The sequence below is a fragment of the Rhinoderma darwinii genome, chromosome 5, assembly GCF_050947455.1.
Source record: "Rhinoderma darwinii isolate aRhiDar2 chromosome 5, aRhiDar2.hap1, whole genome shotgun sequence".
Lineage (NCBI taxonomy): Eukaryota > Metazoa > Chordata > Amphibia > Anura > Rhinodermatidae > Rhinoderma > Rhinoderma darwinii.
The window spans coordinates 63616070-63904427 of NC_134691.1; the positions used below are offsets into that span (position 1 = coordinate 63616070).

Consider the following 288358-nt stretch of genomic DNA (forward strand, 5'->3'; position numbering starts at 1 on the left):
TTTACTGATGGACATCATTGATAAATGTGGCCCTTTATGTCCTTATACAGCCAGGCTAAGGTCCACTATATGACAGCAGAAGTGTAATTGAAGCCTTATTGCTATACATGTCATGTTACTGTGGTCAAATTACTAGAAATCAGAAGGCTCCGTGGTGGAGTTTTTGCTCAATGAGTTATTGTAGTCTCCTGTTTCAAGTAGTATATACAGTGGATCATTTCTTCTAGGTCCCAGCTTATCCAGGACTAATGGTTTAATTTCTTATTAACACAAAAACACTTTAATACATAACACGTTTTGATGGTAGTGCAAGGAGGCTCTTCTTACTGCACGACCATGCCATAGTAATGTGATTTAGTATCTCATTAATCTACAATATCTACTGCTCACCTGTAATGTAAGGGCCATATTAAGTTTTGAAAGCTGTATTTCATATGGTTATACAAGGTCGCCATCATGTGGCCAAATGTGGTACTACCACTGCACATTTATAATAATACACAATAATTTATCTTTTTATTTTGTAAACCTAAAAGAAATTATATTTATGGGCATGGCAGCATTGTACAAAATTTTCTTTATAAATAAACTTAAAATAAAAATAATAGTTACCTATGTATTACAGTATTTTAGGTTGGTAGTAATACAAAATTTCTGATCCATTGACAATTTTCTCTTTGCCAGTTTGCTTAAAGGGGTAGCAAACTAATTATCATTGAGTAACATATCCATTGTTAATGAATCACTATACTGGCATAGAAATTATTTTGGTAGCACATACCTCCTATAAAATAAGTATAAAACGTCCTCCTTATTGCCCTACATGTACAAGACTTCAATTAATCAAAATGACATAACAATTTCATCCAAAGGGACAATCTTGTAAGATTTGTCTTCTACGCTACTTCCTTTCAATGCTTTTCATAGACCTTGATCATTATTGACTTTGCTAATTAAAGTATTATATTCATGGCTCCGTCATTTATGACTCCGTGTACAAATCTTTATTAAATGTCCTTCCTCTCATCTAAAGGGAATAATATAACATCTGCCATTAATTTAACACATTTTACTTTTACAAAATGTAAAGGACTACTACACCTAGTGTACAATGCTGTGCACACATGTATGGAAATGTTTCTGGAGGTTCTCAGAACTGAAGATGGGGCAGCCGTTTTCAGCCACTTATCCTATTGAAGAACACGAGATTCAGCTTCTCACCAGCCTGAACGACTGCTTACAGGGAACAATAAATTGCATTCAACTGCACAACTAATGTAGTTTATGTATGTTTATCACTTATCCACAGGAGAGGTGACAAATATCTGATTTGTGGGGGAATGACCACTGGGACCCCCACCAATCATGAGAATGGGCTTACCGTGCCAATCCTGTGAGCCCATATTCTATGGGGCTTCCGAAGATAGCGCTCGGCAGCCCTATAAAAATGAATAGAGTGGTGGCTGAGCATGCGCAGTACCGCTCCATTTATATGGCGCTCACAGGAATGGCAAGGTAAGCCTGCTCTCGTGATTGGTTGAGGTCCCAATGGTCAGACCCCCACCGATCAGATATTTATCACCTCTGCTGTGGGTAGGTGATAAATTAGGCTGGGTTCACACGAGCACATTAACGTCCGTAATGGACGGACGTATTTCGGCCGGAAGTCCCGGACCGAACTCAGTGAAGGAGCCGGGCTCCTAGCATCATAGTTATGTATGACGCTAGGAGTCCCTGCCTCTCCGTGGAACTACTGTCCCGTACTGAAAACATGATTACAGTACAGGACAGTTGTCCTGCAGAGAGGCAGGGACTCCTAGCGTCGTACATAACTATGATGCTAGGAGCCCGGCTCCCTGCACTGAGTTCGGTCCGGGACTTCTGGCCGAAATACGTCCGTCCATTACGGACGTTAATGTGCTCGTGTGAACCCAGCCTCATGGTTATGGGAAAACCCGTTTAAGGAGTTTCAGTATAGGGTCACTTTATAAATCTCATTTTCTTCCCAGTTCCTCTCTTTGTAGTCCACGCACTGCTTCATGTTGGGCTTTTATACATCTGCTCCTCTCTCAGCTTCTGATTTTCTTCCATTCTATGTAGCTTTTCACAGCTTCCTACTATGATGCCCTCTTCACCCATACCACTCTGATACCACTTGCCATTCAGCCTGTTGTTGATTCCAATCTGTAACACATCTATTAAATGGAGTCATATGAAGATGACCTCAACCCATGTTTTTTCTAGAAGCACAGACTATATTCTTATCATCTCCAACAATGAATACAGAGGCTGACCGCTTTAGGGTATGTTCACACGCCAGCTGGCTTTTACGGCTGAAATGACAGCCTGTTTTCAGAAGAAAACAGCTGCGTCGTTTCAGCCGTAAATGCTCCTCCTCGTAATATACGAGGCGTCTGTGACGCTCGTATATCTTGAGCTGCTCTTCATTGAGTTCAATGAAGAACGGCTCAAATTACGTGGCAAAGAAGTGCCCTGCACTTCTTTGCCGAGGCAGTAAATTTACGCGTCGTCGTTTGACAGCTGTCAAACGACGACGCGTAAATTACAGGTCGTCTGCACAGTACGTCGGCAAACCCATTCAAATGAATGGGCAGATGTTTGCCGACGTATTGTAGCCCTATTTTCAGGCGTAAAACGAGGCATAATACGCCTCGTTTACGTCTGAAAATAGGTCGTGTGAACCCAGCCTTATAGGAAGATTAGCAAAACTGTTAATATGGCCGTGGTCACGTGATATACCAGCATGACGGCCTCCATGACTGTCCCTGCCTGCGCCTGCTTCTGCACAGGCAAGTCTGCTGTGTCTGTGCATGTGCCAGACCATTAAAGGGAATGTGTCGCCAGAAATTTTTTTTTTTTTTTTAGTTAAACAGTTAGTATATACATGATTAGACATTGTTCTCATTTTTTTAATTTTTTCACAAGTCAGGAAATATTATAAATTAGATTCTAATTTATAACATTTCCATGTGCTGGTCACTAGAGGGAGCAATTCCCAAAATTGCAGCATTGGCATGTGGTAAAGCAACCTCATTGCTTTATGCTGCAAAATTGGAGAAGACACACTCGCTCTAGTGTGCTCAAACAATCCCCCCTCCTTTATCCTGGCTAGTGCCAGGACAAAGGAGGGGGTTGAATGTTCAAACCTCCTACACTGTGTGCTGCCATTTTTTGAGCGAATGCACAGTGTAGTAGGCTTACATACAGTGGTAATCACACAGTAAAACACGAACATACACAATCATAGCTTACCGCTGCTGCCGCCGCTCCTGCCGCTCCCTCCGCTCTGTCAGCTCCCTCCGCTCCTAGTCCTTGCTTCTGAACACATGTCCGGAAGCCGCGACCGGAAGTAGTTATCTTACTGTCCGGCCGTGGCTTCCGGTCCACAAGAAAATGGCGCCGGATGTCGCTCTGCTGAAGACCTTCCCTTTGGACTGTGTGGGAGCGGCGCATGCGCCGTTCCCCCACAGACGGCGTTCACCATAGTGAATGGAACGGCTCCCGTTCGCATTCACTATGGGGATGTATGTGCCGTATTCCATCTCTGTATGTGTCGTTAATCGACACATACAGAGATGAAAAAAAAAATGGCAGCCCCCATAGTGAAGTAAAAGTTAGAAAAAAGAAAAAAGTAAAACAAACACACAAATAAATAAAATTTCTTTTAATAACACTAAAAGCAAATTGTTATAAAAAAAATTTTTTCGCGACACTCGATCTTTAAGCTAAAGTCCAGTGCTTGCGCAGAAGTAAGCGTACTTGGAACGCAGACAAAGTGGTCACATGGGTATATCGCATGACCACCACCATATTTCATCCTATACACGAGGAGATAATCTTAACAAGATTTTACTGAACAACTGTTCCACTATCTCATAATATCCCTCATTAACTATTTGACTGCCACACTTGTCCGCATCTCTCGTCATGCCACATCTGCTTCCCGTCTATACGGTTATGTGCACACACACTAATTACGTCCGTGATTGACGGACGTATTTCGGCCGCAAGTCCCGGACCGAACACAGTGCAAGGAGCCGGGCTCCTAGCATCATACTTATGTACGACGCTAGGAGTCCCTGCCTCGCTGCAGGACAACTGTCCCGTACTGTAAACATGATTATACTACGGGACAGTTGTCCTGCAGCAAGGCAGGGACTCCTAGCGTCGTACATAAGTATGATGCTAGGAGCCCGGCTCCTTGCACTGTGTTCGGTCCGGGACTTGCGGCCGAAATACGTCCGTCAATCACGGACGTAATTAGTGTGTGTGCACATACCCTACCAGTGCCAGCACCGGCTTCCTGTACTTTCCCAAGTGAATGTCAAACTCCTGTAACTTACAAAGCCATGAATCACTCCTCTCCTTCTCAGTTCATTGTTATAATCTCTTAATAAACTCCTACATGATCGCTGTGCTTCAACAATGACCTATTGCTCCCATTCTTCCGTATAACCTTCTCTGCAATGCCCTCCAGCTTTTTCCCACATCTCACTCCTTTCATGGAATGCTTTACCCCGCCCCATCTGACTCTCTCACAAGTTTCCTTACTTGAAAAGCTACTACAAAAACCATGTGACCAAGTAAAGGAAATAAGGGTTTGATAGAAGGTTATGCTCATGTGGAATATTATGCCATGAATTTATAACTTCTAATTCATTTATTCAAAGAGAAGAGCGGGCACGTGAGAAATATCATCATCCACCACCATCACCACCATCACCACCATCACCACCACCACGGCTGATCCTGGTTACAATGTTACCTGCAACTTAGTGAAGTGCCCGGAGCAAAAATGTGATAGGGAATTCTTTATGAAGTACAATGTATGCAACACGTGTGAAATCCTTGTTTCCAGGAACAGCACAAGGTTGCTGGGGCCCTTCTCCAGTAACAGTGCTATGATAATAATAATCTTTATATAGCGCCAACATATGGCGCAGCACTTTACAACTCAGAGGGAACATGTACAGACAATATCAGACATTACATAAATACAAACCTAATTTACAATTCAAGCAAGAGGAGTGAGGACCGTGCTCGCAAGAGCTTACAATCTATGAGGAAAAAGGGGTGAACCAAAATGTAACAAGTGCTTGTTTAGTATATGGGTCCAGCCAGTGGCGTAACTACCACAGTAGCAGCCGTAGCGGACAGTCAGGACGGCCGGAGTACTATCTCATAGGATGGGCGGAGGACAGTCACAGGATGGACGGAGGACGTGCAGAGGACAGGTAGATTAAGTTAAAGAGGTTCCGTCACCAGATTTTCAAACCCCTATCTCGTATTGCAGCAGCTCGGCGCTGCAATGTAGATTACAGTAACGTTTTTTTTTTCAAAAACAAGCATTTTTGGCCAAGTTATGAGCATTTTTAAATTTATGCAAATGAGCCTTTCTTAAGTACAACTGGGCATGTTTAAAGTTATGTACAACTGGGCGTGTATTATGTGCGTACATCGGGGCGTGTATTGTGTATGTACATCTGGGCGTTTTTACTTGTTTTACTAGCTGGGCGTTGTGAATGGAAGTGTATGATGCTGACGAATCAGCATCAGCCACTTCTCTTCGTTACCATCCAGCTTCTGGCAGTGCACAGACACACAGCGTGTTCTCGAGAGGTCACGCTGTGACGTCACTTCCTGCCCCAGGTCCTGCATCGTGTCGGACGAGCGAGGACACATCGGCACCAGGCGACAGAGGCTACAGTTGATTCTGCAGCAGCATCGGTGTTTGCAGGTAAGTCGATGTAGCCTCTGTCGCCTGGTGCCGATACACTTACATTCACAACGCCCAGCTAGTAAAACAAGTAAAAACGCCCAGATGTACACACACAATACATGCCCACTTGGACTTAACTTTAACCCCTTCCCGACATCCGCCGTATATATACGGCGCTGCCGGGAAGGTGTTCCCGCAAAGCGCCGTATAGGTACTGCGCAGTGATGGTGCGGGCTCAGAAGCAGAGCCGGCACCATCACCGCGGGTTGACAGCTGTATTATACAGCTGGCACCTTCCTGTAACTGCCAGGACCGGAGCTATTCTCCGATCCGGCAGATTAACCCCTCAGATGCTGCGCTCAATAGAGCGCAGCATCTGATAGGTTTTCACCCGACCGGCAACCCAGTGACGCAATCGCTGGGTTGCTGTGGCAATCGGATGCCAGAAAATGGCGTCCGAGTCTGCCTTGTACGGCCTGCGGCGTGTCCTCATAGGCTTGCTGTCAGTGAATAACTGACTGCGCTAATACACTGCACTACGTATGTAGTGCAGTGTATTAGAGTAGCGATCGGGGCATCAGGCCCTCATGTCCCCTAGTGGGACAAGTCAAAAAAGTTAAAAAAAAGTTAATAAAAATGTGGTAAAACAATAAAAACACACACATTTCAAATAAAAATAAAGCTAAGCTGACTTTTTTCCCATAGTAAGTCTTTTATTATGGGAAAAACCGTAAAAATTAAAAAAAACTATACATAATTGGTATCGCCGCGTCTGTAACGACCCAAACTACAAAATTATTATGTCAATTATCCCGCACGGTGAACGCCGTAAAAAAAAACATGAAAAACAACGCCAGAATCTTTGTTTTTAGGTCACATCTCCTTCCAAAAAATGCTATAAAAAGTGATCAAAAAGTCACATTTACTCCAAAATAGTACTAATAAAAACGACAATCCGTCCGGCAAAAAATAATCCCCGACACCGTTTTGTGCACGCAAAAATAAAAAAGTTATGGGTCTTAGAATATGTCGACACAGAAAACCAATGATTTTATAAAAAAAGGTATTTTATTGTGCAAAAGCTGCAATACATAAAAAAAACTATAAAGATTTGGTATCGCCGTAATCGTATCGACCCGCAGAATAAAGCTAACATGTCATTTAGGGCGCACTGTGGATGCCGAAAAAAAAACCAATAAAAAACTATTCCAGAATTGCTTGTCTTTGGTAACTTCCTTTACCAAAAAATGAAATAAAAAGTGATCAAAAAGTCGTATGTGTTCTAAAATGGTATCAATAAAATCTACAGCCCGTCTCGCAAAAAACAAGCCCGCACACCGCTCCATCAACTTAAAAATAAAAAAGTTACGGCACTAGTAATGCGGTGATGAAAAAAACATCTCAATGCGCAGGCCGGAGGGGAACATTCCTTCAGTTTCAGGGCCCTAGTATTTAGGAACTAGGAAAGAGAATGGACATCGCACATCCGCTGGAAGCGAGGGCGCCCGTATTATACCAGAGCAAAACTTTCCCAGCAAAATTTCCCAAACTACGAAGGAGAAAAAGTCCACAAAAGGTGCAGAGCGTTACAAAAGAGGGATAAGAAAGAAAACTGCTCATCAGTGTGACACCGGCCTGTGTATAACGGATCGCTTCACATTGTAACACACATCTATGGATAATTGTATTATTTACCCCATTATTATACCCTCTTATTATGCCCTGATGTACTCAGCACAGATTACATATACCCTGATATACTCCGCACAGATTACATATACCCTGATATACTCCGCACAGATTACATACGCCCCCCACATCAGAAACTGAAATACCAGCAATACCCCAAACAGAACTATTACCAAGCAAAATCCATGCTCAAAATGGCAGTCTTTCCCTTCTTAGCCCTACAGTGTGCCCAAACAGCAATTTATGGCCACAAGTAAGGCATTACCATACCCGGGAGAACCCGCTTAACAATTTATGGGGTAAGATTCTCTAGGGGCACAACATATTGTGCGGTGAATAGGCAGATCAGTGGAGAAATTGCAATTTTCACTTTGCACCATCCACTGCGTATTAATTTCTGCAAAACACCTGTGGAGTCTAAATTCTCACTACACCCCTTGATAAATGCCTTTAGGGGTGTAGTTTCTAAAACGGGGTCACTTTTGTTTGGTACATCAGGGGTTTTGCAAATGCAACATGGCGTCCTCAAACCATTCCAGCAAAATCTATGCTCCAAAAGATAAATACCGCTCCTTTTCTTCTGAATGCTCCCATATACGTAAACAGCTGATTATAACCACATATGGGGTGTTACCGTACTCGGGAGAAATTACTTTACAAATGTTGGGGTGCTTTTTCGTCTCTATTCCTTGTAAAAATGAAAAATGTTGATCTAAAACGACATATTGTTGGAAAAAATAATTTATTTTTAATTTTCATGGCTTAATTCTAATTAATTCAGCAAAAAACCTTTGGGATCAAAATTTTCACTATACCCCTAGATGATTCCTCAGGGGGTGCAGTTTCCCAAATGGAGTCACTTTTGGGGTGTTTCCACTGTATTAGTACTACAGGGGCTCAGCAAATGTGACATGGCGCCCAGAAACCATTCCAAAATCCAAATGGTGCTAGTTCCATTCTGAGCCCTACCGTGTGTCCAAACAGCCGTTTATCACCACATGTGGGGTATTGTTTTACTTGGGAGAAATTGCTCTACAAATTTTATGGTGCTTTTTCTCCTTCAGTCCTTGTGGAAATGAAAAAAAAATACCTAAACCTACATTTTCTTTGAAAAAATGTACATTTTCATTTTTACGGCCTACTTCCAATAAGTTCTGTAAAACACCTGTGGCGTCAAAATGCTCACTACACCCCTAGATAATTTCCACATGTGGGGTATTGTTTTACTCGGGAGAAATTTCTTTACAAATTTTATGGTGCTTTTCTCCTTTAGTCCTTGTGGAAATGAAAAAAAATTAGCTAAACCTACATTTTATTTGAAAAAATGTAGATTTTCATTTTCACAGCCTACTTCCAAAAATTTCTGCAAAAAACCTGTGGGGTCAAAATACTCACTATACCCATAGATAATTTCCTCAAGGGGTATAGTTTCCAAAATGGGGTCACTTGTTGAGGGTTTCCACTGTTTTGTCACCTCAGGGGCTTTGCAAATGTGACATGGCCTCCGCAAACCATTCCTGCTAAATTTGAGCTCCAAGAGCCAAATGGCGCTCTTTCCCTTCTAAGCCCTGCCGTGTGTCCAAACAACCGTTTATTACCACATGTGGGATATTGTTTTACTCGGGAGAAATTGCTCTACAAATTTTGTGGTGCTTTTTCTACTTTAGTTCTTTTGGAAATGAAAAAAAAATTAGCTAAACCTACATGTAATTTGAAAAAATTTAGATTTTCATTTTCATGGCCTAGTTCCAAAAATTTTTGCAAAAAAACTGGCCGGTCAAAATTCTTGCTACACCCCTAAATAAATTCCTCGAGGGGTGTAGTTTCCCAAATGGGGTCACTTTTGGGGGGTTTCCACTGTTTTAGTTCCACAAGACCTCTTCAAATCTGACATGGTACCTAAAATATATTCTAATAAAAAGGAGGCCCAAAATCCACAAGGTGCTCTTTTGCTTCTGAGGCCGGTGCTTCAGTCCAGTAGCACGCTAGGGCCACATGTGGGATATTTCCTAAAACTGCAGAACCTGGGCAATAAATATTGAGTTGCATTTCTCTGGTAAAACCTTCTGTGGTACAAAAAAAAAGGATTCAAAATGAATTTCTGGAAAAAAATAATGAACTTTGTAAATTTCACCTCTACTTTGCCTTAATTCCTGCGCAATGTCTAAAGGGTTAAGAAACTTTCTAAATGCTGTTTTGAATACTTTGAGGGGTGCAGTTTTTAAAATGGGGTGACTTATTGGGGGTTTCCAATATCTAAGGACCTCAAAGCCACTTCACAACTGAACTGGCCCCTGTAAAAATAGCATTTTGAAATTTTCTTGAAAATGTGAGAAATTGCTGCTAAAGTTCTAAGCCTTGTAACGTCCTAGAAAAATAAAATGATGTTCAAAAAACGATGCCAATCTAAAGTAGACATATGGGGGATGTTAGTTAGCAACATTTTTGTGTGGTATAACTGCCTGTCTTACAAGCAGATACATTTAAATTGAGAAAAATGCAAATTTTTGCAATTTTTCGCAAAATTTTCGTGTTTTTCACAATTAAATACTGAATGTATCGGGCAAATTTTGCCAGTAACATAAAGTCCAATGTGTCACGAGAAAACAATCTCAGAATCGCTTGGATAGGTAAAAGCATTCCGGAGTTATTACCACATAAAGTGAAACATGTCAGATTTGAAAAATGAGGCTCTGTCAGGAAGGTCAAAAGTGGCCAAAGAGGGAAGGGGTTAAACACGCCCAGTTGTACTTAAGAAAGGCTCATTTGCATAAATATAAAAATGCTCATAACTTGGCCAAAAATGCTTGTTTTAAAAAAAAGAAAAAACGTTATTGTAATCTACATTGCAGCGCCGATTTGCTGCAATAGGAGATAGGGGTTTGAAAATCTGGTGACAGAGCCTCTTTAAAAAGTTAATGGGAGAAGGGAGAAGTTTTTAGGTAGAAAAATCTGCCTCAAAATTCCTTCAGGAATTTTGTGGCAGATTTTGACCTAACAGCAGAACACTTCCCGCGTTTTTCGTGGCTTTTTTCGGCCATTGGGCCGTGGGCAGAAAAACGCAGCAAAAAATGCATTTTCTGCCTGATATTGATGTCAATGGGAAGTCAGAGACAGAAACGCCCGAAGAAAGGGCATTACGCTTTTTCCTGCAAGTTTTTTTTACTTCTCGCAAGAAAAAAAAAGGGCGAAAGCGTCTCCCATTGATTTCAATGGGAGGCACTTTCGGCCATTTTTTTGCCACGGTTTCTGACATGGTTTCCGCGTCAAAAAACGTGCCAAAAAACTCAGTGTGAACGCCCCCTAACACCTATACTGAAGCCTTAAGGCCCTGTACACACAGAGTTTTTTGCAGGCAGAAAAATCTGCCTCAAAATTCCGTCTGGAATTTTGAGGCAGATTTTCACATGCCTGCACGCCGTTTGCCGTGTGAAGATAGGGGAAAGTCGGCAAACATCTGCCCATTCACTTGAATGGGTCTTACAATGTTCTGTGCCGACGGTCTTTTTTTTTACGCGCCGCTGTCAAAAGGCGGCGCGTAAAAAAGACGCCCGCGTCAAAGAAGTGCCTGTCACTTCTTCAGACGTAAATGGAGCCGTTTTCCATGGACTCCATGGAAAAACAGCTCAAATTACGTCTGTAATGGACGCAGCGAAAAGCGCCTGCACATGCCATTACGTCTGAAATTACAGTGCTGTTTTCTCCTGAAAACAGCACTGTAATTTCAGCCGTAACGGACGCTGTCGTGTGAACATACCCTAAAACAAAAAATGAAGTCATTTAAATTTATATTTTTAGTTGTACATCAGACAAAAATTTTGGAAAATGTAAATGCAGTTTCAAAAGTTTTGCAAACAAAAAACACTGATTTGTCCAAGGCGTCAAGTTTAACCCCTTCCCGACATTTGTCATAAGTATACGTCGTGGAAAGCCAGTGCTTCCCGCAAAATGTCGTATACTTACGACAAATGCATGGCAGCGGCTCAGAAGCTGAGTCGGTGCCATCATCCCCGGATGTCAGCTGTATCTTACAGCTGACATCCTGCTGTAATGGCGGCGACCAAAGTTATCTTAGATCCCCGCCATTAACCCCTTAAATGCAGCCGTCAAAAGCGATCGCTGCATTTAAAGTGTTTGCAGCCGATCGACACCCCAGCAATGAAATCGCCGGGGTGTCGGTGGCTGCAATGGCAACCGGAGGCCTAAAACTGGCCTCCCGGTGTGTCTAGCATGGAAAACTTCCAGCGCCCGCTCGGAGGCGGGGCCTGAAAGGCTTCCGTAGCCGCCGGCAAGATGGTGCCGGCTCAGGAGATGAGCCGGCGTCATCAGCGGTGGATATCAGCTGTATGTTACAGCTGACATCCACCTGTAATGACAGGAACTGGAACTAGCTCCATTCCCTGCCATTAACCCCTCAGATGCAGCGATCGGATGCGATCGCTGCATCTTTGTGGTTGCTAGCAGATCGCCAGCTGTGCCCTGCAATCGAACGACTGCCGACTGCTATTATTACACCAGGAGACCTAACAATGGCCTCCTATTTGCCATTACGGAATCCGATTAGGCCCCGCCCGGAGGTGAAGCCTATTCGGCTTGCTATCAGTGAATGACTGACAGATCTAATACATTGCACTACGTAATGACAATCTGACAGTTGGACCTTCAAGTCCCCTAGTGGGACTAAAGTAAAGTGTAAAAAAAAGTGAAAAAAAAAAAAAGTTGTAAAAAATATTATAAAAGTTTTAAGTAATAAAATAAAACACAATCACCCTTTTTCCATGATCAAGTCCTTCATTATTGAAAAAAATAAATAATACATATTATTTGGTATTACCACAACTGTAACGGCCTAAACTATAAAAATATTATGTTATTTATTCCACGCGGTGAACGGCGTAAAAAAAAAAAACTTAAAAAATAATTCCAGAATTTCTGTTTTTTGGTAACTTTGCCCTACAAAAATGTAAATAAAAAGTGATCAAAAAGTCGCATGTACCCAAAAATGGTGCCTATAAAAATTATAGCTCGTCTCGCAAAAAAACAAGCCCTCATACACCTCCGTCGACGAAAAAATTAAAAAGTTATGGTTCTCATAACTTGGCGACAGAAAAAATACATTCTTTTTACAAAAGTAATTTTATTGTGCAAAAAAGTTGTAAAACATAAAAAAGTGCTATAAATTAGGTATCGCCGGAATCGTACTGACCCGCAGAATAAAGTTGACATGTAATTTATAACGCATGGTGAACGCTGTATAAAAAAAACCCTAAAAAAACTATGCCAGAATTGCTGTTTTTTGGTCACCTTGCCTCTCAAAAAATAGGAAAAAAAGTGATCAAAAAGTCGCATGTACCCCAAAATGGTACCAATAATAACTATAGCTCGTCCCGCAAAAAAACAGCCCTCATACCACTATATCTATGAAAAATAAAATTAGTTAAGGCTACAATAAGTCAGGAAATAAAAAATATGCGGTTGTGCAGATCAGAGGGGAACATTTCGTCTGTTTCAAGAGACGATTTATCGGGGCCCTAAAATTAGGGAACCAGGAAGGGGAGGCCCCAAACATATCTGCTAGAAGCGAGGGCGCCCGTATTATACCAGGACAACAATTCCTAGCAAAATTCCCCAAACAGCAAAGGTGTGAAGTGTGGACCAAAAGTAAAGACACCATTTATCAGTGCGACACCGGCCTGTGCAGAAAGGATTGCTTCACAGCGTAACACACATCTATGGATTATTTTATTGTTTACCCCATTATTATACCACCTGACTATGCCCCTGATATACTCTGCCCAGCTTACATGTACCCCCACATTATAAACACAAACACCAGCAATACTCAAACAAAACTACTACCAAGCAAAATTTACGCTTCAAAAGCCAAATGGTGCTCCCACCGATCTGAGCCCTACAGTGTGCTCAAACAGCAGTTTACTTCCACATATATGGCACCACCATACCCAGGAGAACCCTTTTAACAATTTTTGCAGTGTGTGTCTACAGTGGCATAAGCTGGGCATGACATACTTGCCACTGAATTGGCATTTCTGGGGATTTTTTTTTACTTTGCACCATAGCGCATTCTTTTATGGAAAAGACCTGTGGGTGAAAATGCTCACTACACCCCTTAATAAATGCCTTGAGGGGTGTAGTTTAAAAAATGGGGTCACTTCTGGGGTGTTTCTTTTATTATTAACCATCTGAGCCTCTGCTATTGTGAACCAATTCTGTGTAAATCGCCAAATTAGGCCTCAATTTCGCATGGTACTCTCTCACTCCTGAGCCCTGTGAAATGTCCAGGCAAAAGATTAAGGCCCCATGTAGGGTGATTCTAAAGCCGGGAAACACAGCATAATAATTAGGGAGCTGTCTTGTTATGGTGGCACAAGTTGGGCACCACATATTGGCATATCTATTGAAAAATTCCATTTTCACTCATTGCAATATTGGTTCCACACTAATTTATGGAAAATACCTGCGGCGTTACCATGCTCACTACACCCCTAGGTGAATACCTTGAGGGGTGTAGTTTAAAAAATAGGGGTCACTTTTGGGGGGGTTTCCACTGTTTTGGTCCCACAGGGGTTTTTGCAAATGCTATACATAGTGACCAGAAACCAATCAAGCAAAATCTGTACTCCAAAAGCCAAATGTCTCTCTTTCCCTTCTGAGCCCTGCCGTGTGGCCAAAAATGAGTTTATAACCACATATGGGGTATTGCCATACTCGGGAGAAATTGCTTAACAAATGTTGGGGTTCTTTTTCGGCTTTATTTTTTATTTTGCGCTAAAGCTACGTCTTATTGGAAAAAAAAATTTATTGTTATTTTCACTGCCCAATTCAAATAAAATCTATGAAACACCTGTGGGGTTAAAATGCTCACTACACCACTAGATTAATTCCTCAAGGGGTGTAGTATCACAAATCGAGTCTCTTTTGGGTAGTTTCCACTGTACTGGTACCTTAGGGGCTTTGCAAAAGCGACATGAAGTCAAGCAACCAATCCAGCAAAATCTGTGCTCCAAAAGCCAAATGCGGCTCCTTCTCTTCTGATCAGGGGCGTAACTAGGAAAGACTGGGCCCCATAGCAAACTTTTGACTGGGGCCCCCCTCCCCTGGGTGTCACACAACCCCCCCCCTTGTAGATAGTGCCTTTTTTACAAACCCCCCTTTTGATAACGCCATACAGCCCCCCTGTAGATAACGCCATGCAGCCCCCTTTGTAGATATCTACAGAGGGGGCTGTATGGCTCTATCTACAGAGGGGGCTGTATGGCGCTATCTACAGAGGGGGCTGTATGGCGTTATCTACGGGGGGCTGTATGGCGTTATCTACGGGGGGGCTGTATGGTGTTATCTACGGGGGGGCTGTATGGCGTTATCTACGGGAGGACTGTATAGCATTCCCTACAGGGGGGGTATATGGCGTTCCCTACAGGGGGGGACTGTATGGCGTTCCCTACAGGGGGGGACTGTATGGCGTTCCCTACAGGGGGGGACTGTATGGCGTTCCCTACAGGGGGGGGGTATATGGCTTTCCCTACAGGGGGGGACTGTATGGAGTTCCCTACAGGGGGGGGGGACTGTATGGCGTTCCCTACAGGGGGGGGCTGTATGGCACTATCTACAGGGGGGGCTGTATGGCGCTAACTACAGGGGGGGGCTGTATGGCGCTATCTACAGGTGGGCTGTATGGCGCTATCTACAGGGGGGCTGTATCGCGCTATCTACAGGGGGGCTGTATGGCGCTATCTACAGAGGGAGCTGTATGGCGCTATCTACAGGGGGAACTGTATGGCGCTATCTACAGGGGGGCTGTATGGCGCTATCTAGAGGGGAGACTGTATGGCGTTATCTAGAGGGGGGGGGCTGTATGGCGTTCCCTACAGAGGGGGCTGTCTGGCGTTATCGACAGGGGGGACTGTATGGCGTTACCTACAGGGAGTCTGTATGGCGTTCCCTACAGGGGGGGTCTGTAGGGAACGCCATACAGCCCCCCTGTAGGGAACGCCATACAGCCCCCCCCTGTAGGGAACGCCATACAGCGTCCCCCCCTGTAGGGAACGCCATACAGCGTCCCACCCCTGTAGGGAATGCCATACAGCGTCCCCCCCTGTAGGGAACGCCATACAGCGTCGTCCCCCCTGTAGGGAACGCCATACAGCGTCCCCCCGTAGGGAACGCCATACAGCGTGTGTCCCCCTGTAGGAAACGCCATACAGCTTCCCCCCCCTGTAGGGAACGCCATACAGCGTCGTCCCCCTGTAGGGAACGCCATGCAGCCCCCCCCTGTAGGTAACGCCATACAGCGTCCCCCCTCCCAAAAAAATGCGACCTACACTGTGCTAATAAAAGACATGTATCCCCTATCCACAGGACAGGGGATACATGTGTGATCGCTGGCAGCGATAGGGAGAACGGGGGACTAAAAGTCCCCTGAAGTTCTCCATGACTAACCTCTGACTTCCGGCGTCTGCGCAGCTCTGTAGAAATGAATGGAGCGCTGGTCACGCATGCGCACAAGCGGGACCGGCGCTCCATTCATTTCTACGGAGCTGCCGACACAGACCCCGGAAGTCCGAGGTTTGTGATGGAGAACTTCAGGGGAATTTCAGTCCCCCGTTCTCCCTATCGCTGCCAGAGATCACACATGTATCCCCTATCCTGTGGATAGGGGATACATGTCTTTTGCTTAATGGCAGAGCGGGAAGATACCTCCCTGCTCTGCCGTAGTGTTCAATGGCGTCGCGCTGTAGCAACCATAGCGGCTGCTACTGGAGCCTCCGGCCATGGTGGGGGCCCGTGCCGGCGGGCGACACGGGCCCCCTCATGCCGCTACTGCTGCTACGGCGGTAGTTACGCCACTGCTTCTGATCCTTGCCATGTGCCCAAACAGCAGTATGTGACCACATATGGGGTATTGCTGTACTCCAGAGAAGTTGCTTTACAAATGTTGGGGTTCTTTTTTTACTTTATTTGTTGAGAAAATGAAAAATTTTGAGCTAAAACTATGTCTTATTGAAGAAAAAAGATTGTTTTTATTTCCACTGCCCAATTCTAATAATTTCTTTGAAACACCTGTGGGGTCAAAATGCTCACTACACCCATAGATGAATTCCTCAAGGCATGTAGTTTCCTAAATGGAGTCACTTTTTGGGCGTTTTCACTGTTTTGGTCCCTCAGGTGCTTTGCAAATACGACATGGCCGCTGCAAAACATTCCTGCTAAATTTGAGCTCCAAAAGCCAAATGCGCTCTTTCACTTCTAAGCCCATCCGTGTGTCCAAACAGCCGTTTATTACCACATGTGGGGTACTGTTTTACTCGGGAGAAATTGCTTTACAAATTTAGCTTTTTCTCCTTTAGCCCTTGTGGAAATGAGAAAAAAATGAGCTAAACCTATATATTCTTTGAAAGAATGTAGATTTTTATTTTCACGGCCTAATTCCAACAATTTCTGCAAAAAACCTGCGACGTCAAAATGCTAACTGTACCCCTAGATAATTTCCTCAAGGGGTGTAGTTTCCAAAATGGGGTCACTTGTGGGGGGTTTCCACTGTTTTGGTTCCTCAGGAGCTTTGCAAATGCGACTTGGCCTGCGAAAACCATTCCTGCTAAATTTGAGCTCCAAAAGCCAAATGCGCTCTTTCCCTTCTAAGCCCTGCCATGTGTCCAAACAACCATTTGTTATCACATATGGGGTATTGATTTACTTGGGAGAAATTGCTTTGCAAAATTTGCGGTGCTTTGTCTCCTTTAGTCTTTGTGGAAATGAGAAAAAAATTAGCTAAACCTACATTTTCTTTGAAAGAATGTAGATTTCCATTTTCATGGCCTACTTCCAATAATTTCTGCAATAAACCTATAGGGTCAAAATGCTCACTATACCCCTAGATAATTTCCTTAAGGGGTGTAGTTTCCCAAATGGGGTCAGTTTTGTGGGATTTCCACTGTTTTGGCAACGCAAGAGCCCTTCAAACCTGACATGGTGCCTAAAATATATTATAATAAAAAGAAGGCCCAAAATCCACTAGGTGCTCCTTTGCTTCTGAGGCCGGTGCTTCAGTCCATTAGCACACTAGAGCCACATGTGGGATAGTTCCTGAAACTGCAGAATCTGGGCAATAAATATTGAGTTGCGTTTCTCTGGTAAAACGTTGTGTTACAAAAAAAATGGATTAAAAATGAATTTCTGCAACAACAATAAATTTAATTTGTAAATTTCACCTCTACTTTGGTTTAATTCCTGTGAAATGTCTAAAGGGTTAAGAAACTTTCTAAATGCTGTTTTGAATACGTTGAGAGGTGAAGTTTTTAAAATGGGGTGACTTTTTGGAGGTTTCTAATATATAAGCCCTAAAAGCCACTTCACAACTGAACTGGCCCCTGTAAAAATCGCCTTTTGAAATATTCTTGAAAATGTGAGAAATTGCTGCTAAAGTTCTAAGCCTTGTAACGTCCTAGAAAAATAAAAGGATGTTCAAACAGCTATGTCAATCTAATGTAGACATGTGGGGGATGTTAATTAGCGACTATTTTGTGTGGTATAACTGCCTGTCTTACAAGCAGATACATTTAAATTTAGAAAATGTTTTCGCTAAATCTTGGTGTTTTTCACATTTAAATACTGAATGTATCGGGCAAATTTTGCCAACAACATAAAGTCCAATGTGTCACGAGAAAACAATCTTAGAAGCGCTTGTAACTGTTAAAGCATTCCAAAGTTATTTCCACATAAAGTGAAACATGTCAGATTTGAAAAATGAGGCTCTGTCAGGAAGGTCAAAAGTGGCCAAAGAGGGAAGGGGTTAATTAAGAATGTTGCAGAGAGTCTTGGTCAATACAGGAATCAGTTTGAGGAAGCAAAACAAACTGCAGCATCACTTGCACAACGGTGGGGCATATCTCCGCAATTTGAAAAGAAACGGATCCCCAAAGTCAAGCTCCATTTTGTTGATGAGAGATTTAATGATGCTGAAAAACATTTTAAAGTTACAGGTTTTTTCCCATGTTTAGATATTATAACATCTCAGCTTCTAAACAGATTTAAGGGACTTTATCAGGTTCTTGGTCGAGTTAACATAATTCAGCCTGCAATGCTTTCATCTGCATCTGATGATGATGTATACAAATCTGAATCAAATCTGCAAGAAGTCTATCAGGAAGATTTATCACCTACTTTTCCTGGGCAACTGCTTAGTTTTCGGTCTGCATTAGGTGAAGAGATTCACAATTCATCCTCCGTTAGTGACCTTGCTCACCTCCTATTGGTAGACAACAGTGCCCTTTCATCTACACTGCCTGATGTGTGCGTAGCCTTGCTACTATTCGTAACATTACCTGTGACAGTAGCTAGTGCCGAAAGATCCTTTTCCAAGCTAAAATTAATAAAAAAACTACTTGAGGAGTACTATGTCAGAACAAAGGTTTTCTGGGCTTGCAGTACTGAGCATTGAAAATGAGAGAGCTAGGAGACTAGACATAGACAGCATTGTGAACACCTTTGCCGAAGTCAAGGCACGCAGGTGTTTCTTGTAAGAAACTGTCTTCTGCGTAAGTGTAAAGTTCTTTGGGAGTTGGGGAGGTTTTGACTTTCAACAGTTGAACGGTTTCCTGTTGAACTAACAAACAGTTTTACAAAGGGCCTGTTCACATCAGCGTTGGCTTTCCATTACCGGGTTCCGTTGGAGGTTTGTGAACAGCTAATGTAAACAGGCCCTAACACAGTTTCATGCATGTTTGATTTTAAGTATCACTCCTGAAAGAGTGTCACTTTATGCACAATGCCAAGGTTGAAGAGATACAGTGAAACCTTTTGGAGACGACACTTAAAATAGTATTGAAAAGTAGTCTTCTAGGGGGTGGACTTTTTAAGGAAGATGGCCAGTATACCTAGTAAACGATGGAATTGAAAATCTGGCAGAAGAGATCTGGTCTAGATAAGGAGGTGGTCTACTCAAAAAAAGGTGGTCTTCCGAAAGAGGTGGTCTTTTGGATAGGTTCCACTGTATATTCAGCCCTTAGCACTGGTACAGTAGTAGCAGCCTTAAAATACCAAACTTAGAATCGCAAACCTCAAATAAATGTGTTTTTTTTTCTTCTAGGATGATCTATCCTGTTACGATTCATTTCAAGTTCTGGTTTTGTTCATGTAAGTTTACAAATTGTTAATGCATTGTTATAACTAATACTGCAATCATTTTTGAAAAAAACAAAAAAAAAAACAGAATAGCACATGCATACAGATTATTAACATTTCCCCTTTTTTTTTTTTTTTTTTTTTAGACTTTAGTTGCTTTGTTTTTGCCCTCGTGCATTTTAAAAGTTGGAAACAATTACACGTCTTTCTCAAGAGGTGAAAACAAGTTTTCTCTGCTCCTTACAGTTCCAGGTAAGTTTTGTTGAATGACATTTAAATGAATGTTAGGGTATGCAGTGGCGTAACTACCGCCGTAGCGGCTGCTACGGGGCCCGCGGCATGAGGGGGCCCGTGTCGCCTGCCGGCACGGGCCCCCACCATGGCCGGAGGCTCCGCTAGCAGCCGCTATGGCTGCTACAGCGGGACGCCACTGAACACGACTACGGCAGAGCAGGGAGGTATCTCCCCGCTCTGCCATTAAACAAAAGACATGTATCCCCTATCCACAGGACAGGGGATACATGTGTGATCGCTGGCAGCGATAGGGAGAACGGGGGACCGAAAGTCCCCTGAAGTTCTCCATCACAAACCTCGGGCTTCCGGGGTCTGTGTCGGCAGCTCCATAGAAATGAATGGAGCGCCGGTCGCGCTTGTGCGCATGCGTGACCAGCGCTCCTTTCATTTTTATTGAGCTGCGCAGACGCCGGAAGTCAGAGGTTAGTCATGGAGAACGTCAGGGGACTTTCAGTCCCCCGTTCTCCTTATCGCTGCCAGCGATCACACATGTATCCCCTATCCTGTGGAGAGGGGATACATGTATTTTGCAGGACACACTGTAGGTCGCATTTTTTTGGGAGGGGGGACGCTGTATGGCGTTCCCTACAGGGGGGGCTGTATGGCGTTCCCTACAGGGGGGGGCTGTATGGCGTTCCCTACAGGGGGGGGGCGTATGGCATTCCCTACAGGGGGGGCTGTATGGCGTTCCCTACAGGAGGGGGGCTGTATGGCGTTCCCTATAGGGGGGGCTGTATGGCGTTCCCTACAGGGGGGGCTGAATGGCGTTCCCTACAGGGGAGGCTGTATGGCGTTCCCTACAGGGGGGGCTGTATGGCGTTCTCTACAGGGGGGCTGTATGGCGTTCTCTACAGGGGGGCTGTATGGTGTTCTCTACAGGGGGGGCTGTATGGCATTCTCTGCAGGGGGGCTGTATGGCGTTCTCTGCAGGTGGACTGTATGGCGTTCCCTACAGAGGGGGTGTATGGCGTTCCCTACAGGGGGGGCTGTATGGCGTTCCCTACAGGGGGGACTGTATGGCGTTCCCTACAGGGGGGTCTGTATGGCGTTCCCTACAAGGGGGGCTGTATGGCATTCTCTACGGGGGGGGGCTGTATGGCGTTCCCTACAGGGGGGGCTGTATGGCGTTCCCTACAGGGGGGGCTGTATGGCGTTCCCTACAGGGGGGGGTGCTGTATGGCGTTCCCTACAGGGGGGGGCTGTATGGCGTTCCCTACAGGGGGGGGGGGGCTGTATGGCGTTCCCTACAGGGGGGGCTGTATGGCGTTCTCTACAGGGGGGCGGGATGGCGTTCTCTACAGGGGGGGCTGTATGGTGTTCTCTACAGGGGGGGCTGTATGGCGTTCTCTGCAGGGGGGACTGTATGGTGTTTCCTACAGGGGGGGGCTGTATGGCGTTCCCTACAGGGGGGGCTGTATGGCGTTCTCTACAGGGGGGGGGCTGTATGGCGTTCTCTACAGAGGGGGCTGTATGGCGTTCTCTACAGGGGGTCTGTATGGCGTTCTCTACAGGGGGGCTGTATGGAGTTATCTACAGGGGGGCTGTATGGAGTTATCTACAGGGGGGCTGTATGCCGTTATCTACAGGGGGGCTGTATGCCGTTATCTACAGGGGGGCTGTATGGCGTTCTGTACAGGGGGGGGCTGTATGGCGTTCTCTACAGGGGGGGCTGTATGGCGTTCTCTACAGGGGGGGCTGTATGGAGTTATCTACAGGGGGGCTGTATGCCGTTATCTACAGGGGGGCTGTATGCTGTTATCTACAGGGGGCTGTATGCCGTTATTTACAGGGGGGCTGTATGGCGTTTTCTACAGGGGGGGCTGTATGGCGTTCTCTACAGGGAGGGCTGTATGGCGTTAGCGCCATACAGCCCCCTTTGTAGAGAACGCCATACAGCCCCCTGTAGAGAACGCCATACAGCCCCCCTGCAGAGAACGCCATACAGCCCCCCTGTAGATAACGCCATACAGAGTCCCCCCTGTAGATAACACCATACAGAGTCCCCCCTGTAGATAACGCCATACAGAGTCCCCCCTGTAGATAGCGCCATACAGAGTCCCCCCTGTAGATAACACCATACAGAGTCCCCCCTGTAGATAACGCCATACAGAGTCCCCCCTGTAGATAACGCCATACAGCCCCCCTGTAGATAACGCCATACAGAGTCCCGCCTGTAGATAACGCCATACAGAGTCCCCCCTGTAGATAACGCCATACAGAGTCCCCCCTGTAGATAACGCCATACAGTCCCCCTGTAGATAACGCCATACAGCCCCCCCTGTAGATAACGCCATACAGCCCCCTTTGTAGATAACGCCATTGTAAAGGATCTGCCAGGCACAACTTCTGTGTATACGCCCATGGGTAATCAATCTGCACCTGGTTCTATGTCTCTGAGACTCCATCTTCCACCACTCAGGATGGCAGGCTTAGGAGTGGGAGAGCCTATCGCAGCCTGGCCAGACGGAGCTAGCTCCCGCCCTCTGTCTTTTTATACCTGCCTTTCCTGTTCCTCCTTTGCTTGTGATTCTTCTCGTGTGGTTTCCTGGCCTTGCTGCAGCTCCTAGCTATTTGACCTTGCTTTATACTGACCCCGGCTTACTGACTACTCTCCTGCTCTGCGTTTGGTACCTCGTACATTCCTGGTTTGACTCGGCTCGTTCACCTCTCTTGTTGCTCACGGTGTTGCCGTGGGCAACTGCCCCATTTCCCTTTGCTTGTGTCCCCTTGTCTGTTTTCTGTTGTGCACCTACTGAGCGTAGGGACCGTCGCCCAGTTGTACCCCGTCGCCTAGGGCGGGTCGTTGCAAGTAGGCAGGGACTGAGTGGTGGGTAGATTAGGGCTCACTGTCTGTTTCCCTACCCCCCTGTCATTACAACCATACAGCCCCCTCTGTAGATATCTACAAAGGGGGCTGTATGGCGTTATCTACAGGGGGGACTCTGTATGGCGTTATCTACAGGGGGGACTCTGTATGGCGTTATCTACAGAGGGGGCTGTATGGCGTTCTCTACAGGGGGGGCTGTATGGCGTTCTCTACAGGGGGATGTATGGCGCTATCTACAGAGGGGGCTGTATGGCGTTATCTACAGGGGGGCTGTAAAAAAGGCACTATCTACAAGGGGGGGTTGTGTGACACCCAGGGGAGGGGGGGCCCCAGTCAAAAGTTTGCTATGGGGCACAGTCTTTCCTAGTTACGCCCCTGAGTGTATGTGCACACGAGAACTGTCTTTTACGTCTGAAAAGACACACTGTTTTCAGGAGAAAACAGCTGCGTCGTTTCAGATGTAAAAGCTCCTCCTCGTATTATGCGAGGCGTCTTTGACGCCCGTAATCTTGAGCTGCTCTTCATTTACTTCAATGAAGAACGGCTCAAATTACGTTGCAAAGAAGTGCCCTGCACTTCTTTGCTGAGGCAGTCAATTTACGCGTCGTCGTTTGACAGCTGTCAAACGACGACGCGTAAATTACAGGTCGTCGGCACAGTACGTCGACAAACCCATTCAGATGAATGGGCAGATGTTTGCCGACGTATTGTAGCCCTATTTTCAGGTGTAAATCGAGGCATAATACGCCTCGTTTACGTCTGAAAATAGGTCGTGTGAACCCAGCCTTATTAAAATAAATTCTCACAGCTTATCGTTTTTGGCCTTTAGGTTGTACTTTTACACTTTAAAAGTTAGCAAGAACAGATGGAAACAAGTCCTTTATGTCCCAGTGCTTTGAGTTTCAGGTCAGTTTTTTTAAATTAACTATGAAATAACATAATTAGGTGCTAAAAATTGTTTTATAATATCAGTGCTTAACTGTTTGTTACATTATTTGTAACCCTGTAACTAAAAGGTCAATAAGACTACACTTGGCACACAGAACTGATAAATGTTCATTGTCAGGTAGGCGGGGGTTGTGGCGCCGTTGGTTACCGTTTGCTATGGGGCCCAGTCTTTCCTAGTTACGCCCCTGGGTCCAGCCATGTTTTATACATAAGGGGTAGTACACATAAAGCTGCATGAGCCGGTCACCAGCCAGTATCTGTGTATGACAGATATGAAGTACATTAGGATGCAAGGAGTGTGGGGGATACTGCTGAATGTATAGGCCTAAGGTGCCATTAGCAACGGGGCCACATGAGTTGACAATGCCTTTTATTATTATTTTATGCTGATGGTTTCTCCCTCCCCTCCAGGTTTTTTTTTGGTACTTACCGGTTTATTTTGAGGTATGCTTTTGCTATGGGCAGACGCTGGATCCTTCTGGAAGCAGCTCGAGGACAGCTGTGATTAAACTGTGATTGGCCAACAGCGTTTCGGCGGGAAGATCTTCTTTATAACCTGGACTCTGCAGATTCGCTGTCTTGTTCACCTGGAGCATAACAGAAGCAGCACCTCGCCCTCTCAGTAAAGATGAAATATGTTTTTTGTAGTCCCGGTATTTATGGTGGGGTTGTCGCCCATTTAAATATGGTTGGACTATGGTTATCCTGCTATTTTAATGGACTTATTTGGCTTGAGTTCATTTGGGACTAAGCCTTATCTTTTTTGGCGAATTTTAATTTGATTTATGGTTATTTATAAAAATTTAAAGGTAACGCAGAATAAATACTGCGGCCTTATTTCATCTATATTTAGGGTCAGTTCACACTGAGTTATTTGACAAATTTTTCGACGTGGAAACCGCGTTGCAAAAGACGCCAAAAAATGGCCGAAAATGCCTCCCATTGATTTCAATGGGAGACGGAGGTGTTTTTTCAATGGGAGACGGGCGAAAAACGCGGCAAACGGCATGCAGGCAGATCAAAATCCCGTTTGGAATTTTGAGGCAGAAGTTTCTGTCTGCAAAAAACTCAGTGTGAACATACCCTTCAGTCTCTTGTGTCTTATTTATTATTATGTTTATGTTTGTTTGTTTGTTTGTTTGTTTGTTTTATGGCATCTGTGAACCCATGAGGGGGTCAGGTTCTGATGACTAATGTAATAGGGGGCAAAGGAAAGGAGTCCGATTAGGGAATGTGATAGACCTGTCTAAAAAGATGTGTTTTCAGGGCACGTTTAACCCCTTCCTGACATTTGACGTATCCATACGCCAAAGTCGGGTAGGTGAAGTATGGAGCGGGCTCACGGAGTGAACCCGCTTCATACGATGCCGGTGTAACAAACAGCCGACACCTCAGAGTAACTAGCGGCATCAGGCTTGAGCGCGATCCCGCTAGTTTAACTAGTTAAATGCCGCAGTCAACAGAGACCGCAGCATTTAAATCGTTAGAAAGAGGGGGGCGACCCCCTCTAACAGCTCATCGCGCCCCCCGCAACGCAATCGTGGGGGGGCAATGCTTGCTATGGCTGCCTGGGGGCCTAATGAATTCCCCCAGGTCCGCCATCTTTGTACACCTATTAAGCCTTGCCTCCGGCAGGGCTTAATAGTTGCCTGTCAGAATCACGATATACTGCAATACATTAGTGTTGCAGTATATCGTGCAAGCGATCTAACGATCGCTGGTTGAAGTCCCCTAAGGGGACTAATAGAAAAAGTAAAAATGAGTTAAATAAAGTGTTTTTTTTGTGTAAAAGTTTTTTTTTTAATATTAAAAGTTTAAAAAACCCCCCTTTTCCCATTTTCCCCCTAGAGCATAGTAAAAAAAATAAAAAATAAACATAATTGGTATCGCGCATCCGTAAAAGTCTGAACTATTACAATATATCATTATTTAACCCGCACGGTGAACGCCGTAAAAAAAAAAATAAAAAAATTGTAAACGCCAGAATCTCTATTTTTTGGTCACCTCATCTCCCACAAAAAATTAAATAAAAAGTGATCAAACTGTTGCATTTACACCAAAATGATTTTATTAAAAACTTCAGCTTATCCTGCAAAAAACAAGCCCTCATACCACTTAATGGACGGAAAAATAAAAAAGTTGTGGCGCTCGGAATTTGGCGACACAAAATAAATTTTCTTTTTTACACTTAGATTTTTACTTGTAAAAGTAGTAAAATATAGAAAAAACTATATATATTTGGTATAGCTGTAATCGTATTGACCCAAAGAATAAAGTTAACATGTTGTTTTAATTGCACTGTGAATTCCGTAAAAACGGCGCGCAAAAAACCATGGAGGAATCGCTGTATTCTTCATTTTATACCCCACAAATAATTTTTTTCCCGTTTCCTAGTACATTATATGGCAAAATAAATGGTGCTACGAAAAACTACATCTCAACCCGCAAAAATCAAGCCCTCATAGGACTATATAGACTGAAAAATAAAAAAGTTATGGCTTTTGGAAGGTGGGGAGGAAAAAACGAAAATGAAAATCTGAAAAAGGGCTGCGGCGAAAGGGGTTAAAACTGTGAATGTTGGGTTCACAGAACGTAGAGCACAGGTAGGGTTGTAGATATAGATGAGGGAGGAGATGTAAGGAGGTGCAGCACTGTGGAGAGCTTTGTGCGGGAGAGTAATAAGCTTAAATTTTATTCTGAAGTGGATGGGCAACCAGTGCAGTGACTGGCACAGGGTAGAGGCATTGGTGTAGCGGTTTGTCAGAAATATGAGCCTGGCTGCTGCATTAAGGATAGATTGGAGAGGGCAGAGTTTAGTGAGGGGAAGAGCGATTAGTAATGACTTACAGTAGTCAAGACGAGAGTGAATCAGAGTGACAATGACAGTTTCGGCTGTTTCCACAGTAAGAAAAGGACGGATTCTGGAGATGTTTTTCGGGTGAAGGTGGCATGTGATTGAATATAAGGAGTAAAGGAAAGATCTGAGTCAAAAATAACCCCAAGACAGCGGGCGTGCTGCCTATGCATCATGGTAGTACCACACACTGAGATGGAGACATCAGGTTTAGGCTATGTTCACACGGGGTATTTCGCCGAGTTTTTTGACGCGGAAACCGCGTCGCAAAACTCGGCAAAAACGGCCCGAGAACGCCTCCCATTGATTTCAATGGGAGGCGTCGGCGTCTTTTTCCCGCGAGCAGTAAAACTGCCTCGCGGGAAAAAGAAGCGACATGCCCTATCTTCGGGCGCTTCCGCCTCTGACCTCCCATTGACTTCAATGGGAGGCAGGAGAAAGCGTATTTCTCGCTGTTTTATGCCCGCGGCGCTCAATGGCCGCGGGCGAAAAACGGCGCGATAATCGCCGCGAAAATCGGCGTGCAGGGAGAGGAATATCTGCCTCAAAGTTCCAAACGGAATTTTGAGGCAGATATTCCTCCTCCAAAATACTCCGTGTGGACATAGCCTTAGGTAGTTTAGTAGATGGTGGAAATATGAGGAGCTCAGTTTTTGAAAGATTCAGTTTCGGATAGAGAGAGGACATGATGTTAGAGACAGTGTACGGACAATCAGTTGTGTTCTGTATAAGGGTATGTGCACACGGTAGCAGGCATTACGTCTGAAATGACAGACTGTTTTCAGGAGAAAACAGCTGCCTCGTTTCAGTCGTAAATGCTCCTCCTCGCATTTTTACGAAGCTTCTCTGACAGCCGTAAATCTTGAGCTGTGCTTCATTGAGTTCAATGAAGAACGGCTCAAATTACGTCTGAAAGAAGTGTCCTGCACTTCTTTTGACCAGGCTGTATTTTTACGCGTCGTCGTTTGACAGCTGTCAAACGACGACGCGTAAATGACAGGTTGTCTGCACAGTACGTCGGCAAACCCATTCAAATGAATGGGCAGATGTTTGCCGACGTATTGTAGCCCTATTTTCAGACGTAAAACGAGGCATAATACGCCTCGATTACGTCTGAAAATAGGTCGTGTGAACCCAGCCTTAGAGCTGGGGTCATATCACAGGGTGTTATACAATGTGTGACTGCCCTAAATGGATTTTACATGAAAAATAAATACAATATACGACCTAACCGTATATTGTCTTCTCCCCCACAACTCCCGTTTATAGAAGTACATGAAGATTTGTCTGGCAAGCACTAGAAAGAACTAGAATGTAGAAGCCCATAAGTGGCCCGTTTTGCCCTGCATATAACCCGGCCGTGCTTGTTACATAATACAGAAAATATTAAACATTTGAATAAGGTGCTAAATTCTAATTAACAATGCATGCTTCTGATTGGTTAACATTATCAGACCGCTGTATATTCATAGCCAAGATAGGGTTGAGATATGACTAATACTACATCAAGAATCATAAGTTCTTGTCCTTCAAGTTCCTGCTCTTCTCTTTACACTATTATCATATCCAAGAACTCCGGGCTACAAGAAAGAATCTGTAGCGCAGCACACCTCTATAATAGCATTACATAAACATGGAAATATCTCGTTTCTGACATAGATTCCTTCTTGGCTTTCTGTTCCTCCGCTGTATACAGCTTTGGCACCATATAATTGAATGCGGACGTCAATCGTCTTGAAATATTAGGCCTCACAAAGAGAATTTCCGTTACTTTGTATGAAGAAATGCATTCTGAGGCAATTTATAGGACATCCTTTTTCAGGCACAAGGTGTATATTGTAATACAATATTCATCTTTTCAGACTCACATAAAAGACACATTCTTCACTGTGACCTATTGGTTACATTTTATAGAAGCCAAGCAGGATTATATTTAGACTGAATTTCTTGAAAGTTAATGATACCGTTTAACTCCTTTACATGAACGAGGACCTTTGTTAATTTTCCCAACTCATGTGCTATAATGTGCCAGAAGTTTAGACTTGTGATTTTTGTAAAGGGGTTTAAATATAAAGAGTGTTTTCCAGGAGAAAAAAAAACCCCAAAACGTTTATTTTTGCCCAAGATGCTAAAAGAATAAACTTCTTAATATATTTACCTTTAGAATTCGTAACGATTTCTTCGCTGCCGATGTTTGGGTCCGCTGCTGCATCTCTGTCTGAAAGTGTGGGTCCGATATGTCGTCTTGTCCGGTATGTAAAATAAGGGGACCAGCCAGCCATGGATCACTATTGTGACGTCACTATATGTTTGACATATCACTTCTGTGGCCTGTTGTTGGCTGGCCTGCTCAAATGAAAGAAAAATTCCTTTATATTGATTGTGGCAAATCTGTTGCATTGTGCTTATGCTGCAGTGGTAACAAAGCCTAGCAAACCTGTCCATAGTTATACTACTTACATGTACTACCGAGCTCTGTAAAATGAAGGAAAACACGTGGCTCAGTTATGAGCTCACAAGACTCTTGTCTATAAGGTCTATTTACACATTACAATTTTATAACACCACCAATTATCTAGAACCAACTCCTGACATGGTTTATGGTTTGTATTTATTAAGAGTTGAACGCCCCTTACTAAATGTGTGGCATCTTTCGGCTGGCTATGTGCCACAATTGTGGTGTAACTATCGCAGTCGCACTGCCCAGCACCATCCTCTTCACCCCCGTGATCTCTTCGCTCCGAGGTGAGTAATCATTTTTTCGCTATAAATGATGACAGTTTTTGGTGTAAACTAGTGGCCCCGTCCCTTTAACTAAGGCCCACCTACTTTTTAGAAAAGTGGCGAGAGCGGGCATAATGGCCCAAATGTCAACATTTTTCCTGCAAATTGCAATTTTTGAGTTATTTGCGACTTTTCTGGCGTAGAAAGTTGTTAAAACCCCCTCCACCATTGTGTTTATTTCATACGAAGCGATATAACACATCACTGCTATCCTCCTTCACTTCTTTTCTACAGCAGTGTGTCTTCTGCTTTGTCGATGATTGACCGTACCAAAGAAAGGACTGGTACCGGATACAGGGACTGTTTCCCTGAGACTGTCTTGCATGGACTATTCGTTCATCGTTTTTACATAAAGCAATGCTTCAGCTCTAGTATATGAATCTTTCTCAAGCAAATAGGACTTGCACTTGTTAATTGCTTTAAAAAGGCCCATGCACTAGAGCTGAAACGGCACTTTATACAAGAATGGTGAATGAATGAACTGGATTTTGTTAACTGGGGTTCAGTTTTGGAATAGATGAAAAGTCAGGATCACTTTTCAGTTTGTTATCCCCCTTTTTCATTATACACAATTCTATAGGGTACAGCTTCTGTATTTTGATATAGTGTATAGCATAAACATAGCCTAGTCTCTCACCTGACCTGGGTTATAATAATATATTTGAATCAGTCTAGATGCTTGTCAATGATAAGGTTTCTGCTTTACTTAGCAGCTCATTCATCTTTCTGGCTTAAAGGGGTTTCCCCTTAATTAACATTTATCACCTATCTACAGTATACCCACTTACCACTACTGGGACCCCCACGATCACTGGAACTGGGGTCGCGGTCACTCATTTGCGCTGCTGCTCTATTCAATGTCTATGGAGCCAGCAGAAACAGTGGAGCACTGTACTCGGCTGTCTCGGTGGGCTCCACAGACATTGAATGAAGTGGCAGCTCATATGCGCGACCGCTGCTCCATTCAAAATCCTCCCTGCGTTCATGCATTGAGAAGGAGCGGGGGTCCCAGTGGTAGGGCCCCAGTGATCATACATTGATCACCTATCCTATGGATAGGCGATAAATGTTAATTGTGGAAAAACCCATTTAAATAATAAAAGTAAAAAGTATGTGAACGCCTGTAATGCAATATAAATGAAGAAGACAGACTCTTATTCTCCTGCCCCCTTTTTTTTGCCCTCTCTGCATAGATTAGAGTGCTTGGGCAATTCTTCTATATTTTATTTGGGAATACAGAACAATGGACGGCTACATTATAGTCAAGAATCAACACTAGACAAGTAAATTTGGGTGATATGGTCGTCTTCTTCTGTCAAGTTGTTAATAAGTCTTTTTATTGGTTGTAGTTGTTTCTGTGACAGCTAGGTTAACAATGTTGTCATCATCACACAGCGGTAGTTACAAACTACAGAATAAAATTTCATATTTATGTGGCGATATAGGAATCGGGAAAATAATTTCATAGCTAGGAATAGTGGCCATTTAGGAGTCTGGGGAACCCCTCTGGAAGCAGTAATGTCGGAAATATTGGTTGTCACCCAACTTTCTGAGAACCAACTATAACTAAAGCTGGTCATATATATTGTATGCAAAGACATTTGGCCCAACTCACTGATTGGTCGAGGATTTATTGTGTATAGGGGCATGCTGACTATTCCCCAGTGACAGATGTCGGAGCAAAGAGTGATCGGGCATGTTGGATTTTAACTTGTCTGATCCTGTGTTCCCTTGGGAGATAGTGTTCTGCTAGACAACTCTGTTAGCAGGTTATTCCCATCTTACCACTGAAATAAACATGCATGTATGGCCATGCTGAGCATGCATGTTTATAGACAGCTGTCACCCGAACGAATGTTTGGCCGGCAGCTACCTCAAGTGTATGGTCGACTTAAGAAATGGTTGATTAGAATTGTCAACATGTGAAAGTCAAAGACTTGTATTTACTGCAGATTGTTATTTTTATTGAATTTTAGATGCCCTATAATGAGTCATTTCTATTTCGGATGCATGGAAGTACGTATGTAGCTATGAATACTTTTTTCCTATATTGTATAATTTACGTGAACTTTTCGACTTATTATAATGACTTAATGACATGCACAAGGAAACATTAAGTGCTCAGAACAATATTCCTTATACACAGTTGATGACTACCTGTCTCTTTGAATAATCCTATGTGCTCTATGTTCGTCTGTACAGAGGAAATTATCAGCAAGTAGAGGATATCCTGTACTAGTATTGAATGGCTTTTAGCTTAAAGGTACTTCCCTTCTTGTGGGAATTTTATGTAATCAGGATCAAACTACACAACGTAAGAATGATTTCATAGAGTTAGACTTTGAGACTTTATAAACATGTCTGCTCCATTGTACACAAGTGAAAGACCATTGTTACCATAGAAAACACTTCCTTTTTCAGTTTAGAAATAGGAGGGAAATGTTACACTTCTTAAAAAAATTCTACTTTGTTCAAAATTGTGTTGCTGTGTTTTTATGGGGCTGTGCACAATAAAGATGCTTGAGATTACTGCTTCATGACCTGCCTAAGTAGAGTCTTGTGTTAACGAACCTTCCTTTAACCCATCCTATCCCCCCACCCCCACCTTTAGGAAAGACACGTGACACCGAGGTTGGATGCGAAATGGCCACAGCAGCCGTTTATTAATTTTACAGTTTTATAAAAACAATTTAAATCCGAAACCTTCGGATAACTAGTTAGGAATCCACCCGAGAATTCCTCCTAATAATTCACATGACCCAACATGGGTCAGAAACGTAAATAACAATTTAACGTTAACATTAACCCGAGCAGAGGAAGTCCTTGAAGCCCTTTCAGATATTCCTTTTTTTAAGAACACACCGAGTTAGCCATCTGCAAACCACTAATTACCTCCAGCCGTAAACCAGCTCGGAAGCACCGTTCACCTCTGCAGATGGCTCCAACCACTAGAAGTCCACTTCAAGGGGATAACACCCGATGAAGCCCTCAAGTGATATACCGACCACTAGAAGTCCACTTCAAAGGGATAACACCCGATGAAGCCTTCAAGTGATATACCTTCTACCAGAAGACCACTTCAAAGGGATAACACCCGATGAAGTCTTCAACCATGTACCTTTTTTGGGGGACGCATACCCCCGATGCGACCCCCCCACCATTTTGTACTGACTGGCCTCAAGGACTCCCCCCGCCAGCTGCCATGACACCAGAACCTACTCAGGAAAAAAGGAAAAACATGTTAGATAAGCACACAAATAAAAAACAACACTCCTATATGGACGTACGCAAAGACCCACCACGTAACAAACCAAGGGCGGGAGGGTGGGAGCTTGTCCTTACTGTGTTACTCCCTCCGCTGCTTCCGGCTCAATGCCAAAAACAGCGGGAAGAGCAGCAACGGCCCCCTGACTCCTCCCTGACCCCCTCCAACTCCCTCCAACTCTCCCTCACAAGTTAACCCTTTCCCTACCAGGGAGGTCATGGAGGCTTCCCTTCAGCCCTGCAGGCTCCGTCCAGCCCCTTCTTGACCTGCCTAAGTAGAGTCGTGTGTTAACGAACCTTCCTTTAACCCATCCTATCCCCCCACCCCCACCTTTAGGAAAGACACGTGACACCGAGGTTGGATGTGAAATGGCCACAGCAGCCGTTTATTAATTTTACAGTTTTATAAAAACAATTTAAATCCGAAACCTTCGGATAACTAGTTAGGAATTCACCCGAGAATTCCTCCTAATAATTCACATGACCCAACATGGGTCAGAAACGTAAATAACAATTTAACGTTAACATTAACCCGAGCAGAGGAAGTCCTTGAAGCCCTTTCAGATATTCCTTTTTTTAAGAACACACCGAGTTAGCCATCTGCAAACCACTAATTACCTCCAGCCGTAAACCAGCTCGGAAGCACCGTTCACCTCTGCAGATGGCTCCAACCACTAGAAGTCCACTTCAAGGGGATAACACCCGATGAAGCCCTCAAGTGATATACCGACCACTAGAAGTCCACTTCAAAGGGATAACACCCGATGAAGCCTTCAAGTGATATACCTTCTACCAGAAGACCACTTCAAAGGGATAACACCCGATGAAGTCTTCAACCATGTACCTTTTTTGGGGGACGCATACCCCCGATGCGACCCCCCCACCATTTTGTACTGACTGGCCTCAAGGACTCCCCCCGCCACAGCGAAACAGGCCTTGACCACCTTAAGCCTGTGAGTTCCTCCACACCACCACCGCCCTTTCTATGCCTTCTGCTATCGCCAAGCTCCAAAGATCAATGCCAACCTCGGTCAGATGAACCCCGTCACTCCTCCAGAAATTCCCCACTCCTGACTCCAAATCCCTATGCCTCACGCAAATGCCCCCTTTTTTTGCCACAAAACGGGACACCGCCCGATTAACTTTAATGCGAGCCTTATTGACTCTCTCCACAGATCTAGCTAACCGCCAGTGCTTTCTTGGGACTATGTCCGACCACACTATCACCAACTTGGGATAAGATACCCACAAACACAACATATCATGTTTGATATCCCGCACCAACTCACGAAAGGGGCGGACTCCTAAGTCATTCCCACCCACGTGCAACACTAAGACCTCCGGAACCCTATCAAGCCGAGCATATGTCTGGAATTCCGCCAACACCCTGCTCCATGACATACCTCTAAAACCCAGCCAATGCACAACCGCATCCTGTCGCGGAATGCGCAATTGGCGACCATCCGGGCGGACGTCCGCCCTCAAAGCCCCCCAGTGCACGTAAGAATGACCCATCAACCACACCAAACACGGAGGCGAATCTGAAACGGAAAAAACAATTAGGCACCACCATATAACATTTTTAAAGCGTTAACAACAAAATTCATAACATATGGGGGCGGACATAGGACTTAAACCTGTTGGACCCCCAACGACCAATACGCCTCACCCCCTCATCATCCAACCCCCAGCGCCCCGCTTCTGTTGCTGCGCCAATCCTGAAGGAATGAGATGAATATGAGCCTGCCGCGACACCAACCGCCGTCAAACATTTTTTAAATACAGCTCCAAACTGAAACCTGGACAAAAACGACCCGTCCACATGACGTAACAAAGGCAAATCTGGAGACCCCCTGTTTGGCGTAAAACCCCGCATGCACTCTACTGGGCACATAACCGACCCCGGGAGGGCGAACAAAACTATCAGTTTTCCCTTCCCTACTTGGTCAGTTTTTGACCGACGCAACCATACCTCCAGCCGATCTGCGAATAGGCTCACCTCCCCAGATCTCAGCCCCCCTGCCTGTTTGGTACTTGGCGACACCAACTCACCTATTCTAAATGCCCCAAAGAACGCTAACGAAAAAGCCAACCGAAACAAATCCATTTCGTCTGAAGAACGACAGACCGATGCTAATGAACCGCCCAACGAGCTAAGCAAAGCAAACGACACAGGCCTTCTACTATCCGCCTCCACCCTACCTCGGCGCAACCCCTTCAAAGCCTGCGATACCAGAAATTCCTTCGATACATCCTGAAAGCCCCGCAACTTAAACCCAAACGCCACCGCAGATATGAACCGGTTCACCTTCGCCACTGAAAACCCCGCCTCCCAGGCGTCCCCTAACCAGTACAAAAGTGCCACCAACCTGTCTCTATCCGTATTGACGTCACCCAACTCTCTTACCCACTCCTCCCACTGCCTCCAACAAGCAGCATAAGCACTCCACGTCGTGCGCGCCAAAGACCTTTGTAACAGTTGTTCTACGGGACCGATACCAGATCCCAAAGATGCTCCGGACAAGCCAAACCAAGACGTTCCGCTCCCGGTGCCAATTGCCGAAACCGGTCCCACTGCGAGCGAGAAAGAGCATCAGCGATACAATTCCGTACACCCGGGACATGCACCGCCACCACCCACGCGTTCAACGACAAACACACCAACACTAAATGTCGCAACAATTGAACTACCGGAGGAGAGGACGCCGTGATGTTATTAATGGCAAGCACCACCCCCATGTTGTCGCAGTAAAAACGGACCTTCTTATCCCTGAGCCTGTCCCCCCAAATGGTAGCCGCCACCACGATGGGAAACAGCTCGAGCAGGGCCAGATTCCGCGTGAGTCCACTGGACACCCAGCTAGCCGGCCATTGACCTGCGCACCACGGACCTCCCCCGTAAGCTCCAAAACCGCCCGCCCCAGCCGCATCCGTAAAAATATTCAAATCACTCGTATCCTGCGCTGGGGCCATCCATAGCGAGCGACCATTGTACTGGCCCAAGAAGTCATCCCAAACCTGAAGATCAGCTCGGTGCTCCTCCTTGAGCCGCACAAAATGATGCGGCGCACGCACTCCCGCCGTTGCCGCCGCCAACCTCCTACCAAACACCCTCCCCATCGGCATAATCCGGCAGGCGAAATTCAACTTCCCCAGCAGCGACTGAAGCTCCCGCAGCGTCATTTTCTTCATTCTACAAGCCCGCCGAACCTCCAGCCTCAAAGCACCCAACTTATCCGCAGGGAGACGACACTCCATTGCCACCGAGTCTATTTCGATTCCCAAAAAAAAAATCGTCGCTACTGGGCCCTCCGTTTTTTCTGGCGCCAAAGGAATCCCAAAATCCCTCGCCACCTTCTGCAGTGCATGAAGCAAATTACCGCAAACCGGCGAACCGCCCGGGCCAACGCACAAAAAATCATCTAAGTAATGGATCAACGAGTCGACCCCGGATACTCCCCTCGTTACCCACTCCACGAAGCTACTAAACGCCTCGAAGTATGCACAAGAAAGGGAACACCCCATCGGAAGGCACCGATCCACGTAAAAAGCCCCATTCCAAAAACAACCCAACAGCCGTTGGCTTTCTGGATGAACCGGCAACAACCTGAACGCCGCCTCGATGTCGGTTTTTGCTAGCAGCGCACCTGGACCCGCAGCCCGCACTAACCCCACCGCCTTATCGAATGAGGTATAAACTACGGAGCACAACTCGTGATCAATCCCGTCATTTACCGACGAACCCTTGGGATACGATAAATGTTGAATCAAACGAAATTTTCCGGGCTCGCGTTTAGGGACAATACCCAACGGGGACACAACTAAATCTTTTACCGGCGACTCAACAAACGGCCCCGACATGCGGCCCAACGAAACTTCTTTTAACAACTTTTCCGACACGACTTTTGCATGCAAGTAAGCCGATTTTAAATTCCTCCGCGTAACCGGAACCTCATAAGGAGGCGGAGGAATAACAAAACCAACCCGAAACCCTTCGTAAAGCAACTTAGCCGCCGCCCTATCCGGATACTCATTTAGATAAGGGGCCATCTTTTCCACCCTCACCGGCGACACCCCCTTGACCAGCCGCGGAGGGCTGGTTTCCTGACCTCTTTTTCCGCATACATTTTGCCGCCCCGTGTGAAGCCCCATTACACTCGGAACACACGTGCTTGAACTTGCACGTGGCCCCGAACTTACACTGGCCTTCATTAAATTGCCAGCAAAAACCCGCCTTTCCCCCGCCGCTTTGTCCAACCTGACTAGACTGGCCTCCCTGGCCGGCGCTCCCGGGAAAGGACTGCCTAACCGGAGCCGTAACCTGTAACCAGAGAGCAATATCCTTCTGGTCCCACCGAATCGCCGGCCGAACCGCTTTTCGCTGACGGAATTGCTCATCGTACCGCAGCCACGCCTGACCCCCATACGCCCTATGAGCCTCCCCAATGGCATCAAAATAACAAAACAACGCCGAACAATTTTCCGGCGCCTTTTCCCCTATCACACTAGCCAATATGGCGAACGCCTGCGACCAATTAACGAACGTTTGCGGGATAAGCCTATACCGCCGCCGTTCTTCCTCGTCCTTTTTACTCTCGTCCCGCTTGCTCTTATCCAAATTAAATTTAGCGAGCGGCAAGAGAGAAAAAATCTCCACATATTCGTCCTTCCAGATCCGCTCGCGCACCTCCTGCTTTAAATGCGCCCCCAACGGACCCTCGAAACAAACGTACACCTCCCCCCGAGCACGGTCATCAATATGCACCCGATCGCCATCCTTTTGTGCCTCGGTCTGTACCGACACCGCGACCGCCTCCCTAACCGCCAGCACGGGCCGCGCCTGTACCAATCCCACGTCCCTGGGGCCCTCCCACACTACCGCCGGGGACACTTCCGAAACTACCGGCGCCGCCGCCCTATCCAGGCGCCCGACCAGCTCCCTCAAGCAACCCACTAAATCTGCCAGACCCGCGCCATCGCGCCCACCCGCGCCACTACCGGCCACCGATGCGACGCTAGCAGCCCCCCCGCTGACACCCGACATAAAAATCTCTGGATACGACAATGATGGAGTTACACACTCACCGGGCCGCACAGGCGCTGTGTTCCCGTCAGCCGGACCATCCTGACCTCGACGATACACGTCCAGTTCACCTTCCTCCAGCTCCTCTCTCGCAGACGACTGGCCATCCCACCGACATCTTCGGATCGGAGATGATGAAGCGCTGACTGATGGGCCGGCAACCTGCCGCCCGACCGATGGAACCCAGACTTCCGACTGGACCTGTTGCCTCAACGTCGCTGCAGATCTAGGCGTCCGTCTCGCTGATCCTGAAGAGGCCTGCCCCCTGGCCGGAACATCACCAGGCGGGGCGGCCGTACCTCGTCTTCCAGATCTTCCATCCGATGGTGGAGGGGTGACAGGGAGCCCGGCCTGCGACTCCCTGCTCACCGCCGGACCCCGTCGCGGCTTGGGATTCCTGCCAGGACGCAGGGCCTGGGAAGGGGCGGTCCCCCCAGCTGCCTGGCCTGCAGCGTCCGAGATCGGGCTCCCTCTGCGACGCCGTGTCCGCGGGACTGTCTCAGGACTAAGGCGCTCTGGAGGTCGAGACCGCCGGGAGGGACGGGTCGACCCGGCCTGCGTCGCCGTCACCCCCGGCAACGCTCTCTGCCTGCTCCGGACAGGAGCAGTTGTTGCCGACTCCCCCCCCGCCGCCATGCTAGGAAGGGGGCCGGGGGAGGGGAGCCTGTCCCCTGCAACAGACCCCGAACGCCGGGCCTGACATGGCAACACGGCGTCCGGGATCCTCGCTAATGCAGCCACGGTCTCCTCCAGCCATCCGGGACCGTGGTGCACAGCAGCAGCTCGCAGCTGCTCTAACAAAAATGCCTCTGACATGCTGTACGAGCGCGGGCAACAGGGAGCTTGTCCTTACTGTGTTACTCCCTCCGCTGCTTCCGGCTCAATGCCAAAAACAGCGGGAAGAGCAGCAACGGCCCCCTGACTCCTCCCTGACCCCCTCCAACTCCCTCCAACTCTCCCTCACAAGTTAACCCTTTCCCTACCAGGGAGGTCATGGAGGCTTCCCTTCAGCCCTGCAGGCTCCGTCCAGCCCCTTCTGGATCTCTGCTGTTCTTTATACAACAGTTATACTTCAATATATGTCGTAAGAAGGTGATTGTATATTATAGTGTATGCAGACGGGTAATATTAAATTCTTGGACTCCAGTGCAGACCTCGGGTGCGACTGCTACCTCTGCACCCACTATAGCCAGGGCCGATCCTAGCTTTTCTGCTGTCTGAGGCAAAACTTGAAATTGCACCCCCCGGATCTTGATTGAGCCCTCTACATCACTAGCAGCCTCACAAAAAAGAAAGTAACTACAATACCGATTAGATGCAGAATAAACATTTACATTAAATGACTCACAGGTGACGTCTCCATTCGATTCAGACATCTATGATGACTTTTTCCGGCCATGGCCCAATCCTGCAGTTTTTTGCTCAGATGTCTTCAGCTTCTCACTTTTCAAACATTTCTGCACCTATAAACGAAGATAAAATTTCCATGGTGACACACACTACACCCCTAAATATAATAGCGCCATACACTGCACCTCTAATTCTAATAGCACCATACACTGTGTCCCTGATTATAATATCACCATACACTGTGTCCCCCCCCCCCCCCACACACACACACACAGTGCCCCCTGTAGATAGTGCCCCCTTTGGCCACCCTTGTAGATAGTGCTTCACATATAGCCCCCCATAGATAATGCTCCACGTACAGCCCCCACATACAGCCCCCCTGTCGATAATTCTTCACATACAGCCCCCTGTAGATAATGCTCCACATACAGCCCCCCTCCTGTAGGTAGTGCTCCACATATAGCCCCTGACACATTTAAGAGAAAAAAAATTCTGCTGGGGCTGAACGATGCAAGCGTCGCAATGATGTAATCGCGCCGCTTGCGTCGTTAAAAGGCGCTGAGTGGCAGGGCAAGTCATTCTGCCCAGGCAATCAGCGCCTTTAAACGTTGCATCACTGAAAGGTGTTAATTGGCAGGCTGCCTTTCCCTGTCAACCAGCGACGCAAGCGGCACGATGATGACATCACGCCGCTTACGTCATTGAAAGGCGCTGAATAGTGGGGCACGGAACGCCATTCAGCGCTTATGCATGTAATTGTATCTGCGTCCTATACGCAGGTACAATTTTAGTGCAGGAGGGGGTGGCGTTGGCTGGTTTCAGTGACGCGGCCGCCCCCTCAGAGAGGCAGCAGGCCGCCGCCTGACTATAGTTATGCAACTAAGTTGATGTATTTATAATGAATAGCTATATATTGAAAATTATGAATGTGAACATTGTGCAAAAAAATTCCACAATAAAAACGAAAACGTAATTTTTTTTTTAGGTTTATTAACCCCTTCCCGCACCTTGACGCAACTGTACGTCAATGTGTGCAGTAAGTTTGCGCACCTTGACGTGCAGTTCCATCTGTGCTTTGACAGTTAACCGCCGCACAGCGCTACACCGCAGCGGCAGTTAACTGTGCAGGGCGTCTGCCCTGCATTCCCCGTTGCCGATCAGCGGCCTATCGCCGCTGATTTCGGCAGTTAACCCCTTAATTGCGGCGTTCGATTTGAACGCCACAATTAAGGTGTTTAGCGCCGATTGGCAGCCCCCATGTGAAATCACGGGGGCTGGCGATCGTACCCATGGCAACCGGACGCCAGACAATGGCTTCCTGGTTGCCATGTACAGAAGCCTATGAGGACCACCCGGAGGGTGGTCGTTGTAGGCTTCCTGTCAGTGTGACTGTCACGTCACAATGACAGTTGGAATGCATTACACTACGTGTGTAGTGTAATGTATTCCAGCAGCGATCAAAGCTGCAAGTCTTATAAGTGTCCCCTAGTGGGACAAGTGAAAAAAGTAAAAAAAAAGAATAAAAATGTTTTAAAAAAAGTGTAAAAATAAAAGTTAGAAGTGACATAAACATGAACTGCTTTTTTTCCTATAATAAGTCTTTTATTATAGGAAAAAAAATGAACACGTAAAAAAAAAGTACACATATTTGGTATCACCGGATCCATAACGACCCCAACTATAAAACTATAATATTATTTTTCCTGCACAGTGAACACCGCAAAAAAAATAAATGAAAAACAAAGCGAGAATCACTATTTTTTGGTCACCACCCCTCACAAAATATACAATAAAAAGTGATCAAAAAGTCGCATGTACGCCAAAATTGTACCGATACAAACTACAACCCGTCCCGCAAAAAACAAGCCCTTACACAGCTTTTTTGACTGAAAAAACTGTGTAAGGGCTTGTTTTTTGCGGGACGGGTTGTAGTTTGTATCGGTACAATTTTGGCGTACATGCGACTTTTATGGCTCTCAGAATATGGTGACACAGAAAATAAATTATTTTCTAAATAAGTGATTTTATTGTGCAAACGCTGCAAAACATAAAAAAACCCTATATACATGTGGTATCGCCATAATCGAACCGACCCGCAAAATAAAATATAACGGTCATTTATAGCCCAGGGTGAACGCTGTAAAAAATAAATAAAAATCATTGTCAGAATTGCTGGTATTTGGTCACCTGGCTTGCCGAAAAATGGAATAAAAAGTGATCAACAAAATCGCATGTACCCCAAAATGGTACCAATGAAAATTACAGATTGTCCCGCAACAAATAAGCCCTTACACGGCTCCGGTGGTGAAAAAATAAAAAAAGTTCCAGCTCCCAGAATATGGCGATGCAAAATGTGCAGAGCGTTCCAAAAGCGGATAAGATCGGGCACCATTTATAATATAAGTGCAACACTGGCCACATATCTGCGGATTATTATTTATTTACCCCATTATTATACCCTCTTATTATGCCCCTGATGTACTTTGCCCAACCTACATTTGCCCCCACATTATAAACTGAAATACCAGCAAAACGCCAGAGCTTCTACCAAGAAAAATCTGCGCTCCAAAAGCCAAATGGCGTCCCTCCCTTCTGAGCCCTACAGCGTGCCCAAACAGCCGTTTACGTCCACCGATATGGCATCGCCATACCCGGGAGAACCCTGTTAATATTTTATTTTGTGTATTACAGCTGATACCCGGGACTAACGGACAGAAACAGCGATCGCGCTGTTACAGGAGCCTGTAAAAATGACAATATACTGCAATACATTAGTATTGCAGTGTATTCTACCAGTGATCTAATGATCGCTGGTTCAAGTCTACCAGGGGGACTAATAAAATATGTAAAAGCAAAAGTAAATAGTTATTATTAGTGGAAAAAATTAAATAAATATTTAAAGTCCAAAAATAAACCCTTTTCATATTTTTCTCTAAAGTAATGTAAAAAAATAAATAAAATACACAAAATTGGTATCGCTGCATCTGTAAAAGTCCAAGCTATTACAATATACCATTATTGAACTCGCACGGTGAACGCCGTGAAAATTAAAGAATTTTAAATGGCAAAATCGCAGTTTTTTGGTCACCTTCGCTCTACCAAAAAATTTAATATAAAGTGCTGAAAAAGTCTTATGTACCAAAAAATGGTACCAATAAAACTACAGCTCGTCCCGCAAAAAATAAGCCCCCACACCGCTCTATTGACGGAAAAATAAAGGTGTTGTGGCTCTCGGAAAGCGGGGAGGAAAAACTAAAAAGAAAAAGCAAAACATGGATCAGTCCGGAAAGGTTTAATTTATTTTCTAATGAAAAAACATTTATGAGCACATGTGGGGTATTGCCATACTCGGGAGAAATTGCTTTACAAATGTTGGGGTGCATTTTCTCCTTTATCCTTTGTGAAATTGAAAAAATTCAACATTTTAGTGGAAATAATGTTGATATTAATTTTCACGGCCTAATTCTAACAAATTCTGCAAAAGACGTGTGGGGCCTAAATGCTCACTATACCCCTAGATAGATTCCTTAAGTGGTGTAGTTTCCCAAATGGGGTTACTTTTGGGAGGTTTCCACTGTTTTAGTACTTCAGGGGCTTTGCAAATTCGACATGACACCCAAAAACTATTCCAGCTAAATTTGAGCTCCAAAAGCCAAATGGTGCCCCTTCCCTTCTAAGCGGTGTGGGTCCAAACAGCAGTTTATTACCACATATGGGGTATTTACGTAATCAGGAGAAATTGTTTTACAAATGTTGGGGTGATTTTTCTCCTTTATTCCTTGTAAAAATTAAACATTCTAATTTCGATTTTTACCTTTACAGACTAATTCCAATGACTTCAGCAAAACAACTGTGGGGTAAAAATGCTAACTTTACCCCTAGAAAAATTCCTTGAGGGGTGTAGTTTCCAAAATGGGGTCACTATTAGGGGCTTTCCACAGTTTTCATCCCTCCAGTGCATTGCAAACGTGACACGGCAGTGAAAACTATTCCAGCAAAATCAGAAATCCAAAATCCAAATGGTGCTCCTTCCCTTCTGAGGCCTGCTGTGGGTCCAAACAGCAGTTTATTACCACATATGGGGTATTGCTATAATCGTAAGAAATTGCTTTACATATGTTGGGGTGTTTTTTTCTACTTTATTCCTTGTAAATATTTAAAATGTTTATGTTTATGTTTTTCCACAAAAAAAGTAGATTTTCATCTTCACATACTAATTCAAATAAATGTAGCAAAAAAACTGTGGGTTCAAAATGTTAACTATACCCATAGATAAATTCCTTGAGGGGTATAGTTTCCAAAATGGGGTCACTTTTGTGGGGTCTTTACTGTTTTGGTACCACAAGACCTATTCAAACCTGACATGGTACCTAAAATAGATTCTAAAAAAAGGAGGCCCCAAAATCCACTAGTTGCTCCTTTGCTTCTGAGGCCGGTGTTTCAGTCCATTACCGCACTAGGACCACATGTGGGATATTTCTAAAAACTGCAGAATCTGGGCAATAAATATTGAGTTGCGTTTCTCTGGTAAAACCTTCTGTGGTACAGAAAAAATTTATTACAATTTAATTTTCGAAAAAAAAAATGAAATTTGTAAATTTCACCTCTACTTTGCGGCACTTTCTGAATGCTGTTTTGAATACTTTGAGGGTGCAGTTTTAAAAATGGGGTGATTTATGGGGACTTTCTAATATATAAGGCCCTCAAAGCCACTTCAGAACTGAACTGATCCCTGAAAAAAATAGGCTTTTGAAATTTTCTTGAAAATATGAGAAATTGCTACTAAAGTTCTAAGCCCTGTAACGTCCTAGAAAAATAAAAGAATGTTCAAAAAACGATGCAAACATAAAGTAGACATATGGGAAATATAAAATAGTAAGTATTTTGTGTGGTATTACTATCTGTTTTACAAGTAGATGCATTTAAATTTAGAAAAATGCTAATTTTTGCTAATTTTCTCTAAATCTTGGTGTTTTTTACAAATAAATATTGAATTTATCGAACAAATTTTTCCCTAACATAAAGTACAATATGTCACGAGAAAACAATCTCAAAATCACTTGGATAGGCAAAAGCATTCCGGAGTTATTACCACATAAAGTGACACATGTCCGATTTGAAAAATCGGCTTCGTCCTGAAGGCCAAAACAGGCTCAGTCCTGAAGGGGTTAACCAGCTTGAAGTGGGACTACTGAATACAAATCATGGTGTCTATCCTGTCTATATGATTATATTCCCTATAGGGTACTACTTCGGTATGTAATACTGAAGCTCGTATTATCTACTTACGTCATTCAAACTATTATCTTACAATGTTTCACGTATTAGACGGTGTAGCTGAAATCCACACCATCAGTAATTTCACTCTTACAACAGAAATAGGCTTCTGTAACATTAAAATCATATCTCATAGCCCCCCATTGACATGTTTCGCTGTGATACAGCGTCCCAGGTGATTTAGGGGCAACGGCATTGGTACTGTTAATCTATGGTTCTAATAAAACCTACCAGTCGTCAGAAGAGGGATTACCTAGAGATCGCTCAATTGTGTCTCTCGCTTCCTCTTATCACGAGAGTGACATTAAAGAGAACAGATAGAGGCTGAGTTTGCCTTCCAATAAAATGGTGTGGTAAGTACTACTCACCGGTATGCATCTATTATATGTCACGATATTCAGCGTCTTTTGACCCTATTGCGCATGTCTCAAGATTTAGTAAATTTGTTTTACTTTGAAGTATAGTGTGCATGGTTTCATACTTAGGCTTTAGGTGTCAACCGACTGTTATTGCATATGCCTAAAGACATTGGTGACAGATTTATTAAGACTGGCGTTTCACACGCCAGTCTTAATAACCAATTCACTGGAGTAAGATGCAACACATTTCTTTTAAGAGGTGAATGCCTCTTAATAAATGTGCTGCATCCCTCTGATGGCCATGCGCCACAATTGCCACTGGTCGTGTGCCACAATTATGGTGAAACAACCGCACCCCTTCCACTCCCATCACATAAAAAAATACTCACCTCACCGCTCCTCTTCTTGCCACAGGGTTCCCGCCGGCTCCCTCCTCATGCTGCGGCACATTCAGCACTCATCGTCATCAGTGCTGTATGTGACACAGCACTGATGATGTTGAGTGCTGCATCGCATAGAACCTTGAATGAGCTGTGGCATGAAGAGGGAGCTGGAGGGGACCTGGTGGGAAGAAGAGTAGCAGAGAGGTGAGGTAAGTATAAATATGTTTTTTTTAATGTATACAATAGGGAAGGGGAAGGGGGAGAGGATTAGTCACATCATGCGGGGGGCAAGGTATGAGGCCCAGCATGGGCCACTACCTTGCTACGCCCCACAGACTGAAATCTATTTCTACTATAATTTATGCCAGTTTTCTGTATAATAATTTTGTTAGGCCACAGTGGCCCTGTCCCATTATGTGAAGCCATGTCCCTTTCCGCAAAAGTGGCGATGGTGGCATAAAAAAGCCAAAAGTCACAATATGCATCACAATTTGCGACTTTTTAAAAACTGCACCCCCCTATTCAAAACACTTTTTAGAAAGTTTTGTAAACCTTTAGGTGTTTCACAGGAATTACAGCAAAGTGGAGGGGAAATTTACAAATTTCTTTTTTTTTTTTTTAGAAAATTATTTGTAATCCATTTTTCTGTAACACGGAAGGTTTTACCAGAGAAACGCAACTCAATATTTATTGCACAGGTTCTGCAGTTTTTAGAAATATCCCACATGTGGCCCTAGTGTGCTACATGACTGAAATACCGACCTCAGAATTAAAGGAGCACCTAGAGGATTTTGGGACTTCCTTTTTATTAGAATATATTTTAGGCACCATTTCAGGTTTGAAGAGGTCTTGTGGGGCCAAAACAGTGGAAACACCCCCAAAAAGAGACCATTTTGAAAACTATACCTGTAAGGAATTTATCTAGGGGTATAGTGAGAAATTTTACCCCACGGGTTTTTTTACTAACTATATTGAAATTAGGCCGTGAAAATCAAAATTTAAATTTTTTCTCATAAAATGTCGTTTTTGCTCAGATTTTTTCATTTCAATAAGGAGTAAACGAGAAAAAGCACTCCAACATTTGTAAAGAAATTTCTCCCGATTATGGCAATACCCCATATGTTCTCATTAACTGCTCGTTGGACACACGGCAGGGCACATAAAGGAAGGAGCACCATTTGGCTTTTGGAGCTCAGATTTTGGTGTAATGGTTTTTGGGTGCCATGTCGCATTTGCAAAGCCCCTGAGGGACCAAAACAGTGGAAACACTCGAAAAGTAACTCCATTTGGAAAACGACACCACTTAAGGAATTTATCTATGGGTATTGTGAGCATTTTCACCCCACAGGTGTTTTGCTGAATTCATTTAAATTAGGCAGTGAAAATGAAAAAATAAATGTTTTTTCCAATAAAATGTAGAATTTTTTTTAATTCCACAAGGAAAAATGTAAAGCCATTTCTCCAGAGTATTGCAATACCCCATATGTGGTCATAAACAGCTGTTTGGGCACATGGCAGGACGCAGAAAGGAAGGAGCACCATTTGGCATTTGGAGCTCAGATTGTACTGCATTGTAGTTTGAACGCCATGCCATATTTACAAAGCCCCTGAGTTACCAGAGTACAGTGGAAACCCCCGAGGAGTGACTTCATTTTGAAAACTGCACCCCTTAAGGCATGTATAATTTCCCTTGACATATGACAGGGCTCAAAAGTGAAAGAGCACCATGCGCATTTGAGTCCTATTTTGGTGATTTTCACAGCATTGGCCCACAATTGCAGGGCTCCGAGGTCAAATAGTGAAACAAACCCCCGAGAAGTGATGCTATTTTGAAAACTACATCCCTCAAGGCATTTTTTAAAGGGGTGTAGTGAGCATTTTGACATCACAGGTGACCTGCAGATTTTTTTTACTGTTTGTAAATGGGATTTGTTAAACTTAAATTATACTTTATTGCAAAATTTAGGTGCAGATTCCGTGTGTCTCCGGTCTAAAGGGGGCGGTGCATGACACAGGGATTTCCTCTTTTTTTGTTCTTTAAAAGGGTTTTCCTATTTTGGACATTTATGGCATATCCACAAGGTAGAACAGGGTTTAGGGGGCCCCATTCTAGAGACAGGAGTGGGTCCCAGAGCTAGGACCCGCATCTATCGGACATTTATGGTATATCCTGTGGATATGCCATAAATGTCCAAGATGGGAAAACCCTTAAGTCATGCACCGCACCCACAGGTCCTGCAATATGTATAACACAGTTATGTCTGTAGTTTTCCTTTAACAATTATCACTACCTGTATGTAATCATCTTTCTGACTAAACGCTACACCAATGCCTTTATCCTGTGCCAGCAACTGCTCTCTATTGATTCTTCTGGATCTCTCTGTAGACTTTTTTGCTAAATTTATTTGAATTAGTAAAACTTAGAAATTTTTAATTTTTACAAGGAATAAAGTAGAAAAAACACCCCAACATATGTAAAGCAATTTCTTCTGATTATAGCAATACCCCATATGTGGTAATAAACTGCTGTTTGGACCCACAGCAAAGCTCAGAAGAGAAGGAGCACCATTTGGATTTTGGATTTCTGATTTTGCTGGAATAGTTTTCAGTGCCGTGTCGCGTTTGCAATGCACTGGAGGGATAAAAACAGTGGAAACCCCCCAAAAGTGACACCATTTTAGAAACTACACCCTCAAGGTATTTTTCATGGGGTAAAGTTAGCATTTTGATCCACAGTTGTTTTGCTGAATTCATTGAAATTAGTCTGTAAATGTAAAACTCTACTTTTTTTTCTGTAAAAACGTAGACATTTTTAAATTTTACAAGGAATAAAGGAGAAAAAGCACCCTAACATTTGTAAAACAATTTCTCATGATTACGTAAATACGCCATATGTGGTAATAAAGTGTAGCACTTTTTATTAAATTTTTTGGTGGAGCCAAGGTGACCAAGAAACAGCGATTTTGCAGTTTAAAATTCTTTAATTTTCACGGCGTTCACCGTGCGAGTTCAATAATGGTATATTGTAATGGCTTGGACTTTTACAGATGCAGCGATACCAATTTTGTGTATTTTATTTATTTTTTTACATTACTTTAGAGAAAAAATATGAAAAGGGTTTATTTTTGGACTTTAAATATTTATTTAATTTTTTCCACTAATAATAACTATTTACTTTTGCTTTTACATATTTTATTAGTCCCCCTGGTAGACTTGAACCAGCGATCATTAGATCACTGGTAGAATACACTGCAATACTAATGTATTGCAGTATATTGTCATTTTTACAGGCTCCTGTAACAGCGCGATCGCTGTTTCTGTCCGTTAGTCCGGGTATCAGCTGTAATACAAAGCTGACACCCGCAGTGTACGATGCGGGCTCAGCGTGTGAGACGCTCCATATATCACCCCCCACACCACGACATGCTATTAAGTCATGGTGCTCGAAGGGTTTAATGCGCAGCGGATGGTGCAGAGTGAAAATTAAAATTTTCCATGGATGTGCCATTTTAGTGCACTATATGTTGTGCCCAGTTTGTGCCAATGAAGACAAATACCTCATAAAATATGAACCGGGTTCTCCCGGGTATGTTGATGCCAGATCTGTGGACGTAAACTGTTGTTTGGGCACGCTGTAGGGCTCAGAAGGGTGGGAGCGGCATTTGGCTTTACGGAGTGCAGTATTTCAGTTTATAATGTGAGGGCATATGTAGCTGGGCAGGGTACATCAGGGGCATAATAAGAGGGTATAATACTGGGGTAAATAAATAATAATCCGCAGATGTGTGGCCAGTGTCGCACTTATAAATGGCGCCCGATCTTATCCGCTTTTGGAACACTGCACATTTTGCATCGCCATATTCTGGGAGCCGGAACTTTTTTATTTTTTCATCACCGGAGCCGTGTGAGGGTTTATTCTTTGCGGGACAATTTGTAGTTTTCATTGGTACCATTTTGGGGTACATACAATTTTTTTGATCACTTTTTATTCCATTTTTCGGCAAGCAAGGTGACCAAAAACCATCAATTCTGACAATGATTTTTATTTATTTATTACAGCGTTCACCCTGGGCTATAAATGACCATTATATTTTATTCTGTGGGTCGATACGATTACCACGATACCATATGTATATCGTTATTTTTACATTTTGTAGTGTTTGCGCAATAAAATAACTTATTTATAAAATAAATAATTTTTTGTGTCACCATATTCTGAGAGCCATAACTTTTTATTTTTCAGTCAAAAAAGCTGTGTAAGGGCTTATTTTTTGCGGGACCGGTTGTAGTTTGTATTGGTACTATTTTGGTGTACATGCGACTTTTTGATCACTTTTTATTGTATATTTTGGGAGGGGTGGTGACCAAAAAATAGTGATTCTGGCATTGTTTTTAGTTTATTTTATTTGCGGTGTTCACCTTGCGGGAAAAATAATATTATAGTATTATAGTTTGGGTCGTTATGAACGCGGTGATACAAATATGTGTACTTTTTTTTAGCGTGTTAATTTTTTCCTATAATAAAACTTATTATAGGAAAAAAAGCAGTTCTTGTTTATGACACTTATAACTTTTATTTTTACACTTCTTTTTAAAGCATTTTTATTCTTTTTTTTAAACTTTTTTTACTTGTCCCACTAGGGGACACTTAGACTTGCAGCTCTGATCGCTGCTGGAACACATTACGCTACCCACGTAGTATAATGCATTCCATCTGTCATTGTGACGTGACAGTGAACGCTGCGTTTTTTGCGTGCGCAAAACGCACACGCTCGTGTAAATCCGCCCTAACTCATTACTAATCGGTCTTCCCCTCACTAAATCCTCCCCTCTCCAATTTATCGCCGCAGCCAAGCTCATCTTTTTGACCAACCGCTACACCAATGCCTCTATCCTGTGCCAGTCACTTTACTGGTTGCCCATTCACTTTAGAACTCAATGTAAACATTACTCTCACCCGCAAAGTTCTTCACAGTGGTGCACCTTCTTACATCCCCTCCCTTATCTCTCGCTACCACCCTACCACTGGCGTAGCTATAGGGGTCGCAGCGGTCGCAATTGCGACCGGGCCCCGAAGCCAGGGGGGCCCACGGCCCCCCGCACCACATCAATAAAAAGTTACTATAGTAACTCGGGCCGCGGGCCCCTGTTACTATAGTAACATACTTTACTTACCTTCCTGGTTCCGGATCGCAGCGGAGGTCCTGACGTCAAGCGCTGTGCGCAGCGCATGACGTCACAGCGCTATGCCGCCGCGCACAGCATCGAGACTACAGAACTCCTGCCGCGGCCGAAGAGGAAGGTAAGGTTAGCCCTGACTGGCGGGGTCCGACTCCCGGGACCCGCCAATCAGCTGTTTTGAAGGGGCCGCAGCACTCGTACGAGAGCTGCTCCCCTTCATTCCTGTCACTTCATTCAGGTCACACTGTGAATCGGTGTCGGCGATTCACAGTGTGGGCGAGTAGTGAAATGAAGGGGAAGCAGCTCTCGTACGAGTGCTGCGGCCCCTTCAAAACAGCTGATTTGCGGGTCCCGGGAGACACATCAGCTATTGATGGCCTATCCTGTGGATAGGCCATCAATGTTTAGGGACTGCACAACCCCTAAGCCTACGATGTAGCAGGCTTAGGGGGCCCATGAGACAGGATCACAGATTGTGTGATCCTGTCTGCTGGGCCCTGTATCTAAGCCAATCACATGGTAGGCTTAGATACATGGCCCATGCGTGATCCTGTCTGCTGGTCCCTGTATCTAAGCCTACCACACTGTAGGTTTAGATACAGGGTCCCAGCACACAGTAATCTTATACTGTATAAGATTACTGTCTGCTGGACCCTGTATCTAAGCCTACGTTGTGGTAGGCTTAGATACAGGGTCCCACAGACAGTATCACACATGGGCCCTGTATCTAAGCCTTAGGGTATGTGCACAGACACTAATTACGTCCGTAATTGACGGACGTATTTCGGCCGCAAGTACCGGACCGAACACAGTGCAGGGAGCCGGGCTCCTAGCATTATAGTTATGTACGATGCTAGGAGTCCCTGCCTCGCTGCCGGACAACTGTCCCGTAGTGTAATCATGTTTTCATAAGTACGACGCTAGGAGCCCGGCTCCCTGCACTGTGTTCGGTCCGGTACTTGCGGCCGAAATACGTCCGTCAATTACGGACGTAATTAGTGTGTGTGCACATACCCTAACACACGTGTTACTAATCATTTTTTGTGTGTTTTCTTACAGGTTCGGTCGTTGGACTACGGCAGATTCCAGGACTACTTCGATGACAGTTTTTTTTTTATTAATAAAATGGTTAATGAGGGTTGTGTGTTTTTTTTTTTATTTCAATAAAATATTTTTTCTATGTCTTTGTGTTTTTTTTTAAACTATATTACTACCGCCTTAGTAATGGCCGCCGGCTGATTGACAGCATCCATTGCTAAGGCGGAGCTTAGTGTTAGCGGATGCAGAGGCTAACACTAACCCCCTTTATTACCCCGGTACCCACCGCCACCAGGGGTGCTGGGAAGAGCCGGGTACGATCCAGTACCTGACCATCTGTAGTGATGGTCGGCCACTGGGGTGGCCGCAGGCTGGTATTATCAGGAGGGGAAAGGCCAAAAACAGTGGCCCTTCCCATCCTGGTAATGCTGCCTGCTGCTGCTTTATTGTATCTGGCTGGTTATGAAAATGGGGGGGACCCCATGTCATTTAAAAAAAAAAAAAAAAAAAAAAATAATTGGAAAGAACGATGTCGGGTCCCCCCCATTTTTCATAACCAGCCAGATACAACACAGCAGCAGCAGGCAGCATTACAAGGGTGGGTAGGGCCACTATTTTTGGCCTTCCCCAGCCTAATACTACCAGCCTGCGGCCACCCCGGTGCCTGCCCGTCACTACAGATGGTCGGGTACTGGTTCGTACCCGGCTCTTCCCAGTACCCCTGGTGGCGGTGGGTACCGGGGTAATAATGGGGGTTAGTGTAGCCTCTGCACCGGCTAACATTAAGCCTCGCCTTAGTAATGGAGATTGTCAATCAGCCAGCGGCCATTACTAAGGCGGTGATAATAAAGTTTAAAAAGATACAAGCACATAGAAAAAATATTTTATTGAAATAAAAAAACACAACCCTCATTAACCATTTTACTGAGAATAAAAAAAACGCCGTCATTGAAGTCCAACAACCGAACCTGTAAAAAAAACACAAACACACAAAAATAATTAGTAACACATAAAGAAGCAAAATTATTATTCTTACCTATCCTGGGTCCAGCGCTGGAGCCGCAATGTCAGCGAGCTGGGCCCTGTATCTAATCCTATCATGTGTGATACAGTCTGCTGAGCTGTGTATCTAATCCAATCATGTATGATACTGTCTGCTGGGCCCTATATCTAATCCGATCATGTGTGATACTGTCTGCTGAGCCACTGTATCTAATCCTATCATGTGTGATACTGTCTGCTGAGCCACTGTATCTAATCCTATCATGTGTGGTACTGTCTGCTGAGCCACTGTATCTAATCCTATCATGTGTGATACTGTCTGCTGAGCCACTGTATCTAATCCTATCATGTGTGGTACTGTCTGCTGAGCCACTGTATCTAATCCTATCATGTGTGGTACTGTCTGCTGAGCCACTGTATCTAATCCTATCATGTGTGATACTGTCTGCTGGGCCACTGTATCTAATCCTATCATGTGTGATACTGTCTGCTGAGCTGTTTATCTAATCCTATCATGTGTGATACTGCCTTCTGAGCCACTGTATCTAATCCTATCATGTGTGATACTGTCTGCTCAGCCACTGTATCTAATCCTATCCATAGTTTATAGGGTCGTAGTGCTATAGATATGCTATGCTGTCTCATATACACACTTTTTTTGGGGGCGGACACACATGTATTGGGGCTATTTCCCTGTCATTTTAAGCCCTGAGGGTATGTTCACACGGCAGTGTCCGTTACGGCTGAAATTACTGTGCTGTTTTCAGGAGAAAACAGCACCGTAATTTCAGCCGTAATGGCATGTGCAGGCGTCTTTTGCTGCGTCCATTACGGAAGTAATTGAAGCTGGTTTTCCATGGAGTCCATGGAAAACGGCTCCATTTACGTCTGAAGAAGTGACAGGCACTTTTTTACGCGCCGCCTTTTGACAGCGGCGCGTAAAAAAAAATGACCGTCGGCACAGAACATCGTAAGACCCATTCAAATGAATGGGCAGATGTTTGCCGACGCTTTTGAGCCGCATTTTCGGACGTAATTCAATGCTAAAACGCCCGAATTACGTCCGTAAATAGTGTGTGTGAACCCAGCCTTAGTGACGCCCCGGCTGCTAGTGCTGCATTGTTGGATCACTTAGGAGACCCAGCGATGCAGCTGAAAGCGGACCGTCGGCCATGAGAAGTTTGCGGGGGGCCCAGTAAGAATTTTTGCATCGGGGCCCATGAGCCTCTAGCTACGCCCCTGCACCCTACCAGTGCTCTACGTTCTGCCAAAGAGCTAAGATTGATATCCTCTATAATCTGAACCTCCCATTCCCATCTCCTAGATTTTTGTCACGCTGCACCAGTTCTCTGGAATGCGCTTCCCCGAACAATCAGATTAATTCCCAACATTTAGCCCGGATTCCCACGTAACATAAACTGTGCAGAATTTCCGTAACGGAATTCTGTGCGGAAAAAAATGCAGCGTAAACGTTAATAAATTGACCTGCGGTGCGGAATTTAATTCAGCTGAATGTCAATTTATGCTGCATTTTTGTTGATTTTCCATTGCGGGTTTTCCCCATTGAATTCAATGGGGATGCAAAACCCGAAACAAAAAGGCCAGTGTTGCGACTTTTGTGGCATATTTGCAGCGATTAAGCCACAAAAATTGCAACTACAGAAAAAAAATCATACTTACCCAGAATGCTCTCCTCCTTCCTGCAGTCCAGCTTCCTGGGATGACGTTGCACCCTATGTGACTTCTGCAGCTAATAACAGGCTGCAGCGTCACATGGCGTGCAACGTCATCCAGGGAGGCCTGAGCGGACATCAGAAGAGGGAGTGGGTAAATATGAACGGCTTTCTTCCACAGTGGAAATTCCGTCTGAAAAACCGCACCACAGGCGCATTCAGACGGAATATACTGCGAGTTCCAGGTTGGATACACTGCGTGGTTTATTATGCAACGTATCCGTCCCGTGGGAACCCGGCCTTACCGTTTTAAGCATGCCCTGAAAACACATCTTTTTAGAAAGTCCCTAATCTGACTCCTTTCCTTTATACCTCCCCCCACTATATTATTCTTCAGAACCTGACCCCCTCATTCAGCAGTATCCCCCCTCCCCACACTCCCTGCACCCTAATGCACTTCATGTCATACACAGATATGGCTGGATACTGATTCATGCAGCTTTATATATACAACCCTATTATATAAATGAAGGCTGGGCCATTGTACTTGTAATGGTCGTGGACCGCCGCCTCCCCTTACCTGCTGATTGCTGCGAACGCAAACCTCTCTCCTCCTGCTGACGTCTCCCTCCCCGGAGAATCCATCACATGCATACGCTCTGCTCCGCAGTGACCACTAGGGTGCGCGCGCTCGTTCCCATCCTTAAAGGGCCAGCACGTGCACATATAAATAATTAATCACCCTGGACTATAAAAGGGTCCTGCCTGTTCACTCCTTGCCTGACCGTTGTTGTGGATTCCCATGTTAGGCTTAGCAAATGGTCCCTTAGTCGTATCCTGTTCCTAGTGTTCCCGTGCCCTGCTACCGGTATCCTGTATCTCGTGCACTATTTGTTCCTAAGCCTTATCTAGTGTTGGAGTCATATTGTGCCATTTGTCATAACTGCTGTCATCCGCCACGTGTGGTGTCATCTACCTTCAAGTTCCATCTGTGCCTAAGCCTCTGCTACTGTCTGGACTATTACAGGTATTCTTGTGCTAGGACTTTGCATAGACTTTATAGACTGTTGTTCGGCCATCTGCTACTCCGCTAGTGGGTCCACATACCCACGGAACGTGACAGTACTGAACAAACACTTTGTACCTCTTTTGTGACCCCTTTTTCCTCGTAGATTATAATCTCTTGCGAGCAGGGTCCTCACTCCTCTTGTTTGGATTGTTCATTAGTTTTGTCATTATGTAATATCTGATTTTATCAGTACATGTTCCAACTGAATTGTAAAGTGTTGGCTCTATATAAATAAAGATTATTATTATGGGAACCTAACAGAAAGTCATGATCCTAAACAAGGAAACAATGAGACGATTAAAGGGGTTGTCTCATGTGCCCTATTAGGGCATGTGGACATTAAAGAGGGGGGTCTACCTCTCAGGACCCTATCTATGAACCAGAATGGAGAGCTTCTCTAAACGAGCAGCTCCCGTTCTGGATGACTCAATCCCCCTTGTATTCCAAGGACGGCCATTCATCTAAATGGCCACCATGTAATACTATATTCAGTGGCGTAGCTATAGGGGTCACAACTGCGACTGAGCCCCCGTTGCTGCACAGCGCTGACCGCGCTGGTCTTGCTACCAACTGAATCCGCTTCTGCAGGATGTAGTGACATCATCGCGACTGTCTGTACCAAGGCACTCACAGCACAGTGCAGAGGAGGAGAAGGATTTCCTCCACCCGTCGTGGGTACGGGGATAGGTAAGTAATTATGTTATTATTTTTCTATTAGGTACACACGTATGAGAGCATTATACTGGCTATGGGGGAGCGGGGCTCAAATGGTAGCTACTGAGGGGGCATTATACTGTATGGGGGGCATTATACGGGGTATGGGACAGCTAAGGGGGGCATTATACTGTATGGGACAGCTGTTGGGGGCATTATATTGTATGGGGCAGCTATGGGGGCATTATACTGCGTGGGGCATTATACTGTATGTGGCAGCTATGGAGGGCATTATACTGTATGAGGGGCATTATACTGTATGGGGCAGCTATGGGGGGCATTATACTGTAAGTGGCAGATTTGGGGGGGCATTATACTGTATGGGGGCATTATACTGTATACGACAGCTGCGGGGGGCATTATAATCTATAGGGGCATTATAATGTATGGGGCAGCTATGGTGGCATTATACTGTATGGCGGGCATTATACTGTATGGGGCAGCTATGGGGGACATTATACTGTATGGGGGGCATTATACTGCATGGGGCAGCTAAGGGTGCATTATACTGTATGGCGGGTATTATACTGTATGGGGCAGCTATGGGGGCATTATACTGTATGAGGCATTATAGTGTATGGGGCAGCTATGGGGGGCATTATACTGTGTGGGGCATTATACTGTATGTGGCAGCTATGGGTGGCAATATACTGTGGGGGCAGCTATAGGGGCATTGTACTGTGGGGCAGCTATAGGGGGCATTAGACTGTGGGGGGGGGGGTGAAAGCTATGTGTTCATTATACTGTGATGGTCAGCCGTGGGGGGCATTATACTGTGTGGGGGGCAGCTATGGGGAGCATTATACTGTGGTGGCATTATACTGTGGGGGCAGCTATAGGGGGCTTTATACTATGGGGCATTCATGGGGTCTACTGGGCAAGGCAGCTGGGCATAGGGGGTCTGGTGGTATTGGGGAGGGGTAGGGGGACCCAAGCTGAATTTTTGCACCAGGGCCCATGAGCCTTTAGCTACGCCCCTGACTATATTTCCCCTGCAGCGGCCACTGCAAGGGACATTTCTGACTGGCTTCGGCTTCTCCAGACTAAATCAACTGTTTGCCATTAGTGCTGGGAGCAGGCTCGGGCAATTCTGATGAGACAACTCCTTTTTCTGTGAACTTTCACAGCATCAGAATCATTAAATCTACGTCGAGTGACGTGATAAACACTACTAAAAAGGTCATGTACTGTACATATCTGGATACAGAAAAATAATTTTATCTTTTCTACATTGAAACAAGACCAGCTGCTGAATTGTAAGTAGTACAGGGGGAGGAGTGGGCTAGTGAGAAGATACAATGATATGGGTTGCAGCCAAGGGTGTGACTATCCAGAACAATTACTCATGGGGACAAAGGCACCTTCCGTTCCCATATTGCTCATAATATATTAACCTCTTCATTTCTAGTGGAGCTTCCTCCTGGACCACACTGTCCTTTCTGTCACTCACACAAACTTTTATTATTAATCAAACTATTTATAGAAGCTGAAATACAATTAGAGCATAATGACTGACAAGACGTTTGGCATGAGTGTCCGTAAGAATGAGAAGAACAAGAACTACGGTACTTCACTGGAGTTAAGTTTAATTACGGTCACTAATATGTTTGTAAGATGTGGGAATTGTATTCTATTGAAAATGGGGCCAGTATATTGGTCTATTGTATTAATTGTGTACGGTGCCTTTAAATGGTATCAAGTGGATGTATTGCATATTTGAGATGTAGCTGTGCTATAGTTTCCACCCACTACAGCATAGTTGCTGAATTTACAGAGACAATCCGGACAAATTACTGTTGCGGACGTGTCCCAGCAACTGGCGACTGCCATATTCAATTGTATCTGTGTCGTCAGGTCGCAGATACAATTGAATACTAATATCAGTAGTGTAGAACTAGACATGGACCGCACAACCACCTGTTATACTTTGATATATAGCAGCTAAGCAAAAATGTATAAACATGAACATGAGGTTCTTTGTTTACATTTTGATCAAATTGTATAAGCTCACTTGCCACTTCACGGCGACCTCTATAAAAGAGAGTCCCTATTCTATTAGTTGCAGCACCGCATGGTGGTCACTGTCACTTCAACACCACTCCTGCAGAGGGAGCAACCCAGAGGCCCAAAAGCACCCATGCTGCCAGGCCATGCCATGCCTCCTTGGCTCTGAGCCACGTCCCCCCACAAGTGCAGCACCACAGCAACAGACACCACCACACAATCTGCGTACTGTGAACAGATTGAATGAGCTCACCTTTCCATGCGCCCCTAGTGGCCAACTGAGAGCACACAAGCAAGAGCAGAAACACTTATTAGGTCATTCCCTAATTAAAGAGGCTCTGTCACCATATTTTGCAACCCCTATCTCCTATTGCAGCAGATAGGCGCTGCAATGGAGATAAGAGTAACGTTTTCTTTTTTTTAAAAACGAGCATTTTTGGCCAAGTTATGACCGTTTTTATATTTATGTAAATGAGGCTTTCTAAAGTACAACTGGGCGTGTTTAAAGCAAAAGTACAACTGGGCGTGTATTATGTGCGTACATCGGGCGTTTTTACTTCTTTTACTAGCTGGGCGTTGTGTATAGAAGTATCATCCACTTCTCTTCACAACGCCCAGCTTCTGGCAGTGCAGACACAGCGTGTTCTCGAGAGATCACGCTGTGACGTCACTCACTTCCTGCCCCAGGTCCTGCATCGTGTCGGACCAGCGAGGACACATCGGCACCAGAGGCTACATTTGATTCTGCAGCAGCATCGGCGTTTGCAGGTAAGTAGCTACATCGACTTACCTGCAAACGCTGATGCTGCTGCAGAATCAACTGTAGCCTCTGGTGCCGATGTGTCCTCGCTCGTCCGACATGATGCAGGACCTGGGGCAGGAAGTGAGTGACGTCACAGCGTGATCTCTCGAGAACACGCTGTGTCTTTGCACTGCCAGAAGCTGGACGTTGTGAAGAGAAGTGGATGATACTTCTATACACAACGCCCAGCTAGTAAAAGAAGTAAAAACGCCCCGATGTAACGAACACAATACACGCCCAGTTGTACTTTTACTTTAAACACGCCCAGTTGTACTTTAGAAAGCCTCATTTACATAAATATAAAAATAGTCATAACTTGGCCAAAAATGCTCGTTTTAAAAAAAAACAAAAACGTTACTCTTATCTCCATTGCAGTGCCGATCTGCTGCAATAGGAGATAGGGGTTGCAAAATCTGGTGACAGAGCCTCTTTAAAATCAGCTGGGCCAAATATGTCGAGTGCTGGTACCAAGTAAAACTAAATATTTTTAGAATAATATTAATACAATTGAATACTATGGCGGAGCAGGAAACTTTCTGCTTCCTGCTCTGCCATTCAAAAGGCTACAAGCCACATTAGGCCTGCACCCTAGAAGATGCTGGGACAGGATCCCTGTGCATGCCGTCGCGATCACGTCACTGGATCGAGCTGGTCTACTCAAGGATCCCGTCTCGGCGCCCAGTAGGCTGCAGGACTGAGGAGGCTGTGGAGCTCCAGGCACTATCTACAAAGAGAGAAGTGTGGCACTATCTACAAAGGTAGAAGTGCAACACTCTTTACAAAGGGAGAAGTGTGGCACCATCTACAAATGAGCGAGTGTGGCACTATCTATAAAGGGGAGAGTGTGTGGCACTATCTACATGGGGGGAGTGTGGCACTATCTACAAGTGGGGATGTGTGGCACTATCTACAAGGTGGGTGTGTGGCAATATATCCAGGGGGATGTAAGGCACTTTCTACAAGGGAGATGTGGCACTATCTACAGGGGTCTGTGTGGCACTGTCTACAGGGGGACTTTGTGGCATTATCTACAAGGGGGCTGTGTGGCACTATCTACAGGGGGGTATGTGGCACTAGCTACAGAGGGCACTGTGGCACTCGCTACAGAGGGCACTATGGCATTATCTACAGACGGCACTATGGCACTATCTAAAAAGTGTGTGCGTGTGTCTCTATCTACAGAGGGAACTGTGGCACTATCTACAGGTGGCTGTGTCGCTCTAGCTACAGGGGCCGTGTGAAATTATCTACAGGGGGCCATGTGAAACTATCTACATGGGCACTGTGGCATTATCTACAGGAAGCAGTGTGTGGCCAAGTCTAGAGGGTGCAGTGTGGGACACCATCTACAAGAGGCACTGATTATGGCACTATCTACACTGGTTTTTACGCTACCATTAGTGGTCAGCACATATCGCCTAGCCCTAGTGATAAAGTGAGACATCACCTGCCTGTACAGAATCGGATAACCAGAGAAAGATACTGGCCACCATAGTAGTTGTCAGCCAAACTAGTGCATACATTTTTGTTTGTTTATTTCTGTGCAGAAATTATGGGAAGAAAGCCATGCCCCATTAGCCACACCCACCTGATAAACCATGCCCCCATAAGACACACCTATTAGATAAGCCACACCATAAGTGTCCCTGGAAAAAAAATACAAATGTTGGCTACTATGCTACAGGTGGCACTGGCATGTTGGATTTGCCAACCAGGATTTGAAAGTATGGAAAGAACAAGTTATGTGTGTATATCTGACAATGAAGACGCTAGGCACAACAATTGTTGTGACACAACCCGGACACCATCTTGGCTGCGATTGCTAAAGTCCTGTAATAGGTTATAGCGCCCTTTGTGCAGAAAAGGTTGGCGATATGCCTAATAGTGTCCAGTGTTGGAAGAGAGCTAGGAGTGACCTGAACTGCGTACTCTAAAGTGAAGAGAAGAGAGTGTGGTAGCTTTTGAGGGAGTGAATTTTCGTTACTGCGTTGGACTGGACTAGAAGAGTTCTAACAAAGAAATAGAAAGATTTCTCCAGCTCACCAGTCTTGGCATTTGATCCTCGGTTGTGCACGGATCCTCGAGGTGGCACAGGATTGAATCACTATAGAACGGAAAAACTGTTTCGAGCGCCGGGTTTAATAGGAAATATTTTCCACTTTATTTAAAATAGGTCTAAAATTGTAGCGAGCACAGAGGGGTGGATGCATAGGGCCACCACTATGCATCCACCCCTCTGTGCTCGCTACAATTTTAGACTTATTTTCAATAAAGTGGAAAATATTTCCTTTTAAACCCAGTGCTGGATCGAAACAGTTTTTCTGTTTTATAGAGGAGCGCTAAGTCTGAAAAAGAGGGAGTTGGAACTAAGGCGACATACAAAGACTGGTGGGAACTGGTCTAGGCTGTATCTGTGATAGGGCCTGAAGCTGGAGCAGGGTTCCGAAAAGCAAGCAGTGGTTGGGGAGGTAGCCCACACTGTATAGAGAGCTAGCTAGGCGGCTAGAGGAGGAATATAAATGAGACAATCATTAGAGCAAAGTGAAGAGTACCCCCACACAGTATAATGCACCCCATAGCTGCCCCCACGGTATAATGCACCCTCATAGCTGTCCCCACTGTATAATGCACACCTATAGCTGACCCTATAGTATAATGCACCCCCATAGCTGTCACCATATAAGACAGCCCCCCTCCCATACCCAATATTATGCCCCATATGTGCCGAATAGAACAATACATACATATCCCTGTTCCCCCGACGTGTGGAGGAGATCTTTCTTCTACGGTCTGTGCTGTGAGTGGCTCGGTGCAGGCTAGTGCGATGACGTCACTACATCGCGCCTGCCTACGCTGAGCCGCTCATGGCTCACGACACAGCGAATGATGGAGCAAGGAGCCGTCAGCTCCTTGCTCCAGCCCTGAATTCAACTGTATCTGAATCCTGACGAAACAGATACAGTTGGAACAGAAACCTCAGTGGCTGGCTCGCGACCCCCCCGGAGGTCTTCACACGACCCCCCCAGGGAGTTGCGATCCACAGTTTGTAATGTATTGTGCTTTCCTCTCTCCACTCAATACAATGCATCACATCACATCACGGGCCCCCTCTGCAGCTTACCAGGTCTTGTTTCCTGAGGAGTCAGATGATCGGCTCCAACTTCCAGGGCATCCAGGCTCCCTCCCTCACCGTCCGCACTTTGTTGCGTTCTCTTCATGAATGGCCGGAACTAACCTCACGTGATGTCACATGGTACACTGAGTGTACCATGTGATCGTGACGTTACGTGAGGGGCCCTCAGCCCAGCCAGTAAAGCATTAAAAAGTCGATTGTACAGTTAGTGGCGTGTGGCAACGGGGGGACCCCTGCGACCCCTATAGCTACGCCACTGATACTGTGTGTGGACAGCTATACGGGCATTATACTGTGTGGGACAGCTATAAGGGCATTATATTGTGTGGGGGCCACTAAGTGGTCATTATACTATGTAGGGACAGCTATAGGACCATTATACTGTGTGGGGGGCCCACTGGGTTGGGCCCTACTCAGATGTGTTTCACATGTGTTTCCGACAAGTGGACATTTTTTCGGCTGTATAAAAGATGGTATCAGCCGACGAATGATTATGTAAAATGGCCTTAGGGTGTATTCACATGGTCCGGTTTTGCCACAGTTTTTTGCGAACAGGTGAACGAAAAAAAGACATGCGTTTTTTCATTGCGACGTTTGGCCACATGGCCAAAAATGCACCAACACAGCACAGTGTGAATACACCCTTAAAAAAATGTTATGAGTATGTTATTGCAGTTCAACCCTAGTTCAGCTGAGATGCAATACCAGATAAAACCCATTGACAAGAGTGGCACTGTTTCTGGAAAGAAAAACAGAAAAAAACTCATGTTGAAAATGCCGTTTTATCTGCGGGCAGTATGTTTTGGTGCAGGAGGAGCTGAGCAGATTGATATTTAGTTTTGTTGAAAAGATTCAGTAGAACTTAGAATTTATTGATCTCTGACTGAGGGGCACAGGGCCCTAGAACCCAAGGAGGCCTAGAAGCTCCCTCTGCCTCATATGACAGGATTAATACTATAAATGACACATGATTGTGAGGGGGGGGGGCTTGTAAGGGGGTGCAGCACTTGACATTGATCCGCACCCCTTACACAGTTGTGCACTTGAACTGTTCTCCTGTTGTTCTGCACGTGTGCTGTTGAGGTCTCAGTAAAGTTAACTGGACTGTCATGTTGTGTTGTGCCATGTTCTAAGATGTTTTCGTGTATTGCATCTTTAAGATATGTTTTAACGTTTACTCTGTTTACAAGTGGGTATAGTGGGCTGGCGAGGTCTTTGGTCATGTGTATGAACGCAGTAGCGTGGCGATGCACAGGCTTCGTGTTACGTTTGTGCCAGACTATAAAGGAGGTGTTTTGGCGCGCTTCGTGGTCATAATGCCAAGTGTAATTGGAGAGTGTACAGAGAGAGCCCGTCAGATGTGAGTGAAGTAACGCATGGGACTGACAGAAAGCTGATGGAAGTCTGTGAGAATTGGTTTGTGCCAACGTTTGTTTCTGAAAAGGCAAACCCTTTGTATCTTCCTGAGTGTTTTCGGACTGTTTCCAGCATCATGACGCCAATCAGACTGCTGTATGACTTGTGTCTGCCATGGAGCATACTCAGTGACTTTATGAGGCCCTGTGTGTGTATCCTGCAAGTGGTTTTGGACCACTTCCACCATAATCCTATGCCAAGGAGGGTGAGGGCATTGTCACAACTGCCTGCAAGTGCGACCAAAGACCATAGACTGTGACTGCCAAGTTGCGTCCTTCAGAGAATGTAACCAACCACCAAGCCAAGTGCCTTACAGAGACTATAACCTCCAAGCTGTGTGCAAATTGTGTAACTGCTACGCTAAGTACCATTGTGGAAATTATTACGCATTATGCCATAGCCATAGTAAAAGTCTTGTTTCATTGAACTGTACAGTGTCTGTCTCCATTAATGCGCCACCCTCTGGTGGAGTCCCATATTAGCGTAAAGAACCACACTGAATAAAAACTGACCATCGTACCCAAAGAATGGAATCGTGCAAATTGACAGCACTGGTGAGGAGGTGTTCGTGCATCAGCAGTCAATTAAAGGGGACTTCCCATTTTAAACATTTATTGTATAACCACAGGATATGCCATAAACCTTTGAGGACATTACAATTATTTATATATATATTATTTACACTATATTTTTCCACTTTAACTGGAGCCTCAGGTCCAGTAGCTGCCATAGGAGCCTCAGTTATAGAAGGGATCAGCCTTGTTACAGTAACATTTCTCGCTGTCAGCACCGGCACTGCCACAGCATCTAATCTCCACACACCGCTCATTGAGCACTGTATAAATAATGTTGTAGAAGACAGAAGATGTAATAAGCCATTCATGTTTTCTCTCCTGGGTCACTGGCTGCGGAGAAGGAGTAGAGTTGGGTTTGTAGTTGGGTAATTTGGGTGGGGTCAAGGTGAACACTGGGCATACATATCACGTTAAAGAGTAACTGCACTTTCATCAAACATTTGATATGTCATAGAGACATATCAAAAGTTTTGATTGGTGGGGTCCGGGTGCTGAGACCCCCACTGTTGAAGAAACGAAGGTGCAGAAGCGCTCAGCTCAGCGCTATGCACCTTCGGCTGTGATCAGTGCTCCGTGTCAGGCTGAAGACGGGTCTCATAGAACGTCTACGTGAGCCGTCTTCAGCCTGACAGGGAGCGCTGATCACAGCCGAAGGTGCAAAGCTCTCAGCTGAGCGCTTCTGCACCTTCGTTTCAGCAACGGAGGGGTCTCAGCACCCAGACACCCACCGATCTAAAAATTTGACAAGTCTCTATAACATTTTAAAAGTTTGATGAAAGTGCAGTTACTCTTTAAATCATTATGTGCCTATTAATATCACTAATTCACTATTATAACATCCTTGTTCAACTATCTTAGAGAAATCGGGACCGATGGGCAGCATTAATAAATATCATCCAGCATTGAAGTACTGAAAAGATTTGTGTCAGATGATGTATATTAATGCCATTCAGTGGTCCCGCAATTTCTACAAGATAGTTGAACAAGCATGTTATAATATTATTTAATTTCCATCTGTTCACTTTTTTTGTGGTGTTGTGTGGTGGTCTTTGTTGCTGTAGTGCTGTATGTGTGGGGGAACGTGGCCCAGAGCCAAGGTGGCTTAGATTGGCATCATGGGTTCTGTTAGTCTCCTGGGTTGCTCCCTCTGCAGGTGCTGTGTTGTAGCGGCACTGGTTGTTGGAGGAGACTGGTAGTGATGTAAAATAGTCAGGGGGATGTCAATCAAACATGGAAAGTTGGGGTTGGAGGCAGGACTATGTGATTCTTCAGGATTCGGCACCGCCCCATGACCCTTTAATGAGTAATTAGCATATAGAATGTGTCATTTTAAAAGTTGATTTTGTAGATTTTGCTGCATCTGAAAAAAACATACAGGGGAATGTTTGGAAATATTGTCAGGTTATGTATTACCGCATGGTGGCGGTTGAAGGGGTTAAAACGACCTGACAGGTTTCCATTAGATATACAATGAATTGAAAAAATTCTATCTACCCTGCAATTTTGTTATTATAAATATATTCTATATAATTACAGCTCCAGAACCAAGCGAAGTACATATATACAGTACCAGCACCAAGCTCATACATATATACAGCAACAGAATAAAGCTCAGTACATATATATATAGCACCAGAACCAAGCTCTGTACATATATACTGCACCAGAACCAAGCTCAGTACATATATACAACAAGATAACCAAGCTCAGTACATATATACAACACCAGAACTAAACTCAGTACATATATATATATATATATATATATATATATATACAGGCCCAGAACCAACCTCAGTACATATATACAGCACCAGAACAAAGCTCAATACATAAATACAGCACCCGAACCAAGTTCTTTACATAGATACAACTCCAGAACCAAGCTCAGTACATAAACACAACACCAGAACAAGCTCAGTAGATATAGGCAGTACCAGAACAAAGTTCAGTATATAAATACAATGCCAGAACCAAGCTCAGTACATAAATACAACACCAGAACCAAGCTCAATATATATACAGCACCAGAATAAAGCTCAGTACATAAATACAGCCCAAGAACCAAGCTCAGTACATATAGACAGTACCAGAACCAAGCTCGGTACATTTATACAGCACCAGAACAAAGCTCAGTAACTAAATACAACACCAGAACAGAGCTCAGTACATAAATACAACACCAGAACCAAGCTCATTACATATATACAACACCTGAACCAAGCTCAGTACATATATACAGCATTAGAACAAAGCTGAGTACATAAATACAACACCAACACATATACAGCTCTATTTAGTGCAACCCCTGCCATATAGGTTTGTATGGCGTAAAACTAGAACTCCCAGCATGGTCCGAACAATGGTAAGGATATGCTGGGAGTTGCTGTTTCACAAGAAAAAAAAATCATACCAACTACTATCTCGCTGCAGATCATACAGTGACTACATTACTGATTAGAGGCAGAATAAACATTTACATTAAGTGACTCACCGGTGACGATCTCAGATTCTAGTTGTTCTTTTTCTCTTTTCTTCTCCATCCGGTACAGACCTCTATGACGACTTCTCCCGGCCACGGCCCTTTCTGCAGTTTTCCGCTCAGATGTCTTCAGCTTCTCACTTTTCAAACATTTCTGCACCTATAAACGAAGATAAAATTCTCATGGTGCCAGACACTGTGCCCCTAAATATAAATATAATAGTGCCATACACTACACATACAATTATAACAGCACCATACACTGTGTCCCACACACACAGTGATTCCTGTAGATAGTGCCCCCATAGAGCCCCCTGTAGATAGTGCCCAGCATAGATTCCCCTGTAGACAGTGCCCCCATAGATAGTGCCCTACATAGATTCGCCTGTATATAGTGCCCTATATAGATCCCCCACTAGATAGTGCCTCACATATCGCCCCCTGTATATAGTGCCTTACATATAGCCCCCTGTATATAATGCACCACATATAGCCCCCTGTATATGGTGCCTCACAAAGACCCCCTGTATATAGTTCCCTACATATAGAACCCACTGTATATAGTTCCCTACATATAGCCCCCTCTATAGATTGTGGCCAACATATAGCCCTTGCCTCCCCTCCTGTAGATATTGTGACGCACGCTTTTTAAAGAAAAAAATAACTTTACATACTCACCTTGATCTCGTTCCCGCGCCATCCTGTGTCAATGCAGGCCTGCTCTCTTCTGCGCAGGTCTGCTGGGGTTGAACCATGCAAGCGACACGATGACGTCATCACGCCGCTTGCATCGTTGAAAGGCGCTGATTGGCATGGCAGAATGACTTGCCCCGCCAATCAGCGCCTTCCAATAACTGTAGCGGTGCGATAACATCATCGTGCCGCTAGAGTCGTTGAAAGGCACTGATTGGCAGGGCAGAATGACTTGCCCCACCAATCAGCGTCTTTCAACAATGGAAGAGGCGCGTGTCGTCGAAAGGCGCTAATTGGCGGGGCATTCTGCCCTGCCAATCAACATCATTGTAAGGCGCTGAAGGGTCGCGCATGTCACGTGCCCGGTTATTCAGCGCTTATGCATGTAATTGTACCTGCCTTCTATAGACGCAGGTACAATTAGTGCAGGAGGTGGAAGCGGAGGCTGGTTTCAGTGGCGCCGCTGCCCCCTCAGAGAGGCAGCAGGCTGCCGCCTGAGGCAAAATGCTCATCTCGCCTGAAGGACAGTGTGGCCCTGGTCATGCTATACTCTACTTAATAGAGTAGGGGCCCACTTTAAAGAGGTCTCGTGAAGTGGCAAGTAGGCTTATACAGTTTGATCAAAATGTAAACTAAGAACCTCATGTTCATATATTTTTACATTTTGCTGAGCCGCAATACATCAAGTATAGCAAGTGGAAGTGCGGTCCAGGTTTTCTTCTCTCCTCTTGTGTTATAATAGTAATGTTAATAAAGTATTATACTGTAGAGGTTTTCCCATAAGCAACATTTATCACCTATCCACATATGCCCTGTTAGGAAGTATCGACTCCATGAAGGAGTCTCAGCAGTCACGTGTCGTACTCCTAGCATGAGCCCTTAGCGATGGGCGCCATGATGCCGGTAATACGGCAGGTGACCGCTGAGGCCTCTGATTGGCTGCAGCAGTCACATGCTGGCTGCATGTGAACAAACACCGGGAGGACTTCTGGAGTGTAAGACTGGAACGGCAGGGAAAATAAAAGGTGGGAACTGGTTCTTTTAGTTCTTTTAGGACATTCAAATTTTAATAATTCGGATAACCTCTTTAAGGCAGTCAGGAATTACCTACTGACTCAGGGAGAGGTTAAACATTTTAGTAACAACTGGTGCCAGATCGTGAGCACACAAAGAAAGAAATTTTGGTGGATTATTATCCACAAGTGCCAGTGGTGCACACTGACATTGCCTGCAAGCCCAGGGTATAGCTATAGGTAGGGGGGGGGGGGGGGGGGTGCAGAAATAGCAGTTACAAAAGCCCCTCACATAAGACAACACTGGTATCATTAATAGGACATGGTAGGTAGGATTCCCAGTTACAGATTTTTCATTGGGGTCCAGGAACCTTAAGTTACACCTCTGGTGCCAGCACTTCCTCCCTGGAGCCATTATGGGAGCAAGAATGATGCCCACTTAACATGTCACTTGTGGAGAATCTGGCAGGAGACTTACTGTTTTCCTGCCAGAGTTCCAATTTAGAACTAGCAATATTAAACTCAACCCCTAGCATTAAAATAAAAAAATAAAAAAAATGTAAACATTTAAAAATAATAATTATATATATATATATATATATATATATATATATATATATATATATATATATGATTGTGTGCATGTCTGTGAATTTCAGCAGCCATATATAAAATTTTGATCATGTCATTCCAAATACAGGGTCACGAAAGCCAAACACTATTTTAACTATTCCTTATTTTCTTTTTTAGATCTCAGAATCAAAGATGTTTTGATGAGGATGAAACGAGGGAGAGGTGGCACAAGATATTCTTGGCTTAGATCACAAACAGCATTTGCCCGCTGAGCATGATTGCAGAAAAGTGATGGATGGTTATCCCTGAGGGAAGATTTAATCATGGGCCGTCACTGATGGCACAATATGGCTGTGATTTATTGTAAAAGCTCTACCAATCCAGAGTGAAGTCGTTTTAAGTTGGCTATTTACAATAATGAGAAAAGTTGCGAAAGATGTAAACAAAGAAGAGGCCATGGCAGGATATGGTGGGCGCCAGGTGCTGCCTGCAATAGTGTTACTTAGAGGACACAAGAATACAGTGCAGGACATACAGGTCAGATAACAATGTCGGGGTCATTCCAACTCATACAGTACAAGCTGTCAACTGATTGTTTCGCCAACAAAGATCATTCTAATAAAGGAAATGTAAACCTCTCAGCGGGCAGTTACAATTATAGTCATGTTTAATGAAACCCCAGAGTAGTGCCAGTGCTTCCGAAGAAGAATATTTACATTATTGTGAGTCATGGTATTATGTGCTAGAAGTGTTTCCCTTTTAAAAAGGTCATAGTAAATATAAGTCCTTGAGTTGTCCCACTCCCAACCGTCCCGAATTCAGCGAGACAGTCCCGGATTTTGGGCAGTGTCCCACTGTCCCGGGCGGCATGTCGTATGTCCCGGTTTCAACTGTATCTGTGTCTTGAGGACGCAGATATAGTTGAATCCAATGGTGAAGCAGGGAAATCCCTATTTCAACATTCACTATGTAACGCTGGCCGTGAGCAGCTCGGCGCAGACAGGCGCGATGCAGTGACATAATCGCGCCTGTCTGCACGGAGCCACTCATAGCACAGATCGGAGGAGCAGAGGGATCTCCTCCACTTGTGGTGGGAACAGGGCTAGGTGAGAATTTATTTTTTATTAGGCACTATTGGGGCATTATACTGTATGGGGGAAGCTATGGGGGCATTATACTGTGTGGGGCAGCTGTGGGGCAATATACTGTATGGGGGCATTGTACTGTATGGGGGCATCTATGGGGCATTATACTGTATGGGGTCACCTGTGTGGACATTATACTGTATGAGAGCATCTAAAGGGGCCTTATACTGTATGGGGGCAGCTATGGGGGCATTATACTGTGTGGGGCAGCTGTGGGGCGATATACTGTATGGGGGCATTATACTGTATGGGGGCATCTATGGGGCATTATACTGTATGGGGGCACCTGTGTGGACATTATACTGTATAGGAGCATCTAAAGGCGCCTTATACTGGGTGGGGGCAGCTATGGGGGCATTATACTTTGTGAGGCAGCTGTGGGGCAATATACTGTATGGGGCATTATACAGTATGGGGGCATCTATGAGGCATTATACTGTATGGGGCAGCTACGGGTGCATTATACTGTGTGGGGGGAGATATTTATCATTATACAGTGTGGAGGTCACTATGGCGGTATTAGACTATGTGGGGGGCACTGTGGGGCATTATACTGTGTGGGGGGCACCTATGGGGTCATTATACTGTGTGGGTGTAATATGGAGGCATCATACGGTGGAGAGGCACTATTGGAGCATGATACTGTGTGGGCTGAACTGGGTGTGTATGAACGAGGATTAGATGGGGTTAGAGGCATGGTTTAGAAGGTAAAAAAATTGGTTTAAGGACGTAGATACAGTTGAATCCAATGGTGAAGCAGGGAGCATTCACTATGTAATGCCGGGCGTGAGCGGCTTGGCACAGACAGGCGCGATGCAGTGACGTAATCGTGCCTGCCTTAGCCTTTCTACACCGAGCTACTCATAGCATAAAGCGGAGCAGCAGGGGGATTTCATCCACTTGCTGTAGGAAGGGGCTAGGAGAGTATTTTTTTTTATTTTTTTATGTAGGTACTATTTGGGCATTATACTGTATGGTGGCAGCTAAGGGGACATTATATTGTATGGTGGCAGCTAAGGGGGAATTATACTGTATGAGGCAGCTGTGGAGGCATTGTACTGTATTGGGGCAGCTATGGGTGCATTATAGTCTATGGGGGCTTCTATGGGTATTGGGTGGGGGAATAATTTGCAGCCGCGCACCACGCGCATCGTATCTGTTGTCCCTCTTTTCAATACTTGAAAGTAGGGAGGTATGCAATTGACTATGGACCTTTTTCAGAAACAAATCCAAATCATATTTGGTATTCTGAATAACTGCGAGCCCGTATAACTATATTTATTATTCTTACAATGCTGCTTTAGAACAAACTGACAATAGGGACTACATCCAAGGACTTGAATCAAGTCAGCGAGTATCCAAGCAAGCTGTAAATTTGTCTCCTTGTTACGGTGATGATTGATTGAAAGGAGGCTGGTATGTGGCACCCGTGAGGGTGATTGATTGAAATTATACAGGTTTGTGGCACCCAAGAGAGGTAGGCACTGGCATCACACATTAGGTACAACCGTACAAGAGACTTGTTTGGAACCCAGACAAAAGATGTTTTCAGGTTCATTGTAATTTTTGTCTTTTCAGACTGAATTGATGTATTGGATGAAATCTTCAACTCAGCAGCAAAAGGATTAAGGCTACGTTCACACATGCGTCGGTGTGATTGGTTGCTCTGCTCCATCAAAGGAGCAGTACAAGGGAATAACGGAGCCAAAGGCGGCCAACAGAACTCATTGACTTTGACTGGGTGTCCATGATTTTACCGGAAACAATACTGCGCTATTTTTTCCGGTAATCCCTGCTGGATCTGCGATGGAGAACCCTAACGGAGCCCCCAACGCAGATGTGAACAGGGCCTAACATGGATTACTATGTCATTAAAGGGTAACTATACGTTCGACAAACTTCTGACATGTCATAGTGACATGTCAGAAGGTTTGATTGGTGGAGGTCCGAGCACTGAGACCCCCACCAATCGCTAAAATGAAGCGGCAAAAGAGCGTGTGTTCGCGCTCAGCCACTTCATTTCTGTTCGGCTTTTTTCCGGAAAGCCGATGTATCGGAGTACGGGCTCATAGACTTTCTATTGAGCCTGTACTCTGATACATCGATTTCCGGAAAAAGTCGAAAAGAAACTAAGCGGCTGAGTGCTTCTGCCACTTAGTTTTAGCGATTGGTGAGGGTGTTAGTGTTCGGACCCCACCAATCAAAATGTCTGACATGTCACTATGACATGTCAGAAGTTTATCGAACGTTTAGTTTCACTTTAAGTGCTTGTTTGTCTTCATGAAAACCTAATAACACTAAATTGTAGATTAATATGGATAGGGGAAATATTCAGTATTAGGCACATTTTTCTCACAACAAATTTGAAAAACATCTCCGGTAGTAATATGAGATATACCATTGTGACTTTATTGTTCATTTAAAAAAAAATAATATTTACCTTTAAAAGATTTCCAGCTCAGGTATTTAGATAAGAGAATTTCCATCCAAAATGTAACATTGAATATCTATTAATAATTCAAAATCAAAGGCTCATATACACGGGAATATTATGGCTCCATACAAGCTCCAAGTTGTATAGAGCCATAATGCTGCACCCATAGCAGTCTTTGGGGCCCTATTGTTCTCCATTAGATGGCGTATTAAATAGATATTCCCACCTAGAAGCAATATGGTGCCTACATCTTTAAAGGTGTCATTGATACCACTTAATAAGCTACTACACAGTGTCCCTTCATTACTATCAAAGTTACTGATTTGACCAATAGCCTTCTCATGCTAACTACTGACAGTCCGTGCCTCTCACTAGATACATCGGCACAACCAGTCTGGACAATAGAATCCGAGTTAGTACTGTGTGATTCTTACACTACTATCCCCTATCAAGCACAGGCCGGGTTAGGGTAAATTTTTTTAGGGCAGATTTTTTTCTACCGAAAATCTGTTCCACTCATCTGAATAAGGTTGTTTTTGCAGCATGTGCATGGATTTCTGAAACCCAATTCAGATAAATAGGACAGCCACAGAAATCTCTGCAACAAATCTGCCAATATACTTCTAGAGAGAGAATCTCTGTCATAAGACTGTATTGCTTAACGTATGGAAAGACTATACAAGACTCTGGGCAGAGGCACAAGGCAGGGCCGGACTGGCCATCTGGCAGTTCTGGCAAATGCCAGATGGGCTGGTGCAACAGTGGACTGGTTGGCTGCCACCCACACAGTTTCTTTTTAATTATAGCCGCGGACTGATGCCTATTCACTTCGGGTGTCTGACCAATCTTATCTGTAAGCGGCCACTGATCAGACACTCAGAGAGATAATATATAGTATAATGCCCTATATAGTGCCCCCACACAGTATAATGCCCCTTTAGTGCCCCCCATACAGTAAAATAATACTTAATATAATATATTATATCCCCTTCAAGGACACAGTATTTTGTCCTCTAATCGTGCCCACACAGTATAATGTCCGCTTAGTGGCCTCCACACAGTATTATGCCCCCCAACTCCCCCTTGTAGACCGTGCCATACAGCCCCTCACCTTCCCCCAGATGCCCCTGTAGATAGTGCTTCCATTTCTTGTAGGTAGTGCCACACAGCCCCCTTGTAGGTTGTGCCACACAGCCCCCTTATAGGTAGTGCCACACAGCCCCCTTGTAGGTAGCGCCACACAGCCCCCTTGTAGGTAGTGCCACACTGCCCACTTGTAGGTAGTGCAACTGTAGCTCTCTGAAGGAGTGGAATCCCCCTGTGGCCAAGGATTACGCTCCTGGACGGAGCGCTTGATGACATCAGGGGCGGAAGCGGAATCCCGGTCCATAGCGTTGCCGACATTGTGACCGGGGATTCCACTCCAGGAGAAGCCCCTGTCGTCTTTGTCCATTTATGGACAGGGACGTCAGGGGCTTCTCTTGGAGCCGAATCACCGGCTAACACGCCAGCAACGCTGTGGATGGGGATTTTGCTTCAGGAGTTGATCCTGATGTCACTGTCATAATATGGACAGAGACATCAAGCGCTCCGTCCAGGGAGCTACAGTTGTGCTATGTACAGGAAAGGGGGTGGGGGGTGCCATCTATGGAGGTGGGGAATGCTATCTACAAGAGGGCTGCAAAAAATCTCCTCCTCCTCACATGCACTTCACGCTCAGAGGAGGAGGAGGAGATAAAGCACGGCCGTGGTTCAGAGGAGTGTCGTGGCACCCCGGTTGGGAACCACTGGCCTAGTAGATTGCAGAGCAGGGGGATACCTTTCTGCTCTGCTATAGTACTACTATTGAATGTGGCGTCACGCTCATGCCCGGTGTCACCGCTAGTAGCCGCTATGGCTGCTACAGCAGTAGCGACGACACAGAGAAGAAGCGCCCAGGCAGAAAGGCAGCTGCTGAGTCGATTCTGAAACACAAGCAGGGGAAGGGAGCCAGCGCAGCGCCCCCTTTCACCTGCTGGAGTGATGCGCTCTGTGCAATGGTACAGGTCTCACACCCCTAAGGCCGGCCCTGTGTGTACACTATATATCACTGCATCAGTGTGTACAGTATAATGCGCCATTATAGAGAATACAATGAAATTGGGCAGTTAGGATCACTAAAATCTAAATTTAATCCACCTAATATTAAGGTAATATCTCACTTATTCTTACTACCTAAAATTATTTTATTAAATAAATTATAGAACCATGTTATATGTCCTGGTACTGTATGATGGATTTTATTTAGTGCACACATATATTTTCAAATATTTCGGCAATATTTTATTTTATTACTAGAAATTTTAATATTATTGAGAAAGTCAATTTCTAGCTGTTGTCACCATCCCCAGTAGGTCCCATTCCTGCCGTTTTCCTTCACTACTGCTCAAACATTTTATAACGGATAATCAGACACCGTTCCTGTATGTGATTTATGTCCGGGGTACACATTCAGACCATCACTTGCTGCTCCCGTTTAGCAGTTTTGTGGAATTTATTTATTTATTTATGAAGTTTCTTAATAGCACCAAAGCTGGAGTGTGGATCCGCAATCAGGCAAACATTTTGCATGGACAGATTGTGGGCCTCTGTGCTTTAAAATGCCAGGGCTGATTTTATTTTCCAGTCCGGCCCTGGCAACAGGTAAATGCATCAATTTAAAACAAAGAGGTCTGTAGTAGAAGGATAAGGGAAGCAAAATATGGTCGGTAAAAGGGTAGAGGGGCAATACCTATAAACAAGAATAGGAAATATAGCTGGGGAAGAGAATCTATTCCAGTTATAATACAAAAATGAGAATAACAGACGCAAGGCAAGTGTAATGTCGGGGTAGGGAGAAGACATGTGAGCCCTAATCTACCCGCCACTCAGTCCCTGCCTACTTGCACGGCCCGTCCTAGGCGACGGCGTACAACTGGGCGATGGTCCCTACGCTCAATAAGTGCACGACAGACAAACAGACATGGGTACACAGAAGCTAAGGCAAATGGGGTAGTTGCCCACGGCAACACCATGAGCAACAAGAGGAGTGAACGAGCCGAGTCAAACCAGGAGTGTACGAGGTACCAAACGCAGAGCAGGATCGTAGTCAGTAAAGCCAGGGTCAATTTGAAGCAGAGGCCAATAGTAGTAGCAGGAACAGCAGAGCCAGGAAACAAGACATAATCACAGGCAAAGGAAGAGCAGGAAATGAAGGTATAAATAGACCGAGGGCGGGAGCTAGAACCGTCTGGCCAGGCTGTGATAGGTTCTCCCACTCCTCAGCCTACCAGCCTGAGTGGTAGCAGATCGAGTCACTCTATCAGACCTAGGAGCAGATGCAGGCTGATTGTCCACGGGCGTCGACACAGAAGCTGTGTCTGGCAGATCCTTTACAGCAAGTATGGAAATCTCAGGATGCACAAATATTGGCAAACTTGTTTTTTTTTCGGGTAGGACTTGGCATTCCCGGTTTTGGGTCTAGGCAATAATAAAGTCACACAACAACACAGCATGCTACACTATCTAGATTTTCTACTCTATGTAAAATACAATATTGTGATATGAAGCTGTTTTCTTCGGCCACGTTCAGACGTGGCGGAATTGCTGTTGAATTCCGCTGCGGACAGTCCACAGTGGAATTCTGTAGCAGCCGTTTTGTACATTTGTTTCTATACATTTTTAGGAATCTTAGTTGCGGAAAACAACTGTGCGGAAATTAGGCTGCAGAATTTCCCCTCCACAGCATCGCACATTATGTTGCGGAGAAGCAGCAGAGTTTCACTGCGGATTTCAGCCTTTGCAATGCAAAAATTGAAATCTGTGGCAAGTCCGCTGTTATATCTGCAACGTCTGAATTACCTGTCAAATATGAAAATGTTGGTGCAGTTTCGTTGCGTAATTCCCCCGAATCTGCACCAACATGTGCAGCGGAAAAATTCTGCCACGTTTGAACATGGCCTTCTTGGTTTATGGGATGAATAATTCAGCAGGGCAGTTCTTGCCTCAGGCAGAAGGACACATAGGATAATCCCTGCTGGTAGATCATCTATCTATAGTCTATGTGCTGACAAAATCTTACTCTCCTGATGAAACTAATATGTTGGCGCCTAGATCCTTACATATAAGGAAAGCCCAAATCTGTCCATCATCCAAATGAATACTGAGGGCAGCATTTGGCAGCACAGTAAGGAGGAGAAAATCCACAGTGATCCCACAGAGGGTTCTGCTCAAAAGACAGACATTTCAAGACTGAACATACTGTGAAAAACAACAAAGAATATTTATTACCCAGCCATAGCGCTGTAGTAAATTATGCAGAAATGTAATATTTGCTACTATCGTTTTCCCTTGTTTTCCTCTCATTGAGAAATCCATATATTGTAGAATATGTATATTGTTATAGCAATATAAATATAATGTTGAGTATGAGAGAATTATCCGTATAGCTCATAAGGGATCAAGATACTCGTGTACTGAATATACCTTAAACACCTTTAAGAAATTCCATATTGATACATACTGTACAATGCATTTCTTAATTAAAGTGTGCCCCCTAGTGACGAACAAAATGTTAGCAGCACACCAACGGATCTTTACATCTTTAGGCCTTATTATAATTATAATCTTTATTTATATACCGCCAACATATTCCACAGCACTTTATGATTGGGGAAGTAACCAACAAGCAAAATGGCAAATAATTAAAACAAATGAACAAGCAATGAGACAAAGTGAGAGAGCCAATATGAGCTTACAGTCTAAATAATGCACACGTCTACATCTCGGCCAGTAAAGCAGCGAGCAATACAGAACCATATTGCAGGCCGTTAAATTTCATGTTAGGTTGCGCTCGATTGAGTTTTCTTCTATTGATACTGAAATAAGTGCTTCTATATATATATAGGCAGTTAATCCTGATCCAAGGATTATAGATAAGTGTAGAAGAAATCCCACAGCACTCAATAGGACCTATAGCAGGATGGAAACGTTGCAGTTTGTCTTGACTGAATAAACCACTTGCTTTTCTACTTTGGAGTGCTGTGGGATTTCTTCTACATCAATAAGGTGATGATGTACGTATGGGATTTGTCTAAGGATTTTTTTTTCATGAAATTTTTCTGAAATTGACAAAAAAAAAAGACCATTCAAGGCTGGGTTCACACAATGCGCTGTTCAAACTTCACACGTTTGAGGCTGGGTTCACACGACCTATTTTCAGGCGTAAACGAGGCGTATTATGCCTCGATTTACGCCTGAAAATACGGCTCCAATACGTCGGCAAACATCTGCCCATTCATTTGAATGGGTTTGCCGACGTACTGTGCCGACGACCAGTAATTTACGCGTCGTCGTTTGACAGCTGTCAAACGACGACGCGTAAAATCACTGCCTCGTCAAAAGAAGTGCAGGACACTTATATACATTATATGCAGGACACTTCTTTGAAACGTAATTTGAGCCGTTCTTCATTGAATTCAATATAGAACAGCTGAAATGTTTGGCCGTCAAAGACGCCTCGCAAAATGCGAGGAGGAGCTTTTACGTCTGAAACGACGCAGCTGTTTTCTCCTGAAAACAGTCTGTCTTTTCAGACGTAAAAGGCAGTTCTCGTGTGCACATACCCTTACAGTGAATTGCCACAGTTTTGCAATACAGTTATTAGCTGCATGGTTTTTAGGCCCTGTTCACACGGAGCATTTTGCAGGCGGAAAAAATCTGATTTTGACCTGCCTGCACTTTCTTGCTGCATTTTTCACAGCGTTTCTCGGCCGTTGCTATTGAGCGCCGCGGGCAAAATACGTAGCAAAACACCCTTTCTCTGCCTCCTATTGATTTCAATGGGAGGTCAGAACCGGAACCGCAGGAAGAAAGAACATGTCGCGAGCGGCTAAAAGCGCGAGCGGGAAAAAAACGCCTCCGTCTCCCATTGAGATCAATGAGAGGCAGTTTCGGGCATTTTTTGGCGCTGATTCCGACGTGGTTTCTGTGTCAAAATCAGCACCAAAAAACTCAGTGTGAACAGGGCCTTACAGATGAAACACGTTGAAAATGTGTTTCACTTTCTTTTGGCTTCAAAGGCACACTATAGCTACATGTGAACCCAGCCCTATAAAGATAAATGAATATGTTTTTTGGACAATTGTTTGAATACCTCTACAACATATACGTATTTATTTCATTATAAAAAATGGTATGCATTTCAAAAGCTGGTGAAGGGGCCGACTGTGTAATAGAATGTGATGGTGCTGTTTTAGATGCACAAGGGGTAAAAAAACACAGAAACAAGATGTTAGTTAAAAAATCTATAGTGAAATTTCAGAATGTCACAACATTATTTTATTGATGTTTTCGGAGTCAGTGGCGTTATTTTCAAAATGTTCCACGTATGCCATTTTTTTTCTAGCGTTTTTCTCCATAGGCTTCTCAATAAATCTTTAAGGGCTTGTTCACATTAGCGTTCGGGTTCCGTTCATTGGTTCCGTTTAACCTTTCCGTCAGAGGAACCGATGAACCAAAACCCGAACAGAAACTATCACTTCCGTTTGCATTACCATTAGTTGCAATGGTAATTCTTCCGTTTCAGTGTGTTTCCATTCTGTAAAGTTTCAGTTTTTTACACTGAAAAAATAGTGCAGTCGACAGTATTTTTGTTTCGTGAAAAAAATCGGAAACTTTACGGAATGGAAACAAATGGAAGCACACGGAAACGGATGCGATAGTTTCTGTCTGGTCTTTCTGACGGAAAGGTTGAACGGAACCGATGAACTGAACCTGAATGTTGATGTGAACTGGCCCGAAAAACGCATGTACAAAAATTGCTACAAAAAACGTGTGTAAAAAACACCATAAAAATTAATTTAACGCCTACTATTTTGTAGAAAAGCCCTATAAATACAGTACAAGATAAATAAGTAAAACAAAATATTTGCAACGTTTTCTGTAGATTTTAACTATTATGAATTAAATACAGAGTTTTCCTTTCGGGTTAAAAATCGGTAGAACAATAACATAGATTCTCAATAACCTGAATTACAGGAACCCTGATGATTCTAGAAAGGCTCAATGAGATGGAGAGTAGGGACTGAGGTCATCGGCTCAATATATATGATTATTAGATCACCATCTTCAGCATTATTGTATTTCACGCTGGTGCCTGACACAAGGAGTCAATACTGGTCCTCCTCCTGAAAGAGCTCAGGGCACTGGGGACCAGGGTGGTAACACACAATACTCTGATACCGCCTGCACTTAGCTGATGAATTGACAGATTGTTCAGTGATTCTTGTGCTGGAGTCTCTTAATTAAGAAGCCTGGGGATATAATGTACAGTTATTCCCGAGCTGTTAAATTAACTATATTTCCCCTCATAACTGAGATACAGCAGGATATTTCTAGTTTGGTGCCACTATATGGTAACGGTATGCGTGATTTGGATAGCAGAAGAAAACAGCATATTGTTCATGACTCAAATAAGTCGAGTCGCTTCTCCCCTTATGTAAATCTACCCTCCCAAAGCAGACACTGAAACAGAGTTGGATTTTAATGGCCACAGCAGCCGTTTATTATTTAAATAACAATAACTTTAAATACCATAATTTTTGAATCCCCAAAAAAGGGGATACATCATAACAACAAATAACCCACTGCGACCCTATCAGGGTCATAACATTATAAACCAACCAGAAGGGGCAAGTCCTTGAAGCCACCGATACTTAATTTTGGCCATCTGCCCACAAATACCTTACCCCCAGCCGTAACCCGGCCCAGGAGCACCAAATTACCTTTTTGCAGATGACCACCATATATATATATAAATATATATAACCCAGCTTTCAAAAGGGGTAACACCCTAAGAAGCCGACAAATTGGGGGTGCATCCCGTGATGCATTCCCCCCCACCACTTTTTACGACCTACTTCAAGGACTCCCCCCCGCCAAAGCGAAACAGGCCTTGACCACCTCACGCCTGCGAGCTCCTCCACACTCCCACCGCTCGCTCAATTCCATCGGTCAAAGCCAGACTCCACATATCCATCCCCACCTCATTGAGGTGCACACCGTCCTCTCTCCAGTAGCTGCCTGTCCCAGCCTCCAGATCCCAGTGGCGCACCGCAACCCCACCATTACGCGTCACGAAGCTCGATATGGCCCTATTAGCCTTAATGCGAGCCTTGTTAATTTTTCCCACAGAACGGGCCATCCGCCAGTTCTTCCTAGGGACCATCTCAGACCACACCGTCACCAATTTAGGATAAGTTGCCCATAAGCAGAGCAAATCATGCTTGACGTCCCGTACCAACTCCCGGAAAGGGCGTATACCCAAATCGTTGCCTCCCACATGCAACACCAGTACCTCCGGCGCCCTGTCAAGCAGTACAAAATTGTGAAACTCGGGCAATACCCTGTTCCATGTCATTCCCCGTATACCCATCCACCTCACAACCGCCGCGTCCCGCGGAATCCTGAGCTGTCGACCGTCCGGCCGTACATCCGCGCGAAGGGCACCCCAGTACACAAAAGAATGTCCCATAATCCACACCATGCATGAGTCACGGCCTGCAAAACAAATGAAGAACATACACGCACCACCTCTTGCTGCCGCGTACCATTAATACTCAGGCGGAAACGCACGCACCCGGAACATGCTATACATCAATATATCACAACATGTTCAAGCGCACATAAGAACGGAAACGCGCCGACTCCCAACGCCCTATCCGCTGCACGCCTGCATCATCTAAACCCCATCTCACCGCCTCCGTCGCTGCCCCTATACGGAAAGAATGAGACGAGTATTGCTCTGCCTGCACCCCGCTAGCCACCAGACACTTTCTGAAAACCGAAATAAACTGATACCGCGACAGAAACGAGCCATCCTCGTGCCGCAGCAACGGCCCGTCTGAGAGATCTAAACCCGCCAAGTACTCCTTGACACACAACACTGGACAAACCGGATTCTTTGGGACCGCCAGCAAAACCACTCGACGTCCTGCCCCTCCTTGGTCCGTTTTGGACCTTCGCAACACTATCTCCACCCTGTCTTCATACAAATCGACATTATCCTGCAACAAGCCCCCCGCTCTCACCGAACTGGGGGAAACCAATTCCCCTACCCGAAAAGCTCCAAAAAAGGCTAACGCAAAAGCCAACCGGAAAAGCTTGCTCTCATACTCTGAACGACACACCTGCCGCACCACCACCTCCAGGGAACACAACAATTGAAATGACACGGGACGCCTCTTATCCCTCACGACTACACCCCGTCTCAGCCCTTTCAATGCCTGGCCCACCAAAAACCGCTTCGTGATATCTGCCAACCCCCGTAACTTACAACCGAAAGCAATGGCCGCCACGAAGCGATTAACCTTAGCGACCGTGCAACCCCGGGCGAACGCATCCCCCAACCAAAACAGCAAGGCCACCATCCTATCATCATCCGAGCACACATCTCCCAAAGATCTCACCCACTCCTCTAATTGCCTCCATCCAGCCGCATACGACGACCACGTCGCACTGGCCAGTGAACGTTTAATCAATGCACCTGCCGCCTGGATACCAGCTCCCACAGATGACTGGGACAGTCCACCCCTGTTAACTCCGCGTCCGGGACCAGCTGCCGGAAACGATCCCACTGCGAGCGAGAAAGCGCATCAGCAATACAATTCTCTACCCCGGGAACATGCACCGCCACCACCCATGCATTTAAACTCAAACAGGAAAGCACCAACTGACGCAACAAGCGAACCACTGGAGGGGACGACGCCGAAGTATTATTTATAGCCATCACCACCCCCAAATTGTCGCAATGAAAACGCACTTTTTTGTCCCGGAACCTGTCTCCCCAAATGGTGACCGCCACCACGATGGGAAACAGTTCGAGTAGGGCCAAGTTACGCGTCAGTCCCGCCTCCACCCATGCAACCGGCCATTTTCCCGCGCACCATTGACCTTTAAAGAACGCCCCGAACCCCACCGCCCCAGACGCGTCAGTGAACAATTCCAAATCGAAGCTATCTAACGCCCGGGACATCCAAAGAGAGCGCCCATTATACTGTGCCAGAAAATGGAGCCAGACCTGTAAATCTTCCCTGTGCTCTGCAGCCAGACGAATGAAATGATGGGGTTCCCGAACCCCCGCCGTCGCCGCTGCCAACCGCCGACAAAAAACCCTGCCCATCGGCATGATGCGGCAGGCAAAATTCAACTTCCCCAATAAGGACTGCAATTCACGTAGCGTAATTTTCCTAATCCGACACGCTCGCTCCACTACCAACCGCAAATCCCCCAACTTATCCTCCGGCAATCTGCACTCCATTGCTACGGAGTCGATAGTAATTCCCAAAAAACAAATGGTCGTCACCGGACCCTCAGTTTTTTCCACAGCCAAGGGTACACCGAACTCCCTTGACACCCAATTGACCGTCTCCAACAAATTTGCGCAAACCCCCGAACACGACGGGCCAACGCACAAGAAATCGTCGAGATAGTGAATAACTGATTCCACCCCCGCGACCTCCCTGACTACCCATTCCAAAAAAGAACTAAACACCTCAAAGTACGCGCACGACAACGAACAACCCATGGGAAGGCATCGATCAATGTAATAATCCCCTTCCCAATAACATCCCAACAACCTCTGGCTGTCCGGATGAACCGGCAACAAACGAAACGCCGCTTGAATATCAGTTTTTGCCATCAGAGCCCCTCTTCCGTAACCACGTACCAACGCTACCGCCGCATCAAACGACGTGTAGACCACAGAACAGAGATCCTGGTCAATGCCATCGTTAACCGACGCCCCCTTCGGGAAGGACAAATGCTGAATAAGCCGGAATTTGTTACCTTCTCGTTTTGGAACCACCCCTAATGGTGACACCACCAAACCTGGAACTGGGATCGTGCTAAAGGGGCCCGCCATTCTGCCCAGATCAATCTCCTTCCGGATTTTTTCTGAGACTACCCCCGCATGCTGATATGCCGACTTAAGGTTGCGCTGCGTGAAAGGGACCTCATGCACAGGGGGCGGAATAACGAAACCGTAACCAAAACCTAAACTAATCAACCGCGCCCCCTCCTTATTGGGGTACCTACTTAGAAAGGGGGCCATCTTTATGAGTTTCACCGGAGTCTCCCCCATAACCAGACGCACCGCTGGCTCCCCCTTGTCGTTTACCCTTCTTAAAACATTTAGACGCTCCATGTGACTGCCCGCTGCAATGTGAACACGCATGCTTGAATTTACACGTCGCTCCAAATTTGCACTGCCCCTCATTGAACTGCCAACACGTCCCAAATTTTGAACCTGAGGCCTGACTACCCCCGCCGGAAGTTCCTGCTGCATTCCCGCTCCCGGGAAAGGACTGCCCCTGCTTATAAAGTGCCGTCACTTTCAACCATAAGGCTATGTCCTTATGGTCCCACCGTATATTCGGCCGCACCGCTTTCCTCTGCCGAAACTGCTCATCGTAACGAAGCCAGGCCTGGCCCCCATAAACCCGATGCGCCTCCCCCACCGCATCCAAATAACAAAACAAGCCGGAACAATTATCTGGCGCCTTTTCCCCAATAACGCTCGCCAAAATTGCAAAAGCCTGCATCCAATTGACGAACGTTTTTGGAATCAACCTGTACCGTCTCTTTTCTTCCTCATCCTTTTTTGTTTCATCCCGCTTCACCTTATCTAAATTAAACTTCTCCAGCGGAAGCAAGGAAAAAATCTCCACATACTCGTCCTTCCAAATCCTTTCCTTTACCTCCTGCTTTAAATGCGCCCCTAACGGGCCCTCATAACAAACATAAACCTCCCCGCGCGCACGATCATCAAGACGCACCCTATCAACCTCCTTTGGCGAGTCTGTTTGAACCGCCGCCGCCACTGCCACCGCTGCCCCGGCATTCAACCCCCCACCGTTTTGACGAACCGGAGCGCTTCCAACACTGCCCCCCCACACCGCGGCCGGCGCCACACCTGACGATTCTTGGGAAGGGGAACCACCTAGCCGCCCCACTAACACTTTTAAACATCCTACTAACTCCGCCAAACTATCCCCCGCACCCGCCTGTAGCGACGGGACCCCCGACTCCGCCGCGACGCCCACCGCCTCGACACCCTCTACACCGATACCCGACATCAATAAAGCTGGAAATGGTAACGTAGGTGTCAACTCACCAGGCTGCCCAGGGGCTGTGAACCCGTCAGCCGGACCCCCATGTCCACGTGGAGAGGCCCGCCGCTCACCGTCCTCCAATGCTCCGGACTCCCTCTGGCGCTGTCCGCATTGGCAATGTGTGCACGGGGAATTCCGATTTTTGTCTGAGTAAAGGGGGGGTGACATCGCATCATCCAATTGGCCGAGGTCCAGTTCATGCCTCATCCGTCCCGCTGAACCAGCTCCAAGCTGTTCCGTCCCTGGCACTCCAACCACCGACCTCATCCTGCGACCTCTGGTCGTTTCCACCTCGACGACACCATGAGCCGACCCTCTGGCTGGCACATCACCATGCAGGGTCGCCGTTGCCCTTCCGCCACGTGCTGAAGAAGGAGAGGATGTGACCGGAAGTGAAGGCCGCGTCCTCCTCGCCGCTGCCGCCGGGCGCTGCCGCGTTTTGGGATTCCTCCCAGGACCAGACGAAAGAGCAGCGGCCGGCCGCCCTGGTGTCTGGCCTGCAGGGTCCACTGATGGGCTCCTCTTGCGCCGCCGCGCCCGCGGGATGTCTTCAGGACTCAGCCTTGCGGGCGGGCGCGAGCGCCTCGTGCTGCGCGTCACGCCGGGAGTGCCAGCCCTGGCCTGAGTCATGGGGGAAACGGGCTCTCCTCTTCTCCTGCCCGACCCCCTGGTACGCCGGTCCTGTACCTCGGCCTGCTCCAGCAGCCCCGCGACCACCGGCATGACAGAGCGCTCCCCGCTTGCTCCAGCCGACTCTGCTCGCTCCTGGACCGGAGCGCCCGATTGTCCCTGCAGCAGCGTCGCTACTCGTGCTCCGAGCCATCCAGGACCCTGAGAGGCTGCCGCGGCCCGCAACAGCTCCATAGCCTCCTCATCAGACGCAGCAGGGGTAACAAACATGTTCCTGCTTCTGTGTCCTGGCGAAGAGAGGGAGAGCACAAACAGGAAACAGGTACATCCCCTTCAATCCCCACCCCTTCTCACTCAAGCCCTCCTGCTGTCCCCCCCCCCCTTTCCTCTCATAGGCCAGCCAACTCTGTGTCCCTCCCATCTATTTTAGTCATGGAGGCCTTCCCTTATTCCTTTTTTTTTTTCTTTCAGTACGGCCTCTTCTTGTTAGTGGGGATATTTTCCAGAGTTAAGTCCCTTGTCAAACGGCAGTATTTTGGTCAGTATTTTGCATTAGTATTTGTAAACCAAAACCATAAGGGTATGTGCACACACACTAATTACGTCCGTAATTGACGGACGTATTTCGGCCGCAAGTCCCGGACCGAACACAGTGCAGGGAGCCGGGCTCCTAGCATCATACTTATGTACGATGCTAGGAGTCCCTGCTACTCCGTGGAACTGCTGTCCCGTACTGTAATCATGTTTTCAGTACGGGACAGTTGTCCTGCAGCGAGGCAGGGACTCCTAGCATCGTACATAACTATGATGCTAGGAGCCCGGCTCCCTGCACTGTGTTCGGTCCGGGACTTGCGGCCGAAATACATCCGTCAATTACGAACGTAATTAGTGTGTGTGCACATACCCTAAGTGGGAAGAGGTACAAATCTTTGCAATATAGTTTTTCTCTTTGTAGGTTCCTCTCCTGGTTTTGGCTTCCAAATACTGAAGCAAAATACTGACCAAAATACTGCCGTGTGAACAGGTTGGATGGCGCCCTGTGGCAGACTCTCTATTGTTGCCCCCTACACAAACCAAAAATTAACCACATATATAGACACGCTGGAACATATATACTGTACATACATAAAGACAGACATTTATACATACAGGCAAATATACATACACACATCTGGATATATACATACAGGTAAATATATAGACGTACACACACACACACACACACACACACACACACACACACACACACACACACACACACACACACACACACACACACACACACACACATATAAATACACAGACTGGAACATATACAAATACATGAAAGGCACATATATCAAGCACAAAGACACATTCACAAACAGACCGATATATAACCAGACAGATAATGTCGTAGATTTCATGTGCAGTCCTATGTAACACCACTGATAACACAGTGATAACTCTGAGTACAGATAATGTAGTAGATGTTACCTGCAGTCCTCTGTAACACCACAGATAACACAGTGATAACTCTGAGTACAGATAATGTAGTAGTGTTACCTGCAGTCCTATGTAACACCACAGCTAACACACAGTGATAACTGATTACAGATAATGTAGTAGATGTTGCCTGCAGTCCTATGTAACACCACAGATAACACAGTGATAACTCTCTAAGTACAGATAATGTAGTACACGTTACCTGCAGTCCTATGTAACACCACAGATAACACAGTGATAATTCTAAGTACAGATAATGTCGTAGATGTTACCTGCAGTCCTATGTAACACTGCTGATACCACATTGATAACTCTCTGAGTACAGATAATGTTGTAGATGTTACCTGCAGTCCTATGTAACACCACATATAACACAGTGATAACTCTCTGAATACAGATAATGCAGTAAATGTTACCTGCAGTCCTATGTACCACCACAGATAACACAGTGATAACTCTGTGAGTACAGATAATGTAGTAGACGGTACCTGCAGTCCTATGTAACACCACAGATAACACAGTGATAACTCTGAGTACATATAATGTAGTAATGTTACCTGCAGTCCTGTGTAACACCGCTGATAACACAGTGATAGCCTTCTGAGTACAGATAATGTCGTAGATGTTAACTGCAGTCCTATGTAACACCGCTGATAACACAGTGATAACTCTCTGAGTACAGATAATGTAGTAGTGTTACCTGCAGTCCTATGTAACACCACAGCTAACACACAGTGATAACTGATTACAGATAATGTAGTAGATGTTGCCTGCAGTCCTATGTAACACCAAAGATAACAGTGATAACTCTCTGAGTACAGATAATGTAGTAGACGTTACCTGCAATCCTATGTAACACCACAGATAACACAGTGATAACTCTCTGAGTACAGATAATGTAGTAGACGGTACCTGCAGTCCTATGTGACACCACAGATAACACAGTGATAACTCTGAGTACATATAATGTAGTAGTGTTACCTGCAGTCCTATGTAACACCACATATAACACAGTGATAACGGTATATAGGAGGCAGCAATTTTTGTTTTATCTGTTCTACTTTAATATTGAACACACACTTTTACAAAGAGACATAAACACATGCAGACACACACACACACACACACACACACACACACGCACGCACGCACGCACGCACGCACGCACGTACACGCACACACACACACACGTGCACGCACGCAAGCACACACACACACACACACACACACACTGTAACATATACACATACAAACACAGAGACACATACTGTATACACACAGAGACATACACACAGAGACACACACACACACACACACACACACACACACCCACACACACACACACACACACTCACTGTAACATATACACATACAAAAACAGAGACACATACTGTATACACACAGAGACACATACTGCACACACACACACAGAAATACACAGAGACACTCACCATCTCTCCTTGCTGACAGGATCACAGGCTTCGTGCAGGATGGGCTGTGGACAGAGCTTCCTCCTCTGCTCCTCGTCTCTTATTTACTCCGTGTGTGTAACTAAGAACAGAGCGCAGAGTAGAGGCAGAGCCCAGTGGCGCCCCCTACATGCTTGGCCTGCTACCTCTCTGAGGGGGCAGCCGCGCCACTGAATCCAGCCACCGCCACCCTTTCTTGCACTATAATTGTACCTGCGTCTATAGGACTCAGATACAATTACATCCTTAAGCGCTGAATGGCGGGACATGTTTCGTGTCCCGCTATTCAGCGCCTTTCACTGACATAAATGGGCGGATTTCTTTATCGCGCCTTTTGCATCGTTGAATGACAGGGCAAGGCAGCCTGCCAATCATCACCTTTCAACGACGCAACATTAAAAGGCGTTGAATGGCCAGGCAGCATGACTTGCCCTGCCACTCAGCGCCACGTCATTCAGCCCGAGCAGACCTGCATTGCAAGAAGACTGCACGGGAATTAGGTGAGTATGTAAAGTTTTTTTAATGCTAAAAGTGTGAGGGGCTATATGTGCTTCACTATCTATAGGGGGGTAGGGCTATATGTGGGGGCTATATGTGCAGCACTATCTACAGGGGGTTAAGGCTGTATGAGGGGGGCTATATGTGCAGCACTATCTGCATGGGAGTGGTGCTGTATGTGGGGGGCTATATGTGCAGCGCTATCTACAGGGGGGTAGGGCTGTATGTGGAGGGCTATATGTGCAGCACTATCTGCAGGGGAGTAGGGCTGTATGTGGGGGGCTATATGTGCAGCACTATCTACAGGGGGTAGGGCTGTATTTGGAGGGCTATATGTGCAGCACTATCTACAGGGGGTAGGGCTGTATCTGGGGGCTATATGTGCAGCACTATCTACAGGGGGTGGGGTTGTATGTGGGGCTATATGTGCAGCACTATCTACAGGGGGATAGGGCTGTATGTGGGGGCTATATGAGGAGCACTATCTACAGGGGGGCTCGTGCCCGTGATACCTCCCTGCTATAGTGTACAATAGTATCCGTGTCCTAAGGAAGCAGATACTATTGAATGTGGCGTCGCTACCGCTGTAGCAGCCATGGCAGCTGCTAGCAGAGCCACCATCATGGGGAGGCTCGTGCAGGTGGGCGACATGGGCCCCCTCATGACACGGGCCTTCTGCCAGCTGCTATAGCTGCGACAGTGGTAGTTACGCCACTGAAAAGGACAGAAAATCAAATAGAGCTCGAGCGACAGTTCAAGAACCCTTTTACAGAGAATTTTTTCTCTTCAAAAGAGTCAAAGAATGTATTGGCGGGGTAGGGAGACAGACAGGTGAGCCCTAATCTACCCGCCACTCAGTCCCTGCCTACTTGCAACGGCCCGTCCTAGGTGACGTGTACAACTGGGCGACGGTCCCTACGCTCACTATGTGCACGACAGACAAACAGACAAGGGTACACAGAAGCTAAGGGAAATAGGGCAGTTGCCCACGGCAACCCCGTGGGCAACAAGAGTATTGAACGAGCCGAGTCAAACCAGGAGTGTACGAGGTACCAAACGCAGAGCAGGAGAATAGTGAACAAGCCGAGTCAAACCAGGAGTGTACGAGGTACCAAACGCAGAGCAGGAGAGTAGTCAGTGAAGCCAGGGTCGATATGAAGCAGAGGACAAAAAGTACAAGCAGCAGCAGCAGAGCCAGGAAGCAGAAAGAATCACAAGCAAAGGAGGAGCAGGAAATGAAGGTATAAATAGACAGAGGGCGGGAGCTAGCTCCGTCTGGCCAGGCTGTGATAGGCTCTCCCACTCCTCAGCCTCCCAGCCTGACTGGTCGAGGAAGGAGTCACTCTATCAGACTTAGGAGCAGGTGCAGACTGACTAACCATGGGCGTTAACAAAGAATATGTTAGATTTCTTTACATATTTACATTGAGAGCAAGTGCCACATTTGAACCTTCCTTTAACCCCTTCCCGCTCCTTGACGTACTATTACGTCATGGCAGCTGTATCGTTCGCGCTCCATGCCGTAATAGTACGTCTCGGGAGTAACGGCCGTTTCGGCCGTCCTCCCGACACATACAGGAGCTGTGACGCTGCTGTCTTGTTCAGCAGCTGTCACAGCTCCTACAGCGGGGACCGATCGCTGTGTCCCCGCTGATTAACCCCTTAAAAGCCGCGTTCTATAGAGATCGCGGCTTTTTAGGGGTTAAGCTGCCATCGCCGGCCTGCTACGCGATAGCGGCCGGCGATGGTGACTATGGCAACCGGACACCAAACAATGGCGTCCGGCTATGCCATAGACGGAAGCCTAGTGGGTCCTGACAACGTCAGGACCCACTATGCTTGCTGTCAGTGAGTAGCTGACAGTTCTAATACACTGCACTACGCATGTAGTGCAGTGTATTAGAATAGCGATCAGAGCCTCCTGCCCTCATGTCCCCTAGTGGGACAAAGTAATAAAGTTAAAAAAAAGTTAAAAAAAGATGTGTAAAAATTAGAAAATAAAAGATTTAAAAGTAATAAAAGTAAAAATCCCACCTTTTCCCTTATCAGTCCTTTATTATTAATAAAAATATATAAACAAACAAATAAACTATACATAATTGGTATCGCCGCGTCCGTAACGGCCTGAACTACAAAATTATTTCATTATTTATCCCGCACGGTGAACGCCGTAAAATAAAATAATAATAAACCGAACCACAATCACAATTCTTTGGTCACTTCACCTCCCAAAAAATGGAATAAAAAGAGATCAAAAAGTCGCATGTACCTAAAAATGGTACTGATCAAAACTACAGTTCGTTACGCAAAAAATAAGTCCTTGCACGGCTTTATTGATTGAAAAATAAAAAAGTTATGGCTCTTAGAATAAGGTAACACAAAAAGTGAATGATTGTTTACAAAACGTATTTTATTGTGCAAACGCCATAAGACATAAAAAAAAACTATAAACATCTGGTATCGCCGTAATCGTATCGCCCCGCAGAATAAAGTGAATATGTCATTTATAGCGCACGGTGAACGCTGTAAAAAAAAACGAAAAAAAAACAATAGTAGAATTGCTGTTTTTTAGTCACCACGCCACCTAAAAATAGAATAAAAACTGATCAAAAAGCCGCATGCACCCCAAGAAAACTACAATGGATTCCTCAAGGGGTCTAGTTTCCAAATTGGGGTCACTTTTGGGGGGTTCCCAATGTTTTGGCACCACAAGACCTCTTCAAACCGGACATGGTGCCTAATAAAAAAGAGGCCTCAAAATCCACTGGGTGCTCCTTTGCTTCGGAGGCCGGTGCTTCAGTCCATTACCGCCCAAGGGCCACATGTGGGATATTTCTCTAAACTGCAGAATCTGGGCAATACATATTAAGTTGCGTTTCTGTGATAAATCCTTTTGTGTTATAAAAAAAATGGTATAAAGAGGATTTTCTGACAAAAAAAAAATGTAAATTTCACCTCTACTTTGCTCTAAATTTTTGTGAAACACCTAAAGGGTTCATAAACTTTCTACATGCTGTTGTGAATACTTTGAGGGGTCTAGTTTCTAAAATGGGGTATTTGATAGGGGTTTCTAATATATGGGCCCCTCAAAGCAACTTCAGAACTGAACTGGAACCTAAAAAAATAAATAAATGAGGCAATACTTCGCTTCTTACATTATACTGATAATGAGCCGTGCCCACCCCGAGATTACCCCAGTTTTGACCGTTTGTCTAAACGGAGACCCCTATTAGACCGTTCCAGTGCCCGGTTTTCCCAAGCATACACCCCCGAGAAGTGTATTTCTATTGATGAGTCCCTGGTACATTTTAAAGGGAGGGTTCAATTCCGCGAGTACCTGCCGGGTAAGAGGGCAAGGTATGGCGTGAAGATGTATAAGCTGTGAGAGTGCATCAGGGTATACCTACAGGTTTAGGATATATGAAGGAAAGGCCACCCCCAAACCAGACTGCATCCTGGACTACAATAGGTACATGGGAGTGATGGACTTGTAAGATCAAGCCCTGAAGCCCTACAGCGCCATGCGATGTGGTATAAGAAGCTGGCCGGGAACATCATATAGATGGCTTTGTACAATGCGTACGTGCTACGTCGATGTGCAGGCCAGACGGGAACTTTCCTGGAATTTCAAGAGGTGATTATCAAGAACCTAATCTTTAGGGACCAAGAAGGGGGGGCACCCAGTACTTCTGGAAGCGAGCCCACACGCATCGTACCAGGGCAACACTTTCCAGGGGAAGTTCCCCAAACTGGCAAGAAGGGAAAAAGTCAAAAGAGGTGCAAAGTCTGCTATAAGAGGGGGATAAGGGAGGACACAATATATCAATGTGACACGTGTCCCGAATAACCAGAGCTCTGTATGAAAGTGTTTTAAAATTTATCATACATCCCTTGGTTTATAATTTACCCCAATTTTACTTACCCTGATGCACTCCGCACAGCTTATCCCCCCTCGTCTTTCCCCTCTGGGCCCTGCTGTGTGTCCAGGCAGCTGATAACAGCCACATGTAGGGTATTGCCATACCCGGGAGAACCCACATTACAGTTTATGGGGTGTAGGTCTCCGGTCAAAATGGTCACTACACCTCTAGATGAATGCCTTAAGGGTGTAGTTTTTAAAACGGGGTCACTTCTTGCGGGTTTCAACTGTACTGGTACCTCAGGGGCTTCTGCATACATGACTTCGCACTAGAAAATCCCGAGTAGGCCAAATGGTGGTCCTTTCCTTCTGAGCCCTCCCATGGGCCCAAACGGCAGTTTATCACAACAAATGGGGTATTGCGGAACTCAGAACAAATTGCGCAACAGAATGGGGTATTTTGTTTCTTGTGAAAATAAGAAATTTTCAGCCAAAACTACATATTATTTGACAAAAATAATTTTGTTTTCATTCCCAGCCCAATTCAAATAAGTTCTGTGAAGAAACTATGGGGTCTAAATGGTCACATTACCCATAAATGAATTCCTTGAGGGGTGTAGTTTCCAAAATGGGGTCACTTCTGGTGGGTTTCCATTGCTTTGATACCTCTGGGGCTCTGCAAATGCGACATGGCACACGAAAACCAAACCAGCAAAATCTGTACTCCAAAGAACACACAGCGCTCCTTCCCTTCTGAGGCCTCCCATGGGCCCAAACGGAAGTTTATTGCCACAAATGGGGTATTGATGCACTCAGGAGAAATTGGGCAACAAAATTGAGTATTTTGTTCCCTGTGAAAATAAGAAATTTTGGTAAAAAATTACATCTTATTGGAAAAAATGACATTTTTTTAATGTCACAGCCCAATTGAAATAGGTGCTGTGAAAAAACTGTGCGGTCAAATTGGTAACAACAACCCTAAATGAATTCCTTGAGGAGTGTAGTTTACAAAATGGGGTCACTATTGGGGGTTTCCTACTGTTTTGACACCTCAACACCTCTTCAAACCTGGCATGCTGCCTAAAATATATTCTAATAAAAAAGAGGACTCAAAATGCACTAGGTGCTTCTTTGCTTCTAGGGCTTGTCTTTTAGTCCACGAGCGCAGTAGGGCCACATGTGGGACATTTCTAAAAACTGCAGAATCTGGACAATACATATTTAGTAGTGTTTCTCTGGTAAAACCTTCTGTGTTACAGAAAAAAAAATGAATAAAATTGAAATTCAGCAAGAAAAATGAAATTTGCAAATTTCACCTCCACTTTGCTTTAATTCCTGTGAAATGCCTGAAGGGTTAAAAAACTTTATAACTGCTGTTTTGAATACTTTGAGGGGTCTAGTTTTTAAAATGGGGTGTTTTATCAGGGTTTCTAATACATAGGCCCCACAAAGCCACTTCAGAACTCAAGAGGTACCTTAAAAAAAAGGCTTTTTAAATTTTCTTAAAAATATGAGAAATTGCTGTTTATGTTCTAAGCCTTGTAACGTCCAAGAAAAATAAAAGAATGTTCAAAAAACGATGCCAATCTAAAGTAGACATATGGGAAATGTGAACTAGTAACTATTTTGGGTGGTATAACCGTCTGTTTTACAAGCAGATGCATTTAAATTCTGAAAAATGCAATTTTTTCAAAATTTTCTCTAAATTTTGCAATTTTTCACCAATAAACACTGAATATATCGACCAAATTTTACCACGAACATGAAGCCCAATGTGTCACGAGAAAACAATCTCAGAATCGCTTGGGTAGGTTTAAGCATTCCGACGTTATTACCACATAAATTGAAATATGTCAGATTTGAAAAATGGGCTCTGAGCCTTAAGGCCAAAACTAGGCTGCGTCCTTAAGGGGTTAAGTGAATGGGTAGGCCAAAGAGTGTTTTTTGATCTCCTAAATTCGGATCTGACTAACAGATCACCCAGATTTGGGGCACGTCTCATACTGCGAAAGTTCCCTATCATGTCATGTATTTCATTACACAAAGTTAAGTGAGGCAAGTTTTTACTAACATGGCCGAAATGAGAAATCAAATTTTGTTGTTTTTATTCAAAGAGATAGTGGGGTAATTCGATTTACAGCTTTTTTTCAATTGATTTTTTTGCCCAGCACGAAGTAGTAACTCATGATTAGAGATGAGCGAACCGGGACAACCGAACCCGGTTTCGGTCCGAACTTCAGGAAAAGTTCGGTTCGCAGCGAATCCGAACTTTACCGGGTTCGGCCGAACCCGTTTTGACCGAACCCGGCTACATTTTGGCGCCTGCCACATGTTACATCTAAAATGGAGGATTACAGAAGATCACCTGACATCAGGCTACCCCATAATGCCTTGCAAACGGCTCTCCCAGCCTATCGGGAGGCAGCATAGGGGCGGGCTCAAGCCTGCAATAAAAGTCTATGCACGGAGCTCAGCGGCCATTTTACAGACAGGAGCTGTAGGAATAGCATCTCTGTGCAGTAAGGGAAAGCTTTAGGAATCTAAAAGGCAGGAATTCAGAAATCGAAGGGGCTCATCCACTACTCACTACTCAGCCAGTGTGTGAATACGCTTTTATAAGGGGCTCATCCCCGTTGCATCCAACTTGCAATACAGGCAGCCTAGTAGTACTATAAGGCCCAGCATTCCCTGAGTGCACTGCAGCGAGGCTGATTGAAATTCTCATTCATTGCCATTTGCCAAGCCAGTGTCCGTGTGTGAATACGCTTTTAAAAGGGGCTCATCCCTGGAATAACAATCCAACTTGCCATACAGGCAGCCTAGAAGTACTACAACGCCCAGCATTCCCTGAGTGCACTGCAGCGAGGCTGATTGAAATTCTCATTCATTGCCATTTGCCAAGCCAGTGTCCGTGTGTGAATACGCTTTTAGAAGGGGCTCATCCCCATTGCATCCAACTTGCAATACAGGCAGCCTTTGTAGTAGTGGTAGTAGTAGTACTACAAGGCCCAGCATTCCCTGAGTGCACTGCAGCGAGGCTGATTGAAATTCTCATTCATTGCCATTTGCCAAGCCAGTGTCCGTGTGTGAATACGCTTTTAAAAGGGGCTCATCCCTGGCCGTTATTAACAGGATAACAATCCAACTTGCCATACAGGCAGCCTAGAAGTACTACAACGCCCAGCATTCCCTGAGTGCACTGCAGCGAGGCTGATTGAAATTCTCATTCATTGCCATTTGCCAAGCCAGTGTCCGTGTGTGAATACGCTTTTAAAAGGGGCTCATCCCTGGAATAACAATCCAACTTGCCATACAGGCAGCCTAGAAGTACTACAACGCCCAGCATTCCCTGAGTGCACTGCAGCGAGGCTGATTGAAATTCTCATTCATTGCCATTTGCCAAGCCAGTGTCCGTGTGTGAATACGCTTTTAAAAGGGGCTCATCCCTGGAATAACAATCCAACTTGCCATACAGGCAGCCTAGTAGTACTACAAGGCCCAGCATTCCCTGAGTGCACTGCAGCGAGGCTGATTGAAATTCTCATTCATTGCCATTTGCCAAGCCAGTGTCCGTGTGTGAATACGCTTTTAGAAGGGGCTCATCCCCATTGCATCCAACTTGCAATACAGGCAGCCTTTGTAGTAGTGGTAGTAGTAGTACTACAAGGCCCAGCATTCCCTGAGTGCACTGCAGCGAGGCTGATTGAAATTCTCATTCATTGCCATTTGCCAAGCCAGTGTCCGTGTGTGAATACGCTTTTAAAAGGGGCTCATCCCTGGCCGTTATTAACAGGATAACAATCCAACTTGCCATACAGGCAGCCTAGAAGTACTACAACGCCCAGCATTCCCTGAGTGCACTGCAGCGAGGCTGATTGAAATTCTCATTCATTGCCATTTGCCAAGCCAGTGTCCGTGTGTGAATACGCTTTTAAAAGGGGCTCATCCCTGGAATAACAATCCAACTTGCCATACAGGCAGCCTAGAAGTACTACAACGCCCAGCATTCCCTGAGTGCACTGCAGCGAGGCTGATTGAAATTCTCATTCATTGCCATTTGCCAAGCCAGTGTCCGTGTGTGAATACGCTTTTAAAAGGGGCTCATCCCTGGAATAACAATCCAACTTGCCATACAGGCAGCCTAGTAGTACTACAAGGCCCAGCATTCCCTGAGTGCACTGCAGCGAGGCTGATTGAAATTCTCATTCATTGCCATTTGCCAAGCCAGTGTCCGTGTGTGAATACGCTTTTAGAAGGGGCTCATCCCCATTGCATCCAACTTGCAATACAGGCAGCCTTTGTAGTAGTGGTAGTAGTAGTACTACAAGGCCCAGCATTCCCTGAGTGCACTGCAGCGAGGCTGATTGAAATTCTCATTCATTGCCATTTGCCAAGCCAGTGTCCGTGTGTGAATACGCTTTTAAAAGGGGCTCATCCCTGGCCGTTATTAACAGGATAACAATCCAACTTGCCATACAGGCAGCCTAGAAGTACTACAACGCCCAGCATTCCCTGAGTGCACTGCAGCGAGGCTGATTGAAATTCTCATTCATTGCCATTTGCCAAGCCAGTGTCCGTGTGTGAATACGCTTTTAGAAGGGGCTCATCCCCATTGCATCCAACTTGCAATACAGGCAGCCTTTGTAGTAGTGGTAGTAGTACTACAAGGCCCAGCATTCCCTGAGTGCACTGCAGCGAGGCTGATTGAAATTCTCATTCATTGCCATTTGCCAAGCCAGTGTCCGTGTGTGAATACGCTTTTAGAAGGGGCTCATCCCCATTGCATCCAACTTGCAATACAGGCAGCCTTTGTAGTAGTGGTAGTAGTAGTACTACAAGGCCCAGCATTCCCTGAGTGCACTGCAGCGAGGCTGATTGAAATTCTCATTCATTGCCATTTGCCAAGCCAGTGTCCGTGTGTGAATACGCTTTTAGAAGGGGCTCATCCCCATTGCATCCAACTTGCAATACAGGCAGCCTTTGTAGTAGTGGTAGTAGTAGTACTACAAGGCCCAGCATTCCCTGAGTGCACTGCAGCGAGGCTGATTGAAATTCTCATTCATTGCCATTTGCCAAGCCAGTGTCCGTGTGTGAATACGCTTTTAAAAGGGGCTCATCCCTGGCCGTTATTAACAGGATAACAATCCAACTTGCCATACAGGCAGCCTAGAAGTACTACAACGCCCAGCATTCCCTGAGTGCACTGCAGCGAGGCTGATTGAAATTCTCATTCATTGCCATTTGCCAAGCCAGTGTCCGTGTGTGAATACGCTTTTAAAAGGGGCTCATCCCTGGAATAACAATCCAACTTGCCATACAGGCAGCCTAGTAGTACTACAAGGCCCAGCATTCCCTGAGTGCACTGCAGCGAGGCTGATTGAAATTCTCATTCATTGCCATTTGCCAAGCCAGTGTCCGTGTGTGAATACGCTTTTAGAAGGGGCTCATCCCCATTGCATCCAACTTGCAATACAGGCAGCCTTTGTAGTAGTGGTAGTAGTAGTACTACAAGGCCCAGCATTCCCTGAGTGCACTGCAGCGAGGCTGATTGAAATTCTCATTCATTGCCATTTGCCAAGCCAGTGTCCGTGTGTGAATACGCTTTTAAAAGGGGCTCATCCCTGGAATAACAATCCAACTTGCCATACAGGCAGCCTAGTAGTACTACAAGGCCCAGCATTCCCTGAGTGCACTGCAGCGAGGCTGATTGAAATTCTCATTCATTGCCATTTGCCAAGCCAGTGTCCGTGTGTGAATACGCTTTTAAAAGGGGCTCATCCCTGGAATAACAATCCAACTTGCCATACAGGCAGCCTAGTAGTACTACAAGGCCCAGCATTCCCTGAGTGCACTGCAGCGAGGCTGATTGAAATTCTCATTCATTGCCATTTGCCAAGCCAGTGTCCGTGTGTGAATACGCTTTTAGAAGGGGCTCATCCCCATTGCATCCAACTTGCAATACAGGCAGCCTTTGTAGTAGTGGTAGTAGTACTACAAGGCCCAGCATTCCCTGAGTGCACTGCAGCGAGGCTGATTGAAATTCTCATTCATTGCCATTTGCCAAGCCAGTGTCCGTGTGTGAATACGCTTTTAGAAGGGGCTCATCCCCATTGCATCCAACTTGCAATACAGGCAGCCTTTGTAGTAGTGGTAGTAGTAGTACTACAAGGCCCAGCATTCCCTGAGTGCACTGCAGCGAGGCTGATTGAAATTCTCATTCATTGCCATTTGCCAAGCCAGTGTCCGTGTGTGAATACGCTTTTAAAAGGGGCTCATCCCTGGAATAACAATCCAACTTGCCATACAGGCAGCCTAGTAGTACTACAAGGCCCAGCATTCCCTGAGTGCACTGCAGCGAGGCTGATTGAAATTCTCATTCATTGCCATTTGCCAAGCCAGTGTCCGTGTGTGAATACGCTTTTAAAAGGGGCTCATCCCTGGAATAACAATCCAACTTGCCATACAGGCAGCCTAGTAGTACTACAAGGCCCAGCATTCCCTGAGTGCACTGCAGCGAGGCTGATTGAAATTCTCATTCATTGCCATTTGCCAAGCCAGTGTCCGTGTGTGAATACGCTTTTAGAAGGGGCTCATCCCCATTGCATCCAACTTGCAATACAGGCAGCCTTTGTAGTAGTGGTAGTAGTACTACAAGGCCCAGCATTCCCTGAGTGCACTGCAGCGAGGCTGATTGAAATTCTCATTCATTGCCATTTGCCAAGCCAGTGTCCGTGTGTGAATACGCTTTTAGAAGGGGCTCATCCCCATTGCATCCAACTTGCAATACAGGCAGCCTTTGTAGTAGTGGTAGTAGTAGTACTACAAGGCCCAGCATTCCCTGAGTGCACTGCAGCGAGGCTGATTGAAATTCTCATTCATTGCCATTTGCCAAGCCAGTGTCCGTGTGTGAATACGCTTTTAAAAGGGGCTCATCCCTGGCCGTTATTAACAGGATAACAATCCAACTTGCCATACAGGCAGCCTAGAAGTACTACAACGCCCAGCATTCCCTGAGTGCACTGCAGCGAGGCTGATTGAAATTCTCATTCATTGCCATTTGCCAAGCCAGTGTCCGTGTGTGAATACGCTTTTAAAAGGGGCTCATCCCTGGAATAACAATCCAACTTGCCATACAGGCAGCCTAGTAGTACTACAAGGCCCAGCATTCCCTGAGTGCACTGCAGCGAGGCTGATTGAAATTCTCATTCATTGCCATTTGCCAAGCCAGTGTCCGTGTGTGAATACGCTTTTAAAAGGGGCTCTGAAATGTCTGGGAAAAAAAAGGTTGTGAAAGGACGGGGTAGAGGAAGAAACACCCATGCCGTCTCCTCTTCCAGTCCAAATGTTGGATCTGTTGGTGCCAGACCCAGTAGCAGCATTTGTGGCACAAGACATGTGCCCAGTTCCACTAGTAGCAGCTGCCATGTGCCTGCTAGTAGTAGTATCAGCAAGCCAGACTTGTCCATCTCCTCCGGTGGGCGGGTTACTTTAGACAATACGGCCATTGTGGACTGGTTGGCTGGCTCGCGGTCATCTCAGCAGGAAGACTCTGACGATCTGGCTTCAAGCCAGGTTTCGTTGGATTCCAGATCCTCTACAGTTCCTTGGCACGGTGACAGTAGTAATATAGGTATTTCTAGCGTTTCCATTCCATCATCTATGTCTTCGCTCCCCCTTCCTAGCGGGAAGCCATCTTTCCTGAGAGTCCTAAGAGACATCTCCTCGGGTGCGAAGGAAGATACTGAACAACATAGTGATGATGATGATTTGTTTTCCGCGAGTCAGCCAACGGAGTGTGTTGCGGCGGTGGTGGAGGTGGAAGCGGTGACCGAGACGCATAGCTGCGGTAGTGGGGGTGTTGGTGGTGGTAGCCGTGGTGGCAGACGCAGTAATGAGGGGGGGCATGGAGCCCGCCATGATGTCACATCACATTCACAACACAGTGACAGAAGTGGCGGGGATGATGAGGAAGGCTATGATGATGATGTTGTTTTAGACAGGACGTGGGAACCAGGTGACGAGGTGATGACGGCGTCAGAGGAGGAGGGTAGTAGTGGCGGCACTGGATGTGATAAACAGCCAAGCCGAGGTAGGGGCAGAAGTCAATCTGCAAAACGTTGCAGCGGTAGGGTCAGCTCAGGAGCCGGTGACGGCGACACAGATGCTGGTGTAGGTTCCCGAAAAAAGCCTGCCAGACAAGGGGCAAGCTCGGGTGGTTGTGGTGGTGGTGGTGGTGGTGGACGTGGTACTACCTCTTTACGGTACTCTGCCGTGTGGCAATTTTTCTGTACCTTCCCAGAGGAGGAAAACATGGCACAGTGCCGTATCTGCAAGCAGAAAGTAAGGCGTGGGCAGGGCAGCAATGTAGGAACTACTGCTCTACGTAAACACATGGAACGGCATCACAAGGCCATGTGGGACAATCAACATGCCCCACCATCATGTACATCTAATGAAGACCCCTCTTCCGCTGCTGCTGCTGCTCCGAGTCCCTGTCATCTAAGTAGTAGCCAGGCCTTATCCACCATGTCGTTGTCATCATCATCATCACTGTCATCTAGTGCTCCTCCTATGTCCCGTCAGTTATCCATTACGGAATCGTTGTCCAATAAGCAACAATATATACCCAGTCATCCACTTGTCGTGCGGCTTAATTCACACCTGGCAAAGTTGTTGGTGGTGCAGTCGCTGCCATACCACCTGGTCGACTCCGCCGGCTTCAAGCAATTGATGGCGTGCGCTCAGCCTAGGTGGCGAATACCTAGCCGACATTACTTCTCCAAAACAGCTGTCCCTGCCTTGCACAAGCATGTGGAGGAAAAGGTGTCCAAGTCCTTGCAATTATCCGTGTGCAGCAGGGTACATGCCACCGTCGACACGTGGAGCAGCAACTATGGGCAGGGACAGTACATGTCTTTCACGGCCCACTGGGTCAATATTTTGCAGTCCGATGCACCACCGCAGCAATGCCAGGCATTACCACCTCCACGCTTGTATGTTTCTAGTTCAACTCCGGACACCAGGCGCCTACCATCCTTCTCCTCCTACTCCTCCTCCTCCTCCTTGCCTTCCTCCTTGGAGGTCTTCCCGTCCCCGACAGGACACAGCGTATCTTCCACTCCTCCTCCCTCCTCTTTTCATAGGTGCAAGGTGAAGCGCCACAACGCTGTCTTACACCTGCTGAGCCTGGGCGAGAAAAGCCACACAGGGCAGGAGCTGCTGCTGTGCATCAAGGAGGAAATCGCACGCTGGCTGTCTCCTCTGAAACTCACACTGGGCAATGTTGTCTCTGATAACGGCAAGAACGTTGTGGCTGCACTGCGTCTAGGTCACCTGACACACGCTCCTTGCATGGCACATGTGATCAATCTGGTCATAACACGCTTCTTAAAGTCATATGTTGGTTTGAAGGGTGTGCTGGCCATGTCCAGGAGGGTTTGCGTTCGCTTTAGACGTTCGTATGCATTTAAGCACGCCCTCCTGGACTTGCAGCGTCAAAACAATCTCCCAGAACACAGCCTGATTTGCGACGTTCCAACACGATGGAATTCCACCCTGCACATGTTGGACCGTCTGTACGAACAGCGGAAAGCCGTGAATGATTTCCTGATGCAGCAGACGGGCAGCGTTTGGAGCCAGTGTAATTTCGAGCTCAGGCACTGGCAGCTGGTTAGAGACGCATGTCGCGTTTTGAGGCCCTTTGAAGAGGCCACACGATTTGTGAGCCGTGACGCTAGCGGAATGAACGATGTTATGCCGCTGATATTCATTATGGAGCAAACGCTCACAGCGATGATTCAGCAAAGGATGGAGGAAGGATCACATCTGGCTATGGATGTTGAGGAGGAGGAGGAGGATGAGGAAACAGGACCTGAAGAGGAGCTGGATTTGGAGATGGAATCACAGGAAGGGATAGGGGACGAGGCAGCCGCACAACATGACAGTGATGGTGGTGATGACGAGTCTGACGACGACCTTGATGATGGACAACCATGGCAGTATGGGGCGGAGATGGAACCAACCGGGCCCTCTGAAACGCTGGCCAGGATGGCGAGCTGTATGCTTCGTTACTTGCGCGCTGACTGTCGTATTGTTAGCATGAAGCAAAGAGATGACTACTGGATAGCCACACTTTTAGACCCTCGGTATAAAGCCAGAATGGGGGAGTTTTTTGCGCCTTCCGAGAGGGAGGCAAAATTGGCTTATTATAGAGAGAAGCTATGCAGCCAGCTTGTCATGGCTTTCAAACGGCAGACACCCGCTGCAAGCATGTCTGACCGGGGGGCCACTCTCCGCTCCCCACTGTCTCATCGTTCCACCGCCTCTGGCAGAGCTACCTCTGCAATAGGCGGCAGCCGTGGCAGCAGCGGCAGCAGCAGCAGCAGCAGCAGCCAATTCAGTTTGGAAAATATGATGACAACATTTTTACATCCAATACCCCGACCTGACACACATCGTAGCACTAGTCACCAAAGGGATGTTCACCATCTCCAGGTGCAGCACCTAAACAACCAGGTTCACTCGTACTTGGACTGTGCCCTTTCTCCGTCAGAAATGCTGATCCCAGACCCCATGGACTTCTGGGTCAGCAGATTGGATCATTGGCAAGAACTGGCCCAGTTTGCCATGGGTGTACTGTCTTGTCCACCCTCCAGTGTAGCGTCAGAGAGGGTATTCAGCGCAGCAGGGGGCTTCGTCACCCCTAAGCGAACAAGATTGTCCGCCAACAGCTTGGAAAATCTCACGTTTCTGAAAATGAATCAAGCGTGGATCGGTGAGGATTTTAAAACCCCTGTGCCTGATGCCACTGATTAGATCTTACATTGCTGCTGCTGCTGCCGCCTGCTACTGCCGCCTGCTACTATGGGATTCTGTCCTGTCCACTCTTTTTTTAATGTGCCGCTGTTGGTGCTGCAGCTGCTACTACTTCTACCACCAATCCACCCCAGTGCCGTCTGCTACAAGCAGGCCTGCCCCACCAGAGGGCTTTGTCCTGTGACTCTCCAGTCTCTTTTTTTAATGTGCTGCTACTACTGCTACTACTGCTTGCACCCTTGCTGTCTGTGTTGGCTAGTACCTCTACTACCACCAATACACCTACACTGCCATCTGCTACAAGCAGGCCTGAGGCCTGCCCCACTACAGGGCTTTGTCCTCCTGTGACTGTCCAGTCTCTTTTTTTAATGTGCTGCTACTACTGCTACTACTGCTTGCACCCTTGCTGTCTGTGTTGGCTACCTCGACTACTACCACCAATACACCTCCACTGCCGCCCGTCTGCTACAAGCAGGCCTGAGGCCTGCCCCACCACAGGGCTTTGTCCTCCTGTGACTGTCCAGTCTCTCTTTTTTTTAATGTGCTGCTACTACTGCTACTACTGCTTGCACCCTTGCTGTCTGTGTTGGCTACCTCTAATACCACCAATACACCTACACTGCCGCCCGTCTGCTACAAGCAGGCCTACCCCACCACAGGGCTATGTCCTGTGACTGTCGTCCAGTCTCTTTTTTTAATGTGCTGCTGCTACTACCAGTCCTACCACCCTTGCTGTCTGTGTTGGCTAGTCTACCTCTACTACCACCAATACACCTCCACTGCCGTCTGCTACAAGCAGGCCTGAGGCCTGCCCCACCACAGGGCTTTGCCCTCCTCTGACTGTCCAGTCTCTTTTTTTAATGTGCTGCTACTACTGCTACTACTGCTTGCACCCTTGCTGTCTGTGTTGGCTACCTCGACTACTACCACCAATACACCTCCACTGCCGCCCGTCTGCTACAAGCAGGCCTGAGGCCTGCCCCACCACAGGGCTTTGCCCTCCTCTGACTGTCCAGTCTCTTTTTTTAATGTGCTGCTACTACTGCTACTACTGCTTGCACCCTTGCTGTCTGTGTTGGCTACCTCGGCTACTACCAGTCTACCACCAATACACCTCCACTGCCGCCCGTCTGCTACAAGCAGGCCTGAGGCCTGCCCCACCACAGGGCTTTGTCCTCCTGTGACTGTCCAGTCTCTCTTTTTTTTAATGTGCTGCTACTACTGCTACTACTGCTTGCACCCTTGCTGTCTGTGTTGGCTACCTCTAATACCACCAATACACCTACACTGCCGCCCGTCTGCTACAAGCAGGCCTACCCCACCACAGGGCTATGTCCTGTGACTGTCGTCCAGTCTCTTTTTTTAATGTGCTGCTGCTACTACCAGTCCTACCACCCTTGCTGTCTGTGTTGGCTAGTCTACCTCTACTACCACCAATACACCTCCACTGCCGTCTGCTACAAGCAGGCCTGAGGCCTGCCCCACCACAGGGCTTTGCCCTCCTCTGACTGTCCAGTCTCTTTTTTTAATGTGCTGCTACTACTGCTACTACTGCTTGCACCCTTGCTGTCTGTGTTGGCTACCTCGGCTACTACCAGTCTACCACCAATACACCTCCACTGCCGCCCGTCTGCTACAAGCAGGCCTGAGGCCTGCCCCACCACAGGGCTTTGTCCTCCTGTGACTGTCCAGTCTCTCTTTTTTTTAATGTGCTGCTACTACTGCTACTACTGCTTGCACCCTTGCTGTCTGTGTTGGCTACCTCTAATACCACCAATACACCTACACTGCCGCCCGTCTGCTACAAGCAGGCCTACCCCACCACAGGGCTATGTCCTGTGACTGTCGTCCAGTCTCTTTTTTTAATGTGCTGCTGCTACTACCAGTCCTACCACCCTTGCTGTCTGTGTTGGCTAGTCTACCTCTACTACCACCAATACACCTCCACTGCCGTCTGCTACAAGCAGGCCTGAGGCCTGCCCCACCACAGGGCTTTGCCCTCCTCTGACTGTCCAGTCTCTTTTTTTAATGTGCTGCTACTACTGCTACTACTGCTTGCACCCTTGCTGTCTGTGTTGGCTACCTCGGCTACTACCAGTCTACCACCAATACACCTCCACTGCCGCCCGTCTGCTACAAGCAGGCCTGAGGCCTGCCCCACCACAGGGCTTTGTCCTCCTGTGACTGTCCAGTCTCTCTTTTTTTTAATGTGCTGCTACTACTGCTACTACTGCTTGCACCCTTGCTGTCTGTGTTGGCTACCTCTAATACCACCAATACACCTACACTGCCGCCCGTCTGCTACAAGCAGGCCTACCCCACCACAGGGCTATGTCCTGTGACTGTCGTCCAGTCTCTTTTTTTAATGTGCTGCTGCTACTACCAGTCCTACCACCCTTGCTGTCTGTGTTGGCTAGTCTACCTCTACTACCACCAATACACCTCCACTGCCGTCTGCTACAAGCAGGCCTGAGGCCTGCCCCACCACAGGGCTTTGCCCTCCTCTGACTGTCCAGTCTCTTTTTTTAATGTGCTGCTACTACTGCTACTACTGCTTGCACCCTTGCTGTCTGTGTTGGCTACCTCGACTACTACCACCAATACACCTCCACTGCCGCCCGTCTGCTACAAGCAGGCCTGAGGCCTGCCCCACCACAGGGCTTTGTCCTCCTCTGACTGTCCAGTCTCTTTTTTTAATGTGCTGCTACTACTGCTACTACTGCTTGCACCCTTGCTGTCTGTGTTGGCTACCTCGACTACTACCACCAATACACCTCCACTGCCGCCCGTCTGCTACAAGCAGGCCTGAGGCCTGCCCCACCACAGGGCTTTGCCCTCCTCTGACTGTCCAGTCTCTTTTTTTAATGTGCTGCTACTACTGCTACTACTGCTTGCACCCTTGCTGTCTGTGTTGGCTACCTCGACTACTACCACCAATACACCTCCACTGCCGCCCGTCTGCTACAAGCAGGCCTGAGGCCTGCCCCACCACAGGGCTTTGCCCTCCTCTGACTGTCCAGTCTCTTTTTTTAATGTGCTGCTACTACTGCTACTACTGCTTGCACCCTTGCTGTCTGTGTTGGCTACCTCGACTACTACCACCAATACACCTCCACTGCCGCCCGTCTGCTACAAGCAGGCCTGAGGCCTGCCCCACCACAGGGCTTTGCCCTCCTCTGACTGTCCAGTCTCTTTTTTTAATGTGCTGCTACTACTGCTACTACTGCTTGCACCCTTGCTGTCTGTGTTGGCTACCTCGGCTACTACCAGTCTACCACCAATACACCTCCACTGCCGCCCGTCTGCTACAAGCAGGCCTGAGGCCTGCCCCACCACAGGGCTTTGTCCTCCTGTGACTGTCCAGTCTCTCTTTTTTTTAATGTGCTGCTACTACTGCTACTACTGCTTGCACCCTTGCTGTCTGTGTTGGCTACCTCTAATACCACCAATACACCTACACTGCCGCCCGTCTGCTACAAGCAGGCCTACCCCACCACAGGGCTATGTCCTGTGACTGTCGTCCAGTCTCTTTTTTTAATGTGCTGCTGCTACTACCAGTCCTACCACCCTTGCTGTCTGTGTTGGCTAGTCTACCTCTACTACCACCAATACACCTCCACTGCCGTCTGCTACAAGCAGGCCTGAGGCCTGCCCCACCACAGGGCTTTGCCCTCCTCTGACTGTCCAGTCTCTTTTTTTAATGTGCTGCTACTACTGCTACTACTGCTTGCACCCTTGCTGTCTGTGTTGGCTACCTCGACTACTACCACCAATACACCTCCACTGCCGCCCGTCTGCTACAAGCAGGCCTGAGGCCTGCCCCACCACAGGGCTTTGTCCTCCTCTGACTGTCCAGTCTCTTTTTTTAATGTGCTGCTACTACTGCTACTACTGCTTGCACCCTTGCTGTCTGTGTTGGCTACCTCGACTACTACCACCAATAAACCTCCACTGCCGCCCGTCTGCTACAAGCAGGCCTGCCCCACCACAGGGCTTTGTCCTGTGACTGTCGTCCAGTGTCTTTTAATGTGCTGCTACTACTCACCCTTGCCAATAAAAAGGGTCAATTTTTGGAGGGCTTGTGAAAAGCCATTGCTTGTTGCTTTTACATCCATGTATGGAAGAACCCCGGCAGGCATCTGCCAATAAAAAGGGTCAATTTTTGGAGGGCTTGTGAAAAGCCATTGCTTGTTGCTTTAATGCTTTTACATCCATGTATGGAAGAACCCCGGCAGGCATCTGCCAATAAAAAGGGTCAATTTTTGGAGGGCTTGTGAAAAGCCATTGCTTGTTGCTTTAATGCTTTTACATCAATGTATGGAAGAACCCCGGCAGGCATCTGCCAATAAAAAGGGTCAATTTTTGGAGGGCTTGTGAAAAGCCATTGCTTGTTGCTTTAATGCTTTTACATCCATGTATGGAAGAACCCCGGCAGGCATCTGCCAATAAAAAGGGTCAATTTTTGGAGGGCTTGTGAAAAGCCATTGCTTGTTGCTTTAATGCTTTTACATCCATGTATGGAAGAACCCCGGCAGGCATCTGCCAATAAAAAGGGTCAATTTTTGGAGGGCTTGTGAAAAGCCATTGCTTGTTGCTTTAATGCTATTACATCCATGTATGGAAGAACCCCGGCAGGCATCTGCCAATAAAAAGGGTCAATTTTTGGAGGGCTTGTGAAAAGCCATTGCTTGTTGCTTTAATGCTTTTACATCCATGTATGGAAGAACCCCGGCAGGCATCTGCCAATAAAAAGGGTCAATTTTTGGAGGGCTTGTCAAAAGCCATTGCTTGTTGCTTTTACATCAATGTATGGAAGAACCCCGGCAGGCATCTGCCAATAAAAAGGGTCAATTTTTGGAGGGCTTGTGAAAAGCCATTGCTTGTTGCTTTTACATCCATGTATGGAAGAACCTCGGCAGGCATCTGCCAATAAAAAGGGTCAATTTTTGGAGGGCTTGTGAAAAGCCATTGCTTGTTGCTTTTACATCCATGTATGGATGAACCCCGGCAGGCATCTGCCAATAAAAAGGGTCAATTTTTGGAGGGCTTGTCAAAAGCCATTGCTTCTTCTTTTACCACCTTATATGTATGAACCCTGGCAGGCATCAGCCGCCTAAAATGGTAAATTTTTGTACCTTTTTTAACAATGCATTAAGCATACAACATGCACAAGTGCAGTGGTTTCTGTTAGTTATCTCCGTGTCCCATCCGTTTTCCTAGAGCCATACATGTTGGCGTAACTTTGACACCAACTTTGCATTAAAGACAGCTCAAAAGTACTTGGATACACTCATGGGTGACCTAAGAGTGTTATACAGGGCTTCTAGGGCTTTAAAACAGTGTTATACACGATTTTTAGGGGCTTTCTTGTATTACAGGTTCGGTCAGAACTAGTTCGGTCCGAATCGAACTTTTGCACGAAATTCGGCGAACTTGCCGAACCGAACTTTTCATAAGTTCGCTCATCTCTACTCATGATCAACGTGTAATACCCTCTTTTTATTCTTTTTCAGAGTAACCACTTTGTTTAAAGTGGGCAGAGAGATCTCGAGCTTCCTTTTTAAAGTCAGACAGAGGAGCAGTTTATATGCGGCTTTTTCCGGAAAGCCGATGTATTGTAGTACGGGTTCATAGACTTTCTTTTGATTCCGTACACTGATACATTTATTTCCGGAAAAAGCCGAAAAGACACAAACCGGCTGAGCGCCCACACGAGTGCTTCAGCTGCTTCGTTCTAGCGATTGGTGGGGGTCTCAGTGCACCAAACTTCTGACATGTCACTATTACATGTCAGAAGTTTGTCAAACGTTTAGCTACACTTTAAGCTCAACAGCCACCTCTTTTTTGAGGTTAGAGTTTAATTTTTCGAACCCCGGATGAGATATAAAATCGAAATTCAGGACACTTTGTGTAATTTCTTGATCAAGTACTTTTAATTGGTCACGTTCCTCCTCAATAATCAGCACCATGAGACGCTTGATGTGGCTAAAGCTCTCATCGTCCCATTTTTTCATAAAATTATCATTGCGTAAGTGGTTAGCCGGGAGGGTATGTCAACGTAATCCCCTCGGGGCTAAATCTGAATTTAAATATGTATCCAGACTTTTGATATCCCATTTCCTACGTAGATGGCTAAATATTAACCTCTGATGGTTTTTAAAGAGTCCAAATAAGTCACGAGTAGATTCCTCATAAAATTGATTTAATTGACGATTTAACAAAGCTGAAATTTCAGCATCAACAGTAGTGTCTAGTACATATGTGTAACGACGGGGGTAGGGAAACGAACAAGTAAGCCCTAATCTACCCGCCACTCTGTCCCTGCCTACTTGCAACGACCCGCCCTAGGCTACGGTGTACAACTGGGTGGCAGTCCCTACGCTCAGTAAGTGCACGAGACAAACATACAAGGGAATACAAAGCAAAGGGAAAGGGGCAGTTGCCCACGGCAACACCGTGAGCAACCAGAGTGGTGAACGAGCCAAGTCAAACCAGGAGAGCACGAGGTACCAAACGCAGAGCAGGAGAGTAGTCAGTAAGCCAGGGTCAGTATGGAGCAGGATCAAATAGTTATGAGTTGTAGCCAGGAAACCACACGACAAGAATCACAAGCAAAGGAGGAACAGGAAAGGCAGGTATAAATAGACAGAGGGCGGGAGCTAGCTCCGTCTGGCCAGGCTGCGATAGGCTCTCCCACTCCTAAGCCTGCCATCCTGAGTGGTGGAAGATGGAGTCAGTCTCAGAGACGTAGATTCAGGTGCAGACTGATTACCTATGGGAGTTAACCCCGAAGCTGTGCCTGGCAGATCCTTTACAGTACCCCTCCTTTTATGAGGGGCCACCGGACCCTTTCTAAATGGACCTGTTTTACTGGGGAAACGAAGGTGGAACTTCCTGACCAATACCCCAGCGTGAACATCCCGGGCGGGTACCCAAGTCCTCTCCTCAGGCCCGTATCCTCTCCAATGGACCAGGTACTGGAGGGAGCCTTGGACCATCTTGCTGTCCACAATCTTGGCCACCTCGAATTCCACCCCCTCAGGGGTGAGAACGGGAACAGGAGGTTTCCTCAAGGGAGCCAAGGACGGGGAGCAGTGTTTAAGGAGGGAGGCATGAAACACGTCGTGTATACAAAAAGATGGGGGTAACTCCAGCCGGAAGGAGACAGGATTGAGGACTTCAATTACCTTATACGGCCCAATAAACCGGGGAGCAAACTTCTTGAACGGGACCTTAAGGCGCAAGTTCCTAGACGATAACCACACCAGATCCCCGACCATAAACAAGTGGTTAGCAGAACGTTTTCTATCAGCCTGAGTTTTTTGTACGCTCTGGGACGCCTCTAGGTTCTTCTGAACCTGGGCCAAATCTGTGCACAGTTCCCGATGAACGACCTCTACCTCGGGATTGTTGGAACTACTAGGTGAAACGGTGGAGAACCGTGGATTAAACCCAAAATTACAGAAAAAGGGGGAGACCCCTGACGAGTTACTGACCCGGTTATTAAGGGAAAATTTGGCGAGGGGAATGAATGAGACCCAATCATATTGACAGTCAGAGATAAAACACCTTAAATATTGTTCTAGAGATTGATTAGTCCTCTCAGTTTGGCCATTGGTTTCAGGATGGAAGGCAGAGGAGAAGGACAGATCAATCTCCAACTTTTTACAGAAGGCTCTCCAAAACAAAGAAACAAATTGTACCCCTCTGTCCGAAACAATATTGACAGGGACCCCATGGAGACGCAGGATGTGTTTGACAAACACGGTAGCTAACGTCTTGGCGTTGGGTAGTTTCTTGAGGGGCACAAAGTGGCACATCTTACTGAAGCGGTCTACTACCACCCACACCACGGACTTGCCTTGGGATGGAGGCAAATCGGTGATAAAATCCATGGAGATATGTGTCCAAGGTCTCTGGGGAATGGGCAACGAACGTAGTAAGCCCGCTGGTCGGGACCTGGGAGTCTTGGACCTAGCACAAACCTCACAAGCGGCGACGTAGGCCTTAACGTCTTTAGGCAACCCAGGCCACCTATAGTTTCTGGCAATGAGGTGTTTGGTACCCAGGATGCCTGGATGACCAGATAGTGCGGAGTCATGATTTTCCCTAAGTACCCTTAGCCGGTATTGCAGGGGAACAAACAGCTTGTCCTCAGGAAGGTTCCCGGGAGCTGAACCTTGATCAGCCGCAATTTCAGAGACTAAATCAGAATCAATAGAAGAAATGATTATACCGGGAGGCAAAATACAAGCAGGATCTTCCTCCGAAGGAGGGCTGGCCATGAAGCTACGCGACAGTGCATTGGCCTTAATATTTTTAGACCCAGCCCTATAGGTAACCAAAAAGTTGAATCTGGTAAAAAATAGCGCCCATCGAGCTTGTCTCGGATTTACCCTCGGGGCAGATTCTAGGAAAACCAGATTCTTGTGGTCGCTAAGGACCGTTACCTGGTGCCTAGCCCCCTCCAGGAAGTGGCGCCACTCTTCAAATGCCCATTTAATGGCTAAGAGTTCGCGGTTGCCAATATCATAGTTACTCTCAGTGGGCGAAAACTTCCTGGAGAAGTAGGCACAGGGGCGGAGATGGATGAGGGACCAGGTACCCTGGGACAAGACAGCCCCCACCCCCACCTCGGATGCGTCAACTTCCATGATAAATGGCTCCATTTGGTTGGGCTGAACCAGCACCGGGGCCGAGATAAAGCACTTCTTAAGGACCTCAAAAGCCTGGACAGCCTCAGGAGGCCAGTGGAGGAGATCAGCACCTTTGCGAGTGAGGTCCGTAAGAGGCTTAGCGATGACCGAGAACTTAGCAATAAATCTCCTGTAATAATTAGCGAACCCCAAAAAACACTGTAACGCCTTCAGGGAGGCAGGTTGGACCCATTCCGCCACAGCCTGAACCTTGGCGGGGTCCATGCGGAATTCATGAGGAGTGAGGATTTGACCCAAAAATGGTATCTCCTGTACCCCAAACACACATTTTTCGGTTTTTGCAAACAGTTTGTTTTCCCGAAGGACCTGGAGCACCTTCCTGACATGCTCAATGTGGGAGGACCAGTCCTTGGAAAACACCAGTATGTCATCAAGGTACACTACAAGAAATATCCCCAGGTAATCTCTCAAAATCTCATTTATGAAATTCTGGAAGACCGCCGGAGCATTACACAACCCAAAGGGCATGACGAGGTATTCGAAATGACCTTCGGGCGTGTTAAACGCAGTCTTCCACTCATCCCCCACTTTTATGCGGATAAGGTTATACGCCCCCCGTAGATCAAACTTAGAGAACCATTGGGCCCCCTGAACCTGATTAAAGAGATCAGGAATCAAAGGAAGGGGATAGTGGTTCCTTACAGTGACCTTATTCAGGTTACGGTAGTCAATGCATGGCCTAAGACCACCGTCCTTCTTCCCTACGAAGAAGAAGCCAGCACCTACCGGAGAAGTAGAGGGGCGAATGTAACGCTTGGCCAGGCATTCCTGGATATACTCTCTCATGGCTTCACGTTCGGGACAAGAAAGATTAAATATCCTACCCTTAGGTAGCTTAGCTCCTGGTACCAATTCGATAGCGCAATCGTATTCTCTATGAGGAGGTAACACTTCGGAGGCCTCCTTAGAGAAAACATCAGCGAAGTCCTGAACAAACTCAGGTAGCGTGTTCACCTCCTCAGGGGGAGAAATAGAATTAACAGAAAAACATGACGTCAAACATTCATTACCCCATTTGGTAAGCTCCCCAGTATTCCATTCAAACGTGGGATTATGCAACTGCAACCAGGGAAGGCCTAAAACCAAATCGGACGATAATCCCTGCATCAACAGTACAGAGCACTGCTCCAAATGCATGGAGCCAACAAGGAGGGGTATGCTGTGTAAAATAACCATTAGCAAGAGGAGTGGAGTCGATACCCACTACCGGGACAGGTTTAGGCAAATCAATCAAAGGCATAGCAAGAGACATAGCAAATTCCACAGACATGATATTAGCAGAGGACCCTGAATCCACGAAGGCACTGCTGGTAGCAGACCTACCACCAAAAGAGACCTGAAAGGGAAGCAAGATCTTATTACGTTTCATATTTACGGGAAATACCTGTGCGCCCAAGTGACCTCCCCGATGATCACTTAGGCGCGGAAGTTCTCCGGCTGCATTCTTACGCTTAGGACAGTTGTTCACTTGATGCTTGTCATCCCCACAGTAGAAGCAGAGACCATTCTTCCTGCGGAAATCTCTACGTTGTTGGGGGGACACGGAGGCCCCGAGTTGCATAGGTACCTCTGAGTCTTCCGGGGAGGAACGAAGCAACGGAACCTCAGGAGGCATCATGGGGGAGTCGGAGGAGAAAACACATAAACGTTCAAGTTGTCATTCCCTGAGACGTCGGTCAAGTCGTACCGCTAAAGCCATAACCTGGTCTAGGGAGTCAGAAGAGGGATAGCTAACTAGCAGGTCTTTCAGGGCATTCGACAGACCCAACCTAAACTGGCACCTTAAGGCAGGGTCATTCCACCGAGAAGCTACGCACCACTGCCTAAAGTCAGAACAATACTCCTCAACAGGTCTCTTACCCTGACGTAAGGTCACCAGCTGACTCTCGGCAAAGGCAGTCCTGTCAGTCTCGTCATAAATGAGTCCGAGAGCAGAAAAGAAACGATCAACGAAGGAAAGTTCAGGGGCGTCAGGAGCCAAGGAGAAGGCCCACTCTTGGGGCCCTTCCTGGAGCCGGGACATAATTATACCCACCCGCTGGTTCTCAGAACCTGAGGAATGAGGCTTTAAGCGAAAGTAAAGCCTACAACTCTCCCGAAAGGAGAGAAAAGCCCTCCGGTCCCCTCAGAACCGGTCGGGCAACTTGAGGTGGGGTTCAGGAGGTGAGGTGAGGGGAACTACCAAGGTAGCATCAGGCTGGTTGTCCCTCTGAGCCAGGGCCTGGACCTGTAGGGAGAGACCCTGCATTTGCTGAGCCAGGGTCTCAAGGGGGTCCATAGTGATGTCAGGGACCAGGGTAGACTAGGTATGGGCTTGTGACTATGTAACGACGGGGGTAGGGAAACGAACAAGTGAGCAATAATCTACCCGCCACTCTGTCCCTGCCTACTTGCAACGACCCGCCCTAGGCGACGGGGTACAACTGGGCGGCGGTCCCTACGCTCAGTAAGTGCACGAGACAAACATACAAGGGAATACAAAGCAAAGGGAAAGGGGCAGTTGCCCACGGCAACACCGTGAGCAACCAGAGTGGTGAACGAGCCAAGTCAAACCAGGAGAGCACAAGGTACCAAACGCAGAGCAGGAGAGTAGTCAGTAAGCCAGGGTCAGTATGGAGCAGGATCAAATAGTTAGGAGTTGTAGCTGGGCCAGGAAACCACACAAAAAGAATCACAAGCAAAGGAGGAACAGGAAAGGCAGGTATAAATAGACATGGGGCGGGAGCTAGCTCCGTCTGGCCAGGCTGCGATAGGCTCTCCCACTCCTAAGCCTGCCATCCTGAGTGGTGGAAGATGGAGTCAGTCTCAGAGCCGTAGATTCAGGTGCAGACTGATTACCTATGGGAGTTAACCCCGAAGCTGTGCCTGGCAGATCCTTTACAATATGCCATCATAAAAAAAAGAGATAAAAAAAAAGAGGAGGGAAGAAAAAAGGGGGAAGGGAAAACATGTGGAATAGAACACCCAATGGGAGTGAGAAAACGAATACAGGATTACCACGATGTCAAAATAATATCATCATCAAAAAAAGAGATCACAACAGATGGTACAAAAGCACCAAAATGTAATAATAGAAGAACAACCAAAGAAAACTAAAGGATCTCTAACAGTAAGGCTGAGTTCACACGTTGCGGATTTGTTGCAGATTTTATTGCGGTTTTGACGCAGATCCCACCCTTTTGCATTGCAAAGTGTAAAATCTGCGCTGAAAATCTGCGTCAAATCCGCGACGTGTGAACTCAGCCTAAGCCACAGTACAGTACAAATAATATGGTGCCACCAGGACAAATATATCCACAAAAAGAGAAAACCAAAAGAACAAACCTGGTAATTGAAGGGCACTCGACTCATGGAATATAAAAATAACAAAATTGTAATTAATATAAAAAATTTTTTTTAAAATAACCGCATCACAGGTAGTCCTATATAGCAGTAAGGCAAAAACACACCCAAGGATACATGTGACCTATGTCATAAAGATTACAAACACAGCCAGTAATAAAATCCAAAGTGTTACAATATAAAGATCAATAAACAATTGAAAATAATTAACAAGAATGTCCACGTTCACATCATTGTTCGGTTTCCGTTGATGGGTTCCGTCAAACCTTTCCGTGGGAGGAACCCATCAACAGAAAGGCAAACGGAAACCATAGCTTCCGTTTGCATTACCATTGATTTCAAATGGTAAAATGAATAAATTCTTAAAATAAAACATATAAGCAATTATCATCAATGAGCAATGCAGTATCCATGAGTGCAGTCTAAGGAGGACCCCTGGATTAGCTCTGTAGTTAACAACATTTACAAAATTTGGGATCTGATAAATAATAATTGCATTTATCCTTGTGCATGTTAGTTTAATGTATGAAATAAAAGAAATACATTGTATGACTGGTTATTTTGTGCTACTATGTATTGTAAAAGAGATCCCCATTGTGTGTCAGTGAGGGCTGGCACATAGTTTTCTTCTCTCCCAGGCAAAAGAGAAGCGGCCTCCTGATGGTCCAAATAATAACCAGCCAACTGTTATTTAATTGTCTGTGTGACACATAATAACAGAATTTACCGCCTGCTTTATAGCCGGACCATACCGCAGGTTCTTTATTATCTGAGGATCAAGCAGAAACTCTTCTCTGTGTGATGCCAGCTGTGCAAAACAAGGTAGAGAAAAAAAGAACCGTAAATATAGTCACCCTTCAGTACTTGTCATGCAAACCTAGTTATTACATGAAGCTCCTGCCAAGGGCCACGTAAAAAATATTGTACAAGGGAACTGTTTAATGAGCAATTTATTTTTAAAACTAATGCAGAATAGATAAAATCCAATGTTAAAAGGTATGTAAACCTTCGAAAGCGATTTTTTTTAAATAAAAAGGTTAGTCAGTGTATTTTGTGCAACTTTATAATTAGTTTTTGTTTCAATTTCTTTTTACTTTTTGAGATACAGCTGCTCTGTTTCCTGTATTCAGAGCAGCTGTATTGTGTGCCAAGACCTGAATCCATCAGGTTAGCGGGACTGCGTGTCTGAACTTAGACGTGATCGGTATCAGCTTGATCCTGCGTGTCAGAGACATGCAGAACCCGCTGAAACTGAACCCGTCAGTCCCGTGGACCTGATGGGTACAGGATTCCGCATAAGATACAGCTGCTCTGTATATAGGATACAAAGTATCTAAAAAAGCAAAATTTTTTTAATAAAAACTAATTAGAAAATTGCACAAAACAATCGCTTTCAAAGGTGTACCTAGCCTTTAAAGGGAGCATATCATCAATAAAAAAAACCCTATTCATATGTCCTATACGGGCATATCATTGTCATAGAGAGGAATCCCCTCAAGCCTGAAAGGAGAGATTCTAACAATGTGTGGCTCTCGCTCTTGTGAATTGAGGTTATTGCAATGAGATGATGGCATGGTGTCATGATATATGTATTCTGATCCAGGGGCGGACATATCTCCAACTTGTGTAGCTGCACTGGAGCCCTGTAGGCAAGGGGATGCACTTAAGGCCTGGTTCCCACGGGTCAGATACGCTGCGTAAAAACTGTGCAGCGTATCCGACCTGGAACCCGCAGCACATTCCGTCTGAAAAACCGCACCACATTATGGCGCGTTTATACTTACCCCTCCCTCTCTTCTGCACTTAGTCCGACCTCGTAAGATGATGTTGCAGGCCATGTCACGCTGCAGCCTGTGATTGGCTGCAGCGTCACTTGGCCCTCAATGTCATCCCAGGAGGCGGGTCTGCAGAAAGAAGAAGAGAGTTCTGGGTAAGTATGATTCTTTTTTTTTTTTTCTCGAGTTGCGATTTTTGCGGTGGAATTGCTGCGATTCCGCTGCAAAAGTCGAAACACTTGGTTTCTGTTGCAGATTTTGCATCCCCATTGAATTCATTGGGGAAAACCCGCAACAGAAAATCAACAAAAACGCAGCATAAATTGACATGCTGCGGATTTAAATTCCCCACTGCCGGTCAATTTATTAACGTTTCCGCTGCGTGGGCATGAGATTTTCTACATCTCATCCCCTTTGCTGCTACTGTAAATGCTGCGTTACTTCCGCACACAATTCCGTTGTGGAAATTCTGCAGCGTTTATGCTACGTGGGAACCCGGCCTAAGGTTGATTTCACAAACATCAATGCCTGCATTTAAAAAAATATATATAACAGTGTTTTTTATTAAGTTTTTTGTGGCGTTTTGGTGGCTTTTTCGTTTAGTGAAATTTTATACTTGTTTTTTTCTGGCGTTGAAATCCTACAGAGAAGTCTATTGGAGGAAAAATGCAACACCCAGACAAAAAGGCAGTGTATGTCGTGCTTTTCATATTTTACTATAGACTTTAATGGAACATCAGGCTGCACAAAAAAATGCCTCACAAAATCTCAAATAAAAACGGCGAAAAACTCAGCAAAACACTGTGTGAGAAAACCAGTCCAAAATACAAATAATAGCACTCCTTGCTGCCTATTATATTGTATGCAAGGTATTGTGCCTAGGATTCTATGGCTCACAATTACTAGTGAGCTACTGGTGAGAGATTTTCTGGAGAGTAAGGGTATGTGCACACAACCTATTTTCAGACGTAATGGAGGCGTTTTACGCCTCGAATTATGCCAGAAAAGACGGCTCCGATACGTCTGCAAACATCTGCCCATCTGCAATGGGTTTTACGATGTTCTGTTCAGACGAGGTGTAATTTTACGCTTTGCTGTCAAAAGACGGCACATAAAATTACGCCCGCGTCAAAGAAGTGCAGGACACTTCTTGGAACGTATTTGGAGCAGTTTTTCATTGACTCCAATGAAGAACAGTTCCAATTACGTCCGTAACAGACGGCGCAAAAAATGCGAGTACTTGCAAAAACATCTGAAATTCAGGAGCTGTTTTCTACTGAATACAGCTCCGTAATTTCAGATGTATTTTGCGTTGCCGTGTGAACATACCCTAAAGATGGTGGTGGTCTACGACTAGCACATTAGCAGTTAGAAAACAAAGTGCCCATATACTGTTCTTGCACAGGGGGCCTCTGGTGTCTTTGTTCTGATCATGTCTTCTGGTAAAGAATTAAATTGTTATGGGTTTATCATATGAATCATTCCAGTTTATAAAGTGATCAATTTCGATGATAACATTACACTCGTAATTTTTTTGCAGCCACGTTTTTTGCAGCGTTTTTTGTCTGTGGCCTTTGAGGACTCCTTTTCTGCCTCCCATTGATTTCAATAGGTGGTCAGAGGCGGAACCGTGGCAAGAAAGGACATGCCGCTTTTTTTTTCGCGCGAGCAGCTAAAAGCCACCCGGGAAAAAAAAGCCTCTGCCTCCCAACGTCAGTAGGCGCCGTGGAAAATGGGACAAATTAAAGTGAAGCTAAACGTTGACTATGACATGTCAGAAGTTTGGATTGGTGGGGGTCCGAGCACGGAGACCCCCACCAATCGCTAGAACGAAGCAGCTGAAGTGCTCGTGTGATCGTTCAGCCGCTTCGTGTCTGTTCGGCTTTTTCCGGAAATAAATGTATCGGTGTACGAACTCAATACAAATTGTATGAGCCCGTACACCGATACATCGACTTTCTGGAAAAAGCCGAACAGAAACTAAGCACTTCAGCTGCTTTGTTCTAGCGATTGATGGGGGTCTCAGTGCTCAGACCCCTACCAATCCAAACTTCTGACATGTCTCTCTGACATGTCAGAAGTTTGTCGAACGTTTAGCTACACTTTAACTAAATAAATACAATTATAAAAATTCTAGATTAGAGTTAGATTCAATTATCTAGACCAGTGGTTCTTAAACATTCTTTAGTGCAGTTTTTGGCTTCTAAATACAGAAGTGGACACAAAAAATAAGAGATGCATCTACTTTTCCTTAATTTTGGATCCACTATTCACTTGGGCTGAAAAAACTGCGTTGAAACTGCATCAACACTGCGTGTGTGATCCTGGCCTTAGGTTTACATATGAACCGCAGCCAGTCTTGCTGAGGAAGTAATAAAAAGCATTTCTGGAAGATGCTGGTATGAGACACGATATTCACACATGGCTTCTAAAATGTGTATGACAACATATTGGGTAGATGCCCAGGTGGAAAAGAAAGGACCCCTAGGAGAAGTATTATCTTAGTAGGCACACACTTCTGGTTGTAGGTGTTGGAGGGCAGTGGCGGATTAAGTAGACTATAGGCCCTGGGCTGTTATCCAAACTTGGTCCCCTCTTCTGCACCGCCGCCCTGCCGCGCCGTAACTATTTTTAACACTACCTTTTTGGGCAAGCATTAACAAATGGGTGTTACGATTCCCCTTGTCACAGGGCTGTGTCCCTACATACTGACAGTATCACACTGTGCAGGGACACATCCTCCTGACAAGGGGAATTGTCTATCAGTCCTGGACTGCAGAAAGACTTTTTGTGAAATGCAAGGATTTCCTATAATAAACATGTCAGGAGAGGTGACAGATTCTCTATAAATCTAGTGACTCACAGGTGACGACGTCTCAGATTCTAGTCGTTTTTTTCCTCTTTTCTTCTCTATCCAGTCCAGAGCTCATGACGACTTCTGCCGGCCATGACCCATTTCTGCAGAATGTTAGATGTCTTCGGCTCCTCACTTTTTCAACATTTCCACACTTATAAACGAAAATAAAATGATCATGGCGCCACATACTGTGCCCCTAAATATAACAGCACCAAACACTGCGCGCCTAAATGTAATAATACCATAAACTGTAAAACACCACATACACACAGCCCCCAGTACATAGTGCCACACACAGCCCCCTGTATATATCACACATCCCCCCTACAGCTAGCACCACACACATCCCCCCGTAGAGAGCGTTACACACAGCCCCCTATAGATAGCGCCACAGAGACCCCCCTGTAAAGAGCACAACACACACACTGCTGTGGATAGCGCCACACAGCCCCCCTTGTATGTAGTGCTACACAGCCCTCCCCCTTTGTACATAGTGTCACACAGCGCTCCCCCTTGTATATAGTGTCACACAGCGCTCGCCCTTTGTATATACAGGGACACACAGCGCTCCCCCCTTGCACATAGGGCCACTTAGCACTCCCCCTTGTATATAGGGCCACATAGCGCTCCCCCCTTGTATATGGTGCACACTGCTCCCCCTTTGTATATAGTGCCACACAGTGCTCCCCTCCCCCCTTATATATAGGGTCACACAGCACTTCCCCCCTTGTATATAGGGCTACACATCTGTATTTGTAGTCTTATTCTACAGTACTGTCATTTCTTGAAATAAATCATACATGTATATTTGGGATTGAAATGATCTGGATGGCCCTCCTGGTCTGCTCATCCTATTGTGTTTATTGTATGTATATGTGAATGTAATTTCTAAAAAGTCTTAGAGTTGAAAGATGTTTTCTTGAAGTAAATTATTTTCTACCATAAGCTATAGTAAACTGACGACATTGTTCAATGAATAAACTAAAATTCTGCATTCACTGTGATCACCTGTCAAAGAGATGCAGCAATCCTTATCTTGACTCTGATAACTTTATGCGGTGTGATAACTTCTCACTTAAAGAGGCTCTGTCACCAGTTTAATACTTCTCTATCTCCTACCTAATCTAAGGGTATGTTCACACGGGTTATTTTCAGCCGTAAACGTCCCGAAAAACGGCTGAAAAATCAGAAGCAGAACGCCTACAAACATCTGCCCATTGATTTCATAGGGAAATATGGCGTTCTGTTCTGATGGGGCGTTATTTTACGCCTCATTTTCAAATAACGGCGCATAGATAAAAACAAGTGCATGTCACTTCTTGAGCCGTTTTTGGAGCCATTTTTCATTGTTTCAATAGAAAAATAGCTGAAAAAACGGCCGTAAAAACCGCTAGTTGCTTAACCCCTTCAGGACCCAGCCTGTTCTGGCCTTCAGGACCCAGCCGATTTTTTCAAATCTGACATGTGTTACTTTATGTGGTAATAACGTTGAAATGCTTTTACCTATCCAAGCGATTCTGAGATTGTTTTCTCGTGACATGTTGTACTTTATGTTAGTGAAAAAATTTTGTTGATAATTTTGGTATTTATTTCTGAAAAACACCACAATTTAGAAAAAATTTGCAAAAATTTGCATTTTTCTAAATCTAAACGTATCTGCTTGTAAAACAGATAGTAAGACCACACAAAATAGTTACTAGTTAACATTTCCCCTATGTCTACTTTATGTTTGCATTGTTTTTTGAACGTCCTTTTAATTTTCTAGGACGTTACAAGGCTTAGAACTTTAGCAGCAATTTCTCATATTTTCAAGAAAATTTCAAAAGGCTATTTTTTCAGGGACCAGTTCAGTTCTGAGGTGGCTTTGAGGCTTATATATTAGAAAATCCCCAGAAGTCATCCCATTTTGAAAACTGCACCCCTCAAGGTATTCGAATCAGCATTCACAAAGTGTTTTAACCCTTTAGACGTTTCACAGGAATTAAAGCAAAGTAGAGTTGAAGTTTACAAATGTTATTTTTTTTGCCGAAATTCATTTCTAATACATTTTTTTTTTGTAACACAGAAGGTTTTACCAGAGAAATGCAACTCAATATTTATTGCCCAGATTCTGCAGTTTTTAGAAATATCCCACATGTGGCCCTAGTGTGATAATGTATAGACCTAAAAACGAACCAAAAATGGGACACAACCCTAAAGCAAGTAATGTACTCAAAAAATAAAAGTACAAAAAATCTTTATTAAATATAATAACAATGACAAATAATGGGAAAAGAGATCTGATACAATGAACACGGAGACATATACAACAGGGTCAGGTGAAAAAGACCAGAACCAACAGAATCAACCGTCCACTAGAGACCTAACACACGCTCAATTATAGGTAAGTAATTAGTAAACCCGGGGGTATGGGGAGGTAAGTCCCATACATAGTGCCATGTAATCAGCTAGATGAGCAGCGTGTAAAGTATGTCAGTATGCGTAGCCTGCACAATACGTGGTGCATGTAATAATACGTGCACAATCTATATAATATAATCAGTAGTACGTAAAAAGTTTAAACTAGAAAACATATGCAATCAGTATAAAGGCTCAAATAGCCAAGAAAACATATGCAATCAGTATAAAGGCTCAAATAGCCAAACATATGCAATCAGTATAAAGGCTCAAATAGTGTGATAATGGACTGAAGCACCGGCCTCAGAAGCAAAGGAGCACACAGTGGATTTTGGGCCTCCTTTTTTTTTAGAATATATTTTAGGCACCTTGTCAGGTTTGAAGAGGTCTTGTGGTGCCAAAACAGTGGAAACACCCCAAAAGTTACCACATTTTGGAAACTACACCTCTCAAGGAATTTATCTGGGTGTATAGTTAGCATTTTGACCCCACAGGTTTTTCGCTAAATTTATTTGAATTAGTCTGTAAAAATGAAAATCTACTTTTTTCTGAAAAAACATAGAAATTTTTAATATTTACGAGGAATAATAAAGAAAATGCACCCCAACATATGTAAAGCAATGTCTCCCGATTACGGCAATATCCCATATGTGGTAATAAACTGCTGATTGGACCCACAGCAGGGCTCAGAAGGGAATGAGTGCCATTTGGATTTTGGAGCACGGATTTTGCTGGATTGGTTTTCGGTGTCATGTCGCGTTTGCAACGCCCTGGAGAGACCAAAACAGGGGAAACCCCCCAAAAGTGACCCCATTTTGAAAACTACACCTCTCAAGGAATTTATCTAGGGGTATAGTTAGCATTTTAGCCACACAGATTTTTTGCAGAATTTAGTGGAATTAGGCAGTGAAAATGAAAATCAACTTTTTTTCTGAAAAAGCATAGAAATTATTTTTTTTACAAGGAATAAAGGAAAAAAAGAACCATAACATTTGTAAAGCATTTTCTCCTGATTACGGCAATACCCCATATGTGATAATAAACTGCTTATTGGACCCATGACAGCGCTCAGAATGGGAGTAGCACCATTTGGATTTAGGAGCACGGATTTTGCTGCATTGTTTTTCGGTGCCATGCCTTTGCAACGCCCTGGAGGGACCAAAACAGTGGAAGCCCCCCAAGTTACCCCATTTTGGAAACACCCCTCAAGGAATTTTTCTAGGGGTATAGTGAGCATTTAGACTCCACGGGTCTTTTGCAGAATTTATTAGAATTAGGCGGAGAAAATTAATATCACAATTTTTTTCCACTAAAATGTTGAATTTTCTCATTTTCACAAGGGATAAAGGAGAAATAAACAATTTTTGTAAAGCAATTTCTCCCGGGTACGGAAATACCCCACATGGGGTCATACATTTTTTTCATTAAAAATGAATTAACCCTTTCAGGACTGATCCATTTTTTGCTTTCTTATTTTCATTTTTCACTACCCGCCTTCCAAGAGCCATAACTTTTTTCTTTTTCTGTCAGTAGAGTGATGTGAGGGCTTATTCCTTGCGGGAGGAATTGTAGTTTCTATTGATACCATTTAAAGTGAAATAAAAAGTACTGGGAAACTGAAAAAAAATAAATAGGAAAATGTAGGAATATAGGAAAAAAATCTGATTCCATTTTTTGGGGTTTTAGTTTTTACAGCTTTCGCCGTGGGGTAAAAACGAAAACGACAGCGATTTTGTCGGTTTAAATTATTTACGTTTTTTACTGTGTTCACCGTGCAAGTTATATAATGGTATATTGTAATAGTTCGGCCTTTTACGGACGTAGCGATATCAATTCTGTTTATTTTTTGACATTACTTTTGAAGAAAAATGGGAAAAGGTTGTTTTTTTTTAACTTTAAACTTTTTCTTTCTCACTACTAATAACTTTAATTCTTCTACACATTTTATTAGTCCCCTTAGGGAACTTGTACCAGCGATCATTGGATCGTGGGTACAATATGCTGCGATACTAATGTATTGCAGTATATTGTTATTTTTACAGACTCCTGTAACAGTACGATCGCTGTTCCTGTCCATTAGTCCTGGGTGTCAGCTGTAATACACAGCCGACGCCCGCAGCGTATGGAGCGGGCTCAGCACGTGAGCCCGCCCCATACATCACCCCCGCATAGTGCTCAAAGGGGTTAATGCGCAGCGGATGGTGTGAATATTGCAATTTTCCACTGGTATGCCATTTTAGTGCATAATATGTTGTGCCCAGTTTGTGCCCCTGAAGACAAATACCTCATAAAGCGTTAAGCGGGTTCTCCCGGGTATGGCGATGCCATATGTGTGGACGCAAACTGCTGTTTGGGCACGCTGTAGGGCTCAGAAGGGAGGGACGCCATTTTGCTTTTGGAGCGCGGATTTTGCTTGGTAGTTTTTCTGTTTTGGGTTTCGCTGGTATTTCAGTTTATAATGTGGGGGCATATGTAATCTGCGCGGAGTACATCAGGGCATAATAAGAGGGTATAATAATGCGGTAAATAAATAATAATTCATAGATGTGTGGCCGGTGTTGCACTGATCAATGGTGTCGGATGTTACCCGCTTTTAGAAAACACTGCACATATTCCTGGGAGCCAGAACGTCTTTATTTTTTCACCACCGGAGCTGCGTGAGGTCTTATTTGTTGCGGGACAATCTGTACTTTTCATTGGTACCATTTTGGGGTACATGCGATTTTTTTGATCACTTTTTATAAAAATTTTTTGCAAGCCGGGTGACCAAAAACAAGCAATTCTGACAATGTTTTTTCGTTTATTTTTTTGCGGCGTTCACCGTGCACTATAAATGATCATTATATTTTATTCTGCAGGTCGGTACTATTACGGCGATACCATATGTATATAGGTTTTTTTTATGTTTTGCAGCGTTTGTGCAATAAAATCACTTTTTTATAAAATAATTTATTTTCTGTCACCATATTCTGAGAGCCGTAACTTTTTTATTTTTCAGTCAAAAAAGCTGTGTAAGGGCTTGTTTTTTGCAGAACGGGTTGTAGTTTTTATCGGTATTATTTTCGGGTAAATGCGACTTTTTGATCACTTTTTATTCTCTATTTTGGGAGGGGTGGTGACCAAAAAATAGCGATTCTGGTGTCGTTTTTTATTGATTTTTTTGGGGGTGTTCATCGTGTGGGAAAAATAACATTATAGTTTTATAGTTGGGGTCGTTACGAACGCGGTGATATCAGATATGTGTACTTTTTTTAACGTGTTCATTTTTTTCCTATAATGAAAGACTTATTATAGGAAAAAAATGAAGTGTTTGTTTATATAAATTCTAACTTTTATTTTTACACTTTTTTAAAAACATTTTTATTCTTTTTTTTACTTTTTTCACTTGTCCCACTAGGGGACACTTAGACTTGCAGCTTTGATCGCTGCTGGAGTACATTACACTACACACGTAGTGTAATGTACTCCAATTGTCATTGTGACGTGACAGTCACACTGAGAGGAAGCCTCGGAGGACTGGCAGGAGGCTGCTCCTCCGAGGCTTCCGTACATGGCAACCCGGAGGTCATTGTCTGACCTCCGATTGCCACGACAAGCATCGGTAGCACCCACGATCACTTTGTGGGGGCTTCCGATGTGCTTCAAACCACTTAAATGCGGCGACGGCAATCCGTCGCCGCATTTATGGGGTTAATTGCTGAAATCAGCGGCGATGGTCCGCTGACCGGCAAGGCTGGAGTGTCAACTGTCGGGGACAGCTGACCTCCCGGTTCCCGGACACTCTCCGTTAGGACAGTGTGCTCCGGGAACTACTCCGCAATAGTACGTCTGGATGCGGGAAGCAAGCCCTGTGCAGGACGTACTATTGCGGAGCAGCACGTGAAGAGGTTAAAAAACGGCTGAAAATCATAAGCTGTTTTCCCTTTCGCAAGCTCACGCCGTGCTTTGAATAAAGCTGTGCATGAATGAAGAGAAGTGTATGACGCTGATTGGTCAGCGTCATACACTTCTCTTTACAACGCCGACTTGGTTAAACAAAAAAAAAAAAAAAAATACCCAGTTGGGCATTTAGAAAAAGAGCATAAATCTAAAAATGATCAGAACTTTGTCAATAATAAACGTTTTTCAAAAAGCAACAACACAGTAGTTATCACCATCAAAGCGCTTATTAGATTAGGTAGGAGATAGAGAAGTATTAAACTGGTGACAGAGCCTCTTTAAGCCATTGAAAAGCCATTGAAAAAGACAAGTTAAAGTTCCCTGCCACTGTGTATTTAATGTGTTAAAAGTCAAGTTAAAGATTGCTACATCTGTATGGCTATATTCAAAAGTGCACTGTATCCTACATATAAATACAGAATATATGTGCGCTGAAGGGTACATATAGCATTTAGATTTTTTGTTTGATGATCCCTGTATTAAATTAATTATGTTATATACTGTAGTCATCAGGAAACTTATGTGAATAGAGAAACTATTGAGCTTATTAAACCTAATGATAAAACTCTGCAAGCGCAGAACTAGCAAGTAACTAATTCTGGTCGCTGCAACAATCAGAGGTGACCACCTTTGTAAAGAACAGCATGATCAACATCTATGTTACATAAGGGCTGGCAGCATAAGCACCACTAAACCATTCCACTCTTGTATTCTGCAGGAGAATATCGCCATTGTCTTAAAGAGGACCCGTCAGCTCTCCTGACCGTTCTCCTGTTTTTGAAAAGTATTTGTTCACCATGAGGTAACAATGCTGGGGCATTTCTAAGAACTCTGTGTTGTTCTATTCCTCTGTTATTCCTCCTGGAAAAGTATGAATAAATTAATGACTGGGTGTTGCCATTCCCCTTATCAATGTCCCTACACAGTACAGTCTGACGCTGATTGGTCAGTTTCAGGGTGCATAGGGACACACCCTTTGACAAGGGAAATGGTAACACCCAGTTGTCAATTTATTCATACATTTCCAGGAGGAATAACAGGGGAACACCACTGAATAGAGTTCTAAGCACAGATGCTCCAGTATTGTGGAAGCATTTGCTAAAACAGACATGTCAGGAGAGCTGACAGGGCTTCTTTAAGTAGGTTTATCTTTCTGTTTGGTAGTGGGGATGGGGGTGTCAGTGTTTTTTTGCAAGTAAAAAAAGAGACCAGCCATTTGTAAGTTCTCAGAACCCCAGTTCTTTATTAACCACAGCTTGCTCACAATAACATACAGGAAATAGCACTAATGAAGAGTAGAATATACAGGCAGCAACTTCCATGGGGACAGGAACAGTTTCAAAATCGCAACACTTGGTGGCTGTTAGGCAATTCCACACTTGGCACGTGCACCCTGTCTAATGATCCCTGTAGATTTACTGATAACATATTCAGGAATTTGCTTTTTGCTAATAAAGGAACCCTTCCTACTGCTGAACCAATGGTAAAGTTCTCCAAGTTCAATAATAATCTTACAGGCTCCATACAGAATTACGTTGTACAAACCAGTCCTTATTGACCTTTGCGGAATAACAGGGAGGGTACAGGGAGCTAATGCTAGGAGAACTGGGACCATGTTTGCCTACCCTAGGGTCCTTGTGCAAATCAGTTTCTTAGTTGTCTTACTCTATCACTACAGACCCTACGTCTTTCTTATACTGTATGTAGTGTAATTAATCAAAAACAGTGACATCTATTCCCCAGGTGTTACAAACTATCGAACTAATGGAATAGCGGTTTAGCCTACACCGGAAATCACTGTAAACGTCTTACCATGACACACAAGGAAGGACATTTTTGTTTTTCTGACAATAAGAATTTCTCTGACATGTAATAACATCATTGTACTTGGGTTATAAAGACTGAATTAACAAAGTGGAAAGCTTACAAAATATCCAATACAGCTCAGAGATGGCGGACCTCACCACCACCGACCTAGTGATTACTTGTATGTTTTGCACCAAAGGAATGGCCGCAAGGAATGAAATAAGACAAAGGTTTTTTGGACAGATTCAGCAAATTCATTTTAGAAGAGACAGACAACACCTAAAGCCTGTTACAGGACATGTAAGATTATGAAATAACTTGCATAATGCAATACTTGTAATTTTTTAACAAAAATGTAAGTATTTACAAAATAAGACCCACATTTTTTTTTTATTTTTTTTTTAAACATGAAGCAAATCATTTTGCAAAGAGACCACATTTTTTTGTTTTTTTCTTCGATTTTTTTGTTCATCATGAGTTCTTGTAGTTTTTTTTCTTTGTTTTGATTTAGTGATGTCATACATATTCCATATTATTATCGCATGATCCGTAAATATAGGCAAATAAGTGACTAATGTTGGTATATTTTCAGCCTGACAATTCTTCCTGGAGTTCCTTGTTCCTACGGACCTCGGCAGCATGTCTCTCCTGTAAAAACAACAGTAAGGCCTCTGAGTACATGAAGTACGTTCATTTTGGTCAAGATTAGGGAACTAGTAGCTCATCACCAGAAGAATAAACTTAAACATCCTAACAGTCCATGAGCCAAATAGTCATGATCTAGGTCAGCTTCCTTTACTTGGTATAACTGGGTGTCTGTATACAGCTTCAAGGGTGTATGTATCCTACAAGCATTCAATGGGACCACCTGGGGAGAGGGTGCCCAGCTAGGGTTGGCTGCATCCTATATTTTAAAGGTGTTTTATGGGACTTAACCAGGGGTCTATCCTACGGCCCCTTCATTGTTTAAACAGTTGCATCGGTTGTACAGTGGCTGTGCCTTACATTACAGCCAAGTCATATTCAAGAGAATGGGATGGGATTGAGTGGCAGTACCAGGCACAGCTACACTTATAAGTAGACATTGTGCCTGGGTAAACAATGAAGGGCCATGGTGCTCGCTGGAGTGCCGCGGACCTCTCATTCTACTACTCGGCAGGGGTCCAATCCCTGCGCCGTTGCCCTACATTATTTGCACAGGCACAGTGAGGTCAATTTTAGGATTAACCTTCAATGTTTAAGTCCTGGAAACTTGTGCAGGGCTATTCAAAGTCCTACTACATTAGGAAACAAGGGTGTGTGGAATTAAATAGCAAAGGAAAATTGTTGGCACTACTCAAAAATGAACATAAACGAAGATAACAAAATCACTGCTGGGACCAGTAGTTTCACGATGTTCCAATGTGTTGGTGCTTATTGTAAATGAAAAATCCGTAGTGGAAATATCCAAGAAGAAGAATATATCACGGCACTCACCGGTAAGAAATAGAAGAAATTCTTATTTTTAGTGCTTCTTAAAAGTACCTGTACGGGAAACAAAAACACATAGCGCGGCCACTACATGCGTCTGTCTCCCGTACAATTAATGTATGGAATTAACCCAATGATTATGGAAAGGGGATGGGGCAAAAAAGGGCATTTTAATGTCATAGAGGGGAGTGCCCTCTACTAGCCAGTAAGTAGAGATTCTATTAATGTGTGGCTCTCGCTCTGGTGGACCCGGCCAGTGCATACATCATGTAGACAACCAATGAATTTAACGTGCAGCTTATAATACTATATGTCCTCTGCAGCGACTAGAGGTTCTGAAGCCGGGCATGTAGAGAACTGCCGATCACCAAGCCAGCATCAATCTGAGAAGTTGTCTTCATGAGGCGACCCTTTATAGAATGCAGAGAAATCCTGATGCTGCTTTTTAGGTACCATAAAAAAGAGCACTCTTCAGACTGTAGTTTGTGAATAGAGTCTGCATTCTGATCCAAGGGCGGACATATCTGCAAAAGGGTAAAGGGTCCCACTACCAACTTAACCCCTTACTGACCGGGTGTGTTTGGGCAAAGTTGTTATTTTTCTCATCCTCACATTTCGAGAGCCATAACTTTTTTATTTTTTTTAATCAATGTAGCTGTATGAGGGCTTGTTTTTTTTTTTGCGGGACAGGTTTTTCGGAGGGAATGCATAAAAAAAACAGCAGTATTTATTTATTTTTTAAACCTATTTAACCTGCAGTTATGAACCCAAGGATCATGAAGATTAGATGTGGGGCAAGAAAGCACTAAGTCCTTATGTCCTGGTGGTTAGAGGTATGATAATATTGATCCAGCACCTGAAGTTGGCTAAAATTAAATTTTTGCTATGGGGCTAAGGCCATGGGCAGCCTTTTAACAGTGAACAGCCTTATAACAATGCATGATCCTTTTAATATACTGTACGCAGAACTTCTTGAGGCAATGCCTGAAGGAACATATCCAAAATATATATATTTAGAATATACTTCGGAAGACTTAGACCTGCTTAACATTTGTTGTCCAACTCAAAGTACAAAATATTATATCCCCCTGAGAACTTTACAACTATATATTCCTTACCTTCTCCTGAAGACGTTCCAAAAGGCAAGCTAAATAGGCCTCACGGTTTTCTTTAATCTGTTCCATTTTAAGTATCAGTTTTTCCTCTGCCATTCGGCTGAAGTTATTGTTGTCCTCCAGAGCCTTTTGGAGAACTTCCCTTTCATGCTCTCGTTTCTCTGCCAATTGCTTCAGGATTTGGGCTTCCTGAATCTGTAGGACAAAACAGAACATGGCACTGAGTAAATAGTAGCTCACCACAGTGCATGTGGTCATTGAAAATAGTGATACTGTATTTTTCAGTATTATTTGTTTGTAAACCATAAGGCCCTATTCACACGGCAGATTTTGCGTGACAGGTACTGCCTCAAAATCTGCAGCGGTATTATTCCTGCAGCCGGCAGGAAGATTCCTTCTCCCATTGACTTCAAAGGGACGTTCGGGCAGAACCGACCCGAAGATTAAGCAGGTTCGAGCAGAAGCGTCCGCTTCCCATTAAAATGAGTTGGAGGTGGAATTTTGAGGCGAAATCTGCAGTGGATTCCACTGCAAAAATTCTGCTGTGTGAACAAGGCCTTATTCACCCTTGTTTATAGATACTGATATTTTGAACACAATAGTAAAATCCCATTAATCCGGTAGCTACAGGACCATCATTGAGCCCTGATTATGATTTTCTATATCTCTTGAAATTACTGTTATCTTATACATGCAGAAAAATATTATTTAGATTGTCTGCCTCAACATTCGTCCAAATGTTTTTGCATTTATAGTATTTTATTTTTTACGTTTTAGATTATTGATGCTGGGCTAGTTCTGCATTATTTAGTGCTGATTAAAAGTTTTGAAGTAGTTTTTGTAAATAATTCCAGTATTCGACCACCAAGCCTCCCTGTTACAGATGTTGATGACGCCCATTAGATATATATATATTTTTTTTACCTCAATGGATGTAACCATATCTATACCAGCCATAGCAGCTGCTACAGGGTGCTGAGGCTGAGGGGGACCACTCAGTGCTGCGCTTTATGATGTCTAGCTCCACTATGTGGTGGGTTCTACTTTGTGAAGGAGATCGGACATATGACACTTCTATCCTTTGGTTGTTGCACTAATAAAAGTAGTTATGTGGCTGCTTGCATTACGACAGTACTGCAGACCCCCATATCCCTGCTCTATGTCTTTATATACGCTGTCATGCGTTTACTTTATTATAGTGCCAGGTTTTCTAAAATATTATAAGGAAACTTGTGGAGGAGATGGTTTATCTGTATTCTAGTAATCTCTACTGTTCCCAACAGTTCTCAATATGGCTCAATGTAAATAGACACATTTCTATATTTTGATGTAACCCTCTTTTAGCCTGTATGATATAGGGCATATTATGAGCATATAAATGTTTTAGATATACCTTTCTTCTCTCTTCTGCAGCTTCCAGTTTAGCCTGTATCTCTTCTAGGGAAAAATCCTTCTTCTTTGGAGAGGCCAAGGTTCGTGGAGCCTCAGAGACTGGAGATGGTGGCTTTAGTATCAGCTCAAAGGCCTGGCCGGATGCACGCTTATTAATCTGTTTCACTTCCATATCTATTCAGCAAGAAATAATTTTTCACCATGTTAGCCACTGTAGATGTCAGATACTTTCGGGTAAAAAAAAGGAAACGTTTTTATAAAAATAATTTTATTAGCTAATTGGAAAATTACAGTTTGTCAGGGGACAAATGCCCCTTTGCCAGTCAGGTTTACAAAATGTCCTGACAAAATATACCATCATCCAACTTCCATATTCCATAGTATTTAAGTGAGGGCATACATGTATTTCTTTATTATTATTTTTTGCTTGTATTCTTTCTTATCATTGTTGGATGTCAACTAAAAAAAAAATCAACGATGACTCTCTACCAATAAAATACTGTAATACTGTCTATTATGGAGAGGACAATAGAAGTATGATAAGTAGATGACCATGTGCATTGCCTTGACAGTACTGTTTCTAATGGTTTCTGTAAAATATCAGCAAGTTGTATTTAGGATCAGTAATGCCACTTTCACACTGTTTGCAGTTTCAATTTGCCATATGCATGGGAAAAGTTTCCAGTGCAAAATTTAGAAGTACCCAAAGACTTCCATTCAAGTGTCCCTTTGGTCTAATTGGGCTTGTATACGGCGGTATAACTTTTATCTGTTTTATGGAATAGCACAGCAGACTGCACTATTCAACACAGGGGCACCTAGTCAAAAAAGAATCCCGCTCAGTGTAGTTTTTACAATGGACCCTATGGATGGAAGTATACTTTGGGGAATGCTCCGAATGCGTATATCTGACAGACACTGCAAAATATAGTGTGAAAAGAGCAGTGTGATGAGTTTTTACAGTAAAACACGTTGTCTTGGTTTTACATAGAACTTTAGTCAAACCCACTAGATTATCTTATCCCAATATATAACTATATTGCAGAGATAAATACTGCCCTAAAAAGTTAAATGACCGATTCAGCGCTGCTATATATGTAAGATTTTGTAACTTAATTAAATGAATGTACTAAAAGCTGCAGTGTGGAGTATCCGGTACTGTGCCGTGTGCCTGTTCTAACACATATATTGTATAGAGCTGCTTCTAGTTATCTGGCAAGATATTAGAGATTCCTTACGAGTCGTTTTGTGTGCTGTTACATCTGTACTTTCACAGTGAATATAAAGATAATGCCAATGGCTCCCACTTGCCATATTCTGTATGACAAACTAAATTAAGTCACTTGGGATGGAAACAATTGGAGCAAGAAACTAAGATGAATGTGACCCGGAAAAACTCTGAACACAATCTACTTTGAAGCAATATGTACAGAAAAATGATATATCGGGGTGAGTATTACGGTGCCTTTACACATATCGATAATGTGTACGATTCAACGATTTCTCCCAAAAGCAACTTTCGCTAATGGTCTTCTAAAATTTGAATGTCATGTGTTTATATGTGGGGGTTCCTTGATATTGCGATGCAATTGTAATCGTAGGCACGTGGTACAGAGGCGGGTTTAGATGGGTGATTTAATTGCCAGACCTTCTAGTGATTACATTTACAGTGATTTGTAAGATTCCGATAGCACCTACTCCTCATGCCTCAGAATTTCCATGAAGTATTGGAGAAAGAGAGATTTGTCAAAATTCTTTTGCATAAGGTGGCCAAAAAAATGGAGTACATGGCATGCTCCAAATAATAATAATAATAATAATAATAATAATAATAATAATGTATTTATGTGTTTTATGCCTTTACCAACAGTTTCAAAAAGTGTAACATTTGCTGCCGCGTATTATTGGTATACATGTACTCCAGGCATGAAGTGGAATTGGGAAGAGAAAAATTTGTAAAATGCCTAGCGAGTTGTACAACAACAATATTATGCCCCATTAATGCACCATTAATGCCTCTCATGACACTATTTATAAGTCTTACCGTCAAATGTGTACGCATTGATGTTTCGGGGCTCAGAATGGAAACATGAGCAGATTAGAGAGAGCATAGACAGCTCCTTCATTTTTTCTTTGTAGGCTGGAAAAGAAAAAGAAGAAATATTAAGTCTATTAAATCTATAAAACCCATTTATAGGAAACAAAATATTGAGCACTTTCTTTCTTACATATTACATAGGTTTAATTTTGTTATATTGCATATTATGAAAATGCGGACTTTCAAACCACATACCTATAATTCAGTATTAGTGCTCATGTACACAGCCTATGGAAAGCTATGGACCCATGCCCCTCTGATTTCACATGGGAAAAAACAGAGGTTTTTTTCTCATAGATACTGGGAAAAAAAGAGTGGCATGCAGCATTACGAGGTTTTCTCCCCTAGACGTTATAGTTTCGGAGGAACTACATGACAGTACTCAGAGTAGCTAGGGTTGGTAATATGTAACTACATGAAGCCTTAGGTCACGTTCAGACGTGGAGGAATTGCTGTTTAATTCCGCTGCGGACAGTATGAAGTGGAAATCTGCAGCAACTTTTTTTCCCATTGGTTTCTATACCTTTTTAGGTAACTTAGTTCAGAACTTGCGGAAAATAATAGTGCAAAGTTTAGGCTGCGGTGCAGAATTTTCACTCCGCAGCATGCACAGTCTGTTGCGGAGAAGCAGCGGAATTTTACTGAGGATTTTAGCTTTAGCAATGCAAAGGCTCCCCCTGAGGAAGCAATATAATAGCGAAACGTGCGTTGGGGCTTTTGTGCTGGAGTTCCTATCGGACTGCAATTCTAACAAATTATGGGTAAGCCTTTGTCCAATGTATCCTCTCACCAATAACCTGATTAAGATAACTGGAATCCCCTTGTTTGTGTGTTATACTTAATAATGGAGTCTATGTAACACTGTTACTTTTTATTGAGTTCATTTAACTCCACTACTTTCCATATGAGGGATCTCTTTAGTATACCTGAGAGGATTTGTCTTTGTGACAATATAGCCAACCCAGCTTGTACACCAACAATGCCGGTATCTGCTCCTTGAACCTTTTTACTAGAGTCTTGTCCTTACATTATATTGTATTATATACATATATTTTTATATGACTGTCTGTCTGTATATGTTAATAAAATTTGTACGTTTGATATATATTCCTGGCTATAAGCTCTCTTCTTTCTGTGTTTTGATAAACTTCAATAATATACAGAAATTTTATTGGCAGAATTAAAAACAACTAAGGGCACATTCACACGTGGCGGAATTGCTGTAGAATTCTCCAGCGGCCGTTTTTTACATTTGTTTCAATACCTTTTTTGTCAAGTTAGTTCAGACATTGCGGAAAACTCTGCTGCGGACCATAGGCTGCGGTGCAGAATTTTCCCTCCGCAGCGTGCACTGTCTGTTGCGGAGAAGCAGCGGAATTTCACTGCGGATTTCAGCCTTTGCAATGCAAAAACTGAAATCTGTGGCAAGTCCGCTGTGATATCTGCAACGTCTGAATTACCTGTCAAATATGCAAATGTTGGTGCAGATTCGTTGCGTAATTGCTCCAAATCTGCACCAACATTTGCAGCGGAAAAATTCCGCCACGTCTGAACGTGCCCTAAGAGGGCCCTTTAATGTTTTTTTTTTTTTAAAAGTTCCCAGTAAATTGTTTGCATAATGATTCACCAGTAAATTAGGGGTGGGGTGGTTCAGAATTGATAAAGCTACGTAATGATTATATTATGACAGGACGTCATTTGCTAGAAAAGACTGTTATATCTAGAAGAGCTGGTGGGAAAAGAAGAACAACCAGCAACAAGATGATTGGATGGATGGATCCTAAAACAGAAATTTTGTGTCAGAATCCATGTAGGCAAAAAACACTGAATTATAAATAATAATGATGTTTTTGAATCATTTCTATTTTTTAATACTTTTGTCTAAATTTGCGACATTTGTAATTGTTGCATCCAGGAGTGAGTATTGGCCTATTTGTGGCTGATCGATAACTGCTGCAATAATATATTAACTTTAGCTCTAGATCTTGCGATAACCAGCGAGATATCACGTTCTGAGACTGGTTGCTACCATGGGGAGATGTGGGAAGATGCAGGGGATACCAGGATACCCCTACTAGGAAGATTGGGATCCGACTTCTGCGGAGAGTCATATCATTATATGTTTAGTAAAATATTAATCTCTTAAGGGGCTAATGGTTTTTCAAATAAAACAGATGCCCCATTCCAGGAGATAGGTCCTCTTTAAACGATGGGTGATGATTATGACATTAGTACCAGTTTTCTAGAAACGTACTAAGCTATGAGAAAACACAAAAAAAACACAGAATCTATAGCTACTGCTTTATCTGACATGTTCTGCACATAATGTCTAAAAAAGGCAATAATCAAGGAAAAATGCATCACTTATTAGTCAGAACTGCAGTTTAGTTACAAGGATATACTAGAAAATATATCTTTAGAATAATACCCATACACATATAAAAAGGGTAAGGAGATGAAATGCCACCTTTGTTTAACATTTTCTATATAATCTTCTTTTGTCACTTGGAAACCATCAACAAGCAGGCTTGCTGCTGCTGACAGATGTTAATATCTAAGTACATGAATACTTGAAATGCCTGTTTTGCTGCCTTGGATGCTCAGATTATTACAACAAATGCACATTATCTGAATGTCTAAATAAACCTTAAAATGTATGTTTGTTGTTCACTTTTGAACATTATTTTACTATTTCTATACTGCAGTAACAATTCTGCAAACTTCATAGCTGAAATCTCCCAACATTCCTTGCGGATTCAAAGTCTTTACAAAGTTTTCTCTGGTTATCTAAATTTTGGCCACCATACAGTAATCGGATGTGGGAAAAACAAATGATCCCATTAAGGCCATGTTCAGACGTGGCAGAATTTTTCCGCTGCAAATGTTGGTGCAGATTTGGGGCAATTACGCAACGAATCTGCACCAACATTTGCATATTTGACAGGTAATTCAGACGTTGCAGATATCACAGCGGACTTGCCACAGATTTCAGTTTTTGCAATGCAAATGCTGAAAGCCACAGTGAAATTCCGCTTCTTCTCCCCAACATCATGAGGATGCTGCGGAGGGAAAATTCTGCACCGCAGCCTGATTTCCGCACAGTTATTTTCTGCAACGTCTGAACTAACTTTCCTAAAAATGTATAGAAGTAAATGTAAAAAACGGCTGCTGCAGAATTCCACTGCGGACTGCGGAGCTCAGGTTGTTGCTGTGTCTGATGACATGCTTAGCAACGGTTTCTTAGAAGAATCAGCAAAATTGTAAATGCGGCTCTGGACTAAATTCCAGGCTATTCCTCAGGATCAATAAAACACACAGTAAGTAATATAATGTATTTTCCAAGTTACTAAAACTTTTTCTGTAGATTATATACAAAGTGTAATAAGGTGGTCATAGGTGGATATACCTTTTAAGTGATGAGAAATGACTACATACAACAATGCCGCTACATTTCCAACAGTGGGGCAACTGGCAATGTCATTTAGCTGACCTTTTAACTCTTTCCTAGCTTGATTTTTAACTTTGAGTGAAAATTGATCTCTAAATTGCTTATATGGGGAAGTGAAATTACGCACAGTTTTCATTGAAAACATCCTAAAAATAAAGAAAATGTAACATCTGCGATTCCTGTAATCAGCAGAAACCAGCAAAACTATATCTTACGCTAAATATAAAACTAATATTGGCTCGGCAAGACGACGGAAAAAGACTGCATATTATTAACAGCCCGGATTACTTGTTATGATTGAAGCTGCTAGCAGTAGACAGATGGGATACATATTAGTGCAGTGTTTGGCAGAACTCCTTTTTTCCCATAATTAGCAATCCAAAAACGACACTGCTCTGTGCTCCATCTGTATGGCTACATCGTACGTTACATACAGACAGATTGTTTCATCACTAATTAATCAATTCCCATCAGTCTTCACCTTGTCTTCTCTACGCTTTCAGTTAAATTGCATTATAAAAACAAAAATGCTGAAAAAGGTGCTTAAATGGACCACAGCAAAACCCTTTAACATAGCAACGTGACAATAAACGGGGAAACTGGTGTTAAACGTAATGCCTACATTATCTTCCTAAAACTGGATTCCACCTATGAATAAAGATAACGCACTTACTGGATGCCAGAGTTAGGCCGGATTTACACGAGCGTGTGCGTTTTGCGCGCGCAAAAAACGCTGCGTTTTGCGCGCGCAAAAGGCATTTGACAGCTCCGTGTGTCATCCGTGTATGATGCGCGGCTGCGTGATTTTCACGCAGCCGCCATCATAGAGATGAGGTAGTCGACGCCCGTCACTGTCCAAGGTGCTGAAAGAGCTAACTGATCGGCAGTAACTCTTTCAGCACCCTCATCAGTGAATGCCGATCACAATATACCCCAACCTGTGAATAAAAAAAGACGTTCAAACTTACCATGAACTGCCTGCTTCCTCCAGTCCGGTCTCCCGGCCGTTGCCTTGGTGACGCGTCCCTCTCTTGTCATCCGGCCCCACCTCCCAGGATGACGCGGCAGGTCATGAGACCGCTGCAGCCTGTGATTGGCTGCAGCCTGTGCTTGGCCTGTGATTGGCTGCAGCTGTCACTTGGCCTGAATTGTCATCCCGGGAGGTCGGACTGGAGGAAGGAGCCGGGACTTATCGGTAAGTCCGAACTTCTGTTTTTTTTTACACGTATATGTATATTGTGATCGCAAGTCACTGTCCATGGTGCTGAAACAGTTTAAGTCTTTGAGCACCGTGGGCAGTGACTGTCTCCTGACGTCGCGTACCCGAACATTTTTTGCCGGGTTCGGTCAAAACGAGTTCGGCCGAACCCGGTGAAGTTCGGTGCGCTCATCTCTAATTTGACACTCCGTTTGGATGTTTGTAACCAGAAAAGCACGTGGTGCTTTTCTGTTTACATTCATCCTTTTGACAGCTCTTGCGTGATTTTCGCGCATGCAACGCGGGACCGTCCGTGTGGCATGCGTTGTTTTCACGCACCCATTGAAGTCAATGGGTGCGTGTTGCGTGAAAAACGCAAGAATATAGAACATGTCGTGAGTTTTACGCAACGCACTCACGCAGCGCAAAATTCACGCATCGTCTAAACAGCCCCATAGACTATTATAGGTGCGTACGACACGCGTGAAAAGCACGCGCGTCGCACGCGCGTATAATACGCTCGTGTAAATGAGGCCTAATAGTAATAGAGGTAACTATTTTTGTATTCACTTCTAAATGGCAGACTGTGAATTCAAAAATATACTTATTCCCTTCCAAAGACATTGCACCTAGTAAGTTTAGATTGTGAGCTCCATTGGTGACTGGGACTATATGAATATATTACACTAAAAAAAAACCAGTAAATAAATGAATAAAAAACTATCATGTCTTGTTTTGTAACGAAATACTTTTTACTCTGTAGCCTTTGTTTACACCACTGATTTATGTTTAGTCCTACATGATAACCTGAGCATATACCAAGGAGGGAGGAACTTTTTATGATCAAAACGAATGCCTCCTCCTGGATCATGTATTTTGAAGCTCCCAAATCAACCCATGTACACCCTACACTTAATGCCCTAGATAACCCACCCACCCCATATCTGAATGACAGTGCTGCATGGGATTTGTTTTGTCACAAGGCCCTCAGTGCTATAGATCATGTGTTAAATGTTGGGCTTGGTCTAAGGGCACGTTCAGACGTGGCGGAATTGCTGTTGAATTCCGCTGCGGACAGTTCGCAGTGGAATTCTCCAGTGGCCGTTTTTTACATTTGTTTCTATACATTTTTAGGAAAGTTAGTTCAGACATTGCAGAAAATAAGGGCATGGCCAGACGTGGCGTATTTGTGCCGACACTGTCTGCATCAATGCTGCACATAATCTGCGTTGCAGATTCTGTTGCGGCTTTGCCTAAAATGTGCAGTAAATTGCTGCGGATTAGCGGTTGCGTATTCAGAAGAGTACTTCCTGCTGTCTTTTAAAACATTTCATCTCATTCTGGCTATAGACCTAGAAATACATAGGTCCAGCCAGAATGAAGAAATATCCTGTTCGTAAAACCAATACGCAACGCATCACACATAACATCTGCGGATTTCATTGCGGAATTTTGAATCTCCATTGAAGTCAATGGAGAAATTCCGCAATGAGTCCGTTACACGTCCGCAACAGCCAGAGTATGCTGCGGACACCAAATTCTGCACCGCAGCCTATGGTCCGCAGCGGAGTTTTTCGCCACGTGTGCACGAACCTAACTAAAAAGGTGTGGAAACCAATAGAGAAAATGTCCGCTGCGGATTTCCGCAGCAGACTGGCCGCAGAGGAATTCCAGAGCAATTCCGCCACGTCTAGCCATGCCCTTACTGTGCGGAAATCAGGCTGCAGTGCAGATTTTTCCCTCTGCAGCATTTTCTTCCCATTGCGGAGAAGAGGAATTTCACTGCGGATTTCAGCCTTTGCAATGCAAAAACTGAAATCTGTGGCAAGTCCGCTGTGATATCTGTAATATCTGAATTACCTGTCAAATATGCAAATGTTGGTGCAGATTCGTTGCGTAATTGCCCCAAATCTGCACCAACATTTGCAGTGGAAAACTTCCGCCACGTCTGAACGTGCCCTTAAGCTGTGATTTTTTCTTTTTGTATTATAAGGGTTAATCTCCACCTAAGATAAAATAAAATTGCCAACCTGTAGAAAATCTAGAGCCTTTTAAAATGAGCTCTATTATTATAAACAATTCGATGACCCAATGGTCCCGTCAGATAAATTAAAATAAACTGGAAATAATTAATTAAATCTGAAAAAGATTCTAAAATGGAAAACACTGTTAAGTTTATAAGTATATATATATATATATATATATATATATATATATATATATGTATATTCTATAATCAGTACTTGGTGATTAGTATAGAAAGAAAAATCAACTACGGTACATGCTTGTTTCACTACATGGTTTAGCGCAGATCAGGGTTACCTTAGGCAAACGTCTGGTACTTCAAACAAAATATATTCCTGTTTACAATTCTTATCGGAGGAGTGAAATATTTTCCTCAATAAGGAAACCTCTAACTGAGGCATCTGTCAGGCAACTTTTAGGGATTAACTTTTTTCCTAAAGTATTATGTTATTAAGCGATGAACTAAAATAAGGGTAAATGTTTTTATTTCTATACATGGAAAAAAATGTCTGTTTTTAACCTAAAGCATTTATGAGACCTTCATTTCTATTTCTGTCTCTCTTAGAATATATTGTGTTTTGCCAAATGTATGTTTGCTTTTTTCCTATTAAGTCCTCATGCACACAGCAACGTCATAAATCAAGTAGAGCATCCCTATGATTACACGTTACGGAGCAGTATTCACTCCATGTGCCACTGTATGGTGTCTCCCTAGAGCCCTGCATTCTCCTCCGTAATATTCCATGTGATGGAACATGGCAAGAATATTTTTTTAATTTATTATATGAAGTGACATAAAAAATTTTTTTTTAAAAAACCCAAACCAGCTGTACAAAAAAAAAAATGGCGGAATTGATTTTTTTTTTCCATACCTCCTTTTTTTTCCATATCTCCCACCTATCAAATAATAAAAGTTATTCAATAAGTCCTATGATGATAAACAAATATCTTAAAATAATTATTGGTCCCTAAAGGCTTATTCCCAACTTAAACATTTATGGCATGTCCTGTGGATATAGATGCATGTCCCAGCTCTGGGACCTGTGCCTATATCAAGGACAGGGGTGCTAGATTGGAATCTGAACCTCTATTGACCTCAGCTTTTCTCCTCTATTGGTGGATCATGGGATGGATGTAACACTGGGTACCCTATGTTCCTAAGAGCTTCTGTCTATCCCCTTCAATGGAAGTGCTCATGGCATTAAACTGTTCTGTCTGCAGTGCTATATTCATTCTTTACAGACTGACTTGTCAATGTTACCTCCAACCAGTAAATCACATCATGTATGACAGGTAGCTGACATTGACCCTCCGTCATGCTCTGAACATTACTAATCATACAATGCTGTGGAGAATGAGGTGACCGCAATACTAGCCCTTTCCTCTGCGGAGCGCACTGTAGGGTTATGGATATTAAATGTAATTACTGAAACCTTTGCTGTGGACATTACCCTTTACTAAAATACATTAATATGGCATTTTCTGAAATAAATTACTCCGAAGGTAAATGATAATACTAACAGATACCATGTACATTAACTTACATTAATGTACAAAGGGAAGGCTGGGGTACAGTAGTCTGGTGAGGAAAGGGTCCTTAATTCGTATTGTCCAGTGGGCCCTGTTTCCTTGTCATGCCTAGAGCTTTATTTGACTATATTTCCCATCTCATAGGGTACTGTGTGATGCACTTTCAAACAGGACAGTTACATTAGGTAAAAAAACATCATCCATTTGTATGTGGGATTAAGTGTGAGCTATACAAGATGACACAAGTATTGTACTCATTTATATAAGTAGACAACTAGACAGGTCACTGCATGAAAACGCTTCTCAGATACTAATAACAGTAAGAACATCTGATTAGAGGGGTTGTCTGGTTTGGAAACCACATTCTCAAACAAATACCCTATACCCTATTTAGAAGTCAAGTACCCTATTAATAGTTAAAGGCTATGTAAACCTTCGATGGCCATTATATATATATATATATATATATATATATATATATATATATATATATATTTATATATAAATATATAAATATAAACAGGCCAGTCAGTGTATTTAGTGCAACTTTTTAATTAGTCTTTATTAAAAATAGTTTTTACTTTTTGATATACAGCTGCTCTATATTATCTATACAAGGAAGCTGTATGTAGCACTAATTTCTGTTCCCGTCTGACGGGTTTGGTGAAAGCGGATCTCTGACACGCATGATCCACCTGTTATTCATAACTTAGATGTGATAGATTACAGATGGATCCTGTATGTCAGAGACATGCGGGACCCACTGACACTGAGCCCATCAGGACCGCGGGACTGACAGATTCAGGTCATAGCAAAAGATACAGCTGCTCTGTATAGAGAATACATAGCAGCTGTATCTCAAAAAGTAAAATTTTTTTTTAATAAAAACTAATTATAAAGTTACACCAAACACACTGACTGACCTGTTTATATATGTATATATATGTATATCTACATAAAATGTCCCCAGAACAGGGAGCAGCTAGGACCCGGTATGTCCATGCATTATACGGACAACTCATTGATTTCAAAGAGACTGTGTTATGCCTAATTTTTCCTTTGGAGGCGCTACAGAGGAATTGAACTGTTGCTACTAATTACAGCTAATCGCTGTGGGTTCTGGGCATCCTGTGATCAGCTTATCATCAGGGGACGCTTCTCACATCAGGGTTTGTCTGATGCAGAAAATCCCTATAATAGGAGGAATGAACAGAGACTGACAGGAGAAATAAGACTGTTAGAAACAAGGTTATTGGATGTTAAATGAACGCACGGTATAAGCATAAGAAGAAAAATAATACTTTTTATGATCAAAATAAATACCACCCATGCTGTCCTAATAATAAAGGCAGCTGATGTAGAAACTCCATGTACCAGATAATAAGACACACAATGGGGGCTGTGAGTGACAGAAGGCTCATACTAATCTGCTGAAGTACTTATCACAGTATGAGTGAACACCTAGAGATGTCCATATGCTCCCTTCCGTTTACAAGGCACATCATCATCTGGTAAAATATTCCATTATTACTTTATACTGTACTTTAGTTGGAATCAAGACGAGTCAAACATTTATTTCCCCATCTTCTCTGTTGTAGAATAAAATTGTGGTTTAAGGCAAATTTTTTAGGCCATTCTTAAAGAACCCACATCTGTGGTATTAATTATTTCATACAGGGAATAAAATCCAGTAACATTTTCTACATTGATATCAAATATGCACATTTGTTTTACAGTAATAATGCTATGATTAAAATAGTGGGATTACTGTGACACAACCTCAATGTTTCCCGATAAGAAACAAGACTATTCCATCAGTCACAAAAAGTCCAACTGGTCGTAGAGAAACATTAAGGTTGCATTGCATCATGGTTGTTGTATAGCCCCTGGCTTCAGAGAACATCCACCTAAAAGTGATTTTCTAATCTATCGTAGAGACATTTCAGAAGATTAGCATTGGTGGATTTCCTGAGCTTGGACCTCCACTGATGACTACAACCATAAAGTGGCCAAACCCCTTTGGAACTCTACACAGATTTCTGGGAGTCTTAGACAATTTTCTAATCAATGGGCCATTCATATCAATGGTACTTGTTTCTGCGACATGATTTCCACTAGCTCCGGTGTCATTTTTAATAGTGCTTTAGATGCACTGCTCCCTTGGAGTTTATAGGTGAATACAGGTGCTAAGCAGTATAGTTTCATAGTACTAGTCATAACCATTATTTGTATGTTCCTCACATGATAGACCAATACTATTGAACTAGTGAAATGGAACGTAAAACACTTAAAGGAGCACTACAACTAAACGCGGCAACTTAAAGCTTAGAAAAATATCTGCTAATAATTTCAAGTACAGGTATTTAATGAAGTAGTTCTCATTGGGGAAGGAATTATCTGGACTTCTTGTCTGTAAGGACATTGCACTCATCCTTTCCCCAACGTGAAATGGTCTTATAAAAATTCTTTAAGGAAACCAACCTCTAAAGTTGAAACAATTTGGCGAGTATATGCTGGACACATTGTTTTATTTACAAAAAAGGCAAAGTTTGCACTTGAACTACGGCAACCGGCTCTTCTATTTTATATTATATTCAGACCTACAGATTAAAACTTTCTAGGGTAGCAAGTTTCAGAATCTAATAATTATTATTATTGTTATTAACATTTTACAAATTTGAACCAATACAAAAAATATTTGCTCTAATTTAACATGGCACATTATAGTAATTATGAAAGGTAAAACAGATATTAGTATAAAATATGTGTATATGGGGTAGGCACACATGCGTCCCATCTATACTGCTTCAATCCATGTAGCATGTGTAATGCATTGGTAGTTTAGCATTTAGACCACAGCCATAGACTAAGGACAACCTTGTAACCATCAGGATTAACCAACACTCTAATGTCTATGAGGACGGTTATGGAACTTGAGGCATCTGATTTTGGGAGAAACATTTCCAAACAGGTCCGGCATTTCCTGCCTAATTCTATTGTTTTCCCCATAGACAAGCAGAGATGTCTGGCAGATGCTATTGCCTCAATAATGTTTGATCAAGCTGTGGTCAAGATGTTAGGTTAAATTCACACCACGTTTGATGTTTACGATTAGTGGGACCGCTTAAACTGGTCCCACTGAACGTATAGATGCCTATACAGTTAAATACACCATACGGTATATATCTTTTTTGCATGCAGTTGCATTGTATATAGTAAAAGTACATCAACTGCACGTTTCTATGCAGTTGTGGCTGTGGGATTGTGGCATATGCAGGCCAAACTTATGCCAAAAGGACAACATTTTGGCATACGTTTGCCCTATTAAACTCTGTAGGCACGTTGGCTAAGATTTTACTGATGTATATGCCGACAGTACACCACAGACGTGGTATGAATTTAACCTTAATGGGTGGTTTAGATGAGTCATTTGCTCTTATATACATGACCAGCTTAACAGGGACCATTTGAAAAATATATTTCTATATGTAGTGGTAGTATCAAGAATGGTACTAAAATTACTTGGTAATATAAAGAATATAAAAGTAGAAGTGTGCAGTCATTCTAATAATAAAATAAAAAACAATATTACAGAATATATAGCAAAAGTGTTGTTGCTAAAAGATCTGAAAATTAGTTTTGAATTATAGAAATTTGTCTTTCCTTATTAGCGGGAGAATCAGACCTCTTATTGCAGCATCCAGTTCATAAATACCCAGGGAATCAATTTGAGGGCACACACAGTGAGAGAAAGCTGCGCCACAATCCCTCAGGTTAACCCAGATATGTCATTTACCAGGCTTCATGTTTTATACGATCTGAAGAAAGGAGTTTAGATAGAATTGCAGAATCTCATTATTTTCACAAAATGCTCTTGGTGATAGAACATGAATCTGATTATAAAGCTGCATCAGGCAGCAAGAGGCAGATATCATTTCAATGTGAGCTCTGTGCTCTTAGCTTTACTAATATAATGAAGTTACTGCCAGAAAATACAAGATATCACTAAATTAAATGAAACCTGAAGCTGAATTATACTGCAAGAAGGTCGACGTGATGTGGTTCAGTACCGTACGGAGGGTAATAAGACGAACAGTCATAACACTTTATCATGATAGAAAGTTCTTCATAATATTCCTAATATTTCAAGAGGGCCGAGTGCTCAAATAAAATGGTTAACAGATGCAATTTTATTATTTCCAACTATTATGTTAACATACAATCCAGAATTTATCACCCCATATCCAGACATCGAAATTAATCTCCTCTCATCTACAGTTATGGCAATCTAATCCAATGTTAGCAATGTGTATTTAGACTGGACATAGCTGGTTAATGAAATATAAAAAAAAATGTTCTTAAGGCGACCATACACATGTAATAGCTGAGCATGAATGTTAATTTCACTGGGGAGAGTGGAATATGCCACTGCCAGACCCTTATGGCAGTGACTCATCTTCCACGGGAACAAAGGAAATCAAACATGCCTGATACTTCTTTCCATTGACATCTACTGTCGGGGACGAAATTGACAAGTTCTGACATTTATCTAATGTGTATAGCTCGCTTTAGGATACTTCAAATGCAGAGAGTTTTGTTGAATTTCTATCCAATAAAACCAATACCAATTAAAATTTATATGCGTCAATTTCAAATTTGTCTCTTTCTTATCTGCCAGAAAAATAATCTGACGTGCTTAAAAATCTTTGTCTGCCAATCACCATTATAACCAGAATTGTAGCATGTAAAGAGCATGTAAGATATCTGAAATACAACTCCACTAATGGGAATAGGAAGGTTTTATTTGACCAAAATCAAGACTAATGAGGAAAACAAAAATTGGGTCTTTTCTAATAAAATATCCTTCTGATTTCACATATTGCAGGGGAAAAAAATCCTCAGAAGACGCAGCAGAAAAAGACAAAAGCAAACCTTCATTTAGGTGGTTTGACACATAAGAAGTTTAAAACCACTTAAAGCCACACAAAATGACAAGGCAAACTCCCATCATAAGGAGAACAACCCATGGGAGGGTAACAGCATATTACTATAGATGTGAATGGCCAAAAAAATTCATATATTGAAATAATGTAAATAATCCACTGTAAAATGTATAAAAGCCAAAGAAAATGGTTCAAGAAAATAAAGCAATGTACCTTATTAAGGGAAAACAAGACTATAGACCATACTAGACATTGATATAATGCAGTATCAAGTTCAAGAATATTATGGCCAAAAACAAGATACCCTTCTTGGACCAGAGCCCCACACGTATTGCAATTTTGAAACAAAAGGGATATCCCATGCTTGAAAGTTATGAAAATTGGGCCCATGGTTCAATAAGGGCTCAGCTGCAAAGGCTTGTATTTAATATAACTGACCCTAAAAATAAGTTTTTACATTCTAATAAATTACTGATGATAACCAGCACTATCCAACAAACATCTAGCGCTGGATTTAGGCTGGTTTCTAACATCCATATTCCATCTGAAGTCTAGTAGCCCCGCTCTACTGAATTGAACTTAGGTCACCATAGGAGCTGTAATTACAGGTAAAATAGCCCTCTTTCTTAGTCACCGGCAGAGGGCACTCTTACTCATGTGGTTGGTAATGTGATCACCAGGTCCAATGGAGGAAGGAGTAATTCTGTAAATCAGAAGACAGATATGGTAATGTAGGGCTCCTGTCTTCTCTCCCAGGTGTCTGACTGTTACTATGGTGGATATGAACTATTATACAATTATATTTTTATAATATTTAATGTATAAATACACAAATTAATTCTATAATCTTATATTACTCATCATAACATATCATTGAAACATTTCTCCAGTTACCTTTGTTATGTAAAGTGAATATTGACCATGAATTCCTATGTGAGAAACTGAAGGGTTCCTTTCATCCCACCATACCACAACCTTACTAATTATCCTGTATGAAGGTAAATAATACTACTGATGGTGGACAGGTTCTTGAGCAGCCATTGATACATCAGTCTTTAACAATTTAATTATTACTACTTTCCTGTTTTACATAAATGGCAATGACAATTTATATTTTAACAGGATATACTAAGTACATTTGGATATGAAATGAGGATGAGAAATTCTTGCATTTTTGTTAACTTGAATAAAAAATATTCTGATTTTGATTGAACTTGATGTCATTGACTTATTAGTTATATTACTATTTTTGTACATTATTTTCAAAGCATATTAGGAAAAATGCTATGGCAAACTTTAAAGCACTAATGACAATACAATGCAATTTCCATTATTTTCCTGGTAACCTACAGTCTAAAACTCCATTTAAAGGCTATATGCACATTTTGATTTTTACATATGTTAGTGTCTACCCTGAGTTAAAAGATTGCATCAAGTTTCAGGCTGCAATCTTCATTCTTTCATTAATTTTCAGAATATCAGACTTTTCTCATGTGGTCATGACCCTCCAAGTAATACATGCTGGATGTGAGGACAGTGAATTCAGGATGCTGCTGTCTTCACTGCCTCTTATGTATCAACACAGCTTCATCCCTGTACTGCTTTCTCCTTCTATAGACACTTATACAGCCCATGTGTGATCTTTTTTGTCTTGTCACTGTGTGATCTCTCACTTCTCCACATGCAGTTTCTGCCATGTGTGCTTTTCTCCCTATGTACACTAGGATACAGTACAGCCTGTGGGATTCCTCTCATCCTTATCTACAGATTGTGTGATCCAAGCTCCCACTCCCCTTGCATGTTTTCTCCTCCCTTCCTATACTCTTATTCAGCTTGCTCTTCTGTGTCCAACCTCCTCCTTCCTGATGGTATCTCAGAGAAGAGAGCGCAAACAGAGCAGATAATGTCAGCAGAGACCGCCAGCAGCCAAGAGCAGTGTGCGGTCAAATCTAAGTCAGAGGCAGCAGCACAGCCAGCTATGTTCAAAAGCTGGCTAGACTCTACAGCAAAAAATGGTAGGACATTTTTTTTGAAAACTATTTAGAAAGTTGCTTTTATTTGCATTTAAGAAGAAGATGAAATGTATATAAAAAAGTGCAAACCTGTCCATAGCCTTCAAAAGTCAAAATCTGCTCAAAGTCCTATCATAGCCGAATTAGTGGGTACAATTGCATCTATAAAATGCCCCCCAACCCCAAATGCTAAACAATGAGGAAGCATGCCTCACCCCTAGACCCCTTAGAGGATTTCTGTTCCAAAGAAATCAGTGTTGTGGGTCATGTGACTTTGTCAACAGTTTTGACTACCTGAGAGGACTCAGGGGGCACCACATATGCTAATTAACATAAATTACATGGATTTATCCATCTCAGTGAGTGGCATATTCAAAGACAGGATATCCTTGAAATGTACTGAACATTCACTAACCAATGTTTTTCCAGCTGTATTTTTTGATGTTTCACTATTTAATGATTTATTTAAATTCTAAGAATATTATGATACATTTATATACTTTAGAATGAAAAAATAAAACAATGTGTACAAAATTACTTTGAAAAATACAAAATTTCTAACCATTGTAAGCTGCTCAAGAAAAGCAAGGTCAGCAGGAAGCAGCCATTATATGTTCCCAGAATGCCTTACATAATATTTAGAGAACATCCAGTCTTTGAGTGATGTCCCCAAAGTCCTTCCCCAGCAATGTAAGCAGAGATCTTTGATAAGTTATTACATTTCATTGTATCGCTTGTGTCTTTTAGTGTGATTTATGGGTTTAAAATATATTTTTGAAAGGTCAGAAAGGATTGATTTTTAGCAGTTTGACTAAAGAATCAATAATGGATTTTGCAGGTTTTATTATATCCCTTTTTATTTTGAATGATTGCTTTAACACTGAATTAAATGGGTGGAATCCAAATACAGTCTGCTTGTTTTTGAGCATCAATAATAAAAAACCTATGAACGTAGCTCTTTAACATTATTTTATCGACCTATAGTATAGGTTTTCATTAAAGGGTAACTAAACGTTCAACAAATTTCTGACATGTCATAGTGACATGAAATGTAGACTAAAATCCATCTGTAAACGATATGCTGCTGATTTCTTCTAGTTTTTGCTTTGCAATGGGTGAAATTACCAGCAAAATCTGCAACAAAATATGTATTTTAGAGCAGTGGTCGCCATACATGTGCAGTCACATCTCCACTGAAATGATTAGGAGTTTAACTTCAATAGAATCAGTCACTTTAAAGACTTAAAAAAAATTAAGGACATCAGTCTAATACTCTAATAAAGTAACGATGGCTATGCACATTAGATGTATGTCGGCTGAACCTGCCAATTTCAAAGGGACCGGCCGACTCTCCCCAGATGGCAGATGTTGGGGGAGACAAGGGTTGAGCATGTTAAATTTTAACATGCCCAATCCTTTTGTTTGTAAGTAGATTCCTGTTGTTACATTAGCCATACTGTCTAATTACAAATTATGTCACATCCCAGGACCGAATATACACAATAACATGAAGAATGAATTTGTAAAATTAGATAGCTTCACCTAAGGTTATTACAACAGTGAGCAACTACTAATACATATCATTGTGTCTCCACACCACTCGATTATGCGACCTGCAGGGGAGCCTCGGGTCTTTGGCATAGTGACCCTGATGTGACAGCATCTTCTGCATTGCTGTCATCTCTCAGAATTTTCTTCTTAATGGTCATTATCTTATCGAACGTCCTAGTTTGATCAGTCTTCATTCTGTATTTGTGTTACATAAACGTGTTTTAGTGAATATGTTTTGCATCTATTTAGCAATTTTAATTAATTTTTAGCCTTCTTTTAAGTAATCACTTAGGAAGATGAACACAACTGCTAATGAATCTGTTCACACAACAGTTGATAACATAGGAGGCAGAGCTGTCACAGAGGGCATGAGAGTATTGATCCTCTGGTGGTGATTTACAAAGAGAGGTGCACATAAGCTCTAACCCAAAGCAGCTCATACAACATTTGCTTTCATTAACCTAATTGGCACCATCCCAGTCGTACAAATTACTGATTGGTTTTTATGGGTTGCTGCACACATGAATCTTGGCACCTGTTTTTATAAACAGAAACATCTGAGTAGGAAAGAAACAGGTGACGTATAATCATGGCTCCATCATTAGCATATCACTGTTTTCTCAAACACACTAGCAACGCACACAATATATATATATATATATATATATATATATATATATATATATATATATATATATGTATCAAGTTGAAAATTAGATAGTAACTCCTAGCAGTGTTTTCACCAACTGGCTGTTAGGAAACATCCGATTCTTTAAGGTTGTCATGACTACTAGCCTAGCTTCTAGGCGGCTCTGGGTTGAGTTGCAGAGCCAAACTAATTTCTCTGTTTTCATCCTATCAGATTCTAGGGTGGAGTATTTAAGTCTGATCCGTTCTTTCATTGCTGCTTGTGATTCTCTTGTGTATGCAGTTTCTGATCAAGCTCCTGGTTACACCCTGTATCACCTGACTATTTGGACTCTTGGAACTGGACCTCAGCTCTGTCTTTAGATGAACCCTTTTGCTTTCTGATTTTGACGTACACTCTCTCCTGGTTGGAACTCTGTTGCTGTTTACCCTCTGGCTTGTCTGGTTTTCCATTCTGGTATAGCCTGCATTGCACATCTTGTCCAACACCGTATTCTGTTAATGCAACCTGGGTTCTATGCAGCCAAATCCAACATGCCTTGTGGTGGGCTCTGGTGAAGGCCATAGAGTAGCCTTAGGCATTGCTAATCAGAGTAGTGACGCACTTTAGGTAGCGGATTATTTGCACGCTTATTCCTGACAGTTTCCAGCTGCCTTTGGGGAATCGCTTTCAGAGCAATTCTATAACTTGCACTCTGGGGGAATTGCTCAACTGGTGATTCCATTACACTGGATCAGCTCATCCCTTTAATTTATAAAAAGTTATAATTGTCTCTGGACATCCTTATCTAAGGCCTTATGCACACGACTGTATTGCAGGTCCATAAGAGTTCTAAGTTGTAAGAACCTGTATTATAGAAACCCGTTAAAATCTTTGGATCCATACTGTACCCCTTATGCCTCTTATTACATAAAGAGGTTTTCTCACAAAATCATAAAGATAATTTTTTGCCATTTTACATTGAATGCTTTATTATGGAGGTATTCTCCCATAGAAACCTTGAATCTAAGGAAGAATAATTCCCTAATAATGCGATGAATGGATGCACCATACCGTGGTACATGCAGAATATCTACAGCTCCATAGTACAGAACCAGAGTGAATCTGTGGGCACATACTCAGCTCAGTGCCAATGTATCTGAGTTATAAGAGACTGACTACTAGGGACATGACAACTGTTTATAAGACTGTGGTTTTAGCACTTACTACTATTCTATCATGTTTTGTTGAACCATCTTATTGACTTGTTACTCTGTTGTGCTGTTTGTGGATGTCCTTACATTTATCTTTTTCTTATATTTAAAACATTTAATAAAAATATTTGAAATACATAAAGCTGTAGCTGTTAGGGAAGCTATTCGGCAGTATTAGGCAGTGTATCCCTAGCAACCAATCTGTCAGGATTGGTTTAGTTAGCAGTATGTGAAAGAATAGATTGGCAGAATGAACAGCCCTGACAGTGTTAAATTATTCCTGTGGTATTATTATTATTAGGCTCTTTTCACATCACGTTTATGCTTTATGTTGCTGATGTGTGCAACTGTATACCATACAATTGCATATGTTCCCAAAAAAATATAAATACCACGCAATATATGTTTTCTTTTCCAGGTGGCTTTGCATTGAAAAGCGTAGCTAAAAATAAGGTTTGCCAATGCATACCATCTATATACTGTATATGTTAAAAATACACTTTTTTGATATAGGACGAGTAAATAAAAGCACATGGATGCACTTGGCATGTTTGCCAGGAACATTACTGGTGCATACGCCGAATGTAGGAAAAAGATGTTTTGTCAACACAGTCTATTAACATTTTTTATTAAAGCAAATACAATCAGAGAACCTATTAAATTACACTGAATCGATATAAAATGTATCAGTATTTAATGAAACAATATTTTGTAAGTGGTGATGTCATCGTTTTACATGTTCTATAATATAGTGATTATTTTAACCCTATTTACTGTTCCATATTTTCAATTATTTTGTAGGTATTGCAAGACACATGTATAAAGATGTCTGTACATGGGTGAAAAGTGTCACCCATGCCATTTCTGGACAGTATCATTTCCAGAATATTTCTATAGATGATCACAACCTGTATGCACAAACGGTATATTTTTAAACAAAATCCCTTATGAAATTTTTAGAGAACCATAGGTTGGAGACCACTGCTCAATCTAGATCTACTGTGTAAACACAACTATATGGACATCTAATGTTCACAAAGCGGCCTGACCTAATAAATAATAACCATTTGTAATCATTATTCATTCAGTAAAAATACTTCTTTAACCACATGGTTTGAGAGCTAAGTAACAATTTACACACATGGTATGTTTTAATTCATCCCTACTATAAAATGAACATGATAAACAGCCATAGTCTTATTACTTTTATTATAGTAATGTATTACTAAACTTTTTGTATGTGATTTAAAAAAGCTCTATGCTGTGGCCAATACTTTTTCTTTAGAATAGTCCCCAATAATAATAATTTAAGGGTGTAACGCTGCTGAGAAAGGAAGTGATCAATTGTGATCTATGAGGGAACACAGTAGCAAGTGGTAATTTCCCCTACAGCGCCATCACAGTGGAATTGAAGCATTAAACAGTTCTAATTTAAAACAATAGACTGTCCATGTAAAGCTCAGACATATTGGGTCCTCCAGAACAAGAGGCCCTCTTTGTAGCCACTCTCCACTCTGGCTGATAGATTAGGGTCTAGAATGAGGCACTCCCCTCTATTAACTCAGAATGGCCAAATACAGTATTTTTATGTTTTGTAAACCAGGCAATCCCTTAAAAGAGGCTTCCCAACCAAACACGTACAAATTGACATATATAAGTATATCAGAAGGTAGAGCAGCGAATACTTCTTCTTCTTCTTCATTATTATTATTATTATTATTATTATTATTATTATTATTATTATTATTATTATTACTTGTTTTACTAATAGAGATATTGCAAATTTTTTTGTTTGATTTTTAGCCATTTTTGAAAAACTAAATGGAAGTGCAAAGATATTAGTTGTCACATTTGAATTAGCTGCTCATGTTACCTTATGGTAAAACGGTCTGGACATGCTGACAAAATGACAGCATGGTTTCTCAGAAACTGATGACAAAAGGTGACAACCAATATAGCTGCAATTCCTGATGTCACTTTTGCACAAGTGATCGCCATTAATAAACGCATAAATGCCACTTTGTCTGTAAGAAAATAATTACAATGATCAACCTGACAGCTGCTCGAACATGGGTTTTTTTTTGTTCGTTTTCTTTTTTTACCAATATCTGCCCATTTTATGGTTTCAATGAAAATCTTTAATTTCATATATTTGCTCCATAGTTTCAAAATGATTGAAATGTAGGTAATCCACAGCATTCAGCCTTGCTTTGTCCCTTATCTGTCACATAGTCTAACGTAAAACAATCCCTTGGGATAATTACTACAGACATTGACATGTCTGTGACTTCAAATGCTTGTAGATGTGTTAATGTTATTCTATAGTTCCTTAATTCTTCTGTAAATATAATTTGTTTCAGCACTGGTTGAATTTGTCAATATGGGTTTCTTCTGTTAAAACTGAATTTCCACAATTTGTACATAATCCAATAATGTGAAGACCAAGTATAAAATTGACCTGTAACCTCTCCAGGATTCATAGACGCCATCAGATCTTGTTTAATCTTGCAATCTGTAATTCAGGATTCTTTGAGATTATGGGGGGCAGGTGTATTGTAGTATAACATGACTGTAAAAAAGACCTGACCAAGCAGTCATCTCAGGAATGGACCTCGTGCTTTGTTTTTCTAATGCATATTTCAACAAATGTTGTTATACAGCCAGAGGTTTTATATTCCTTAAATATAACTCTTAAAAATCAGTAAAAAAATATGTATTTTCTTTGTGATCAAAATCTGTTTTTGAATTGTTTCATTGTTCACAGTTACATTATTATTAAGAGATCAAATTGCACAAAAAATAATCTAATGTAAATATGCTATGGCTGATATTTTATTTTAGATGTGTGGAAACATAGTAACACAGCTTCCAGATACAATATTACTGAAGTTGACCAAGTAAATAATGTGACTGATCCAAACGCAACACCAAACTTACATATTAAGCCAGAATTATGTGACATGGTAAAGTCCTATGGTACTTCATGTCAGTAGACCATGTTTTACTTATATTACATCCTGAAAATATGCATTACAGTGACTTTAGTGTTGCTGTATTATGTTTGCTAGTATAGAAATAGATCTATTGCAGCTCCTTAGTTCAACTTTACAATACAACTTGTCTTCTCATCGTGGCAGCCATTTATTTTAGAAAAACATTGAGTAACTGCTATGTAAATTACAACAACAAGTAATCATGAGGCCCCATAGTAAAAAAATGGAATTGGGCCCCATTTGGTCACTTCAATAGGCCACAAACTCCTTCCATCCAGTCGACTCCCTTCTCTCCAGAGATGTCTGCACATGCGGCCGTCCTGTTCCACAGTGACCACCAGGGTGCGCTCGCGAGCTCAGTCCAGACTTAAAGAGGCTCTGTCACCAGATTTTGCAAGCCCTATCTGCTATTGCAGCAGATCGGCGCTGCAATGTAGATTACAGTAACGTTTTTATTTTTAAAAAATGAGCATTTTTGGCCAAGTTATGACCATTTTTGTATTTATGCAAATGAGGCTTGCAAAAGTACAACTGGGCGTGTTGAAAAGTAAAAGTACAACTGGGCGTGTATTATGTGCGTACATCGGGGCGTGTTTACTACTTTTACTAGCTGGGCGTTGTGTATAGAAGTATCATCCACTTCTCTTCACAACGCCCAGCTTCTGGCAGTGCAGACACAGCGTGTTCTCGAGAGATCACGCTGTGACGTCACTCACAGGTCCTGCATCGTGTCAGACGAGCAAGGACACCTGCAGAATCAACTGTAGCCTCTGGTGCCGACACGATGCAGGACCTGTGAGTGACGTCACAGATCTGCACTGCCAGAAGCTGGGCGTTGTGAAGAGAAGTGGATGATACTTCTCATCAGAGCGCCCAGCTAGTAAAAGTAGTAAACACGCCCCGATGTACGCACATAATACACGCCCAGTTGTACTTTTACTTTTCAACACGCCCAGTTGTACTTTTGCAAGCCTCATTTGCATAAATACGAAAATCGTCATAACTTGGCCAAAAATGCTCGTTTTTTAAAAATAAAAACGTTACTGTAATCTACATTGCAGCGCCTATCTGCTGCAATAGCAGATAGGGGTTGCAAAATCTGGTGACAGAGCCTCTTTAAGGAGCCAAGGCACATACAGGTGGGAGATTGAGCGGATTTCTCCCAGAGCACCCTGGGCTATAAGAAGGGCTGTGCCCCTCCCTACAATGCCTGACCATTGTTGTCGTACCCTAGTCTGTCTAAGCAAATGGTCTCCTAGTGTTTCCCAGTTCCCAGTGTTTCCCGTTCCTGCTACCTGTAACCTGTATCCCGTGCTATCCTGGTCAAGTACCGTGTTGAGCTGAAGTCGTACTGTGCTGTATACCACACCTGTTTTGCTACACCACGCCTTGAGCCTGCCTGCTGCCTAGTCCCAGCCGAGCCTGTCTTGCTACTGTCTGAGCTACCACAGGTACACTATACGAACTATAGACTGTGACCTGTGTCTTGTTGGCCAGCTGCCATACCGTCAAGGCGGTATGGTCCAGTGGGTCCACGAACCCAACGTGACACATACATCTTAAATGGAAGAAGTTTGGAACAATCAGGACTCTTCTTAGAGCTGGCCGCCCCACAAAACTAACTAATTGGGGAGAAGGGCCTTGGTAAGAGAGGGGACCATGAACCCAATGGTAACTCTGGCTAAGCTCCAAAGATCCTGTGTGCAGATGGGAGAAACTTCTAGAAGGTCAACCATCACTACACCAATATGGGTGTTATGGCGAAGTGGTCCAAAAAAAGCCTCTCCTTAGTAAAAAGACACATGAAAGCCCATCTGGAGTTTGCAAAAAAAAAAAAGCACTTAAAGGAATCTCAGACTGTGAGAAACAAGATTCTGTGGTCTGATAAAACCAAGATTGAACTTTTTGGCCTGAATTCTAAGCATCGTGTCTGGGTGAAACCAGGCACTGCTCATCACCTGCCCAATACCATCCCTACAGTGAGGCATGGTGGTGGCAGCGTCATGCTGTGGGGTGTTTTTAAGTGGCTGGGACAGGGAGACTGGTCAGGATTGAGGCAAACATGAATGGAGCAAAGTGCAGAGATACTCTTAATGAAAACCTGATCCAGAGTGCTCTGGACCTCAGACTAAGCCAAAGGTTCACCTTCCAACAAGACAATGACCCTAAGCACACAGCCAAGACAACACAGGTGTGCCATAGGGACGATTCTGTGAATGTCTTTGAGTAGCCCAGCCAGAGCCCTGACTTGAACCCAATTGAACATCTCTGGAGCGAACTGAAAATGGCTGTCCACCGACGGTCCCCATCCAACCTCACAGAACTCGAGAGGATCTGCAGAGAAGAATGGCAGAAAATACCCAAATCCAGGTGTGCAAACCTTGTGGCATCATACCCAAGAGGACTGGAGGCTGTTATCGCTGCCAAAGGTGCTTCTACAGAGTAAAGGGTCTGAATACTTATTGTCAATGCAATGTTTTAGTTTCCCCTTTTCAATAAATTAGCAAAGATTACTAACATTCTGTATTCACTTTGTCATTATGCTTTATTGAGTGCAGAATGATGTCGAAAAACGTGAATTTTTTTTTATTTTAGTACAAGGCCTCAACATAACAGAATGTGAAAAAATTTAAAGGGCCTGAAGACTTTCCCGAATGCATTGTATAATACTCCATATGCCCCACACCAGCAGCGCTCATAATAATTGATATACCTTAATGGTTACCTCTGAATAGGAACTGAATAGGAAAGATGGCTATATACATGAGATTGGAGGTACGGTACTATGTTTCTTATCAGCCATATTCATTCTAAAGAAAATTAACATATTTATATAAGTCAATTTACAACAACAGACTGCATTTTATTTCTGTTTGCAGGTCATGCTTTGACTGTGATGTACATTATTTTCTTAGCAGTGGCTATAAAATTGGGCTCATTCAATGTTGGCTCTCAAAGCAAAAGTGAATAATAATGAAAGAATATTAAGTCTTTTCTCCTATACTATACAAACCGTAACTATATATCTATAGTCAGCATTAAGTACAATTGTGTACAAACATAGAAGAAGCATCTGCAGCTGTTATGGGGTTCATGGAAAGCGAATTGCCATGAAAAAAGTCCCACCTATTCCCCATTTGTGGTATACAGGGCTACCCCTTTCCAGAGGCCCCAAAACATTTTCATCTGGCTTGAGGTGGGGTGCATGGATCAGCACTAGGAAGCGCCACCCATTTTGATATTTGGGTCTCCTTCTCTCTACAGTCCAGATTATGAGATATCCAAGGCTGGGCATGAATGTGATTTTATGTAATAAGGCAAATGACTGTCATGCAGAGAGTTCCTTGAAACAAACAGGTCAAGTCAAATGATAAGAAACCATCACAAGAACATAGCAGTATTTCTATGCTGTGCAATTGTTCTGTTTGTTCAAGGCCCTGGAAGACTGACAGTGGTAACACCTCCGTAACCACAATTCACTTCACCTGCAATATCTGTCCTTGAAAATCAGCGACGAGGCAAAGATTTCCTGCAGTAAATTCCACCTCCATGATATATGATGGCAGCTGATTTATAGCTGGAATTCTGCTAATTTACGGAAAAACATTCCACTCCGGCCTATCCATGAGCAACCTTCATTATCCTGCCTCATACATCAGGATAGTATAATTCTTACATCTGTATAAGGATCAGATGTGTGGCATTATAATTGTAATCTGATCTAGACATTACACTACTGCCTCAGGGATTTCTCTTCCAGCAGACGTTAGATATCTTTTTATTTCGAGCTCTGAGTCATTTGGGAAGAAGTTGGCTCCTAGTGATGTCTCCTCTACCAATCCCAGCAGTATTACCAGACATTGCCAGGTCATCCCCTAGGGATATATTCAGGGAGATGTGAACTAGGTTATGATTTTAGAAAAGAAGAAAAAAATTAAAATCATCTGTCTTCTTGCAGCTTCTTGTACTCATGTATGGGCCACACCTATACTCATACAAATGGAGACTGTAAGATTATTTGGGCAGGGCTCCTAATATATAAATATAATTTTACTTTACTTGTATCCTAAACATTTTTGACATATAAGTTCTTCTAAACAGAAGTGTAACTTGAAGCTCCTGAACCCCACTGCAAAATCTGTAACAGAGCCCCGCAACTATCATTTATCGTTTATAGGCCTGATCTTTTCTTATAGGATGGAGGGAACTTTTGGGCCTATTAAAGCTCTAGGGCCCAGGTGCACCCCCTATCGCTACACCCCTGCTTCTAAATGCTTTTTTTTTTTCACGTAGCCTATATACACACGGCATCTTGTCACTGATTCCTATTTGAACTCTCATGAATATTGGTCCAACTCAGGAAATAGTTGCCTACAATATCTATAGATTGCAGGTGGCTTGTAAACTAACAGCATTAAAAAAGAACCAAAAAAAAAGAAATCTTCAAAAAGATTTAATAATTCTAAAACCGAACAATCAGTGTTTTGTTTTTTAAACAACTTGTTGTTTCTCTCCCACACACCAGGGGGCAGCAGTTTACTGAATTCTCCCCTTGTCATGCTGATAATGATCACAGAAACACTCCCAAAAGCAAGAATGCAAAGCCTATTGTTTCTTCCTAGTTTTTGGAAAATCAATGAAATGCAATTTTGTTAGATTTGATAATTAAATATAATAATAGCTTATGATTGTTTTGTTGTATGTGGAGATAAAATGAGATAACATTGTCTATCCTATTTAGTATAAAGTCTTTAGACACTTGATCCAACATATCCATGTTTTTGGCACTGACGGGATACATTAATTGTTCTTGGTTACAATATTTTAAAGTATGAATTTACAGTCCGCCAGACATGATCCATTTAGAAGACATACTTATGGAACTCATTCATTAAGCCTGATGGATAATTTTAATGATCTGAGACATCTCCCAAAGCCCAGGCACACATTTATGATTGATGAGATGTGAATCCATATATCACGCAATGACAGCTGATACACAGCCGAAGAATTCACAAAACAGTGGCCTTCTGCAGCCATCAGTCTCCAAGTGACTGCAAATTATCAATACCGATTACTATATTGCTGCAATAGGGAGTGGTGGCATGTTCAGCACTGCAGGGCTGGCCATAGCTCCAGGTTGACCACATTTACATATAAATCTGTCATTATGGCCTCACCCCTCCTTTTAGAAACCTCTGTAGGGGTGCTAGAGACTCAAAATGACTTATCAATTGTCATGAATGGGCATTCCTGACATTACACTAGCACTTATATAGTTTTGCAAGTGACCTTTAGGAATTGCAATGACAACTTGAAATTCAATAAGAGACATAACGAGGCTAAACCTATTCAGGTCCACTTATTACACTGGTATAACACATATTATAAAAAAATAAAATAGTATAATTAAATTTATAACATGAATATATATAAAACTTGATAAAAAAAAGTATTTTTTTTCTGCAAAAATATAAAACAGATATGTGAAGGTGAATGAAAAATTGAAGATAATTATTCAATCATTCTCAGCCTTTATATATATATGATAGCGGTAGTGCATGAAGCTATATCAGCTAATGCAAATGATACATTATATTTCTGAAATATTAATAAAAGCTAAATAAATGACAGCGATGTTGAGAACTGCCATGAAATAGGTTATTAATATTTGTACGACATGTTACGTTTACTTCAGTAAGACAAATGATGATTCCATGTCTTTTACAACAGCAAGAGAGCAGCAGAAACACATTGAGATATTGCAAAGTGCTCCACATTGAGCTGCCTGTGAACAAGAAAGGAGGTAGATGGGTGGGGTCTGTCTGCATTGTGCTATAGAGCTGGCAGTATACAAGTGCCGGTGCCTTATATCCTTTGTATATCATCGTCTCACCCTACAGACTGCCAGAATCAATGCCATAGCAAAGTGCACCAATTATATGATCTGTATTATAGTAAATGAAATCAAATAGTATCAAAAAGATTCACATTTCATCCATATTTGAATCAACGTATTGGGCGTGTCTAGGTCTAAGGGCTAACAATAATCAGCATTTTTTCATATGCTACAGATTATGTGCAAATTAATGTTGCAGAATAGACATAAAAGCCACTGGTATACAGACATCAACAATAGTATATTGTCTATATACTTATCTATACATGTCTATATAGTTTATAGCTTGCACAAAAGATGGAGCAATATAAAGCATAAACCTAGCAATGTACGCTTTAATATAACAATAGTAATAAAATAGAATAAATATGTTTCATGGCTAGGATATAACATAGTGAAGATATATTGGGCTCATGTCCTTACCTATTGCTGTTTTAGCCATGATGATGTATACAGATGCTCAGAGCTTGTGATTGCAAGAGATCCAGCTACAGCAGTGGAGAGGGAGAAAAGACTGAATAAGGCACTGAGTCAGCACTGTGGGGCTGTGCAAAAGAAAGAGCAAGAGGCAGGAGCCCATGAATAATTAGCAGTCCTAGGTGGAAGCAGATTGGCTCCAATGGTCCCCTGATATGACTCATCTGAAGCTTCAATCTCTGAGCATTAAATATTGATCCACCAATAGAACGGAGAGATAAAATAGAATGATGCAGCTTCACTTCCATATCTTCAAAACACCCCTTTTATTGTAATAGTACATTCCATATAAATGAATTACATGAAAATTTAAATGGGAGTCAGATGTTACCGGCAAGTCTACGTTATGTACAGTTTACCTTTATATCTCTGCTGATATGTCTATAATATATATATATATATATATATTTAGATTATATCATCTATGCGGTTGGAATAAATATATATATATACATATACATATATATATATATATATATATATATATACCGTGCATATAATCTATAATCGTATAATGTATTCTTGATATGATCTATGTAATAAGATTATATAATCCTTATAGTCAGACTAATCATATATATAATCTAGTATCATATAATGTATCCTTAATGTAATATGTGTAATTGTATAATCTATGTAGCTATATATATATATATATATATATATATATATATATATATATATATATATATATATATATATATATATATATATCATACAATGTATTCTTGATATAATCCCTGTAATCAGATTGGAATAATTTTAGTAGTGTTTATTTTTTCTCTGAATTGACCTTAGACTCTGTACTGTGCTGTCCATGGTGCTGAAAGCCTGATCTACACTCTCTCCAAGGCCACAAGTGAATATATGCAGCCTCGTTGTATATGTGAAGCAACACAGAATCCGACTGCGACACAGGGACACGATTCTATAACTTTATTACTATAGGTCTTTGTTTATGGTTTATATAGGACTGCAGATATAACCTAGAAAACAATGCTGAGAACCTGAAAGACTCTGATACTACAAGACAGAAAACCCTTCACTTTGCAGAACATTCCCAGCAGGAGACCAATTTACAGTGCATTTGGCAATGCCCAGTAGCTGGTGTGGAAAGGCGTGATTAACCCTTCCTCTGCTGTGTGGAGTGTCTCTGGAGGGAGGGCAGTCATCAAATTGAAAAGCCAAGTCTTGTAAAGCACAGATAATAGGCACGTGCTTTCAAAGCACAAAAGACGCAGGCTTTCTACTGTAACATGTAGCATTGTGTGACTGTCATCTCGCAGATGGCTGCCAGCTTTGGGCTGCTGACCGCACCCTGCACATGCTCAGTTCTCAGTAAATCGTACTGTGGTTTGCACATTAAATATATAACCAGGAAATATTGGTGATGATCGATGCTTTGTGTTTCTATTCGTTCTCCAGAAAAGCCAACATGTCTAATCTGAATGTTAATGAGAAATGTCGTTGGCAGAAAATGCCCTGAAACAGGTGTAATTCTGCTGATTCAATGTGGGAGCAATTTTGGATTTCCTCTTGTCTTGTGTGATTTGTTTAGGGGATTAGCATTGACAAGACAGAAGATAAGAGACAGATCAGCTGCCCTCCTGATCCGGTGGCTGTGAATCTGAATTGTTCCTTATGCTCAAAATCTACCCAAGCAGATCGGAAATTTACACAATAATATTCTGAAGAGAACAATTTTATAATGTTTGCTCCTACACTACATGGACCAGCGGCCGTCCAATACAGTTTATAGGATCCAGGCTTTTATTTCAGGATGTATGGTTTATATAATGGCTTTTTACGGCTAAGTGTATTATCTTTTTTCTTCCTCTTCTCCGAGAGGATTATGAGTAGGAAGCAATTTATCACTAGCCCCTATTGCTTATTAGAACACCCCCAGTACACACTGGAGCATTTACTTTTGTATATTGATTTATGTAAATGATAGGGGATGTTGCTGCTTTAAATGACATGTTTTCCTCTCTGAATGGTTTTTGCTTAAAACAAAGGGAACAAGGAAATTAAGAAATAAAAGGTTTTTCATGCAGAGCTTTGACTAACTAAAGGAATGAGATAGGGGCCTTTTCAATTGAGCTATTATAGACCGAGTGCTAATGGTAACGAGCATTTATTACTATAATAGGCCCATATAAATGAGATTACAATGAAGTGATAGAGTTACTTAGAATTTAGGAAATTGAATGCACATATATGAACAATTTAAAGTATCTCATGAAGACAACCCCTGTTCATATAGCCTGACAAGGACCCTACTTATACCCATTAGGCAGAATGGAGATCCAGTAAGAAAGAACTGCTTACACTGTGTGAGATTTGGTCCACCAATATACTACACGGTTGTCCGTTCATTTGATTGACTGCAATGTACAGTTATACCATATTTCTCCTGAATAGATGAACCATCCCCCAGATATCAGCTGATTAATGGGGGTTCCAAGAGCTGGAGACGTGGTGATCAATGGATAATTTGGGGCCGATGTTTTTAGAGAAAGGATTAACTTCTTTAATGATAACATGGCATGTTACACCATATACAATGAGGAAAATATATTAAGACTGGCTTGTCAAACGCCATTCTTAAACTAATGGGCGTTGGCGGAAAATGCACCAGATATATTAGGAGGTGCACACCTCTTAGGGCACATTCAGACGTGACGGAATTGCTATTGAATTCCGCTGCGGACAGTCCGCAGTGGAATTCTGCAGCAGCCGTTTGTTACATTTCTTTCTATACATTTTTAGGAAAGTTAGTTCCGACGTTGCAGAAAATAACTGTGCAGAAAATAGGCTGCGGTGCAGATTTTTCCCTCCGCAGCATGCTCATTACATTTCGGAGAAGAAGCGGAATTTCACGGCGGATTTCAGCCATTGCAATGCAAAAACTGAAATCTGTGGCAAGTCCGCTGTGATATCTGCAACGTCTGAATTACCTGTCAAATATGCAAATGTTGGTGCAGATTCGTTGCGTAATTGCCCGGAATCTGCACCAACATTTGTAGCGGAAAAATTCTGCCACGTCTGAACATGGCCTTAATGTATTTGACACATCTTTGGCTGTCCGCCTATGCATGCTATGAGCAGTTTTAGATTTGAATATATTGAATATACAGTAATTCCCAAATATACTCTTTATTGGAATATATACTGTATTATTAAAATATACAATTTTATTGGAATCACTCCCTTTAGGAATAGGGGCTGGGCTGTCACATTGAACTAAATTCCAAACCAAAAGTGATCCTACCAATTAAAGGGGTTATGTCAGGACAGAAAAGTATTAGCGTATTAGTGTACTCACTGCAGTATGTGAGTACACTGCTAATATACATCCCGGCACTGTCTAGTGGCACTGTCTTCCTTCATGACGACACAACTGGTCATCATGTGACCGACCCAGCTGTACTTTATGTACAAGCAGTAATACAGCAATTACATGGAGTAGAGCGGGCCGGTCACATGACAAAGAGTCGTGTCATCATGAAGGAAGACTGTGCAACTAGACTTCCGGTCCCCCGCCAGTGCTATATAAATCGATTTAAATATCATAATCAGCGCGACACGGGACCGGAATATATATTAGCGAGTGTACTCACATACTGAGGCGAGTACACTGCTAACACTTTTCGGTTCCCACCTAATCCCTTTAAGTAAATCAAACTGGCTAAATCTAAAAGCTATCTGTCATTTAATTTGTGAATAATGAACTCAAAAACACATTAATGTTGTAAATATCATATGAAATTATATGAAAAATTTATCTCTGAAGCAAAACATTATTTAAAAGCAACATTCATATACAAAATGATTTATAGGGAAGTCTTAATACGTTAATTAAAATCTTCTAATGAGAGACTAGATAATCTGCTGGTAATACAAAAAGAAGACAAGCTGCAGGCACGATCCAGCCACGGAGAAAATGACAGGACATTATTCTAACCAGACACATATGGCATATTGAATACATATGAGCCAGTGCACTTCTTGCATTAATCCACAGTGATCATTTAGTTGAATTATGATTTCCGGCGTGTCATTATCTGCATAGGAAATGTAAAACATGAATTCCTTTCCATTGTAACCTAGCAGAAATTAGGAATTGCGGTAGTGACATGTTTAGGATGGTTCATGATTCAGAACACAAATTTATAAATTGCTATAATATGTAGATGTCATTAGTAAACATGAAAAGGAAACTTATAAACCTTTTATAAATAGGACGTCATTTCCATAAATTGTCAGTAGAAAGCAGAAAATAAACATTCTTTGCATATGTGAATGTAAATATAGGGTTACATTACATAGTACCATACCCGGAGTTTTTTTAAGAAGTGTTCTTGGATCTAATTTACAAGATACTGTACCGAAGGGACAAATGGCGTATTTGCTATTCATGTCTAAGTAAAATAAATTCTTCAAATTATATATATATATTCTATGTCACTAGCAAACTAGGGTAGTTCCTAATATGTAGTAGCACCACTCTGACCAGTTCACGAGAAAACAATGAGTTAAATGAGAAAAAAAAATCAGTTTCTACTAAGGGGTGATTTATTATTTACTTCAATGGGAGCTATATAATTTCCTATGCTGTGAGCTCCATCTAGTGGTTGCTGCATACAGACAGAATTTCATCATTTAAGTGGATGGTGGTGTGGAGGAAAGCAGGGGATCTGAAGCTCTGTATAGTTTTCTGAAAAATAATTTATAGGTACACTTTGCTACTTTAGACCACCACTGTTAACCATCTTCATGATGCTAAACCATATAATAATAAGCTATATAATTATTTTATAATATAATATTGAGTTCTAACCACTAAAGCATTGTAGACTTCAAGGGATATTAAATATTAGCCCATAAGCATACTAGACTAGCATGGATATTAGATGTCAATATTAACCCTTTCACAACCCTAAACCACCAGAGACAGGGACGGACATACCATTCGTGCAGGCTGTGTAGCGGCACAGAAACCAGTAGGTAAGAGGGACCACTGTCAACTAAAAACAGCCTTCTTCTGTCTATTATATTGCATGTAAATGCCTGAGCTAAAGAATTTTATGGCTAACAATTACTGATAGATTGTTAGAAAGATATAAGGCGGTGATTTATGATGAGATGTTGGAGATTAGGGGGCCCATATATTGTTTTTGCACAGGCGCCCCTCAGCTTCCTGCGTCCGCCCCTGACCAGAGATACTAGGTATAAACTGATAAACCACTTTGGAAACCCAGGAATATTACTGGAATACTGTTTGCTTTGTAAAAATGTATGATGTAGTACATGTAGTAAATTGGCAAATTGAATTGGGGGTGGAAGGGGAAGGATGTTAATTTGCTGTCTCCAACACACTTGGATGTAAAATGAATTTGTCACGATTTAATAAAGAGTATTTATAAGATGCTCATAGTATTATGCTTCAGCATGTCCTATTAAACCCACTGAATGGCAGCCAAAATCATCAGTTCCAAAGCATGTGCCATATGCTTATTACAACAGCTCCCTGCCTGATTGGCCAAAGAGCATCAGTCATCACTACTTGTCGTGAATAATCCAGCATATCTATTTGGAACATTGAGACTTCAAACTGTTTCCTTTTTTTTTTTTTTTTAAGCATTGGAGTAAAATATATGGGATTGATCCACCGTACGGTAACGTGCATACTGTCCTATATTGGAGTGTGGAAAGTGCTATATCCTGTTAATTTTTTTCTATATTTGTTTTAAGGCGCACTGTGTGTGACACTGTCTACGGGAGGTACTGTGTGGCACTCTATACAGGGTGCACTGTGTGTGGCACTATCTACAGGGGGAACTGTATATGGCACTATCTATGGGGGAGCTATGTGGGGCACTATGCACAGGGGGCACTATGTACGGTGGGCACTGTGTGGCATTTTCTACATAGGTACTGGAACTATCTACAGGGAGGACTGGGTGGCACTATGTACAGAAGAAGCATTGTGTGACACTTTCTACAGGAGGCACAGTGTGGCACTATCTACATGAGGCACTGTGTGGCATTTTCTACCAGGGGACAGCATATGGATATCTATGGGGGCACAGTGTGTGGCACTTTCTACAGGGGGCAGAGCATGTGTGCATGGTGCTTTATTTGCATGGGGCACAGTGTATGTGGTGCTTTATTTGTATGTGGCACAGCCCGTGGCATTATTTTCAGGGGGCCCAGCATGTATTAGCAGGCACTGTGTGTTTGGCGCTTTATTTTCATAAAGCAGAGTCTATGGCACTATTTTCAGGAGGTACATATCTATTTTATGAACATTGGGACTACATGCTGTGTCCTTTTTTTTTAAAGTATTAGAGGCGAATATACGGGATTGATATGCCCTATGGTAACGTGCATATGCCCCAATATTGGAGCGTGGAGAGTGCTATACCCCCCCCTTTTGGAATAAACCCTTGACTGTCACTTTGAGATGAATCTGTAGATAGGGCCACATGTTAACAAGCCATCATCTTTAGGCCCCATTCCCATGTTCCAGAAAGCCAGTGGATTTCTACATGTGGATTAGCCCCAATGGCAAACCTGACCTGTGCGAGCAACGCCATACTGTTAGTGTTCAGCTTGGATCTTGAATTGATGGCAGACCCAGGTAAATGGAACTTAAATAAAAGTAGTTGAGTTCCCCTGTCATAGATGCTCTTTATTAAAGGGTCCTGTCTGTTGACATACAGAAAATGTAAACCATTTCCTAAACAGTGCCATCTAGTGGGCAAATAAACATGATATGCAGTGCCATGTTTTCTTGCCTTATTATATATTTTTCAAATGTATTTCTAGTACTATAACCATATTCCCCACTTACAACAAGGTGAAGTATAATATTTAATATATAATGTTTCAGTCATAATATTTCATTATTGATTCATAAAGTTTCTAGCCTTCTTGACCTCAGCCCGGAGTTTATATAAAAGAAACTCTGCAATTTCCAAAAAAGTCACAATTTAAATATAAAATCTTCTAACAGGTTCCAGTCTTACAAGTTCCTTGCAGAGAATACTCAGAGGGAAAGAACAGGTTTAGTTACCAGGTGTTGATGGCATTACAGATTGATCGTATGTGTCTTGTAGTCCTCTCTCTCTCGTATACTCAACCTGAAAACACGTAGCAAGAGGAGTTCAACACAGTACAACAGCTTTTTGTATTAAGAAGTATATGGCATTTATTATACCCACAAATTGGAACTAAAAACATGATCAACAATAAAAACACAGGTTCTCCAATGCTCGAGTTTCACCCACTCGGCTTCTTAAGATATTGTATCTCACAACTTTGTCTTAGTACCCAGGGGTGGATTATAATAAGGGCAATCTGGGCAAGTGTCCGGGACCCTAGGCTGGAAGGGGGCCCAGTTTGCCCGGGTTCTCCCGTACTGGCTGTTAAAATTACAGTCAGTTCAGAGAACCAGAGTGAAGCGGGACCTCTCACCCAATTGTATCTGCATCCTTAGGATGCGGATACAATTGCTTACATTAGCGCTGGCGAGATAGGGAACTATCCGTTCCCGTCCTCCCATTCGGCGCTTTACTAATAACACAGTCGGCGCAATAATATCATCACGCCGACTGCGCCGTTACTATGGATGACACCATCTGGTGTCTGACCACTCCTGCGGCGCTGGAGGAAGACGCGGGAATGGGGACATGTGAGAATTTTTTGTTTTTTTCTCTGCAGCGTTAGGGGCATTATCTACAGAGGGCATTGTAACTGGCGCTATCTACAGGGGACATTATCTACAGATTGCATTGTAACTGGCGCTATCTACAGGGGACATTATCTACAGATTGCGTTGTAACTGGCGCTATCTACAGGGGACGTTATCTACAGTGGGCATTGTAACTGGCGCTATCTACAGGGGGCATTGTGACTGGCACTATCTACAAGGGGCATTGTAACTGGCACTATCTACAGGGGGCATTATCTACAGAGGGTGTTGTAACTGGCACTATCTACAGAGGGTATTGTAACTGGCACTATCTACAGGGAACATATCTACAGAGGGCATTGTAACTGGCACTATCTACAGGGGGCATTGTGACTGGCGCTATGTACATTGTTAGTGTGTGTTGTTTTACTTTACAGTGTTTGACAATTTAATTCCTGGGCACAGTGTATAATACTATTATATTTAGGAGTACAGTGTATGGTACTATTATATACAGGAGTAAAGCGTATAGTACTATTATATTCAGCAGTACAGTGTATAGTACTATTATATTCAGGAGCACAGTGTATAGTACTATTATATTCAGGGCACAGTGTATAGTACGATTATATTCATTGTATGATACTATTATATTTAGAAACACAAACAGAAAAAATGGGACATAAAGATCATCAAAACCACAAAAAAGGCCATACTCACTAGGTAGGTGGGTGGGTGAAAACCCGTTCCCATCAGGACGCAGACGGGTCAAAGAATGCTGCAGAAGGAGTGTGCATTAAATAGTGATAGCCCCTCCCACTAGTCTTGAGGGGAGTGGCGGACTAAGTGCTCAAAGGTGTGCGATAAATGAGTGTCAGTGTAGTGCTAGGGTGTGAATGGATGGTAAAAAATAAATATGTATGTATGAAAGTGTCAGAACTGTGTAATAATGTAATAAAAATAAATAAATAAATAAATAAATAAATGTGATGAATAGGGGTCAGTGCTGTGAATAGTACATGGGGTGTCAGTACTATGTGTAATACGTGGAGGGATAATGTGCTGGTCGTCAGGCATGGCGTATCTTGCCGAATAACAGCCTATTTGTAACGCCGCTAGTGTTAGCTAAAGCGGGCTGCTCTGCATTCCAAACCAAACGCCAGCACATCATGCCCTCCCAGCATATAAGACCCGGCTGCGTCCTGAAAAAAAGTGTAGTATACGTAGTAAGAAATATCCATGAAACATGGGGTATTAGTTGTTATTTTGGCCAAAATACGCAAAGCTCGCAACCCAACGTCAAGGGTCCCCAGTGCCTTGCGAGTCCCTAACCAGAACTTTTCGTTCCTAATTTAAAAACACAAACAGAAAAAATGGGACATAAAGATCATCAAAACCACAAAAAAGGCCATACTCACTAGGTAGGTGGGTGAAAACCCGTTCCCATCAGGACGCAGACGGGTCAAAGAATGCTGCAGAAGGAGTGTGCATTAAATAGTGATAGCCCCTCCCACTAGTCTTGAGGGGAGTGGCGGACTAAGTGCTCAAAGGTGTGCGATAAATGAGTGTCAGTGTAGTGCTAGGGTGTGAATGGATGGTAAAAAATAAATATGTATGTATGAAAGTGTCAGAACTGTGTAATAATGTAATAAAAATAAATAAATAAATAAATAAATAAATGTGCACATTATCCCTCCACGTATTACACATAGTACTGACACCCCATGTACTATTCACAGCACTGACCCCTATTCATCACATTTATTTATTTATTTATTTATTTTTATTACATTATTACACAGTTCTGACACTTTCATACATACATATTTATTTTTTACCATCCATTCACACCCTAGCACTACACTGACACTCATTTATCGCACACCTTTGAGCACTTAGTCCGCCACTCCCCTCAAGACTAGTGGGAGGGGCTATCACTATTTAATGCACACTCCTTCTGCAGCATTCTTTGACCCGTCTGCGTCCTGATGGGAACGGGTTTTCACCCACCCACCTACCTAGTGAGTATGGCCTTTTTTGTGGTTTTGATGATCTTTATGTCCCATTTTTTCTGTTTGTGTTTTTAAATTAGGAACGAAAAGTTCTGGTTAGGGACTCGCAAGGCACTGGGGACCCTTGACGTTGGGTTGCGAGCTTTGCGTATTTTGGCCAAAATAACAACTAATACCCCATGTTTCATGGATATTTCTTACTACGTATACTACACTTTTTTTCAGGACGCAGCCGGGTCTTATATGCTGGGAGGGCATGATGTGCTGGCGTTTGGTTTGGAATGCAGAGCAGCCCGCTTTAGCTAACACTAGCGGCGTTACAAATAGGCTGTTATTCGGCAAGATACGCCATGCCTGACGACCAGCACATTATCCCTCCACGTATTACACATAGTACTGACACCCCATGTACTATTCACAGCACTGACCCCTATTCATCACATTTATTTATTTATTTATTTATTTATTTTTATTACATTATTACACAGTTCTGACACTTTCATACATACATATTTATTTTTTACCATCCATTCACACCCTAGCACTACACTGACACTCATTTATCGCACACCTTTGAGCACTTAGTCCGCCACTCCCCTCAAGACTAGTGGGAGGGGCTATCACTATTTAATGCACACTCCTTCTGCAGCATTCTTTGACCCGTCTGCGTCCTGATGGGAACGGGTTTTCACCCACCCACCTACCTAGTGAGTATGGCCTTTTTTGTGGTTTTGATGATCTTTATGTCCCATTTTTTCTGTTTGTGTTTTTAAATTAGGAACGAAAAGTTCTGGTTAGGGACTCGCAAGGCACTGGGGACCCTTGACGTTGGGTTGCGAGCTTTGCGTATTTTGGCCAAAATAACAACTAATACCCCATGTTTCATGGATATTTCTTACTACGTATACTACACTTTTTTTCAGGACGCAGCCGGGTCTTATATGCTGGGAGGGCATGATGTGCTGGCGTTTGGTTTGGAATGCAGAGCAGCCCGCTTTAGCTAACACTAGCGGCGTTACAAATAGGCTGTTATTCGGCAAGATACGCCATGCCTGACGACCAGCACATTATCCCTCCACGTATTACACATAGTACTGACACCCCATGTACTATTCACAGCACTGACCCCTATTCATCACATTTATTTATTTATTTATTTATTTATTTTTATTACATTATTACACAGTTCTGACACTTTCATACATACATATTTATTTTTTACCATCCATTCACACCCTAGCACTACACTGACACTCATTTATCGCACACCTTTGAGCACTTAGTCCGCCACTCCCCTCAAGACTAGTGGGAGGGGCTATCACTATTTAATGCACACTCCTTCTGCAGCATTCTTTGACCCGTCTGCGTCCTGATGGGAACGGGTTTTCACCCACCCACCTACCTAGTGAGTATGGCCGTTTTATTATATTTAGAAGCATAGAGTGTGGCATCATGAGAATTTTATCTTCGTTTACAGGTGCGAAAATGTTGGAAAAGTGAGGAGCTGAAGACATCTGAGCTGTGAACTCCAGAAATGCCCGGGAGAAGTCATCATAGAGGTCTGGACCGGATGGAGAAGAAAAGAGAAAAAGAATCTGAGACGTCACCTGTGAGTCACTCAATGTAAATGTTTATTCTCCCTGTGACTGATCAGTACTGTAGTCACTGTATGATCTGCAGCGAGATGACGGATGGTAGCATTACTTTTTGTTAAACAGCAACTCCCAGCATATCCTAACCATTGTTCAGGCTATACTGGGAGCTGTAGTTTTATGTCATACAAATTTATACAGCAGGGGTTAAAGTAAATTTTCAAATGATCTCTGTACTGAACTGTATTTGTTCTGGTGCTGTATATATGTACTGAACTTGGTTATGGTGCTGTGTATATATATATATATATATATATATATACTGAGTTTGGTTCTGGGGTTATATATATGTACTGAGCTTGGTTCTAGTTCTGTATATATGTACCGAGCTTAGTTGTGGGGCTGTATATATATATATACTGAGCTTGGTTCTGGTGTTGTATATATGTACTGAGTTTGGTTCTGGTGTTGTATATATGTACTGAGTTTGGTTCTGGTGTTGTATATATGTACTGAGCTTGGTTCTGGTGCTGTATATATGTACTGAGCTTGATTCTGGTGTTGTATTTATGTACTGAGCTTGGTTCTGGTGTTGTATATATGTACTGAGCTTGGTTCTGGTGCTGTATATATGTACTGAGCTTGATTCTGGTGTTGTATTTATGTACTGAGCTTGGTTCTGCTGTTGTATATATGTACTGAGCTTGGTTCTGGTGCTGTATATATGTACTGAGTTTGGTTCTGGTGTTGTATATGTACTGAGCTTGGTTCTGGGGCTGTATATATGTACTGAGCTTTGTTCTGGGTCTGTATATTTGTACTGAGCTTGGTTCTGGGGCTGTATATATGTACTGAGTTTGGTTCTGGGTCTGTATATTTGTGCTAAGCTTTGTTCTTGGTCTGTATATTTGTACTGAGCTTGGTTCTGGGTCTGTATATTTACTCAGCTTCGTTCTGGGTCTGTATATATGTACTAAGCTTGGTTCTGTGTCTGTATATTTGTACTGAGCTTGATTCTGGGTCTGTATATATTTACCTTCTCTTAAGGTAAAAGTATATGTTAAATCTACTTTTACCTTAAGAGAAGGTAAATATATACAGTAAAAACTAAACCCAAAAAAACCATGGATGAATCTCAGTTTTTTCCAATTCACCCATTACATGGTACTTTACATGGTGCCAATAAAAACTACAACTCCTCCGCAAAAAAATTATCCTTCACACACCACTCCACTGACCACTGTAGTGTCTCAAAGTATTCTGCTTTTTCTCTTCTTTATGGCTCATTCTGCTTTTACAGCTAATTTAAAACTGTGCCAGATCTGTGGCCGCCTAAACAGAAATCTGCAAATATATACGGTACAGAGTCTTCAAAGTTCCGTCTTCGGAGTTCGGGGGGGGCAGACTTGAAAAAGTGCCTGGGGCCCATGGTGCCCTTATTCCGCCCCTGTTAGTACCACAATGATGGATAAGACTAAAGGCACTGTGCTAGCACCCTCTAATCCCGCTCTTCTGTGAGCACTCCGTATGTCATTATTTTTTATACTAGTGTCAAAGTCCTTTAATTTAACCAAAAAATTATGTTTTGATCCTGAGATCATAATTCCCAGATCAAAAACTTTAACCCAAGTATAACCACAAGGCCTGGCAAATAAAAAGCAATATGGTGCTATATGTGCTTTTTACTGGGCTCATGATTGCACTTCTTGACATACTTACTTTAGTTATTGTATGCTAACAGAACCGATAAAAACACAGGGACATATACAAAACCACCGAAAAAGGCCATACTTACAAATGGACACAGCCAGGCCAGAAATGCTGATGAAAGGGCGAGCAGGTGCTTTAAATAATAATAGCCACTCCCACTAGTCTTGAGGGGAGTGGTGTGTGGTGCATGGGATGTGTAGTAAGAAATAATAAATGAATAGTGTGTGTGCAAGTGTAATACTATAAGTGAAATATAGGGGGCAGTAATAAATGAAGTGCCTCAATAGAAATAAATGGATAATGGGGTGCAAGTGAGTGAAACATGGAGGGATAGTGTGTACGTCATGAGGCACAACGTGTATAGCCAGGTAGAAGCCTATTTGTGACGCCTTGATAATTCATAGAGCGGGCTACCCTGCTTGCTATGCCAAACAACAACACACCATGCTCTCCCAGCATCAAAGACCCGGCTGTGTCCAAGAGAAGCGAATATACATAATAATGAAAAATACCTGTGGTATTGGTAATAATTTTGGCCAAAAGGACGCAAGCTCGCAATCCACGACAAGGATCCCCAGACTTGCGAGTCCCTAACTCCTAAACTGGAACAGAACGTTCCTGATACACAAACAGAACCGATAAAAACACAGGGACATATACAAAACCACCGAAAAAGGCCATACTTACAAATGGACACAGCCAGGCCAGAAATGCTGATGAAAGGGCGAGCAGGTGCTTTAAATAATAATAGCCACTCCCACTAGTCTTGAGGGGAGTGGTGTGTGGTGCATGGGATGTGTAGTAAGAAATAATAAATGAATAGTGTGTGTGCAAGTGTAATACTATAAGTGAAATATAGGGGGCAGTAATAAATGAAGTGCCTCAATAGAAATAAATGGATAATGGGGTGCAAGTGAGTGAAACATGGAGGGATAGTGTGTACGTCATGAGGCACAACGTGTATAGCCAGGTAGAAGCCTATTTGTGACGCCTTGATAATTCATAGAGCGGGCTACCCTGCTTGCTATGCCAAACAACAACACACCATGCTCTCCCAGCATCAAAGACCCGGCTGTGTCCAAGAGAAGCGAATATACATAATAATGAAAAATACCTGGGGTATTGGTAATCATTTTGGCCAAAAGGACGCAAGCTCGCAATCCACGACAAGGATCCCCAGACTTGCGAGTCCCTAACTCCTAAACTGGAACAGAACGTTCCTGATACACAAACAGAACCGATAAAAACACAGGGACATATACAAAACCACCGAAAAAGGCCATACTTACAAATGGACACAGCCAGGCCAGAAATGCTGATGAAAGGGCGAGCAGGTGCTTTAAATAATAATAGCCACTCCCACTAGTCTTGAGGGGAGTGGTGTGTGGTGCATGGGATGTGTAGTAAGAAATAATAAATGAATAGTGTGTGTGCAAGTGTAATACTATAAGTGAAGTATAGGGGGCAGTAATGAGTGAAGTGCCTCAATAGAAATAAATGGATAATGGGGTGCAAGTGAGTGAAACATGGAGGGATAGTGTGTACGTCATGAGGCACAACGTGTATAGCCAGGTAGAAGCCTATTTGTGACGCCTTGATAATTCATAGAGCGGGCTACCCTGCTTGCTATGCCAAACAACAACACACCATGCTCTCCCAGCATCAAAGACCCGGCTGTGTCCAAGAGAAGCGAATATACATAATAATGAAAAATACCTGGGGTATTGGTAATAATTTTGGCCAAAAGGACGCAAGCTCGCAATCCACGACAAGGATACCCAGACTTGCGAGTCCCTAACTCCTAAACTGGAACAGAACGTTCCTGATACACAAACAGAACCGATAAAAACACAGGGACATATACAAAACCACCGAAAAAGGCCATACTTACAAATGGACACAGCCAGGCCAGAAATGCTGATGAAAGGGCGAGCAGGTGCTTTAAATAATAATAGCCACTCCCACTAGTCTTGAGGGGAGTGGTGTGTGGTGCATGGGATGTGTAGTAAGAAATAATAAATGAATAGTGTGTGTGCAAGTGTAATACTATAAGTGAAGTATAGGGGGCAGTAATGAGTGAAGTGCCTCAATAGAAATAAATGGATAATGGGGTGCAAGTGAGTGAAACATGGAGGGATAGTGTGTACGTCATGAGGCACAACGTGTATAGCCAGGTAGAAGCCTATTTGTGACGCCTTGATAATTCATAGAGCGGGCTACCCTGCTTGCTATGCCAAACAACAACACACCATGCTCTCCCAGCATCAAAGACCCGGCTGTGTCCAAGAGAAGCGAATATACATAACAGAACCGATAAAAACACAGGGACATATACAAAACCACCGAAAAAGGCCATACTTACAAATGGACACAGCCAGGCCAGAAATGCTGATGAAAGGGCGAGCAGGTGCTTTAAATAATAATAGCCAGGCCATTTCTGGCCTGGCTGTGTCCATTTGTAAGTATGGCCTTTTTCGGTAGTTATTGTATGCTGTCACATATTATTGTGTATTAAAAATGGAACCAGGAATACTTTGGCAGTAATATATAATAATATGTTTAGTAAATAGGACTGGCACATTTCTCATTGTCTTATTTGATTTGTCGGTCTACATTTTCCCATTTTCCCTTCACTAATATATGACCCTAAATTTTATCAGCCAATATAATTTAACAGATGGTCACAGTTTATTGGCAGTGATTGTTACAGATAACAACAGGCTTGGGGTTGGGCAATATACACTTTCATTCCTGTACAAATATTCATTACTTTAAATACAGATGTAGTGCTAATTTTAAATCTCAGATACATGTACTGTACAATGATATATTAATGACATATACATACACACACCTTATCTAGCTATATGAGATGGGGTAGTAAGTAGACACCAGAACATTTCATTCATATGTGCGTGTAGAATGTATCATCCCACAGCAAATTATATGAAGTCGGTCGCCTCTTTTAGGGCATGTGCACACGACCTATTTCCAGACGTAATGGAGGCGTTTTACGCCTCGAATTACGCCTGAAAAGATGGCTCCAATACATCGGCAAACATCTGCCCATTGCCTGCAATGGGTTTTACGATGTTCTGTGCAGACGAGGTGTAAATTTACGCGTCACTGTCAAAAGACGGCGCATAGAATTACGCCCGCGTCAAAGAAGTGCAGGACACTTCTTGGGACATAATTGGAGGCGTTTTTCATTGACTCCAATGAAAACCAGCTCCAAAAAACGCGGGTACATGCAAATACTTATGAAATTCAGGAGCTGTTTTCTCCTGAAGACAGCTCCGTAATTTCAGACGTATCTTGCGCTGTCGGGTGCACATACCCTTATACTTAACCTCTTTTGGAAAGGTTTTCCCGTAGATTTTGGAAAAAGCCTGCAAGGGTTTGCATTTATTCAGCCACAATTAAATTAGTGAGATTGGTGTGCATTAAAATCCCCATTCACTGAAACTGAGGGATCCAGCCGAACGCATGAAATGCAGCCCCGAGCCATTATCATGCATTACCACAATTAACAGTTTCCTACATTCACTGACACTCAGTACTGGCATAACACCACAGGTAGTCACCAAAATAGTCAACTTAAATATCTCTGCCACTAGGACTTAGATCTATTGAGATTCCAATGTATTCCTTGCTGATATATAAAGTAAAGTCCCTATTACACCAGCCAATGATCGGGCAAACGAGCGTTCATATAAATGCTCGTTCCTGATTATTGCCCTGTGTACTCAGGGCAACGATCAGCCGATGGACGAGCAAACGCTTGTTCATCAGCTGATCTGCTCTTTTATGCAGAATTAAAGATCATCGTTGTCGGCAGCACATCTCCTTTTGTAATCATGGAGATGTGCTGCCGACATGATGAAAGTGTATCGGGACGAACGATCGGAGTAACGACCGCTCATCTCTATACATATCCAATCATTGCTCCATGTGATAGGAGCAAACAAGCGCCGATCAAAGAGCTGTCTCGTTGATCATCACTTACACGGCCCATGTTCGGCCGTGTAATAGGACCCTAGGTGTGTAAAGTGTGTAAAGGCCAGGGAAAAATACAATTCCTCCTTAGAATGCTGCAGATTTTTTTAAAAGGACTGAAGCCAGTTGTGCATAACCTTCATATGTTATGACTTTTATCTCCCCTCTGCTGGTCTCTATAAATGTATGTGTTGTAAAAACGGTATTGTGTGCTCTGAGCCATTCAGAGGTCTCCCCTACGTCTTCCCCTCTCCATAATGCTGTTTTACTAAAACAGGCAGAGAAACTACAGCAACATGCTCCTTCTCATCCTCCCTGCCTAGTATTTATTTACTCTTTTATATTAGATGGATTTCCTGGGGACTGAGGAGGATTCTGGAAAATTTACATGAAGTCTACAGGCAGGGAACGGGGAACTACAGAATTCTGGAAAGTGACAAGAACTCTCCCTAATAAGATATATTACAAACCGTATTACTGATTTTTTGCAAGCAAAGGTATAACAGTAGGTTCTCTCTCAAATGCATGAAGCTTCCTGACTGCAAAGATATTCACCAAGTTTGAAATCTCTTCTGCCCAGTATCTGTTTTACCACTATAATTCACCTTAAATAAAAACCAGAATACATTGCATGGTAAAGTGGAAGTGGTCACAGCTTTATTATATAACAACTTATTCTTTAATAAATATAAATTAAATCGGCTTGAAGGCTTTATTCACTCTGAATAAGAACTGTCATTCTATCGAATCCTGCGATGCCAACGAACCGCTGTTACAGCGGGTATGTAGGGTGCTAAATCCACCTCCATAGCCATAAAAAACCCGCCAGCTGCGACATCTGCAAAAGAAAGCAAAGCGGAAAAATCTGCAGCATACTCAGATCACTCCAAACAGAAAAACCATCGCCACTAAAATAACAGCAAAAACACAGGGGAGGGAGGGTGGGTGTACCTCTCACTGGAGCAGAAGGTAAGAGGGCATCCTGCACTTGAACCCTTTCTTTAATTATACCACTCTCCTCCTAATACCTTGTAACCAATCCTAGTTCCTGGGAATTTTCAAATTATTTAACCCTTTTCCCCTCATATTCCCTTACAGTCCTTTGCACTTGCCCTAAGCAGTTCTGTGCCTACAATTCTGCATTTGGGCTGTTGCTATCGCAACCTGTGATGCCACGATGATGTCACAGGCTTCCAATTGTTACTTGGGGGAGAGAAGAATGCTGAAAGGGCCTGGTCTATATCCTCCCAGCACTCCACTGTGTGCGGATTACTGCTAATAGTGATCTAATGCCCAGCAGCCATTAAATCACCATTAAATGTGATCTGCTGAGGAGTGCTGGGAAGATTATGTCCTCTCAGCATCCAGGATAATAGGAAATAGGACATTTGCATTTTGTCCTATTTTTGACCATTTTCCGCTATAGAAAACTAAAAAAATTAAAAGTTACTAGTTCTGTTTTGGTATCATATTAAAGCCCCACTTGTGGCGCGAAAAAATGAAAGAATGTTAGAATGTGTTATTCCAAAAGGAGAACTTTTGCTGTGGGCATTCAAGCATCCGAAGGTGTTGGTCCTGAAAGGGTTAAGTGGAAAAAGTGTATATATTCAATATATCAAACAGAAAAAATAGAAGAACATCTGATAAAATGATCATCTGATAAAGCAGGAGGACTCTTATAGCTTTTAAACGTCTTAGAAAAGGCCATCAATGTTTGTTCGGTGGGGTCCAGCCTCTAGGTGCCGGTAGCTGCTACTGCATCTCAATCCCACTAACTTGATTGGGACTGGGCTGCAATACCATACACAGCGGTGTAGACATACGAGACGCTGTGCCTATGTAAACAATGAAGGAGATGAAGTGCTTGCAGGAGCGCCACAGCCACATCATTGTGCTGGTTAACAAGATCGGATCCCGCCAATTAAACATTAAGGCTCTATCCTACCCCAATGTTTAAAGTGTAGTGCACCTCTTTACAGTCAAATAAACTGTTTGAGGTCGCATTGCGGTCCTGTGAACAACATAAAATAAAAGTGTGGTGTGTCTTCATATGGCTTTAGAATCTCACATTTACTAGTATATTAAATCAGATACTGGCCAGAGTATAGTGAAGACTGGAGTTCATAGATGAATAGATGATTGAATAGGTGGATTAACCCCTTAAGGACGCAGCCTAGTTTTGGCCTTAAGGCTCAGAGCCCATTTTTCAAATCTGACATATTTCACTTTATGTGGTAATAACGTCGGAATGCTTAAACCTACCCAAGTGATTCTGAGATAGTTTTCTCGTGACACATTGGGCTTCATGTTCGTGGTAAAATTTGGTCGATATATTCAGTGTTTATTGGTGAAAAATTGCAAAATGTAGAGAAAATTTTGAAAAAATTGCATTTTTCAGAATTTAAATGCATCTGCTTGTAAAACAGACTGTTATACCACCCAAAATAGTTACTAGTTCACATTTCCCATATGTCTACTTTAGATTGGCATCATTTTTTGAACATTTTTTTATTTTTCTTGGACGTTACAAGGCTTAGAACATAAACAGCGATTTCTCATATTTTTAAGAACATTTCAAAAGCCTTTTTTTTAAGGTACCTCTTGAGTTCTGAAGTGGCTTTGTGGGGCCTATGTATTAGAAACCCTGATAAAAACACCCCATTTTAAAACCTAGACCCCTCAAAGTATTCAAAATAGCAGTTAGAACGTTTTTTAACCCTTCAGGCATTTCACAGGAATTAAAGCAAAGTGGAGGTGAATTTTGCAAATTTCATTTTTCTTGCTGAATTTCAATTTTATTCATTTTTTTTTCTGTAACACAGAAGGTTTTACCAGAGAAACACTACTAAATATGTATTGTCCAGATTCTGCAGTTTTTAAAAATGTCCCACATGTGGCCCTACTGCGCTCGTGGACTAAAACACAAGCCCTAGAAGCAAAGAAGCACCTAGTGTATTTTGAGTCCTCTTTTTTATTAGAATATATTTTAGGCAGCATGCCAGGTTTGAAGAGGTGTTGAGGTGCCAAAACAGTAGGAATCCCCCAATAGTGACCCCATTTTGGAAACTACACCCCTCAAGGAATTCATTTATGGTTGTTGTTACCATTTTGACCACACAGTTTTTTCACAGCACGTATTTGAATTGGGCTGTGAAATGAAAAAAAATGTCATTTTTTCCAATAAAATGTCATTTGTGATCAAAATTTCTTATTTTCACAGGGAACAAAATACCCCATTTTGTTGTCCAATTTGTCCTTAATGTGGCAATACCCCATTTGTGGTGATAAACTGCCGTTTGGGCCCATGGGAGGGCTCAGAAGGAAAGGAGCGCTATATGTTTGTTGGAGTCCAGATTTTGCTGGATTGTTTTTCGGGTGCCATGTTGCATTTGCAGAGCCTCAGAGGTATCAAAGCAATGGAAACCCACCAAAAGTGACCCCATTTTGTAAACTACACCCCTGAAAGAATTCATTTATGGTTGTTGTTAGAATTTTGACCACACAGTTTTTTCACAGCACCTATTTCAATTGGGCTGTGACATTAAAAAAATGACATTTTTTCCAATAAGATGTAATTTTTTATCAAAATTTCTTATTTTCACAGGTAACAAAATACTCAATTTTGTTGCCCAATTTCTCCTGAGTGCAGCAATACACAGTTTGTGGCAATAAACTGCCGTTTGGGCCCATGGGAGGCCTCAGAAGGGAAGGAGCGCTGTGTGTTCTTTGGAGTACAGATTTTGCTGGTTTGGTTTTCGGGTGCCATGTCGCATTTGCAGAGCCCCAGAGGTATCAAAGCAATGGAAACCCACCAGAAGTGATCCCATTTTGGAAACTAAACCCCTCAAGGAATTAATTTATGGGTAATGTGACCATTTAGACCCCATAGTTTCTTCACAGAACTTATTTGAATTGGGCTGGGAATTTTAAAAATATAATTTTTTTCCAATAATATGTCATTTTAGCTCAAAAATTCTTATTTTCACAAGAAATAAAATACTCCATTTTGTTGCCCAATTTGTCCTGAGTGTGGCAATACCCCATTTGTGGTGATAAACTGCCGTTTGGGCCCATGGGAGGGCTCAGAAGGAAAGGACCATCATTTGGCCTACTGGGGATTTTCTAGTGCGAAGTCATGTATGCAGAAGCACCTGAGGTACCAGTACAGTTGAAACCCGCAAGAAGTGACCCCGTTTTAAAAACTACACCCTTAAGGCATTCATCTAGAGGTGTAGTGAACATTTTGACCGGAAACCTACACCCCATAAACTGTAATGTGGGTTCTCCCGGGTATGGCAATACCCTACATGTGGCTGTTATCAGCTGCCTGGGCACACAGCAGGGCTCAGAGGGGAAAGACGAGGGGGGATAAGCTGTGCGGAGTGCATCAGGGTAAGTAAAATTGGGGTAAATTATAAACCAAGGGATGTCTGATCAATTTTAAAACACTCTTTCATACAGAGCTCTGGTTATTCGGGACACGTGTCACATTGATATATTGTGTCATACCTTATCGCCCTCTTATAGCAGACTTTGCACCTCTTTTGACTTTTTCCCTTCTTGCCAGTTTGGGGAACTTCTCCTGGAAAGTGTTGCCGCCCTGGTACGATGCGTGTGGCCCCGCTTCCAGAAGTACTGGGTGCACCCCCTTCTTGGTCCCTAAAGATTAGGTTCTTGATAATCACCTCTTGAAATTCCAGGAAAGTTCCCATCTGGCCTGCACAGACGTAGCACGTACGCATTGTACAAAGCCATCTGTATGATGTGCACGGCCAGCTTCTTATACCACACCGCATGGCGCTGTAGGGCTTCAGGATTTGATCTTACAAGTCCACCCCTCCCATGTACCTATTGTAGTCCAGGATGCAGTCTGGTTTGGGGGTGGCCTTTCCTTCATATATCCTAAATCTGTAAGTATACCCTGATGCACTCTCACAGCTTATACATCTTCACGCCATACCTTGCCCTCTTACCCGGCAGGTACTCGCGGAATTGAACCCTCCCTTTAAAATGTAGCAGGGACTAATCAATAGAAATACACTTCTGGGGGGTGTATGCTTTGGAAAACCAGGCACTGACACGGTCTAATAGGGGTCTCCGTTTATACAAACGGTCAAAACTGGGGTCATCTCGGGGTGGGCACGGCTCATTATCAGTATAATGTAAGAAGCGAAGTATTGCCTCATTTATATATTTTTTTAGGTTCCAGTTCAGTTCTGAAGTTGCTTTGAGGGGCCCATATATTAGAAACCCCTATCAAATACCCCATTTTAGAAACTAGACCCCTCAAAGTATTCACAACAGCATTTAGAAAGTTTATGAACCCTTTAGGTGTTTCACAGAAATTTAGAGCAAAGTAGAGGTGAAATTGACATTTTTTTTTTGTGTCAGAAAATCCTCTTTATACCATTTTTTTTATAACACAAAAGGATTTATCAGAGAAACGCAACTTAATACGTATTGCTCAGATTCTGCAGTTTTGAGAAATATCCCACATGTGGCCCTCGGGCGGTAATGGACTGAAGCACCGGCCTCCGAAGCAAAGGAGCACCTAGTGGATTTTGAGGCCTCTTTTTTTATTAGGCACCATGTCCGGTTTGAAGAGGTCTTGTGGTGCCAAAACATTGTGAACCCCCCAAAAGTGACCCCAATTTGGAAACTAGACCCCTTGAGGAATCCATTGTAGTTTTCTTGGGGTGCATGCGACTTTTTGATCAGTTTTTATTCTATTTTTAGGTGGCGTGCTGACTAAAAAACAGCAATTGTACTATTATTTTTTTATTCTTTTTTTTTTACAGCGTTCACCGTGCGCTATAAATGACACATTTACTTTATTCTGCGGGGCAATACGATTACGGCGATACAGATGTTTATAGTTTTTTTTAGGTCTTATGGCGTTTGCACAATAAAATACGTTTTGTAAAAAATTATTCACTTTTTGTGTTACCTTATTCTAAGAGCCAGAACTTTTTTATTTTTCTGTCAATAAAGCCGCGCGAGGACTTATTTTTTGCGTAATGGACTGTAGTTTCGATCAGTACCGTTTTTCGGTACATGCGACTTTTTTAATCTCTTTTTATTCCATTTTTTGGGAGGTGAAGTGACCAAACAATTGTGATTGTGGTACGGTTTATTATTATTTTCTTTTACGGCGTTCACCGTGCGGGATAAATAACGAAATAATTTTGTAGTTCAGGACGTTACGGACGCGGCGATACCAATTATGTATAGTTTATTTGTTTGTTTATATATTTTTATTCATAATAAATGACTGATAAGGGAAAAAGGGGGATTTTTACTTTTAATACTTTTAAAACTTTTATTTTCTTATTTTTACACAACTTTTTTTAACTTTTTTTTAACTTTATTACTTTGTCCCACTAGGGGACTTGAGGGCAGGAGGCCCTGATCGCTATTCTAATACACTGCACTACATGCGTAGTGCAGTGTATTAGAACTGTCAGCTACTTACTGACAGCAAGCATAGTGGGTCCTGACATTTTCAGGACCCACTAGGCTTCCGTCTATGGCATAGCCGGACGCCATTGTTTGGTGTCCGGTTGCCATAGTCACCATCGCCGGCCGCTATCGTGTAGCAGGCCGGCGATGGCAGCTTAACCCCTAAAAAGCCGCGATCTCTATAGAACGCGGCTTTTAAGAGGTTAATCAGCGGGGACACAGCGATCGGTCCCCGCTGTAGGAGCTGTGACAGCTGCTGTACGAGACAGTAGCTGTCACAGCTCCTGTATGTGTCGGGAGGACGGCCGAAATGGCGGTTATTCCCGAGACGTACTATTAGGTCATGGAGCGCGAACGATACAGCTGCCATGACGTAATAGTACGTACAGGAGCGGGAAGGGGTTAAATAGATGACTTGCCAAAGAGCATTTTTATTGAAGACTTCATTATTGATTCTAATGCATTGTGTAAGCATGAAGAAAGCTATACTAAGTAATCCTGTAAAAAAAGCAAATTCCCCTAATAGTTCCAGTGGGGGTGTTCTCACCAGGCCAAGTGAATACTTCAGTCTGAGTTATAATATATCTTCTATTCTATTAATCATTTAGGGCTCATGCACACGACCGTAGTGGTGCACACGGCCCGTGACTTGCAATTCCCCCCTCAGATTTGCGGGTGAATTGCATCCGCAAAAACACGTACAGTACACTAAGGGCTCATGCACATGAACAATAGGTGTCAGCCATGAAAACAGATTTTGTGCATGACAAGCGTACTGTTCCTGGCCATTTAACTAGTTAAATGCTGCGGTCAATAGCGACCACAGAATTTAAACCATTAGAAGGAGGGGGCAGCCGCCTCCAACAGCCCAACGTGCCCCCGCAGTGCGATTGGGGGGGCGCCAATGGATGTTATGGCAGCCTGGGGGCCTAATGAAGGCCCCCAGGTCTGTCTTCTGTCTGCCTCTGCTAAGCCATGCCTCCAGCACGGCTTAGCAGGAGCCTGTAAAAATGACGATATGCTGCAATATATTTGTATTGCATCAGCGATCTAATGATTGCTGGTTCAGGTCCCCTAGTGTGACTAATAAAATGTGTAAAAAAAAAGTAAAATACATTTTTCAGAAATGTAAAAAAGATACAAAAATATTAAAAGTTCAAAAAACCCCCCTTTTCCCATTTTTCCCCAAGCACAATGTAAAAAAAAAATTGGTATCGCCGCATCCATAAAAGTCAGAACTATTACATTACAATATACCATTATATAACCCGCATGGTGAATGGCGTAAAAAATATATTTTTTAAAACACTCGAATAATTGTTTTTTGGTCCCCTTAAAAAAATGTTTTAAATAAAAGCTACCAAAAAATGGTAACAATAAAAACTACAGCTCGTCCCGCAAAAAATAAGCCCTCACACCGCTCAATCGACAAAAAAATAAAAAAGTTATGGCTCTCAGAATGTGATGAAACAGAACAATTTTTTTTAACAAATCGTTTTTTCTTTGTAAAATGAAAACCTATAGTATATAGGGCACAATTAACACAAATATCTTGAAAAATATATACATTTTATTAAATATTACAACATTAAAAAATGAGTCATACTGAGCAAAAAACACAAAAGACGTCTGACACATACAGAGGACATACAAGAAAAAATGGTAAATGACAGTGTCACGGATATCGATATATATCTCTCCCTAGGTAATGTTAGCCTGATAAGGTAGTAATTGAAGCCTCTATATATTTAAGCTTCAAAATTTACCAAGTGGAGAAAATGTGTGTATACAGCTAAAAAGAGGCTTGAATGTCAGACATATGTACCCAGTGCACAGATATGGCAACAAACTGCAGGCTTAAGGCTGAGGTCTGGTGTAAAGAACACAGCGTGCCTGCAATGATAATAAAGGCAATTGGAATAAACAGATACCTAGGAAGAGAAAGTGTGTAACGTACCCATTTGTAGTCCTCTGCATGGAGAGAACGTCAGTCCCGACGCGCGTTTCGGCGAAATGCCTTCGTCCGGGGGTGGCGTCTCTCCAGCAGGAACCTCCCCTTTTAAACCATATAGCTGTCCAATCATGTCAGCACTAAGGATCACATGGGGCAGTGAGTTTGTGTACAGTGGCGTCATGCGTCGGGGGCGGGAAGGCTCGTCACAATCCCCTGACCGCGCCTCATCAAGGGGGCGTGGATCAGTGGCGACTGACGCCGCGGATACACGCCCACCCAGGTGCAGACGCGCGAATCAAAGGGAAGCCGAGGAGACCCTACCGGCGCAAGCGCATGAACAAGCACTGCTGCGGAGAATATATCCCATGAGATATGTAAAGTGCAGGATCAGACAGCAGAGATGAAGTAGGTAGGGCATGAAATTCAATGTTTAATCAGTTAATAATTAGATATTAGATCAAGTACGACAGCTATGAGCATACTTAACATGCAGTAGGACAGTGTGAGAATCAATAGAGAACAATGTAAATAAGACCAAACAACATATTTAAAGATGATACAAAGTATATGTCAATTTACACTATATATAGGAAGACAAATGTGTTGTATTAGAGATAGATCATGTATCTCATACATATCTACTGTAACAAAGATAGTAACAACACCTGTTTAATCAAGCTTGTGTGACTATATACCCAAACAATTATAAATAAAACTATATATACATTGGTTGTTATATATATGAAAAAGATGTTAAACAATAAATAAGAATAGTATATATTAGGCATATATTGGAAATTGGTCTAAAAGAACCAAATAAATAACATTTAGAAAAATATATACGTACAATGTCTGTGTGAAATGAAAATATATAATAAATAAAAAATATATATACGTATATATATATATATATATATATAATGAAAAATAAATAATATAAGTATCAAATATAAAATACATCAATTTAATAATTGTGGATTGTGAACCAAAAAGTAAAATGATAAAGTATGTGTTGTATAGGAAAATATATATATATGTGTATAGTATATACTTATAAAAATAATAATGAGATAAGTAAAATGCTATACAGTAAGTGTAGTGAGAGTTACGAAGCACCATATTAAATTTTGTTAATATATTAATTCGGATATATATCAAAGCATGTGAAACGAAAATAAAAAAGTGATAAAAAATGAAAAAGTGCATATATGTGAATATTAATGGACAACTACACATGATAGATATAAAAGTGTAAGTAAATAAAACATGATAATAAATAATTTAATAGAATATAAATAAATGTAATTTGATAATTACTAGTTAATTGGTAGTTGTACATTGTAAATCAAATTAAAAATGAATGATAGAATGTGTGTGGTGTAGAGAATGTATATACATATGAATATGGCATACATAAATATAGAATAAGTGTCATAGACATACAATAAAATAAGAGCGTTGTGTTAGTGAATATACAAAAACGCACCATATTGTGTATAAAATATATATATATATGTTAATTCGGATATATATCAAAACAAGTAAACCAATGAATATAATAAAAAAGTAATAAAAAAGGAAAAAGAAAAAAATGCATATATTATAAAGATTTATAGACAAGTAAACATAACAGATATAAAATAAATGAATAAAAATAGTAATTAATAAATAATAAATAATAAATGAAAAAAAGATGAAAAAATAATAATGAATAATAGATATGTATATATATATATATATATATTTAACTACATAAGGACGTAGTAACGACCATTAAACAAAGAAAATGCATAGCGTTCTTTATTAGATGTAAGTAGATGTTCATCGCACTGTATTCATGACCTCTCATTCTTCAAATTATATCAGGTCATAGAAGTTCTATAATAAAAGGGGAGGTAATTAGACACATAAAAAACTAAAACATGTTTAAAATAACCCACTGTAGGTTAATGGTCAAAGGAATGGGGTGAAATTAAGTTTCTCATTGAGCCCAAAAGGAGACATAGTCCCTAGAGTCCAGATCCACTTAGATTCACACTTTGCCAATCTTTTAGAGATGTCGCCCCCTCTGATATGTTTTTCGATACAATCGATTTCTCTAACCCTGAGTTTTGTCAAATCGCACGAATGGTATGCCTTGAAGTGTCGAGCGACAGGTTTCAAGGTTTCGGGGGTCTCATTCGTTTCAGCCAACGTGATGTCACAGATATGTTCCCTAACTCGAATTTTAAGTTCGCGTGTAGTGAGTCCGACATATATTTTGGGGCAGGGGCAGGTGGCATAGTAGACAACTGCCTTAGTTGAACAAGTAATAGAGTGGGTAATAGTAAATGTACGTTTGCCCGTTGAGTCGACAAAAGTTGTCGCCTTTTCAATATTAGGACACGCTACACAATGTCCGCATGTCTTACAGCCCCATTTAGGGCCTTTAGTCCCAAAGGGAAACCTTTGACTATTTAGTTGGTAATGGCTGCGGACAAGGTGATCTTTAAGATTTTTGGAACGTCGTGCCGAAATGGTTGGATATCTAGAGATATATTTCTCGATTGTTGGATCGGCGAGTAATATGGGCCAAAACTGCTTTAGTATATCCTTCATTTGAGGCCATCTTGAATGATACTCTGTAGTGAATCTTACCTGTGTCTCTAATTTGTTTTTTAGTTTAGGAAATAGAAGCTCATCTCTTGATATATTTTTCGCACAGTGATATGCCTTTTTGATCGAGCGTTTACTATATCCCCGGACAAGGAATCGATTGGTGAGGTCATAGGCCTGTTTCTCAAATGCATCAGTAGAGGAACAGATCCTTCGGATCCTTAAAAATTGGCCAATTGGAACTGCCTTTATCGTCTGTATAGGGTGAGAAGAAGAGGCGTGAAGAAAAGCATTAACCGCCGTTGTCTTCCGAAACACGTCCGATTGGAGAAAACCGTTCGCATCTTTGCACAGTTTAATGTCTAAAAATTCAGCCCGACATTTATCATAATGATAAGTGAGCTTGATGTTCAAATAATTTAGGTTTAATGCATTGATGAAATTCTCAAAAGTCTCAGGTGTCCCCCTCCAGATAAGTAGGATGTCATCGATGTACCGGGCCCAAAAATATGACCCGGTCCATCGAGACACCCCACCCACCATGGAAAAGGACACGTTCCCACAGCCCCAGGAACAAGTTCGCATATGAAGGGGCACATGCTGCCCCCATTGTTGTTCCCTGGAGCTGGAGGTAAAACTTTTTCTTAAAGATGAAAAAATTGTGCTTAAGTGCAAATTCAAGAAGTGTCGAGATGAAATTTGCAAAGATAGGCTCCATATTCCCCATAGTTAGAAATGCAGAGACAGCTCTTAAACCATCAACATGGCGGATACTAGTGTAGAGTGACTCGACGTCACATGTAACCAGTAACATATCTTCCTCCACACTGATTCCATCTATTTTCTGCAGAAGATCTGCAGTATCGCGCACATGTGACGGTAAACACTCGACAACCCCTTTAAGATGATGATCAATGAATTTGCAGATTTTCTCAGTTAAGTTACCCCTACCTGAGATGATTGGTCTTCCTGGGGGAACGGTTGCATCTTTGTGAACCTTTGGTAACAGGTAGAGTGTTGATATGGTTGGTTCAATAGGGATAAGTGCATCATATAATTCTTTGGTAATGATATTCTCAGCTTTGGCCTTTATTAGGATCTTCTCCAAATCTGTTTGGAAAGTATGTAAAGAATTATATGTCAATCTCTTATAGCAGTTTTTGTCATTTAATTGTCTATAGGCCTCAGCTTCATACCATTTAAAGGCGGAAATATTGTTGTCTGGCCTTGTGTGATGTATGAAGCTGAGGCCTATAGACAGGTAAGATTCACTACAGAGTATCATTCAAGATGGCCTCAAATGAAGGATATACTAAAGCAGTTTTGGCCCATATTACTCACCGATCCAAAAATCGAGAAATATATCTCTAGATATCCAACCATTTCGGCACGACGTTCCAAAAATCTTAAAGATCACCTTATCCGCAGCCATTACCAACTAAATAGTCAAAGGTTTCCCTTTGGGACTAAAGGCCCTAAATGGGGCTGTAAGACATGCGGACATTGTGTAGCGTGTCCTAATATTGAAAAGGCGACAACTTTTGTCGACTCAACGGGCAAACGTACATTTACTATTACCCACTCTATTACTTGTTCAACTAAGGCAGTTGTCTACTATGCCACCTGCCCCTGCCCCAAAATATATGTCGGACTCACTACACGCGAACTTAAAATTCGAGTTAGGGAACATATCCGTGACATCACGTTGGCTGAAACGAATGAGACCCCCGAAACCTTGAAACCTGTCGCTCGACACTTCAAGGCATACCATTCGTGCGATTCGACAAAACTCAGGGTTAGAGGAATCGATTGTATCGAAAAACATATCAGAGGGGGCGACATCTCTAAAAGATTGGCAAAGTGTGAATCTAAGTGGATCTGGACTCTAGGGACTATGTCTCCTTTTGGGCTCAATGAGAAACTTAATTTCACCCCATTCCTTTGACCATTAACCTACAGTGGGTTATTTTAAACATGTTTTCGTTTTTTATGTGTCTAATTACCTCCCCTTTTATTATAGAACTTCTATGACCTAATATAATTTGAAGAATGAGAGGTCATGAATACAGTGCGATGAACATCTACTTACATCTAATAAAGAACGCTATGCATTTTCTTTGTTTAATGGTCGTTACTACGTCCTTATGTAGTTAAATATATATATATATACATATCTATTATTCATTATTATTTTTTCATCTTTTTTTCATTTATTATTTATTATTTATTAATTACTATTATTATTCATTTATTTTATATCTGTTGTGTTTACTTTTTCCTTTTTTATTACTTTTTTATTATATTCATTGGTTTACTTGTTTTGATATATATCTGAATTAACATATATATATATTTTTTATACACAATATGGTGCGTTTTTGTATATTCACTAACACAACGCTCTTATTTTATTGTATGTCTATGACACTTATTCTATATTTATGTATGCCATATTCATATGTATATACATTCTCTACACCACACACATTCAATGTACAACTACCAATTAACTAGTAATTATCAAATTACATTTATTTATATTCTATTAAATTATTTATTATCATGTTTTATTTACTTACACTTTTATATCTATCATGTGTAGTTGTCCATTAATATTCACATATATGCACTTTTTCATTTTTTATCACTTTTTTATTTTCGTTTCACATGCTTTGATATATATCAGAATTAATATATTAACAAAATTTAATATGGTGCTTCGTAACTCTCACTACACTTACTGTATAGCATTTTACTTATCTCATTATTATTTTTATAAGTATATACTATACACATATATATATATTTTTTCTATACAACACATACTTTATCATTTTACTTTTTGGTTCACAACCCACAATTATTAAATTGATGTATTTTATATTTGATACTTATATTATTTATTTTTCATTATATATATATATATACGTATATATATTTTTTATTTATTATATATTTTCATTTCACACAGACATTGTACGTATATATTTTTCTAAATGTTATTTATTTGGTTCTTTTAGACCAATTTCCAATATATACCTAATATATACTATTCTTATTTATTGTTTAACATCTTTTTCATATATATAACAACCAATGTATATATAGTTTTATTTATAATTGTTTGGGTATATAGTCACACAAGCTTGATTGAACAGATGTTGTTACTATCTTTGTTACAGTAGATATGTATGAGATACATGATCAATCTCTAATACGACACATTTGTCTTCCTATATATAGTGTAAATTGACATATACTTTGTATCATCTTTAAATATGTTGTTTGGTCTTATTTACATTGTTCTCTATTGATTCTCACACTGTCCTACTGCATGTTAAGTATGCTCATAGCTGTCGTACTTGATCTAATATCTAATCATTAGCTGATTAAACATTGAATTTCATGCCCTACCTACTTCATCTCTTCTGTCTGATCCTGCACTTTACATATCTCATGGGATATATTCTCCGCAGCATTGCTTGTTCGTGCGCTTGCGCCGGGAGGGTTTCCTCGGCTTCCCTTTGATTCGCGTGTCTGCATCTGGGTGGGCGTGTATCCGCGGCGTCAGTCACCGCGGATCCACGCCCCCTTGATGAGGCGCGGTCAGGGGATTGTGACGAGCCTTCCCGCCCCCGACGCATGACGCCACTGTACACAAACTCACTGCCCCATGTGATCCTTAGTGCTGACATGATTGGACAGCTATATGGTTTAAAAGGGGAGGTTCCTGCTGGAGAGACACCACCCCCGGACGAAGGCATTTCGCCGAAACGCGCGTCGGGACTGACGTTCTCTGCATGCAGAGGACTACAAATGGGTACGTTACACACTTTCTCTTCCTAGGTATCTGTTTATTCCAATTGCCTTTATTATCATTGCAGGCACGCTGTGTTCTTTACACCAGACCTCAGCCTTAAGCCTGCAGTTTGTTGCCATATCTGTGCACTGGGTACATATGTCTGACATTCAAGCCTCTTTTTAGCTGTATACACACATTTTCTCCACTTGGTAAATTTTGAAGCTTAAATATATAGAGGCTTCAATTACTACCTTATCAGGCTAACATTACCTAGGGAGAGATATATATCGATATCCGTGACACTGTCATTTACCATTTTTTCTTGTATGTCCTCTGTATGTCAGACGTCTTTTGTGTTTTTTGCTCAGTATGACTCATTTTTTAATGTTGTAATATTTAATAAAATTTATATATTTTTCAAGATATTTGTGTTAATTGTGCCCTATATCCTATAGATTTACATTAGTTGTTTAGGGCAACACACCAAGGGTTACTTGGCTTTACTGAGGTCTAGCCTTTATGTATAGGCATTAGTATAGCATATATTTATATGTATACCAATCAGACCTCTCTCCTGCATGTACTAATAGGTTTACTTTGTAAAATGAGTAAAATAAAAAAAAAACGATATAAATTTGGTACCACCGTAATTGTATAGAGTTAAGTTGTCATTTTTTTCCGCACGGTGAAATCCATAAAAACAAAACCCAAAAAACACTGGAGGAATTTAGTTTTTTTCTAATTCCACCCCACAAAGAATTTTTTTTCCGTTTCCCAGTACATTATGGCTCTTGAAAGGCAGGGAGTGAAAAACGAAAACTTAAAAACAAAAAAATGGCTGGGTCGTTAAGGGGTTAAACTATGATATATTTTTTGTTTTTACGTTATTTTATTTCACTAACGATTAGACCGAGTTGGTTCAATTGTAACATTCAAACTGTATTGCTATTTTGTACTTTTGTACATGTTACTTTATATATAAAAACACAATAAAAATATTGAAATAGAAAATGCATGACATAGTAATACCAATACACTTATACTAGCAAGTATTAATAAATAAGCGCTGTAAGTCATTTTATTAAATTTGGAAGTGAAATATAGTTTGCTTTAGTTATATTTAGTAAGTTAACATGTAAGAAATAAAGTAAATACCTGATTGGCAAGTCGCTTTTCATTCAGTATGCAATTATATTAATATGAAAAAGTACTTGCACCTTTTAGATTGCCCCTATTATTCTATATTTGTCACATTCAATGATTTTTGTCAATATTTGCCACAGTGACTGTGTCTGTACGGCAGCTCAGCCCCATTCTATTGGGATGGACATACATGGTGCTTTGATGGTTACTGTAATGAAGGGGCCGTGGTGCCACTGCTTCTTTCTTCTGTTGTTTGGTTGTCGAAAGGGGTTGAACCTACACTGATCACATATTGGTGGCATATCCTAAGCCTAGCCTACATTAATAATATTCCTGTACCTCAGAAGCTGCTGTCTAATTTTGTATTTTGCATTGTGCTCTGGGTTTGGTGAATGCCTCCGTTTTAGTCTAGCACCCTTTCCCGAGGCCCATGGCTGTTTTTAATAACTGCAGAATAAAGCTGGTTCCTACCTATGTTACGTGCAGTTTATAGGTGAAGAAAGAGAATTTAGTTTCCGGTTTACAAGTATGATGTTAGTGCAGGGCCCATCTAACTCAGCTCACATTGATGTGACAAATGGGCTCATAGGGTTTGGTGAAAATGTGTGCTAATATTATTACGTATGGTAAGTAAATATTTTGTATATGCAAACATATACGGTGCTGTCACCTTCTTGAGTGTGTTTGCATTTGACATATCAGCCGCAGGACACTAGAACCTGAATGTTCATTTTTATTTTTATTTTAGGAGTCACAACACATCAATGAGGAACATTTAACCCCTTAGTGTCTAAGCCTGTTTTGGCCTTGTGGACACAGCCGATTTTTGCAAATCTGACATGTGTCACTTTATGTGGTAATAACTCCAGAATGCTTTTGCCTATCCAAGCGATTCTGAGATTGTTTTCTCGTGACATGTTGTACTTTATGATACTGAAAAAATGTAATCGTTAAATTCAATATTTATTTGTAAGAAACGCCAAGATTTAGAGAAAATTTGCAAAAATTTGCATTTTCTAAATATAAATGTATTTACTTGTAAAACAGACAGTAATACCACACAAAATACTTACTAGTTTATATTTCCCATATGTCTACTTTATGTTTGCGTCGTTTTTTTTGAACATTTTTTTATTTTTCTAGGACGTTACAAGGCTTAGAACTTTAGAAGCAATTTCTCATATTTTCAAGAAAATTTCAAAAGCCCATTTTTTCAGGGACCAGTTCAGTTCTGAAGTGGCTTTGAGGGCCCTGTATATTAGAAAGTCCCCATAAATCACCCCATTTTGAAAACGGCACCCATCAAAGTATTCAAAACAGCATTCAGAAAGTGTTTTAACCCTTTAGGCGTTTCACAGGAATTAAAGCAAAGTAGAGGTGAAATTTACAAATTTCATTTTTTTTCTTCGAAAATTAATTTGTAATAAATTTTTTCTGTACCACAGAAGGTTTTACCCAAGAAATGCAACTCAATATTTATTGCCCAGATTCTGCAGTTTTTAGAAATATCCCACATGTGGTCCTAGTGCGGTAATGGACTGAAACACCGGCCTCAGAAGCAAAGAAGCACCTAGTGGATTTTGGGGCCTCCTTTTTTAAAATATATTTTAGGCACCATGTCAGGTTTGAATAGGTCTTGTGGTACCAAAACAGTAAAGACCCCCCAAATGTGACCCCATTTTGGAAACTATACCCCTCAAGGAATTTATCTATGGGTATAGTTAGCATTTTGAACCCACAGTTTTTTTGCTAAATTTATTTGAATTAGTATGTGAAGATGAAAATCTACTTTTTTTGTGAAAAAACTTAGAAATTTTAAATTTTTACAAGGAATAAAGTAGAAAAAAAAACCCAACATATGTAAAGCAATTTCTTATGATTATAGCAATACCCCATATGTGGTATTAAACTGCTGTTTGGACCCACAGCAGGGCTCAGAAGAGACGGAGCACCATTTGGATTCCTGATTTTGCTGGAATAGTTTTCAGTGCCGTGTCACGTTTGCAATGCACTGGAGGGATGAAAACCGTGGAAACCCCCCAATAGTGACCCCATTTTGGAAGCTACACCCCTCAAGGAATTTTTCTAGGGGTAAAGTTAGCATTTTGACCCCACAGTTGTTTTGCTGAATTCATTGGAATTAGTCTGTAAAGGTAAAAATCTACTTTTTTTCTGTAAGAACTTAGACATTTTTTAATTTTTAATAAAGGAGAAAAAGCGCCCCAACATTTGTAAAAAAAATTCTCCTGATTACGTAAATACCCCATATGTGGTAATAAACTGCTGTTTCTACCCACACCGGGGCTTAGAAAGGAAGGAGCGCTATTTTGCTTTTGGAGCTCAAATTTAGCTGGAATAGTTTTTGGGTGTCATGTCGAATTTGCATAGCCCCTGAGAGACCGAAACAGTGGAAGCCCCCCAAAAGTAACCCCATTTGGGAAACTACACCACTTAAGGAATCTATCTAGGGGTATAGTGAGCATTTAGGCCCCACACGTCTTTTGCAGAATTTATCAGAATTAGGGCGTGAAAATTAATATCAACATTATTTCCACTAAAATGTCGAATTTTTTCAATTTCACAAAGGATAAAGGAGAAAATGCCGCCCAACATTTGTAAAGCAATTTCTCCCGAGTACGGCTATACTCCACATGTGGTCATAAATGCTTTTTCATTAGAAAGTTAACCCTTTACGAACTGATTCATGTTTTGCTTTTTTCTTTTTTGTTTTTCCTCCCTGCTTTCCGAGAGCCACAACTTTTTTATTTTTCCGTCAATAGAGTGGTGTGAGGGCTTATTTTTTGCGGGATGAGCTGTAGTTTTTATTGGTACCATTTTTTGGTACATAAGACTTTATGAGCACTTTTTATAAAATTTTTTGGTAGAGCCAGGGTGACCAAAAAACTGTGATTTTGCCGTTTAAAATTCTTTATTTTTCACGGCGTTCACCGTGTGAGTTAAATAATGGTATATTCTAATAGCTTGGACTTTTACGGATGCAGCAATACCAATTTTGTGTATTTTTTTTATTTTTTTACATTACTTTAGAGAAAAAATGTGAAAAGGGTTTCTTTTTGGACTTTAAATATTTATTTAATTTTTTCCACTAATAATAACTATTTACTTTTGTTTTTACATATTTTATTAGTCCCCCTGGGAGACTTGAACCAGCGATCGTTGGAAAATACGCAGAATACGGTAGCAGCAAAGTGAGTGAGATTTACCAAATTTCATCCAGACGCTGCGTAAAATTTCCGACCAGACATTTTGTCCTGCCGTGCGTATTTCTCGTACTGCAGCATGTGAATTCCTGCTGCGGAAAGTGGACAGAATTGCTGCGTTTTTTCAGAGGAGACGTCACCATCTCCCAACATTGAGAAAAACGCAGCAAAATACGCACCATTTTCTGCAGCAAAAATGCAGGAAATGGTGCTTTTTTTTCTGCAGCAAAATTTCTGCTAGTTTCTGCGGAATTGCTGCACATGCACATACACACGAGTATGCACATATAAAGTACCCACGAGTATGCACATTATACACATATAAAGTACACACGAGTATGCACATTATACACACGAGTATGCACATTGTACACATATAAAGTACACACGAGTATGCACATTATACACATATAAAATACACACTGTAAACACACACGAGAATGCACATTATACACACGAGTATGCACATTATACACATATAAAGTACACACGAGTATGCACATTATACACATATAAAGTACACACTGTAAACACACACGAGTATGCACATTATACACATATAAAGTACACACTGTAAACACACACAAGTATGCACATTATACACATATAAAGTACACATTGTAAACACACATGCACTTACCTTTTATGTAGGATATTTGTGAGTCTTCACTGCAGCTCTTCTCCTGCTCACAGCCCGACACAGAGCCCGCCGACAGTCTCCCCTCCCCCATGTCCCGACAGCTAGCAGCAGGAGGAGAGACGTTTAGAGCAGGGAAGGGGGGCTGGAGGGGGAGCTTCTAAAGCAGCACAGACCACGGCTGCTAAGTAGGAGCGAAGCTCCATTCATCTGATGACAGGTGCGGACCTGGCACCAGGGCTCCCTCCAGGGCTAGCAACGCCACTGGGCATGAGGGGATTCGGGTGGCTATGGGCCCCCGGGAGCCTTGGGCCCCGGGCGGCCGCCCGAACCGCCCTAATGATAATCTGCCACTGAGTGAGGTGGAAACTACTGCTATTTGGAAAACTAAACACCTAGATGATTCACAACTATATGGAATAATGTTATAATATGGAATAATGTAATCTTCTAGATCGGCCTAGTCCTGAATTGAACCCAAGAGACTGAAACAACCTATAGACTTCTCTGAATTAAAGAAGGTCTGTAAGGCCTTATTCACATGGCCGTGTTCAGTTTGTGACATACGAACCGTATGTCGGCTGCATTTACCAGACCGAACACAGTTCAGGGAGTCGTTCTCCTAACATCATAGTTATGTATGATGCTAGGTGTCCCCGTGGGAATACTGTCCCATATTGTAATCATGTTCTCAATACGAGACGGTAGTCCCGCGGAGAGGCAGTGACCAACATCATCATGGATGACTATGATGCTAGGAGCCCAGTTCCCTGAACTTTGTTCAGTCCGGGAAATGCGGCCGACTTATCAATCTGAATAAAACCAGACTGATATAAATTTTGTAGGGGATTTTGGTTGCAATCATTCATGAATAGTCTTCCTCCACCAACTATTCTTGTACAGGAAGTATGTAGACAGTTTATCTAATATGAAAAAACTCAGCTCTCCACTCACTGCAAATTCAAAAGAAGGGAAACAACCGGAGCATGTAAAAAAGAGGTGAAATCCTCAACACCACAAAGTCAAAATAAAATAATAGTCTAAAAAGTCTGAAGTGTCCACAAAGAGTACTTTTTGAGATACAGCTGATCTACAGTATATTCTCTATACAGAGCAGCTGTATCTACTGTAGCACTAAATCCTGTTCCCGTCAGGTCCACGGGACTGACAGGTTCAGTGTCAGCGGGTCCTGCTTTTCTCTGACACGCAGGATCCACCTGTTATAAGTCACATCTAAGTTCATAACTTAGATGTAATAGATTACAGGTGGATAATGGGTGTCAGAAACAGGCAGGACCCACTGACACCTTACCCATCAGGTCCGCGGGACTGACGGATTTAGGTCTTGGTGAACGATACAGCTGCTCTGTATACAGAATACAAAGCTGCTGTATTTCAAAAAGTAAAATAATTTTTTATAAAAACGAATTATACATTTACACCAAAAAATCCCTATTAAAGGGCCTTTAACCAGTATTCTCCCTAGTGCTATCAAAGACAAGTTACATATGAAGAACTACGGCTCTTCTACTTGCAATTCAGTATCCATACCCACAAATTACAATGTATGTACATTGATTAGGAGACCTGAGGGAATTTTCTATCAGCTCTGCAGGAATGACCTTCTCTGCACAGTGCACTTACTTGTGTCATCTTCTCGGTTACTAATATCTATTGCTTACAGTTATAGCTGTCTTCTAATCTGCAGCTGGTGTGTGACTCAATGACTAGTTATGGAAATCGTGCATCACTTCCAGCACAGACATATGATATATCACACATAGCAAGTGACTCCACAACAGCATCTTCTATAGCAACACTCAGGAGATAATTTCTGACAGTACAGAGGCTCTAAATAGCAACTCCTTACATTAAAGATATTGACAGATTGTAGTACCAGCACATAGCTTAAACTTGCTTGCTTGATATATTATAAGAGGAATATTCTGGGAATAGATGCATCATTGCACTGATATACAGTTCACGTAATATAATTATTCATACAATATATGCAAAGCATAAAATGTCAACTGCTTAAGGTAATGAACTGAACTTTATATGAGCAAAAATAACAATATTACTAGTAAACTGCGCAGAATAGTTAGTTAAATCCTCTACAATAATAAAATATATCACAATTACATACCTTCCAACCATCCCAGGTTCAGCGGGACAGTCCCGGATTCCGGGCTGTTTCCCGCTGTCTCAGGCGGCCGGGGGTATGTCCCACTGTCAAACTAATTCTGAAGCAGGGAACCATTAGCTAGTGGCTACTCTTGGAGCGGAATCCTCGGCCAGAGTCGGCAGCGGGGATTCCGCTCAAGGAGTAGCCACTGACGTCACCGTCCATATATGGACAGTACCGTCATGCACAGCGCTTACAGTGGCACTGTGCCCGGGGACTCCTCAGAACTAATTCTTGAGCGGAATTACCATTGCCGATGATCTGGCCGGGGATTCCGCTTTTAGACAAAACCCCTGAGGTCACTGTCTATATATGGACATTGACGTCAGTGACACCTTCTGGAGCGGAATCCCTGGCCAGAGTTGGCAACGGGATTCCGCTAAATGAGTAGCCACTGATGTCACTGTCCATATATGGACAGTGACATCAGGGCTTCTCTCTAGGAGCGGAATCCCAGGCCTATGCTCTGACTGGGGATTCCGCTCCTAGATGGAGTTCCAATGGTGCTATCTACAGGGGGGCTGGCGCTATCTTCATGGGGGTGTGGCACTATGTACATGGACATTGTGGCACTATATAGGGGCACTATCTACAGGGGACACGGTGGCGCTAGGTACATGGGCATTATATACATGGGCACTGTGTCACTATCTGCAAGGGCACTGGCACTAGGAGCAGCTAAGGGGGCATTATACTGTACTGGGCAGCTAGGGGGGCATTATGCTATATGGGAGAATTTGGGAATTATACTGCACGGGGGCATCTGTATGGGCATTATACTGCATGGGAGAATATATCTGCGGGAATTATATTTTATGTGGGCATCTGTGTTGGCTTTGTACTGTATGGTGGCAGCTATGGGGGTATTATACTATTTGGTGGCAGCTATGGGGGCATTATACTGTGTGGGGGCAGCTATTTGGTATTATACTGTGTGGGAGGCACTATGGGAGCATGATACGGTGTGGGCTGAATCGGGTGTGTATGGGTAGGGATTGGGTGGGATTAGAGTCGTGGCTTAAAAAAAAAAATTGTTGCGAAGCGCTTCGCGCGCCACATCGGTTGTCCCTCTTTGTGATTCTTGAAAGTTGGGAGGTATGCAATTAGAAATTTAACTATGCACCTTAAAGGGGATTGTCTTATCACAGACAACTCTTTCATATGAGAGCTACATCAGCGACTAGCTGGATCCTGCAAACATCCACAGCAAACAGCTGATTTTGGTGGGGAAAGAGGCAGACAGTCATACATTTCCCCAGCAGCAGCCGATACAAGGAAAATGTAGTATTATATGCAGCCATTCAAACAAATGTATTACGTGGACAGACTCGGTTCACCAAAACTATTGCTTATTAGTGGCTTTCCGCTGTGGCTCATAGAGGGCTCCCCCCGTATATTGATGGATTTCTATGAACATGTAATAAAAATCATGGACATTCCATACTATGTCTTCCTTGATGCAGAATTAGCTGCAGCGGTCAAGCGACGATGACTCATCATCGGTGCTGGAGTGTAAACAAATACCGTCGTGTATCAGTGCTGAAGCGGCACAGGATTTAACAGGAGAGTAATTTTTTTTAATGTCATTACATTTTCTGTAGCAATTTTTTTGTTGGGACTCTTGGACAACCCCCTTTCAGTAGTAGTTAAAATCAATAAATTCAAAGATTGCATCTAATGCCAGACTGGTTTGTCTGGAGTATTAAGTATTAAGGTTTTTGAAGTAACAGAGGGGATTCATGCATACCACATTAGTACCGGAATATGGCACCCATAAAAATCTATAGGGACCTGCTTTACCGCCGCATGCAATTTAATGCAGAAACGTACAAAAGTTGTTTCTTTTTTTAGATCAGATCCATTGAAATTAATACACAGCCCTCTGGTATACCATGTAATGCTGCTCACCTGGCATTCAGGGCTTGGCTCCTTCTCCAATCATATATGATCAGGGACACATCACGGCTCATTACTAGGGGACCCAGAAAAAAAACCCACCTCCAGTAAAAACTAAAAACTTTCACAAACTTTAGTGTTGCTAGAGATGGTATGTAATTTCTAAATGTACATGTGTGCTCTCTGTATGCACAGATATATGGTACAATATGGCTTTTATAGTGTAGTTATTTTGGCTGTTATCCCTACAACATATTTTTCACATATACGAATTAGTATATTTCTGCTCCAGCTAAGCTCCACCCTGGGTAGGATGGAGGTTAGTGATCTGACTTAAAGGGAGTGTATAATCAGAAAACTACCTATAATTGAAATTAGGTTTTTAATATATATACAGTGAAGGAAATAAGTATTTGATCCCTTGCTGATTTTGTAAGTTTGCCCACTGTCAAAGACATGAACAGTCTAGAATTTTTAGGATAGGTTAATTTTACCAGTGAGAGATAGATTATATAAAAAAAAATAAAAAAAATAACATTGTCAAAATTATATATATTTATTTGCATTGTGCACAGAGAAATAAGTATTTGATCCCTTTGGCAAACAAGACTTAATACTTGGTGGCAAAACCCTTGTTGGCAAGCACAGCAGTCAGACGTTTTTTGTAGTTGATGATGAGGTTTGCACACATGTTAGATGGAATTTTGGCCCACTCCTCTTTGCAGATCATCTGTAAATCATTAAGATTTCGAGGCTGTCGCTTGGCAACTCGGATCTTCAGCTCCCTCCATAAGTTTTCGATGGGATTAAGGTCTGGAGACTGGCTAGGCCACTCCATGACCTTAATGTGCTTCTTTTTGAGCCACTCCTTTGTTGCCTTGGCTGTATGTTTCGGGTCATTGTCGTGCTGGAAGACCCAGCCACGAGCCATTTTTAATGTCCTGGTGGAGGGAAGGAGGTTGTCACTCAGGATTTGACGGTACATGGCTCCATCCATTCTCCCATTGATGCGGTGAAGTAGTCCTGTGCCCTTAGCAGAGAAACACCCCCAAAACATAATGTTTTCACCTCCATGCTTGACAGTGGGGACGGTGTTCTTTGGGTCATAGGCAGCATTTCTCTTCCTCCAAACATGGCGAGTTGAGTTAATGCCAAAGAGCTAAATTTTAGTCTCATCTGACCACAGCACCTTCTCCCAATCACTCTCAGAATCATCCAGATGTTCATTTGCAAACTTCAGACGGGCCTGTACATGTGCCTTCTTGAGCAGGGGGACCTTGCGGGCACTGCAGGATTTTAATCCATTACGGCGTAATGTGTTACCAATGGTTTTCTTGGTGACTGTGGTCCCAGCTGCCTTGAGATCATTAACAAGTTCCCCTCGTGTAGTTTTCGGCTGAGCTCTCACCTTCCTCAGGATCAAGGATACCCCACGAGGTGAGATTTTGCATGGAGCCCCAGATCGATGTCGATTGACAGTCATTTTGTATGTCTTCCATTTTCTTACTATTGCACCAACAGTTGTCTCCTTCTCACCCAGCGTCTTACTTATGGTTTTGTAGCCCATTCCAGCCTTGTGCAGGTCTATGATCTTGTCCCTGACATCCTTAGAAAGCTCTTTGGTCTTGCCCATGTTGTAGAGGTTAGAGTCAGACTGATTAATTGAGTCTGTGGACAGGAGTCTTTTATACAGGTGACCATTTAAGACAGCTGTCTTTAATGCAGGCGCCAAGTTGAATTGGAGCGTGTAACTGGTCTGGAGGAGGCTGAACTCTTAATGGTTGGTAGGGGATCAAATACTTATTTCTCTGTGCACAATGCAAATAAATATATATAATTTTGACAATGTGATTTTCTGTTTTTCTTTTTATATAATCTATCTCTCACTGGTAAAATTAACCTAGCCTAAAAATTCTAGACTGTTCATGACTTTGACAGTGGGCAAACTTACAAAATCAGCAAGGGATCAAATGCTTATTTCCTTAACTGTATATATATCTTTATTTTTTTTCTTCCATCTTTTCTACGCTGCATCACTGGGGAGAAGAGAATTTCTTCAATATATAATTATGTCACAATTTTCTCTAGTAAGAAAAAAAAAAAAAATTAGGTCCATTTAATTGGAAATTATTAGACCAGATTGTGGAAGGGGTTTTCTGGGACTTTAATATTGATGTCCTAGAATTAGGATAGGACATCAATATTTGATTGGTGGAGGGTCTGACTCCTGACACCTCTGGCAAACAGCTGAATGAAGGTCCTGCTTAAAACAGGGCAGTTGGTAACTGAGCAACATGGGAGTTCCCACCATGTCTGATTGTGCCAGAGGGACCTTAGAACGAATGGGACTCCCTTTACATTTAGCTGCTGCGGGTCACAGAGAGGCCACTCTCTATCTTGCTACCTATCCCAATCTGAGCTCCCACAAGGTTACTGTGCTCCACTAGATCCTCTGTGGCGGACGCCCTCCTAAATCATTCGAAAAAACAAGGGTTCTGAGCTAATGCACTGCTAACTTTGGCACTCAGCCATTGGCTGTGAATCGGCAACATGCAACCACCTGTTGTGCGCAAACAAGGGGATATAGGCAGCAGGACAGAAGATACTCAGTTCAGGTATGTATAGAGTTAGGCTCACAGTATTATTAGCGCCTTTTTTTGACTGCACCGTGTACAATCCTTCCACAGACGCACTCTTAAATTGTGTGAGATATATAACAAACAATAACAGTGGAAAATCTTTAACAAAGGCAACAGTAGTCACATATAAGAGCAGTCAGAGAGTAGCAGTGGTGGATTACCAGATGGGCGGTTTGGGTGGCTGCCCAGGGCCTGAGCCTCCTGGGAGGCCCGTGGCCGCTCAATGATTTGATGAACACTGGGGTTTTGTCATGGTTTTTGCCTCAATTGGCGGCTCAAAACGCAACATAACTGCCTTGTACAGCACCTGCTGAAGGACCTTTACAGATTAGATCACATGTCCATTTGAATGCAGGTCCTGAAGCCAGAGGACAGAGCAACAAAGCTCAACAAGAGAGCCGCTGTATAAGTGTCTTGGCTTTGGTCTAGAGTTTCTATTCAGGGATTTTGGTTCTGTATTAGTTTAGGGGATCTGGTCTGGAATCTGTATTTAAGGGGTCTGGTCTTGGCATCTGTATTAGTTCAGGTGATCTGGGGGTCTCTTTTTAGGTGGTCTGGCATTCATCGCACATAGGCTCCCTAGTTAAGAAACATATACAGTGCGGTACATGTATACAGCACGGTAGTGTATGAAATAGCATATTCAACAACGATATTCCATACCTTCTTTTTGGCAGTATACTGACATATACTGGCCTGACTGAAGCCAAAATGACATTCTTTTGACCTCCGTCAGGTAAACCTATGGACACATTTAGCGTGTATGCCGGGATCTTTATATATAGACAGTGATGTCAGGAGCTTTAAAATACTGGAGTCGCTGGCCAGAGCATCAGAAGCACTCAGGCCCTAGGGATGCTCCTGACATCACTGTCTCATAATGAGAACATCAGTGGCGTAACTACAGCCGTAGCAGCCGTAGCGGCGTTAGCGCCATACAGCCCTCTCTGTAGAGAATGCCATACAGCCCCCCCTGTAGATAACGCCATACAGCCCCCCTGTAGATAACGCCATACAGCCCCCTGTAGATAACGCCATACAGCCCCCCCTGTAGATAACGCCATACAGCCCCCCTGTAGATAACGCCATACAGCCCCCCTGTAGATACCGCCATACAGCCCCCCCTGTAGATAACGCCATACAGCCCCCTGTAGATAACGCCATACAGTCCCCCCTGTAGATAACGCCATACAGCCCCCCTGTAGATAACGCCATACAGCCCCCTGTAGATAACGCCATACAGTCCCCCTGTAGATACCGCCATACAGCCCCCCCTGTAGATAACGCCATACAGCCCCCTGTAGATAACGCCATACAGCCCCCCTGTAGATAACGCCATACAGCCCCCTGTAGATAACGCCATACAGCCCCCTCTGTAGATAACGCCATACAGCCCCCCTGTAGATACCGCCATACAGCCCCCCCTGTAGATAACGCCATACAGTCCCCCTGTAGATACCGCCATACAGCCCCCCCTGTAGATAACGCCATACAGCCCCCTGTAGATAACGCCATACAGCCCCCCTGTAGATAACGCCATACAGCCCCCCTGTAGATAACGCCATACAGCCCCCTCTGTAGATAACGCCATACAGCCCCCTGTAGATAACGCCATACAGCCCCCCTGTAGATAACGCCATACAGCCCCCTTTGTAGATAACGCCATACAGCCCCCTTTGTAGATATCTACAGGCGGGGGATGTAAAAAAGGCACTATCTACAAGGGGGAGGGGGGTTGTGTGACACCCAGGGGAGGGGGGGCCCCAGTCAAAAGTTTGCTATGGGGCCCAGTCTTTCCTAGTTATGCCCCTGGAGAACATGGTCCTATTTCCAACAGGTACTGGCCACACACAGGATTGCCAAATGTGGGGAAAGCTCAAGTCATGGCACAAGAGGGGTAACAACAACAAAGGACACACAAGTGGAACATGTTATGGGAAAACGCCATAAAGCCATAAACAGAGGCAGTACTTAAGGGGTAACGAGAGAGCACCCCACATGTGCCTTTCCTGCAGCACCCTGCAGCTCAGTCCCATTTAAGTGAAGGCCAGCAATATTAAAGTCCCGGAAAACCTGGAAGAACTGTGTTATCTGCAAGAACACCAATTCTCATTGCTGAGAGCTTCGGATACAAGTAGATTAGGCAATTGATAGCAGGACTATATAAGTTCACATTATTATAAATCTGTTTCAAACTAGATAAAAGCAAAAACAAAACTGCTGCTTGTTTTTATGTTTCATTAACCCCTTAGTGACCACCAATACGCCTTTTCACGTGAGTCACTAATGGGCTTTAGGCTAGGCTGATGCCTTTTCACGTCAGCCTAGTCTAAGTCCTGCACGGGTCTCCCGTGCAGGCAGGAGCCAGGGCTCTGCTGTCTGATGACAGCTGAGCTCCTGCTCCAACGCCCGCGATCAAAGTTTACTTCGATCGCGGCCGTTTAACCCGTTAAATGCCGCCGTCAATAGCGACCGCGGCATTTAACTTTGTTTACAAAGGGAGTGCGCTCCCTCTGTCACCCATCGGCGGCCCGCGAATGCAATCGCGGGTCTCCGATGGGGTGTCATGGCAGCCGGGGGCTTTATAAAAGCCCCCAGGTCTGCCCTGGACATATGCCTGTTAGGACGCGCCGGAGGCACGTCCTAACAGATTGCCTGTCAGATTTACACTGACAGGCAATAATGCTCTGGTATACTAAGTATACCAAAGCATTATAGAAGCGATCGGAACATCGCACAGTAAAGTCCCCTAGTGGGACTAATAAACTAAGTCATCAAAGTGAAATAAAGATTATTAATAAAAAGTACAGTAAAAAAATTAATAAAATCATTATTTTCCATAAAAAGTGGTTTTATTTAGTAAAAGTGTAAAAAAAAAAAAAAAGTACACATATGTGGTATCGCCGCGACCGTAATGACTCCATTAATAAAGTTAATATGTCATTTAAACCGCAAGGTGAACACCGTAAAAAAAAAAAACGCAAAAAACCATGGCGAAATTGCAATTTTTTTCCATTGCCCCCCAAAAAAGTCATAATAAATATGAATCAATAAGTCCCATGCACCCCAAAACAGTACCATTCAAAACTACGTCTTGTCCCGCAGAAAACAAGCCCAAAAAATCACTACATTGATGGAAAAATAAAAAAATTACGGCTCTTGCAAAGCGATGATGCAAAAAAATATAATTTTAGTTCAAAAGTGTTTTTATTGTGCAAAAGTCGTAAAACATAAAAAAACCTCTACATATGTGGTATCGCCGTAATCGTACCGACCCATAGAATAAAGGTCACATGTTAATTACGTCGCACAGTGAACGGCGTCAATTTAAAAACGCATAGAACAATGGCAGAATTTCAGGTTTTTGTTATAATCCCCCCCAAAAAGGTTAATAAAAGTTAATATAAAAATTATATGTACCCAAAAATGGTGCTATTAAAAAGCACAACTAATCCCGCAAAAAACAAGTCCTCATACAGCTATGTAGACGAAAAAATAAAAACGTTATAGCTCTTTGAATGCGACTATAGAAAAACGAATAAAATAGCTTGGTCATTAAGGCCTAAAATGGGCTGCTCACTAAGGGGTTAAAGTCAAATGGGGAGAAAACAGATCTGTTGTGGTTTGTGAAGAGCAACATATTTTTTTCATTAAAAATAATGATGTAGTTGTTTTGTGCTTCAGTTGTTCATTGATCTTATTATTAAAAAGAATGGATCAAGGGAGATCAATTTTGTTTATAAAACTCAAAGCCAGTATGAGTCTGTAACGATTTGGTTCCTGTCATACCCAGGAAAATAACCAACCAGATAGCACAATTTTACCTATAGCACCCCCCCCCCCTTTTCCAGTTCACGAGTTTGGAAAGAGTCAAGATACACAGCTGACCCTAGTGCCTCTAGCTAGTCCAGAGGTTAAGTCCCTGGATAAGATATAGCAGGTGGGGAATTGGACCAAATAAAAGTAATAGGAAATATTACTATGGGCAAAGACAAACGTAAAAGTCCCTGTAATGTACCGGAAAGGGTATACAGGAGCTGGGAATAGAAGCATGGTCAGGCAGTCCAGAAGACACCAATGCAAGTCAGACAGATGCAGATGCAGTGCCAGGGGTGAAGCTTAGAATGTAGTCGGATAAGCCATGTGTTGGTAACAGTAGTCAAACAGAGCAGGGTATGCGGTACAGAAAAGGGTATCAGTAGGATAGTCAGACGTGCCAAGGGTTCATTGATGGTGAGTTGGGTATGTGGTACAATAAGGAGGGATGTGGAAGAGGAGTACAATGTATTGCTGTTAAATATGGTGCCTTTAATTTACAGTGGCAGCTGGCAGGACAAGACCATGCTGGAGCTTGTTGGGGTAAGTACTGTATGGTACAGTACCCCTCTCTTCTACAAGGGATTTCTGGACCAAGTCAAGTCTCTGAAGGGTTTTCAGAATGAAATGTACTATTTAGTTTATCAGCATGCACTGACTTGGCTGATACCCAGGATCCTTCATCTGGTCTGTAATGTAACTCACTAAAAATGTACTAAGTATTGAAGGGAGCCACTGACAATTCTGGAATCTAGAATTTGTTAAAGTGGTTGTCCGAGATACCAAAATTTTTTCAAAAACTCTGTCATACATTACCCCTTATACAGACAACCTAAATAAAGCATTATTTTAAAAAAAAATTCTACGTAGCACATTTCTGCTTTGAATTCAGCACAGTTTGTTTACATGCAGTTCAGCTCTGGTTTGTTGATCTTTCCTTGTTATGAAACTTTTTTCCTGTGCACGCTCATTGCAGGCTGCAATGAGCGTGCACGTACCTTCCAAGAGTTCACGTGAGCTGTCCCTGCTCCTCCCCGCTGACATCCTTCACTGGACTTGTCTTCTTGCTGACATTCTTGAAGGATGGTGACCGTTCTCCCCCCATTATGTTTTTCACATTTATGTTTTCTTTCTCTTTTCAGGTCTATAAACCTCTTCGTGTCTCCCTCACCCTCGTCCACCCTCTTCTATCTCATGTCTCTCTCCACTAAGGCTATGTTCACACAGAGTTTTTTTGCCGGAGGAATATCTGCCTCAAAATTCCGTCTTGAAGTTTGCGGCAGATTTACCTCTCCCTGCACGTTGATTTTTGCGTAATTTTTCCCAGAGTTTTTTGTGCGCTGTTTGCGGCTTTGTTTGCGGTTTTGTTTGCCGCTTTGTTCGGGCCGTTTTTCGCTTAGTTTATCTTGGCGTTTTTTGCTTGTTTGTTTACGTCTTTTTTTGCTGTGTTTTCCGTTGCGTTTATCGTAGCCTTTTTCGCATCGTTTATCGTTTCTTTTTTTGCATCGTTGTTTGCGTTGTTTTGCTGCGTTTTTCGTTGCGTCTTTCGTGGCGTTTTCCCAGTTGTTTTTCGCGGCGTTCTTTGCCTCTTTGTTTGCGGCTTTTTCCGCGATGTTTTTCGCAACGTTTTCCGTGGCGTTTATCGTAGCCTTTTTTGCGTCGTTTTTCGCGTCTTTTTTTGCGTCGTTGTTTGCGGTTTTTTTCTGCGTTTTTCGTTGCGTCTTTCGTGGCGTTTTTCCTGTCGTTTTTCGTGGCGTTCTTTGCCTCTTTTTTCGCGGCTTTATTTGCAATGTTTTTTGGGCGTTTATCGTAGCCTTTTTGGCGTTGTTTTTGCGGCTTTTTTTGCTGCGTTTTTCGCGTCGTTTTCCATCATGTTTTTCGCCCACGGCAATTGAGCGCCGCGGGCATAAAACAACGGAAATACGCTTTCTCTGCCTCCCATTGAAGTCAATGGGAGGTCAGAGGCGTAAACGCCCGAAGATGGAGCATGTCGCTTCTTTTTCCCACGAGGCAGTTTTACCGCTCGCGGGAAAAATCAATGGTACGCATTTTCGGGCCGTTTTTTACAAGTTTTGCTACGCTGTTTCCGCTTAAAAAAAAACAGGCGGAAACATCCCCGTAATTTCAGCCGTTATGGACGCCCTCGTGTGAACATACCCTAACAATGTAGGCTTAGATACAGGACCCCAGAAGATCTTATCCAGTTCAGGACCGGGCTATTTTGCGCCTTCAGGACCAGACACCGTTTAGCCATTTTTAGCACGTGTTCGTTAAATGGCTATAACTTTTTTATTTGTTGGGCTAACTACGTGATTTTTGCGATGTTTTTTTCCGTAGACAATGCAGGTTTCATTTTTTATCGTTTTTATACACACCTTTTTTGCCATTTTAGAATTTTCTTTCATAAAGTTTGAAAATAATAGTAAAAAAAAAAGCTTTTTTACGTTTCAGCTATTTTTTTTTTGGTAATAACATAGTTTTACCCTAAAATAGACCTTTTATTTGTGATCGTCATTGTCTACCGTAAATCTTTATATATTACATGTCTATATTAGGGTAATTGGGTCAGCGCTAGTGTTACAACAATGATTGGCGGGGGGAACGGTATTTTTTTGGGTTGGGTATTTTATGTGTATTTATTATTTAATTTTTTTTTGCACTTTACTTTACTATTTTTTTTTTTACTATGGTCTGTCCCCCAAAGGTCAGAAAAGACCTTTGGGGAACTTTATATATTTTTTTTCTTTATTTTACATGTTTTTCCACTGTAACTGGAGCTGCACAGCAGCCCCAGTTACAGGGGAAATCAGCCCTCTCATAGTGACGATTGTCACTAATAGGGCTGTGCTGGGTCTAGTAAGACCCAGCAGCAGTCTGTCAGTAACGGCACCCGGTGATCATGTGACCAGTCACATGATCACCGGTAGGAATAGAGACAGCGGCGCGGGGCTGCTGTCTCTATTCCTATACACAGCGTTCATTGAGCGCTGTGTAAAAAGACATCGGAGAAGACAGAAGCAGCTAAAGCTGCTTCTGTCTTCTCCTCAGGGTCCCCGGCAGTCACTGACAGCCGGAGACCCGACATTCAGCTGCCCGATCGCGCGGGCAGCAAGTTAAAACCCGAGCCGTAGAAAGTCTATGGCTCGGGTTTTAAGGACCCGTCCCTGACCGCTGGCCATAAAAATACAGCCAGCGGTCGGGAACCAGTTGTTAAACAGTGTACGGTGTCCCGCGGGCCGCAGATAACAGCCTCAAGGGCTGCATGCGACCCGTGTGCTGCATCGTGTTGTATAATTCCCTATCAAAGCCTACTATGTGTAGGCTTTGATAGGGGAAGAACTAAAAGTACAGAGGTCACTGTACCTTTCTAGTCCGCAGGTGCCGTCCCTCTTCACTTTTTTCACTGTGAACACGCATAGGCGCGCTCACAGTGAAAAGATGCATAGGCTGGGCGGGCGGGCACGCGCAGAAGCGTCACGTCTCCAGTGACGTGTCGTGTCCCATCCGAGACCCCAGCGAGACCATGTGATCGGGATACGACACGACAGTGGAGGAGGAAGAAAACGTGACGTCAGAAGACATGTGATCGGCAGAAAAGAGCTGCCAGAACGGAGAACAGAAGCAAGATTGCACAGGTAAGTATATTAGGGAATACTTAATGTGTGCATTGTGTGTTTAAATTTAAAATAAAAATATATCTCGGACAACCCCTTTAAATCTCAAACTATTGGTGGCCTTCAACAATGACAGGAGGAAGAGGTGGCTTGGCTGGGATAGCTGGAGACTGGTAAAATTCAGCAAAGACTGTCAAGTATGACTGACCAAGATTGTCAAGAGGATTGATGTACTTGAGGGCTAATTTCGCTGAGAGAATCAAAGATACAGAGAGCAAACAAGAGATCTATCGGGATAATGCACACATATACAGTGAAGGAAATAAGTATTTGATCCCTTGCTGATTATGTAAGTTTGCCCACTGTCAAAGACATGAACAGTCTAGAATTTTTAGGCTAGGTTAATTTTACCAGTGAGAGATAAATTATATAAAAAAACAAAACAGAAAATCACATAGTCAAAATGATACATATTTATTTGCATTGTGCACAGAGAAATAAGTATTTGATCCCCTACCAACCATTAAGAGTTCAGCCTCCTCCAGACCAGTTACACGCTCCAAATCAACTTGGTGCCTGCATTAAAGACAGCCGTCTTACATGGTCACCTGTATAAAAGACTCCTGTCCACAGACTCAATGAATCAGTCTGACTCTAACCTCTACAACATGGGCAAGACCAAAGAGCTTTCTAAGGATGTCAGGGACAAGATCATAGACCTGCACAAGGCTGGAATGGGCTACAAAACCATAAGTAAGACGCTGGGTGAGAAGGAGACAACTGTTGGTGCAATAGTAAGAGAATGGAAGACATACAAAACTACATGGGGGAACTTGTTAATGATCTCAAGGCAGCTGGGACCACAGTCACTAAGAAAACCATTGGTAACACATTACGCCGTAATGGATTAAAATCCTGCAGTGCCCGCAAGGTCCCCCTGCTCAAGAAGGCACATGTACAGGCCCGTCTGAAGTTTGCAAATGAACATCTGGATGATTCTGAGAGTGATTGGGAGAAGGTGCTGTGGTCAGATGAGACTAAAATTGAGCTCTTTGGCATTAACTCAAATCGCCGTGTTTGGAGGAAGAGAAATGCTGCCTATGACCCAAAGAACACCGTCCCCACTGTCAAGCATGGAGGTGGAAACATTATGTTTTGGGGGTGTTTCTCTTCTAAGGGCACAGGACTACTTCACCGCATCAATGGGAGAATGGATGGAGCCATGTACCGTCAAATCCTGAGTTACAACCTCCTTCCCTCCACCAGGACATTAAAAATGGCTCGTGGCTGGGTCTTCCAGCACGACAATGACCCGACACATACAGCCAAGGCAACAAAGGAGTGGCTCAAAAAGAAGCAGATTAAGGTCATGGAGTGGCCTAGCCAGTCTCCAGACCTTAATCCCATCGAAAACTTACGAAGGGAGCTGAAGATCCGAGTTGCCAAGCGACAGCCTTGAAATCTTAATGATTTACAGATGATCTGCAAAGAGGCGTGGGCCAAAATTCCATCTAACATGTGTGCAAACCTCATCATCAACTACAAAAAACGTCTGACTGCTGTGCTTGCCAACAAGGGTTTTGCCACCAAGTATTAAGTCTTGTTTGCCAAAGGGATCAAATACTTATTTTCTCTGTGCACAATGCAAATAAATATATATAATTGTGACTATATGATTTTCTGTTTTTTTTTTTTTATATAATCTATCTCTCAGTGGTAAAATTAACCTAGCCTAAAAATTCTAGACTGTTCATGTCTTTGACAGTGGCCAAACTTACAAAATCAGCAAGGGATCAAATACTTATTTCCTTCACTGTATGGGAGGCTGCAAGACAGTGTAACGCGCGTTGAGGTGTTTTTGACAGGATCTATTGCCATGTCCAGAAGTAATGCCTGGTACTACCTTTAGCTTTATGGCCACTCTATTTCCAAAGTTATATATAAGGAGCGACCTCTCCTGATAGATACCACAACCCTGAAGATGAGGAAGCAGCACTCCAAATTAAAAAATAAATGTATTCACCAAAGGTTCACTCTGGCAAATTTACAAATATACAGTATAGATGCTAAATTGTCCCCTGTTAAGATTTGGGGATTTTCCCCCACACTCTTAGGCCCTGTTCACACTGGGTTTTTTTGTAAAAATTTTTGGCGCGAAAACCGCTCCGCAAAACTCGTCAAAAACCGCCCGAAAATGCCTCCCATTGATTTCAATGGGAGTTGGACGAGTTTTTTTACCGCAAGCAAAAAAAGCGCGTCGCGGTAAAAAGGAGCAACATGACCCATCTTGAGGCGGTTTCCGCCTCCAAAACCCATTTCAATCAGTCAGAAAGGGTAAAAAAAACACCACGACGAGTGTTTTGACGAGTTTTTGTCAAACCACTGTGCAAAAAACTTCTGGAGCAGTTTTTTCCTCCTGCAAAAAACTCAGTGTGAACACAGCCTTAGAAGACAACACTGGATCATGTTGAAATAAGTATGTTACAGTCCTGAAGAAATGAATAAAATCCATCAACAGATCTGCTGCAATCTTTGTTGTTTTATTTTAACCAAAATATGTGTAAAAAAAACAATAAAGATTGTCAGTGTGTACATGGCTAAATAACATTAAATATCATTGAAAGCTATGTTATATTTCATTTTTAAGACTTTAACCTCAGGGTACAAATCAACTAGATAGCCGTCAATCAATGCCATTTTAATGCTCTGCTCTCCACAGCTGCACAGTTCAAGGCTACTTATGCAATCCCTCCGCTGACAGTTTATGAAGACGGATTAAAACCTCAGCTATACACAATGATGTGGATGTTAAAATTGTGTTACCATTAGTAACCATAGTAATATGAATATAATAGTGTACTTAGAGATGAGCGAATTGATTCTACACTAATTGGATTTGTTACAAATTTCCCAAAAGTTTTGGATTTTTGCAAATCCGGATCTTTTGGCAATAGTCCCGCACAAATCTACTTAAAATAGCAGCCATCAATTTACACATCAGAAGAAGACAAGAAGGCAGAGAAGAAGAATCACATGACCTTGAGTGGCATCCTGGCAGGCTTCCCCATAATGCATTGTAGGAAGCCTTCCCTCTAGCAAAACCAATCATGTGGGGTATAGGTGTGAGTCACTGATGACTCAGTGGATGACAGTCATATGAATCATAGCCACTATAAATAGTACAACCAGGAAATCTATGAGTGCGTTTTCAGCCAGGTGGAGGACAGGACTAAACTGCATAGCTGTGTTATGGTCGTAGTAGTGGCAATTCTAGCCATGGTGGTGGTGGTGGTGGTAGGGGCAGTGGTAGCCGTGATGATAATGGCATACAAGGACTGCTTTTTATTGCTTCTATCGACACCACCGTGTGTGTATAAACACCGCCAGGCATCTGCCCCCAAAAAGGAATCATTTTTGGACCGCTTGCTAAAAAGCCTTTGCTTCTTCCGATACCACTGTGTGTGTATAAACATGTGCCCCGGCCTAATGTGGGAGCCTGAGGAAATTCGTGTGTGTGTGGGGGGGGGGGGGGGTGTTACTCTGGTGATGGGTCCCTGCTCCTGCCAAAATTTTAATCCTACTTTTTTTGGCGGTATATGTTATAGCTTTTGGGAATTCTGCTCCCTTACCTATGGAGGGATAGTATAGGTACCTTGTCCCGCAGCCCGTCTCCTCTCCAGACCATTGGCATCTGTTTGTGTGCGCTGCTTGCGGCTACACTGTTATTAGTGCATGTGTGATGGCCACCTGTAAAAGGGTCAGCACATGTAAAATTAAAAAATTTCTCACCAATCACTGTTGCCCCTAGGACTATTTAAGGCCCCTTCACTATTAACTAGGTGCCTGAGCAATATTGGAAAAACCTAGTGTTGACCAGCGAAGGTTCCTGTATTCATCTAATCCCGTCTGCTATTGCTATCAGTTATCAGCCTGCATCTAATTGTCTGTTACCAGACTGTATCCAGTCTGCTATTGCTATCAGTTATCCGCCTGCATCCAGTTGTCCGTTATCAGCCTGTATCCAGTTATCCGTTATCAGCCTGTAACCAGTTGTCTGCTACCAGCCTGTATCCAGTCCGCTATTGCTATCTGTGATAAGCCTGTATCCAGTTATCCATAACCAGCCTGTTTCATGTCTGCTGTTGCTATCTGTGGTCAGCCTGTATCCGGTTATCCATTACCTGTCTATATCCAGTCCGCTGTTGCTATCTGTGGTCAGCCTGTATCCAGTTATACATTACCAGCCTGTATTCAGTCTGCTGTCGCTATCTGTGGTCAGCCTGTACCAGCCTGTTTTCAGTCAGCTGTTGCTATCAGTTATCTGCCGGTGTCCAGCTGCCCGCTACCTGCCTGTGTCCAGCTATCCGCTATCCACCTGCACCTATGACCAGTGACCCGCTGTCAGTTTCCATCTGTCAACGTATCATCTGCCAGTGCCTGTTTTTTGTCTGTTTGTCCAAGAGCTACTCCGCCGGCACCACCTCAAGGAGTAACCAAGTGGGTCCACAAACCTGCTGGTGGTAACAAAGCGGAGCAGTGAGGTGAGTAAATTTATTTTTCATTTCTTTTCATTTTTTTAAATTTTATTTTAATGTTTGATCAAAGGGGGAGGGACGGGCCTGTCATGGGGCCTGCCTCTACGCAGTTGCACCCCTGGCCACAGTGTGAAATCTATACCATTTAGGAGCTGGCGTACATTTCCACTATAATTTACACCAGTTTCTAGTGTAAATTATAATAAATTTGTTGGCTCGTGGGTGGTCCTGCCCCCCAGTGTCAATACTCTGCTAAGTCTTTTTTTTTTACAAAATGAGGCCTTCAAGTTTTTTTTTAAATACAATTCTACAATTTCAGAAGTCTGCTGCTTATCACACACAATACAGCAGCATTCTGGTCACCGACAGCAAGGGTTTATCTATAAGGCCTAATTCACATGAACGTTGTATACGTCTGTGTGCTGTCTGTTAAAACAACGGACAGCACACGGACCTATGCAACTCAATGGGGCTATTCAGACATGCGTGATTTTTCACACGGCGTGTTTCCGCTGTGTGAAACTGACTCCATGTCCTATTCTAGCCTGTTTTTGCGGACCATGCGCACGTTGAAGTCTATGGGTGCGTGAAAATCACAGACAGCATACGGACGTCATCCGTGTGCTTTCCGTGTTTCTCGTAACAGTTGCTAAAGAAAGGCTGAGAAAAACATAAATTAAAAAATGTGCACCAACACTGACATCAAAACGGATGCCACACGGAACAAACACTGATGGCACACGAAACTGCAATGCAAGAAAAACGGTGCTTTTTCTGCGGACGCAAAGCGGACACATTTGTGTGAATCAGGCCTAAGGGTGATGAAGATATGTTAGTACTCTTGGGCCCTTTCAGCCACTGGAGCCCAAGTGCAATCCAGTACAATCATGATAGTTGGTTAGGGTGATTTTGCATAAGTGCCTTGAAGCTTCAATTTCCAACTCTTAAAGCACTTACGTATAGAAGGATATGCAAATGTAATATATAAATCTTCCAGCTTCCAATGACACGTGGAGGTAGGATGGAGCGGGAGTTGTTAGGGGCTGGCCTAACACACGGGATGTTGTATAGCTTCCTTAGATATTGAATAAATGGGGGAACATTTTTTAAATGATTGTCCCTACAAAAAAGAGGTAATTTCCTGTTAAAAACTGTTTTTAAAAACCAACAGCAATTAGAAAATGCTAATCTTTGTAGATGTTCTCCACTGCATAAATCTAAAATTTTAGTGAAATTTTCCCCTTAACTTGCATGTTGTTTTATTGAATCTAATATTGCACCACACATTAAATTGTCTTCTCAAAGGCAACAGTAATATACAGATGAAAGGTTCATTGCATGTCCAACCAAGTTGGTTTTATTAAACATTTTCAAATGTAACAAAGGATAAGAAAATCAAAAAGGAAGAGGAAAGGGGTAAAAAAGGGAAAATGGATTGTGCCAAATGTTTGGTGGCCTGTCGGGGCTTCCAGTTATTGTTCTAGTGAGTGTCTTATTGACAATCATTAAAGTATCTTGTGAGCCGCTGTTGGATGCATATATAAGCTTCAATCTCTCCCCATGTTTTGGAGTACCTTATGTATATCCAGTAATTGTCATACCCCTTTCCCAATCTAATAGTGCATAATCTATGTCATTTGAATAAAATTATATTTTAATCAAATGTATAATCATAAGAAACATTGTTATCTCACATGTTCTATATCTATTATATTTTAAATGCTGATGATAACACATATTCTTATGCATTTACAGACTGTATCCAAGAAATTCTAAATGTCCTTGTCTATTGCAGAAGTGCAATGAAAGCTTTTTTTATTGTAATCTCACAAGAATAATAAAACGACATCCTGCATTTGTTATCTGTTGTGTATAAGTGAGGTCAAACCCAGCAGATGATCTATCGACTTTACTGAAAGAGGATGATTACACATGAAACAGGATTGCATTTCACATGGCAACTGCTGAACTACTTCTAGTAAAGTCATTAGCCTGTTGTGCCTCATTATGTATTCTTTATTAGTGTCAATATGCAATAATATACAATCAAGCTAAGGCACCGCCACACAGCTGGGTGTGCTGTGGTGTGTTGGTGTCAGCAGAACATTGGCCCTGCCTTACTATAGTCAGCCTCCAGGCAGATATTAAAAAATACTACTTAATATAATATACAGCAATGAAGTAATATATAATGACTAAAAATAAATAAATAGTTCCAGTTTGTGCCCAAGTTCTCGTTCACATCTGCGTTGGGGTCCCGTTCTGCCGTTTTGTTGGAGCTTTCCGTTAGAACAGGACCCTGAACAAACACAAACTGACACAAACGGAAACCAGAGGTTTCCATCACCATTAATTTCAATGGTGACGGATCCAGTGCCCATGGTTTTCGTTTGTCTCTGTTGTGCACCGGACCTGTCGTTTTGCCGGAAGCAATAGCGTAGTCGACTACGCTATTGCTTCCGGCAAAACTTATTTTCTCTTGATCTAACTTAAATGCTTCTAAATTCTTCTAAATTGTTGTATGGTTTTACCTACATAGAATTTAGGGCATAGTCATTTAGCAATATACACAACTCCCGAACTCTGGCAGTTAATGTACTGTCTTATCCCATAGAACTTCCCATTAAAAGGTTTGACAAAATTCTTCATTTTTGGCATAAAGGGACAGAAGGAACAACGTCCACATGGATAGGAATCAAGGGCAGGTGAGGGGAGCCATGTATTACGTGGTATAGATGGTTTAAAATAGTGGCTATGAACCAAGAATTCTCTCAAATTCTTACCCCTATGATAAGTTACATTTGGGGTGCTAGTTAGCACCTCATGTAGATCAGGATCGGCCAAAATAATGGGCCAATGTTTTTCTAGGAGGGTTTTTACTTTCTGGGAACAGACATCATATGTCCCAATGCATCTGATGTTAGTACTAGTTTGTCCTGAATTTTTCGTTTGATTGACAAGATACATTCGGCCTGTCGCCCTGGCCCTAGCATAAGCCCTATGCAAACTTTTTTGGGGGTAACCTCGTGCTCTAAATTTCCAATACAGAGTGTCACATTCTTTTTGAAACAACCAAAAAACATAGGGGACATAGCACCCACTATAGTATCTATAAATATATAACTGACACGTATTTATATAAAATATTGTAATCTTTATTAGTACATGATAAATAACAATACGTGATATCAGAAAAGATAACAGTAATAAAAATAAGTCAGATTCCAAAGAAACAGCATCAGAGTGGTATAGATGAAATAATACCAAAGGGTATACAGAAAAAACAACCCATCTAGAAACCAACAATATCAAATCTTGCAAACCCCATGCAATATACAGGACATGTATAGCTGTAAAAGACAGCAGAAATACACAGCCAAAATAGAAAATAGAAGCTATAGGTAAATGCCGAGAGTGAATACCCGTAATTAGTATAGCCCTACATAGAGTAATCTAATAGGAGGAAGGTATAACACTACCGAAAATAAACCGTACCTATAGACATGGTGGCAAGAGATGAACGTCAGCCTAGATGTGGCACAGAAAAAGGCACCTCGACGAGCATTTCGCCAAAGGAACGGCTTCGTCAGGAGGCTGACTAGTTTAAAAGTTGAGGGGGTTTTTATAGAAGTAACGGGAGCATAAAGATGTAAGGTTCTCACCTGTGGATAATTCGCAAATCGGCGCTTAGAAATAATGATGATGAGTCACTGCATCGCCGGAAATGCAAAAGTAACTGCCAGGTCGCAGAGACGTCTCGTCAAATTACGTCAGACGCTCGTAACCAGAGTAACGCAGATAAACAAATTAGGCATTCCGGGATACGGCGCTCTCAACACATACATCGCTAAGCGTCTGTGCAACCAACACAGATGAGAAGCATGTCAGCTGTTGTCATAATCCAACCTGCTGGAACATATATAGATCGTGATTTATAATCAATGCATAAAAATACCTAGACATAATCATTTGACAATCATAAATATATAAATCTTTGGATCTAAATAAATCCAAAGCTATGCATCATAGAGAAATATATATATAAAGAGCATACATCAAAAAAATATAGTGTATATACATATATATATAAATAAATAAATAAATAGCACCAAACAGACTCTGCTGGAGCTACTTATTGGAGCAGATCGCAAAAAATTAGATTCTCTTGAAAAAGAGATTGATTCACTTAAAGAAAAAATTCAAGAGGTTCTAACTAAGGAAGACCTTGCGATTTTTGATAAATCCCTAGAGGAAGATTTTGTTAAATGGGAAAAAAATATACAGGAGATTAAGATCAGGAAATTTCAGCGTGATTTAGGAGATTTTCACGCCAATAAAATATATCGTTGGAATACCAAGAGAGACAGAGCCCGTCCATTTTCACGTTCATCATCCTCTGCATCCCTTATCTCTGAGGAGGAATGTGGTTTTTTAGACAAACCCCGGGCCTCCGGAGATGGAGACCCTACTTACAATCTAAGAACACCCTCAGTAAAAAGAAAGACAGGAGGGACCTTCAACAGGGACAGGAAAAACAGGAGACTTTGAAGGTAATCAATTTGTCCTCATATACCCTTACACCTCCACAGGTTGAAGTCTTACAAAAGGGTTTATCATTTTCCCCTACAGGCAAATTTGACTTGTTTACTACAATTAAAGATCTTGCTCTATTTTCCCGTAAACTCCTGTTTAAAAAACATTTTAGTAAACGGGATTACTCTAATCCTGTATATTCACCTGCTGAAAGACAAGCTTTTGATGCCCTTGTTTCCCTCCTAGATGAACAGGATACAGATACTGATGCCAAACTACCCATGCATCTGTGCCGCCGTTCTCAGCATTTCCCCCCTTTGTCTGTTTGTCCCCCAATTGACATATTTTTCAAGTTAGTCAAACGTGATTTGGAATCAATAACAGATATGGGGCCTTCTTATAATCTTAATTATATTCAAAGACAAGCTGTGAAACAGCTACGTGATTTGAAGGAGATTGTGATAAAACCTGCAGACAAGGGGGGAAATGTTGTGATCTGGCCAGCACAGATGTATGAAGGTGAAGCCTTTCGTCAATTGAATATGTCCCACTGTTATCGCCGTTTATCTTGCGATCCTACTTTGCTGTTCAAAAAAACATTGGTTGGCTTATTACAAAGGGCAGTCGATGAGCGTATTATTGGCTCTAAACTTAGAGATGGGTTGACAGTTGATTTTCCCGTCGTACCTACCCTGTATTTGCTACCTAAAGTTCATAAGAATCCTATTCAACCTCCTGGCCGACCGATTGTGTCGGGTATTGGCAGTCTTTGTGAAAATGTCTGCAAATTTGTAGACTTTTACCTTCAGAAGTGTGTAGAGACGTTGCCATCATTTATTAAAGATACTACAGATGTGCTCAGACGTCTAGACGGTCTACATCTTGATGAGGACACTTTATTGGTTACATGTGACGTGGAGTCTCTGTATACTTCTATCTGTCATGACCAAGGGGTACAGGCATCAAAATTTTTTCTGAATATAACCAATTATGATCGTGACCTTATTGACTTTGTGATTTCTCTTCTGGATTTCTCTCTCAGAAATAATTTTTTTACATTTGGGGACCGTTTTTTCCTACAGCTCCAGGGCACGGCAATGGGGGCAACATGTGCCCCTTCTTATGCCAATTTGTTCCTGGGGCTGTGGGAGAGAGAGGTTGTTTATAACACTCCTGGTCATGATGCCGTGCTCCTGTGGTCAAGATACATAGATGATGTTTTATTCATCTGGCAGGGCTCCACGGAACATTTAGAATCTTTTCTGTCTTCACTTAATACCAATGATATGAATATCAGACTTACATGGAAATATAGCAAGTCTTCTGTAGAGTTTTTGGATGTTCTGATCTCTAGAGATTCTGATGGTGCGGTCTCCACAGATATCTATAGGAAAGAAACCGCGACCAATTCATTACTCCATGCTACTTCATCCCACTACCCTAAAGTGAAGAAGGCCATACCAATAGGTTAATTTTTGAGGGCCCGGCGTATCTGCTCCAATATGAGTAGTTTTGAACATCAAGCATCTGACATGTCGGCACGTTATCGTGACCGTGGTTATAATAAGAGAGATATCAAAAAGGGGTATCTGAGAGCGAAATATTCCTCCCGTGAGGGATTGTTGGTGAGTAAACCAAAGCACAAGCAAATGTATGATCAGAAAGTTAGGTTTATCACTACTTTTAATTCCCAATGGGTGGAAATTCGCAAAATATTACATAAGCATTGGAATGTACTACTTACCGACCAAGATCTATCAAGCAGCCTGCCTCTGAACCCCTCCATTATTTGGAGGAGATCTAAGAATTTGCGTGACCTTTTAACATCTAGTCACTATATCTCAAAGAGTCCGTCAAATCCTTTTGGTAGTCGCGGTCCGCCTTGGGGATCATTCAATTGCGGCAACTGTGCAGCGTGTAAATATATCTTACGCTCAGTCTCGTTTTTTAATTCAAGAAAGGATAGGAACTATAAAATAGTATTCAATATCAGCTGCAAAACCGAAGCCGTGATCTATTTTGCGACATGCCCCTGTAATCTCATTTATATAGGGATGACTAGCAGAGCTTTAAAAACAAGAGTTCTTGAACATGTAAGTAAGATCCAAACAGCCATCAATGCAAAGGAATTGGACCAGTTACAAACAATTCCTCGTCATTTTCGTCAATATCATTCTTGCGATCCCAGAGGCCTAAAGGTTCGGGGTATTGATAGGGTAAGTTTGGGATGTAGGGGTGGTGATCTTCGTAATGCCTTATTAAAAAAAGAAATGAAATGGATCACCCTGCTTAATACCACCACACCTTTTGGCCTCAATGAGGCCACAAGCTTCAAGCCTTTTCTTTAAAATTACAACATGCGCGAATTTTAATTTTCTTAGAGGGGGTTTTTTGTAGAGATGGGAGTTTTTTCCGCTTTTCCTGTTATGAATCTATTCTTAATTTAAGTTTTTGTGTTTTCAGTGCAAAGAAATATACCGCTGGGTTTAACACATATGGCTCATGTCAAGACTATCCACCATAAAGTGTGACGATCGTCGAATCTACCCTGAGAATTATTTTTAGTTGATTTTTGTTACGTAGGTTTAATTATGCATGTAATGAGATATAGTTATTTTTGCTATGCTTAGACATCTTTTGTATATATATATGTTTTCACTACATTATTAAGTATGCATATATTTATTTATTTTTTATATTTTATATTTTTTATTTTTATTTTTATTTTATTTTTCAATTTTCAATTTTTATTTTTATTTATTTATTTTTTATATTATATATTATATATTTATTTTTTATTTATTATTATTTATCCTTACTATTATTGTTTTTATTTTATTATTGTCTTGTATTTATTATGCTGTTTTCTCATTTTCACATGTGGGGGTTCCAACATTTTTTAGGCACTTAAATTGTGCTATATATTGAAAGGAAGGTGATAAGAAAAAAGAGAAATTTTTTTTTTTTTTTTTTTTTATTATATTTATATATAAAGGATTATATATATTTTTTGGTGCATATATTTCACTTATATTACATTAATTGTCACGGCTCATTTCACAGTCACAGCCTATTTATATATATATATATAATTTTCTTTCTAGGCATGTATGATATATGTATGTTGTCTGTTTCTATATATATATATTTTTTGCGAACTTTATTTATTATGCACATATGTTCTTGAGTATATATATATTTATATTTATATAATTTATTTATTATGCATATTTGTCTTTGAGTGTATATATATTTATATCCATATAATTTGTTTATTATGCACATTTGCTCTTGAGTATATATATATTTAGATTTTTATATGTATGTATATAGTCACTTAATTTTGTATGTTTGCACTGGTGATGTATTTATGTATATTATATTTATTTATAGATTTTTTCCAATTTGATTGATTGTATTTGTTTGTGGATTCATTTGACTTTGGCTTATTTATGAATATATATTAATTCACTCTATATGTATATTTTTGGATATATATCATCTATTATTTGTTATCGATTATGCACCTGTGATGAATGTATGTATATATATATTTATTTAGTGATTTGTTTTAGTTTTAATTTTATTAATTAAGAAAATTTGGAATATATATGTATTCATTTTATGTGTATGTATATGTTTTATTAATTTATTCATTTTTGTTTATTTATTATTATTATTATTATTGTGTACAGCATATAGATATATTCGTCTGTTTGGTGCTATTTATTTATTTATTTATATATATATGTATATACACTATATTTTTTTGATGTATGCTCTTTATATATATATTTCTCTATGATGCATAGCTTTGGATTTATTTAGATCCAAAGATTTATATATTTATGATTGTCAAATGATTATGTCTAGGTATTTTTATGCATTGATTATAAATCACGATCTATATATGTTCCAGCAGGTTGGATTATGACAACAGCTGACATGCTTCTCATCTGTGTTGGTTGCACAGACGCTTAGCGATGTATGTGTTGAGAGCGCCGTATCCCGGAATGCCTAATTTGTTTATCTGCGTTACTCTGGTTACGAGCGTCTGACGTAATTTGACGAGACGTCTCTGCGACCTGGCAGTTACTTTTGCATTTCCGGCGATGCAGTGACTCATCATCATTATTTCTAAGCGCCGATTTGCGAATTATCCACAGGTGAGAACCTTACATCTTTATGCTCCCGTTACTTCTATAAAAACCCCCTCAACTTTTAAACTAGTCAGCCTCCTGACGAAGCCGTTCCTTTGGCGAAACGCGCGTCGAGGTGCCTTTTTCTGTGCCACATCTAGGCTGACGTTCATCTCTTGCCACCATGTCTATAGGTACGGTTTATTTTCGGTAGTGTTATACCTTCCTCCTATTAGATTACTCTATGTAGGGCTATACTAATTACGGGTATTCACTCTCGGCATTTACCTATAGCTTCTATTTTCTATTTTGGCTGTGTATTTCTGCTGTCTTTTACAGCTATACATGTCCTGTATATTGCATGGGGTTTGCAAGATTTGATATTGTTGGTTTCTAGATGGGTTGTTTTTTCTGTATACCCTTTGGTATTATTTCATCTATACCACTCTGATGCTGTTTCTTTGGAATCTGACTTATTTTTATTACTGTTATCTTTTCTGATATCACGTATTGTTATTTATCATGTACTAATAAAGATTACAATATTTTATATAAATACGTGTCAGTTATATATTTATAGATACTATAGTGGGTGCTATGTCCCCTATGTTTTTTGGTTGTTCTACAGTTTGTGGGGACTCCCTGTTTCTTCTGTTTTTGAGGTTTTTGTAGGTTTACATTCTTTTTGAAAGGCAAGATAGTTAGAGCAGTTCCTTTTCGCTCGTAGGTACTTGAAAAAGGGCTATATATATATATTATATAATAATATATATATAATGAATACTCACTACACACTCACCCACGTGTGTAAAAGGGCTGGTATAATAGCTGGGTTTCACCTATTTGTGTCACCCACTCTTACTACCTCCTTTATAATCAGGGTCACTACGGTTATGCCTAGTTCCCCTAGCTTTTCCTTATACTAACGTCTATTTGCTTTGCTTCTACTCAACGGAATCAGACCGTACAATAAATTTAATTGTATAGTAAATAAAGGGTAATATTTATTACTAACAATAATCACACTTACATATAAAATACACCAAACTAAACACAGAACACAGTAACTGATCACCGTATAGTATCAGTATACCCCAATACATATAACACGTTAATATATACTGAGTATACTCACACTATATGTAGTACAGTATAAACATGATATCATAATCCTAATTATACCGCCACCCACTTATCTAAACATACATATGAATAGTTACGTTACAATCCAATACACACATTACACGCTCACTATTTCTGTCCCACTCCCTCCTAATATAACTTTCCCTATACACTAAGGGTTCAGCAATGGGTTAACAAGGGGGATGGGTTGCTGTGTAGCAGGTATATGGTGGGAAAGGGTTAAACAGGTAAAGCAGGGCTAGCAAGTTACTTAGGGTGTATAGCGGAGAAGATACTTAGCATGTGATCCAAGTTGATGAGTTGGTGTGTCTTCAGGGAGCAGACCAGGAGGGAAGTGGAGTCCTTTGGTAGCAGGAAATAAGAGAGAGAACTTTGGGACCGTTTATCCTTTTAAATCCCCCCGTGCACATCTGTGTGACATCACAGGCTTGTGCACGTAAGAGGGAGGCGACCTGGGCCTCATCGATCTTTAACTTGACATTTAACACATTAAAGCTCGGCCCGCCAAAAAACATGTGCTCCATTGACAGATAAATAAAAAGTTATGAGTCTCAGAATATGGCGACACAAAACATAAAAAAATATATATATTTGGTATCGCCATATCGGCATTTACCTGCAAAATAAAGTTAACATGTATTTTTTACCGCAAGGTGAATGTCGTAAAACCCGAAAAACAATGGGGGAATTTATGTTTTATTGTCATTCCATATCACAAAATATTTTTCTTAAGTTTCCCAGTACATCATATGGTTCATTACATGATACCTTTAAAAACTAAAACTTGTTCCACAAAAAAATATCTCTCATACAACTATGTAGACAGAGAATTTAAAAAGTCATGGCTCTTGGAAGGCGAGGAATGCGGAAAAAAAAAGGAAAATGGCCTAGTCCTTTGATGCTCTTCCAGTATCTGCTTCAACTTTTCCAAATAAGCGTCTCTTCTACACAGAAAGATGCTCACCCTTGTGATCTCCGTTTCTTATTTCATGTGTACCCCGTTCTCTCTCTTCATTAACCATCTTCTATCTTTTACCTTCTAATATTGAGTTAATTTTGAATACCTTGAATACCACACGTCGTTAATCAGTGACGTGCCACTGCAGCCAATGGCTGGCCTTAGCACTGATGTCACCATGTATGGCGTGTCACAGATCAGGAAAGCAATTGACTGCAGTGGCATGTGTCTGATGAATGGCACGTGACCACTGCAGGAGCTTTCAATGCCAATTTCCACTTCCTTTAGCTACCATATTCAGTCAGGCTCCCGATCAAGTAGTGATGGCCTATTTAAAAAAATAAAAATAAAATAATAATAATTTAATAAATTTGCATTTATACATTGCGAGGGGCATACATTACATAAAAATGATTAAGCCACAGATCGGCAGTCCACTTTTCTACTCAAAGTCTACAGGCCTACTTGGCACAAATTAATTTGTATCTGTACTCACGTATATATAGTATACTACATAGAATCAAAATAATAAAAAAAACTGTCACTAGGAAAGACATTACAAAATACTGAGAAATCCGTAAACTTGGGCTGTTGCTTAGCAAACAGTGTGGCTAAAAATGATTCATTAGGAAGTTTTAAACTATTTTATTTACTGGAGTTTCTCTTGAATACATAAGTTTCCCTATCCATATGCCACAGTGGCTTATAATTTTGTTTTTACGACGTACCATTAAATATGCTACAGTTTTAATATTTTCTTTCTTACAATTTTTTTAAATGTCTGTATTCTCATATGCTGCTAACAATAAAATCCAGTGAAATTACGTTTGTTTTTATTATAACCTCAATATATGATATTTAAAACTTATGAATAATCCACACACAAGGGAATCACTTATTCATGGGTATGATAATTACACAGTATAAAACAGTTCAGTAACATCTCAAGCATTCCTTGGGATCGTGCTGGTTGGGCCCATTGGAGTGCCTAGAACTGTCGTTTCTCTCCTAACGTTTCCATGATAATAATCTGCTCAGAGTGTATTATTAAAAAGTAGTCCAAAGCCCTTTATTGTAACAGGTGCCATAAACTACTAGTAATATCTTTCTTTACTCTGCCTATATGTAATTTTCCTAAATGAGACCCACTATTGCAACAGAAGTAGTTTATAACCTTTTTTTTTTAGTCTTAAACCCCTTTGCACTTTAAGATATGAACACAAAGTACTACCTTTCTAGTGAAACACAGTAACTTTATTAAACATGTGCAATTAAAAACACAATAAAGAACCACATAGGGGGACACCCTGCAAGACACTTATGTATTACCTGTAAAGGCTAGCTTTATCTAATGATATGTGTAGGGCGCAGTGTAGTAATTTATTTTTGAATATTCGTGATGAAATTTTTTTACATTTTATTTTGTACTTTTTGATCTATGATATTGCATTATGTATTGTTATCAGTGGCGTAACTACCGCTGTAGCAGCCGTAGCGGCTGCTACGTGGCCCGCACCATGAGGGGGCCCCCCCCATGGCCGGAGGCTCCGCTAGCAGCCGCTATGGCTGCTACAGTGCGACGCCACTTTAGGGGTTGTTCCTACAAAAGACATGCATCCCCTATCCACAGGATAGGGGATACATGTGGGATTGCTGGGACGCCCAGCGATAAGGAGAACGGGGGACCGAAAGTCCCCTGAAGTTCTCCATGACAAACCTCGGACATCCAGGATCTGTCGGCAGCTCCATAGAAATGAATTGTGCACCGGTCGTGCTTGTGCGCAGGTGTGACCAGCGCTCCTTTCATTTTTATTGAACTGCGCAGACCCCGGAAGTCCGAAGTTTCTCATGGAGAACTTCGGGGGACTTTCGGTCCCCCGTTTCCTTATCGCTACCAGCGATCATACATGTATCCCCTACATCTTTTTTGTAGGACAAACTATTGGCCGTTTTTTTTTTGGGGGGGGGGGGGGGCTGTATGGGGTTATCTACAGGGGGGGCTGTGTGGAATTATCTACAGGGGGGCTGTATGGCGTTATCTACAGGGGGGATTTGGGTCTGTATGGCGTTATGTACAGGGGAAGGGCTGTATGGTGTTAATTACAGGGGGGGGCTGTATGGCGTTATTTACAGGGGGGCTGTATGGCGTTATCTACAGGGGGGCTGTATGGTGTTATCTACAGGGGGAGGGCTGTATGGCGTTATCTACAGGGGGGGCTGTGTATGGTGCTATCTATAGGGGGCGCTATGTTGCGGAATCTAGGAATCTATAGGAAGGTACTATCTACAAGGGGGTGTTGTGTGATACCCAGGGGAGGGGGGCTCCAGTCAAAAGTTTGCTATGGGGCCCAGTCTTTCCTAGTTACGCCCCTGATTGTTACTATACATACTGTATATACTTCACACGTATGTAGAATGTTGGCCTCTAGTTGGAACACCTTATCATGGGTGTCTCCCTAGGTAGTTTGATTTTATATTTTTAATTGAATTTTAATAAGTATATGTTTATGTACTTTATTCTTTGTTATGAATAGTGAATTCATTGTCTTTCCATAGCAAGGCAGTTTATGGACCTCCTTTTCTTTTTCAGCAAATACATTTTAATTTTTGCATCATTAAAAATTATGTAATTTTTCCAATATACTTTCTGTATTTATTCCTCATTGTTTTCGAGACTTCTGCTTGTTGTTATTCAGTAGAACAATTCATTGTTTACTTCTAGTGGATACAATTCTGTCACATGGTCATGTTATGGACATACACACAGGTGCTGGGATCGATAGAAGACAGAACTCTGATACACATACTGTAACTGTAATGAGCCAGTAGCCGCCTCACCAGATGGGATCGCAGACCACCGTTCTCGAGTTAGGTGTGGGTTTCAGAGCTGTAAATGTGTATATATAATCTGAGATGGGAAGACACCCTTTAATGTAATAAAATCTACTGACGGTTTCTCTTTAAATGTTTTCACTGAAAACACCTCCCCTGAATTGCTGCATGGGGGGTTAAAATAAGGAGGGGGTTATAGGCTACATGGGATAGTGGTACTTACTTTAGTTTAACCCTTTCCCACTGCAGCCATTTTTTTAATTTTTCTTCCTCCCCAACTTTCAAAAGCCATAACTTTTTGAATCTTCCATCAATATTGCCATATGAGGGCTTGTTTTTTGCGGGACGTGTTGTATATTTTCACGGTACCATTTATTGTACCACATAATGTAGTGGGAAACTGGCAAAAAAATATTTGTGGGGTGGAATAGGAAAAAAACAGCAATTCCTCAATGTTTTGAGGGGTTTTGTTTTTACGGCGTTCACTGTGCGGTAAAAACTCAAGTTAAAGAGGCTCTGTCACCACATTATAAGTGCCCTATCTCCTACATAAGGAGATCGGCGCTATAATGTAGGTGACAGCAGTGCTTTTTATTTTAAAAAAACTCTCTTTTTTCACTACTTTATTAGCGATTTTAGATTTATGCTAACGAGTTTCTCAATGGACAACTGGGCGTGTTTTACTATTGACCAAGTGGGCGTTGTACAGAGGAGTGTATGACGCTGACCAATCAGCGTCATGCACTTCTCTCTATTCATTTCCTCAGCACATAGGGATCCTTTTAGATCGCTATGTGCTGTCTTATACTAACAAATTAACGATACTGAAATGTTTAGACAGTGAATAGACATTCCACGGGATGTCTATTCACAATCTGTGCACTTCGTTAATGTTTCTGTGGTAGTTACAGGAGAGCAAGCGTAATCTCGTTGTAACCTGTCATTTGCAGCGTAATCTCGCGAGATTACGCTTGCTCTGCTGTAACTATGTAGGAGATAGGGCACTTATAATGTGGTGACAGAGCCTCTTTAACTTTATTCTGCAGGACAATACAAATACGGTGATACCAAATTTATATTGTTTTCTTAATGTTTTACTACTTTTACAAGGAAAAAACTGATTGTTAAAAATAAAATTTTCATTTTTCACTATATTCTGAGAGCCGTAACTTTTTTTTCCATCGATTTAGCAGTATGAGGGCTTATGTTTTTGCGGAGCGAGCTGTAGTTTCTATAGGCGCCATTTTGAGGTACATGAGACTTTTTGATCACTTTTTATTCCATTTTTTTGTGGGAGATGAAGTGACCAAAAAAACTGAAATTCTGGCTATTTACATTTAATTTTTTTTTACAGCGTTCGCCGTGTGGACTAAATAATGATATATTGTAATAGTTCTGACTTTTACGGACGCGTAAATACCGGTTTGTTTTTTTAACTTTTAAGTTTCATTTTTTTTTATTTATGAAAAAAACTTTTACTGTTTTTTACTTGTCCCCCAAGGGAACTTGAACCAGCGATCATTGGATCGTTTGCATGATATACAGATGTAGCCATCTTTAACTTGATTCTGATATCTTTCTGCAGCGTGATATCACACAACAAAAGCCATTGAAAAGTCATTGAAAAAGTAAAGATAAGGTACCTAGCCACTGTGTATTTAATGCGTTAAAAGTCAAGATAAAGATGGCTACATCTGTACTGCAATACTATAGTATTGCAGTATATCGTGATACTGACACTCACCTATGAAGCCTTGCCGGATTGCAGCCATCGACAGCCCGCAATTGCGTCGCGGGGGTCCGTTGGAATGTTACAGGGGGCTGCCCCCGTTTCTAGTCACATAAATGCCTCGGTCGCTATTGAGAACAGCATTTAATGTGTTAAACGAGCGGGATCCCGCTCGTTACCCTGAAGTGCCGGTTGTAACACACAGCTGACACGCTCGTTCTATGGAGTGGACCCAGCCCATGATCCCGCTCCATATTCCCCCACCTGACAAATCAACTGTGTTTTTACGTTGACCGCCTGTTAGAGAGGCAGGCAGCAGCTCCACTCTCTGGAGCCATAAAGGAATGGCGGTCAGAGGAGGGCGTTTTAATAACTAGCGTGGCATACAGGTGCAACTTTTACCTGCCTTGATGTCAACCCAGAATTTTGTCACCATGGTAGCATTGCCTCGATGCTACAACAGAAACAGAGCCTGCCTCCTGAAGTATTGGATACCCAGTCATGGCCAGGCAGCATCAAGTAACCTCACGTGATGTTGGCAAGGCCAGTATTTACTAGTAAGGGGAGGAGAGGCCCTGTGATTTGGCCCTGTCTGTATCTGTTTATGTATAGATACATAACCAGACTGTTTTGTCACACTGGTGAAGTTTGTGTGTTAGGGCTCCCACCTGAGATACGGGGAAAGCAGGAGCTGGAGCACTAAGAGCTCCCATGATAATCTGGCACTGACTATGTTGTGATGGTTCATTTGTTAAACAAGTTCAAGAGCGGTCTGGATGACTTTCTTAAAAGATATAATATTACAAGTATTATGCAGGGCCTTTTTTGCCACTTGGCACCAAAAGGCAAATGCCTAGGGCAGCAGAATTTGGGGGGCAGCACTATGGTGAATGTACCAAGACTTTTAAATCCTGTAAATTGTGAGGTGCGGCCTCCATGGATCAGAATTGTTTTTCCAGCACATCCCACAGAAGCTCGATTGGATTGAGATCTGGGGAATTTGAAGGCCAAATTAAAACCTTGAATTCTTTGTCATGTTCCTCAAGCCATTTCTGAACAATTTTTGTAGTGTGGCATTATCCTTCTGAAAGAGGGCACTGCCATTAGGGAATACTGTTGCTATGAAGGGCTGCACTTGTCTGCAACAGTTAACCCTTTCACGCCGCAGCCCTTTTTCAGATTTTCATTTTCGTTTTTCCCTCCCCACCTTCCAAAGGCCATAACGCCTTTATTTTTCCGTCGATATAGTACTATGAGGGCATGATTTTTGCGGGACAAGTTGTAGTTTTTCGTAGCACCATTTATTTTGGCGTATAATGTACTAGGAAATGGGGAAAAAATTATTTGTGGGGTAGAAAATGAAAAAAAACAGCGATTCCGCCATGGTTTTTTGCGCGCCATTTTTACGGAATTCACTGTACAATTAAAACAACATATTCATTTTATTCTATGGGTCAATACGATTACGCCGATACCAAATATGTGTAGGTTTTTCTATATTTTACTACTTTTACAAGTAAAAACCTAAGTGTAAAAAAGAAAATTTATTTTGTTTCGCCAAATTCCGAGAGCCGTAACATCTTTATTTTTACGTCGATTAAGTGGTATGAGGGCTTATTTTTTGCAGGATAAGCTGTAGTTTTTAATAATACCATTTTGGTGTAAATGTGACGGTTTGATCACTTTTTATTTTATTTTTTGTGGGAGATTAGGTGAACAAAAAATAGAGATTCTGGCGTTTACAACTTTTTTTTTTACGGCGTTCGCCGTGCGGGTTAAATAATGATATATTGTAATAGTTCATACTTTTACGGACGCGGCGATACCAATTATGTTTATTTATTACATTTTTTACTATGCTCTAGGGGGAAAATGGGAAAAGGTTTTTTTTTATAACTTTTAATATTTTATTTTTTTTTACACAAAAAAAAAACTTTATTTAACTCATTTTTACATTTTTTATTAGTCCCCCTAGGGGACTTCAACCAGCGATCATTAGATCGCTTGCACGATATACTGCAATACTAATGTATTGCAGTATATCGTGATTCCGACAGTCTCCTATGAAGCCCTGCCGGAGGCAGAGCTTCATAGGTGTACCAAGATGGCGGACCTGGGGGACTTCGTCAGACCCCCAGGCAGCCGTGTGAACCAACGGCTCCCCCTGATCTCGCCGCGGGGGGGCCGTTGAGATGTTACAGGGGGTCGCCCCCCTGTTTTTAGTAATTTAAATGCCGCAATCTCTATTGAACGCGGCATTTAATGGGTTAAACAAGCGGGATCGCGCTAAAGCACGATCCCGCTCGTAACCCGGAAGTGTCGGCTGTAACACACAGCTGACACACTTGCTCTATGGAGCGGACTCAGCCTGTGAGCCCGCTCCATATTTCCCCACCCGGCGTGCGCCGTATATATACGGCGGATGTCGGGAAGGGGTTAAGATAGATGTTACATTTCAAAGTAACATCCACATGAATGCCAGGATCCAAGGTTTTCCAGCAGAACATTGACAGGAGCATCACACTGCCTCCGCCGGCATGCCTTCTTTTCAGAGTGCATCTTAGTGCCAACTCTTCCCCAGGTAGGCGACACATACGCACCCCGCTGTCTACATGAGGTAAAAGAATATGTGATTTATAAAGCCAGGCCAACTTCTTCCATTGCCCCAAGGTCCAGTTCTGATGCCCATGTGCCCATTGTAGGTGCTTTTGGCAGAGAACAGGCGTCAGCATGGGCACTCTGACCAGTCTGCGGCTAAGCAACCCAAAACACAGCAAGCTGTGATGCATTGTGTGTTCTGACATCTTTCTATCACAGCCAGCTGTAACTTTTTCAGCAATTTTTGCCACAGTAGCTTTTCTGTGGGATCGGACCAGACGGTCTAGCTTTCGCTCCCTATGTGCATCAATGAGCCTTGGGCACCCCTGAACCTGTCACTGTTTCACAGGTTATCCTTCCTTGGACCACTTTTGGTAGGCACTAACCACTGCATAGCAGGAAAACCTCACAGGACCTGCAGTATAAGAGATGCTCTGACTCGTCTAGCCATCACAATTTGGCTCCTGTCAAAGTCGCTCAGATCTTTACACTTGCCCATTTTTTCCTGCTTCCAACACATTAACTTCATGAATTGACTGTTCACTTGGTACCTGATATATCCCACCCCTTTGACAGGTGCCATTGTAACGAGATAATCAGTGTTAAACACAGGGCGGTCCTTAGCATTTTTGGGGCCCAAGGCAGGGGTTAATTGTGGAGCCTCCCCTGCACTTCACAAAAATCTGGGTGTCTCTCCGGGCCGTGGTATTTTATTTTAACTGACCTTGTCTTCACTGAATCACTTATGTGTCCTTCTTCTATTGTCTTCAGGTGCCAGCTGGGCCCAGTGATCATGTCACATGACACTTCCTGTCTGTGTCATGTCATGTGATCCGGGCAGGAGTAAGATGGAGCTGCTCTCTCCTGAGGGCCCCAGCAGACAGTATTACACGTGACAGGCTTAGATACAGGGACTCAGCTGACAGTATCACACGTAATAGGCTTAGATACACAGTCCCAGCAGACCGTAACACACACTATAGGCATAGCTTAGCAGACAGTATCACACACAATAGGCTTAGATACAGGGCACCAGCATACAGTATCACACATGATAAGCTTAGATACAGAGCCCAGCAGACAGTATCATACATGAAATGCTTAGATATCGGCCCCCCCCCGCAAACAGTATCCAGCATATTATACTTACCAAGTCCTCTTCACCTCCGTGCGTAGACAGGAGACAGCATTCAACGCCACGGCACTATCTGTACCTGAACGGCGTCAGGAGCCAGCTTTGCGCAAGAGAGGTGAAGAGGACCCAACAGAAGCAGGGAGGGTAAGCATATGAACTAATTGTGTCAATTGCCCGATTGCCCTGCCCAAAGGACGATCCTGGTAATTCACTTTGCCTGTCAGTGGTTTTAATGTAATGGCTAAATGGTGTTTGTTATTTATGTTATTTTCATAAAATTTACAATTAGGCTACATTTTGTGATATATTTAGTTATTTTGAGATCTATCTCAATATCGTGATCATCAGAAAAATTCTGATATTGCTCAACCCTAGCCAACCCTACTGCACACCACTAGAATGTACCTGATATGGTATACCTACACATTCTTAAGACGAAAAGTGGCTGAAATTGTTAGGAAAATACTTTATAAAACTTTAGTAAAAAAAACAAGTGTGACTACAAGACTATGTCCCTTTATTTCTAACACAAATGAAAGAAACATTGTTTGTGTTGAAAAAAGTGGCAGGTGAATAAATGGGGCCTAGAGCAGTTCAAGATGTAAATACGGCCGTGGCTATATGTACTAGATACTAGAGACGAGTAGAGGCCATAAAGGTTTTTTTTCATTGACCTCAGACTGAGAGCCCCTGTTCTACATGTATCTGATGTTGTTTAGGTCTTTCTTATGTCTATCTTTTATTAGGCAGTTTTAATACATTAATATTGGTTGGCAATTAAATAGAATTGATTTTCCCATTGGCTCTAGCATCAATGCAACAGCTCTATTTATTTCCTGTCTGCTGCACTAATGCACTCTATCTCACTTGACCTCTTTTAGAGCAACTCATGTGTTTTGTTTTTTACTTTTACATGTTTTTTCTTCTTGTGGAATGCAACATAATACTTTGCAGCACTAGACTTGGTAAATGTGTTAGACAATTAGAAAGTTATGGCTTAAAGTGAAAAAAAAGCTCTTCCGGGAACTTGTGCACTCATGTGAACATTTTGATTAAGCAACTCTATTAAATACAGCCAGCTAAATGCCACAGGCATCCATGTGAGCAATTCCAATTAACCAGATCTGAAAGAGTGAATGAGAAAATAGTATATCACAAAGGGATATACTATATGTCTACATATGTATTAAGCCCTGGCAGAGGCATAGCTAGGGGTTTAGCACAGGGGGGCAAAACAAATCTGAGTGGGCCCCAACCTAGTGGTCCCCCGCTAACGCATGTTTACAACTGAAGAGGCACATTTTAATTATATACCAGCCATAATTCCTGTATATAACCCCCATCATTCCTGAATATACCAGCCATAATCCCTATATATAACCCCCACCATCCCTGCATATAACCACTATCATCTCTGCAGATACCAGCCTGGCTAGTATATACAAGTAAGATGGGGGTTATAAACAGGGATGATTGCTGGTATACACAGGGAAGATGGGGGTTAATGCAGGGATGATGGCTGGACTACCCATCATTCCTGTATATAAACCCCATCATCCCTGTATATACCAGCCAGGCTACCCTTGCCATATAGGTTTGTACGGCATAATACTACTGCTCCCAGCATGTCCCGGACAATGGTAAGAATATGCTGGGAGTTGCTGTTTCACAAAAAAAAAAAAATCATACCACCCATCATCTCGCTGAAGATCATACAGTGATTACAGTACTGAGGCAGAATAAACATTTACATTAAGTGAATCACCAGTGACGTCTTTTCAGATTCTAGTTGCTCTTTGTCTCCTTTCTTCTCCATCCGGTCCAGGCCTCTATGACGACTTCTTCCAGCCACAGCCCCTTTCTGCAGTTTTCCGCTCAGATATCTTCAGCTGCTCACTATTCAAACATTTCTGCACCTATAAACGAAGATAAAATTCTCATGGTGCCACACACTACGCCCCTAAATAGAATAGCTGCATACACTGCACATCTAATTACAATAGCACCATACACTGTGTCCCTGATTATAATAGCAGCATACACTGTGTCTCTGATTATAATAGCACCATACACTGTGTCCCTGATTATAATAGAACCATACACTATGTTCCACACACACAGTGCTTCCTGTAGATAGTGCCCCCCATAGATTCCCCTGTAGATAGTATACACGTACAGCCCCCTGTAGATAGTGCCCCACATATAGCCCCCTGTAGATAGCGCTCCACATATAGCCTACCCTGTAGATAGCGCTCTACATATAGCACCCCTGTGGGTAGTGCCCCACATATAGCACCCCATGTATATGGTGCCCCACATATAGCCCACCTGTAGATCGTGCCCTACATATAGCCCCCCTGGTAGATAGTGTCCCACATATAGCTCCCCCTGGTAGATTGTGTCCCACATATAGCCTTCCCAGTAGATTGTGCCCCACATATACCCCCCTGTAGATAATGCCACTCACACTTTTAAGTGAAGAAAACCAAAACTTTACATACTCACCTTGATCCCGTCCCCGCACCATCCTGTGTCAATGCAGACCTGCTCTCCTCTGAGCAAGTCTGCTGGGGCTGAACGACACTTGCGTCGCGGAAGCGCTATGTAGATGAAAGGCGCTGATTCGCGGGGAAAGTCTATCTGCCCTGCCAATCAACGTCATTGTTAGGTGCTGAATGGACGGGCATGGAACGTGCCTGGCCATTCAGCGCTTATGCATGTAATTGTATCTGCGTACTATAGATGCAGGTACAATTAGTACAGGAGGGGGTGGCCGTGGCTGGTTTCAGTTGCGCCGCCGCCCCCTCAGACAGGCAGCAGACCGACCTGTGTAGCGTGGCCATGGCGGTGGAAGCTGGAGCGGCGGTCATGACGGAGGCGGTCGTGGTGGGCACCAAAATCTCAGTGGGCCCCCTGCCCCCCCCCTCTAGCTACGCTACTGAGCCCTGCTGCTGAAAGAGCTGGGAAAAATATTAATATTAGCTGTTTTCAAATTGTTGATATTAATGCCATGAACATTGAAATGTTCAGTTTCCCAAAAAAATTATGAATATGATTAACAGGAATATTAGATATTGTTATTAGTAAGAGAAAATATAATGACACAAATGAGGATGGCTTAATAAAGTGAATGATTAACAACATGGCTCACAATGTTTAGATAATAAAGGGCACCACTTGAAAATCTTTTTTTTCATCTGATAATTCTCATTGCACCTCGCACGTTTTTGCATTTTTGATACATGTACAGGTCCTTCTCAATGAATTAGAATATCATCAAAAAGTTAATTTATTTCAGTAATTAAATTCAAAAAGTGAAACTCATATATTATATAGATTCATTACACACAGAGTGATCTATTTCCAACATTTATTTATTTTAATGTTGAAGATTATGGCTAGCATAAACCCCAAATTTTGTCTCTCAGAAAATTAGAATATTATCCTCTTCACGCGCTGCGCCGCGCCGCAACTGTACGTCCTGCAGAGGGCTTGCTTCCTGAAACAGGACGTACAATTGCGGAGCGGTTCCCGGCGCACACTATCAGAACGGACAGTGTCCGGGAACCGGGAGGTCAGCTGTCCCCGACAGCTGACACTCCAGTCTCTCCGGTCAGCGGACCATCGCCGCTGATTTAGGCAATTAACCCCATAAATGCGGCGACCGATTGCGATCGCCGCATTTAAGGGGTTTGAAGCACATCGGCAACCCCCATGAAGTGATTGTGGGGGCTGCCGATGCTTGTCGTGGCAATCGGAGGCCAGACAATGAGCCATGTACGGAAGCTTCGGAGGAGCAGCCTCTGGCCGGTCCTCCGAGGCTTCCTGTCAGTGTGACTGTCACGTCACAATGACTGTTAGAATACATTACACTACATAGGTAGTGTAATGTACTATATCAGCGATCAAAGCTGCAAGTCTAAATGTCCCCTAGTGGGACAAGTAAAAAAAGTAATAAAAATGTTTTAAAAAAGTGTAAAAATAAAAGTTATAAGTTATATAAACAAAAAATGTTTTTTTCCATATAATAAGTCTTTCATTATAGGAAAAAAATGAACACATTAAAAAATGTACACATATTTGGTATCACCGCGTTCGTAACGACCCCAACTATAAAACTATAATGTTATTTTTTCCCGCACAATGAACACCCTAAAAAAAAAATCAATATAAAACTAAACCAAAATCTCTATTTTGTGGTCACCACCCCTCCCAAAATAGAGAATAAAAAGTGATCAAAAAGTCGCATGTACCCAAAAATAGTACCAATAAAAACTACAACCCGTCCCGCAAAAAACAAGCCCTTACACAGCTTTTTTGACTAAAAAATAAAAAAAGTTATTGCTCTCAGAATATGGTGACACAGAAAATAATTTATTTTATAAAAAAGTGATTTTATTGCGCAAACGCTGCAAAACATTAAAAAAACTATATACATATGGTATCGCCGTAATCGTACAGAGCCACAAAATAAAGTAAAACTGTCATCTATAGCAAATGGTGAATGCCGCAAAAAAAATAAACTAAAAAACTTTGTCAGAATTGCTTGTTTTTGGTCACCCGGTTTGCAAAAAAATGTAATAAAAAGTGATAAAAAAAAAAATTGCATGTGCCCCAAAATGGTACCAACGAAAACTACAGATTGTCCTGCAACAAATAAGCCCCCACACAGCTCCGGTGGTGAAAAAATAAAAAAGTTCTGGCTCTCAGAATATGGCAATGCAAAATGTGCAGCGTGTTCCAAAATCCGATAAGATCGGGCGCCATTTATCAGTGCGACACCGCCACATATCTATGAATTATTATTTATTTACCGCATTATTATACCCTCTTATTATGCCCCTCATGTACTTCGCACAGATTACATATGCCCCCATATTATAAACTGAAATGCCAGCAATACCCCAAACAGAACTATTACCAAGCAAAATATGCGCTCCAAAAGCGAAATGACGCTCCCTCCCTTCTAAGCCCTGCAGCGTGCCCAAACAGCAGTTTGCGCCCACATATATGGCATCGCCATACCCGGGAGAACCTGCTTAACGTTTTATGAGGTATTTTTTCTTCAGTGGCTCAAACTAGGCACAACATATTATGCACTAAAATGGCATACCAGTGGAAAATTGCAATATTCACACCATCCGCTGTTCATTAACCCCTTTGCGCACTATGAGTTAATTGCACGACATGGTGTGGGGGTTGATGTATGGAGCCGGCTCACGTGCTGAGCCCGCTCCATACGCTGTGGGTGTCAGCTGAGTATTACAGCTGAGACCCATGACTAACGGACAGGAACAGCGATCGTGCGGTTACAGAAGCCTGTAAAAATAACATTATACTGCAATACATTAGTATTGCAGTGTATTGTACTAGCGATCCAATGATCGCTGGTTCAAGTCCCCTAAGGGGACTAATAAAATGTATAGAAGAATTAAAGTTATGAGTAGTGAGAAAGTTAAAAAACCTCCCTTTTCCCATTTTTCTTCTAAGGTAATGTAAAAAAATATACAAAATTGGTATCGCTATGTCCGTAAAAGGCAGAATTATTACAATATACCTTTATTTAACTCACACGGTGACCGTAAAAAACTTAAATAATTGAAACTGCCAAAATCGCAGTTTTTTTTGTCACCTTAGCTCTTAAAAAAAAATGTAATACAACTTTTTGATCACTTATTATGTACCAAAAAATGGTACCAATAAAAACTACAGCTCGTCCCGCAAAAAATAACGTCTCCCACCGCTCAATCAACCGAAAAATAAAAAAGTTACAGCTCTCAGAATGTGGTGAAACAAAACAATTTTTATTTTAACAAATAGATTTTTCTTTGTAAAAGCAGTACAATATAAAAAAACGATATAAATTTGGTATCACCATAATTGTATTGAGCCGCAGAATAAAGTAAAGTTTTCATTTTTACTGCACAGCGAAAGCTGTAAAAACGAAAACCCCAAAAAATGGAATCAGATTTTTTTCCTATATCAGCCCGCAAATAATTTTTTTTCAGTTTCCCAGTACTTTATGGCACTTTAAATAGTGTCAATAAAAACTACAATTCCTCCCGCCTGACGAAAAAAGAAAAAGAAGAAAAACGAAAATAAGAAACAAAAAAATGGATCAATCCTGAAAGGGTTAAATAATTTCTAATGAAAAAAATGTATGACCCCATGTGGGATATTTCCGAAGAAATTGCTTTACACAAATTGGTTGGTTTTTTCTCCTTTATCCCTTGTGAAAATGCGAAAATGCAACATTTTAGTGGAAAAAAATTGTGATATTCATTTTCGTGGCCTAATTCTAATAAATTCTGAAAAAGACCCGTGGGGTCTAAATGCTCACTATACCCCTAGAAAAATTCCTTGAGGGGTGTTTCCAAAATGTGGCAACTTGTGGGGTTTCCACTGTTTTGGTCCCTCGAGTGCTTTGCAAAAGCGATATGGCATCGAAAACCAATCCAGCAAAATCCGTGCTCCAAAATCCAAACAGCGCTCCTTCCCTTCTGAGCACTGCCATGGGTCCAATAAACAGTTTATTACCACATATGGGGTATTGCTGTGATCGGCAGACATTGCTTTACAAATGTTGTGGTTCTTTTTTTCTTTTATTCCTTGTAAAAATGTTAAATTTCTATGCTTTTTAAAAAAAAAAAAGTAGATTTTTATTTTCACGGCCTAATTCCACTAAATTCTGCAAATAACTTGTGTAGTCAAAATGCTAACTAAACCCCTAGATAAATTCCTTGAGAGGTGTAGTTTTCAAAATGGGGTAAGTTTTGGGGTGTTTCCCCTGTTTTGGTCCCTCCAGGGCGTTGCAAACGCGACATGGCACCAAAAACCGAGCCAGCAAAATCCGAACTCCAAAATCCAAATGGCGCTCCTTGTGGGTCCAATCAGCAGTTTATTACAACATATGGGATATTGCCATAACCGGGAGACATTACTTTACAAATTTTGGGGTGCATTTTCTTCATTATTCCTTGTAAATATTACAAATTTCTATGTTTTTTCAGAAAACAAGTAGATTTTCATTTTTACAGACTAATTCCAATATATTTAGCGAAAAACCTGTGTGGTCAAAATGCTAACTATACCCCTAGATAAATTCCTTGAGGGGTGTAGTTTCCAAAATGGGGTAACTTTTGGGGTGTTTACACTGTTTTGGCACCACAAGACCTCTTCAAACCTGACAAGGTGCCTAAAATATATTCTAAAAAAAAGGAGGCCCAAAATCCACTGGGTGCTCCTTTGCTTCTGAGGCCTGTGTTTCAGTCCATTAGCGCACTAGGGCCACATGTGGGATATTTCTAAAAACTGCAGAATCTGGGCAATAAAATATTGAGATGCATTTCTCGGGTAAAACCTTCTGTGTTACAAAAACAAATGTATTAGAAATAAATTTCGGCAAAAAAAAATAAAATTTGTAAATTTCACCTCTACTTTGCTGTAATTTCTGTGAAACGCCTAAAGGGTTAAAACACTTTGAGAATGCTGATTCGAATACCTTGAGGGGTGCAGTTTTCAAAATGGAATGACTTCTGGGGATTTTCTAATATATAAGGCCCTCAAAGTCACTTCAGACCTGAACTGGTCCCTGAAAAAATGGGCTTTTTAAATTTTCTTTAAAATAAGAGAAATTGCTGCTAAAGTTCTAAGCTTTGTAACATCCTATAAAAATAAAAAGATGTTCAAAAAATGATGCAAACATAAAGTAGACTTATGGGAAATGTTAAGTAGTAACTATTTTGCATGGTATTACTATCTGTTTTACAAGCAGATACGTTTAAATTTAGAAAAATACTAATTTTTCGAAATTTTTTCAAAATTTTGGTGTTTTTCAGAAATAAATACCGAAATTATCGACCAAATGTATTCACTAACATAAAGTACAATATTTCACAAGAAAACAATCTCAGATTTGCTTGGATAGGTAAAAGCATTCTGATGTTATCACCACATAAAGTAACACATGTTCGATTTGAAAAAAATCGGCTGTGTACTGAAGGCCAATTTCCAAAATATTTTTTTATACCGAAATATAGGCCTACTGAAAAGTATGTACAGTGTATGCCCTCAATACTTGGTTGGGGCTCCTTTTGCATGAATTACTGCATCAATGCGGCGTGGCATGGAGGCGATCAGCCTGTGGCACTGCTGAGGTGTTATGGAAACCCAGGTTGCTTTGATAGTGGCCTTCAGATCTTCTGCATTGTTGGGTCTGGTGTCTCTCATCTTCCTCTTGACAATACCCCATAGATTCTCTATGGGGTTTAGGTCAGGCGAGTTTGCTGGCCAATCAAGCAAACTGATAATGTGGTTATTAAACTTGGTACTTTTGGCAGTGTGGGCAGGTGCCAAGTCCTGCTCGAAAATGAAATCAGCATCTCCATAAAGCTTGTCAACTTAGGCAGTGCTCGAAAATTTCCTGGTAGATGGCTGCGTTGACTCTGGACTTAATATAACACAGTGGACCAACACCAGCAGATGACATGGCTCCCCAAACCATCACTGACTGTGGAAACTTCACACTGGACCACAAGCAACTTGAATTTAGTGCCTCTCCACTCTTCCTCCAGACTCTGGGACCTTGATTTCAAAATGAAATGAAAAATTTACTTTCTTCTGAAAACAGGACTTTGGACCACTGAGCAACAGACCAGTCCCTTTTCTCCTTAGCCCAGGTAAGACGCTTCTGATGTTGTCTCTGGGTCATGAGTTTCTTGACAAAGAATGCGACAGTTGTAGCCCATGTACTGGATACGTCTGTGTGTGGTGGCTTTTGAGGCAATGACTCCAGCCACAGTCCACTCCTTGTGAATCTCCCCCAGATTCTTCAATGGCCTTTTCTTGACAATCCTTTGAAGGCTGCGGTTATCCCTGTTGCTTGTGCACCTTTTTCTACTACACTTTTTCCTTCCTCTCAACTTTCCATTGATATCCTTGGGTACAGTACTCTGTGAACAGCCAGCTTCTTTAGCAATGTCCTTTTGTGGCTTACCCTCCTTGTGGAGGGTGTCAATGACTGTCTTCTGGACAACTGTCAAGTCAGCAGTCTTCCCCATGATTGTGTAGCCTACTGAACTAGACTGTTGGACCATTTAAAAGCTTAGGAAGCTTGTTAATTAGCTGATCAGAGTGTGACACCATGAGTCTACAATTCTACAATTTTGAACTTTTACCCAGTATCAGTGGTGTAGCTACCGCCGTAGCAGCCGTACAGCCCCTCCTGTAGATAACGCCATACAGCCCCCCTGTAGATAACGCCATACACCCCCCCTGTAGGGAACGCCATACAGCCCCCTGTAGATAACGCCATACAGCCCCCCTGTAGATAACGCGATACAGCCCTCCCTCTGTAGATAACGCCATACATCCCCCCTGTAGATAGCGCCATACAGCCCCCTCTGTAGATAACGCCATACAGTCCCCCCTGTAGATAACGCCATACAGTCCCCCCTGTAGATAACGCCATACAGCCCCCTCTGTAGATATCTACAAAGGGGGTTGTATGGCGTTATCTACAGGGGGGCTGTATGGCGTTACCTACAGGGGGCTGTATGGCGTTACCTACAGGGGGCTGTATGGCGCTATCTACAGGGGGGGCTGTATGGCGTTATCTACAGGGGGGCTGTATGGCGTTATCTACAGGGGGGCTGTGTGGCGTTATCTACAGGGGGGCTGTATGGCTAAATTTTGGGTTTTCATTAACGGTTAGCCATAATCTTCAACATTAAAAGGAAAAAAATGCTGGAAATAGATCACTCTGTGTGTAATGAATCTATATAATATATGAGTTTAATTTTTGTTAATTGAATTACTGAAATAACTTAACTTTTTGATGATATTCTAATTCATTGAGAAGGACCTGTATACACAGTTAGAGGTGAGTGAAACAGCCTGTTTAAAAACACACAGCACACAATGTGCCCGAACAGCAGGCAAATGGAACAGACAGCCCTGCGGTCCTTTGTAGGTCCCCAGGGCTGACTGCAGATGTATTCCCCGATGTTTGGTAGCATCACCGGAACACCGGTGATGCGATCAAAGAGGGAAATTCCCTTTGATCATGCCGCGGTCACGGACTGCAGCAATCAAAGGGTTAAACAGCTGGGGTCCGAATGTTTTCCGACCCCAGCTGTGTTCAGGAGGCTCCCCTGAGATCAGGAACTATTTGTTACAGCTCTTGCTTAGAGGATGAGCGCTCACACGAGCGCTCATCAGCCTGATCTACAGCGACGCCAAAAGATGTCGTTGTAGGCTGGGGACCTGCAACGCCTGCCATCAAAAGATGGTGGGCGATCATTAAGTAGTTAAAGAAAATATGTGAATAATGTGATATAGATTGGTGATTCACAAATTAATGTAAGAATTATATAGCTGCAGCAGCACTCACTCAAATCTCTTGCTGCCTGTCTAACTAACACACTGACACTGACTGACTCTCTCTCTAAAATCTCTCAAATAATCTATCAAATAATTTTAAATCTAACGATCTTTAGTTTTCTCTTCACTGTGAAACACATTCACTAAACAATATTAATAATACTCTACTATCTATCTGTAATTTGTGTTTTACTACCTCTCACTCTCTGTCTGACATCCTTTCTCTCCTCTTTGTATCCCCACAAAGCAGCAACATTTCCTGGTTGGGCTGTTTATAGTGGCTATGACTAATTTAATTGGCACACACTGAGTCATCAGTGACTCATTTCTATAGCCCTCATAATTGGCTGTTCTAGAGGGAGGGCAATATGTGAAAGCCTGCCGTGCCGCCTGAGATCATATGATCCTTCTTCTCTCTCTTCTTCCGGTCTGTAAAATGTCAGCTGCCATTGTAAGCGATTTGTGCAAGATGAATTCCAAAAGTTTTGGATTCGTGAAAATCCTAAACTGTTAGGAAAATCGTAAGAAATGGCATTAATGTAGAATCGATTCGCTCATTTCTATTTACGGTGTGTATATATGCTTTGTGTCTTTTTTTTAATCTGATTTTACTCATTGCACCTTGTACATTAATACTCGTTTTCTGGATATGTCACACAGGTCATTGTAATTTTTGTGTTTGTGATCTTGTTCACATTTAAGGTTACGTACTTACAATACCATATGATATTTTTCATTGGGAAACTTTGTGGCATTTCTCCACATATTTTGTGGACACACGAATCCTTTGAGTGTGTGTGGGGAGGTCGCCTTATTTTGATGAAACCTTGCCATCTTTTTTTTAAATGTTTTTTTTAATGTATAGTCACATTTGAATAAAGATTGGTTTCCCAAAGCATTTCCAGGTTGAGAGCCCTTTTATTTGGATGTACACTTTTTTTCTTTTTTTCACAGCATGGCACTGAGACACAGTTATATAGCACTGGTGTATGTACATCCATTTCAACTTCTTGCAAATCTAACTATACGGACAAGTTTGAGCAATTATTCAGACTCAACTAGCCAGTCTGCTAACAAGGGCTGTAGCTAAAGGCTCATGGGCCCTGGTGCAAGAAGTCAGCTTGGGCACCCCTTCCCCTCCCCAACACCACCAGACCCCTGGGCGCGCCTATGCCTAGCTGCCTTGCCCGACAGCCCCCATGGATGCCCCCACACAGTATAATTCCCCACATAGCTGCCCCCACACAGTATAAAGCCCTTTATAGCTGACCACCACAGTATAATGCTCTCCATAGCTGCCCCACAATATAATGACCCCCATGGCTGCCCCCACTGAATAATGCCCCCCAATGGCTGCCCTCACAGTATAATTCCCCCCATAGCTGCCCCCAAGGTATAATGCCCCCATAGCTGCCCCCACAGTATAATGCCACCACACAGCTGCCCCATACAGTATAATGATTTCTATAGCTGTCCCCCAGACAGTATAATAACCCCCATAGCTGCCCCCACAGTATAATGCCCCCATAGCTTCCCCACAGAGTATAATTCTACTTATAGCTGTCCCCACAGTATAATGGCCCTTATAGCTGCCCCACACAGTATAAGGCTCCCCATAGCTGTCCCACACAGTATAATGCCCCCCATAGCTGCCCCCACAGTATAATTCTCCCCATAGCTGCCCCCACAGTATAATGCCCCCATAGCTCCCCCCACAGTATAATGCGTGCCATAGCTACCCCACAATATAATGCCACCCATAGCTGCCCCATGCACTATAATGCCCCCATACAGTATAATGTACCCCATATAATAAAACCCCCATACAGTATAATGGCCAGCATAGCTGCCCCATACCGTATAATGCCCCCATAAAGTATAATGCCACCCATAGCTGCCCCATACAGTATAATTCCCCTTACAGTATAATGACCCCCATTGCTACCCCATACAGTATAATGCCCCCCCCCCCATACAGTATAATGCACCCCATTGAATATAATGCCCCCATACAGTATAATGCCCCCATAGCTGCTCATAACAGTAAAATGCCCACCATACAGTATAATGGCCCCCTAGCTGCCCCATACAGTATAATGCACCCCATACAATATAATGCCCCCATACAGTATAATGCCCCCGTAGCTGCCCATAACAATATAATACCCCCAAACAGTAAAATGCCCCCAATAGCTGCCCCATACAGTATAATGCCCCCCATACAATATAATGCACCCATAGTTGCACATAATATAATCCCCCCGTACAGTATAATTCCCCCCATAGCTGCCCCATACAGTATAATGCTCCCTCAGCAGCTACCATATCAGCCCCCTCCTATACCCAGTATAATGCCCCCATATGTGCCTAATAGAAAAATAATAACATAATTACTTACCTATCCTCGTTCCCACGATAGGTGGAGGAGATCCTTCTCCTCGACTGCACTGTGCAGTGAGTGACGGCGCAGACAGGCACGATGACGTCACTACATCGCGCCTGCCTGCGCCGAGCTGCTTACGGCATATTTCCATGCATTTTTTTGTTTTGTTTTTTATCAAGTATCATTTTGCAGATTCATTTTTACTGGCATTTTTTAAGTCCTATAGAGAAGCCTATGGAAAAAGCACCAGAAATAATGCTGAATTCTGAAAAAAAAAATACAAAAAAAACCACTAACACGTTACAAACACGCTGTATCTGTATACTTTTAAATATTCCACCATAGACTTTAAAGAGGCTCTGTCACCAGATTATAAGTGCCCTATCTCCTACATAATATGATTGGCGCTGTAATGTAGATAACAACAGTGTTTTTAATTTTGAAAAACAATAATTTTTCAGCAAGTTATGAGCAATTTCAGATTTATGCTAATTTGTTTCTTAATTCCCAACTGGGCGTTTTTTAACTTTTGACCAAGTGGGCGTTGTAAAGAGGAGTGTATGACGCTGACCAATCAGCGTCATACACTTCTCTCCATTCATGTCCATTTGCACTCAGCACAGCGTGATCTCGCGAGATCATGCTGTGCTGTCACATACACCCACATTAACTTTACTGAAGACTCTTGAGAGTAAAAAGACATCACCTCCAGCCAGGACGCGATGTCTATTCATACTCCCGACACTTCGGTAAAGTTTGCGTGGGACTTAATCGCTGCACACCGTGATCACGCAAGATTATGTAGGAGATATGGCACTTACAATGTGGTGACAGAGCCTCTTTAATATAACTTCTGACCGCAGCATTTTTGACTTAAAAAAAACAAAACATGAAAAAGCCAATGAAAACACATCAAAACGCTGTATGTGAATGCATCTTTAGTGCTGTCTACTTGCCTGTTTTTATTTCTATGTTTGATTAAGGCAGAGCTATGATTAGTGACTATAGCTTCACTGCGTTTTCTAATGAGAGTCTGTGGATGATTTAAATCCATCTCCTGTCTTATCAGAGGTTCACACTGCTGCTCTCTCTTTCTCAATCATTTTTGTGCATAAATTTTCGCTAAATTTTGACAAATTGCCACGGATTTACATTTTGTGAAAATCATGTCACAAACTGTGACATCATTGCACTGTGTAAACAGACCCAAACAGATTTATTCAGATTGGCTGCTGTGTTTCAGCACAAGCCCACCGAAAGCTCACTAGGAAGTCAGAGCAATTAAAGTAGAGGTAAAAACAACAGAACAAATACAATACAATTTATTAATTGAAAAATTACGAATTTAATGGTTGAGCACAAAGATTTAGTATCCCCATAAATATTCCCATAAATATTAAAAAAAGCTAGATTATATTAGGTAAATTAGAAAAAGGAACACGGCGCCACAAAGGACAATTCAGGATCTGATAGGGTGACGAGAAAATGGTGGATGCGACAATTACGCTCACCTCGGGTGGTGGACACCATAGGTGTCAACAAGGCTTGGAAAGCTGCAGCCAGGTCCACATCACAGCCAAACAGAGTTTGCTGTCGGTTTGTAGTAGGATTAAAAGTAGGAAAAACGGGCCTTGTTAACAATAAAGCCCTTTATACCTTACCTACCATGATGGTTGTGTAATATCTCTGTCTAAGCAGCGCCGGTGGTCCCGTTTTTCCTACTTTTAATCCTACTAGATTATATTAGAAAAGCTAAGATTTAGACAGCATAAACTTTGACAAGGCAGTCAAAGTTTTTTTTACAGTAGTACATGCTGTATGATTGTCACATTTAGCTAGAAGTGTTAGACACTTTTCCTTATACCACCCCTTGGTTGGCTTAGTGTATGCCAGTTTTATGAGACGGTGGTGCATTTAAGCTACAACCCTTTTCCACTAGATCACACTAATTTTCCATCAAAATTTCACCACCTTGTCGAGCGAGATCCAAAAGTGTGTAAAATGGTTAATTCTGGCGCATTTTGCATAGTAAATCTGCTCCTTTGTGTTCTCTATATAGTTATGTGTCTTTATTTTTTTGCAAATAATTGCAGCAAAAATAATAACAATAATAATAATAATAATAAAAATAATAATAATAATAAAAATAAAAATAACATTGTAAGGATAAGTGATTTATAGTAGAAAAATCCCAACATTTATTCTTAAATATGACACAACAAAAATGATGATGTATTTATTGCAGAATATAGTGCAGTGCAAAAGAAAAGAATGATTTGATGGATTGTTTTCAAGCATTCCTGTAAATGTCATGCTTTATTGCTGCATTTTTATAAGGCTGATTTTAATGTGTGCCAGTGCAGACCGGCTGTGGAAATCTTGCTGAAGAGATTAACTCAGCATGTCCTGTAATAATAGATAATCCTGTGCTGTTAACAATATGGAATTTAGGTGCCAGAGAGAAAATATAATCTCTAGGAAATTGTAGCTACAGAAATCCACAGGCAGCACCCCTATGTACCTATTTATATTTAGGGGAATTTGCAGTGATGTTTACAGAGCATTTTCAAAAATGCAATGAAAATTTACCAGCTAGAGCCTAATAGGGATTTATAGTCATCTGTGTCTTGTTAAGCAGAGGTTCTGATCTATTTTATTAAAATGAGCTATTGGTAAAACGACAAAATGGAGACAAAGTTAAAAAGTGACAACAACATAGGCAGCAATTACAGTTCAATAAAAGATTGTCATCTTTGAAAAGCAGCTCACTCCTTGGATTAGAAGAAAGATTGTATCTAGGCTTTCCTTCACCTGGTGAAAATTCTGTTACAGGCCTTAGCCCTGAATTTAAATACCCTGGCCAAGGGCCAAGTATGGGTCGTTAGCACCCCCTCCTGACACCCAGCCCCAGAGGCATAGCTATAGGGGGTGCAGAGGTATGTGCTGGTTCATCGGCACAACTCAATTTTGTCACATGTGTCCCAGACTCTAGGGATCACAGTTTGCTGGCCTTGGGAGATAGATCCGGAGTATATGTATATAAAATATAACTTTTACTAAATTTCGTTAAGACATTTGTAATCAGCGACAATTGCGCATAAAAACTTTTCATGTGCCACAGAGGATTCATGAATACTTGTTTGCTGAGTTTAGCATATAGGACATACAGGATTTTTTTTTAGAAAGATTTTTAGGGCAGTTGCCCTCCTACCCCTTTTTCTCTGGTGGTAGTCTTCCTTTTAGGTGTTGTTTTCAATGTCCTGATTTTTGTTGAACCTCTGGTATAAAGTAAGTTGTCTCCCAAGACTACAACTGCCCTAAAAATCTTTCTAAACAAATCCTGTATGTCCTATATGCTAAACTCAGCAAACAAGTATTCATGAATCCTCTGAAGTTAATAACTATTGAAACAACATAGATTAGGAAACCTTGCACAGGTGGACTTTTTTGCCGGTCTAAAAAATATGTTGGAAATGCATATCATAAAAAATCTATGAAATACTGCATACAACTGTGGCACATGAAAAGTTTTTATGCGCAATTGTCGCTGATTACAAATGTCTTAACGAAATTTAGTAAAAGTTATATTTTATATACATATACTCCGGATCTATCTCTTTTTTTGTCTTTATATTACGGAGAGCGTATTTAAAATCACCAATGTCTATGTGGTAGACTACAAACGACACCGCAAATATATACTGGCCTTGGGAGATGACACTGGATCTGAGCTGTTTAACGTCCACAGCCACGGACGTTACACAGCCCCTCGACTGGCCACGGCCATAGACAAGTGAGTGCCGGACGGCATGTACCTCCTGAGAGACGCCGGCACTCACTTCCGTATCGCTGCACTGGTTCCCGTACGGTGTGCGAGCTCACGTCCGGCCTTCAAGGGCAAGTGCACACACATGAGTAAAATCTGTAATTAGTCCATGATCACCCTGGACTATTAAAAGGGCTCTGCCCTTTCACTCATTGCCTGAGCGTTGTTATGTTTACCCATGTTAGTCTTAACAATTAGTCCCTTAGTGTTATCCTGTTCCCGTTGTTCCCGTTGTTCCCATGCCCTGTTACTTGTATCCTGTATCCCGTGCTATATTTGTTCCTGTTCGTTAGAGTGTCGGAGTCGTATTGTGCCAACTGTCACACATGCTGATATACATCACGTCTGGTGTCTGTAAGTTCATCTGTGCCGAGCCTCCATTACTCTCTGGACTATCAAAGGTACTCTTGTGACAGTAAGCTCATGCCATGGACCCCGCTGGTCAACCAAAGACCATGACGATGTCACAAGCCATGCAGGCAGACCTGCGAGACCGTCAGTCACGACAAACCCAACTCCTCCTGGCAGCGAACTCCATTGCATGGCAACTGGATGCGCAAGCTGCAGTCATCACGGCACCTGTTCCTGTTTTGCCGACTTTCAATTTTCGTTGCCACTACCTCCTCGATACGACGGAGACGCGAGTACCTGCAGGGGATTTCTGAACCAGTGCCAGTTCCACTTCAGTCTACATACCAGAGCATTTCCTTCCGATGGCGCAAGGATCGCTTTAAGCAACTCTCTCCTTACTGACATGGCCCTAGCATCCTATCTGGGAACGTCAGGGACCAGAGACCCGTGACTTCCAGTGTTTCCTACAGACTTTTTGCACGGTATTTGAGGAACCTGGACTAGTCTCGTCAGCAGCTGCATCTCTGCTGACCCTTCGCCAGGGAGATATCTCCATGGGCGAGTACTCCATTCAGTTTTGCACCCTGGCGGCAGAGCTGTCATGTAGCAATGAGGCCTTGGGTTCTGCCAGAATGTGGGATCTGTCACCTACCCTGGATGACCTCATTCTTCTTGCCACCCGGCTTGACATGAGGATCCGGGAGCGATCCCAAAAGGTTAGTCGGGAGAGAAGATTCCCCAGGCTGGCTCCTACTTTCCAGCAATCCCTGTTGCCCTCACCAGTGGTTCCACCAGAGCAGCCTATGCCTATGACCGGCTCAAAATGTCAGCCCAGGAGAAACAACGCAGACGTACTTCGGGACTTTGTCTGTATTGTGGCCTCGGAGGCCATGTTGTGCGTTTGTGTCCTCAGAAACCAAAATAACTCCAATACCTAGAGTTGATTGGAGAGACAACCCCAGGTGGAACGGCGCTGAAAAAAAATTCTCTTCAAAACTGACCATCCCCGTGACCATAGTGTCTGGCGAGGAGACACACTGGGTCTCTGCCTATCTGGACTCTGGGTCCGCAGCAAACGTCATCCAAAATGACCTAGTGGAGCTTCTCCAGTTACCCACAGTCCCTCTGGAGATGTCTTTGGCTGTTACCTCTGTGAATGGACTGACTCTGCCCGACTCGATTGTATCTGAAACCAAGCCGCTGAAGCTCCAAGTTGGAACCCTTCATACTGAACTTATTTAGTTTCTTGTTTTGCCTAAAGCAGTCAACCCTGTCCTACTGGGCCTGCCTTGGCTCCGACTACATGCCCCAGTCCTGGACTGGAATTTCGGAGAGGTTCTCCAATGAGGCTCCAAATGTCGCAGCCGCTGTCTGCTGAAGATCCATCCTGTCCAGCCTCCTCCGCCTCAGTCATTGGCAGGCTTGCCCCCTCATTTCTCTCAGTTTGCGGATGTTTTCAACAAGAAGTAGGCTGAGCTGCTTCCCCCACACCGGGTTTATGACTGTCCCATTGAACTGGTACCAAATGCGTCCCCTCCCCGTGGACGAGTATACCCTCTCTCATTGCCAGAGGCTCAGTCTATGTCGGTCTATATCAAGGAGAATCTGGAGAGGCGTTTCATACAAAAGTCCTCTTCCCGGCTGGGGCCGGGTTCTTCCTTGTCAAGAAAAAAGACGGATCTCTTCGACTTTGCATTAACTACTGTGATCTCAATCATCAAATCACGGTCAAGAACAAATATCCGTTGCCACTAATTACCTAACTATTTGACCGCATATGAGGAGCCAAGATTTTTTCTAAACTAGACTTGCGTGGGGCTTACAATTTGATCCGGATCCGCCAGGGTGACGAATGGAAAATGACATTCAACGCCTGTCTCGGGCACTATGAATACCTGGTAATGCCCGTCGGTCTGTGTAATGCTCCCGTGGTCTTCCAAGAATTCGTCAATGATATCCTCTGAGATCTTCTCTATGTCTGTGTTGTGGTCTATCTCGATGATATTCTGATTTATTTCTACAGATCCGACGACTCATCGGAGGCATGCCCATCAAATTCTTCTCTGATTAAGGGAGAATCGTCTGTATGCCAAGCTGGAGAAGTGCATTTTTTAGAAGAATTCTCTATCCTTCCTGGGCTACATCATCTCTGTTCAAGGCCTCAAGATGGATCCTGAGTAGGTAAAGTCCGTCCTGGAATGGCCACGTCCTCAAGACTTAAGGTCCATACAGCTTTTTTGGGGTTCACCTACTTCTACCGGCAGTTTATATCAAACTTCTCTTCACTGATGGCTCCCATCTCTACCCTCACCAAAAAAGGTATGAATGCCAAGGTGTGGACTCCAGAGGCAGAATCTAAATTCAATAGTTGTAAGAGTGCCTTCATGTCAGCCTCAACAATTCATTATCCTGACGTATCTCGACAGTTTTCGTTGGGGGTGGACTCCTCCTCTGTTGGTGCAAGTGCACTTCTGTTACAGAGAGGTTCCAAAGGGAAGGCAGTGTTATGTGGCTATTACTCGAAACTTTTTTCTCCCGCAGAGCACAATTGCTCTATTGGGGATCAGGAGTTACTGGTCATCAAATTGGCTCTGGAGGAGTGGAGATATCTACTAGAGGGCGCAGCTCACTCCATCCTGATATATACTGACCACAAGAACCTCACCTATCTCCAGTCAACCCAACGGCTGAACCCCCGTCAAACCCAGTGGTCGCTGTTCTTCACCCAGTTACAATTTGTGCTCAATCACCGTCCCGCTGACAAAAATGTGAGGGCTGATGCCCAGTCCAGGTCGTTCGAAACAGAGGACACCGTGGAGTCTCCAAAAAGTATCATTGATCCATCCTGTATTATTCCTGTTAACTCTCTGCAAGTTAGAGACATCCCTCCGGGGAGGACTTTTGTGCGTTTGGCAGACAAGAGGAGAATCCTTCGCTGGGGGCACTGCTCCAAACTGACTGGGCACACTGGTGCTCGTAAAACCTGAGATCTGATTGCCCATCATTTCTGGTGACCCACACTGCCCAAAGATATTGTGGACTATGTCTCGTCCTGCACTGTGTGTGCTTCCAACAAAGTTTCTCACTCCAAGCCTGCCGGTCTGTTCCAACCTCTGCCTGTGCCCAATGCTCCCTGGCAGCATATAGCAATGGGCTTTGTCACAGACCTTCCTTCCTCTGCAAGATGCAATATGGTCTGGGTGGTGGTGGACCGGTTCTCGAAGATGGCTCATTTTATCCCACTTACTGCTCTACCTTCTGCTCCTCGACTGGCTAACCTCTTCATCCAACACATCTTCTATTTTTATGGCATGCCTCTTCATATCGTGTCTGATCGGGGGGTTTGGTTCACTTCGAAATTCTGGAGAGACCTCTGTAAACTCTTAGATGTGAAGTTGGAATTTTCTTCAGCCTACCATCCCCAGTACAATGGACAAGTAAAGAGGATAAGCAAAATCATGGAAAATTATCTTCCACACTTCATCTCCACACAGCATGCTGACTGGGTATAGCTTCTTACATGGGCCGAGTTCTCATATAACAACCACACAAGTGAGTCCACCACTTCTACACCATTCTACATTGTATACTGCCAACATCCACGAATCCCTCTTCCTGTTCTGGCTACATCCCAGGTACCTGCAGCTGACTCTGCATTTGGAGACTTTCTACAGGTCTGGCAGCAAACCCGGTCCTCTATTCTGCAGACAGTCGATCGCATGAAGCGAAAGGCGGATACTAGGAGAAGAGAGCCGCCTCAGTATCTGCTGCATACCAAAGTCTGGCTGTAATATCCGTCTTAAGGTGCTTTCCTACAAGTTTGCTCCCACGTTTCTTGGATCCTTTGAGATACTACAACAAATAAACCCTGTCTCCTATAAGCTTCAGCTGCCTCCTACCCTCAGAATACCCAACTCGTTTCATGTGTCCCTCCTGAAGCCTGTGGTCCTGAACCACTATAGTAAGACTCGTGGTACCGCAGTGGCTCCCATCAGTTCATCTGACGTGTTTGAGATGAAGGAGATCCTGGAATGCAAGAGGGTAGGAAGAAGGACTTTTATTTGGTGGATTGGAGGGGGTTTGGTCCAGAGGAGAGATCCTGGGAGCCAGAGGAGAACCTCAATGCTCCTACCCTCATTAAGAAGTTCCTCTCGCGCTCTGGTCCCAAGAAGAGGGGGCATAAGAGGGGGGATACTGTAACATCCACAGCCGCGGACCGTCATTCTTACCTGACCATGAATGAGTTTGAGACGCCGGCACTCAATTCTGCATCACTGCACTAGTTCCCATAGGGTGCGCGCGCTCGCATCTGGTCTTATACTCCAATGTTTATTTAATGTTTTCCTTATGTATATGTTGTCTAAGTTAAATGTGGGAATGAAGTTACTACTATAGATGTTTTTGTCCTCAGCTCCTCCTCCTTTTGTTTTTATTTTTAAGCAGTCTGCTTGCATTACTGCTAGGTTTTTCCTGAAGGCGTCTTTAATTAAACTCTTGGGATATCCTTTTTGTGTGAACCTTTGGCTAAGTATCTGAGATTGGTTTTTAAAATCTGAGATGGTAGAACAATTTTTTCTCACTCGTCTGAATTATACTTGTGAGAGATAAATGGTTAATGCTCTTATGACTATACAGAATAATGGGTATTTTAGAAAGGTTAAGAGAAGAAATAGTTTGCAGATGCTCTGCCGTCCCTTGAAATTGCAAACAGATGGAGGTCAATCGCTTGACCACCCCCCTAAGCATAAAGGAAACCTAAGGGAATACCTGGTGCTCCACCAATGAGCTTTTATGGGAAAGGAAGATGTAAGGCTTGAACATACAGATGACTCATATGTTATGGAATGATCTTTGTTCGTCTGATGCTATAAATATGAACGTTGTAGTTCAATAAATTGGAAGTATTACTTTGAGAACTTGGTCTCAGTGTGTCTTTACTTCTCCGAGCTCGCACCCCCCCACCTGATTTGAACCTGCATAGATGATCAAGGCGTAAAGTGACCCCATTGCGATCACAGAAATTGGCACCCGAACAGGGACTTGACCAGAAGGACGGCACCCCACCTAGGGGATCTCCCGGGACTAGAGTGGCGACCTCCCGGACGAAGGAACGGGCAGACCACTGCTGCAGCAAGGTAAGAAGACTTAATTCTTACAAACTCTGCTCTGCACCTTCCTGTCTGGTAGGTCACCTTCCCGGTAGTACTCCTAAGGAATAGAGGGGCCACATGAGGGTATTTTTAGTGTAAAAATCTGGTCAAGTCTAAAATAAATCCTACCCTCAGGATAAAGTGCCTGATCTCTATGGCAGTATTTGTATGAATGTTGTAGAAACCCAGTTTTGTGTCACAAATGCATTTTAGAATAAGGAAATTGTTTTGGAAAAAAATTCCGATAATCTGGCAAATTACCAGAAACATGTGTACATGCTTCAGGTGACTACGGGGATTATGATAGGCTAAATTTTAGCCCGGAAATCGAAAATTTTGTGCAGTCCAATAATCCGGCATGATGAATCAACACTTGGATATGACACTCGCCCTATTATTTGGACTAGGGATACTAGCCGTTTTACTGTTATGGTGTGGAGGATATCTCCTTGAGTGGTGTTTAAAGTAAATAAGAAGGACTGTAAAAGGAAGATTCTCTGGCCAGAGTAGAAAGTAAGTACCGAAACTAGAAACTGTCTAAAATAGATGAGAATAGAATTCATCTGTCAGTAGCTAAAATCTGTAACAAAATACGGGTGTGCCTAAGGCCACCACTTACAGTCACAAGATGGGAAACTTGGTTACCCTCTTTAAAGATGAACACCCCAAAGGACAAACCGCCAAACAGGTAGTAGCAGAAAGAGAAGGTAAAAAGGCGACACAGGGAATAAAATAATTAATGAAAGCATGTGGTCTAGAATCCCATGGACGGTTAGACGCAGACAAATGGAATGAATGTTGTGACACAAAGCGTGGATGGCTGAAAGATAAAGGGTTGACTGAGAAAGCCGAAGCATGGAAGAAAGTGTCAGAGGAAGTAACACGAGGGGGATGCATGGAAACAGAATGTAAGAAAAAGTTTTATTATGATTGTTATAATGAAAATCCAGGAAAAAGGACAGAGAAAGTAGGTAGACCCCCGGTGTATGGAGACAGAACGTTAAATGGTCCAGAAGGATGGACGTGTTTTAGGTGCGGTTCTCAGAACCTGGAGTGGAGGGATGTATGTTATGCATGTGGCGCTCCCAGACCTAGGGACAAAAATCCTCTAGGTATATACCCAGTAGTGCCAGGATACTCGAACAACAACCCTTTTGCGCCTGCCCCCACGCATATACCGGAACCATATAAGCAGGTTGCAGGAATGGCCCCAGTGGTGTTAGCACCAGTAGGGGTAATTACTAGGGCAGGAAAAACAAATAGAGGAGCAGAGGGAGGGGATGAGGAAGATGAAGAGGAGCAAAAAGAGCAAAACAGGAAGGACAAGGCAAAAAGAGAGGAACAAGAAAGAGAAAGAGAAAGGCAGCTCCAAACCCTCCAAGACCAGATGGATGAAGGGAGGAATATACCAGTGGGGAAAGATGCTACAGAGGCGCTGAATGCAGTTGCCTCCAAGCTCCAGGTACTGACCAACATATACGCTAGCGAGGCAGATAAGAAAATTAGGAAAAGGGAATATAAGTACAAACCCTGACTTATATTAGTCCAAAAAGCACCAGATCCAGAGGCAGAACCCATACCCTTCTATAGATATCTAGAACAGATACAGAGTATGTACAAAGCAACCTGGCAGGACCTAGCACAATTGATACATACAAAAATGGGAGGATATAGTGCCACAGTATTGGATCACTTAGAACCCCTAGCGGGAGGGCAGGAATGGAGACAGAGTGAGGATTCAGGGGATCAACTGGTGATACAGCTAAAAGAGTGGGCAACTCACAAGCAAGCCGAGTTAGGAGTAAATCTAATGGACCTCACTCAGGAAAACTCAGAAACGGTGGAGAAATTCTTCACTAGGCTCCAGACAAGCTGGAAGAACATGAGGTATCGAGATTGGACTGTAGACTGCTTACTAGTAGTTTTGTGGAAGGATTAAAAAGACCCATACAAGACGGGCTGAAAACGGCCAGACCAGAATATCGTAGTCTAGACCCTAGAGATTTGCTGAAGGTAGCTCAGGGAGTGGAGCAGGGATTAAAAGCCCAGACTCAGCGTAGGAAGCAGACCACGGGGGTAGGGATATACCAGAACCCACAGGGGACACAGAATAGACCCCCCCCATAGGGAAATAATATGTTACAACTGTCAAAAGACAGGGCATATTGCCAGAAATTGTAGAGGCCCAAAGCGCCACAGACAGACCGAAGGAAACATACCCACGACCCCACCTAGTGGCCAACAGATACAAACATATCAAGCATAGGACAGTGGCAACCCCAGGGAAAGTGCAGTGGTCCTAATACAATCAGTAACTTTAGGACCTGCCCCTACAGTTCCTTTGAGTATTAATGATGGAACCCCGATTCCATTCTTGATAGACACGGGAGCAGCCACCACTGTCATAAAAACTGCACACGTCCCTTCAGACCTCCTATCCCCGGATTATCAGTAATGCATAGGCGTAGGAGGAAGTATAACGAATAATCAAGTGACAAAACCTATCACCCTACATTTTGGCCCACATCGGTCTCTGGTCACTAGATTAGTTGCTAGCCAATTAACTCCCGTCTGCCTATTAGGTGCAGATTTGTTGCAGAAATTACAAGCCCACATAGAATATCTTCCAGATGGTACGGTCAAGTTGACCGGTAGTTTAAATGATGAAGAGCTGTGTCTTATAGCAGCCTGTGATACAGATCCATGGGAAGACCGACCGCCAGTAGGAGTCCACGTGTGTACTCCAGTAGAACAACATCACCATTTAAAACATATACCTCATGTTTTATGGTCAAAAAGCCCTACGGATGTAGGAGTTCTGCCAGTACCCCCTGTCACTGTACAACTAAAACCTGGCCACCCACTGCCCCAGAAAAAGCAATATCCTCTCAGCCAGGCTCAATCAGACGCTATCTCGGATAGCATAAAAGATTTTCTGAATGCAGGAGTTCTGGTGGAAATAGTCTCCCCCGTAACACCCCACTGTATCCAGTCAAGAAGAAATCAGACAAAGGGCAGCCCACTAAATATAGAATGGTTCAAGACCTTAGGGCAGTAAATGCAGCCACTGTATTTAATACGCCCATTGTTCCAAACCCTCATGTGCTCTTAGTCCAGATTCCACCTACCGCCTCTCATTTTACGGTGGTGGACCTGGCAAATGCATTCTTTTCAGTCCCTCTACATACTGATTGCCAATACCTCTTTGCATTCACCCATCAAGGCAAACAATATGCATGGACCGTTCTACCTCAAGGTGCCCACAACTCACCCAGTGCTTACACGGCTGCTATGCAAACAGTATTAGCCAATTGGCTGCCACCACCGGATGTTGTATTATTACAGTATGTCGATGATTTACTTCTTTGCTGTCCCTCTTCCGAAGCGTGTATCCACGCTTCGGTATCACTGTTGAAGTTTTTAGCAGAAAATGGGTGCAAGGCCTCTAAAGATAAATTGCAATTTTGTTGTACTCAAGTTGTATTTTTAGGACACTGTGTAGCACAAGGCACGAGGCATCTCACACACACCAGAGTAGAAACTATTGTACAAATACCAGTTCCAAAATCTTTAAATGCTTTACGTACATTTTTAGGTTTAGTCTCTTACTGCAGACCATGGATTCGTTCCGCATCCATTCTCATGCAGCCTCTGTATGACTGCCTCAGTAGCCAGCCTTTCCATCTTACGCCCGAAGCTGAAGAGAACTTCCACACTTTGAAATTGGTGGTCCAGACAGCCCCAGCTCTCGGGACCCCCAATTATGACAAGATTTTTCGATTATATTGTACTGAACAAAATGGCCATGCCACGTCTGTACTTACGCAAGCACATGGTCCACAACAGCGCCCAGTTGCCTACTATTCAGCTAGGCTTGACCCGGTTGCCCGTGGATCCCCATCCTGTGTACGAGCTATTATTGCAGTTAACCTTATGTTGAATAAAGCTTCTGATCTTGTATTAGCATTTCCTGTACAGATATATGCCCCCCATGATATTACTGCTATTCTAACTCAAGTACAACCTAAGCATTTGTCCACTGCCAGACATCTAAGATTAACCTGTGCGCTTCTTCTCCCTGAGCAGGTTACACTCCATAGGTGTACCACTTTGAACCCAGCTACCTTACTGCCTCTGGAGCAAGGGGGAGTAGAGACAGGTAAAGTATGGTCAGAATATCTACCAGATACTTAAGAACATGATTGTATGGCCCTTATGGCCCAGGAAACAGTGGGGTTCGCACATGTGAAAGATACCCCACTCCAAAATCCAGACCTGATACTCTTTGTGGATGGTTCACGGTATTGTGTGCAAGGTTCTTTCTTCACAGGCTATGCAGTCACCACAGAACATACCGTACTTGAAACAGCATCCTTACCGGCCTCACGCTCCGCACAAGAAGCAGAACTAAAAGCACTTGCCCAAGCCTGCCATCAGGCCACAGGTAAAACAGCAAATATCTACACTGACTCTCGGTATGCATTTGGGATTGCACACGATTATGGCCCCATATGGAGGGCAAGACAATTTTTGACTTCAGCAGGTACCCCAGTTAAGAATGCGGATTTCGTAAAGTATTTGATGGAGTCTTTATTATTACCAACTGAGGTAGCAGTAATAAAGATAAAAGCTCACACTACGGCCAACACACCAGAAGCAAGGGGAAATGCCCTGGCAGACGAAGCGGCAAAGCAAGCAGCACAGAAGCTACCCGTGTTAGCAGCCGTATGTCAGATAATAGATCCAGAGGAAACAAGACTAGCTGTAAGCCCGGAACTACTGCAAAAACTTCAAGGACAAGCCACAAAAGAAGAAAAAGACAAGTGGACGGCCCAAGGAGCAACGCTACGAAAAGATGGCCTCTGGCAATGCCAGAATAAACTGTGCCTGCCTAAGACAATGTTCCCAATGATGGCCTAAATAACACATGGAGCGACTCACCAATCAAAAACGGCAATGATGGACTTGGTAAACAAGGTGTGGTATGCCCCAGGGTTTAGTGTGATGGCCAGCAGTTTTACACAAGGATGCATGATCTGTGCAACACATAATATTGGAAGAACTGTAAAAGTACCACAGAAGCACACACCCAGACCTATATATCCGTTCCAGAGACTGCAGATAGACTATATTCAACTACCCAAAGTTGGTACCTATGAGTATGTGCTTGTTTGTATTGATCTCTTTTCAGGATGGCCAGAAGCTTTTCCAGTCACCAAAGCTACAGCAGTAGCCACAGCCAAGAAGCTGATAAATGAAGTGGTCTGCAGATATGGAGTGCCGGAAGTAATTGAGAGCGACAGAGGAACACACTTTACGGGTGAAATCATGAACAATGTTTTATCTTCATTAGGTATAAACCAAGCACTCCACACACCATACCATCCGCAAAGTAGTGGTAAGGTTGAGAGATTAAATGGGACTCTCAAATCGAAAATCCAAAAAGCTATGGTAGAAACCGGGAAACCATGGACCGAGTGTCTACCATTAGCCTTGTTCTCAGTAAGATACACGCCCACAAAAAGAACAGGTCTCAGCCCGTATGAGATCTTATTTGGGTCGGCTCCCAGACTAGGATGTTATTTTCCACAGGTGCTCCAGATGCAGTATGGTAGGTTAACTGACTATGTATCAACCCTGAACAAACAATTGACCAAGGTGCATGCACAAGTATTTTCTTCCATTCCAGACCCAGAATCGGTTGCCGGCGTGCATAAGCTAGATCCAGGAGATTGGGTTGTTGTCAAAAGACACGTGAGGAGGAGCCTTGAGCCACGGTTTGATGGTCCTTTTAAAGTTTTGCTCGTTACAAGCACCTCAGTAAAGCTAGAAGGAAAACCCAGTTGGATACATGCCAGCCACTGTAAAAAGGTCCTGATACTATCAGAAGAATCTCAAGAAGCGCCAAAGACGAAGGACTGAGAAGTCAAGATGAAGCTTTTCTCGGTTGTTGCGATAATTACGGTTTTTATGATATTACACAATGTATGGACAGCAACCCCTGTGGTAAAAATACAAGGGGAAGGCCAGGGAAAAATGTTCACAATGAGCTGGAACAATGCTACAAGGACACGGAAACAAGGCAATTTTACATGTCAAGAAAATACCAGGTGTTTGATTGCCAATTGGACAACCACAGCAGGAACTTTTAAGTCAGGACCAATGGGAAGGAGTGGGTACTTACACCTAAAATATGGGGAACAACCAAATGTCACGATTACCCAGGCGTCAAGTAAATTGCTTATTTGTTGCATTAACACTGACAAACATTTTGTGCAGAAATATTTGGAAAAGCAAACGATACAACGAAGAGACTACTATAATGAAAGTGTAAAAGGATGTGATAAGGTAAATGAAACTGTATTTGTTACACGAGGTATGAATAGAATACTCTGTACCAATGCATCAGAAATAAGTAACAGAACGATTTTTGTATTATCAATTGAAATTTTACATGATGAACATAAGCCACACATAACCGAACAAAGTTTAGAAAGAATACCACATACATGTAAGAATGCTGTTACTCAAGAACAAAGGAAGAATATACATTTCAATATCTCCTTCCCTAAACCCCCAGATTGTCACACTAGAATAAAGAGAGAATGGTATGACACAATGTTAGGAGGGGTAGGAACGGGACTGGGAGTATTGAATGGTATACAGTTAGAAACAGTCATGAATAAACTTGGTTCTGTAGGAGACGACACAGCAACAGCCTTACGCATAGGAGCTACATGGTTGCCTACGAGTTTTGCTACCCAACAGAGTGGTCTCAAAATAGATCAGCTGTTTTTAAATGTTTTTAACGAATCTATGCTAGTGCAATATAGAACCATGGAGAATATCTCAGCGTTTGTAAATTGGACTGTATGTACTCTCAAAACAATATGGCAAAGAGAACAGATGGATGATTTTAAATCAAAATTATTCAGCACACACGTAAGACAGTGGACAGATATTCTACCGGTAGAAAAAGTAGATGATACTTGGTTATTGTTGCAACCCGAACATACTGAATGCACTCCCACTTGGTGTGCTGGTAGACTAATAGCTTTCAAGGTAAAAAGCCCTACATTGTTGTGCAAATTTATAGTTATGCCTATGGTGATGATAGACCCAGTTATGTTTGAAGGACAGTACTGGATGCCAGAGATAAAGGGAACTCACATAAGTTCACAAAACACGACTGTTGACATTGACCTATGCCAATTGACAGAACAGGGGTATGTGTGTAATCAGCAATCAGGAATATATGAACCCTGTTTGATGCAGGACCAAGATAATGTTTGTCCTCTCACAGTTATCCCTGCTTCACAATTGAGAATATATATAGAATTAGGCCCCTTGCATGTATGTCTCATAACGGATGACCTAAAGACACTTAAACAATTTAATGTCACCAGTCCATTCTCAGGGTGTTTGTATAATGTGACTCATTTGAATTGGGGTAATGATACGGTAGTCTTCTTGCCCACCCTAGAAGAAATTATATCTACAATATGGGTTCCTGAACCACTACCTTACAGCAATTTTAGTTTACCGTTAGAAGAACTAAGAAGGGTATTACAAAAATTACAAGATGTCCAGAAATTAATAAAAGAACACAATGTAACCTTAAATAAAGTAAAAGTATTGGCTACTATAGCTTCAGGAAAAATAGTGCATTTATCCTCAGCCATAAAGGATGTTAGTGCCCACCACTGGTATGATATTTTCACAGGATTTTCCCCTACAGCCACTACAATATTACACGTATTGTTTCAACCTTTAATCTGTATGATGATATTATTTGTACTACTTACATGTTTCAATTGTTATGCTTTTTGTAAGATCAGAAATGCTTTTTTCAAAGACCTATACACTATGAGCAGAGACGGATGTTGTGAGTTTAAGAGATAAGATGGTTAAAATCACAAAAGGGGGAATTTGTGAGAGATAAATGGTTAATGCTCTTATGACTATACAGAATAATGGGTATTTTAGAAAGGTTAAGAGAAGAAATAGTTTGCAGATGCTCTGCCGTCCCTTGAAATTGCAAACAGATGGAGGTCAATCGCTTGACCACCCCCCTAAGCATAAAGGAAACCTAAGGGAATACCTGGTGCTCCACCAATGAGCTTTTATGGGAAAGGAAGATGTAAGGCTTGAACATACAGATGACTCATATATTATGGAATGTTCTTTGTTCGTCTGATGCTATAAGTATGAACGTTGTAGTTCAATAAATTGGAAGTATTACTTTGAGAACTTGGTCTCAGTGTGTCTTTACTTCTCCGAGCTCGCACCCCCCCACCTGATTTGAACCTGCATAGATGATCAAGGCGTAAAGTGACCCCATTGCGATCACATACTAAAGAATGATCCTAAACAAATGTATTTAAAAACAACCAAAAATGACATTCAGATGAGGGAAAACCAAAAAAAACCTAATTGCACCCAGTAAACTGAGAACAAATGAAAGATTAAAACCCTTGAGGTTTTTTCCCAAAATGTTGGGAATCTACAAATGCGGAAAGAAAAACTGCCTGTGCTGCGCAAACATAAATTTTGGAAACAAAATGGTGAAGTCAAACATCACAAATGAGGAGTTTCCAATTAAATCCTTTATGAACTGCGACTCAGATTATGTGGTCTACCTTATGCCTCATGCCCACTTCAGTTTTTTCTGTCAGGGTGCTCTCCGTTTTTTTAACTGATAGCACCCTGACACATTAATTTCAATGGGGCCATGCACACTTCCGTTATTTTAACGGAACTGTGAAGCTGTTCCGTCAAAAGTAGTGCAGGTCCTACTCCTGCCCGTTTTTGATGGAACAGAGTCGGCCTTTGCATTGATTTGGTCCGTGAAACAATGGGCTTCACTCGGAAGCCATCCGTGTGCGGTCCGTATTTTCACGGAACCGTCATTAGCGGCCGTTCAATGACAAACGGAAGTGTGTATGACGCCTTACTGAATGTGAATGTGGAGTACAATATATAGGACGAACTACCAAAACATTAAGATGCCGTCTAAACAATCATAGATTTAACCCCTTCCCGCCGGATCACGTATATAAACGTCATTAAAATCGGTGGCTTACCGCCTTTTCACGTAAATGTACGTCATGGAGATGAAGCTGGCTCAGGAGCTGAGCCAGCGACATCACCACCGGGTGACAGCTGTATGTTACAGCTGGCACCCTAAGGTATCGGCCAGGACCGGAGCTAGCCTCCGATCCGACCGATTAACTCCTCACATGCTGCGTTCAATAGAGATCGCAGCATGTGAGGAGTTTATAGCCACCGGCACCCCAGCAACGTGATCGCTGGGTTGCCGGTGGCTGCAAAGGCGATCGGAGGGCTAATGCTCACCTCCCGATCAGCCTGTAACGGAATCCTCCTATGCCCCATCGTCGCCGAGGCCCAGGAGGCTTCCGGTAACATCGGCAAGATGGCGCCGGCTCAGCTTCCGGCTCAGAAGCTGAGCCGGCGTCATCAGCAGTGGGTGTCCGCTGTATGTTACAGCGGACACCCCGATCTATCGCCAGGAACCGGAGCTAGCTCCGATTCCTGGCATTAACCCCTTCGATGCAGCGATCCATTGTGATCGCTGCATCCTAGAGGTTTGTAGAAAATCGGCAGCCTTGCCATGCGATGGCAAGGCTGGCGACTGCTACCATGGCAACAGGAGCCCTAACAATGGACTCCTGTCTGCCATTACGTAAGCTGATTAGGCCCCGCCCAGAGGCGGAGCCTGATCGGCTTGCTGTCAGTGAACAACTGACAGTTCCAATACATTGCACTACATAGGTAGTGCAATGTATTAGAACATCAAACAAACAGTTGGACATTCAAGTCCCCTAGTGGGACTAAAGAAAAGTGTAAAAAAAAGTGTAAAAAAAGTACAAATAAAAGCTGGAAAACATACAATAAAAGTTTCAAATAATAACACAAAACACAATCGCCCTTTTTCCCTTATCAAGTCATTTATTATTGAAAAAAATAATAAAGCCATACATATTTGGTATCGCAGCGACCGTAACGACCTGAACTATAAAAATATTATGTTATTTATCCAGCGCAGTGAACGCCGTAAAAAAAAACCTCAAAAACACTGCCATAATTACTGTTTTTTTGGTCACTGTCTTCCAAAAATTGAAATAAAAAGTGATCAAAAAGTCGCATGTATCCAAAAATGGTACCGATAAAATCTATACCTCGTCTCGCAAAAAAACAAGCCCTCACACAGCTCCATCGATGAAAAAATGTAAAAGTTATGGCTCTCACAACTTGGCGACAGAAAAAATACATTCTCTTTCCAAAAGTAATTTTATTGTGCAAAAAGTTATAAAAAAGTTCTATAAATTTGGTATCGCCGGAATCGTACTGACCCGCAGAATAAAGGTAACATGTAGTTTATAACGTACGGTGAACGGTGTATATAAAAAAAAAAGTGGCACAAGCTGGTCATGACATATTTGACACTGAATTGGCATATCTAGGGAAACATTTTAATTTGTACCTTCCGCAGCGCAATCATTTATGGAAAAGACACGTGGGGTGAAAATGCTCACTACACCTCTTAATAAATGCCTTGAGGGGTGCAGTTTCCAAAATGGGGTCACTTCTCAGGGGTTTCTTTTATTATTTCACATCAAAGCCGCTGCAATTGTGAACCAATACTTTATAAGTCGCCAAATTAGGCCTCAATTTTACATGGTACTCTTTCACTCCTGAGCCCTGTCGAATGTCCAGGCAAAAGATTAGGGCCACATGTAGGGTGATTCTAAAACAGGGAAACACCGCATAATAATTGAGAGTTGTCTTGTTATGGTGGCACAAGCCAGGCACCACATATTGGCGTATCTAAGGAAAAATTCCCATTTTCATTCTCCCACATCGTGTGCACACGAATTTCTGCAAAACACCTGTGGGGTTAACATGCTCACTACACCCCTAGGTGAATACCTTGAGGGTGTTGTTTCCAAAATGGGGTCACTTCTGGGGGGGATCCACTGTTTTGGTCCCACAGAGACTTTGCAAATGCAACATAGCGACCAGAAACCAAATGCAGCAAAATCTGTACACCAAAAGCAAATGGCGCTCCTTCCCTTCTGAGCCCTGCCGTGTGCCCAAACAGCATTTTCCGACCACGTGTGGGGTATTGCCGTACTCCAGAGAAGTTGCTTTACAAGCGTTGGGGTTGGAAAAATTTGGAGCTAAAGCTACGTCTTATTGAAGAAAAAGGATTTTTTTTATTTTCACTGCCCAATTCTAATAAAATCTATGAAACACCTGTGGGGGCAAAATGCTCACTACACCCCTAGATGGATTCCTCAAGGGGTGTAGTTTTCTCAATGGAGTCACTTTTTTGGCGTTTTCACTGTTTTGGTACCTCAGGGGCTTTGCAAATGCGACATGGCCTGCGCAAACCATTCCTGCTAAATTTGAGCTCCAAAAGCCAAATGGCGCTCTTTCCCTTCTAAGCTCCGCCGTGTGTCCAAACATCCGTTTATAACCACATGTGGGGTATTGTTTTACTCGGGAGAAATTGCTTTACAAATGTTGTGGTGCTTTTTCTCCTTTAGTCCTCGTGGAAATTAGAAAAAATTAGCTAAACCTACATAATCTTTGAAAGAATGACGATTTTTATTTTCACGGCCTACTTCCAATAATTTCTGCAAAAAACCTGCGGTGTCAAAATGCTCACTATACCCCTAGATAATTTCCTCAAGGGGTGTAGTTTCCAAAATGGGGTCACTTTTGGTGGATTTCCACTGTTTTGGCACCGAAAGAGCCCTTGAAACCTGACATGGTGCCTAAAATATTTTCTAATAAAAAGGAGGCCCAAAATCCACTGGGTGCTCCTTTGCTTCTGAGGCCGGTGCTTCAGTCCATTACCACACTAGGGCCACATGTGGGATATTTCTAAAAACTGCAGAATCTGGGCAATAAATATTGAGTTGCTTTTCCCTGGTAAAAACTTCTTTGTTACAAAAAAAATAGAATAAAAATGAATTTCTGCAAAAAAAAATGAAATTTGAAAATTTCACCTCTACGTTGCTTTAATTCCTGTGAAATGTTTAAAGGGTTAAGAAACTTTCTAAATGCTGTTTTGAATACTTTGAGGGGTGAAGATTTTAAAATGGGGTGATTTTTTGGCGGTTTCTAATATATAAGGCCCTAAAAGCCGCTTCACAACTGAACTGGCCCCTGTAAAAATAGACTTTTGAAATTTTCTTGAAAATGTGAGAAATTGCTGCTAAAGTTCTAAGCCTTGTAACGTCCTAGAAAAATAAAAGGATGTTCAAAAAACGATGCCAATCTAAAGTAGACATATGGGGGATGTTAATTAGCGACTATTTTGTGTGGTATAACTGCCTGTCTTACAAGCAGATACATTTACATTTAGAAAAATGCTCATTTTTGCAATTTTTCACCAAATTTTGGTGTTTTTCACTGGTAAATATTGAATTTATCGACCACATTTTTCCACTATCATAAAGTCCAATGTGTCACGAGAAAACAATCTCAGAATCGCTTTGATAGGTAAAAGCGTTCCGGAGTTATTACCACATAAAGTGAAATATGTCAGATTTGAAAAAATGGGTCTGGTCCTGAAGGCCAAAATTAGCTTGGTCCTGAAGGGGTTAATACAAAAAACTGATTCCTGAAACACAGTCTGTCAAGACATTTACTACAATATCATAAATAATCCTTCTAAAACATCAAAATATCTCCAATAGAACAAATAAGAGTAAATATACAAAATAGAATCAAAACTCTGAATTAAAGGGAGTAGTACTGGATTTTCAAATTTCAAAACCTAACCTCAGACGGACTAAATGAAAACATAGAAACCGTCTAATATGCATATATTCCCCCGATAAAATGTTATGTACTCAAACAAACTGCAGTATGATATTCGTCGAAAACTACATAGATCAAACCACAGAAAACTATAGGTATATTATGGATCACCAATATCCAAAAGACAGAACACATTAGAAGCAAAAGGGATCTCTGACCCATCCACGAAAATTGTTCCTGAAGCAGAAAATAAATCCATCTGTCCTTGGATTTGATACAAAAAGAAGACAAAGTTGCAAATCACTATCAATGTTCCGGTTCTTGTAAATAAGAAATAGATCTAGTTCCAGCATACACTGCACATCGGATCCCCGGTAGAATAAAAGTTGTTTATAAAAAAAATTGGCCCAATGTGTCTTCCGTAGTATCAACAAACCAGTCTCATATAGCAACAATAAATGCCAAAACAAATAACAGCAAATAGCTACCAAGGTGTCCACAAGCTTAGTTCAAAGCAACAAAAATTCCTCTTTACAGACACGCACAGTATTAAACAATATGAGCCAATGAAGTCTAATACTACTTTCCTTGCATTAGGTCTCGTTCACATAAGCGCTGGGTTCCATTCATGGGTTCCGTTAGACCTTTCCGTTAGGGGAACCCATGAACGGAAAGACAAACAGAAACCATAGCTTCCGTTTGCATTACCATTGATTTCTATGGTAATGCTTCTGTTTCAAATGGTTTCCGTTTGTCTCCATTTTTTAAGGTTTCCGTTTTTTTAGTGGCAACCAATAGCAAAGTCGACTGCACATTTCATAATATTCTCCACCATAATAATTTTTTACCACAATCCTTAAAACATGGCAGTAAGAGAATGAGTGAAGAAGAGTTTAATGGCACCACATTATAAGTGGCCTATCTCCTTTATAACAGCAGTGCTTTTTATTTAGAAAAACAATCAATTTTTACCACTTTATGAGCGATTTTTAGTTTTATGCTAATGAGTTTCTTAATGCCCAACCGGGCGTGTTTTTACTTTAGACCAAGTGGGCGTTGTACAGAGGCGTGCTCTGTGTCCTGCGACATATCCAATTTTGATTTCTGTCAGGTACAGTGTTGTCATGGAGACTCAGTTTTACACAGTACAACAATATATACAGCCTATCTGACTTGAATTGTGGAAGTTACATGTGTATATTGTTGGAGGTATAAATGTATTTGGTGATTTTCATGTTTCAGAAACTCAGTAGTGCCGCCTTAGGCATTGGGCCCGTAAATTCAATTAATTGTACATTAATTGCCTTCGTCTCTGCTGTTAGATACTTTTAAGTTAGAACTATTTTTTTTTTACTCTGTCTAATAATTCTCAAGGCTCCCATAGAAGCTGGATGGGAATGTTTGGACTTGGTAGCAATTCAGATAAATAGTTACTTTATTACAATGGATTATGTGGTGTCTGCCAAGCAAGCAATGAACTAGACAAGATCCTTGGATACTGGATATAACATATATAGATTTAAAAGTACTGTGTTTGTTATAATACTGGCAGGTTCATTTAGCTGGAAAAATGGAAACTGTCTTGAAGCATGTGTTAGATTTCATAGCATCATTTGTAGAAACGACAGAAAATGCATGGAGGAAAGATATGGAGGAAATTATACAGTTCAGTACAATACAAAGATTTTGCAGTACAGTTTGCACAGACAAAACGAACACAAAAACTCTTTCTCAATGCTAGAGATCGTCCGGCTACTTTTTATCGTATGAGGCTGTTGCTGCGCCAGCCAAACTGCAGCAAAAATTTGCTATGCTGATAAACCCTCCATAGCCTGGCGCTAAGAATGTGCTCAACATTATTGAAAATATCAAAGCCCTGATAGAAAACAAATAACATCAATGTGAACAGAGGCTACAACATTGAATTGCCGAATCTTTTTCTGGAACTGTTACTTTTCTTGGGAGTGGATAACATTACCAATTTTTGCTTAAGTGTCCACCCACCTAAGGGCAAGAAAAGATATTCTGATCTAACATAACTATGATGTCTTTTAGATTGTGCAATTGAAATAATCTACACAATATTGTGTATCCAGTCAGTGTCTGTTTTTTCCCATTAACAGATTACTGGGCTTGAAGAAGAACAACTGCTGTTGGGAGTCATACGTGTGCTCAGACCTGTGCCGGTTCCCTTGTCCCACATGATAGTAAGGGAGCATAAGCCTCGCCTAGTTCAAGAAGATGATCTACCCAGACTAACACCCCTTTAAAAACGATGGTTCTTTAACCCCTTCACGACTGCCATACGTCTATATACATTCCAACTGCCGATGCCCCATGCAGTTGACACGTATATAGACGTTTGCAGTGTGCATCTGGGTTTAATGAGTGCAGAGCTCTAATCTACGTGCTGGCTCTCTCTACAAGTGCCGACACCTCTTTGACTTAGTTTCATAAAACAAACACGTGTTTTTTTTAAATGAAACTAAGCTTAGAAGTGCAGACTGCTCACAATAAAGCAGCCTGCACTTTTCTCTCTCTCCCTGCTCTCTCCCTGTGTGTCGGCACTTTCCCTCTCCTTCTCCCTCCGTCCACGGCTTCTGCCCAGAGATAACGGGGCTAGTGTGCTTGTTATCTGGGCAGATAAGGAGCTGATGATCACCATGACTGTCTTATGGTGGTCATAGAAAAGTTTGTTTTAACACTTAGGCTTCATTCACATCTGCGCTAGGTCTCTGCTCCGAAGTTCCATCTTAGCTTTCCGTCGGAACGGAGCCCTGATAGACACAAATGGAAAACATAGGTTTCCCTTTCCATCACCATTGATTTCAATGGTGACGGATCCGGTGCCAATGATTTCCGTTTGTCTCCATTGTGCAAGGGTTCCGTCGTTTTGACAAAATCAATAGCGTAGTCGATCCGTTTGTGTCTGTTAGGCCTCTGTTCCGACGGAAAGCACAGACGGAACGGAGCCTTAGCGCAGATGTGAACGAAGCCTTAGCCTTAGACTAATTGTTATAGAGCTGCAACAGTATATATATATATATATATATATATATATATATATATATATATATATATATATATATATATATATAAAACATATAGATCGATATATATATATGTGAAGGATTTGCCTGACACAGCTTCTGTGACGACGCCCGTGGTTAATCAGCCTGCATCTGTTCCAAGGTCTGCTAGAGTGACTCGATCTGCTACCACTCAGGCTGGTAGGCTGAGGAGTGGGAGAGCCTATCGCAGCCTGGCCAGACGGTTCTAGCTCCCGCTCTTGGTCTACTTATATCTTCAATTGCTGCTTGTCCTTTGCCTGTGATTCTCTTGTTTCCTGGCACTGCTGTTCCTGCTGTTACCATTGACCTCTGCTTCATATTGACCCTGGCTTGACTGACTATTCTCCTGCTCTGCATTTGTTACCACGTACACTCCTGGTTTGACTCGGCTCATTCACTACTCTGTTGCTCACGGTGTTGCCGTGGGCATCTGCCCCACATTCCTTTGCTTTTTTGTTCCCTTGTCTTGTTTGTCTGTCGTGCACATATTGAGCATAGGGACCGTCGCCCAGTTTTACGCCGTCGCCTAGGACAGGCTGTGCAAGTAGGCAGGGACTGAGGGCTCACCTGTCTGTTTCCCTATCCTGACATTATAATATATATATATATGCCATAGCACTGCCTCCACCATGTGTAATGACGGGGGTGGGGAGACAGACAAGTGAGCCCTAATCTACCCGCCACTCAGTCCCTGTCTACTTGCAACGACCCGCCCTAGGCGACGGGGTACAACTGGGCGACGGTCCCTACGCTCAATAAGTGCACGACAGAAAAACAGACAAGGGTACACAGAGCTAGGGGGAGAAAGGGGCAGTTGCCCACGGCAACACCGTGAGCAACAAGAGAAGTGAACAAGCCTAGTCAAACCAGGAGAGTAGGAGGTGCCAAACGCAGAGCAGGAGAGTAGTGAACAAGCCGAGTCAAACCAGGAGTGTACGAGGTACCAAACGCAGAGCAGGAGAGTAGTCAGCAAGCCGGGGTCAATATGAAGCAAGGACAATAGTACAAGAAGCTGCAGCAGGGCCAGGAAACCAAACAAGAAGAAATCACAAGCAAGGAGGAACAGGAAAGGCAGGTATAAATAGACAGAGGGTGGGAGCTAGCGCCATCTGGCCGGGCTGTGATAGGTTCTCCCACTCATAAGCCTGCCACCCTGAGTGGTGGAAGATGGAGTCAGTCTCACAGACATAGAAGCAGGTGCAGACTGATTATCTATGGGCGTTAACCCCGAAGCTGTGCCTGGCAGATCCTTTACACCATGTTTAACAGATGATGTGGTGTGCTTCAGATCATGAGCCCGTCCTTTCCATCTCTTTACTGTTCTGTTCCCATCCTTCTGGTAGAAGCTCATCTTGGTTTTATCTGTCCACAGAGTCTTATTCTAGAAATGGGCAGCTTTTTTTTTTCTCCCAGGAAAGTATAATCTGGTCTTTCTATTATTGAGTATTACCAGTGATTTGCATCTTGAGATAAATCCTCTGTATTTACATCCATATAGGTGTCTCTTGAATGTAGACTTTGACAATGATACGTCGACCTACTCGAGAGTGTTCTTGACTTGACTACATGTTGTGTAGGGGTTTTTCTTTACCAAGTATGGAATTCTGTGGTCATCCACTTTAGTTGTCTTCCATGGTCTTCCAGCCCATTTGGTGTTGCTGAGCTCGCCAATGTATTCCTCCTTTTTAAGAATGTACAGTAAAAAACTAGCTTTTATACCCGGCGTTGCTTGGGAGGTTGACTTACGGTATGGATAGAGTAAAAGCTCACTATTTAAATACCTCTCAGTATGAATTTAATTGCTACCTCTCGATATGAATTTAACTGCTAGAGAGTGTAAATAATGTTATTGGAAGCATAAAAGAAATGAAATTAAGCAATATATTCATTACAGATTTAGGCCTCATGCACACGAGCGTAAAAACGCCCGTAATCATGGGCCCATAGACTTCTATTGGCCACGGGTGCCTTCCCATTTGCTTACAGGAAGATGCCCGGGCCGTTGAAAAATATAGAACATGTCCTATTTCAGGCCGTAATTACAGCACGGGCAGGCCCATAGAAGTCTATGGGGCTCCTGTAATTACGGGTGGCTATGTGTGTCCACCCGTAATTACGGGAGCTAGGCGACGTCAGGGGACGTCAGGGGATTTAAATATTTGAATAAAGAGAAGCAGAGAAAATGGCGTCTGAACGATCATGTGACCCATTTCCAGCCCCCCTTCTTTTACGGGTCCGTAAATATGGGTGGAACACGGATGACAACGGACCCGTATTTACGGGCACGGGTCCGTAAATACGGGTTAAATACTGGTTATCAACGTGTGACAAAGGACCCGTATTTATGGCCAGTATTTACGGGAGCGAAAAAATACGATCGTGTGCATGGGGCCTTAGGCAGTGCAAATCCGATTTGGACACACATGATCCAAAATCAACAATTATAGGTAAAAGCCTTTCAATTTAATTGCTACCTCTCGATTTAATTTCTAGACAGTGTAAATAATGCTATTGGAAGCATAAAAGAAATTAAATTAAGCAATATATTCATTACAGATTTAGGCCTCATGCACACGAACGTAAAAATGCCCGTAATCACGGGCCAATAGACTTCTATTGGCCACGGGTACCTTCCCGTTTGCTTACAGGAAGTTGCCCGGGCCGTTGAAAAATATAGAACATGTCCTATTTCAGGCCGTAATTACGGGACGGGCAGGCCCATATATATTAGGCTTCATGCCCACTTCAGTCTTTCTCTAGCTAGCACCCTGACCCATTCATTTCAATGGGGCCATGCACACTTCAGTTTTTTTGATGGTAGTGTTGCTCCGTTCTGACAAAAGTAGAGCATGTCCTACTTTGCTCCGAGATTCCGTGACCGTGAGACCCATGCAAGTCAATGGGGCGGGCAAAAAAACTGAAGGCACACGGAAGGCATCCGTGTGTGACAGAGCCGTTGCCTAGCAACGGCCGGACTGGCAGACGTACACATACAGACAGATACTGCACTGCACTAATCGGCAGCCCCTTCCCTCTGTCAGCACTGATAGAGAGAAAAGGCTGCTGATCAGTGCTGGAACGCAGCGATATTAAGAAAAATAAGTTCATACGTACCCCGGCCATTGTCTTGGTGACGTGTCCCTCTTTTGACATCCAGTCCGACCTCCCTGGATGACGCGGCAGTCCATTTGGCTGCTGCAGCCTGTGATTGTCTGCAGCGGTCACATGGTCTGAAACGTCATCTCATGAGGCCGTACTTGAGGAAGAAGCACGCAAGCAGGGAGTTCTGAGTTAGTAGTAACTTTTTTTTTGTTGCAGGTTTTTTTTAATGAACCATCAATCTATATTGTGAGTGCCGCACATGGTATTCCCTGTCCAGCGGTAGTCTCTGTCCAGGGTGCTGAAAGAGGTAAGGGGCTGCACTGATCGGTAGTAACTCTTTCAGCACCCTGGACAGTGAGTACCGCTGGACAGGGAATAGCATGTGCGGCGCTCACAATATTGTGTACATAGTGTGAACGGGTTTCAGTTTTCTCTCGGAAACGGAAACACGGAAGTGTACACGGGAAGCACACGGTTCCAATCACGGACACACGGATCGGTGAAAAACGGCCATGAAAACGGTGATGGAAGTGTGCATGTGGCCTATACGTCTATGGGGCTCCCGTAATTACGGGTGGCTACATGTGTGCACCCGTAATTATGGGAGCGTTGCTAGGCGACGTCAGGTGATAGTCACTGTCCAGTGTGCTGAAAGAGTTAACTGATCGTCAGTAACTTTTTCAGAACCCGCGACAGTGACTACCACTGGAGTTAAAAGTATTAAAAGTTAACTTACCCAGAACTCCTGCTTCTTCCTGCAGTCTGGCCATCCCATGTGACCGCTGCAGCCAATCACAGGCTGCAGCGGTCACATGGACTGCTTTTAAAGAGGCTCTGTCACCAGATTTGGCAACCCCTATCTCCTATTGCAGCAGATCGGCGCTGCAATGTAGATAAGAGTAACGTTTTTTTTATTTTTTAAAACGAGCATTTTTGGCCAAGTTATGACCATTTTTATATTTATGCAAATGAGGCTTTCTAAAGTACAACTGGGCGTGTTTAAAGTTAAAGTACAAGTGGGCGTGTATTGTGTATGTACATCTGGGCGTTTTTACTTCTTTTACTAGCTGGGCGTTGTGAATAGAAGTGTATGATGCTGACGAATCAGCATCATCCACTTCTCTTCGTTACCACCAAGCTTCTGGCAGTGCACGGACACACAGCGTGTTCTCGAGAGATCACGCTGTGACGTCACTTCCTGCCCCAGGTCCTGCATCGTGTCGGACGAGCGAGGACACATCGGCACCAGAGGCTACAGTTGATTCTGCAGCAGCATCAGCGTTTGCAGGTAAGTAGCTACATCGACTTACCTGCAAACGCCGATGCTGCTGCAGAATCAAATGTAGCCTCTGGTACCGATGTGTCCTTGCTCGTCCGACACGATGCAGGACCTGGGGCAGGAAGTGAGAGACGTCACAGCGTGATCTAAGGAGAACACGCTGTGTGTCTGTGCACTGCCAGAAGCTGGGTGGTAACGAAGAGAAGTGGATGATGCTTATTCGTCAGCATCATACACTTCTATTCACAACGCCCAGCTAGTAAAAGAAGTAAAAACGCCCAGATGTACATACATAATACACGCCCACTTGTACTTTAACTTTAAACACGCCCAGTTGTACTTTAGAAAGCCTCATTTGCATAAATATAAAAATGGTTATAACATGGCCAAAAATGCTCGTTTTAAAAAAAAAAAAACGTTACTCTTATCTACATTGCAGCGCCGATCTGCTGCAATAGCAGATAGGGGTTGCAAAATCTGGTGACAGAGCCTCTTTAAACCAATGAAAAATCGGGCTTCAAACAAACATTCCAAAATCTATATTAGTTTGTGCATTTGGCCAATCCTAAAGTTTGTTGCAGCCCAATGATGGCTTACTTTACTTGCAATGACGCCTCTTTGGACTGCATATTGAGAGTTCTCATGAACAGTTAACAAATGAAAATTCGGCACTTGGAATTAACTTTAAACCTTTTACCTCATTAATTTGTCATAAAATAAAAAAGGAACATGCCACACCTAGCCATGAAGCAGCTTATTAGTCAATTGTACAATTGCTTTTGAGCCTGTGAAAATGAAGGGGCAATGTAAAAAATGACTGTAAGGGTATGTTCACACTCCTTATTTTCGGCCATTTTTCGGGCCGTAAACGGCCGAAAAACATCAGAACAATCAGAAGCAGAACACCTACAAACATCTGCCCATTGATTTCAATGGGAAAAACGGCGTTCTGTTCCGACGGGACGTGCATGTCACTTCTTGAGCCGTTTTTGGAGCCGTTTTTCATTGACTCTATAGAAAAACAGCTCCAAAAATGGCCATAAAAAACACTGCGAAAAACAAGAGTTGCAGAAAAACGGCTTAAAATCAGGAGCTGTTTTCCCCTGAAAACAGCTCCATATTTTCAGACGTTTATTATTAAGCGTGTGAAAAACTGACAGGCAAGTTAAAGTGTATGTTCACAAATGCCAGAAGTCTAGCAAGCAAAATGGGGGAGCTGGAGGCCTTGATACTGGAAGAAAATATAGATATAGTTGGTGTTGCTGAAACATGGCTGGACTCTTCACATGACTGGGCTGTAAATCTACAGGGTTTTACACTTTTTCGGAAAGACAGGACAAATAGGAAAGGTGGTGGTGTATGTCTGTATGTGAGAAATGATATGAAGGCGAGTCTGAAAGAGACAATAGTGGGTGAATACTGTGAGGAGGTTGAAACCTTGTGGGTGGAACTAGAAAGGGAGGTAAACACTGAAAAAATTACTTTTGGTGTAATCTATAGACCCCCCAATATAACTGAGGAGATGGAAGTTCAGCTATATAAACAGATGGAGCGGGCTGCACAGGCGGGTACTGTAGTGATAATGGGAGATTTTAATTTCCGGGATATTAATTGGTGTCATGGTTCAGCTTCAACTGCAAAGGGAAGACATTTCCTCAACCTGTTGCAAGAAAATTTTATGGCCCAGTTTGTGCAAGACCCGACTAGAGGTGAAGCTCTGTTGGATCTGGTCATTTCTAATAATGCAGATCTTGTTGGGAATGTCATTGTTCGTGAAAACCTCGGTAACAGTGATCATAATATAGTTACATTTTACCTATACTGTAAAAAACAAATGCAGGCTGGGAGGGCAAAAACATTTAATTTTAAGAAAGCCAATTTCCCCAGGATGAGGGCTGCAATTCAGGATATGGACTGGGAAGAACTAATGTCAAATAATGGAACAAATGATAAATGGGAGATTTTCAAATCTACTTTGAGTTCTTATAGTGCAAAATTTATTCCTATAGGTAACAAGTATAAACGACTCAAATTAAACCCCACATGGCTTACACCTTCTGTGAAAGGGGCAATACACGACAAAAAAAGGGCATTTAAAAAATACAAATCTGAGGGTACAGCTGTAGCCTTTGTAAAATATAAAGAGCTTAATAAAATCTGTAAAAATGTAATAAAATTAGCAAAAATACAAAATGAAAGGCAGGTGGCCAAGGATAGTAAAACAAATCCCAAAAAATTCTTCAAGTATATAAATGCTAAAAAGCCAAGGTCTGAACATGTAGGACCCCTAGATAGTGGTAATGGGGAGTTGATCACAGGGGATCAAGAGAAGGCAGAGTTACTAAATGGGTTCTTTAGCTCTGTATATACAACAGAAGAAAGAGCAGCTGATGTAGCCGGTGCCAGTGCTGTTAATATATCAGTTGATATACTGAATTGGATGAATGTAGAGATGGTCCAAGCTAAATTAAATAAAATAAATGTGCACAAGGCCCCGGGACCAGATGGGTTACACCCTAGAATTCTTAAAGAGCTTAGTTCAGTTATTTCTGTCCCCCTTTTCATAATATTCAGAGAATCTCTAGTGACTGGTATAGTGCCAAGGGACTGGCGCAGCGCAAATGTGGTGCCTATTTTCAAAAAGGGCTCTAGGTCTTCCCCGGGTATTTATAGACCAGTAAGCTTAACATCCATCGTGGGGAAAATGTTTGAGGGGCTATTGAGGGACTATATACAGGATTATGTGACAATAAATAGCATTATAAGTGACAGCCAGCACGGTTTTACTAAGGACAGAAGTTGTCAAACTAACCTAATCTGTTTTTATGAAGAGGTGAGCAGAAGCCTAGACAGAAGGGCCGCTGTGGATTTAGTGTTTTTGGACTTTGCAAAGGCATTTGACACTGTCCCTCATAGACGTCTAATGGGTAAATTAAGGACTATAGGTTTAGAAAATATAGTTTGTAATTGGATTGAGAATTGGCTCAAGGACCGTATCCAGAGAGTTGTGGTCAATGATTCCTACTCTGAATGGTCCCCAGTAATAAGTAGTGTACCCCAGGGTTCAGTGCTGGGACCACTATTATTCAACTTATTTATTAATGATATAGAAGATGAGATTAATAGCACTATTTCTATTTTTGCAGATGACACCAAGCTATGTAATATAGTTCAGTCTATGGAAGATGTTCATGAATTGCAGGCAGATTTAAACAAACTGAGTGTTTGGGCGTCCACTTGGCAGATGAAGTTTAATGTAGATAAATGTAAAGTTATGCATCTGGGTACCAACAACCTGCATGCATCATATGTCCTAGGGGGAGCTACACTGGCGGATTCACTTGTTGAGAAGGATCTGGGTGTTCTTGTAAATCATAAACTCAATAACAGCATGCAGTGTCAATCAGCTGCTTCAAAGGCCAGCAGGATATTGTCATGTATTAAAAGAGGCATGGACTCACGGGACAGGGATGTAATATTGCCACTTTACAAAGCATTAGTGAGGCCTCATCTAGAATATGCAGTTCAGTTCTGGGCTCCAGTTCATAGAAAGGATGCCCTGGAGTTGGAAAAAATACAAAGAGGAGCAACGAAACTAATTAGGGGCTTGGAGAATTTAAGTTAAGAGGAAAGATTGAAAGAATTAAACCTATTTAACCTTGAAAAAAGACGACTAAGGGGGGACATGATTAACTTATATAAATATATTAATGGCACATACAAAAAATATGGTGAAATCCTGTTCCTTGTAAAACCCCCTCAAAAAACAAGGGGGCACTCCCTCCGTCTGGAGAAAAAAAGGTTCAAGCTGCAGAGGCGACAAGGCTTCTTTACAGTGAGAACTGTGAATCTATGGAATAGCCTACCGCAGGAGCTGGTCACAGCAGGGACAGTAGATGGCATTAAAAAAGGGTTAGATAATTTCCTAGAACAAAAAAATATTAGCTCCTATGTGTAGAAATTTTTCCTTCCCTTTTCCCGTCCCTTGGTTGAACTTGATGGACATGTGTCTTTTTTCAGCCGTACTAACTATGTAACTGTGTAATATGTAACTATGTAACTATGTAACATACCCTTAAAGAGGCTCTGTCACCAGATTCTCAAATCCCTATCTCCTATTGCATGTGATCGGCGCTGCAATGTAGATAACAGTAACATTTTTTTTTTTTTTAAAACGTTCATTTTTGGCCAAGTTATGAGCTATTTTATATATATATATGCAAATGAGCTTTGAAATTGACAATTGGGCGTTTTTTTTTCGTTATGTCCAACTGGGAGTGTATTGTGTTTTTAACTGGGCGTGTTTACGTGTATGACGCTGACCAATCAATGACCAGTCAGCGTCATACACTCATCTCCATTGATTTACACAGCAGTGATGTGCAGCCACATAAACAGAGATTAACGTTAATCAAGTGTCCTGATAATGAATACACATGAAATCCAGCCAGGACGTCATGTGTATTCAGAATCCTGACACTTCTGACTCTTTTCTTTGAGATTTCCAGTAAGGGAAACGAAATCTCGTTTACCTCCGTAATCTCGCGAGATTACGCGTGGCTTGCGGGAATCTCACAGAAAAGATTCAGAAGTGTCCAAAGCTCATTTGCATATATATATAAAATAGCTCATAACTTGGCCAAAAATGAACGTTTTTAAAAAAACAAAAAACCTTTCTGTTATCTACAATGCAGCGCCGATCACATGCAATAGGAGATAGGGATTTGAGAATCTGGTGACAGAGCCTCTTTTATTCTAAGCAGTGATGCAACCAATTGAAGTAAAGCTGAAAGTCAAACCCTTCAATCACATCTACATTTGTTTGTTTCAAATCCATTGTGGTGGCGTACAGAGACTACATTTTGAAAATTGTATCACTGTCCAAATACTTCTGGACCCCACTGAGTGCTTATTGCTATTTAATAACAATATGACTACACATATTGCTGCATCAAAGACGAGGTGCACCATCATGGGAAAAGTTCAATAGAAACAACTTTTAAAACAAAGGTGATTTATTGATACATTATTATGATGATTTTAATGTACATATAAGAACTAAGCAGAACCTAACCCTTTCCCGTTGCTAATATGCCTATTTCTGTCGGGAAAGGGTTTTTAAAAAGGGCGCCCACTCAGAAGCCGAGCGGGCACTATAGCCACCGGGTCTCTGCTGTGTTGCACAGCAGGGACCCAGTGGCAATGCTTGCCATCAGAAACATTTCTGATCGCAAGCATTTAACTGTTCAGATGCCGGTGTCAGATGTTACAACCGGCATCTGTGGGGTTTTTACTGACCCTTTCACTTCGAGGCTGGTCACCAACTCCCATGAGGTGAGAATGTGGGAGCCGGTGTATTCCTATAGCAGCTGGGAGCCTTGTGAATCTGCTATAGAAAGATTGCTATTGAGAGCTGCCTGTGGAAGGTCTCAATAGCAATGCACTAATTTTGCCATACACTGCAATATTGTGATATTGCAGTCTATGGCTGAAGCAATCTAATGATTGCAGGTTCAAGCCCCCTGGGGGGGCTAAAAAAATTGTAATAAGAAAATGTAAAAAAAGTTTTGAAAAATATAAAAAAAATATATATATATATATATATATATATATATATATATAAAAATTCAAATCACCCCTTTTCCTAGATCATATATAAAAATAAACAAAAATAAACATAAACACCTTAGGTATCCCCGTGTCTGAAAATGCCCGAACTATAAAAATATTTTTCCAGTACGGTGAACGCCGTAGCAGGAAAAGAGGTCAAAATGGACGATTCACAGTTTTTTTGCCACTTCAACCCCCCAAAAAATGGAATAAAGAGTGATCGAAAATGCCAGATATTCCCCAAAATGGTATTAATAAAAACGACATCTTTCCACCTACAAAAATACGCCTTACACAGCTCTGTACACAGAAATCTAAAAAAAAGTTATGGGAGTCACAATGTGACGATGCAAACATTTTTTTGTTTCTTTCAAACTTAATTTTTTTTTTAAAGGTACTAAAATATAACAGAAACGATATAAATTTGGTATCACCGTGATCGTACTGACCCGCAGAATAAAGGTAATGTGTTATTTTCACCATACAGTGAACACGGTAAAAATGAAACCCATAAGAAAATGGTGGAACTGCTGTTTTTTTTCCATTCTGAATTTTTTCCAGCTTCCCAGTACCTCACGCATAATATTAAATAGTACCATCAGAAAGTATTTGTCTTGTAAATTAAGCCCTCATATGACTGTGTCAATTAAAAAATAAAAGTTATGACTTTTTGAAGGCAGGGAGGAAAAAACAAAAGCATAAAAATTTAAATTAGTCTGGTCCTGAAAAGGTTAAATTATTATGCACAAAATAATCTGTTGCTACCATAGAATTCAGAGCTTAAATCTTCCAGTTTATTCTCTTCAAGTCATAGTGGTTAAATGGTGCACAAAATGGGCCCCAAAGGACCTAGAGGTAAAAAATAAAAACAAAACATAATAATAAGGGTATGTTCACACGGCCTATTTTCGGCCCGTAAACGCCCAAAAAACGGCAGAAAAATCGGAAGCAGAACGCCTCCAAATATCTGCCCATTGATAGCAATGGGAAAAATGGTGTTCTGTTCCGATGGGCCGTTTTTTTTACACGGTCATTTTGAAAAACGGCCGCGTAAAAATGGTCGCGAAAAAGAAGTGCAGGATACATCTTGGGCCGCTTTTGGAGCCATTTTTCATAGACTCTATTGAAAACATCTCCAAAAACCACGGTAAAAAACGCAGCGAAAAACGCAGCGAAAATCGCGAGTGGCTTAAAAAATGGCTGAAAATCAGGAGCTTTCCCTTGAAAACAGCTCCGTATTTTCAGACGTTTTTGACTCAGCGTGTGAACATACCCTTACTCCAAATTAAGAACGATGAAAAAAAATTAACAGTTGTCAGTAAAGTTAATGTCATCATACTGCACTGCATTTAGCAGCATACTACAATGTTCATTTACACTTCTTCAGTATTGTATTTTGAAGCGTATTATGAGTGATGTAGTGGCCACAAAAGCTGTATAAGAACATTATGTCATCATGAGTTATCATGACCAAAGGAAATTCCAGAAGCAATAGAATCCATTGACCCAGTGAGAGCAATTAACTCCAAAAATGGATGAAAAAGCTGTGGAAGGACCGGCCTGCTAGTTTTAAATGATTGACTCTGAAAGAAAATGTCCAGTAATTTGTCCCTTGGCCGAAGCGTCATGGCCTCCTCACATCTCGTTTGCGCCCTACGTTTATTGTGTAACTCTGGAAAGCTCCTGACATACATAATAAATAAGGCACCATTAGCCCGACAGAGATGAAAGGGGTATCTGTCGGGCTGGAATATGTTAGTATACCTTTTTTGTGAAGAATGGAATAGCATAGTAGTAGTGGTATACGTTTCATTTTTTTAAACATGGGAGCCTATGGATGAAGGATGTCACTGTTTCCCATCCGTCACAATTATACATTAAACGTATGTGTCTGGAAGCTCCACTGACATGACTGTCCATATATGAACCGTTATGCCCCTGGAGCTTCCTGCACTGTCACTCTGCCTGGGGAGTACGGCCCTAGGGAAGCTCCTGACTTTACTGTCCATATATGGGCATTGACATCAGGAGCTTCCTCAGGACCGGAGGTAGAATTCCTGTTTTTTTTTGGTCTCCCGAAAAATAAATGAATAAAAACTAATCAAAACTTATATGTACCCCAAAATGGTGCCTTACAAAAATATATCTCGCCCTGCAAAAAGCAAACCTCAAACAGTTATATTAGTGAAAAAATTAGAGTTATGGAATGCGATGATAAAAACACAAAAAAAAAAAATAGCTTGGTCCCTAAGGCCCAAAATAGGCTGGTACTTAAGGGGTTAAATGAACAGATAATGCATTAAAAACCCTAGCAATGTGTTTGCTCAGAAGGATTAAAATTCAATGATAAAAAGCGTCTGGTTATAATTATTTCTGCTGAAGGTGGTGCAAAGTGTAGCTGTGTTAAGACACGTTCCTTTTAAAGAAGACCTGTCACCTCTCCTGACTTGTCTGTTTTAGTAAATACTTGTAATCCCCATGAAATAACAATTCTGGAAAATATTTTCTTTGAACTCTGCGTTGTGCCATTCCTCTGTTATTCCTTCCGAGAAATGTATGAATTGACAACTGGGTGTTACCACATTGTGGCTGTGTCTCTGCACAGTCTGACACGGTCCAATCAGTGCTGACATGTCGGACATAAAACAGACATTTCAGGTCAGGTGACAGGTCCTATTGCTTTGCTATAGTGAGGACTGCGTACCCTTAAATGCATCAGCTATCCACTTGTATTGAACAATTAGGTCATGCAACATGAGGTCATCCCTCTTTGCTGATGGTTGTTCTCTGTTGCCAAAGTCATTGGGGGAATTTATCAACATTTCTACGTCAGAAAACTGTTGCCAGAAAAGTTGCGAAAGGCCTAAAAGTTGCAATTCGCATTGCGAATTACGACTTTTAGCTTTTGTACACCGCCCTCGCCACTTTTGTGGAAAGGGGGGATAGCTTCCCAAAAAGGGGTGAAAAATGTATTATCATTTATGCCAGAAAATTGATGTAAATTATAGTGGAAATATACGCCAGCTCCTAGCTGGCATTGATTTAACACTGTGAGGCATAGCAAGGTAGAGGCTTGTGCCAAACCCTGTACCTCCCCCCCTCATCAGACTCTCACCCGCCCCATAGAACAAATTAATAAAAAAAAATGAATGCCCACTTCACCGCTCCTCTTCTTTACTTCAGGTCTCCTCATGCTCCCTCAGCATGTTGCAGCTCACATTATGTACTTAGACCGGGCAAAATCAGGACGTTGGATGCAGCACTGATGATGTTGACTTCTGCGTTGCATATAAGGCCCTGGCGCTGCTCGGCATCAGCACCTTGTATGAGCTGCTAGCATGCTGAGGGGACCCAAAGAAGAGGAGCGGTGAGGTTAATATGCTTTTTTTAAATTTTATGTCTGATGGGAAGGATGAAATGGATGGTGCAATGCCGCAGTCAATTGTGGCGCACAGCCTGCTGGAAGATGCGGCACATTTTTTTAAAGAAGCGTTCGCTTCTCATTAAATGTGTCGTATCTTACTCCAACTTTCCTTCAATTAAGACTGACGTATGAAATGCCAGTCTTAACAAATCCACCCCATAGAGCTCAAAATATCAGAGATAGTGGCGTCACAGACACTTTTCTGTTTCAGAACTAGAAGCCATAGATAACTTTGTGTACATTTAGTCTATTATACTCCCCTCAGAGCTAATGTTTTATGGACCCACATCAGGATGTCACTGGGAATCCCATTATATGAACGAGGATACAGCCTACTTGTCTTCTAAATCACTGTTGATGTTGACTCAAACGTCATAAATTGCTGGCTAGGCTTTTTAAGACCTGGCATTCACTCCGCATTATAAGGGGAAGTTCTGATGTTCTGGCATATTCTGTTATTCAAGGAAGATGATATTTCCAGTAGAAGTATATTATCAGATGACTTTGTCCTATTGAGAATGGCTGTAAATATGAGGAAATGGAGTAATAACACTTGCCACTCGATGACTTTAGCTATAAATCTGATGATTGCAGCTAAATCTGTACAGCCTGAGCTTTTACTACAGCAATAAAATACATAAACAGATCCTTCTTTTCTTTCTTGTACAAAATATCCCTTTATGATACAGTTAATCCTGACCAATTAGGTCC

The 288358-nt window shown here is 42.6% G+C and overlaps 2 protein-coding genes and 1 long non-coding RNA gene across 3 annotated transcripts; 1 reads left to right on the plus strand and 2 right to left on the minus strand.

Moving 5' to 3' along the window:
- The first annotated feature begins 19723 nt into the window (after nucleotides 1-19723).
- On the plus strand, nucleotides 19724-24487 carry LOC142652518 (uncharacterized). Its single transcript, XR_012847865.1, has 3 exons — nucleotides 19724-19822; nucleotides 23521-23597; nucleotides 24051-24487. It is a non-coding gene; the product is annotated as an uncharacterized LOC142652518 (long non-coding RNA).
- Nucleotides 24488-31534: 7047 nt separating this feature from the next.
- On the minus strand, nucleotides 31535-116781 carry LOC142652465 (uncharacterized). The gene is made up of 5 exons (XM_075828103.1): nucleotides 116728-116781; nucleotides 115671-115751; nucleotides 37627-37786; nucleotides 34211-35115; nucleotides 31535-31582 (listed from the first exon to the last, which is right to left on the minus strand). Exons 1-5 carry the CDS (start codon nucleotides 116779-116781, stop codon nucleotides 31535-31537), a joined length of 1248 nt encoding a protein of 415 aa, XP_075684218.1.
- Nucleotides 116782-127126: 10345 nt separating this feature from the next.
- STMN2 (stathmin 2) lies at nucleotides 127127-161823 on the minus strand. The gene is made up of 5 exons (XM_075826096.1): nucleotides 161657-161823; nucleotides 133739-133834; nucleotides 131696-131868; nucleotides 130306-130497; nucleotides 127127-128365 (listed from the first exon to the last, which is right to left on the minus strand). The coding sequence occupies exons 1-5, from the start codon at nucleotides 161673-161675 to the stop codon at nucleotides 128306-128308; spliced, it is 540 nt and encodes a 179-aa protein (XP_075682211.1). The 5' UTR covers nucleotides 161676-161823; the 3' UTR covers nucleotides 127127-128305.
- Nucleotides 161824-288358: the final 126535 nt, after the last annotated feature.

What these genes read in the sequence shown, in the direction of transcription:
- LOC142652465 (XM_075828103.1), bottom strand. Translation starts at nt 116,781, where the DNA reads ATGGCCTGCAACATCATCTTACGAGGTCGGACTAAGTGCAGAAGAGAG. An exon ending in AGTGCAGAAGAGAGGGAGGG is followed by an intron (nt 115,752 to 116,727) that starts GTAAGTATAAAC and finishes TGTTTTGCACAG; the next exon opens with CTGGCATCACACAGAGAAGA. An exon ending in GGGGGTTGGATGATGAGGGG is followed by an intron (nt 31,583 to 34,210) that starts GTGAGGCGTATT and finishes TACGTTGTGTAG; the next exon opens with TTTGATCCTGATTACATAAA.
- STMN2 (XM_075826096.1), bottom strand. An exon ending in CAATGCGTACACATTTGACG is followed by an intron (nt 131,869 to 133,738) that starts GTAAGACTTATA and finishes CTTGCTGAATAG; the next exon opens with ATATGGAAGTGAAACAGATT. An exon ending in CTGCAGAAGAGAGAAGAAAG is followed by an intron (nt 130,498 to 131,695) that starts GTATATCTAAAA and finishes TTTGTCCTACAG; the next exon opens with ATTCAGGAAGCCCAAATCCT.